Here is a 288,358-nt window from a genome sequence, read left to right as displayed (position 1 = left end):
TTGGGAACTACTGCTGTAAAAAATTCATGTGGGAAAAATAGATTCAGAATATTTGTGAAACACTATATAAATCAGTATATATAAATTCAAATTTGGTTTTAATAAAGAATAAGCAGCATCTAATTTTAAATTGATATTATTATTTTAATCATCTCTCCCGTCAATAAATTTCTCTTATTTGCTTTATTTTTAAATCTATTATAATTATCAAAAATACAAATATAGAATAATTTATTCTATGACACGACGACATTTATGACTTTTTCACTAAATTTCTTTACTTTTTGTATAATATTCGTTAATGGATATTAATATTATATTGATTTTTTTTTATTAACTAGATAGAATTGCACCTCTAGTTTGTAGCCCTAGTACTTAGTTAGACCTCTTTTAACTCAATTTGGTTTTGGAAATTGCACCTTGTTTAGAAAGCAAAATTTCTTAATTTGTTATGGTTTTCTAGTTTGACAGTGTACACCAGTGTTTCCCAACGTGGGGCCCACGCCCCACAAGGGGGCAATTCGATTGTTAAGGGGGGCAATTCGAAACTCATCCAGAGTTTAAGTTAACCGTATAGCCGCTGTATGCCATATTTATTGTAAATATTGATTTAAGTTAGTTTTAATTTTCTTTGTTTCCCTTTCCTTCTAGAACTTTCCTTTATAACCCTTTTCCCTTGGGGTGGAATTAACAATTCTGGGAACCACTGAGAACAAAGAGATGAACAAGGCCCTGAGGCCGGTGAAAGAGGAGAAAGAACATTCTTTGCCCAGACCTCGAGTTGGGCAGACGTGAGTTGTGGTGTTCCAGGTCGCATTTGGCAATGACTGGAAAGTGCAAGAGACTTTGATGAAAGGATTGGGTTTTATTGTGGTTACAATAAAACAGTGTGACAATTAAGTGCAAGAAAAAACTTCAACAAACACGGCAACGAGAGACCATCCAAAAGAGTTCAACATATATGTTGGGGGGCATAAGAATTTTAGAAAGGCTTAGGTGGGACATAGCACAAAAAAGGTTGGGAAACACTGGTGTACACTAATTCTTCCATTGTTCTAGGTGTTCTTGGAATCTGACAATTCATCAACACATTTAGCATAATTGATGCGTAATGACTATTGTCATCTCATAATTGAACATAAATTCATATCCCTTTTCCTACGTAGCTATTGTTATTGTAAACGCTAATTATAGAGGGATTATAATTAAAAGGGTAAAATCTGAAATTATCAACATTGTGTGAGCTAAATTTAGTTTTAGTTTTCGCAAATAAACTATATACTAATATATCTTATATATTAGATAGGCCCATTTTAAGGCATATAAAATAGTCAAATTGATTTAAAATCAAAGTTACATTGCTTATTTTTCAGAATTTCAATGGATAGAGATTTTTTTAGTTATTATTCCCTAGGTGATAACAATTATTAATCTTGATATCAGTTATTGTTTGCTTCATTTGAAATTAATTCTTTCCAAATTTTTAACTAATTCAATTGAAATTTAAGAAATTATCAATATTTAAGTTTAAATAAAATAAATTGAGATTAATTATTAATTAATGCATATCTGTCTCAATGCATCTAACATATTATTATTATTAATCTTTGCAAAATTTTTAAAACAAGTAATAAAAATGAAAAACTAATAAAATTGTTGTATTAAACTTTTCAGAATTTTTGAAGTTACAAAATTAAAAATAATAATAATAATAATAATAAGTCGAACTTAAATTCTTAGTGTTCTTAGAGCAGAAAGTTCAGAATTTTTACTACAAAGCCCCTTTTAATGATAAACAATTCTAAATTAATTTCAGAATATAAAAAAATATTAAATATTTTAAATGAAAATATATCTTTAAAATATCGTTAATTTTTATTTTTTATATATATAATTGATTTTATTTATAAAAACAAAATATGTAACACTGATTTCTTATTGAGTCAAGGTATCCTTACATACAATTACTTGCACTTATATACATAAAGTGCATATATCAAATTTCGATATACTTAAATGCTTTCGAGAAAACAGTGGAACTTTAATACCGCTTAATCGAAATTACTTTTAAATAATCATTAAATATTGTAATAAGTCTAAATATGGAAATAAGTTTTAAGTACAGTATCCATAGTACAGAATAAAAATCATTAATGGTAAGTTTGAATGAAAAAAAGTAACAATTAATTTTGTTTGAATTTATATAATTTAACATTGCTTTTACTCATTAATTTTATTCAAATAAATATACTAAATTTCATTAATGAAATATTTATAATTAATCAAAATATAATTGTATCCAAGCAGAAATAAAGAAGTAGTGTTAATTGACAAGGTCACTTGCTCTGTGCACTAGAGCGGAGGGTTCCCAAAATTTCATCTTTTATGTAAAAACATTATATGTAATAATATAAATGAAATTTTTTTACCATAAAATGGATGAATTTTTTATTTTATTGATTTTATTCGTATGTTTTTACGAATTTCGAAGAGTAGTGGGGCTTCATTTTTGACTGGTCTAAGTCCTATCTCAGATTCTCAGATCTTCCTCACACCTTGATCATATATAATGGTTTCAATAAAACTGGAGGTATTACTCTTGAATTTCATTACAATTATATCAAAACTAGCATTATTTTGGATTAAAATTGTCATTAATATATTTTTCAAGTAACACATTATTAAATATTTAGAGGAAGATGGGGCAAAATAGAGAGAGAGCAGATCAGTGATCTGTGTACTGTACATCAGCTCTAACGTATTTAACAAGTTAAAATCAGCACTTCTAATACTATTATTATAATATTAATCAATAGTTTACCCAGAATAATATTATAATCGTAATAACATAACATATAACTCTTGATAGTAGAACACTGTTATAGGCTACGCTTTTGTCCTTATTCCGTTATTTGTATCGATGGTGTATGATGGCGCATCAGCTGGAAACAGCATGTAGTGTAGAATTTATTTATATTAAAATTTTATTATATTAATTCTTATGTTAATTAAACGAGTTGAATAATTTAACCTAACAAATATTAGTTAGAATATTTGTGACAACTTGCTGAAGTTATTGTATAGAGAGTATTAACAGCGCTGTTCTGTTTATTTAATAAAGTTTCGCATTTTATACCCATTAACCCCTAGTTTTGAAAAGATTTTTCCAGACTCAAAAGTCGACTTATAGACAGGTATATATGGTAAAATGCTTTATAAATGTATGAATAAACTTTCGTTCAAATTTAAGATTTTTCCTTTTTTTTTTTTTTTTTTTTTATTCATAAAGTTTGTTTCATTTCTTTACCATTCTCTTACTCAAACGTAATAGAAAATTGTACCTTACATACAAGATGGTTCAAAAGACACTATAGTAAAGACTAACTTTCTGTCTTATTAAAACACTTTATTACTTAGAAACTTTGCAAAAATTGTTTAAAAATGATATCCTTCCAATACACAAATTACAACGTTTCACATTTTTTCACAACTTACTTATTTTCTTGTAAAGCATACTATTGTGTGACTTTTGGCTGTTCCTATAATAATATTAAATAAATAATAATAATTTAATTAACTTTAAAGTATTTTTTAGAATTTAACTGAATTTAAATTCCTAATAAATTATCAAGAATACTTATGAAATTGATCTCTTATATTTTCTAAACTGATTGACTGCTTGAATATATTTCTATAAATTAGAGTTTAAATAGAAATTAAGTGTTGCTCCGCTACGGACGACAATGTTTCAGAGATACATAACATATTCGAACGTTTTACTTATTAGTATATTGAAAGAAAGTTTACAGTTAACGTTCAAATAATCCTTTTTCTTCTTCTACATATAGGAGTTTCTGTTCAACATTGACTCGGTTGAAAAGTAATGTGTTATCTTAATTGTAGCCGCGGTTGCAATAATGTTAGAACTAGTTTTTTCCTCTATTTCGATGAGATTGTTATAAATCTTAGAGTATATATTCCAAAGGAGAACATCTAATGATTATAAGTCTGGCGATCGGGAGGCCAAGCGATAGGACTAAGTCTCCCAATCCAACACTGATGAAATATACTGTAGATATCCATATAAATTATTTTTTTAAATATATTTAAATTGACTTAATTTTAAATAAAAATTTAAAATATAAAATTATTTTTCTGTTGTAAAATATTTTAAACTTTATTAAAATGATCTGATATATTATTATAACATAAAGGGTAATTTAAAGACCCTTGTGCAATTTTAAATTGATAATTTTCGTTGTACACAATAAAAATAGACTATAAGAGCCATATACGTACTCTGTAAAAGCTTAATTCCTTAATTTTTATGTACAGGTATCCCTTGATTAATGCGGTTAATAAATTAAAACTTCTGCAGCGTATATAAACGGATTGCTGCAATTAATTTTGCGCGTTAATCAAATCCCGCATTAAACAAGGGATGCCTGTATTAGTGTTTTCAATTTTTGTTAAATTTAATTTATTTTTAAAACCTTCAACTAATTGAATGTGGCAACAAAAGTATACAATGTAAGGTTAGCTGCGCTATGGTTCGTAGAAGTTTTTAACAGCTGTGAGATGCAATAAAACAAAGAATTATAAAATTGGACGTGTATATGATAGAAATATCCTGTAAACGGAATACAAAAGCTTAATTTTTAAGATTTTATATGCTGTTTATGGCATGTTTCTATCATAAATACATTTAAAGTTATTAGTTTAAAGCTTCACATTAATTTAAATCATTTACATATATACTATATAAAATTTATATTTGTTAATCTAATGATAAAATGTTTGTTTAAAATTATATAAGATTTTAAATTAACTAATAGAAATTTTCTTTCAAAAAACCTTGAATTTTAATTTTCTGATTAATTTTCAGCATTCTCTTAATGAATAACAAATATTATTTAATTTATGCAAAACTAATTTTTTTATGAGAATCGTACCTCACGATTAATATTCTAATGCAAATATTCTTTGATTATTATATAACAAATAAGGCTATTTTTTTTATAGAATTTTTAAAATCAAATTCAAATGTTTAAATGTTGTAAATAACATTATAAATACATTAAAATAAATATTAATTAAATTTTAAAAAATATATGTTCATTTATATAATAAAAGTTTTAAAATTATAAAGTTTCTTCTTCCTCCCAAGTAAGATTCAGAAGTTCTGGATCCGTATTTATATGGTAAGTGGAAGAAATTTCGATATTTTGGAACAATGGCTCCACCTTTAAGCATTCTTCATTTGTCGGTGATCCAACTTCTAGTTTATTGAACATTGAGTTATAATAACTGATGCTATGTAACATTCTAAACTTTTCAATTTTAGACTTCAAAATTAAACTATCCGCTGAAAACATTGGATCGTTCGACGTCTTCAAATATTGACGATAATTTGCTGTTTCTTGTAGATGATACTTAATTTTATCTTCATAATAATCTTGAAAAAGTATTCTACGAGGCATATAAGGACTATTTTTTATGTAAGTTCTATTTATTCCTTTATATAAAAAAGGAAAAGCGAAGTGTGAATATCTCCCGAATGGCGTTTCGTATTGCCTGATTCCGCAATTATGTTCCATTATAGAATATTGGATAGGATTTAATATTACCTTTTCACTGGAAGATAACATTGTATCGGTTTTAGATTTTCTAACCCAGTTTGATTCTGCTTCATTCAAATTATAGAAAACAGTAGAATTATGAACAGAATTGTGTAGAGGATTCATTTTTTAAAGTTTGTAAACTAACAGAAAAGAATTCTAATTCATATTCTTTTGAAACTGTGGAACACGTGGATTTTTAAATTTTATTTTAAAAAATAAATGATTAATATTTTAAAAAATTAGTTTTATAAAATATTACTGAATTTTTTAATGTTTAACCGTTTAGACTATTCTAAGCAAATTCTTATATTGCATATATTTCCTTTTTTGATTACGAGGAACATCTTTCGATAATTTTCTCATTAAGTGCTGCTAATTTCACATAAATTTTATTTCTAAGTAACGGAAAACTGACTACTTTAAATTTAAAATTCATAAATAATATTATAGATATTTAAAAAAAAAAGAATTTTACAAACATTATTCTTCACAATTTTTAATATTAAAGAAAAATAAATGTATTTTATTTTCCTCTCAGTTAATATTGTTTTTTAATTTCTAATTTTTTAAGAAATTGCATTTTTACATGTATCCTCTCAACAAAAGTTTTCTTTAAGCTGTTTTTTAATTTACGGTTCTTAATACGATTTAATCAGAGTCGATAGATATACTGGTCACTCAGCTCTCAATCTCTATAATGATACGAAAGTGGAGTAATAAATATTTCTGCCACTTCGAGCGCTGCAATCGCATCACGGCGTAAGTTTGGCTCGAGCACAGCCAGAGTCAGCTGTAAACATTCGAAATTCTTTCTGGGCTACAATTTGAAAAAGTCCTATAAATTCCCACTGTCGTTCGTCTGTGTAATCTCGAGAACGGAGTTAGATAGATGAAAGACGAGAACAGATATAGAAAGGTCCCAAATAATTATATATGAACTTCCGATTTAAACCGGAAGTCATGTTATTTCAATTCAAAAATTTTCCCTGAAAGGTATTAGATAGATGATCGGCACGACTTTATTGTTAAAGGAAAAATATGATGTACAGGGGCAATTCACTAGTAATTTGAGGTGGAGAGCATATATTTTAAATGAAATAAATTAAAAATTGCCCGGCATTGCGTCGATGTCACAATAAATAATTGTTCGTTTATTAGAGATGAAGTTTTTCTCGTTTTTAACTCAGATATTACTTTTGTCTTTTTAAAAGACTATTTGTAAATACTATTTTAATTCGGTTTTGAACATTATTTATTCATAATTGTCACTAATATTTATAATTCTATTAACTGTTACTTTCATGATTTTAGATTTTAAATTGATTAGACGGTTTGTTTTTGTTTACAATTTGGTTTCATTTTAAAATATTTTTGGGCGTTTTCATTATGGGTAAAAAAAATACCAAAAAAACAAATTATAATAAGCCCTATATATACATTATTAATATGGGATGACCTCTGAGTTCTTTCTGGGTCAGAAAGAAAAGAGGTTTTTTATGACAGTTAATAAATTAAATTATGGATATGTATAGAAATGTTAAGACAAGCGTTGGGATGGGTTATAGTGTTGCAAAAAGGGGATTTAGAGTGGATTTTGGAGTGTATCAAAGTTTAACTTTAAGCCCATATCCTTTTTATATTAATATTAGGTGAAGTATTGCAGGATGCAATGACAAAGGAGCTATGGTATATGCTATTTACAATTGATATTGTGTTTATTAATCAGATAGAAAGTAATTAAAGTTAAGCCAAAAAAAAGGATTAAAAGTCAATTTTCATATTTACAGCCAGATAATAAATTAGAGGTTGACAAATAGAATAAATGTAAGATGGATGGAAAGATTCAAACATAAATAAAATATAATATATAAATAAATTAATTAAATAATATAAATAAAATATATTTGTTTATATGTAAGTTTATATATATATAGACTTACATTTTATATATATATATATATATACATATATATAAAAGAACAAGTAGATAAAAAATCAACTGTATATAGTAGACTCTTTGGTATGATTATCAAAAAAGAAGTATAATATCTTAAATATCATATTTGTGAAGTTAATTAACAATTAAAAAGCAGAGAAAATAACATCATACAGCGAACCAAATTCGAGCTGAGTTCGAATCCTAATCGGTAGGTTCGAAATTATTTTGAGTGGGTGGACCAGGATATGTCCGCCCTGTCATTCATCATCCGATTGTCCTTATTGTGGATTAGTCGAAATTATAGTGGGTAGAAAAAAAACCATCGGCGTGCCCTCTAGGCAGAAGAATTAAAACTAAAAAATATTATTGGAATTTATACAGAATTCCTAAAAGAATGCAAATCTTATTCATGCACAAATTATCATAATGTACCAGTAACTAACTTTTAACATTTATTATGCACATCACGTTGGCTTATCCAATTTACAATGAATCACGTTAAATCCTGAATATTCTTTGCAATTATTTTTTTTCAAACTTTTATATTTTTTAAGAAAAAACTTATTGTTAAACCAAAAAATTGAAATCTTCTAATATACTTTTAAACTATGTGTTTTATCTAGATACAGAATTACCAGCAAAACTATTTGGCCTGAACCTTGAAAGGTCTTCAGAAATATAATATTAAAATAATATAAATTTTCTTTTGTCAAATGGTGAAAAAATTTGTTTAATTTATTTTGTCCATAAACTTTTTTTTACAGAGGACCCCACATTTGTGAGGTCTCATCTTACCTGTCACAGTTCAGGTCTCATCTCACCTGTCTTAATTTCCATAGTTTGAATTTGAAAAATAAATTCAAATCAAAATATTTTTAAATTAACACTTAATGCTACTGTTATTATTTTCCTCTTAGTCATTTGGTAATTAATCTTCAAACTTTCATAAAAATTCAAAAATAAATAAATAAATCCATTCATTACAGAAGTTTTTAATTAACGTTATTCTTGGCAAAGAATTTATAAATACAGTTATTTTCCTTTTTAAAATATATTATTTCCTACAATTTTTAATTTTATTAAATATCTATCAACGTCAAAATATTTTTCCTTGTAATTAATTTATTAATTCAATAATTACTAAACGATGAATATTATTTTTTATTTTTATATTTTAAAATAAAATTTTAATATTATTCGAAATATTTTTAATTACGCAAATTATTCATAATCTATTTAATAAAATTATTAATATATATTATTAAATTGTTGTTTTAAAACTTATTATAAATTTAAGCATTTATAATTTTATTTATAACATTTCTATGTAATATTATAGTTTATTATGGGGTGTCCTGTTGTTCTATAGCTCATATCGCTATTAAATCATGCATTATGATCAATTGCTCTAAGTCTTATGTCTATGTTTACATCAGTCACTTATATTATTAATATGTTTATTTTATATATACTGCATTCAATATGCAGCAAATATTAATTTGATATAATATATGAAATGAAAAACTTATAAATGTCATACAAGATTAACCTTATCATTAACTTTAAGGAAAAAGTAGGAAAAAAAATTATATATATATCATGGGAAGTGCAAATATCAGAATTCTTTTTTACACTCCTTTTCTCATAATTATACGTTTATTTTTCAAGAATAATTTCTAGTTAATTTTTTTATGCAATTATTTTGCCATACATTAATTGCATAGATAAAAAATCTTTTCCTAGAAGATATGTCGAAAGATGAGTTTTTATGTTATCGCATTTCTTCCAGGAAGATGAAGTAAAAAATATTATCTTTTACTTCACTTTTAAAAAATATTTTTATGTATATAGTTATTGTAAAATATAGATTAAAGTTAGAAAGTATTTTGTGTGATAAAATATGCTTTTAGCTGCTTTATCATCTTATGCAAAACACGATTATGCAATAAATAAATTCCTATTTTTATAATTTTAATATAAATTTTGATACATAATTTTTAAAATTATTAATTTATTAATTTATATTTTCATTTATAATAATACTAACTAGATCAATATTTCATTAAATGAATCTCAGCTTCATGTTATAATTAGTTATAGATTTCCTTAAGAACTTCTTAAGCTCAATTTTATGAAAGTTTGAAGATAAAATAAAAATTAAATATAAGCTTAATACAAATTTATTATCTTTATTATCAAGATCTTTCGAATAAAAAAAAATATATATATTATATATATATATATATATATATAATATATATATATATATATATATATATATATGATTTAAAATGAACAAAATTTAGATATTTAATGCAAAGCAAGTTAATATTTTTCATCATCATCTGGCAATTTCCGGGAAGTTCTACTTCAATTATAATAATTGATTCTGGTATTTATCGTATAGATTTTTAAAATTACCATCTGTCCAATCGTTTAATTTAGATTCGAACAAAAAATAAAGGAATTTTTAAATGTAAACCTAAATGCCCATACGTAATATTTTATGATAATTGCATGGTATTATCGAAAATTTAACCAGTGGCCTTAGCGGAATTATCTTGTCTGCAAAACAGGATCCATACTAGTCACGTGCCTGAAGCGCCAACGACCCTCTCTCGTTGAGATCGTGCAACGAACCAGTTGACAACGTTTGAGACAAGAAAGCATGTTTTTTCCTAGAAGAGCGTTTCGAGGGACAGACAAACTTTCGTGGCATGGAATCATGTCACGGTCACGGCCGTCTAAGCAAAAATGACCCTTGCACGGATCACACAATACTGTGCTTCGTGTCCGAGAGGAAGGTTAAAAGCAATACTAGGAACATTCGACCAGGTGGTAAAATTTCCTAGTATTTTCGGTTGATAAAAATCAAGAAAAAAATATAATATATTTTTTGTTCATATATCCTATTTTCTTAACATCTACTTTAAAAAGCTTCATTCAATAGAAATGTTTAAAGTTCAACAACCTAATAAGCTTCGATAATTTAAGGTCATATGGCACATTTATTATAATATTTCTAAGTTATCAGTCATAATAAATTGATATATATTTATCAAAATTGTAATTTATCTGTTCGTGCGACCATACATGCTACACCTTTGCAAGTAACAATAATCCTCTATAATCTCATCTAAAATTGTATAAACTCAATGTACTGTACGTTATAAGGGTGTGGTCGAATTAATACCTAGTTCATTATGAATTCAGAAAGTAACTCTGACATTTCTTCATGACTGGCAACACAAAAGTGCGATTAAATTTATATATACTATGAAGAATGATTCTCTTTTATATCCTTTAATTAATTATTAATTTCTCTATGTTCTTTGCATATTAAGTCACAAAAATTCACATAGATTTGGCTTATTTTATGACCTTTTTTTAAAAGTTGCACTTAATGTAATGGAGTTTAAAATAAGAGATAAAAAGAACATGAATTATCGATTAAAGCATCAACTATTTTTGAAGAATTGTTACGTTACAATTTCAAGAGGACGTTAGAGTTTCAATCGCATTATTTTCATATCTGTTAGTAGAAAGATAAAAATAAAATTCGCAGAAAAATGCATTTTTTTATTATATATAGGCCTATATATAAGAAGTTTCTTTGAAAAATCAATAATGTTTTTATTTTTAACAGCGTTAATTTTAATGTAATATATATGTGTTTTTTAATATATTTATGAATATTTTAAAAATATTTACAAGAATTTTTAACAATTAAATGAGTAAGTGTATTATTTTTTTCTATTTTTCATGATAAGAATTTTTTCTTAGAAAATAAACATAAATATTTTTCCTATATAAATATTAATTATACTAATTAAATATATAAATATTAATCTTATACCTTATAATTTATTAATTAATAAACATATATTTTTACATTGGACATCTTTATGCATTTTAAAAAAATAAAGGCATTTTCAGTCTCTTAATTTGGAAACAATAATTAAAATATATTTTAATTTTAATAAGTTGAAAATTAATTATTTCTCATTTTAAGTTGCAAATAATTATTTTCTATTTTAAAGGAAAAAAATTTAAAAACAAATAAATAAATTTTAAAAAGGAATTTATTTTTTAAAACTAGATTTATCTAAAATTAAAGATTATCAAGGAAAACAATGAATAAGTCAAAAGATAATTATAATTAAATACAAGTATATACATGTTTCTTACTTTTAAAACTTGAAAAAAATACTTTAAATTAAAAATAATTATTAGAATATAAAAATTTTGAACTTTCAAATAAACTCATTTTAAGTTATAATTTTTATTTTTATTTTTATTTAAATATTTTGATATTTTAAAATTCGTTTATTTATAGTTTTAATTTACATAATAGTTTAAAAATTTTATATTTGTTTATTTTATCAAACCAAAATTTTTCTTTATTTATTTTTTAAATTAAAAAATAAATAAAGAAAAATTTTAAATATTTAAATAAACTCATCTTAACTGTTATTTAAACTTATCATCAGTTGTAATTCCTATTATGATTAATTATCATTTGCAATTTTTGAATTACGAATATAATTAATCATATTTATGTAATTCATATGATAAGTAGTCATTGTTCGCATATTGTTCGAAGACTAAACAATTAAAACTTAATTTATATAATTAGTATATTTTTATTAAAAATAATTAAATTTACGAGCAGAAAAAAATTAAAACGTTTTCCAAAAAATTCAAAAACTTATAATTAATCGATATTTTATTTATTTTTAAATATTATAATAGTGTATTGTAATAGTACTATAATAATAATAATAATAATAATGGCATACAGTAATGGTACTGGTTGTGAGTTGTTTTTTTAAATGTGACAATTTTGAAAAATGTTTGCCACAATTAATACGACAGTTTTTATGATGGGAATTCGACGAAAATCTCCTCTGTCCAGTTAACAATTCTCCCAACTTCTCAACCAGATGGTCAGACGACCATGAACAACATTTTTCCTGGAATCTGACTTGCTGCGGGCGAATTTCTGCTTTGTTGTTGTCAATGTAGATGGTTCACGTAACCCTAATTAAGTCCACCTATCTGTGGAAAATATATAATGTTAAGTCTTTTATAGAAGATTAACTTGAATTCAATTTCAGAGGCCAGAAGCTAATTAAGATTCTAAAAACTTCCCCCTTTACAGGTAATTAAAACGTAATTCTTTGTACTATATACAAAGAATTTATTTCGCCATTTAAACCTATTATACAAAAATTTAATCCTTTTTAAAGAATTTGAAAGATACTTGACGTATACTTGAAGCGTTATTTGATTGAGATCATTGATAAATGTTATCTTATTAAAGAGAAAAATATTTATAAAAAAGTATTTTCGTAATTTGCATTAGTTAGCCTTGACGATCGGAGATGAAAGTAAAATATTAAAAAATAATGTAAAAAAGCAAGATGGATATATAAAGTATATATATATATATATAGCGTTACATCTAGATGAAATGATTAATAAAGTACGCTTGCCCAAGTTCTCAGGTTGCAAACTCGTTCAAGTTAACGCCTACGATTTAGTATTTGATTCTGGAACACATCTTCAACTTGTTTATATTTTTACTTTCGATTTTAAACAAATTACTTACTGATAATGACTCTTGAATAAATTGGATAAAATAACATTCTTCCTAATCTTATTTTCTTCCACAAAAATACACCAGTAGATATTTTATTTTTCACCTTTTTTTATTGCCAAATGAGTCTCGTATTTTCAATATATTCATGAAGCAAAAATTTACAAAAATACCTTACAAATTCCCCTTTATTCTAATGTTAATGCATTCATTCATAATTGTATACTACTTATATACTTTCTATATACTACTATATACTTTCTTATTATTATATACTACTATTTCTATATACTATTATTTCTATTATTATATACTACTATTTCTATATACTACTATATACTTTATATACTACTATATACTTTCTTATTATTTATTATTATTATTATTTTTTTTTAATCTCTTTGCCTTTCTAGAATGTTTAATCAAGACTGTTTACTATCATTCGATAGTCGATAGTAAGTTTATGTAGGCAGATTTAAAGAGTCTTATTTCTTCGTAGAATTGAATAAAAGATGTAATAAAATATCTTTTTATTCATTTGCGCTATTTTACTATATCTGTTAATTATAATGTAGCCTTATATAAAACCATTTAGAAAACTTTTTAGAATTATAAACACAGTAAATACTTTGAAGATATAAATGGAAATTAGAAAAAACAAATTTTATTTAAAATCCTTATGGATTTTCTGTTTTAAATTCAATTTTAAATTCTAATTTTATAATTTTATACTTCCAATTTCTAATCTCCTAATAAAATTCTAATTTTATTTAATTTTAAATTAATTTTATGTTTTAAATTACATTTTATCTAAAAAGCAAAAGCTTTATCAGTCAATATAGATAAAAACATCAACTTTAGCATTTAATTGTATAAAAAAAAAAGTTGTAATAATAATAGAATGAAATGAAAACATTACAAAATCAATTTTAAATTTGCCTAAAAATCGAATTTTATTTTATTGTTATAATTTTTTCCATGAATATTTTTTAAAAAAAACAATCTGAAATATATTAGATTCGACTTTTGCAATTTACTTCTAATTTTTTTCTTTTTTTACAAAAAAGAAAAAAAAATTAGTAATAGTTTCACATGAAAATTTAATTTATTTCAGAGAAATTTTTAGAACTTCCTCAATTTCGTAGTCTCAATACGTAGAAGTGATATAGAGAATGCTGCATGATTGCTCCAGTTTTTATCTAAAATAAATATAAAATAATAAAAATAAAATATTAACATTTCACATGAAAGTTTTTTTTGTAGATATATTATAATAGCTTTGCAATATGTTTTATATTTTTAATGATTTAAATATTATTTACCCAGGAAAATTTCTTTGAGGAAAAATTATAACGGAGATCACTTTCAATGGACAGGAAGATATGACGTCGTTAGTATCCTGTTGTTGATTGCTTCTCTACCGAGAATAGTTTAAATCCAACTAGAAATGTTATTCCGATATAATTACAAGGAAATCGTTGATGGGATACATACATAAAAACATGCATCGATCATAATTATTTATTTACACAGATATTAAATTGTAGAAGTTAAAAAATGAAATAAAATAAAATAAAAATGCAACGGTTGGTCGTTGTTTTTAATTTTAAATGCATTAATAATCGATGAATTAACTTAATTATGATTTTCTTAGAATAAATTGTAATTTATCATATTTTAATTTTGTTATTGTTATTATCTTATGTCCCTGGTTAAGAGGGGACTCTAATTGTTTAAGTGCAAATTATTTCAAAATTAATATAGTTATATGGATTTTAATTTCTTATAATAATTCATAATTTATTGTACTATAATTAATTTTGTTATAATTATTTTATAACACCTCCGGATAAAAGAGAGACCTTGATTGTTCTATTAAATGGATTTATTTAGAAATTAACATGGCCATTTCGATTTTTATTTATTTACTTTTTAAATAAATAAAAATCTTTATAGCAAAAATCTAAATAATTTTCTTTACTAATTTCATTGTTTACTTTTTACAACACTTCGTTTTAAGAGTATCCTTTTACGTCATTTATTTTCCCGGATTAGAAGCGTGCCAATTATGCAAAAATAAAAATTTCTTCTAAATTGTTTCATCAATAACCTAAAACTGCGTATAATTAAATAAACATTTATTCTTTAATTATAAATTATAGCGAAGTATTTTTTCATTAATGTCTACTCAATTAACAAATTGTGTAATTTTATTATTATTATTATTTTCGTGAATGAATTAAGAAGTATTAACGTTATGTAATGGGTCTATAGTATCAAAAACTGAAATTTCGATAGACGAAAGAGCAGGTGTTATCATCCAGGTGCTGGCAAATTCTGCATCTCCCTATTTTCTCCCCTGTATGTCTGGCTCCCTTATTGGCCCCTCGCGCATTGAAGGTGACCTTGTTCTACCAGCGGCTTTTCTCTACCCAAAAAATAAGATACCAAAACTGATTGTATTTTGCTATAAGCGATTAGATTATCAAATATATATAAAATCGATATTAAACGCGCAAACAGCGTTCTATAAATAACACTTCCAATATTCAACTTCCTAAAAATTCTTTTAAAAAAAATACTAGTGATATATTTTGTTTAAATATTTTATTTTAAAAAAAATTCTGCAATTATTAACTTGCCCGATTTTAATTTATATAATTTGTTGCATAAATTGTACTTTTTATTACAAATTATATAAGTAAATAAATAGAAAAACAATATTAAAAGCGCAAATAACGTTCTGTAAATTCTTTTAACGTTATCTCAATGTTTAACTTTTTAAAATTCTTTTAAAATATCAATAAATGTAAAAATTCATAAATATTTTTAAAAGAAAATATGAGAATAATAATCTTCTCCTTATTACTCAATAATGTTTTTCTTAAAAAGTTCAAAACAAATAGTAAATCTTTAAAAAAACATTAGGCGATAAAAATCTCTATTTTGATTGAATATTTTTATATTAATAATATATATAAAATTTAAAATTTTTTTTATTCATTTGTATCGATTTTCAATTATAATTTCTTGAATAATTCATAGGCTTTTTATTATAAACTGCACAAACAATAGCTACAAAATTAATGTTCAACGTTCAAACAACGCTCTTAACGTTTAATGTTCAAAATATTGATAGTATATTGTTTTGAATATTTTATATTAAAAAACATTGTGAGACTTTTAATTTTGTTATTTGTTTTATTTATTTTAAATTATATAATTTGTTGTAACTTATATCCCGTATCTGTTTTTTAATTATAGATTACATAAACAAATATTAAATCAATATTAAACGTTAAATATTCTATAAATAGAACTTTTAATATTATCTCAACGTTGGAAGTTTATAAAATTCTTAATATTTTTATATTTAAAAAATTCTAAAATTTTAAATTTTTTTTTTAAATTAATTTTTGTCGATTTTCAATTATACAGTTTAGGTTGTACTGTACAGTACATATATATACATTTTTTCTATTGTAAACTACATAAACAAATTCATTATGTCAATCCTGTAACTGTCACGAATGTTGCAATTTCACTGATTGAAAAAACGCGTGACCTTTCAAGCATTTACCGTAACTTATTAACGAAAATGGGATAGTTATAAAGAGGTCTTTATATATATATATATATATATATATATATTTCTCTTATTTAGTTTTTCTGGTTATTCGTGGTATCCATTCTCCCAATATTGTTCATTCATTTATCGAACAGGATTATTGACGTCACAAAATACACTTCTGGGAATTTTCCCGCGTATTTCTAATTCCAGTTTCCAATAGAGTATTTCTGGGAAAATATCCTTACATGCTTTTTTTTTCTTGTTTTTAAATTTTACATTCATATTTTTAACTCTACAATGATTTTTATAGGCCTATGCGTAATAATTAAAATTGTTATATAATAATTAAACTTAAAATGTTTATAAAAGAAATGTGTATTCTGATATTAATTAAAGTTTTAATTAGCATAGTTTCTGCAGATAATTACCGAGATGATTACAATCTCGTAGATTCTTCGAATTATGTGGAGGAAGAAAGTATAGACGAGAGTGGAAGCGCGCTTACAAAAATGGCTAGTAAATTGAATGATGTTCCGGGTCAGAATTCCGCGGAAGAAAAAACGGAAAATCGATTGCCATTAACGATTGAAGATAGTGGAATCATGAATATAAGAAGAAAGACCTCTGCTATGATATTTTATATCACTGTTAAGAATAAAGTCCGACATCCTGTTAAAGTAACAGTGGAGAGTGAAGGATGCTGCCTAAAATTAGAAGATGAAGTCGATTGTGAATCTATGGAATTAATTGGTGGAGAGATTAAAGAATTATACCCCATGGATATCGAAAATTTAACTCTTATATACCCCAATTTATATTTTCATGATCGGAATGGTAAATGTAGAATTTTAGTTTCTGCTGAAGGTGATAAAATTCATACAATTATAGAATTTAACACAATGCTAAGGAAAAATATACCTATACCTCGTTTTTTAGAAGGTTATCTTACGGATAAAGAAATAAAACAATGTTCGAGTATTGATGAAGATGCACTTGATGATTGCAAACCAGTTTCGTGTTTTATAAAATATAATGGAAAACGAAACTTCTTTAATCATACATCTCGTCGTTGCGAAAAAGTATTCGAATGTAATTTAGAAAATAACGATAAAGATTTGCCAAAAGTTGTATACGTTCCAGTGAGTAATAGATGTAAAAAATTAGGCACGCGATTATCGAAGGAAGATTTGAATCAGTTTAAAACCGGACATAGAAGTAAACCTTTATATGGAGTTCACGGTTATCCATTAAATGTTCAATGCCATAATGGTGATCCGACTTATACAGATGGATGGTGTAAATGTCATCCTGGATGGTCCAGTGCTCCTTTTGACTATGCAACTTTCAATCCGGATATTATGGTTTATCATATGTGCACAATATGGACAGGTACGGGACATATGTTCTCGGAAATCTATAGATATAATGCCAATACTATTATCATAATTTTGTTATCTACAGTTTTGATAATCATTTTTATAATACACGTGATAATATTTTCCAAGAAAATTAAAAGGAAAATTAAAACAATAAAAAATCGAATGAGTAATACAAATACAGAGATAAATTATAAACGTTTACAGGAAAATTATAATTAAAAAAGTCAACGTATATATTTACAAACATATACATATATATATTTTTTTTCTTTTATAATAAATGTATCTAATGTTTTAAAGAATTAAATTGAAGATAAAATGGAAGAAACAACAATTTTTTTCATTAATTTTAAAAGAACAAAGCTGTAATTTTCACGAATAGCGTGATTCTAACGATTGAAATTGCACGCGTGAGTCTATACAATAATAGAAACGTGAATGCATTTTTTTATTTTCCTTTGGCATTATAATTTTCCGGATATTCATTCACGGTTGCGTTTCGGAAATTCACTTGAAAAACCGTACAACGTCACCAATTGCAATTCTTGAGTTTTCCGCATTAGAATTTACATAATAATAATAATAATAATAATAATAGAAGTTGTATTTCTATTATCTAGTAAAGTTAATTTAATTGTAAAAAACATAATTTAATTTAAAATTAATTTCCTTCATAAACAATGCAATGGATATGGATGCCATCGATATCTCGTGTGTAAAGGCAATAATTTTCAAATTCTATTGTCTCTCTCGTTTCCTAGAAAAATGATTTTGATGATGCTTTTGAATTCTTTACGTAAATGATATATTATTTTAGAATCGAAATTTGATTATCTTCTTATTGACGGAACCGGAGACATAAATGGATATTTGATATCTCTGTCTATATAATCTCTTATGTTTAAAAAAAAAAAAAAAAAAAAAACTTAGTCACTACGAAAGAATTAATCTGTAGAAATTTGGTACTGATTATAAATAAATATTTTATCTGCGTTTATATAGAATTAAGTTCTTATATAAACTGTATTTACCCAATTCCTATATAGCATTGTTTATTTATAAACATCTTTTGAGTGTGAACGGGCAACTTTTAACTAGAAAAAGAAAAAATCACTAGCCAGTGAGGAAAAATAATGACCTACCAATAGACAGAAGGAACTGAAGACAGTTAACGGTTCATCGACTGTCACTAATGCCATTTGTCAAACACTATTCCCGTCACACGTCTCGGTATTTATTTTTTAGACTGCTGATCTTCCATTCAAAATAAATGATATGCTATTTTAGAGTCGAAATTTGATTTTCTTGTTATCAAAGGAACTGGAGACATAAAAAGATATTTGATATTCGTTCAACAAATAACCCTTTAACTATGTTTTTTAAACAGAAAGATTAAAATTAGTTGCATTTTAACTCCTTCTCCGAATTATAATTAAACATTATACATACAGTATTTATGTGAAATAAACTTTAGAAATTAATTAGTCAAATTCTCTAAATTGTTTTGCTTATTTTCTGTTTTCATAGAAAAGTTCTAATCTCAAAGGTCTTCCAAATAATCAACAATAATTTTTAATATAGTAAGTTATTCTTGTATGATATGACCACATAAACATTTGATACAGATTTTTTTAATTAAAAAAAAGAACGAGGTCAGTTAAGTCAACATTCTCATACCATTTAATGTAGAGCTACGTGATGTTGACAAGTGGTGTCTGGTCGGGACTTTGTGTGACTCATCACTCACTGCACAATCATGTATTGTTTATATTGTGACGTTTCGATCTATTTTCTCCGTAATTCATTGTAATATCGTAGTAAAGTGTATGAAATGTATTATCTCATATATAAATTTCTTTATCTATAAATAGAATTTATATAAAATTAAATTATATAATGCGCAAATAAAAATGTAAACATGACATCCGAACTAAAAGAATAGAACATAAATTACAAATATATGCATAAATAATTTTTATTTTTCTTCTCCAGTTTACTTTGTTTCTACTCATCTCCAAAGAAACATAACTGTTTGCAATTTCATAATTGCATTATACATAAAAAATATTCAACAGAAAAACTTGTAGTCGAAATAAATACTTGACAGACATTTAAAACATATAATTACAATGTAAAATATCGCTCTTCCTCGTTATTTATTCGTTTATAACTTTTCAAGTTATGACGTTACTTTATAGTATAAATACTGCAAATAATCTCTTCCGGGGATTATATCTTATAAAAATTTTTTATGATGTCACATAAAGGAATAATACGTCTATGTAGAATTTTTCATACCGGTTAATTTATGGGAAAAACCAATTTTGTAATACTGGGGCGGAGTTGATAAGAAAACCAATCTTGTTTTGATAATCAAGGTCACAGACCTAGTTGGCGATGAGCCAGGTGTGCTTTTTGAGGCCTATAGTAGAAAGCCTAGGCCTATCTATATTGAACCATTAAAGTTGCAAATACATTCATTCGGTAAAGAGGGGACGAAGACGATATTGATCGATGTTTCGAAGAGGCAGGAAGGCACTTTTCCAAGCGTACCATCTTCCGTGCCATGGCAGTCATGAGCTGGAATCCGAATTTACAGAGACTACCAATTTGACTTGGTAATAGGTCTGTATATGTGCAGCGAACGGCCAGCCTGCTTGCACCAGCTGAAATCCGAATAGGGCATTCTCGTTGTACATGACACTTTTAAATCGACTCCGATCACCTGACGTTAGGAATTAATATCGACCGCTAACTCAACCCGTATACAATAACTTAAAAGTGTCTCGAACATCCAGATTTTCAAATCTGTAACGAACACAAGGAATGGTAATAAAATGCTCGTAATCCCCATCGTCATGTCAATGTAGATAGGGATATTCCCTGAGATATGCTACTAAAGTTTGAGGGAGACCTAACCTCCTCAGTACTACTTCACTGATCCAATCCGTGTGCGAGTGTAGCCTTCCATTTACTACTAAGCGGCAGAGATGTTTCAGAGACAACACGGAGTGATAGAGTGGCCTACTTAGGCATATAGGTAAGTCCCGGCGCCCTGTATTATCCAACCAAACACACGTAGCACCTTTAGACGATTTGCTAAGTCGAACGTAATATTCAACTAGTTGCACCACACAATCGAAAACTGGCATAAATCCTGCAATGCTCTCTTCGGAATCTAAACGAAATTGACCATCGGTATAATGTATCCTAACACTAGTAGGTCCTCTTTCCGTGTTCACACTGAGAGAAAACAGAAAATCCGAGTCAGAACTTTCTCTTACAAGAAACGTCCCGATGGCAGTATCTTGCAACAGTTCCGTAGCTTGCCTCCACGATAATCCCCCGTAGTAATAACCGGTCGTTTGCAATACCTGTAGAGTCTTCTGAATTCGATGATAATCTGCGATTGACGAATTATTCATCTCAAATATCCCAGGCTTCAGGGGATATTCGTGCCCCCTCTGCCGACACTTGGCCTTTAAGGCCTTTATATTTGGCTGCAAAAATGTTATATCGAACTTCGGATTGAGCAGCAGATTGTGGAAGACGGCGTCTACGCCTCTAAACAAAGTCAACATACCGTCACACAACTATTAACTCGATGCCGGTGCACACATACACATAGAAGAGTCGGGTCAACAACCTACGTCGACCGATCGTCCGGAGTGGCAGATCAGAAACTAATTTATGAAATCGACGAATCTATGAAATATACGTTACGTCAGAAACATTAATCGGAACGTAAACTAGAAATCGATTATTAAACGACCAATCGTTACTATTTATCTACTCGTAAAATCGGGTAACACTCACCTATTGCTTTTAATGGATGACGGAAGCGCGGGCCAACTTTTAACAAATGAATATATATATTTAAAAAATATTAAACACAAGAGCACTTTAATTTATTAGGCTTAGGTCGGATATAGGAGAGTACGATAGCACTTGTAGCCTTTAGAGCTAGCTGTCTTACATCTACGTATGTTGAAACGATCCATACAGGGCCCCTCGCTGTATACTACTACTAAGAATCGACTGCTCTAGTGTATTCCAAGAATTTCCTACGAGTTCATTTTCGTTTAGAGAGAAAACGCTGGCTGGTTCGTCTTTTCTGGTGAATTGTGCCTCTTCACGAGCATGCGCTATTACGCCACGCGCACGCTCGTTATCCCTCCGACCCGTAAGATTTAAAACCGCCCATATGCTCGTGACGTCACTCAACTCTATTCTTATTGGCTATTGTCGATAAAAATGTCGCTGACCGGATTTAAACGAGATCCATGCTTTTTTTATTTCTATTTTTATTTTTTTGCAAATTTTGATGAGGTTTTTGATTAAATCTGATATAATTCGTATTTGCATTTTCAATCACTTTTTTTGTTTTAATTTTTATTTAAAGATTATATGTAATTTAGTTTTTTTTCATTTTTTTGAATCATTAATTGAGATAACTTAAAATTAAATAAATTAGTACAAATAATATAAATATATATTTTTTATTTTATTTTTTCTCATGCATCGCATAATTTAACGATCATATTAATCTATTTATTCATGCATTTATTGTTTTTCACATGGCCTAATTTTTACCTGTATATATTTGAACGAGTTGTTTTGAAAGATTTTTTTACTAAGAAAAAGTACAAACGATATTTTTTCCTGTTATTACTTAATTTGTAAGCGTTTATGAGACTAGATAATGAAATATACTGTATTATCGAGAAGTAAACTTGTAATGTTTGAAGCACTAAAACAATTTTTTCGCTTCGTATTTGATCATTCGATCAACCTTGAATATATTTTCGGTAGGTGTATGTTATCTTCTTTGAAAATCGAACCGAAAATGTCAAGGTAAAGAGAGATAATAGCCCACGCCTAACTTCGAAATTCATATTATTTTCTTAAAAACCTTTTATCTTCTTTTCTTTATTTTTATAATCACACTCACACAAAAAAATGCTATTAATATACAGAAAAAAATGATCAAAAAATAATTCAGCAAACTATAAAAATTTCCTGATTACATTTTTGTGAAATTACATAGAAACATTTAATGTAACGAAATAGGACACTTCCGGCTAACGACATCTAGGAATGATAATTTATATTATTTATGTAAATTATTTTTTTATTATATAAAAATACAAGTTTTAATTACGTACTTTTTTAGTATTATAATTCTTATATACTCTAAATGCTATTTTTATTATTATTCATTATAATTTTTATTATATTTAATTTAATTTTAATAGTTGCATGCTCTTGTGAATATTTAATTAGTGCATGAGAAAACTTAATTGGAGGAGATCAAAGCAAATAAAATACAAATCTTCACATCAGAGCCAGATTTAGGCTTGTTAAGGTTCTGAGTTATAAAAATATAAGTAGTCTTTCTAATAATAAATTTAATAGAATAAGGCCCTAAGTTATAGCTTTGTAGCGTGTGGCAATAGCCTGTTCAGCCTACATGTAAACCCTGCCTTGATTCACGTGAAGAGATGTATATGCAATTATAATGTATTGGAAATTAGTAAAATGTCGACACAAATTTCTGCAAATTTAATATAATTTTCGCTTCACTTGAACGTCAGATCAATTTTAAAAGTTCACTTCGTTCTAATTTAATTTTCAGGATATCCGGTCGACTGCATGTTTCGAGATCATTACTAGAAATTTCGAATATAAATTTCTCTCTTATCTCTAAGTTGATAGATATTTCTTAAGGCTCAATCATTAGAAAAAGAATAAAGGGTTATTTTATATAAAGTAATAAATAAATAAGAAACATCAGATAAGAATGATTCCGAGAAACTGAATAAGTAAACAAATTTAGAGTGAGTGTACATGACCTTTAAATTATCGAATAATAAACGTATGTTTTTCATCCCATAATGTTTAATTTTTCAAAATTAATAAAATATTTATGTATATATTTATATGAAAATTAAAATGGAATGCTCTTTATTCGTTTTTGTTTACAAATCTAAGTATAACATTTAAAAAACTGAAAAAAACGGGCATGCATTGTCTATTGGAACAGCCGATTTTGACATTTCCAAATAGTCATATTTATCGATAAATTATTGCAAAATTTTATTTCATATTGAGTCAGATGTCTTCTAATTATTATGTTGATAGATAACTTTTAAAAAGTTTATATATAGATTATAAAAGCCACATTAAACAATACTATAATTAAAAAGGTAATAAAATTTTAAAAGGTTTCAGATAACCACAAAAAAGAATAAAATATATCGAGCTTAAATTCGTTGCATAACTTATATATTGAATATATTTTCCTTCTCAGTAGAAACTTTCAAAGAAAGCAGTTTTTCGTATTAACTCATTCTGTTGTATTGGTTAATTAAGATATAACTTACTCTAGAGTGCATCAATGCAATAGCGCCGGCAGGATATTTCAGCGGTGCGATGATGTACAATGAAATGATTAATTCAACGAAGTGAGTAAAATTAATTACAGTGAAGTATTAAGTAATTACGCGTAATTAACGAAACTTTTCAAGTCGGTAAAGATTCTCATGTTTTATGTCAAAAATTACAGTCCATGACAATAATAATTTTCACTATTTTGAGCTAGAGATACAAATACACCTCTTTGCACTCTCTTCCCATCGCTCTTGCATCCAGTTGCAAACAATTAAGTAAGCAAGCCAGTGACGAAATCCGTTTTATAGAAAAGGACTACCAATACGTCAGCTTAAATGGATGCACCCAGAAACGAATCTTATAATAAAGATTTCTAGTAGTTTATGTAGTCCTCAACAAATTTTCTTATAAATAAAGTATAAAATATTGTTAATATTATTATACTTTGACGACTGTGCTTATGTAATAATAATAACCTTCAAAGCCTATTTATACTTGAGAATTACTTTTCCTTCTTTGATTCGTGTATAGACCGTAGGTCTATGCTATTTTTAAAGATATTTATCTGGTTTTGGTCTAAAGTCATAAAATCATATTGCATTAAATTTTTAAAGAAACGTTTTCGAAAAAGATTTCGAAAATTCGACAAAGATTTCGTGAATTTTAATTACAGGAGTGTAAAGTTGAACGGTTTAAATAATCTCAAGTAAGCCAATAATTTTCGAATATAAATTATGTTATTTACGTTTGAAATTATATAATTTTTAAAATTAAAATGATAATTCCTTAGAAGTTTTTTTAAAGGCTCTAAATTTGAGAATGACTCGTAAGTTTTCAGAAATTCTTTTTGATGCGTTGTGGTTATTTGGCAATATTTATATTATTGAAATGTTTTTCCTATATTGAAATTAATGAAATTCAAACCGAGAAATCAGCTTAAAACTTTTCTTTTCAGGTCGACGTGTTATTTGTTTTATCGGTGATTTTCAGATGTTTTTCATCGGCAATATAGTGTTTTCTAATGTATGATTTTTTTGATAGGCCTACATTATCGCGATTTTTTACAACATTGCTAATTATATATATATATATATATTATATATATATATATATATAATTAGCAATGTTGTAAAAAATCGCGATAATATATATATATATATATATATTGTATATATAAAGTGTAACTTTGATAATATATATATAGGTCTACATATAATCGTTATACACAACAGGAGCGCGATAATTCAGTATGGGAAAGTACAAAAAGCATAGAAATGTTTAACTATTTTTTAGTTTAATTTTTCAGATTCAAAAAGATAAACGTTAGCAAAAACTTTAGTTATCTTTTATTCGTAACGGAAATTCAAACAATAAAGGTGGTTTTTTTAATATTTACTTTTTACTAAATCCTTTTGCTTAAATTTATATCATAATTTTGAATTATCTCTAAATTATCTCTACGTAAATAATGAAATCGCTTATGTAACGATTTTTTTCGATGATATAAAAGTATTATCATTATTATCGGGAATGTCATTATAGTCTAATTTCAGAATTCCTAGTGGCGGAAACGAGTTGTGTTCTTACGAATTATTTAATAAAGCTTTATTTAATTAAATGAAAATTATAATAAATACACTTCAATTATACAAAATTTAAAATATAATAAATTATATTACAAATTGTGTAAAAATTTCTTAATAAATGATTCTCAAGGAGATTTTCAAAGCTCAAATAAAGTGTGAAAGTAATCTCGAGTTTTCAGAAATTCTCTTTTGAAATACTATTACAGTACTTGATGATGCAACAAAAAATCTTTCAACTTAGCTTTCCTGCAATATTTGATGAATAAACCTGAATATCATCATTGTATTGTGTATTTTTATCATTGTAACTATTGATTAATATTTGTTCGGGATTAATTCGGGCTGAACAACGAGGAAAATTCGGGAAAAGCAAGAAGAAAAAAGATATTTTTTGTTTTTGCTAACCTTTTTATTTTCTCTGTCTTATCTGGATCAGAGAAAGTAAAAAGGTTAACAAATTACCAGTAACAGCAAATTAAAAAAAAAAAATTGTGTAAAATTTCGAGCAAATTAATTCCTTTTGCTTCCTTAATTAAAGTGTCCTTATAGGCCCATGTTATTTCGCTTTTGTTTAGCTCGTATTGTTTTAAATTATACTGTGAGACCTATTCGAAAATTATTTATAACATTAGAACAGGAAAGACAGAAGTTTTTCAAGGTTAATTTTTTATATACTTTCACCATTGTCCCTGGTTGATCTTTGGTAGATGAGTCAAAGAATATCTGATATCTGATATCAGCATCTGTTTTGATATGTCAATGATAGTCTGTCTTCACTGCTACTGGTTTTGTTTGCGTAAGTTATATTATTTAAAATGTTGTAAGCAGAAGATTCATCTCAGAAAAAATTATTGAAATCTACTTTTCGTCAATATTTTTAATATTAAATTTAATTCTTCTTAATATCAGCAGAACAATAAGACTAATTGAAATGAAGTAGATACGGTATTAATATTGATGGCGGAATATTGCTAAAAATGTTTTCTTTTTGTTTTTTTTTTCTTTTACAAATAAGTAAAAGAAAAAAAAACTTTGTTATTTGATTGAAGAAACTCAAATGACCTTCTTTAATGAAGAATGTTTATAGTGAGTGTAATTATTCTTATTCGAGGTAATTGCTATTTACAATTTCTAAATAGCAGTTATCAGTAACAAGAAAACTGAGAATTATATTTTCTATGAACAATCCAACGATTCTATATGATAACAATTATCGGAATCTAATATATTACTCATACGAAAAATTAAATCCGCATGATTTTTCAATGACTAATAATTGATATGTCGGTTTATTTGATGTTTTATCAATATTTTATTCAGAATTGGATTGGATTTTTCTTTATGGGATCAGAGTAACTTTTGCTCATTACAGGAAGACTTAATTCTCTTTCCTGTAGTTTGTGATTTACAAAACAAATTATAAATAGAATTACAGTAAAATCAAGATTTAACGGACAAAATTTCCAGATCCGTATGTCGTATCTGAAAAATTAACACCCTGTTAGTTTTAAAATTATGGTGAGTACATAAGCAATAATACATATAGAAAACTTATCTGTGAAATTAGGCCTAAACTACATAACTTACGCATTTTGTTTTAATTGCACAAACGTATATACATAAGTAAAAACAGATAAACTAAGCAGTTTGTCAATTTTTTAAAACACATTCGGAAAACCTACTTTGTTAAATAATGGACTTTCGGCTTTAGCGGACACTCCTTCGCCCGAATTCGTCCTTTAAATGAAGGTTTTACTGTATAAGAATTTTATCCTAGGTTAATTAAATTTTCCTTATCTTGTTAGTGTTACAGTAAATCTTTTCATTGTTTACTCTTTCTCTTCTAAAGAAAGAGCCTTTTTCATATCTAACATAAAATCGGCCATGTCCACAGAAGGACGGCCGTTGATGAGAAAGAATATTCATGTCAAACCATTCATGAAAACTGCTGAGCTGATCTGATTTCAAACCTGGTCTTTCAGGGAGGCACGCTGATTTTTGACCGAGGATCTTTGATGGAGGATCAGAGGCTGGATGACCGAAGTAAAATTTTTAACTCTCTATCATCCGGTTAAAAAATCTGGCAGGGTGGGATGACAATATTTCAATAACATTAATGTAGCAATATCAAGATATTTTTAAAGAGAGAGACTTTAGTCACTTACCTTTTTGTGGTTTTCAGTATATTAAAAATAGATTTTAAAATATATTTTTAAATAATAAAATTTGAAAAAAAATAGTTTTTTTTTTTTAAAAAAAATTTAGGCTAACAGAATAATTTGTAACAAATGTTTTTGAGGTCCCGTAAATTTAAATCAAACCTTGACCTCGTTGCTTTCCTAAAATAGGGCCAAGTGATAAATATTAATAGTCTATTATTGTACTGTATTTAACTATCAACGTTTTCATTTTATTTAAAAAATTTAATAAAACTTATTGACGTAGTTATTTTAAATTTTTTGGTTTTTTCTTTTTGACTTCCTTCATTATTTGAATTTAAAGTTTTTCATATTAAATATTATATAATGAAAGTACAATATTCTTATTTAATTGCGTTACTAAGTTTAATACTTATAACTTCATAATACTTAGGATATTGTCAATTTTAAATTGAGCCACCACTGTCCGAATAGATAAAATCACTGAATACCTCGCATGCAACGGCCGCGTAAAATTTCCCACGTTTTTTTTTTTTTTTTTGACGTGTCTAACACCTAAATAGGGTAGGCTAGTTTCCCATAGAAAGTCCTTCCGCGAGGCATTCCCTGACGGCGGATCGCTCATATGTTGCGTTACCTTATCCCATTAATACAATACAATCCAATTCCATCCAATTTAAAATTACTACGGGTACTACTACTAATAATAATAACATAGAATTACACATAACTATAGTAATTTGATAAGTTAAAATGTTATATTTTTAAAAAGTAAAAGTTAAAACATTTAAAAACTTCTTAAAATAACAACGAAATATCCTTCTCTGTCTTTAAAATATTTGTAAAATTTAAATAAATTAAAAAAATTTGTTTAAATTTTACAAATATTTTTTATATAGTAATTTGGTTGACCAAATAAATTTTTAAGTAACCAATTTAAATACTTAAATGTCGAAATGCTTAAACAAATATGAATTGTCTAATAATATTGAAATATTTATAAATAAGTGTAAGCTTACAGATATAGCCTATGTGTGAATCATTTAAATATTGTTGGTATTATTTAAGGAATTTTCTGTTTTATTAACATGCAAGTTTTATGTTAGAAATATTTCTTTTGCATATATCAACTTCTATCAAAATATATATTATATAAATAATTATGTATTGCCTGAAATTGCTGTATAAAGAAATTCATTAAATGAATTTCTTACTAGCAAAACCATTTGGTTTATGCCTCGTATTTACGAGACCCCAAAAAACTAGTTATAAATTATTTATTCAATTACTTTTCTTCTATATTAATTAAAGAAAAAAATCTTTATTTTTTGTGTAACTTATTTTCAGAAAATGCTACGCTATAATTTTTTACCTCTGTTTTATTTTCTTTAATTTATTGTAAATCATAAAAAAGCAATGGGTCGATGGCCTGACCTTCACTCGACTTACCGGAGCTCGAGAGAAGATCAGGATTGTATTAAATATATATAAAACTGTTCAATAAATATGTAGTTAAAAAAAATCCACAAGGTTACAAGCAATTGTAAAATTAAACCTAATGATAGAGTTACATATCGATAGAAGAAAAGGAAAAGAAATCATGGAGAAATTTAAGAAATTTGTAGAAAAAAATACACTTGTCATAGGTTCAAAAATATGGAGATTCTTTTGTAATTGGAAGACCACATTTCATTCCAGAAGAATGTCATAAGGCTGAATGTTGTACACCATATAGCAAGTTGTGTACATTTAATATATAGGCACCAAAAATACGCATAAATTGCATTTGAATAGATGTCTTTACTGAAAAAAAAAGAACAGAAAACATTTTTGTAATACGAAATGTAAATTAAACTTATGCTATTTTACTGATATATTATCAAGTCTACTAGAAGTCATAAATGGCCATGTTCGGTCTGAAGGATTCGGCTTTCCGGTCTATAATCTTGATGTATTTGTTACCAATATCAGGTAAAAGCAGAAATTAAAGCAATCTCTAATCAATACATTTAGTGTAATTTATTGTCGCGGATATGAGTACATTGTAAAGATGGCAGTTATAAGCTGGAATGCACCGTTATTATTTCAGTTCAATGAAGACGGTATTGCATCATATTGCATCATTAATAATTGCAAAATTAAAAACAAAAAAAAAAATTGAAAATGTGAAAAATGTACAAAATTTGTTTTTATAAAATGAGAGTTTATAAAGATGAACATAACGTAGTGCTTACAGAAATTATATACATAAGTTGATATCAATTTTATGAATAAAGCGTTCTTTTTAAGATTTATGATAATGAATTATATAGTAAAAGTAATGTAAAATACCATATAAATATGCGATGAAGAAATAGTTAAATAGGCTACGTAACATTATAAATATCACGACTCACTAAATTACCTTTAGAAACAAGAACTGTAGGTATTACTCATTGCCTGTAGTTATGAAGGTAATCCTCAAATTTGAAGCCTCTTAAAACTGCAAAAGCACGATTTCTTCAAATATTTCTTGGAATTCGATTTATGCCTAGATTTATGCCTAGATTTATGCTATAATTAATCAAATCTGCTGCGTCACAGTTTTGCATCACAATGCTCATTTCATATAAGCAACAATGTGAAAAATCTACTTAAAAGATAAAAAGTTGATTTATCAATTATGGAGATATGTGACTATGGAATATTCCATTTAATACTTGAATCGCTTATTAATTATTCTTTTAATGATCTTTTTATGTTTTGGAAACAATTTCGATTTCTTAAAAGCATTAATAAAGGGCGTATAAACTAAAAATCTGGAATATGAAAATGAATTCATTCTGGAAGTTGTGGTGTAACGAAATGGCAATGCACATAAAATACATTCAAGAAAACATAATAGACCAGTCTTGTCATAGCGTCAACAAATTTCTGCTCGAGAATATACACGAAACACAAGCTTTATATAGGATGCTCATTTCATATAATGAGCATCCTAACATGTTTTAACATTTTTGCAGCTGACCAGATAGACAACGCGGCAAGGCGTCAGTCTACCGTTCTGGAAGACTCAGATCGAAAAACCTCAAGAGTTTTTCGATCCGACTGGTCTGTCCCGGATATGTCGGGCCCTGTCTCACTACTCGGCTGCCCCATTGTTGTTCTGTTCAAATCTCATAATGGATCTAAAAAGTTCTCTTAATGCTGCTCACAGGGCGGAGAGAGTCCTCACCACCCGGCCGCCCCATTGTGGGCCTGGCCGAACCCATAATGGGCTTGCTATAAGAGGCCCTCTTAGTGCCCACCGGGCGGAAAGAGTTACAAAAAAAAAAAGGGCGGAGAGATTAAAAAAAAATTATTCATGCGTAAAAGACATCTTTCTGGTATCACACGAGTATGTGTATTCACATGCAATCGTAAAATTATAATCATTTCATAGCAGTATTCGTGAATATAAGGCTTTTTAGTAGTGTTCCCCCAATTAGCAGACTTTACGATATTGGCCTTTTTAAAACGCCATTCATCGCATCGTATATATCAGAGGTGGGGAACCTTTTTACCATTAGAGGCCACATTTAAATTAGGCAGCAATAAGAGAGGCCGCATAAGCTGATTGACCTAAGAAAGTGACTTTTGTGAAATTATTATAGTTTTTCTATAGATTTAACAATTTATTGCATTATATAGAAAAAATGAAATATAATACTACAAAATTTTAAATATAATATACATATAAAATAATATAAAAATATTATAAAAAAATACAATAAAAAATATTTTTTTATTCACTAAGTTAGTGACTTATTTGCTCCGCGAGTTCTTCCAGTTAGTGTACCCAACGCAAGTAGTTCTTCGTAACATTGAAAATCTTTAGTTATAGCACGAATAAAATATAAAACTTGTGCCGAATCTGTTTTATCAGTGCTTTCATCTAAAGCAATTGAAAAATAAACATCTTCATTTTGTATAATTGTATGAAGTTGCTCTGTTACATTTTGCGCTAATTCGTGCTGTCGATCTGTTACAGTTCTTCTTGAAAGAGGTAATTGTTTGTATTTGTCGACATTTCTTGGATCTAACATACTCACTGCTTCAACAATACATTCTTTAATTATTTCAATGTCACTAAATGGTTTGCCCCTTTTTCCAAGTATATGTGCTATTTTATACGTAACAGCAACTGCAGCGGAATTTTGATTTACAAAGGCACTAAAAGATGCCTGCTGATGATGCTTCTCATTTTTCAACTTTTGAAGTGCAGCTTTTCGTGATTCACCTTCTAAAGCGAAATATTTATGTTCTTTATGAGTCAAATAGTGTTTATTTGCATTCGCTTTTTTTAAAGTATTTAAAACTGTATTGCACAACAAACACATCATTTTATCTTTCTCAGCAGTAAAGAAAAAATCTAACTCCCATTCTACATTAAATGTTCTGTTTTCATCACCTAATTTTCTTCTCTTACTATTTGACATGATGGATAAAAAAACGAATATCAAATAATATCTTTAACAAAGTGTATACTTTCTAGAAATACAATAAAACCGTGTAACTGTTATAAGCACGCACTATTAACTACAGTTTGCTGAAGATCGCAACAGGGAAGCGTTGAGAGATGCGAGTCAGAGAAGCCAAAGCAAGGTGTGACACTCAAATGGGAGATCTGAAACCGAGTTTTGTTTACTTCTTAGACAAGGTAGATGGCGCTGCTAGCGCTAATTTAAATTTTTTTTGCAAAGACAATCAGCTGACTAATGAATTGTATGACAAATTTTGTAAATAGTATTTTGTAATTTTAATTTATTTTCAAATAAATATTACATAGAACATTATTCGTTTCTTTTAGATATGTAAATTACATAAACATACAGACTAGTATTCTGACGTCATGTTACAATATGACTGTCTTTGGCGGGATTTTTCGCGCAACTGTCATGGCGTTGATGTACAATAGTTGTTTGAAACGAACTCTACCATTTTGTACTAGGTGGCAAAGGGCCGCACAAGAACCTCGCGGAGGCCGCATGCGGCCTCGAGGCCGCAGGTTCCCCACCTATGGTATATATGTACTGTACATTTGTCAAGTTCACATTTTAACTCTCTTGTTCGCTAATTGGAAAATTTATATACTGCCACGGAATTACCATGCAATTTACAAGTACTTTTCTTAAATATATTTATTTATTTATTATAAACATCACAGTGAAACTTTTTAAAAACTCTTTGTGACCTGTGGACATTAAGAAGGCCTCTTTTTTAGCAAGTCCATTTTAGGTTCGGCCAGAGTAACAAAGGGAAGGATGATGAGAAATGAGACCCAACATATCTCGATCATCATCTAAAAAATTTTTGAGATTTTTCGAATCATCCGGATTCGACCTTGGGTCCTCCAGAGCGGTAAAGTGACATCTTAAACGGTCGGTTATCCAGCTGCCTAATCACATGAAACTGACGCATCTTCTCCTATACTCGTGTAATGCTGAAAAGATCTCTTTTATGCATGGATAAATGTTAAAATGAATACCTTGTATATAGGAGTATATATATATATATATATTGATGGCTGGACGGCCTAGGTCAGGGATCCTTTCTTAAGTCCGCGTGCAATGTAGCTAAGGTAATTATCTTTAAAAATATTTATGCGCGCCGAAGTTTTAGACTTCGAATAATGATATCTAAAGAAATGAAGTAAAAATGCTTTAATTAGAAAAAATGTAAAGAAGGCGATTAAAAAAAGGATGATTAGATAAACCGAAAGGATAATTGAAAAAGTTGGGCGATAAACCGAAATAATCTAAATTGTAGTCAGTTATTTTCAAATTAGAAGTTACAAAATACACAGAGTGGCGGCCCGAATGTCAGTTCCACGGCTGCCTACATCTGCCCCGAATTAAGACATGTCATTTTACAATTTCAAGTAATACACCGGGAAATCGGGAATTTCCCGGTAGGTCAGTCGCCACTGGTTTGACAGTTTAACAAAATCGAATCTATTTTATCGTGTGTTGCCTTTCGAACTTTTATTCTCACACTTTTAAAAGAACAAAGCTCTGTGTTTTATAATACTCTGGTACTCTGTATTATACTCTGTGTACTATACCGTGTCCTATGTTGGCGTAGTGGTATGATACTGTCCGCGAGTGCTTATGGTTACCCACGTCAAACCCTTCGATGGAAACTTTTGCGTGACGTTTGAACGTCATTTCTGTCATAACGCCCTTTCCATTTTTCACGATAAAACTCATTTCCTGCACAGTAGGAAGTTGTGCAATGTAAAGTAAGACTCGTCGTATATAATAACATCTAGGTTGGTTTTGGACAGCAGATCTTTGTTCAGCAGTCGGAATAACCTCATTTGATTTTCTGTTTCAAAGTGTACTTAGGTGCATAAATCCTTTTCCTAATTGATAATATCCCCCTTCCTTTAATATCCTACGCACATCTGTACGGGATATTTTGAACTTTTGACCCAGCTTACAGAGCCGCATTAACTCATATCCGATTCCCTTGGCTTTCAGGCATTTCGAGACTCCTCCGGCGCTTCAATCTTTCATCCCACTACAGCCACAGCCTGACTCTGGTACGGTAGGTACTAGACCGCAGTATACAGCCCTATTTTTGTACACTTTTGTAAAATAGTATTAATCCTTTTTTTTACATCTTTCCGGGACGTGAGTCCCCCGTTTTCCGTGCCTTAGATACGTGCCTAGCGTTTCTAATGGTTAAAACGGCCCAGTCAGATAACTGGCCCATCTTATCAACAGCTGTATCGGTTAGCTGTTTACTCTTCGCTCGAGTCATTTTAATCCTTTTTCTTCTACTTCCTTCAGGCTCTCGATAGCATTTTCTCGTCTTCCACTCTTTTAATTACATCATATGTCATGCTTTTTGGAATGCCAATACGGTACATTTAAAACATTCTACAGTGAAAAGTTATCTTTCATCAAATATTTAGTATATAAATTTTTAACGATTTTTCTACGTTGGCCTTCTTATACGCCTTTCATTTCTCAAAGTCAAACGATATTCAAAGAAAGAATATTTGGAATCGAGTAAGCAACTCACGTGCAATAGAAACACCTACGCGTTCAATTTCTTTTCAAGTACGCACGTACAGAAAAAAAATGGAGGAAGTTATTTTGGATTTTTAGTTTTTACATGCCTAAAATAGGCAATTCTTAAATATTTTAAAATATGATTCAATACATGATAATTAAAATATAATTTCAAATCTTAAGTTCTAGGAATATTTAACTTTATGCTTTATTGTTCATATGTGTAAGAAATATAATTTTATAGCCAAAATAATAATAATAATTAAAATAAGTTGCCTGCGTTTATTTTTTTCTAAAATAAAAATATATTTTGGAAACAGTTAAATTTATAATAATAAATGAAAATTTTTCTTTTTTTCGGATATTTTTGTCATTTGAACAAAATCAGAAAACGAGATATGTGTAGTGTACTTGTACTGTACTGTACATTTCTGATGTTTATGAATTTCTATATTATCGAGTGCGACATCTATCGTCGTACGTCGGTGTTGCGTTCGCCATTTTGAATTTATTCGTTTGTTATCAGAAGAATCATTTTCACTACGAATTTTAAATAGGAATGGGACGAAAAAAGAAGAAACCTTCAAAACCATGGTGCTGGTATCCTTTTTCGGTTTTTTATTTAATTTGATTATGTATTTAACGTGAAAAGGTGAAATACGTATCTCGATCGTTTGATCTAAATACAACATGGCGAGTTTATTGTCGAGGTAAAAAAAAATCCAAAGTTTCTCAACAAAATCATGTTTGTTGGTTACGAATTATAAGGCCGATGGGTCGAATTATTTAATACAATTTTTGCTTCGATACATTTATAAATGGAGAAAAATGCACAAGTGTTTAGAGAATTTCGATTTTTATCGATTAAACATAAATTGCTCAATAAACGTGGAAGATATTCGTTTAAGTTATCAATTTTTGATGAAATTTTACTGCTTAGAATGATGTATAGAATGAAATTGAGCGATATATGTTCTGTTTTTTACTTATTTAACGTGAAAAATTTGATAAATGTGGAAAATTAAAGGATCCTGTTTTAAAAAATCAGTACAGAAAGTATTTACGTAGATAAACAGCTGTGTATTTTTGAATAAAAAGTGTATACAACATTAACATTGTAAAAAATAAATTATTTTTTTTTTTTCTTTAGGAATTATAAATTATTCCTATCCTTTATAAAATCCTGAAATATTAGCACTTAATCTCCAATAATATCTCCAAAGATAAGTGTTTAGAAGCATTAAGGTTTACAGATTTTGTAAAGGATACTTTGATAAAGCATAACTGTATAAATCTGCTTTGTTGGAGCTCGTTCTAAATATCTGTTTTCTCTAGCACTTGGGCAACCAAAAATCCATCAAGATAAACAAGTGTCTCCTGAGAATGTGCTTGCGTGTCTCCTCATGCTGTTTGAAAGTTCTTGGAAAAATAATAATTAGAGTGAGCGTCATCAAAGATGATTTTTGTTATATTTTAAAGAAATTTTGAGTTTTCCTTCATTACATATAAATAGCAACAAAACTGTTTATTTTTATATTGTAAAATGATTTAAACTCTAAGCCAATAACATACACAAAGCTTAAGTTTAACTGTGTGATTAATTTAAAATCTTATAGGAGATAAAAGACGACTATTACTGTACAAAAATTATTGCAGATTAAAATAAACAAAAATTGAGTATTTTAAGTTTTTTAAATATCAATTTCAGTTAGATAATGTTAGAAAAGCAAAATTATTGCAATATTTTAAATTGTCATTGTGAGAAATAACTCATCATAGGTGGTATGAAATATTTTATGAAATTTAGATATCTTTGTTAAATAGCAAATAAAAGTCTTATATTAAAACTTTTGTAAAAAGATTTTAAGTTGCTGAATTGATAATTTTTAAATGTAAAAATGTAAGCATTTTTTAAGGTAAAACATTGTGTAGGATCCAACATACACTGTGTGCATTTTGTGCCAGCTAGGTCTACTGATCCAAACAAAATGCATAATTATAATGCAAATGAATAAAAGAAATCTGTCTTTGGAGTTATGTTTGTTCCATTGAAATCAGTATTGATGAGGATACTGCACAGTGTTTTACCTAAAAAATGTTTATATTTTTACAGCAAATAAAAGTTTTTAAATTAATAATTATAATGAACAGAAATGTACAGAATTTGTTGAAAATTATAGAAATATGTTGATTAAATTTTGAAACAAAGTTATATTTATTGACAGAAGTAAATTTAATATTTTTTCATTCATATATTAGCAATATGAAAGGAAAAAACTACGAACTTGGAAAAAAAAAAGATTTGTTCTGTAGTGAAATAGGTGAAGGATCTGTCATCATATGACATATAAAAAATGTATATTTTAATTCAAAGCGTTAAAGATAGTTTCATATTTATTCAGGGTAATGATCTGAAACTTTTGACATGAAATACTTCAATTTCTTGCATATTGCATCAATTTTCAGATATTAATCTTATAGAAAATTAATGGATTATTTTTAATCAAACAAAATTATTAACAATAACCAATAGAACCAACTAAAAATTATTTGATAGGAATAATATAAAAGTGTTCAAAAGCTTAATCTTTTATTATGTGTAACAACATAAGATTTGATGATAATTTTATATAGCATGAATGCTTTTACTGAAATATTAATCAGAAAATTTAGAAAGAGCAAATTTTTTTTAGATATAACCAGTTTTCCAGTTGATCAGTAAATTTTCAACTTGACATGTCAAAATAATCTCATTAAAGATATTTAGTTACTGATTAATTAGTTCCTTTTACATTTAATTAAATTATAAACATTATAGTTTCTGTTTTTGTTATCTATTGAAATTGAGGTTTCACTGTTTTATAATCTTTACAGTCTGTCATTTCCAAATGTATTGCTTTACTGGAAATATTGTTCTATTTCTAGGGTCCCTGAACAAATTCTATCTTAAATTATGAAAATTAAACTTACATCAGTTGTTCTTGATATATCATTTTTCCTTATTTATTTGTCATTACTTTAGCCCTGATGAACATTAATCCCAGGCTGATTATTTTTAATAGTGACACCACATACAAATGTTACTGTGCATTGGTAGTAATAAAAGCAGTTGATGCTGTTTTTAGAGCGTAGTGTAGAATGTATTATTTTGAACTCTATACAGTTAACTCTGCAATCTTACATGTCTTATATGCTAGACCAGTGATTCCTAAACTTTTTTGAGCCACAGCCTCCTTGGTTCCACAAACTTACACCCAACACCCCTAACCCATTTTTCCTTTTGTGAGAAAGGCTTCGAATATTTTTAGAAAAACTTTTCTACAAACTTTACACTTTGTGTCCTTATTATACATTGTTCTCTATATCTGGAAACCATTAAATGCAATGTTTCTTCTTTCCTGTTTTAATAGATGAAAGGAACCATTTTGTCAAGACCCTGATTTCCAGCACCTGACACGGGGTGTTGGAGTCAGGGTTGGAATCCCCTTGCTCCCCAAGGAGGAAAGGAAATGGTAGCACCCACTTTGGGAACCAGTATGCTAGACAATGAGCTAGAAAGGAAGGGTTGGGTGGTGGTGGTGAAGCTGAGCCAAAATCAGCATTGCCATATTTGACTATCCTTTTTTTAGTTTGGCATAAACTTGTGTTTCATTGTTTTTTATTAAGTATAGACCCAAATAAAACAAATACAGGTATTTTGTTTTTTATTTTTAAATAAATTACTGTACTTATTATAAAGGAGACAAAAATTTATCTACTTCTAAGTAAACACTGAAAGTGTCTGTAGAAGCAGGGACGGATCTACATAGGGAGTAATAGGGCTTAAGCCCTGGGTCCCCAAGTGTCAAGGGTCCACAAAAATTGAATTATCATCATAAATTTTTTATACTTTTTCATTAACAATGTGCACTTACTATATAGTGAAAAATAGTTAATATTAATAATGTAATAATAATGATAATTTATAGTATCATTTGTTTTATTATAATTAGTATAATGTAATTGGTCAGTAATTAATCAATGCAAATATTCTTTATTTCTTATGTTTTTTTTATATAAGATATAAAATCTGTCATTCAACACCATTTCATAAATATATTTCAACTCTGATTTTGATGTTATTAAAAATGAATTTTCAATCCCAATTTAAAGATTCTCATCAAACAAATAATGGCACCCCCATTAGACCTAGGCCCCAAAAAACCTAGATCTACTCCCATATAGAAGTAATTTTTTAAAATATCTTTTTTCATAATAAAGTTTTAATACTTATTCTATAATCTAGACATGCTAATCCTTAAACAATAATAGAAAAATTAATATTGTTTTTTCTACTATTCCAAAGGACTTATCAAATCACAGTTATTTAATCTGAAAGTTGACTAAGAGATTTCTTTATTAAACTAATATGTGCATTGTGGGTTCATCAATACCCTTTATCAGTTGGATTGTCATTTTTCTGTTTTAACAGAGGGGGGGGAAGTGATTTAACTTTCCTTATAAAATTTTCATTGAAAATACCATATATCTGTTTTTAATTTTTAATTTGTTTCTCTAGTCTATGTTCTGTACTGCGGGATGTAGTTACAAATGTCATGTTCAGCGGAAGTGCTATGCCAGACTAAAGTCAAAGCATGGCTATGCAAACAAGTGTAACATTAAGCTGTGTTATTGGTGTGTGTGTGTCAATGTCTGGAAACTTTCTAACAATTATTATTATTGTGTTGGGTTTAGTGGGTTATACTCGGTTGACATCAGTGGCTGTGTACTATGCCGGACCAGAGTCAAAGCATAGCAACTAAAACAAAACTAAAATAAGTGTGTCAGTGTATGTGTCTGTTTTCAGGAATTTCCTAACAATGTGACATGTATTCAATATAGTGGCCTTCTGTAGTGTGATGTATGTATTTCTATTCAATTGTAATGTTCCTAGGCTTTTGTGTAGTGTATATGGTATCACACCTGTAGAGGAGAGAACAACAGGTACAATTAGCACCCTATCCATCCTCCACAGATGCCTTATTTCCTGGGTAAGTTCTGTGTACTTGCTGACTTTTTCAGTGCATGTATTTTGTATATTGTGTGTTTGGAATGGATATATCTATAATGCATGTGATTTTATTGTGTTTGTCAATGAATATGATGTCTGGTCTGTTGTGATAAATTGTTTTATCTGTGATTATGGCTCTGTCATAGTATATTTTGTGTGTGTTGTTTTCCAATACTGTCTGTGGAATGTATTTGTGGTATGGTTCGTGGATGTCTACTAATTTGTGTTTCTTTGCAAGCGCTTGGTGTATTATTATTATTATTATTATTATTACAGTAGAGCGTTATTTATCCGAAAGCCAGTTAACTGAAATGTCAGTTAACCGAAAGTTTTCCGGTCAGACTGTGTCGTGCCGAATTGAACGTTTTTGATACTAGATTAACTTCTAAAGTATAATGTTTTTGTTTTTATATTTTTCAATATATTTATTTTATTTGTACAAAATAAAGAAATAATTTTTAACGAATACAATAGCCTCGATTATTATTATAAAAATTTTCGTTGGGCTTAAAATTGACAAAAATTGAACACGAAGCAACATGCAATGGAGAAAAATTTCAACATCGGATAGGTTAATATATTTTTTCGTACATAATTGGTTATCCGAACAACCCCAGTCCCCAATTGATTTAGATAAACGACCCTCTATTGTATTATTATTATTTTGCTTCAATGTACAGTATGTATTGGTGTAATAAAGAAATCTATTAGTCATCTTTCAAATTAAATAATTGCAGCTTGATAAAACCTTTGAAATAGTAGTAAATTTATAACTATTAAGAATATTTCATAGAAAAATTAATTTATTATAGTTCATCTTAGAAAGATCCTTTGTTGCATAATTTATTGCAATTTACATATAAAATAAGTGTTATCGACTTATCAGTAAATTACAGTTTATGCATGTATTTTGAGTCTTGCTATCTTTATTTTTATATCAGTTTATGTACTCTACCTGCTTCAGGCCTGTAAATTGGCCCAAAACATTTGTTCTGTTATTAAAAGGTATTGCTGGAAAAATACAGATTGTGTTTTTTTGATTTTATCATCAAATCTCAGGCTATTTATCAAAAAAGAATTTTTTGGGTTGGCTGCTTTTGGGCTACTTTTCAGAAAATTTTAGCTACAAAAACTAAAAATATCTGGCAACATTGGCTAAAACCAGTGCAGAGTTTTACAAAGCAGTTTATGTATTTGAGTCCATGAGAGCCTTTTTGTGTGCTCATTATATTACTGAAAGACTATGCAAACATCATGACTATTGAAAGTTTATTGTTTCTACTAAACAAATGATTTTTTTAAAAAAGAAGTAATGTAGATTGGAGTTCATAGTAAAAAAATGTCATTGGTGTATATTTTTTTGATTTAATAAGTATATATCAGCAAATTTTTCTTTTATATAGGCTCCTGCATCTATCATTTTTCCATATCTATAACTTTTTCACATCTAATGACAAAAATGATAAATTGAGGTTTTACTGTACACATACACAATTAGTTATACTGTACAAAGGTGATTGTGATAACAGCTCACTAATTCAATAATCCGTAATGAATACGAGATGATTTCATCTTTAAGTCTAAACCTCAGAAGGTTTGAACTAAGATTGATTAATTATAAACTGTAAAAACACTTTCGAGTAATTGAATAAAATAATTAAAATATGTCAGGTTTCATATGGATCTTGAACTTTAAGATAAAATTTTCAGAAATGTTATCTTAGGAAGAATGAATATGAATAAATTTATTTGAAATCTTTTCCAGATTAGTTTGTTTCTTGTTTTAGGGTTATGATATAACTGTTAATTCTAAGATTTTTCTTATCTTAAAATTTAATTTGTTGGGTTTTTTCTTCTATGAGAGATGATCAGAAAATAAGAATACAAGGCTTAATCTTATTTTTTCATTCTTATTTATGGATCCTCTACTGCAGCACAGCCATAATTCAGTGAGTGACAGTTGTGTTTGCAACCCTGTAACAGATGTGTGCTTAGTCATTGTACCGGATGAGGCAAGTGAAGATGGTGTCTTGCTTGGAGAGCTGTATATGTGAGGTAGTATTATCTGTTATTGGGGAAACATGTGCTGCTGGCAGAAATTTATCATGACTTGATGTGAAATGGTGCCAACTGTTCAACGGCATGGTGGGTTTTGGGTGGAATGTCCTCCTCCAGCACATAGTCTGGAGATTACTCTGACCAATTACCATCTTTCTGCTCCTCTGAAGAAACATCTTAGACAACATCAGTTTCACTTGGATGAGGATGTGCAAGATCAAGTAAGGATTTGGCTTACATTAGACAACAGGACTCCAGTTTCTACAAAACAGGCATCACGAACCTTGTGAGGTGCTGGAATAAATGCCTGAACTGGATGGAAAACTATGTTGAGAAGTAGTGTATATAGAAGCCTTTCACATGGTCACTTTGTATTAATTTAATAAACACCTACTGTTGTTTTGTATTATTAATTTTCAATCATTCCTCATAAAATTTGTGTATATAATTTAGTGATGAATTAATGTTCTAACGTATGATTTTCAACAATGTTTTAAAATAATAATAGATGAAATTTCACTGAGTTTATTTAGAAATTTTGGTGAAAATAAAAATTGTAATTATCATAATTTTATAAAATGATATTAACTATCTAAAATGAAACTGTTACGGACTATAAGATGATAAAACCTAATTTTTAAGCAATTTTTAAAAAAAAAAATACCTATAAGACGCTAAGGACTATAAGATGCACCTGAATTTTGGAGGCAATTTTTTGAAGAAAAAAGTGCGTCTTATAGTCCGTAAAATACGGTATCTAAAATGAAACTATCTATCTATCTAAAATGATAAAACTATCTATTTTTAAATTATCCTTATTATTCATTTTATTCTATTTTGAATAAATTAATAAATAATTTAAATATAATTTATAAATATCCAAAGTAACCACATGTGTAAGTTGACCACTTGAGCTAGTCCCTGCAAAATAATACACTGCAACAGGAATATATCTGTATGCACTACTATCATGACCATTGACCTCTTCAGTCATGTTCCAAGATAAGAAATCATCTTGAGTAAAGTTTACACATGAAATCTTAGAATATATAACACACTTTATAACACAATTTGTTTTCAGAATTAAATTTTGTTAAATTTAAATTTTAAATATATGACATATGATAAAATTTTAACATAGTTACAGTGGAACCTCTCTTAACAATCACCTCACATAATGAGCAAAAACAAATTGTAAAAAATGACTTGCTTAATGAGCAGTGTCTCGCATAATGAGTGACGAGGAGAAGGGAAGTCCCAGATTGTGCACATGCTCCGTTAGTCTGTGTTTAGCACTGGTTCCATTAGCATCTTAGTGTCGCTTGTGATCATACATTTTTCGAAACTTTTGTTCACACATATTATGTACAAACATCAACAATCATAGTCTATTATATCAGTGATTCTTAACAGGGGGGCTGCAGCCCCCTGAGGGTCTGTAAGAAGTTTGCTGGGGGCCGCTAAATTATGCGAAATTTCCTTCATAATATAGTAAAAAGAAAATTGGTGTATAACCGAATATCGTATTGAAAAGTGAAATAAGAAAGATAAAGTTTTCCTATTTATTTCTTATTTCTTCCTACATACAACTTTGTTAGTACAGAAGAAATAAATGCAAATAGGCTACTTACACCTCAGTATTTACTTCTTTTATTCCAAAGCAGTTTAAGAAACTATTAATGCTTGGAATTTTAAAAATAATTAGGAAAAATAGTAGGCTTAGTAGTAGGCTTTAAAAATTTAAATATTTTTGCAAAAGATATGCAAAATCTTTACCACAAGTTGTGGGTGTTTTAGTTTAGTTTTAGCATCGACTTTGGATTGATTTATCGACGTTTCTTATTTTTTGTTAAAATTAATGAGTTTTTATGTTTAATTGTGAAGTTTGAATGTTATTTAAATAGATAATGAAATAATAAAGTTATGATTTACATTTATTATATAAAAAAATAAAGCAATAATAAAAAATCAATTTATTATAGATAATTTAACAAATATAAATTATTAAAAAAATGGGGGTCACAAAAAAATTATGAAATATTTGGTGGGCCGCGAGTATAAAAAGGTTAAGAACCACTGTGTTATATAATAAACATGCCAAATGATATGCCAAATTCTTGGACTATGTAAAGGCTATAATTAAATAATAGAAATTAATTAATTGACTAGAGGTAAGCTGTATGCTGCCATCTCGTATTAAATTTAATGAGCAATTCCAAATTAAATTCCAGAAATGTCTAAATTAAAAATTATTAAATTTAATAATTATAATATAATTAATTTTTAATTTAGACATTTCTGGAATTTTAATTTGGAATTGCTCATTAAATTTAATACAAGATGGAAGCATAACTGCTTACCTCTAGTCAAATTAATTAATTTCTATTATTTAATTATAGCCTTTACATAGTCCAAGACTTTGGCATATCAATTTTTTTTTTCTTTTTTGTATTTTGCAAATTGAATTTGCATTCCAAGTTGGTTCATTCCGCTCTAGAAGAAAAGATGATGATTCACGCTCCTTAACAATGTATATTGTATAATTTTCTTTGAATAAACATTATATATAAAATATTTGAATATTTTTTCGGCATGGAACACGTTATCATAATTTACGTTAATTTATATGGGAAAAATTATTTCACTTAACGAGTAAGATTCTGGAACGAATTATGCTCATTAAGTGAGGTTCCACTGTATTTCTATTATTTATTGATTAATATGTATACTTTTTAAATTCAATTTTTATAATTTAATTTGATTTTTTGATTATTTTTATTGTTATTTGTTGATATGTTCTTTCATACCATGATATTTTAAAAAACCATTCATTCATTTTTTGATTTTATTAAACATTTTCATTAAGTTTTCAATATTATGTTAACTAGATAAGATATTTGTAAACTATGATTGAAATTTTCCTAATGATGATAGATTACTGAATACAAAGCAATAATAAATAAAAAATACATGGAAATTAAATAATAAATCTTAAAGTATTAAAAAAATTATATTTATTTGTGGCAGAAATAGTTAATGTGGTATTCAGCAGATGTCATTCTGAGAATAATAAATTCTAAATGAAAAATTTAATATTTAAAACAAACATAAGAAGGTTGGAATATGCAAAAAAAAATTTTTTATTTATCATACAGTTTCCAAGGAAAAAATAAATATATTACAATGCATTTTTAGCAATATCTTTTCAAGGTTAATTAAATGTTTAACCAAGTGATGTCTAAAAATATCATATAATGATATGTTAATCAAGAATAACATATCATATAATGATATGTTTGTTATTCTTGCTTACCATTACATTACATCTTCTGTTTCAAAAATTTTTTATCTTTTAAAAATATTTTATGTATTTTCTTTTTACTTACTGAATAAGTTTGAATTAAAATTTTAAAACAAATATAAAAACAGTCAAGATAGCTTTTGATTACTTTTGCAGTTATATTTTAAAATTTCATTTATACAATTTTTTTTGTACTTTTAAAATTTTTATTTTATTTAATTAGACCTCATTTTTTATTTATAAGAAATTTGTTTTTATTTATTTATTATAACTTGTAAATCTAGCAGAACATTAATATTCAAATTCCTTTTAAACAGAATTTATTTCACCAAAAATAGTTCTGTTTAAAAGGAATTTGAATATTAATGTTTTATATATAAAATTACATTTTATAGGTCAAGGATGCCATTGAAATATCTGTTATGAAACAAAGTGTAGTTGAAACTGATTTTAAAGTGAAAATATTTTAGTTAAATAATAATAAACTGATTACTGTTGTTTTCTTTTTATTAGTTTTAGCAGGCCTCGGAGTCGCTCACTTTTCTCACTTGTACTCACTTTTCTGAAGTATCCTCACTTTTCTCACTTTTCAGGTCATTTTCTCACTTTTCTCACTTTTTTGGTCATTTTCACGTGCTTAATTAAGATGTGGGACAAACCAAAAATAATTTTAAAGCCAAACGAATTGCCGAATTATCGGACTATCGGAATAGAATTTTTTAGAAGAAAATACGCGGCCCTGAGCAGACTCAAAATTGCAACTGCCCGCTCAGTGTCGTTAGGTTATAGGAAACAAAAATTTATTTAACGTATTTAAAAAAATCTTTTATGCACTTAAAAAATCCCTCTCATTACAAATTCAGAAGCCAGTGTTGAGTAAAGTTATGTACTCATGCCATATTTTCATTATTCGCCAAAATCTACCTTATCCGAATTGCATTTCCTTCTACAGAGTTTAAAAATAAGTATTCTAAGCATCCCTGCGGTTTTGGCTGTTTTCTAAGAAAATCACTAAAGTCCTTTTGCAGGGGAAAACACATTACGCAGAGGGATTAATCTCTCAAGCTGACAACACTGCTGCCGCTTTTAAATTCAAAATATATAATTATTAAAATTAACACGAGATAGTAGCGTAACCTCCTACCACTAAACAAGATTTCGTTTCTGACCATTTAGTTATTCTGGTTATAGCCCAATAATTTGGTAGATTATTTGGTTTTAATTAACAATCGGGTTATGGAGTTGTCGTTTACAAAAATATTTTTTTACTTGATTTATCTTTAAATAATTTCATAAACTTGAGTTTAATAAAATTACTTTAATGATTTCATAGCATATTGTTAACGTTAAATCACATCTACATCTTCCCATAAATGTATGTTTAAATTGACTACAAGTATAATTATTCCATATAGTAAGTGTTATTTTCATAAAATGTGTGATTACTTTCCTTGTGAAATATCCATTTTTTAATCTTCTCTTATGCCGATTATAATTGTGCATTAATTGAGAAACTAAAAAAGTAAACGAAAATGTAAATTCATATTTACATATAAAATTTACCAAATAAATTAGCCTAAAATATTCGAAGTGTTGTAAAAAGTACAACACGTAATTGCTTGTGAGAAAGATTTTCATACGCTTCCCAAAGGTTAACAACTTTGCAACGATGTTAGTTTTTATTCATCTGCAGGAAAAAGTTCCTTTTTATTTATGAAACCATTAATAAAATATTATTTTACTTATATTATTTGGAGTACTGTATATTTATTTCAGATTTATTATTTTATTTTGAAATCAATATTTACACATCTCGAAGCATTAAAAAATAAACAGTTTCTGATAATGATAAATATCCGAGAATAGCCAAATTAGTGAAATCAGCATCGAAAATCCCGTTCCCATGAAAGAGAGGATCAATTTTATGCCGGGCACTTTCTCTTGATAGAGCATCGGTGTTGGAAAGAATGCTTAATTCACTTTTGATTGTTAAGGAGGGACTGAACATGTATGACCAAAGCCCACACCTTGTACCTATTACAAAGGACGACTGAAATTAGCTTCCTCGGTGCATAGAAATTATCAAGAACGATTGGAAAATGAAAAGAAGTTAAAAGAATAAGAGAAACGGAAAAAAGAGCACAGAAATGTTTTGAAGAACAACAAAAGAAAGCTATTTGTAACATGAAGATTACGGAACTGCAGCTGAGTTTAAACCAGAAAAATGTAGAAGAAAATGAAATACATGCAACAGGCCAAGTTTTGTTAGAAGCAGCAAACAAAAACACTGGAGAAGGCTATTAACAGCAAGAACATAAATGAAGTACAAGCAGCACGTGTGATGCTTATTAGTGTTAAGTGTTCAAAAGCAAGAGGAAGCGAAAAAGAAGGAAGCTGATAACATGCAGAATAATCTTAATAAAAGAACATCATCTTTCATGACTGATTATTTACAGAAGCCAAAGACTTTTCAAGTATTCATGTTTTACTTGAAATACAGAAGCCACTGGTTATCGGGAGACAGAAAAAAAAAACGCGATATAACCGAGTAATAAAAATTCTGGGCTTTTACTGAACAGATTATACATGCTATGGAATCGCTATTCTTTCGTCAGCAAGTGTTTCTGATATAAAATAAGCTTAGTTTTTCAATCCTGAATTTTATTCGTAGGTTATATCGAATTAATTGACGTTTACGTAAACATCGAAACCATGAACGCCCATTTAGCATTATTGTTTCTTTAACAATGACATTGAAAGACAAATACTGTCGATATAAAAACAAACATCAATTGCGATTTTATTATACAGTACTATATAAATCGCTTATTAGAAATTCGTGTGGTTTATATTTTTCAATAAAAATTATAAATGCTGTAATTGAAAATTTAAAAAAATAAATATTGAATATATAATAGAACATCAAAACTTATAAAATTAGAGTAAAAATTCTCTAAAAAGCAAAATAAAGTTACTACTGTATAAAAATTTTAAAGTTTTCGTTCAGAATTAGAGAGATCGTTTCCTTACACATTATGCAGTGAATTCGAAATTTTACACCTTTATGTGAATTGACGCAATACCGTTAATTCACATAAATGTATGAAATTTCGAATTCACAGAAACTTGTAAATGAGGAGACTGTACTTAAAACTAATAAATAAACAACTTTTATATCAAAAGGAAACAAATGACAATCGATCTATCCACCTGTTCTGCATATTTAGCTCTTTCTCGTATTTCGTTGCAAATAGAAATTCAGTGGCAATTGGTAATTTAAAATTAATTGACTCAAATGCTTTTAAAATTTGGGGGACCAAAAAAACGCGATATAACGAGTGGCTACTATATTACAGTATATACAGAAATTTTTAAAATGTGTTTAACCATAACAGAATAAAAAGAAAATAACAATTTTTACCGCTATTTTGATGAGTTTTCCTTCTGTGTTTTCACTTTGTTTTGTCACTATTGCACTCACTTTTTATTCACTTTTTTCTGTATTTCAACTCACTTTTCTCACTTTTTCAAAGGGGAAATAGCACTCCTAGGCCTGTTTTAGTCTTTCACAATAATTTATTTTTGTATGTACATATATAATTGTTCATAAACAAATTATATTTTTATCCTATTATAGTTTTCCTGTAATGTTGATGATTAAAAAAAACAAAGTTGATGATTTGTTAAGTTTATAAAAACTATAGTCTGTCAGTTTGTTAATTGTTAACAATTCAATTGAAATTTGATATTAATTACAATTAAATGATTAAAGAAAAAACAACAATTATATCATAGATCAAATCAAAATATCTATAATGAAAATGCTTTTAAATTTTTAGCAAAATTTAAATATTTAATTTTTCTTCTGATATTTGTTTAGTATGATAAATTAAAACAATCTGATTCATAATTATGTAAAAGTTGTATACAAAAATTAACAATTTAGTATATTAGTTATTGAAGTAGCATATTTTTTTCTAAATCCAATACTTTCATGTTTTGTTTATAATATATTGAATTGTTTTAATACTGTAACATTAAAAGCATCATCTAATCCTATAAGGCAATGTTTCTCAAGTGCGCATTTAAAGAATTTTTAATTGTGAAAATTGCAATATGATGAAATTGTTTTATGAAATCATAAGTCATTTTTGATGTAAATAGTTTTTTTTTATATGTAACATTAATTTATAAGTTTGACTCAAGGAAATGTCATTATTCCTGATATAATTTACCTAAATCATGTTTAAACACAATAATATTTAAGAGTACTTTTATTTGTATTTATTATCATCTATATTAAATCAGTTATTTGGAGAATTTTATTTTGATTTTGTTATGAGGTTTTAGTTTTATCATCAAAATATCAAATAAAATGAAGGGTTGCACATAAACAATTGTACAATATTTATGTTTTTTTTCCATTGATCTCTGATCCACAATCCAGAATATATTATAAATTATTTTTTCCATCAAGTTTTCTGGTGTAAAATTTAGAGAATCCCCCAGATCATGGTATATTTTGGATTGGAAATCATTCACCTAAGATCCTGTATGTCTTCATAATTTATCTACCTAAACCTTTGGTAATATGCTGTAATTTTTAAGTCATTCAGTTTATTATTAAAGTTATTTGAAGTTGCTTCTTGTCAGAATTGTTCATGGCATCATTTTCCCTATCAACTTCTAGTTTTTCAACATTCTTTTTTCTTTTCCTGGATCTTGATTTTTATTTGGAAATTATTTGATTTATCTATTTTGTAATGGGTTAATTGTTTAAATTTAATAAAATTACATATAAAGAATTAGGTTTATTATGTTTTTGTAAATTAATGAAACAAGACTAAATTTATTGCAATAAAGAGTATTAATACTTTTTCAAATTTATTTTTATTTATTTTACCTTAAACCATGTTATGGCAACTTAATTCACATATTCTTTATTTGGGAGTGAAAAGAAACAAAATGTAAACAACTTTAATTTGTTACTTATTCCAGCCAGATCCATTATGGATCAGACTACTAATTGAAACTGATGAAATAGCCTGCAATATTTGAACCCTTATGAAAAATTCTAGTTTAATTTTATGATGATTTAGTTTGTATTCAAATTTATTGTATAAGCAAACTCAAAACTCTACTTAATGCTCTGCTATGCACTTGTTCCTAGAGCCTTATCTCTTCTTCTCCTTTGTGCTTGGCATCTGTCATTCAGCTTTCTGCAATGTTTTGCATCACTCTTTTTAACTTTCTTTCATTTCTTTTTTAATTTTTAATTCTCATTTCCTTTTCTGTTTTTAATTTAGTCAATTCCTTATTACTTAAGTTTTTAATTCAGCATATATTTAAATTTAGGGTTTTCTTGTACTCACTCTTATTGTAAGTGTAAAGGATGACACCATTTAACAATAGAACAACGATTTATTTGAAATAACTCATTTAACGATTACAAATTCTAAATTAATGTTCCTTTCCTTTTGGTTCTCTAAGTTCTAACACAAAAGGGGGCTCTGAGAGAGAGTTTACATTAACTGTTTCATACCTCGTTGATAATTCCTCAGTGAACAACAAGGAAATTTGGCAGACAGAGGTCCAAATAGTCCTTCCCAATTTGAGCACAAAGTTATATTCGTAATCTGCCGAGACTCAAATTCGTCAGCTGTCAATGAGTGACTCCCTGGAGGGGGGATACGGGCTTTTATAGCTTCGTGGTGGGAAAATACATAATGTGATGGATTGTTTTGGAAGTAAAGGTGAATAGAGTGGGTATGGAGGTTAAAGTTGTTCCTAGGACTAAAACAATATGAAGAAGTTGAACGTTAATTGTAAACTTTAAGTCTTGCAGTATGGGAATGAGTGCTTGGATAGGTGAATGTTTACATTCAGAAAGGAGAGTTATAAAAATTCCCACGATGTTGTTTCCCTTTGTTTCGAATTCGTTAGTTTTTAGGAACGGAAATAATTAAGAAAAATTGACAAAAATTTCGTATCTCTCATTGGAATCTTCTCCTTTTTTTAAATTTCTTGTCAAAATTATGCTTGTTTTTTCTTTCTAACATAGCCAAGCAGAAAGTTGTATAAATGATATATTCAGACAAAATATATTCTGATGAAACAATAAATACCCAAGAAATGCAAAAAAAAATAACATAAGGTGAGTATTCTTTCTCTCCTCTCCCCTATATGTTGCCTGAATGTTTGGTGGCGTGCTCATTGTATTTTCCAGCTAACAGTTTTTGGTTTCAACATTTTAAAATTATATTACTCATTCAAACTATCACATATTTACATTCAAATAAATATGACAATACTAATAATAATTGGATAATAGGGAAGATTTATCTGCTGACCATAATGAATTATAATGAAAATATTGTGGGATTAGGTAATAAAAAGCAATGAATTTAACTTTGTATCTAAATTATGCTTACATTAATTATTTAATACAGTAGAATCCCGGAAACTTCATTCTCAATAACTTGACATTCCATAAAACTTGTGTTATTCAAAAAAATAAAAATACGTAATAAATTTTTACTGACTAGGATCAAATAAATTATTGTTCTTCACTGACATTTGATAATATCATCAGTTCCAAATGTTAATAAAGAATATAACCCTTTTTCAAGGTGCCTTGGCAAAATGCCACAATGCAAATGTCACTAACTTGAAAGTAGCCAATATTTTTTTAATTAAATTTTAACTACAAATAGAAATATTTACTATTGATATATAGTTAACATGTATATGAATTTGCACATGTAATATCTTTATGAAAATTTTGTTATTTAGACTAGCATCGTTGTTATATCTTAAAACATTATTTTTGGTAACTCATCACTTTGTCAGTTCATGTTAAGTTGAGTTTGTGGGACTCTAATGTATTTAGAGAATTCATACTATCGTCAGATTAGTTAATTTTCTTTATTACTATTATTAATAAAGAAAATTAACTAATTTTTCTTAAATGATTTGAAGTTTTAAAAATTTTAACTTAAAACATTTTGCCATATCACATTTCTGTATCTATCAGTTTGTATAAAAAACTATTATTGAGAAATAGTTTAAGGAAAATTATTTAAAAACCAAATAACATTAAAAAAGTTGTACATTACTTAAATAGTCTTACAGAAAATTATAGATATTTGTTACAGGATGTTACTTCTGATTATGAAATACATAAATATTTTAAAATTAAAATCTGGTTAGAATTTTATTTATAAATTATTTACTATCTTTCTCCTAAATGATGATAAATCTGAAAAATTTCAGTTTCAAAAGAAAAATGATAAAGGTCATTTAGAAAGAATTTCTGTGCATGTTATTTCCCAGAAATTATACATTTATACATTAATGATTGGAAACTATGTGAAAGTAGTTAATGTTACACAATCTGTAATAGGTTTTATGCTATTTTCTGTCTTGAAGAATATTGCAGTTGATGAGTATCATTATTAGTTATTGGTCAGAATTGGTGTCAAGTGGCATTCACCTTACTGGTATTTATATGTTTATGTTGTTAGATAGAAATTACTGTATATAAATTATATTCTAGTGTTATAATCAATCAGTGACAGTTGTCTTCCAATCTTAGCATGACAATTTGACTATTGACAATTTGTTGAAAAAAATTGATGTTTGATAATAAAAATTCAAAAGCAATCATTAGACATAAAATACTAATAGAAATCTGCAAAAGAAATTAAAATTAAAAAGACATTTTGTCATCAGACTTTGAAAAATCTGATTTTAGAAATCTGAACTGTCATAGGCAAGCTAATTAGTTCTGCAAAAATAAACAATTACATGCCATTTGAAATTCCACACAAGTGATGCAGAGGGATGTTTTGTCTCTTTCTGTATATTGGGTGGGCTTGCATTAATATTTTTTCTGGCTTGCATCACCTATTAATATTAATAAACATGTAAATTTAATTACAAATTATTAATAAAAGTATCAATTTCCCACCTTAGGGAAGTATTCAGCAAAAATTCAAACGTTATTTTCTACAACCTTTGTAGGAGAACAGTTTTTCCCGCAATAAGTTCAGTAAAAATTAAAACAAGAAATTGGCTAACAGACTCACACCAAAACTAATTTCAAACTAGCAGTGACTAATATGCAATGAAATATTTCTGATATATTTCTGATATATTATGTTAACATCAGTTTCAGAATTTAAATTAAGAATACCTATGTTAATTTATAATTATATATGAATGACATTTTCATAATGCTGAGCTGCAATTTTTAATCATATTTTTTAAATTTAATTAATTTAAAATATATGTTCTCCACCTCAAATTAATAGTGTCTTGCCCCTGTATATCATACTTTTCCTGCTACCAATACAGTTGTGCCTGCTATCTAACTCCTTTCAGGGGAAAATATTTGAATTGATATAACATGACTTCCAGTCTGTATCAGAAGTTCGTATATAGTTAATCTGTACCTCCTGCCCCTAACTTTCCATATCTGGTCTCGGCTTTTATCTATCTAACTAAATTCTCCAGATTACCAAAGGACAGGCAACGGCTGGATGACAATGGGAATCTACAGATCTACTACTTTTTCAAATTACAACCCAATAAATAATTATGATTTACTAGCATTTCTTTTTATTTTTTGCTCTTGTATGCACCCTGTGTCAGTTCAAAAGTTTTGAAATTTGGCCCTTACATAGAAAAAGGTTGCTCATCCCTGCTGTATATCATGGTCTTGAATTTTATTTTCAAAAAACTGGAAGATTTATCTGTACAAAGTTATTGTCTGCACAATGTTTGCTATGTAGGAAGTACAGTAGAGCGTCGGTAAGTGGAATGGCCGGAAAGTGGAATGATTTTCAGTCGGACTGTGTCGTGCTGAATCGAATGTTTTTGATACTAAATTTACTTCTAAAGTATAATTTTCATGTTTTTTATATTCTTTAATATATTTATTTTGTTTGTACAAAATGCAGAAATAATTTTTAACGATACGATAACGATATTATAAAAATTTTCGTTAGGCTTAAAATCGACGAAAATTCAACATGAAGCGACATGCAACGGAGAAAAATTCAACAGGAAGCGATACGCAATGGAGAAAAATTTGAACATCGGATAGGTTAATGTATTTTTTCGTACAAAGTCGGAAACTGGAACAAATCATTAACTGGAAGGACCCCAGTCCCCAATTGGTTCCACTTTTCGACGCTCTACTGTACCATTTTTGCAGAAAATATCATCCAATTAGTCTATTCAGTTATTTATTTTATAAAGAAAATTTTTTCATTCAGAAAGAAACATTTTCTTGATTTGTAAAATACAGTAATTATAATGGACAATTAGAATATTATTGAACCTGAAGCAGATCTCGATAGAGATATGAAAACATTCATTCGTGCAAGTAAATATTATTATATTTTACTGGAAATGAAAAGGTTTTGAAAGGGCTAATGGACAAAAAATAAACTTTTTAAATAATAATGAAACCAATTAAATGAATTCAAAATGCTGTTTAATGAATGAAATTAACAACATTTTAATCATTATTTGTTTCTTGTAAATTGAAAAATTCAGTATTTAATAGGAATTATTAGTTCAAATGATTAGAATGTAATTATTATTTGTCATTGCTTGTGAAATACAAAATGTGCATTACATAATTTATATATATTGAAAAGAGAATTAATGAAAGGCATATAATTATGTATTATTAGTAAATCTATTAGAAATAATTTTTATTAAATACATTTGTCAAAAATTACAGATAATATATATTAGGTATTAAAAATAATTTATGGTAGTAATAAATGTCATAGATTATACACTGAAAAGTAATTAATGTTGTTTAGAATGGTTGTTCATTTTGGACTATTTTCTTTAATAATTTAATTTTATAAATTTTATTAGATATGTTTAAATTATTGGTTTATTATTATAAATTCAGTCTAGAAGCTTAGTCCTTTTTTCTTTTTATTCATTTAAACTTATTTAAAATAAAAATTTATAAATATTGGCAATTGAATAAAACTAAATTTTGGTGAATCCTAATTTTTAAGTTAATGATTAAATTATTACATTTAAAATATTTAACTTGTTCAGAATTTATCCTATACTACATCAGGTATTGTAACCGTGAATTTGATGATGAAAAAATTCTTATTCAGCATCAAAAAGCCAAGCATTTTAAATGTCATATTTGTCACAAAAAATTATATACTGGTCCAGGTTTGGCAATTCATTGTATGCAAGTAAGTATTCTAAGTAATTATATTAAATTTAGTTCTTTTACACTATATGTGAAATCATAACATTAAATTAATGTAACAATGCATGTGCTACATTGCATGTATAAAAATTTTAAAAATAGAGTATAAAAAATGGCTAGTATTGTATAATCATTTTCATAATTAAGATTTTAGTATAATGGTATTCTGCTCTTTAATTTGATGGCTTCTCTGATCTTATTATTTTTATGGGTTGAAAAAGTAAGCATGATTAATATTTTTTCTTTAAATTGCAGTTGATAAGTCAGTTTATTAAATATGAAAAATCTGATACTGTATACAGTATTTCTATCATCTCATATCAAATATAACCTGTCAGTTCTTCTCCCAGCATGTTGACTGGACAATTTTTCCCTGGATATGATAACTGATGACTGATAATTCATCCCCAGACATGGTGACCAGCCAATTATTCACCAAGAAGTTGATTCTCGGACAGTGCTTTCCCAGATAGTTTTTCTTTAGAAAATTTATTCAAGATTTTTTCCAATGATTCTTCTCTCCAAAAGTTTTATTTCAGAATATTATTTTCCTAAATAATATTTTGTAATGTTATTTGTTTAAAGATAGATAATGTATGATTCTTCAACAATAAATTGTTCAGTATTTTCTCTATATATAACTATTATTCTATTTTTGATGTACAGTGATACCTCAGTTTTTGCCGATAATCCATCCGAAAACAATCAGTGAAATCCGAAACCGACAAAAACCAAGGCAATTATCTCCATGCGAATCAATGTAAATCCAATTAATTCATTCTAGACAGTCCAAAATACATACCAAAAACACATTTTATAGAGAATTAATATAGCGTTAAATACTAAAAGCAATAAGAAATTAATATAAAAAAACAAATCTAAAGGAAAGCAATGGAATTATTTGGCTAGACGCACAGGGTAATGTCTTGTCTTGTAGAAGTTAGTTGGACATGAGCTTCTAGCCTATATTGCCTCGTGGTAAAGTGTGATGTAATTGTCATGTAATAGTAGTTGTATGCATTTATGATGGTCGTATTGTGGGGAATAATGCCTTCCAGGAGGTCCGTTTAAGGGTAACTGGCCCCTATTCAGGTGTTACAGACGTGGAGAAAACCTGGAAAACTTCACGTGACCAGCCTGTCTTGGCAAAGTGCAAAACCATGACTGAACTCCCAGTGTTCAGAGAACGGAAACGTTGGCCAGTGGTGGGTTGTCATGGGGTAATGCTCACACAATGAGAAATAACGCCACACTGAGCTGGAAAACATGTGGGTTGCCCTTTGTTTTTGCAAAATTAGCAGTGAGGTCACTTGGGCATGTCGATGAAATCCGAGGCAATTGACGAAAACTGAGACAAATTTTTCACGAAAAAAATCGATGAAAACCAAAACCGACAATAACCGAAGTCAATGAAAACCGAGGTATTACTGTATGTAGATTATACCAAAAATAGTGATCAACCAAAAAACTTTTATGAGATTTGTCAATCATAATTGATCTGCTGGGATTATTTAGAGGAAAATATTTTGTTTAATCTAATTGTATTTTATTCAAGGTAAAAATGTCACACAGTCAAAATATTTAAAATTCTTTCCCAAAATGTAAAGTAAGAGAAGATGCATGACATTATTTTTCAACTTTGTAATACCTGTGTTTAATTCCTAGATAAAGTACAAAAGCAAATTTTTGTAATCTAGTACTAACATGATAGAAACAAATAATATAGAACTTAAATGAAATTTGTAATAATGCAGGCAAATTTATAGAGATGATTATATCTATGAACTGATGAATATTTTTTCAATGTCTGTAAAACATGATCAATGGGATAGAACTCATAAATCTTTCACCACTTAATTATCATGCATAAGTTGTAATTAAAGACAGTATAAATACTTTCATAAGTGTATAAATGTAAGTACCTCATATTAATTACTTGATTAAAAACAAATCATGACTAACAATCTTTTCTGGTGTTTATAAATAATTTTATCTAAATACAATGTAGAAGAAACTTAAACATTATTTCTGTAGAAAACAGTTTATATTGTAACTTGAATATACAAAACAATTTGCAATTTTTACATAGCATTGTACACATCTAGGTGTTATGCAATTAAAGAGATCTAATAATTTTATATTTAAAAGCTTAACATTTTTAAATGCATATCATTTGTTTAAGTTAAGAAATTCCTTTCTCCATAAAAATTTATTTGCATTAATTCAAAGTTGTTTTCTAGGGAGAATTATGCAAACGTAACTACTCAGTAGAATAATAGAAATAATTAACCAAAGCAACACTGCAGAAATTACTCTCTAAAAATATGAGGCAAAATTGTGTGGGAAAGAACTGTTTGGACTTTGTTACTTGAGAGGAATTGTCAGGGAAAGAATTTACAGGGAACTGTGTATCATATTCACATTTCAATTGTAACCTGCTGTAAGTTTAAGATCAACTTAAAAGATGAGTATGTCTAAACTATAATTTTGAGCTAAAAATCTTGAGATTGATTTGATTTATATACTGAAGTTTACAATAAATGATTAAAATGATTTTCTACTTATAATAATAGATTTTTCATTACGTAAAAAAAGAAACAGATATAACAGATTAGCCTAACTGTTTTTGGACTTTTTACATGCTTTTATGTATAATAGCAGTTATACTGCCATTTTTCTTAGAATCAAGTTCATATATAAATTCAGATTTTTAAGATGTATTTTATTACAAGAGCTTATTTGTAATAAAATGTATTTTTAATTAAAAGTCCTGTGTAAGTTTTATTTATCTATATATATAATTGAGATGAGTTGATAATAATTAATAATAATAATCAGCGCAGAGCCCAAATGGTTAGGAGTTAAAAGTTGAAATTTGGTACACAGTTAGGGTACATCACGAGAACGCACACTAAGAAGGGATTTTTCAAAATTCCTCTCCAAGGGGGGGAGGGACAGGATTAAGTCTTAACACTTCCATCAACAATGGAAGTGTCAATAATGGAATTTCCAACAATGGAATAGTTAAGAAAAAGCAACATGCAAGATGCAGATGCAGTTTTTTTCGTTTTTGCAGGAAATCAAACATATTTTTAGATCCATCTAAAAATTCTCTAATTAGTCTGGAAACAGGGGGACCCAATTCTTGCATTCTGTGAAAATGGGTAAGGTTGACTATAACGTAATAATCTTAATCTTCGCTAGTCATTACATTTGCCTGAGCAATGCCAGGCCTACTTGCTAGTTAAAATATAAAATTTTATATTTTAATTACAATAGAATAGAAATGTCAGATGTAAAATATCAGAATAATCACTAGATTATTTCAGACATTGAATTTTTTTAAAACAATTATGAATATTTTATTGAAATTACAAAATAGTTCACAAAGAATTTTGACTTTATTTCTAGATATCTACTTAGTATAACATAAAAATAAATTAATGTATTTTTATCTCTTTAAAGGTGCATAAAGAAACTTTAGATAAAGTTCCTAATGCATTACCAAATAGGAATAATATAGATATTGAAATCTATGGTATGGAAGGCATTCCAGAAGAAGACATTAAAGAACATGAAAGACTAAAAGCAGGAGGAGGTAAAAAAATCTTATAAAATTAATAGTAATTTGTTACATTTAATTTTTGAATTGCAAACTATATTCTATGGATAATGAAATAACAATAATTCTATAAGCTCATATGAACAGATTGCTAAGATAGACAAAAGATTTTAAAATATTAAAAAATATCTATATATTTAGAAGTGAACAAAGTCATTTAATTCACACACTTATTGATCAAATTTGGAAAAATGGGATCTTAAATTAAATGTCTTCACCTCTAGATATTCAGATAATTATAAAAATTTGAATTTATTTCAAATTAATTGAATAATTAACAATTACAGCTATTTTGTCAGTCATATGGTCTATTATTAGAATCTTTTGTGTTGTACAATAATTTTTATCTAAAATTTATCAGCCTAATGTGTATATTTCATTAAAAACTTTTTGAAAATCTTCAAATACATTTTAATTGTTTACATTTTGTCACATGACTATTTGTGTTATCACTTGCTTCATTTTGATGACGATATTCATAAGCAAGTTATTAAAACTGCTAAACTTATTACTTGATTTATTTGATTAATTGAAAATGTTTTATATTCAATTCTGTTGGTGCACATGGTATACATTGTGGCAACATGGCAAGCTACATGGTTTAGTGCTTTGTTAAATATTTGTTTTAAATTCAAGGTTAGTAAGTTATTACTTTCTTTTCTTTCAACAAATGATTATCATGTCTGGTAGATGTCCAAAAAGATTTTGTCGTCATCTTTCTTCTACAGTACAGTACTTTGAATAAGCCATAACAAAACTAATCAGGATAATTTCTTTAAAATTGTATTGAGTTCAGCCAATAATAAATAATATGATACAACATTTGTAGTAAATGTATCATTTTTTTAAATAGTTTTATGACATACATTAAATTTTTCTTCAATAAAATATTATACTTAGTAGTTATTTCATTTAGTTTCACATTACCAAACATCATGTAATCTGTCATTCTTGATGTGCAGATTTACTGGTATATGTATTTGTTTTTGTTCTCTATTAGTTAACTCATTTGTAAACTAAAGATAGTCAGAATAATAGTTGAACTGTTTCTAATTAAAGAAATATCTTTTTGACTTTCTTAACTAACAGTGTGTTCTATTTTGATCTTCAGTAAAGAAAGCTTTGTCCATATTCATAATAATAACAAATTGTATAGTCTGCTAAAATTTTTCACAAATGCATTTATAATTTGTATAATTATGATATATGAAATTATCACAAAATTTCATTATTAATGATGATTCTATAATAAAACATACAATTAAAATATAAGGAAAATGTTTATAATCATAATTTAAAAAGTTTTTTTACATGAATGCTCTGTATGCTATAAAAAAACTTTTATTTTTCAGTTTTATAAAAGGATCTTACTAAAAGATTATTTTATTATTGCAAAAAATAGCTAACCAGAGAAGAAGAAAAATAAATGTGTCTAAAAGTGACAATGATATTAAAGAAGTAATGACAAAAACGCAGATTAACTAGTTTAAAAAATATCAATCAATCAATCTTTATTATTTGATATAACTGGTGTTATTACAAAGGGGTTAAAGAACATTGTTATTTTAAGTTAGATACATGAACAAAGAAATTATATAATTTATAGAGTTAGCATGGCAAAACTATCACCAAATAAAATTTGGTAACAAAAATCAGATGGCAGTGTAGCAACACGAACATCCAAAAGAATGTTGCAAGAATCAAGAAGGTGTTTTCTCATATCCATCGCTGTTGTTCCACAAAAAGAACATTCAGAGTCATCTAAGATGTTAATTATTTTACCATTTAGGTTTATCGAAAACCTATTTAGTCTAAATTGTGCAGCAAATGACTACTTTATAACTCAAATTAAACAATAAATAAGGCACTGGACTCCACATTCCATTAAGAAAAATTTCACTATTCTAACTTCTTTCACTGAAATATTGAACATCTTTTAACCAATGTAAGTCTCTTAGTCATTGATCACAGTCCAGAAAGAACAGACTTTCACTTAAATACATATAACTAGATGACAATCCAATATTATTTAGTAATCTTTTAGCAATAGCAGGCCATGGCTTCAAAAAAGAATTACCATTTATCTTTGAAAGTCTTGTATATGTCAATTTTCAGTAGTCATCTTCTGGTAGGTCAATAAGTTTCCTCCAAAATTTAAACAATTTTATCGACAATCCAATAGCGAGAGTAGGTCTTCCTGATTCCATTCTCAATGCAGGTCCTGAGACAGATCTGTTGATATGGAACATCTGCTTAAAGTAGAATAACTGTATTGGATCAAATTTGTCTGCTAAAAGACCGTCCCAAACCGGAAAAGCATAAAATATACTTGGTCCAATGAAAGAATCAAATAATTTAAAATAATTATTTAATGAAGATGCTTTAATTTTAATAAGTAACTTGATGAGATTGGAGATTTTAGATTTTGCAGCAAGTAATCCTTTATTTAAATGATAGAATGTGCCATGTGAAGAAAAATAAATACATAGATATTTAAAATTTGACACAATTTCCAGTTTATGATTTTCTAAACTGAAATTATCTGTTTTTTTAAGTTTTCCACCTCTACGAAAAAATCATAAGCTTTGTCTTTTCCAAATTAATTGTTAATCGATTATTTTCACAATATCTCCAAGTAAGATTAAGTCTTTCCCTAAGTGAAGAAGCTGAATTAGCCAAGAGAAGGATATCATCAGCATAAAGAAGACAGTTAATTTTGACATGAGAAGACAATTCTATCATAGAACTTTGACTTCTCAGAAGTTTAGGGAGATCATTCAAAGACAAAACAAAAAGGATAGGACTCAGTGGTTCTCCTTGAGGTAGCCCTCTATTGGACTCAACATGATCAGTACAAAATGAAAAAGTTTCTATAAAATATCTAGTATTAGAAAAGAGACTCTTAAGTAAGTTGACAAAAATGCAGAAAGACCAATGCTCCTAAGCTTATACCATAATGAATCATGATCAACTGTATCAAAAGCTTTCTTGAGATCAATAAAAGCAGTATATAGTTTCCTTCGTTTCCTCGAAAGTGATATTTGAATAAGACCAGTCAAAATAAACAAATTGTATTCGACTCCTCTATTTTTAACAAATGCTCCTTGGAGAGGTGTAACAATATTAAACTCATTCATCCAATTCTGGAGACAATTTGCAATAATGGTTGAAAAAACCTTTCTAAATACATTATGTAAAGCAATTGGTCTATAATTAGTTGGCATCTACCTACATGCTCTCTTATATATCATTCTTAAAGCAATTTGTTTCCAAGATAAAGGAAAAGAACAACTAGACCAAAAGGAATTAAACATCCAATATATCCAGTAGTATTTCTGTAGAAAGGTGTTTTATCATTTCATTCCTTATATTATCAGAACCTGGGGCCTTAGATGATTTTAATTTTCTGATTACAGTTTCTAATTCACTCAAAGTGATAAAGTCATCCAAAACAGGAATATTATTACCAAAACATAAATCAATATTAATTACTGTATTTGGTCCAGCAAAATACTCTTGCAAATAATTTAACCAATTCAAGGGAGATATAGCATTTTTACACAGTTTCTTAATTTGAAATTTATTAACTAGTGACCAAAAATCTCTAGTATTTTTGTCTTCAATAATAATGAGTTTATTTTAGCCAAAAATAACTTTTTCTTTGTCTTACATAGTGACTTGTAACTTTTATTTAATTTACAGTATTCGTCCAATAGATTTCTAGTTTTGTTTCTTTGAAACATTTGTAGTATTCGGTTCTTTGATTTCTTTAAACGTAGACACTGAGGAACAAACCATTGCTTCTCAAATGATAATAAAGAAATGCTTTTCTTAACCATCCCACATTGTAAAGCTGAAGTCAACAAAATCTTTAATAATTCATCATAGTAACTCTGCACATCCAGCAAAAAGGTCGTTTTAATCGAGGCATATAGCGAGCTTACCAAAGACAAATAGTCATCCGATCTATCTTGTTTCCATATGTAGCAAACTTTTGGAAGTTTCAGAGTCCATATGCTATCCATCATAAATTCAAATGATATCGAAGTTGGAAAGTGATTTAATAACAGTAAATCTACATTTACAGTTATTAGATCTATAACAGATAGACCGACTGTCGAAAAAAAGTAAATTTAGTTGGGTAGTCTGAGGCACATCAACCGTTTAAAATATACAATCTGTGCAACTTAATCAGTTGTAAAAAGCTTTCTTCTCTTTGGTTCAATATTGAGTCATTAGATCTTCGGGAATTTAAAATGTTAATGTTACTCTCAGCATAAAAATTATCTAGTTCCTCACCTATTCTAGCATTCATGTCTCCCAAAATAACTATTTCATCCTCAGAGAAATTCATCAACAAGTCTTCCATTTTTTAAAATAATACATCATAAAGATCTATTCTCAAATAAACAAGAACAATTATCAAACTTTGACTAAATGGACAAAAATTTCTCCTATAATTAAATCTAATCACTATTAGATTGTCGGAGTTAAACAACATTTCTGAAGAACCTAATTTTTGGGAAACTGCAAGAATGAGACTGCCATATGGACAATCAGGACCAGCTAGTTTTCTAGCAAGTTGTTCATATAAAAACAAATCTGGGTTCAACAAAGAAAGAACCGGTTTATAAGAGTTAGTTAACCAAGTCTCAGTTAAAGAAACTAAATCATAATTTTGCAATACACTCAAACCTGTTTTTGTGCAATTTTTTTTTGTGCGGTATACCAATTTGATTGAAATTCATATACCGCACAAAACAAATCACACAAATAAAAAATTGCACAATAAAGACCGCACAAAAACAGGTTTGAGTGTAAATATATGAACTCTTGGTCATTCACTGTCAAATCTAGTATTCCTTGACAATTTCAAGACAGTATTCTCATTTCTAAAGTTTTATTTTTCTCTTTAGTAATTGTTCCACTTAATTCTTTTGGCTAAAAAAGTATCAATCTTCTGTAATTCATTCATTTCTAAATTGAAGGTGAGTTTGTCACCATTGACCATCAGGCAATCGGCTTTCAGAAATACTTTTTTATTCAAAGATTTAGCTTCTGCAAAAAAAAAAAGCAACAATTTTCTATGCCTTAAGTTTGATTTATATGACAAATCTTCAAAGACTCTAATGTGCGAGTATGACAGCAATGCCTGAACTTTAAATTTTTAAAAATAACTCTTTTTGTCATCTTGAGTATAGAGTTTAAACAATATGAGCTGAGTTCCCTGATATTCGATAACTATTAATAAAAGGAATAGACTCCCCGCTTTGTCTTTTAAATAATTCAATAAAGCGATTAGCATTATTAACTATTTCTTCACCATCACCACTCAAACTGGAAACTATAATATTATCCTTCTTCGAATTGTTATATACAGAGTCTATATAATAATTCTGAAGAGAAAATTTATCCATACATACAGTTTTAAAAGACAAAAGTTCAGTAATTTCTCCTTCCAGGCGAGATAGACGTTCATCATACTCTTTATGTAAATTAGACAGCCAGTCAAATTTTGATGACAATTCTTCCAGTTTTGATAGAATAGTATTAAAACATTCCTTGAGAAGACACAGAATCTTCTGAGATAGTTGAGAAGAAATATCCTGTGATGCAAAATAGTCCTCCAGTTGAGATGATTTCAATGTTGGTTCGCTTGGAGATCGACGACGTTTACTGGCGGAAGTCGAAGCTTTATTGCAAGGTGAAGAATGTGGTGTACGAGACATTGGATCTGGGTTAAGTTCAACTCCTCCAATAACAAGCAAAAAGAACAGAATTAAAAATGAAAGTATCACAATGGAAAAAGACATCTTCAATAATGTCAATTAATAGCAAACAATTAAATTGTAGTTCGTAACAGTAAGTCGTAGAAAACAAAACACACCAACACCAGCACTGTCAAAAGTGCCCCCACTCAATATAAATATAAATCAGTTCAAAAAATATAATTAAATAGATGTAACTTAATTTTAACAAACAGTTGAAATTTTTTAGATTACTATTTGTGAGAAAGGCATATTGTTTATTTACTTAAGTAAAGTGTATAAATTAGAAAAAACTGCCTCTGGTGAGCAACCAATTAACATATTAAAATTTAAAATTAAGAAGTTAATCAGAAGTAATAAATTGTATCAATAATATTTTCAGAATAAAATGTACTGTACTGTATAGATTAAAGTGTCAAATGCTACAGTGATAATCTGATAAAGTTTAATGGTTGCTGAAAAAATTATTGCTAAATAATTGATTATTAATCAGATTTGATCTAGTTATATTAGTTTAGCAAAGAATTAAAAGTTGAATGGTTAAAACCCATCTGTTAAAATATTTAAAATTTAGTAGATCAAAATATGACATTTAATTTCATTAATAGGGATAAAGAACAATTAAGTAAAACTCATTAGTGAATATTTCTAATTATATTATCAGTTACTAGTGATGTTTTTTTTTTCCTTTTGTATAAGTATCAGTGGTTTAAAATATTTTGTAAAATTTTTTTTAATTTTATCAAACTGTTAATTCTTGAGAAATACAGATTTTCTTCTACAAATTTAAAAGTATTAATAAATTTTCTATCTTTTCTAGCTATAATCTTTCATTTAACATTTAACAGAATGTGCTCAGCAAATAATTATTAGATTATCAAAACACACTTTGCTATAATTTATTGAAAACTAATGTTTTTGGCCTATTCCATAGGCCATCCTCAGGTTAAACCAGAAGATTGGAACATAATCTTATCTTTTATTTTGCATTTTAAACCTAATCATTTCCAGTTTCAAATTACTAAAGACAAATATAACTTTATTCAGTTGTATTTTATTATTATATGACAATTTTTAATATAGGATTCAATTTTACATTTCAGCTCAAGATAGTGATAGAGATGATCCTAAATCTGATGATAATAGTAATCCAGGTCCTATAACTTCAGTTTCATCTGCCATGCCACCAGTAACTGTTGCTCCAGGAATGATGGGTCCAATGCCTGGAATGATGGGACCTGTGCATGGAATACCATTTGGTCCTGGAATGCATGGACCACCAATGGGACCTATGCCACCAATGGGAATGGGACCTATGGGGCCAATGCCCCCAATGGGTAAGTTCATTTATTAAAATATATTTAAGTATTGTTTGATATTAATAAACGGTCATATTTTTAAGATTATAAATCAAATTGTTATGTTCAACTTTTCCTAAAAGATTTACATCAAATGCTATTTGCTATCGAAGTGTTTTTAATAATTAATTTGTAGATGATAATTTTAAAAAAACATCAAATCCTTATGACGGAAATAATTTTTAAGAATATACATTATAAGTTATGAAGTAACTGTTTTGTATAAAATATTCAAAAATTTTTTTAATACGGTAAGACCCCGCTTAATGCTGCCCCACTTAACGCTGTTTCAGTATTACGCGGTAGTATTGGAATTACCCGAGATCGCACGCAGTGTTGGGATCAAGGCATAATATCAAATTTTAAAGCTTATTATCTGTGGCGGATATTCCGACAACTGATTGATAAAACAGATAGAGCAGATAAGCAATCCATTAGAGATTTTTGGAAAAAACTATAGTATCATGGATGCTGTAGACAACATCAATCTTTCTTGGAATGAGGTGACCGAGAAATGTTTTGAAAGGAGTATGGAAGAATGTATGGCCGGAGCTAAGCAGGGATGTTGACATGAGAATCCATTGTTGATGTCGACGAAATTGTCAAGCTAGCTAATGAAACAGGGTTGGATAATATAAATGTGCAGGATATTGAAGAATTATTGCAGGTTACAACTGGAGAAAGATTTTCCAACGACGATCTTAAAGAATTAATAGAATAACAGGGGCATGAAGATGACGAAATTAGAGTTTCTGAAGATGAGGAACAAAAGGAACTTTCAACAGATTTTCTAAAAAAAAAAAACGTTTAGCCAGTATAACGGAAATAATGGATCAGTTTATACAAAATGATTTCAATTTTGATAGAAGTTCAAAGGCAAGACGTGTCATGGATGCGATGTCTTGCTATCGACAACTGCTTGCTGAATGAAACAGGAAAAGGCAAATGACGTTAGATGACTTCTTCACAAAGAAACAAAAGATGTCAAATGAGGAAGAACCTTCCTCATCACAAACATAACTTCTTTACTCGAACGTTTTTTTTATTTTTATGAATGTTTTATGAATAAATTTCGATATTAGCAATAAATAAGTCTTTAATTAATTGTAACAAAGAGGATTTAACAATAAATGTTACAAAATAAAACAAAAAAAAAAACTGATAAATTTTCCTATTCTCTGTTCTGTTTCATGTATCCCCCTTATTTACATGTTAAGATGACCCCGTTTAACGCTGTTTCGTTTAGCGCTCTGACATCTAGGAACGCATCCCCCGTGTTAAACAGGGTCTTACTGTAATTAGAATAGGATACATAGTAAAATTTATGTCTTTGATTATGTAGCTTTATTATAGATTAATTTTCAGGAGTAGAAATCTTATATTATGAAAGGTTACAAATTGCCTATACTATCTACTGTACCTATTTATTGGTCAGTCCCTTTAGTTTATCAGATTTTTTCAGTGAAAAAAATTTCATAAAGTTTAAGAGGTTTTCATGTCAGATCAATGAAATTAAGCTAGGCAAATTTTTTAGTCAAATATATTTAATAATTGAACTTGTACCTGAAAAACTACATATTATCTTGCATAATTTCTTGTTAACTTTGATAAAGAAAATATTTCGCAATACAGTTGAATCTGCTTAATATAATTAGTTTGGGATATGCATAGACTGATATCAATAACTGACTGATAACATTAAGTGAGATAAATCATAAGTAAATAAGACTGTAGTAGTGACAATTCTGGTTGTTTTTTTAAAACTGATATTAAGATCAAGTGTTTGAAACAATTAAAAATTGTATAACTTGAAGATTTATTAATTATAATTATTTTTATTTTTTAATATGTAATTCATCCAGTATAGTCTGCATGGTAACAGCTAGTATACAATTGAAATAAAAAATATTAGTAATTTAAACTGTACTGCAAGCAAAAATGATCAATATTTAATGTTTAAAACACTAGTTAGGACTAATAATGATTGCTTATCATCAGCTACACAATAAAGTAAATAACACAAAAAGAGAGCTTAAGAATGAATAGACTAGCAATAACCAAATTGATTACAACAAGCAAAGTTTTATTAAATGATAAGGTTGGATTTAACTAGCTTAGGCTAGAACCTGAATAATTAATTTCATAGTTATTATATAATTTGGACTAAAGATAAGCAGTTATATTGTGATCTCGTGTTAAATTTAATATTATTAATTTTTTAATTGAATTAATTAATAGTTAATCTGACATTATCATTTGATCATTAAAATAATTTAAGTTTGATTGTTTATATGTGAAATTTTATAAGTGTATTTTAATCTTTTGGGATCTGCTAATGTTGATAACATTAGACAAAATGATAATACCATGATTATAATAAGTAATTTGTCATAATTGTAGCCTGCAGTTACTGACAGCTATTATATTGTTTTCTGGTTCATAATTTCTCTAATTTGAAAAACAAAGAGTTAAATAAATACAATCAACCAGATAATTACTTTAAATATCAAATGAACAGTTAGATTTCTTTATTGAGCTAATATTTCTATAGTCTGATAAAGGAATTTGGCTCTTCATTTGATATTTAAATAATTGTTTCCTGTCATATGCTAAATAGGTTTACCAGTTAGTTAAACAATAAATTTGAGCATGAAGAAAATATAAATATAATATCTCTTTAAAGTTTTTAATGATTTCTTTGTCAGATAGTTATTGTTATGATAAATTCTGCTTAGTAACATTTTTAAAACATTAAATAAATATTTTTCTTTCTTCATTTCTATACACTCTTCATTTTTACACCATTCTTTGCCAAATTATTTTAGTAACCAATAATAAATAAAATGAAAGAAGTATAAAAAAAAAGTGTATAAAGTTTGTTATAATTTATAACTCTGAATTTAAGAATCTTATTTGATGAAATAATTAAATAATTATTTCATCAAATAAGATTCTTAAATTCATAAAATAAATGTGATAGTAATTAATAATTGCATAATTAACAAGTGACAAACTGAATAATAATGAAAAAGAAGTTTGTTAGATTTCTGATGCAAGGTATTTAACAATTAATGTATTCAGTTCAGCTTAAATTTTGGATATAATTGGAAAATTTTACCATCTCACTAATTTGAATGTCTTGCAATAAATTGCACTTTTTGGGAAACAAAAATTTTAATATGTAAGTTACTTCATCAATATAGCTTAAATTTAAAACTTTTCAAGAAAAATTAAGAATCATGCAATATAAAAAAAAATTTTGTTTTGAATTAAAATGGAAAAAAATACAATCTAATCTAAGAAGAATATTGTATATACAAGAAAAGTTTTTAAAGAAATATATTTTCTTTAGATTTTTAAGAGTAGTTAAAATACACGAGCTCTCCCCTACTTACAAACATTCAACTTACAAACTTTTAGACATATGAACAATATGACCATATATGTAAAATTTAAATTTTTCATGAATTCTGAACTCTCCTCCTGGTTATGGGGTGGTGTCAAAGTCAGTCTTTGGCCAGTAATAAATAATAAATTTTTAATAAATAAATAATGTGGATTTATTTGTATTGTGTATGATCATTTTTCATTTCTGTGCAAATTCTGATGTTTTATCACCACTTGTAACTTTGGAGTGACAATGTTTTTTGCTATTGCTTGCAATTTTTAAACTTTTATGATTAGTGTTTCAAGAATACATCTAGAACATAACAGTAAATCTAGCAGTGCAGATAAATGCAATAAATATCTCTAATGTAATGGAAATTAAACTTCATTATTAAACTAAATGTATTATGTGAAAAAATCCACATTTGAAATTGCTCACTACTGCTACTAAGCAGTAGTGAGCAAGTAAACGAGTGTAATGTATTCTATCAAGCACATTGAAGGATCAAACACTGACAATATATGGTTATTCTGTGTACAAATGTACTTTTTAGATTAGTTTTTGACTTACAGCAAAACTTCAGGAACCTAACCTATTTGTAAGTAGGGGAGCACAGGTAAACTGAAATTTAAAAAAGTTCAAGTATTTAACATGTACTGTCAAAAATTTGTTGTGATAATACTGTAATATTAATATCTGCATTGCAGTGAAAGCTGACAATTAAATGGTACAAATAAGATGATAAAAACTTATTCATATGAATACATTTTTAAAATCAAGATATGGTTTTGATTTCTGTAGTGAAGTATTTTAGAGCATTGCAGCTCAACTACATTGTAACATCTGAATTTTAAATGGAATTCCCAGTAATTTGTTTATGTTGTTTGAGATTTTTGTTTGGTAATAGTCATTTAACATGATTTGAAAATGGCTGCATTCTAAATATACTGCTGAAACTTAAAGATTGTGTTGTAAATTATATTCTAGGTTTAGTTGTAGTTTACTTGAAATGATTTACCAAAGTTTACTAGTTTTTGAGCATTATCTGTTTCTCAGTAGTTAAATTCAAACTGCATTTTTATTATTTTGAATTAAAGTTTTTCTAAAAATATCCATAATTGCAGCAAATTTAATTTTTCTACAATTATATAATACATTATAATTTTGTACATTAAAATATCAAATATTAGCAAAATATGTATTGACATGACTGAGAAATAAAATAATTCTGTAAATCCTTCAAATTACAGATTTTTAGCACTGAAAATTAGGATTGAAATTACAGTAGAGCATCGATAAGTGGAACCAATTGGGGAGTGGGGTCCTTCCAGTTAATGATTTGTTCCAGTTTCCGACTTTGTACGAAAAAATACATTAACCTGTCCGAATGTTCAAATTTTTCTCCGTTGCGTATCGCTTCCTGTTGAATTTTTCTCCGTTGCGTGTCGCTTCCTGTTGAATTTTTGTCGATTTTAAGCCTAACGAAAATTTTTATAATAATCATCGAGGCTATCGTATCGTTAAAAATTATTTCTGCATTTTGTACAAACAAAATAAATATATTAAATAATATAAAAAACATGAAAATTATACTTTAGAAGTAAATCTAGTATCAAAAACATTCGATTCAGCACGACACAGTCCGACTGAAAATCGTTCCACTTTCCGGCCATTCCACTTACCAACGTTCCACTTATCGACGCTCTACTGTATTAATAAATTTTAATATATTCTTTGAAAATGATAATTCAGCCACAAACTATGTTTTGTAATATGCAAATTAGTTTAAATAAATGTCCATTTGAATTGATATTAGAACTAAAATGATTAAGGGCTAGATTATTACAGGAAAAAATAAAATTACTAATTTTTCTATCATAAGTTTTTTGAGTCACCTCAAATAATGCATGTTAGCTTAAAATGCATACATGAGTAGACACCTAATTGATGTATTTGATTCAGTCAAAAAGAAACTGGAGTTAAAGATAAAGCATTTGCATTAGAAAACTAATTTGGCAAGTATGTAGGAATGTTGGCTATTAATATTTTGCATATATTTGCAACACTACTACTGCACAGCAGCATGGGAAAACTATCCAGAAAATGGCATTCACTAATGCAAGTTCATCCAAGAAGGGAGAGCATTTAGTCATTGAATTTCTTATGTTAGAGCAAGTTAAGCCGAGTGAAATTCATCAGCTGTTTATAACAGGAATATGTTATCAAAATTCAAGTCTTTAATCCAAGAAGTTTTGTGAAGGACAACAATCAGTATTGGACAACTTCATGTAGTGGCAAACCAAAGTTGATCACTACCAATACTAACATTTCTGATAAGAATGTCTTGATCCAGAGTAACAGGTTTACCACTGTTGATGAAGGCTGTCAACTGTTTGCGGATTAGCCATGGCTTGACCTATTCAATAATGTGCAATGTGCTTAACTATAGAAATCAGACAATGACATGTGAGAGAGGGGGTCATGAAATATGTTGCAAGCAATCATACCATTTTTATGAGAAGAGAAAATCTTGTGAAGTAGTGGGGTACTTGGGGTAACCACAAGGAACATCATTTAATATTTTGCAAAAAATTATTTGATGTGCTTAAAATATATAAGTCCAGTTTTTTTGATAACTAAGTATATTACTTGAAATTTATTGGCATTAGAGTTTGAGTTAAAATATTTTGTACTGTTTTATATATGTATGAATATAAAATAAGTATTTTTAGTGTTTATTAATAATTTAATAATAATTTCTATAAGTTAATTATAAAATCAAATGTCTGTTATTTAATACAGATTAACACTAGAAAGTCTTGCATTATATATAGCAAAATATGATGCTTATAAATATGAGTTAAAAGTGTATATTAAGAGAATAATTACATATTCAGTTTTAGAAAACCGAACAATTTTGAAACTGCTGTATTTTGTTACTAAATTATCAGTTGTATTTTAGAAGTAATTACACATTAATGACATTTAACTCAACAGATGATAATTTTAATGACTATTATCATTAAAAGGGTTAATTAATATTCATCTTTAGACTGCCAAATCTGGAGTTTCAACTTGAGATTTTTTTAATGCTTCACTATTTATATAGTATATTTATCTGCTGTATTTGTTGTTTTTAGGCATTGTCATGAGTGTTTATTCCTATTAGCTCTTAATTAGAATTAATAATAATTTCAATTGTAAGTAAATATGAAAAAATTGTTAATACATAAATAATTACATAATTGTATAAATAATGTTAAAAATGTATAGGAGTAAATTGCTATTACAGTGAAATCTGCACTTAATTGACATTAGGTCTTGTATTCTTAGTATGTACTGAACATACAAAGTATACAATTCTAGCTTAGTGACAGGACTTTTTATACAGTAGAACCTCTATTATCTGGACTAATTGGGGATGAAGGTAGTCCGGATAAGGAAAAATCCGGATAATCGAAAAAAATAATATTAATTGACAGTGCATATAGTATGAATAATTTTTATTTGTCTAGATTTACATATAGCTTCAATATTAAATTATTTTTTATTAAGAAATTCAATTAATGATTTTTGTTTAAAGCTAGCTGTTCTTTTTGAAGCTGCTAAATCGTGAATACTTTTAAGACGTAAGTTTTCCTGAGTTACACTCTTCTTTGCACTCTTCCACTTCATGGTGACATCTAAACACTGGGCAAGGTACATTTTGCCAGGCCCTCTGGTGGTGCAAGAAGATGGATTTTATAAAATAAACAGCAGTTGAAACTGTTAAATTTTTATTCATAAAAATGCAAACTCTTTATCGTTTTATGATGAGTAAAATTTTTTCGTTGTGTTCACGGCTTTTAAGTACCATAATGCATAAACCTTTGATGCGCGAGGCCGTAGGCGCGTGTGCGTGAGCGCCCACGTCTCCCATGCCTTACGCTGCCCTTAGCCATAGAAATGATGTGATTTGAATGTAAATTATTTATAGATATGTATGTCAAGTTATATTTTTATTACGACGCAAAATGTATTAAAAAGTTTACAACCACTGTGCCGGGTGAGATGTTGTTGGAACAAAAAAAGTTATGCATTTCATCACGTACATAAACAGTGTTGCAATTTGCCAAATGCAAATCAGCAAATTTGTATAATTTTTGCTTATGTTGAACAATCCGGATAATTGAAAATCCAGATAATCGAGGTTCTACTGTATTTTTACCTTGATTCAACGGATGATTATGGATTACAGATAAAACTTTCCAGTGTTTTTTATTCTCCAAAATATCTTTCGAACAGACTGTATAATAAATTACGCATTTTCCATAAATATTATTTTAAAATATTACTTACCTTCACTGCCATCATTTTATAGGATTTGTGTGTATCCTTAAGTAAGTTTTTAATCTTGATTTTTTAGATAGTATCCTCGACTCTCTGCATAAAAATTTAGTAAATTGACTGCCATTTCTTCTTTGCATAATGGAAGAGAGGCATTAAGACACTGAGAGAATTTGAAGAAGGAAAGAATAACAGAAAAAGAATGAATAAATCGTATGAGTCATATGCTGGGAAAATTGGCAAATATTCTACTTGGAAAGTCTATATGGTGCTAGATATGTAATATTGCTTGTCTAGCTTCAAATAGTTCCAAGCGTCACACCAAATAAGATCTACAGTTTTTCATTAAATTTAACAGATGATGATGTGTTAAATTCAATGAATGTTTGAAACTTCAGTGTCAAATTGTATTGATCAGTTTTATATTAAAAAAATAGTCCTTTAATTTCAGTAATACTTTGGCTTTTTCTGATTTATATTCTTAACAAACATTCTTTACAGTTCTGTAATTATTTATAAAAACACAAAGTATTGTGAAATAAATACAGTAGTGTCATTTATCTGAATCAATTGGGGACTGGGGTTGTTTGGATAACTGATTATGTACGAAAAAATATATTAACCTATCTGATGTTGAAATTTTTCTCCGTTGCATGCCGCTTCATGTTGAATTTTCGTCGATTTTAAGCCAAGCAAAAAATTTTATAATAATCATCGAGGCTATTGTATCATTAAAAATTATTTCTTTATTATATATAAACAAAATAAATATATTGAAAAATATAAAAAAAAATTATACTTTAGAAGTTAATCTAATATCAAAAACGTTCGACACAGTCTGACTGGAAAGCTTTCAGTTAACCGACGTTACGGTTGACCGACTTTCAGATAAACGACGCTCTACTGTAGTAAGTTTTTTTTAACTGATACTTAAGTGGACAGTCTCTACTTCAAAAAGAGATTGCTAAATCTAAAAATGGCTTCTTTAAGTTCATCTTTATTAGTTGCCACTTTTTCATAAACCAGTATTTTTGACCTTACCCATAATCTTTCAATTGGGTTTAAATATGGGTTATTTTCAGAATATTAGACTTTAAAATTTCTTTATTTTGTTTGGCTTGATAGCATGTGGCATTATCATCCTGAAAAACATCAGCATTACCAAAGTGGTCTTTGATTGTTGGAATCAGAAACGATTCTAAAATTTCTTCATACACTTCTGCTATTATAGCCTCATTAAGAATACATATATTTTCAGGTCCAATAACTGACATGTAGCCCATTAAACTTATTGGAAATTTAGTGTTTGTACTCTGGCAGTCTTACTTAAATTTCTCATCTGGACATCTCCAAACAAATTTTCCTGCATCCTCACCACACCTAATTCATATATGACTCTCATCTGAAAAATTACCTTTTTCTTATCTTATACAGTCTAATTTTTGTACTATTTTGACCACTTCAAAGGATTTTTTTTTTTTTTGTTGGTCAGAAAGGTGTTTCTTTTGGCTTTGCAAATAAAAATCCTGTCATTCAATCTATTTCTTATTGTTCTTCACAGACATTTATATTATTTTTCTACCTTGTTGGAATTGTTTGGAAGACATTTTTTTCAATAGGTGATCTTTAGCTATGCTGGTTTTTAGGACACTTACTTCTCACAACAATTTTTTATATCTGCTGTGTCTTTAAACTTTTTCCAAGTATAATTTACAGTTCCTAATGACATACCACACACATTGCAACTTTTATTTTGTTTTTCCCATCTTACAGTAGATTAATAATTTGTTTTCTCACAGCATTAATAAATTCTTTGATTGGGGCCATCATTTAAGTAAAGACAATAAAATATCACTGTTTTCTTAGAAAATAATGCAAACACATTTCTTAAAGCTAATGATTTCTTTCATTCAAATTAGAATGCTCAGAATCTGTAAATTTGGAACAGTGTTCAAATACTTTTTTCCAATACTGCTTTATGTAAATATTCTTTTTTGAGAAAATGGTTGGTTTATTCATTTGAAATTAGAAATTAAAATTTAATTAACACTTAATAATGCAATGAACAAAATGTATATTTTTGTTTTGAACATTACATTTTTAATTTCTTGTAAAAATGAGCTCAAATCCTTTAATTTTCTTACATCAAGTTCAAATACTTTTTGCTAGGTGCTGTAGGTTACTCAGCAGTGATACTTGTTGGTCTGTTGTCATAACTTAAAAAGTCTGATGAATTGTTTGTTTTTAACATAACAAATGTAAAAGCTTTAAAATTGAGAGAATTTTTCTTTTTTATTTAATAGTATTTCTTTATATATCATGCAGAACATCTACTCAAATAAGAATGACAAATATGAAATTTTTAAAATTTACAATTTAATAATTCATTAAAATTGTCATTTTTGAAATTGAATACAATTAATAAATTATAAATTAATTAAATATAAAATATTTTCTTTGTTTTGTCAAGATTATTTTGTAATCATTTTATTGATAATGTATTTGATTTTTAAGTGTTAATCTGTTTTAATCACATTGATAATAATAATAGATTTTCAATTTTACATTATGTGTTGTTTTATAATGATAATTAATATTTAAAATAAAATGTAAAAATGGAGAATAGAATAAATTTTTTATTTTCACTATTAAAGACAACCAGAGCTCAGCCATGAACAAAGGTGGGATATTTTATATTAGCCATCCTTTATTTATTTGCTTTTTTTATTTTTTTCATTTTTATATTTTAAATCCAAATTATCTTTTCGGAATGCTATTTTGAAATCAAATTTTCAGACTTTATCTGCATGAAATGAATACAAAAATACCAAAAAAAAAAAAAATTCACTGCTCTGGTATTAAACAAATTAATATTTTTATAAGTTGCATGTTATTTTTGTTGTTATATTTAAATAAGTAATGCATTTTAAAAACTTCCTTTTTCTTGGTTTATAGGAATGGCACCACATTTTATGGGTCCTGGGTGAGTTTAATTACTTTATTTATAAACATATCATTTGAAATGTTAAATAATAAGTTTACCTATTTTTTAAACTAAGTTATATTAATCTATAAGCCACATTACCCATTGTGATGGACATACAGTAAGAGTTGTCACATTGCATCATTTCACATTGCAATTTATTGCATCAAGGCATGAAACATTGCACAATGCCAATCTGCATGGTTTTAATATAAAGAACTTTAAGCAAACTGTTAATAATATTCATGGTAATGGTGAAATAACTTTCTAAATGAAATAAAAACCAGTAAAAATTCAAAAAATAAATAAATTGAAAACCCAAAACATAATTATATACATATATGTGTTTTTAAATTTAAACAAATGAAAATTTTAAACAAGTTGTTTCCAATACTTTTTAAAAATGTTAAATTTTGTCGAAATTTCCCACTATGGCAAATTTTCCATTTATGACAGAATTCTAAAGCATCTTTCTTGCTTGTGATTTCATTACAGAAATTTTTAACATGCTTGAAACTAAACTTTATTGATAGATAAAAAACTTAAATCATTTTTTAATAAAGTAAATACTCTTTTTAAACAAATTATTTGACGTGACATCTTACCAAAAGTTTAAGCAGTGACAGAAATTTACTGATTGGAGAGTCAACGTGGCTATAATGCTTGTTGGCGAGACAGAGGTGGGTCCCTCGGACGCAACATATTACTAAAACCTTAAGACAGGGACTGAAATAAACATGAGATAAAATTAAAAGAACTTATAAAAATTCAATATTGTATTAAAGTATAACAAATTGGAATACATTAATATATTTTTTGTAATTTCATTTTTCATAATTCCTTAAACTTTACCTAAAACACATACAGGCAGGTTCTTGTATAAAACTAATTTCCATAAACAAATGCACAACTTCAGATTTTTGCATTTCAACTAAATTTTTAATAAGAAAATAGACTAAATAAAGGATGGAAAAACATTTTTATTGCACGTGGTCTATAGAAACACAAATTTTGTGTTACTTTTATACAAGTTGTAAACTTGTAGCTTAGGTAATTTCTGAGAACGTTAAGAAAGGATTCTTGTTGAATTAAAATTCTACTACCTGTACATAACCTGTAATTAAACCCATCATTATAAACATTACTAACGAATTTCTGCACACTCTTAATCCCATTTGAACAAGTACTTTATTCTAAATTAAAAAGAATATGATTAATAATAGCAATTGACATTTCTAACTTAGATTATAAAACCTATGTTACAAAACCAGAAAGAGTAAACCTTAGCTTTAGCAAACAACAGTCAAATGTAACAATCACTTTTTGATATTGTTACATTACTCAGTGTTTACTCTACTAAACAAGCCAAATGGAAATGTGGGTCATCTAACAGACCAGTATCAGACTAAATATATTACGCATATTTTACTATGGCTGAACATGTTTACAGGAAGTTGTTTTGTATATCACCCTTGTTTACCTCAAATTACAGCTTTCTGACCTCTCACTATATGTCTCACTAAATGAACTAACAAAATTTTTGGATCATTTTAACAATCCAACTGAAGACTCATTACATTATCTGCTGTAAACAAATTAACAAATCATTCTTTTGAGTCACATAAGCGTACTATTTCAATTGAATCAGATTAATCATTGTCATCTATACTTATAGGCTCACATGCTTATTGGACCTGATATAGTGTCATATTCTGTTTTAGAAACCATTCATGTCACTCTATAGGATCTTGATAAACTGATTACATGACCTGCTGTTATCTTTCAGAATGCAAGCAAGGCAAAATTACTGGCCAATGAATAACACATTGCACAATGTCACATAATGTTACTGGTATGATCACATTATATGACCCAGAATCAGATCAGTGCAAACCACAATTTAAAAAAAAAATATTCATCACTTTATGTGCAAAATCAATACCCCATAAAAACCATAGCCTCTTTTTTTTAGAATTGTCAGGTTCACAATGGTAATGTTATGATCTTATTATGTGACCCAAGACCAATTTTTTATTAAATCACTCCCAAACCCTGTTAAGTAACCTTCTATCATACAAAAATCAAATAACATCAATATACCTCAAGATCACAAAGAAATAACTTCTGACTCATATTTTTACACAAATGAATTATCAAGCACAAAAACACAAAATGTGTATTGGCCTGTATTGCAAGTGACCTCATGCCAAACATTGGATATGATGGGTATTGTAATGTGAGATTACCAAAAAATTATATATAATAACTAAAATTTTATGAATTTAATAAAGTAGTTAGTATTTATAACATTTTTATTTTTAATTATTTATTATGAGCTGATAAAACTTCTTTTTCTAAATTAAAATTTTTTCTTGAATTTTGATATCTTTTGGAAACTGATTTAATTCTATACTGACATGTATAGAAATAAATCAGTGTTGTTAAAGAAAAGAATATTTATATGAATGGTAAATCTCCAAATCAAAAGAAAAAATATACATTTTCATTATATATGATGAAAATGTATTCTTTGATTATTTTTTTATTTGATATTTGTAAATATAAAGGATCAGAAAGAAAATTAAATACTAGATCCAAACAAAAAATATTATAAACTTTGTCAAAAGTTTAGTTAATTTTTGACTACATCATATGTATAATTGACAATGTTTAAATTTTATTCATTATTATACAATTATACATATGATGTAGTCAAAAATGAACTAAACTTTTGACAAAGTTTATAATACAACATACAGACTTGCACTGGACATCTTCAATATAAGCTCCTTCTACAAGTATACAAGGTTTGTTCAAAAAATAACTGAACTTTTTGAATTGGGCAGAAATGGGGTGTCATAGCGTTGTGAGGTTGGCAACCCTACATAGGTGACAACCTAACAAATAAGTTGCTTTTTTCAGATTGTTGCTATCTCGTTCCATTCTCGCATTATTGTTTTTTTTTTTTTTTTTTTTTTTGAGTGAAAGGTGCTTCAGTATTTATGGCAATTTTTGCTATTTATGGGAGCAATGATGCAATGTGAAGTTTGTGTGAAACAGGAGAAAACTTTTACGGAAACATTTCAACTTTTGAATCAAGCTTATAGAAGCAAAGCTTTAGATCAGGAGTTCAGCAGACTATGACTTGTGGGCCAGATCCAGCTTACGAGGTCAGTTCATCCAGCCCATTGCCGCACTGTGCCACAAATGAGCTAAAATATAATTATTCATATGGAAATATCATAGATTGTAGATAAACTAACTGTGTAAAAAAAAATTGAAATAAGTGTAAGTAAAAATGCTAAAATTGGTCCAATCTGATTTTAGCATCTGACAGTAATATAATTTTTAGTAAATCAGTGAAATACAAAATTTGGCAACTTTTTGCAACTTTGGATATCAGAGCACTTTTATGTAAGCACCTGAAGTTTCTAAAGAAAGCAATTACAAGCTTCTGCACCAATTGTGTATTGGTAATTAAATATGTTGATTGTCTTAATTTTTGTGTATTTGGTGTGCTGAATTGAACAAAATGGCTATACAGCTTGCACTCATCATTCTCTCAGTTATCTGGCCACTGTGAAAAAATTTGGTGACCTCCTGCTCTAAGTCATATGCAGTGTAACAAATGGTTTATCCAATTCAAAAGTGGTTATCAATCAGTTGAAGAAGACCCTTGACCAGGAAGGCCTTTGACCGTAACTAATGATACTCACGTTCAGAAAATCAAGGGTCTGGTGCATGCAAATTGTTGTCTGACTGTCAGAGAACTTGCAGAAGAAATTAGGATTTCAATAGGATCGTGCCACGACATTTTAACGGAAAAATTGAACAATTGAACATCGGGTTGCAACAAAATTTGTTCCTTGTTTGATGACCGAACTGCAGAAGGAAAATCTAGTGGCCATTTGCCTGGAACTCCTTCAAAAAGCCAACAATGATGAAACATTTATGCAAAGGATCATAACAAGTGACGAGAGTTGGGTTTATGGCTACAATATTGAGACAAAAGTTCAATTGTCACAGTGGGTTGACAAGGGATGTCCATACCCAAAAAAAGCATGACAATCTTGATCCAATGTCAAGGTGATGATTGCTGTTTTTTTAATTTCAATGGAGTTGTGCACTTTGAATTTTTGCTTCAAGGTCAAATAGTCAACCATCAGTACTACATAGGTGTTTTGAAATGGTTGAATGAAAAAATTCACAAAAAGAGACCAGAGTTGTGGCAAGACAACTCATGGTTCCTTCACCATGACAATGTGCCTGCTCACTCAGCTTTGTCAATTTGCCAGTATTATGCCAAAAATCAAATGACTGTCCTCTCCAGCCTCCCTACATATCAGTGGAAACACTGCTGGGATAATTGTGTGAATAGGGTAGAGGAATACTTTGAAGGGGACAAGGAACAATGATCTGTAACTTGAAGAATAAAAATTTAAAAAAATAACGTTCAGTTATTTTTTGAACAGACCTTGTACACCTATACCCTTTTTCCAACATTCATTTTATCTGTTAAAACAATTCTGAATTTTTTGTGATTTCCTTAAATGCTTTTGTCACTGCAGTTTCCATTATGCTACTGATTTAAAATGTGTTATCATTTAATTCCCCCCCCCCCATTTAGAGAAAAGATAAGTCTGTGGAGGTGTGATCAAGGGGGTTGAGGAAGCATTATGCTTTTGATCAGAAATTATGACAATGTGCCTGTGTTTGATGCATAGAAGCTTTGTCACAATAAATTAATATCTTATTAAGAAAAACATGACAATTCTTCCATTACTACCTTACTTTCCTAATCTTGGCCTGCAGGCTTTTATCTGTTCTGTGAAATGAAAGAGAAATTGAAAGGTTGGAAGTTCTAAATCTGCATAGGTTGAAACTTCAGTGACTAAACTCCTTAGAGACATCACAAAAAATAGCTTCCTGAACTGGTTTGATTGATATGTGGTTGCTAGAACATGTAGCTGTAGGAGTTTATTTTGAGCTCGTATGGTATAATAAAACTTATGTCAAAAGGTCAGGTCATTTTTTATAACTATTTCATATAATGAAATATTAGTAGATTTATACAATTATTCATATTTAATATGTTTAAATATTACTTAAGTAATTAGTTTTAACAGATTTGTCACAATTTTAAAATTTTATAAAATTTTCCAAAATATAATGAAATTCTGTTAATGCAGAGGGATGCCACCTGGATCTATGCCAGTAATGGGACCTATGGTTCACCCCCATGTACCTCCAGTTAGTGTTGTACCACCTGTTTCACAAGCTATTCCAGCCAGTGTTGCTGCTGCTGCTGCAACAGTATCTCAACCTGCAAAACCTTTGTTTCCAGCAGCAGCTGGTCAGGTAATATTTTTCAACATGAAAAAATTTTAGAAGTTTACTTATTTTAGAATGTTTTAGAAATTGCTTTTTATTTCATTATTTCAGTCATTAATTTTGTTTTAAATAGGCTGTGACAACCACCTCTTCAACTCCCGTGGGGGCAGATTTTAAACCTTTAAGTTCATCTCCAAATGTAAAACCTACTTTTCCTGCCTACAGTGGAACTAATACTACTGCCAGTTCATCAGGTACTAAAAATGGATTTTTCATAAATTTTAATAAAATTCTTAAAGAAATAATGTAAGAAATAAATTTTTTAAAATATATTTAGACCTTCTGTTTGTTGTTTTAAAATTGTTTTGAATTTAAATTTAAAATGAATAAATCACATAATCCAAGTTATTTAAAACTACTTGAATTTGATCTTGATTTACTAATTTAGAAAATCTAAAACGTAGAAAATGGCTGCATTAACTGAAGGTAAAATATTTATACAAATGTGCAAATTTATAAGCAAATTACCCCAGATGTGATTTTTTTTTCATATTTTTGGACAAAATCACAAAAAACACAAAAATAAGATATAAAAAAAATAATAATCAATTAATTTTTAAAGTTCTTTGCAATTTTTTCAAGAAAATTTACTGCTAATATGCAACATCCATCCATTAGCATTGTTTCACTCACTGCATTAGGGCATACATGACTTGGTTTCATTCATTAAAGCCATCTATTTATGGGAGCAATGATGCAATGTGAAGTTTGCATGAAACTGGGGAAACCTGTACTATTTTCACCAAAAGTTATAGTTAATGGATTTTTTACGTAAACTGCATATGTGAAAGAGTTCAATTGATTAACTCATAGTTTTCCACAAATTTTCTCTAATTTTAAACATAAATTTCCTTTCCCATAATCTGTTCCTTCTCACACTTGGAAATTGGTGGTTTAGTTGGCAATGACATCTCAAAGGCATTAAATTAACCCTTTCCCGGCCAGGGTACCAATCTATCGTTACCCTAATTGTTTCGCAAAACGGCCAGGGTACCGATTCATTGTTACCCTGTTAAAAATCGATTTTTATAAAATTTATCGACAACAGATGTCAGCACTTGATGGTATCATCTTGTTTATCGTCTGTTTCACATATTTTTGTCCAGGTGGTGTTTTGTCGATGTAAAAAATTTTAATTATCGATGTTTTTTCCTTAATTTTTCATTTGCTGATAATTTTTTATTTCATTTTTATTTAGCATATTCATGCAATAATATTACTATAATAAGTTCATTAATGCTATAATAAGTTTATTAAGCTATAATATGTTAATGCATCATAAATATTCAAGTTATGACCTTCAGTTCCGATATTTTATATATTTTTTTAATTTTTTATTTTTAATTATTTTTTAAATCTAAAATATCAGCAAATGTTACATCTATTGCCACTGGTAATCATATGTTTATTACGAAAATAAATAATCTTGTTTGATATAAAATGAATAAAGTATATTAGTTCATTATATTAGTTGAAAACAGAATAAAGTTCAGATTTCAAACAAATGTTTGATATAATGTGCGATTATTTCACAACGAATAAACGTACATGCATAAATGTTATATCAAATTGTACAGAACAATATTGTACCTGGTATTGGCTCAGTGACAATAAGAATGAAGTAACCAGACAATGTTAATTTTGACAAATAGTAACAAATTTTCAAGTCTGAATGTCAGTTATCATATATATATATTTTTTTCTCATAAATTTTTCAAACAAACTTTATCCAAATATGTCATATTTAAAACTAACTATATTGATAAATATATGTGATTTTTTTCATATGAATAAAATAATAATTTAATTTTTAGTGAATTTTTAAAATAATATTGCCTGATTCACCTATTTTGACCTTGGCCGTTTTACAAAATAAGGGGGCGTGGCAAATGGCAGGCTAAGGGTTAAGACAATGATTTTAAAAAATCAGATTTTGAACTTTTAAGCACTTTTATTTTGTAAACAGTTCGATTAGGAACTTATCAAAACACTGTATCTCCAAGTTGTATTGAAATTTTAATCAAATTATATTTCATCATGATTAAATTAGGAAAATTTGAATAGATTTGTTTAATTATATCTTGATGTTTCATTTTTAATTTTTATCAGTGTAAAAAATAAAAAAAAAAATGAATGAGTATTATTACAATCATGTGAACCAATGGATTGTATTGTAATAATTTGTAATGAGTTTTTAGTTATGATATAAAATTTAATAATTTCATCACTATCTTTCAGAATCAACTGTTACAACAAGTAGTACTAAGACAGGTCCTTCAACTTCATCTGATACTAAAAAACCAGCCACAATAAATACATCTGGTGCCACAAGTAAAATTATACATCCTGAGGAAGACATATCTTTGGTATATATTTTTTGTATTTGCTTTGCATATATATGTGTGTGTGTGTGTGTGTGTGTGTGTGTGTTGCTCTTTATAATATTATTATTAATTTTAATTTTTGACTAGAATAATTTGGGATTTGAAAAATTAGAATATGGATCAGATATCTGTATAGTCAAAGAAATTTATCAGATGAGTAGGAATATATGTCATATTATCAGAAAATTATAGAATCTGTTGTAATGAAGCTGCTAATTATGTTTATTGTTCATTCATGTTATTAATCATTACTCCTTGGCCATGGGTTCATTCATAAATATACATGATTAAGTCAATGACTTTATAAATTAATTAAGACATTAAGCACCACAATAGAAAGGCATAAATTATCACCCTGAGCCATCCTCTTTTTTTATGGACAAAATAGCACAAATTTGAAGGCCATTTAATATAATTTCGTCTACATTGTTAAAAATCATTTTATAAATTCAAAAAATTGAACTTGATAAAAAAAAACTGATATTAATAAAGTAAGATTGTAAATTTAAACTGCCATTATTAATATATTCAGAAGTATACAAAAGGGACTAACTCAGAAATTAAAAATATTTGAACAATTAATAAGAACCTTTTATTAACATGTGCATGATGATTGTATTGTGAATGGTTTGATAAACCATATTTGCCATCATAAATGTTTCTGAAAGCATTTTGAAGTTCAAACAAATAAACTTTTCTGTGTCAGTGGGGCTCAGGTCACTGTGGCCCTTTCCTAATTGCTGTGTAACTAGGCTGCATTTTCTAATTTGAAAAGTTGTTGTTCTCACACTGACTCTTTTCTAAATATAGTAATTTTAATTATTATAGGAAGAGAGACGAGCTCGTATGCCCAAATACCAAATGATGAATGCAGCAGCTGGAAATGTATCACAACCTCCAACTAGTGCAGTAATGACAGGCCCGGGTAAAAACTGTTCCTATGGCACCAGGTCCGGTTCCACCAGGTCCTCCAATGATGAATGGTATGAATATGATGAGACCACATATGGGTATGCCACCAGGTATGTTTTTTGATAAAATGACTTTATAAATATATAATGTAAGTACATGATTTATTTCTCTTAAATTTTAATTTGCAAACAGATATTAAATATTCTGGAAAAAGCTAAAAGTCTGATTTTGACAAATTTTTTTCAAATACCTTAAATAGGTTAAATAAGTAATGTGTATTTTTTAATTATCTGAAAATTCAACTCTTATGCATTTCACTCCTTGTATGATGAAATAAATGATTATATTTTTAAAAGTTACCCTGTATTTACTTTGATAAATTTTTTTAATGCTCTGAGTTTTCTGGTTTATTTTGTTATATTAGAAAATTAAATTCATTAAAGTAAAAGCTGTTACAACATATCAAAACATTATTTGTTATCATTTTTGAATTCTTTTTAATGTACTAAAGATTATTTCATATTAATTTTAAGTTTAGATTAAACCTTTTAATATCACCTGAATCCTGAATTATCTAGGTGACTTGAATTAAATCTTCTGTTTATTATCTTGTCAGAATGAATCTAAGTTATTAGATTAGCCTTCATATTGTACCGACAATTGAAATAATATTTTTAAATGAAGAATTCAAATGTTAGAAATGAAAAATTACACAAGTTCTGTTTAAAAGTACGTGAAATTTATTTTATTTTTTGTGTTTTTTTTTCTTAAATCATGAAACTAAATAACTATTTTTTGAAATAGAGCTTTTACTCATTTAAATACTTTTTGTAAACTTCTTATTGCTATTCTAGTATAAATTTAAAAGAACAAATACCAAATGATCTGCTGGATTATCTATTAGAATATATTAAGGCTAATAACTAATTAGATACAAATTAATTTGACCAGAGCTAGGTAGTTAAGCTGCCATCGCTTGATTAATTTAATTTTTTTCTAATTATTAAATTTTTCTTAAATTTAGAATATTTTGGAAGAAAAGAATCAACCCTCAGCAGGATAAAACCCACAACTCCTGCTTATTGCGCAGATGCATTACATTTATACTATCTAGCCTCCATTCAATCTTTATATTCAGAACTATTCTTGCTCTGGGCTGATTCTTTTCTTCCAGAATATTTTAAATTTAAAATTAATTTAATTCAAATTATTAAATTTATCAAGAGATGGCAACTTAACGACTCACCTGTAGCCAAATTGATTTGGATTTAATTAGTTAATATAGCTTGATAGATAATCCAACTGATGATTTGGCAATATGAATATATTGGGTAATTGTTACTGTGTGTGTATCAAATATTGTTTGGTTATATTTTACATTATCACTTTCAGTTTATATTGTTTCTTAAAGATTTCTTAAAGAATGTTTTCTTATCCAGTAACAATTGGCATTATAAACAATCTGTTAGTTTCTTTTACAAAGATGCTAAATGACTCAATGAGGTATTTCTGTTAAGATAACAAAACCAGAATGTGTGTGAGAATAAAAAACAAAAATGTTTTAACAGAAATAATTTTTGACATCATTTAACAGTTAATTTAACCAAAATGTTAAATAAAAATTGGTTGACCTGAAAAAAACATGTTACTAAGTTAGCTGAATTATTTTTGTGGCTGATTTGGTGTGAGCAGAACTTAATATAAACATCAGAATAAGTGATTTAATTTATATTTTTGGATAAAATATTTTAAAAAATATAAGCAACTTAAAGAAAATATTTTATTTTTGTTGTAAGAATTTCTTGATTTATAATACAATTTAGGACAAAAACATGTCTGATTTATTATCTGTCCTGGCACCAGCTTCTAGAACCAACATTTACATTATAAAATATAGATTGCAGTAGTGTGATCAACTGTTTTTATAGTATGCTTGAAGTAGAAATTAGGAATGCTTAGTAATATAATTAAGAAGAGAAAACTAGCATACTGTGGACACACATTGAGGGAGGAAATATGAAATCCCAAAACTCATATTAAAAGGCAAAATTGATGGGAAAAGATCAAGGGGAAGAAGATGACGAGGCTGAATGGATGACCTCAAGGAATGAACAAGACTGGATACGGAAGAAATTATTCATAAAAGTCACAAAAAAGAACAGTGGTATTTGCTGGCTACCAACCTCCCTCAGGAGAAGGCACAGACAGAAGTGTAATACTACTAACAATTACTGTTTCTATAAATATATTTTGGTCATTCTGTCCATAAGGGAGGGAAAAAAATGCATGTTAGGATGGAAAATGGAGACAGAGTACATCATTATACATCTAAGTTGATATATATTTCAAACAAATTCAATTAATTGTATTGTAAAAATTCATTTTATTGTTTGTGCCATAATAATAGATTTTAAGAGAATCAAAACAAAGGAAGAATGGAGTTCTAAATATAAATGGAATGAAATCCAGAATGAACATACAGTATAATCTTTTCAGTAACTAAATTCTGTAATTACCTGATTAAATTTACCTACATAAATCATTTACACAGATTGAATGTATTGTTTAGTCTACCATTTATAAACATTGAATTTAATGACTATAAGAATTTTGCTTGGAATACTTATTTACTATTAACTCAACATTATTAGAAAATAAGAATGCTCTAAAAAATTTTTAAATTTTGGCTGAAATTTATTAATCAGATTTAGTAAAGATATCTGTTAAACTTTAACAACAAATTCTAAAATATTACTTATTATTAGTTAATTTTTTTTATGAAAGATAAAAAAATACAAGATAAAGTAAACAAAGAAATAAAATAAGTTTAAGTTACCATAAAGTTTTGTTAGAAGTGAATAGTAAGTTATAAAAAAATATGTATTTTATTTTGCTATATTAGATAATTTGTTCTGGTAATGGTAGAGTAATGCAAAATTAAATACTATTTCATAATGCTATATTTTTAGAATATTTTTGTCAATTTTTTAAATTATGTATTAATTGAGTGTAAAGAAATATGAAATATTTGTAATTCTGTTATTGGGACAAATCAAAGAGTAGGATAAATGTTAATATCAGTAGAAATGATTACAGCAGCACTAACCCAATTTGGCTGTTATATATATGACAGAGGGAAAGTATGGCAATTGGTCAAAAAATGACTTGGGACCTTGAAACATTGAGAAATACAAAAAAAATTAAGGATTTTTGTGTATGTGGAACAAGATTTTGTTTACCATCTTTGAAGCTTAATAACTCCTGTGCTTTTTGTCAAAAATTTCTGAAATTTTGCATGGAGGTTTGTGTATTAGGAGATTGATGCTATTAAATTTTGGTGGTTAAAGGGAGATTACAGGGGGTTATGTGTCATAATTTTAATAGGGTTGGACTTAATTAAAAAATATATAAAAAGCTTAATTATATGGATAGGAATGGGCTTTATAAAAAATTGTAAATGACAATTTTACTTGTTATTAGCATTATTATAAAATGGCAAAAAGTTTTTAATAATAAAATATCATAACAGATGGTGCCATACATGCAGTTTTAAATGTTGCAGGAAAAGTTAAGCAACTTGTTACTGGATTTTTGTGAACAAATAAGAAAAGATATGTTTTTGAATATACTGTATTTGTTTAATTATTGTTTATTTTATTTTTATAGGAATAACTAATTTTTCAAATGATACATATTCACTGATAAATATGAAATCTATTCATAATCAAATACAGTATTATTATTACTGTATTATTCTGATTCTAAGAAATGCTGTGATTTTGAAATCAATTTTATTAAGATTTTTTTAAGTAACAACAACTTAGAAAGAATATAAATGCCAGAAGATAAGTAAAGTTTAGCAGCTATATTTCCATGCACTTCTGCATATGCAGTAACTTTATTTTTAATATTGTATCATAATGTCATTTTAAAGGCATTTTAAACGTTAAAAAGGCACTTAGATTAAACACTTACCATCAGTTTAAACGAATTATAATGATGATGACTGTTAAGCAGTATTGCTGAAAACTGTTATTGATACAAAATACATCAATTTGTCTGTTTGCAATAATTACTGATTGCTGGTTTGGACTGCAAATGTAAGACACATCTCTTTTTTGGACAGATAAAAATGGATTTAAAAAAAAATTAAGGAAATATAGTATCAATAAGAAATAGACCTAAAATGAATACAACAGCAAGAAGTAATGGGAATAAACATTTAAATAAGTCATCAAACAAAATCAAGAATTATTAGTGTAATAGATATAAGGAAGATGGTTACTGAAGAACAAAAATTCCTTTAATAGAGATTTAGATACTATTAATACTGGAAAAAAGTTTCTATTAATATAAGAGATACTATTTATCAAGGCAAATATGAGAAAAATTTAATTTTAATTCACAAAACTATTTTTAGAATATTTTCTTGTACACATTTTACAGTTGTAATGCTTGGTTAAAAGCACATAACTTTAACAGCTAACAGCACCAGAAAATAACATTAGAACAGTATAATTAACAAGTTTTTAAAAGTTCTAATATTTTCACAAAACTTTTTTAATTTAAAAGTTATATTTGATTCAGTTACATTAAATTGGATCATCAAAGCACTGTGGTTAAATTTGTTTTAATTATTATTAATTATTAAATTCATATGACCAATTAGGAAAAAACAATTTTATTTAAAAAAATATGTTTTTAAAGTTGAATTATTTTTATATAACATATGTTTTAAATATTATAATGTTTAGCTTAAATTGATAAGGAAAACAATATATACACAAAATATAATAATCTGTAATAAAAATAATGTGTAATTGTTATATCTGTTGTTGTGATAATATGATGTGTAGAGAGAACTATTAAGGAATTAATTATGTACTTAATAATAATGCATTTTTGAACCATTAGAAAGTAAAATTTATTAAAAAGTTGATTGCTAAGAATACATGCTTATGAGAGATTATGAATGTACAATGTGATAACTTCTAAATGATTTACAGCCTGGTTTCTAACTTCTGTGAATAATTCGTAAGTCAAGAAGATTTTATTACTAATAAAGCTATGTGATATATACTGAGGGTGAACAATGACATAAAAACACAATTTAAAAACAATTTGTCATACATATATAAGACTAGATTTTGATTATTGTCATTGTTTTTAAATGGATAGAAAGAAATGTAACAACTTCATCTATTGAAATTTTCAGTCACATAATGAAGAAACTTTGAAAGTTAGAAGACAGTTAAAACACTTGGAGTAATTATTCAAGCAACAAACAATAGATGATGATGATATGATTGAAAGATTCATCTTTTACCAGTTATAATAATTGGAAATTTTGTGTGGCTTGTAGTTGCATATATATATTATTGGAATATAAATGTTTGATTTTCTCTTAACTTCAAATTGTTATTTAAAACTATATATTTTCAAAATTAAGGCTAATAATTTTTACTGTGGTCAGTTCATACACATTAAGACTTCTGTATGAAAAATGAAAATATATTTTCAAGTCATAGATGAGATTGTTTAGCTGTAATTTTTCATAAAATTCTGGAAAAAAGAAAATTTAGTTTATTTCATGCAAATCTTAATCACAACTGCATTTTATTGTTATAATATTTAGAAAATTGTAATTGATGTTATTAGTTTTAATATGAAATTTTGTGTAATATCATGTACAAAGAAAATTAATAATGAATAAAATAATGCTTATTTTTAATATATTAAACTTTTCATCTTACTTGAGAAATAGTCATTAAATAATAATTGTTAAATAGTAATCTTGAAATAAAATTATAGTTTAATTAAAATGACCTATTCTTTGTATTCCTTTCAGGAATGCCACCTGCAACATCAGTGCCAGGAATACCAGGTCCATTTCCAGGTCCAGGTCCTGGTCCAATGCCTTTTCATCATCAGGGTCCTTTACTTCCTCCTCCAATGATGGGACAAGGTGGTCCTAGACCATTTTGAAAATAGTGCATCTTATGAATTACTCAGATAAGTTTTTAGACTTGTCATCTCTAAGCATCATGTGAATTCAGGTTTGTGATGATACCGGGTATAAGAACATAATGTAATAATAGAGAGAGAGGATGGTTTCCAGAAAGTTAGTTTGATCTTTACAGACTCTTTCATGTTTTAAACAAAACAACAACTTTAAAAATATTTAAAGTAAAACATTTTTGATTTTTATAATAGAATGTAGTATTTAAATATGTATAAATATAAATTCCCAAAATGAGATAGTGAAGCATCTGTGAAACTGTCATTTCAAATTGGATAATGTTCACTATAGGAAACGTGGTAAGTGAAATTTTGCTTGTTTTAAAAATTTCACAGCCTTCATGTGGCATTTAATTTATCTGTGTAACTTGGCAACATTGAGTTTGGTATTTCTTCAACTCTAATATGGCTTAATAAATTAATGTAGAACTTTGCTATAATAAGAGTGTTAAAAGATTAACCTCTCAAGTCATGTTGCAGATGTTTTATAAGGTAAGCAAATTCTCTTGATGTATAGTCATTGTCACCACATTTGAGGGTAATGTCATTCATATCATTGGGTACATGTACCATGATAAAAAAAATCTTGAATATAAAAAATCTTGTATTTCTTTGACAAAACTCATTTTTACATAAGTTAATATTTTAACACTTATTCTTAATAAAATTATTTCTCAACATTGGCTTTATTCATTTTGTTTAAAAAGAAATGTAAAATAAGAAATACTTATTTCAATTGTATTAAAAAGAAATGTAATTGATTTTATTGGTTCGTATTTTAACTGATTTAACTAAACTTATATAATGAAACACTGAATAAAAGATTGAAAAAATATAAACATATATTTGTGATTAATTTGATAGTTTTTTTTCATTTTGTTAAAATAAAAGATCTATTATTAAAAATAAATAATATATGAAAGATGGAAAAACCATTAAGATGGTAAGTAAAGTTTTCAAAAAATATGTTAAAATTATTAAAATGGCCATTTGATTTTCATCCGGATAATCTTCAGGTTTGTGAAATAAAAATTAAATGGAAGAATTCATTTTAAATCTTTACGATGTGAAAATTTTTAAACAAAGTGCTAAACTATTTTGTTTGGGTGCGGGAACTTAATTTACCCAAATATTTTGTTAATAGATGCCACAAGGAAAGATCAGTGTGAAATCGAGGGCATGGAGAAATGAACGAAAACACGGCGAACCGACAGCAATAGGCAAGTGTCCTATTGAAATTTTGATATTATTCAACATTTCGCAGCATCCATGCTGTTGGACACTCTGTCCCCAACCTCTTAATAGAGGTTTGGCGAAATGTGTTATATAACTATTGATAGTAATTAATGCAAAGTGAAAAAGAATTGATTAGAATTTAAGATTAAATACATGAATTTTATTTATTCAAAGTTAAATTACAGATAAAGATTTTAGTAAATTAAAATTAATTGCATTGTAAAAATAGCAAATATAAGTTATTTGAAAATATAAAGTATTATATTTTCTATTTTTACTGTTTAGTATTTATATAGATGTATATATAACACACAATAAAATAATTAGTATTTTATGAAAAATGATCAATATATGATAACTAACAATTCTTGTTATTTATTTAATACCATAATTACAGTTATCTTCAGAAGTAATGTATTAAACAATCACACAATGATAAATTTTTAAATTGTTAGGAAATATTTGATTTATGAAATGTTATATTAATTTATATTTTTAGTATTATTATTGTAATTTTTATATCAATAAACTAAAAATATTACATTTCACTATTTTATTTCTTATAAACAAATTTTGAACACAATCAAAAATTATAATTTAGTGCAACATACCCTTTTCTACAGGGAGAGGAGGGAGTTAATTGCTCCATGTCAGGAGGACTCCTCATCCCTTAAATTGCAAGTGGGTGGCATTTTTTTGTTTTTTAAAACTCATATTAAATTTAATTTAATTTCACAGCATCCACACGATGTTGTTGGACTGTTCCAGTCCCCAACTTCCTTACGGAAGTTTGGCGAAATATTAGTCTTTTAATTGTATCCTGGTTTAATTTTTATTTTATTTAATAGTTTAACTATAAATTTTGAAAGTGTAATGTTTGATTTTTAAGCTTATAGTAAAGAGTAATGAGTGAATGAATGCATGTTTCTATCCTGCATGATATCAGATGACAATTTCTTTTTATTGTGATCATGATTTCTTTTTATTGTTCACTAAATAATTATAGTTCTACAAATCTGTTATGGGATGTACCAACTTCCAGAATCATATTGAAAGAAAATGTTAATGGATCTAATTTTGAGTACAGAAAGACAGGTTGGTCACCAAATAAGTGATTCACTATATATCATTTCAGATTTTTAAATTACATTTGAAATTTACATTATCTAATACTAAAATGGCTCAACATAATTTGTTACAATCGTTTAATATATGTGGCAAAAAGCAACTTAAAATCTGAATCTTTTTTTTACTTTTTTTTGTTTTAAAAACGTATAAAAATTGATTTTATTTGAAAATATTAAAGCCACAAAATAATAATGTCATTTAAAAGAAATTAATAAAAATGTAATTTTTTAATAGTTATATGATACTGATTAATGTGTAAATAAGTTTTGGAAAATTATTGGAATTTATTTTAAATAAAGTTAAGAAAAATATTTATTTTCATATGTTGTTTTAATTATAATAATACAAAAGAACAGACTGAAATATATTAAAAGCTTAGTTTCTTTTCAATTATGTTATTTGACATTGTTTTTCATAAAAAAAGGATTAGAGGATGTTGGAGTATTTTTTTAATTTTTACTATAAAATTAAAAATTTTAATAGATAAACAAATAAAAATATATGTTGGTTCTAAAAGCTAATTTAATTTTCTTCACATTTTTTATGCAATTGAATGCTTGAAATTATTTGTTCAAAGTAAATATTTTAAAATGTAAATAATACTGTAAGATTTTTAAATGTAAATCATATTTTCTATAAATATTTAAAAAGTTACTACTACATAATTTTTTATTATTTGATAATGAAATATAATTATTTCTATAAAATTATTTTGATTACAAAGTAATAAAATTTGCAATATTAGTCTATAAACACTGAAAAGTAAAAAAGGAAAAGTATATTAAAAAAAAAAAGAATGATTATTTCAGACATTTTAAATTTTTCAAATTCTTTCTTAATAAAATAACATTGATCATATTATTTTGAATTTATCATTTGTAAAGAACTTTTAATATGAAAATAAATGAAATTATGATTTATATATCTTGCTAACTGCTTTGTCATCAAGTACATGTTGAGGTGATATAATTCATTATGTAGCTAATAACTCCTCTTCTGTTAAAAACATAAAATAAATTTTTAAATTATAAAATGTTTCTGTGATTTTAAAGTAGATGCAGCTTGATTGATTAACCTAATAAATTCTAAAACCTATTAACATAGCAGTTAATCAGAAGAAATATAATATATTTATGATATAAAATGTAAAAGATACTACAGTTATTAGTTTATGATTTAGTTTAGAATTGCACATTATAAATTTATTACAGGAAAATAGTGAAATACATATATGGAAAAACAGTCAGCATTGCTGGTATTGAATGCAGTTTTTCAATTAAAGAAAAATTATTTTTATTGCATTCTGAAATATTAAGGTTTTTAATGATATTTCAAGAATAAGAGGGCATTAAGATTAAATAATTGCCATACTTTCTAAGATATACTGTATATAGTTTTTAAATGAATATTTTCAACAATTTTCATTGCTTCTACATCAACATAAAATTTTCTAATAATTTCAGCTTTACTTTAAAATGAATTTGTACACTAATTTTATAGAAAACTAATAATATAAATTTATTCATGCTCTTATTATATAAATTCATCTGTTAATTAAAAGTTTTAAAATTTATTTAAATAAATATTTATAACAAAAGAAAATATAAAATTAAAATGTTTTATTACTAAGATTTTTAAACTAAGAAGAATTTTAGAAGGCTGCTAGGAGAGTTAATAAAATTAAGATAAAACACAAACATAAAATATTTTCAAATTTTAATAAGGTAAGTCTTACATCTTCACATTGCCACTGCTTTTCATTTTGAGATCAATGTTTAGATTTATGATAACATAGTTTAAGCGTTAGATAAATTTTAAACAAATATCATTGTATTAAGATTCTAATCAGTTCTGATAAGTTTTCTCCCATTCTTATTATTCATAAACATTTACATATCTGAAATTTCTTGTATTTTAATCAGGAAGATATAGTCACTGGTTAGAAGAGCTTTACACAGCTTAGATCAGTGCTTTCAACTGGCAGCTTAAGAAAAATGTTTCATGGCTCTTGATATCATTATTGTTATGGTTAATGTCTGTAATTTAAAACCTACAGAAAGCACTTTATAAATAAACTATTTGATTTGAATACAAACTTCACTATAGCACTCATTTTCATTTCTCAGAAAAAAAAAGGATTTTTCAATAATTAATTTCAGGATAAAAAGTAGAGAAAGATCAGATAAGAATAGGTTGTAGCTGAAATAGTTTTTACCCTATTTGAGCTCAGCAATTAAGTGTAAGGTGTTTCCAATTATAGTTGACCAATAACATTTCCAGATAATTAAACTTGAACATATATGATATTAAACTGTACCAATATATACAAATAATCACATCATATATTCTGAAAGGTTTTCAGAATGATCAACTTTTGAATGATTTTAGTAATATTTATGTGGCCATCATTAATCATGTGTACCAGGAAAGAACATGTTAGACATTGCCTACGTGGATTTGTTTAATGGTATTAGGGGCATATAAATTTGTTCTTACAAGCCTGCTTGTTTGTTGTTTTTCGATTTGTATTGAAAATTTAGGTTTAGATTAAGAGAAGTTTTGTTAAAAATTTTTTCAACTAAATAGATTAATTCTTTTAATCTTCTGCATAACAACTATACTTTTAAAATTATTGTGATTCTAAAAGTTTGAATAAGGCTTTCGTGAAATCTTAAAAATAATAAAAAAAACAATATATTGATGCCAAATATATACACAGTATATTATATTTATTAAAAGTTGTATCTACATAAAAAAATCCAACCCTGTATTTTCAATGCAAATTATAATGAAAGAATAGTAATTAGATTTAAATATTCTTAAACTTGCAATTAATTTCCATATAGACTCATAAATTGTGCTTACAAATGTAAAGATCTTAAAAATATTGAGAAATTTGATTGTAACATATTACTAATAAGGATTAGTAACTGTTTAACCTACATTAATGAAAAATTTGCAGTTAATTGTAATTAATATTTCATCAATGATGATTTTAAGTTTTAATTATAACGGGATGTTTTGTGTTTACTGATACTGTGTGTTAATTTATTGCCCATTTACTCTAATTTTTTAAAGATTGAGATTCAAAAATATTACATACATTATTTTATGATACGAAAGTTTCGGAACATGTTAGACACGATCACTAATCACTTTGTTAGTTATTCTTTAGACACGGATTCAAATGTCTCAGTTTGAATCTCTTAACATAAACAGAAAGGTAAGTAAATTTTTAATTAAATTCAAAGAAATTATTTTATGCGCCGTTCAACATTCCCGTTTGCTGTTAACTTGCCAAAATAAAAATTTACTGTTTTTGTAAATAAAATACGGATATTTTAATGCACTACGCGTATCAAATTTCGTCATTTAATTAGCATATAAATTGAAGGATGTTTCATATAAGCCACTGGAACAGCTGCTCCTGGGAGTCTCTCCAGCTTGATAACCAACATTGGAAAGGAACTGAAAGATGAAAGTATTCTTTATAGAAATAAATATGATATTTGTTAATTTGTTGAAATATTTATGCACCTGTGGACTCATTCATTCATCACTTATTAAATTAATATACTAAAATAATAATGGTTAAAAATCATGTGATGTGTAACAATGAATTCGAAAGAGAAAAGAACAGTAATTGAATATTTACTTACATAGGTTGAAACGAACCCCATTCATATTTGTAATAAAGAATTAGCGCATGATTATTGTTATGAAAAAATTTACTTAAAATATAAACTTATTTTCACATAATGTAAAAATGTAATGAAGTGTGCATAATTCTATGTCGTCTGTGTCGAACAACTATTTCACATAGAAAGATTTCGTCTGTTAAAGTGACATGATTTAATGGACAATAAAAAAGAATTTTTAAAATGAAATTTCGTATTTGTGTTTGTTGTATTCTCATAAAATAAATAATATAACAATCACACTTCGTTAAGTATTAATAAACCAATAATCACAAGCACAGCACAATCTTTTTATCCTTTTAATCCAGCTTCTACGAGAGAAAATACTCATTTCAGTTACAAGAAGTTTTCCATAAGTTAAGGTAAGTTTTTGTCTGAAAAAGTATGCAACAAATTGTTTATTCAATAAAATGTTCACTTATTGATATCCGCCGTTTTGCAAATTATGGTGTTTTTAAACATTTTTGGGTAGCCTATGACAACGGAACTATCATTTTCTCATTTTTCTGAATGTTTGATTATAAGACGTTCTAATAAGAGCGATATAATCATAATTAGATCAGTCTAACTTTTCTGGACTAAGATCGCAAAATAGAATTCTGTGTTGCTTAGTTTTACTGTCTGTAGGATGCAATGAAGTTGTAAGCACCACCAAAATGTTGTGAGCAGTTGCAATATCGTGAAGCGAGACCTTTACTTCCTTACTTCGGATGTTAATAAACGTGTTAAAGAACACACGTATGACAGAGAAAAAAGGGCAGTATTGGCTTTGTAAGGTCAGTAAAGGCCAGTATTTGTACGGCTTTGTCTAGAATGGCGCAAAGCGAAGGATTAGTGATAGAATGGGAGGAATCTAGCGTTATACGAGGCGTTTTTTAAGTAAGTACCGTTTTAAAATAGGACCGCTGCAGTGCTACGGTGGATGTTCCGTGAGTGTGCGCTGAGTACCTACAACTGTTGGCTAGCCACAGACGCAATTCGTTCATTTTACGTTTGTGTGTATTTAAAATGCCTCTGACAACTGAAAATCCCGCCGATTGTGAAGTACGCGCGGTGATTTGTTTTTTCAATGTTTTTTCAAAAGACGTGAAAGCGGCTGACTTTCATCAGCAGATTAGTGAAGTGTATGGAAAAACATGAGCGATGGAATGGTAGGAAAATGGGTTAGAGCATTTAAAGATAGCCGTACCAACATCCATGGCAAGGAGCGTAGTGAGCGACCGTCTCTCATTACTGAAGACTTTGTGCAGAAAGTTGTTGCGAAAGTTTGAGAAAAAAGACGCTTCACGATTTCGTCATCCAAAACAAAAAGCGTGGCAAGCTCAGTAAGGGGATTGTTTTGCTTCGTGACAATACCCGTCCACACGTGGCTCGACGAACCCGGCGGAAGGTTTCTATGAAGATGGAATTCAGAAGCTGGTTGTACGATATGAAAAGTACCTTTATATTGGAGGAAATTGTGTTGAAAAGTAGATTAAAGTACATGCTTTCGTGTAAGAATAAAATTATTTTAAAAATTGTAGTTGTGTTTTTTAATATCAAAACGGTACTTAAAAAAACGCCTCGTAAAACCGGTACACTCACCAACGTTAGCGATGAATTTGGAAATAGTTTATATATTGCCCAAAAGTTGCCCCATTGTTACTTATATAAATTTTAACCATCTGGATGCCACAATATTACCCACAGAGTGGAAATACATGCACTATTCTCTAAGAAGTTATTTTCGATTATATCCATACAAAAACGTTTTCAGCCTTTTCCACAGATTTTTTTTAGTTTGTTTTCAATAAATTATCTCGGCAACATAAGGTGTTTTGATAATCCAATAAAAATCTGATATTGTGAATGTAAATTTTTCTTTTACCTTTTTTTATTATTATTATTTAAAATTGTTTCTATATTACTGTAATTTATCGTTGTATTCAAATACAAAATTCTTTGGAATATTAAGCTATTTTAAATGTGTTCTTAACTGTTCTTTTTGTATAGAACAGTTATCAATGTACAGTACCATGATTTTTAAAAGCCTGAAGGCTAATACCCAGCTAAAATGTTCTTCACAACACCTTATCTCACTGAGAATTATTTATTAAGTATTAAAATGGCGACACCGGCCAATTCTTTATAGGAAGTATAGAAAACTCTCCGAAGATTGTAAGGGCAAGTTGCAAACTGGATTTCTTGAATGAGTGCAAGAAGTATGGGAGTTTTCCAATGTCAACCCATCGAATCAATGTACCGGATGAAAGTAGAACGTCGAGATAAATAAGCAAAACTTTTTTTATCGTCCAAGTTCATTCGATATACCAAAAATACGAAGCATTAAATGAGCTCATAAAGCTAGAAAATGAAATGCGTTTTGAAGACCCGAATAGCCTGATAAGAATTAACTTGGGTTTGATTAAATTAACGGATCAAGTGCAAAGTAATTTGAAGAAGAAATACAAGAAGTTGGACTGGATTTGTACTAAGCAAGCAAGAAAAAAAGGAAGCAATCAGCATCATTTATATTGGACCGCATCAATATCCCAGATGACGTTAGGAAACTCTGAAAAATGCCCCAGTTTTTCACGTGATAACAAGTATTGGCTATACACGATATCTGAAATAGAAAGGAGTCACAGGACTTGATGAGGTAAAAAAGGACTATTTTAGATGGAAGGCAGTCCTTAGAGACCAGAGGCACAAAAAGAAGGAATTAAACGCACGAAACAATGGTTAAAGAATAATTTATCCGCTCTTGTTAAGGCTAAGAGTAAACGTCTATAGTTACAATTAGACGATATTAGTTTATAATTATAAATTATACAATTGCAATGGTAAAATTGCTTTAGCATAATTGTTTTTCAAATTTCGTGGTCCCCGACGTAGATGTGCCTCGTGCAATCCGGTACTGGTTTCCATTACACACTTTGTTCGAAAATAGATGCGTAAATCTCTAGAAATACAGTAAAACCTGGGTTATATGCTTTTGAAAACAGGAGCCAAATTTAGAAAACAACCAGAATATTACAAATACTATAACAAAAATACACGGCGAGGGGAAAAGTATAGAAATATCCAAAACACCAGCACGTACCGGTACATAAAATCAAACCATTTCTATTTAATTGAATCTCCGTTTCTAGTCCTTAGGCTTATCAATCTGCCACTGCGTATAGGATTTGCATTTTTATTGGTTTATTATTTATCTTTCAAAACTTTAAATTCCCAAATTTATGAACATACTTTTTCAAATTCTTTCAATACGTAAGTCAGCCGAATGTCACGTCCGGTGATGAAATGTGTCAAGTCCGTGGTCACATCCGTTAGAGGACAGTTGGAGAAAATCGAAGAGGATCCCCCTCCTAGACCAAAGGAAATCGCAGATACCACTCGGGTGGCGCTATCCGATTTTTCTCCGTTCCGAATTTCGGAAGACGACGACGTCCCCGTCGCCAACGAAGGGACTGGAAAAACGAGGGCGTGACAACGGTCACGCCCTCGTTTCTCCAGTCCAGAAAGAGGAGGACTCGGACGAGCATATCCTCCACAACAACCTCGGCCAAATGGAATGAACTCAGAACTTCCCACCTCCAAAAAGGTCCGGCGCACATGCACTTGGGGAAGATCGTCACCCGCTACCTCTCGTTCGACGGTCTCTTCCGATACGGAACTAATCGATTGGACAGACATACAGTCGAGTCCCGGTCCTCGAACATTTCTTCGGGCGTCGTCCGAGGAACTCCCTCCGGCGTCACTGGAACATCATCATTCTGTCAAAAAGAAAATTTACAATTAGTCGAACGAAAGTAAAAACTTAAATTACGTGAACGAGAAAAAGAAAATGCTCGCCGCAGTTCCACAATTAAATCTTAAAGATTCAAATCGAAAGCGAAACGGTAAAAAAAACCAACACGATCCGAGAGCGCAAGAAACAGAAACAAACTGCGAATTGTCACGCTTGACGAATTTCGAACAAACGTTAAAAACCGCAGCTACAATGTTTACTTTCGTAAAAATAAACATTCGTTTCAATTTTTTTAAAGTCTTGTTTCTCATTTCGTCGAGTACGAATTCAATAAATAAATTTTCTTCTGCACTTAATCATGCAGAATGTCTGCCGTAGAGATAAAAACGTAGAATTTAAGAAGAAAATCTTTTTTTATGGCTTCGTCCATCCCCGAAACTCATTCCAACGAGTAGGAAATATCTGCCTTCATTTTGCATCGATCGAAACGAAATAAATCGAGATCTTAAGATTTCGAATGCTTTGCTTTTTGGAAAGATTTCCCCGCCCAAGTCGGGAGTTGCACCAAATATTTATAAATAGTAATCTGAACCCTAAGCATACCGATATAGATTCTGAAAATGGAATTCGATGCAATAAATTTATTGATTTTTTGGTCACTAATATTTACTACACAAGTTTAGTTTTAAAAAAAGTCAGCGGCTCAACCAATCAACGACAGAATTACTGATTCAGTATTTTGGATTAACATCCCAATACTTCCTGTGTGTCTATAATCTGTGATTTTGACCGCGAACTACGAGTTTTCGTGTTCGATTCTAGGGTTTCGTTTGGATTTCTCGCGCCAAATCTACTCTTAAACACTCCTTGGCGTCTACAAAGGACTTTGTTCTTAATTGAATTTCGTAAACGTTTCTTCTTACACGAAACCGATTCTCCATCGTTTGATTCGAACCTTCTCTACCAAACGTTCGAATCAACATTCCAACCACAAAATCCTCCATTCTATCCAGAACCGCTTAATACATAAGTATATCCAGCGGTGGCTGGGGGCTTGCCTTCGACGGGTCTCAAATTACTGCTCGCTACTAATACAGTGGTGCCTCGTATAACGTACGCTGCGAACAACGGACTTTCCAGCATAATTGGCGACTGTTCCATGGGTGCGTTCTTTAATAGCGGTCGCTCTGCGTCTCCGCTACTACGGGAGTGCGCTGATGTTTGTAGGCATTTAGGGACGACGGCGAAAGAAAGAAAGATGGCGGCTCCCGCACATCGATAGTATTGTGATGGAGGAATCTATAATTCTAAAATATGAGCTTTTAAAGGCAATAGAAGGGTCCCAATTGTAAAATTTAACCATAAAATGGATTATTTGTTGAAAGAGCATTCAAAATAGCTACGAAAAAAAAATTAGAATGCCGGCTACCGTTCGAAAAAAATTCGTAAAGACACTTAGCGCACGCGGTGATGTAACTCGCGCTTTCACGATTTCTAAATTTTCATTCATAAAACCACATAATGGACTCGGAAACGAAACTATCTGAGCCATGGACGCCATGTTGCTTTCCATCGTAAACTACTGCTACAAGCGGCCGTTTTTGCGGTTCGACCGCGCGCACTCCCACCGGAATTTAGGAACGCGTTCCGCAGGAATTTTTAAACGGATGTCGCTCGCGCAGAGTTACGCGGAGAAATAAAAAATGAACATGGGGTGCGTTCTTTTAATGATACAGTACGGTTATTTTATGCTGCGGAACGAATTAGATGTTTTAACATGTATTTCTATGGGAAAATGCGTTTCGTATTAACGGACGTCTCACTTAATCCGTTCCAGGTGCACGTCCGTTAAGTACGTTATATGAGGCACCACTGTATATTTGTATCTGTATAATACCTCAATTGAAATTGGACCGGGGACTTCGTACGTGCTTATATACAGGCCATATATCGTATCTAAGACCGTTTTTATTATATACGCTCGAGCCGAAATTTGTTTCCAGTTGCTTACGATCAATTTTCGAAAATCGAAAATACAAGTAAAAATAGATCACGAGTAATTAATTCCTTCGTTAAATATTAATGGGTTGTCCACTCTCGTAAAACGAAATAATGCTATAAACACATAATTATTGATGAATGACAAACGTTCAAAAAATACTTCTAGTTATAATGATATCTGTACCTTCTTTCAATTAACCTATTGATTAAAATATGCCATAAAAACTATATTTTATACGTTTATTTAACTAGTAACACTCCAAGCGACCAAAATTGAGCGGAAATCTGCCGGCCTGAGATAAACTAATAATGCTACTAATTAAAAGCTGATTAATAGAATTTCGAAATATTCTGCTGCTTATATTAGAACGAGAAAAACATTTAGATAAAATGAAATTTACTTTCCACAGGAGTTGGCAATTATGTTTGCATTCATTAACAGTGCCATCGAAGATACGTTTTCTAGTACCTGTGGACTGAATCAATCATAACACGTAAAATTACCGTAAGGTAGCTAAAAAAAGAACATTTCCAAAATCAGAAAATGTTACATATAAAGATGTGTTTCATTTTGACTTTAAAAATATCTCCCATTCAATCATATCCGTAATGTTCTTTATAGAGAAAAATTCTTCTGAAATGTTTCCTCTGGTATTTGCTATTGTACTGATACAATGATGGTAAAAACTAAATATTGAATTATTTAAATTCTGTATAAAATTTCACTAATTTTGAAACAAGAAAATAATACTGTAATTAACAATAGCTGAAATTACGTGTTTGATAGTTATTTTTATTAAAGAAACGATACTTACGTGCAGTGGCGTGCCGTTATTGGAAGCGGTGGAAGCGACGCATCCACCTTCCAATGACCTTCCCTTGTATTTTCTAAAATATAAATTTTCATATTTTAACGTACTTTGAATTAATTAAAATTAATATTTTATTATAACTGCATTATGTATCTTATTAAAATATTCTATACTATATGTGAAAAAAATGATAAGATTGCTATTGTATATTCGAATGTCAGTGGCGGAATGGAAGCGCTTCCGAGACAGCTTTCACGGCGAGAATAACTGAATGGTGTAAAGCAGCCAGAGGGCATTGGCGCATGCGCTTTACAGAGCACCAATTTCAGCCGGTGGAAGCTACACACAACGCTTCCAACGATTCTATCCCTTAGCCACTGGTAGGAAGCTATCTGACTAAGTGAATTGTTTAAGATTTAAAAAGTAAAGAGCAATGTTATTTTTATGTACTTTTTTGCAAAGTAATATTTAATTACAGTATAATTAAAAGGCAATTATAATTATATTGACAGATTTTCAGACAAAATCTTTAGAATTTTTATCACTTTTAGATGTTTTTCATAATATTAAAATTATTAACAATTTTTCCAAGTGTGTTTTAATTCTATAAATTAAGTAAATTTTACGGGAAATTTTTTGATTTATCTAAATTACGTAGTGAATCGCATTATTTATATTCGTGTTCAGACCATATTGACAAGTAACTCTTAAACATAAAACATATTATAATTAACGTCGATCCGAACAAAGACGTACTAAAAGAATTATATGATTTAATATCATTAATTTTTACGGTACCATCTACCAGTGGGTCTGCCGAGCGCAGTTTTTCGACCACGAAGCAAATTCATACATTGGCCAGGAACACCCAGTCAGTCGGAGGAAAAATTGTCGTCGCTAGCGTTGCTTTCGATAGAAAGGAAGCTTTCAAATACGTTGTTGGAGTCGACGACCAGCGACTTTTATGATAAAGTAATTAACGACTTTGCAGAAAAAATCGCCGAATAGAGTTAGTTTATAAAAAATTAAAAGTTTTCTATCATTGTTTGTATCATATCAATTTGTATTATGTATGTATTATTTGTATTTTAGAATTAAAATACATAAATTGTTTATTTTTGTCATTTCCAATTTGTTTAAAACTTTTATGGAAATGTACCGGACAGGTCTGATCCGTCACGAAAGACGCGAAAAAACGGTTAATTTAGAGAAAAATTTATTAGTTTAAAAAAACATAGGTAAAAGTCGTTTGTAGTCGGACATCCATTGTTTATATCAAACTGCCAGACAGAAACCATAAATAGCGGAAGGCTGCCGTCCTATGATCGGTGGAAGATCGAATTCGTCTTCGATTTTGACTTTTTTCACTCTCCAGGTAAGAGTCTCGTTACGTTTAGTAACCAGGGACCAACCACTCGGGAAGCGTGATTGAGGGAAAACGACCAAAATGGATGAAAGAAAGGACGGAGATTGATATAATCTCCGACAATCGAGGACACCTGGCACTCGGTTAACGTTCCGAATAACCAAAACGCCGAGTGTCAACGCGCAAAAAAAAAAAAAAAAAAAAAAAAAAAAAAACAGTTTCTCGTCTATTGTGCCAACCTGTAACCCGTGCTACTTCGGACTTAGTCGGACTTAGACCGTGTCCCCGACTCCAACGGACGAAGTCTCCCCGTGCCTTACAGACTTGTCAACGCCACTGTCCCGGGGCCATCTTCGATCGACCATCGAAGAACCACATCGACGCCCAGGACGTCCGAACGGCTGATTGTCCTAAAGCAAACTATTTTGTACATGGTGTATGTTTATTTTATGTTAAAACTAGCAGGTAGGCCCGGCCTTGCTCGGGCAAAAGTAACGATAGCGAAGATTATTACATTATAGTCACAAAAATGAGAGTAATTTCATCAACGAACTAAGTTTTTCTAAAGATAGGTCGAATTTGAAAATCGAATGTTCTAATATTGTTCGATTTTCACGACGTGTTCTGATTATATCCTTCGATTTTCATCGAATGTTTTAAAGAAGAAAGGTCGAGAAAAACCGAACTAATCTGTTTAAATTTGAAAATCGAATATGTTCCAACATATTGCTCCTTTTCTTTTTTCTGCCAGCGCCCGTAAATCTTGCACGTCACTTTCTTTTGTTCTCCGTTGTTACTTAACACTATCATTGTTACTTAACACTTAGGGTACCAGATTTAAGTACCAAACTGCGCACCAAATTTCAACTTTTAACACCTAACCGTTTTAGCGAATATTAAGATTAATACGTTAGTCAACCTTACCCGTTTTCACAGAATGCAAGAATTGGGTCCTCCCTGTTTCCAGACTAATTACAGAATTTTTAGATAGGTCTAAAAATATGTTCGATTTCCCGCAAAAACGAAAAAAAACTGCATCTGCATCTTGCACGTCGCTTTCTCTTAACACTTCCATTGTTACGTAACACTTCCATCATTGATGGAAGTGTTAAGACTTAATCCTGTCCCTCTCCCCCGTGGGGAGGAATTTCGAAAAATCCCTTCTCAGCGTGCGTTCTCGTGACGTACCCTAACTGTGTACCAAATTTCAACTTTCAACCCCTGACCGTTTGGACTGTGCGCTGATTATTATTATTATGTTGGGTTAAGTTAGATATACTCGGTTAACACCGGTGGCTAAGTACTATGCCGGACCAAAGTCAAGGCATAGTAACCAAAACAGAAATTAAAGAAGTGTATCAGTGTGTGTGTCTGTATTCAGGAATTTTCTCACAATATGACATGTATTCAATATAGTGGCCTTCTGTAGAGTGATGTATGTGTTTCTATTCAATTCTAATGTGCCCAGGCTTTTGTGTAGTGTGTGTGGTATGACACCTGTAGAGGAGAGAACAACAGGTACAATAAGCACCCTATCCATCCTCCACAGATGCCTTATTTCCTGGGCGAGTTCTGTGTACTTGCTAATTTTTTCAGTGCATGCGTTTTGTATATTGTGAGTGTTTGGAATGGATATGTCTATAATGTATGTGATTTTATTGTGTTTGTCAATGAGTGTGATGTCTGGTCTGTTGTGGTAAATTGTTTTATCTGTGATTATGGCTCTGTCGTAGTACATTTTGTGCGTGTCGTTTTCCAATACTGTCTGTGGAATGTATTTGTAGTATGGTTCGTGGATGTCTGCTAATTTGTGTTTCTTTGCAAGCTCTTGGTGTATTATATTTGCTACTTGATTATGTCTGTGTAAATAATCTGTCTGTGCCAAGAGCTTGCAACCAGAGGTGATGTGTTGTATAGTTTCTGGCATGATGTGACATTTTCTGCATGTGTCATTTGTGAGTGTTGCATCTTTGAGTATGTGTTTTCTGTAGTTTTTAGTATTTATGACCTGATCCTGTATGGCAATCATGAATCCTTCCGTCTCCCCAAAAAGGCATCCCCGAGCTAACCAGCTGTTTGACGCAGTTTTGTCAACAAAATCCTGGGCCAGATCGTTAGGATGCCTGCCATGGAGTGCCTTTCGAGCCCACGATTGCTTAATGGTGTCTATGCTTTTTATATGTTGTGTTGTGTCCATATGATGTGAGTGTAAGTTTAATGGTGTGTTATTCGAGTCTGCTAGAGTTACTGCTTTATGTAATTGTGATGTTTCTTGTTTTTTGTAGAAAAACTCTCGCAGTGACTGTATTTGTTTGTAGTGAAGGTTAACTATGTCAATCAGGCCACGTCCGCCATCTTTACGTGGAAGGGTTAATCTTTCTGTGGCGGATTTAGGATGATGTTGTTTATGCTTAGTAAGTGTTGTTCTTGTTTTCCTTTGGAGTTGCTCAAGATCAGTGTGAGTCCAATGTATAACTCCAAAAGAATATGTGAGTACTGGAATGACATATGTGTTTATTGCTTTAACTGTGTGTTTTGCATTTAATTGTGTTCTGAGAATAGCATTTAACCTACTTTGGTATTCTTTAATTAATCTTTGCTTTATTTGTGTATGTTCTGTTAGTTTGGCCTGTTGGAATCCTAAATACTTGTAGAACTCGCCCTCTTCCATGGATTCAATAACGTCTCCATTTCCAAGTGCAAAATCTTCTTTCTTCAGGATTCCTTTTTCTATGTGAACTGTTTTGCATTTATCTAGGCCAAATTCCATTTGTATGTCCTTGGTGTATGAATGTGTGATTTGTAGGAGTTGATGAAGTTGTTTTTGTGTGGATGCATAAAGTTTTATGTCATCCATGTACATGAGATGTGACAGTGTAAACTGTGTTGTTTTTTCGTGTCTGATATTGTAACCATATTGCGTGTTGTTTAACATGTTGGATAATGGGTTCAGGGCTAAGCAGAACCAGAGAGGACTCAAGGAATCTCCTTGAAATATTCCTCGCCTAATAAAAATTTGGTTTGTTTGTATGGAAGTGTTACTAACCCTGAGATGTAGTGTTGTTCTCCAGTGCTGCATAGTGTTTTGAAAGAATGCAATGAGTGATGGATGTATTTTGTACATGTGTAGAATATGTAGCAGCCAACTGTGTGGAACACTGTCGAATGCTTTTCTGTAGTCTATATATGCCATGTGTATGTTTCTGTGTTGTTTGTGTGCTTGCCGTAGAATGACTGAATCTATGAGTAACTGTTCTTTGCATCCCCTGTGGTTTCTACGACAACCTTTTTGCTGTTCTGTTAGAATATTGTGTTCTTCAACGTGTTTGTATATTTTGTTTGCAATACAGGATGTCAATAATTTGTAGAGTGTTGGAAGACATGTAATTGGTCTGTATTGTGTGGGGTCTGTGGTATTGTTGTTTTTAGGTTTCATGTAGGTGATGCCCTGGGTAAGAAAATTTGGCATGTCTTGTGGATTGATGATGATGTGTGTTAGATGTTTAGCTAGTTCCTGGTGCAGTGATGTAAACTTTTTGTACCAGAAATTGTGAATGTTGTCTACACCAGGTGTCTTCCAGTTGTGTGTTCTGTTAACAGTGTATTGGAAATCATGTATGCTTATTTCAACACAGGGCATAGTTGGTATGTTGTGCAAGTTTCTGTTCTCCTCCTCGATCCAGCCTGCATCAGCATTATGCGTGACAGCACTGGACCAAAGAGAAGACCAATATGTTGTGAGTTCTTCTTCTGTTGGTGTGCCACTGTGCTGTGTAACAGTGTTTGCTTTGTTATTGATTTGTCTATAAAAGAGTTTTTCATTGTTTGTAAATAATTTATTTTGTTGTTTTCGTAGTGTACATGTTTTGTATCGTTTGAGTCTACGTGCTTTGGCAGCAAGTTTTTGTTTTAGTGTATCAATGTATTCTGTAATGTGTGTGTTGTGATGTTCATGTTTTGTGTGTGTTTTTATTTTCTTGAAAATGTTTTTGAGCTGTTTCCTTAATTTGGGTGTTATGTTGTTTTTAGCGTATTGTGTCAGCTTGCCTAATTGCTGTCTAATGTCATTTATTTGTATTTCTATTCTTCTCTGCCAGGCAGGCTTGTGATAGAATTTTGTTTTCTGTGTGTTTGTCTGTGATTGTACTTTCAGCCCATGGTGTGTCACTACTGTGACTGCTCCAGCATAAACTAATGTATGAATGTCTGCGAGTGTAGAAATTGAATGAATGTAGTGTGGTAGTAAGTGAGTGTTTACGTAATTTAGTGTTTTTCCTACTTCCTTTGACGTGTTGATTTCTGGTATTCGTGGTCGTTGTGTGGGATCTGTGCCTGTATATTTAGTGAGTGTTTCCTGAAATATATGTGAGAGTGTATTAACTAAATCCATGTCTATGTTATCAGTGATGGATGAGGAAATGTCTGTAGTATCATTAGTGGTAATTGTTGTGTGTGTGTTATTATCAATGCTTGTTGCTGGATTATCCTGACAGGTTACATGATCTTCATTAATGTTAGATGTTTCTGTCTGTTGATGTATTTGATCAGCAACCTGTTGTTTGATAAGTTCAAGTGTTGTTTGTGGAATAAGGTTGTTGTGTATAATTGTTCTTTTTTGATCAACAACCCTTTGTTCGGTGACAGTGAGGTGAGGATACTGTTGTGTGAATCTATGGTGTAGTTGTTGTCTGTATGCTGTCATGTTTGTTTCGAGTTTTGTGATGGTGTAATAAGTACGGATGATAAACTCGTTCATTTCTACTGTCCATTTCATCCGTTGGCGTGGTTTTCCAGCCTTTGTGGTCTGTGGATGCATTGCCACAGAAACACCAAGGCTGGGTTGGTTCCTCACATCTGTTGAGGGCATTGCAGTAGCCATGCTTGGGCCGGTGCTGCTTTCGCCACCGGTAACCAAGGGAGACTGTGACCTATTTTTCGAACGTGAGCCTCTGCCTAACCCACGAACGCGGACCTTGTTAACCCGGGCGACGTCCGAGCCGGTATCACACTTTGATCTAGTTATTACCATGATGAATATCTCCACAGAATGTGGGCGTGGTCACTCTTAGCTTCATTTCTCCCCATAGACCTTACTGGCATGGGTGTCCCTACCAGGAGCTTATGCTCCAGCCTGCATTGCCCTATGGATCAGTAAAATTACTGGGCTCTCCCACCACGACCAGGTGGTGACCACGGGAGAGTTATTATTATTATTATTATTATTATTATTATCATCAACTTGTCTCGATTATATATATAGATAAACGGTTTTTGTCAGATACTTGTCGTCTTTGTCTCCACCACCCATGTACGAATGGACCCTAGACTATTACTGACGCGCAATTAACTGATTGCCCCTGGAAGTCGGCTTCTTACAGAAACACAGCTTCCCTATTATCAAATGTCACGGCACGCCACTGCTTACGTGTATTGTAAGCTTCGATTCCAAAATATTCGCTAAATAATAATTTGGAATTCGTAGGGTCGAGTTTCGGTTGGTATAATTTCGTATAGTAATTGAATTCCGGGAGCACGCTTTCATCCGACGTGGGACACGGCGATTCGTATAGCACGATTGCTAGATATTTAGCAGAATGTGTGTCACAAATTACACGCTCCGTCTTGGCCCAGTCCGAGTACAATGACAAAACCTTGCTCGAGATGCACCCTCTCGATCACGGCAACCTCGGTGTCGAGTATGTTTCATTTAATGCATGTCAGCAGGAATTTCGTCAATTAAAGATCCTACGATTTCTTCAGTTTCATTACAACACATTCTTACAAACCCTCGACGATAACATTCACAATTGAACCATTATCTAATTTGTTGGTCGCGTCACCGTTGTAAGGGGCCGTCCATAAATTACGTAAAGTATTTTAGGGTGGGTGGGAGGGAGTCAAGGATTTCTTACTCGGGTAGGGGGAATAGACCTCGTCTTACGTAATATTCTTATTTTTTCATTTCGTTGAGTGGTGGAGTTTTGAATTTGGCGGTTTCTATTAAGAACTCTCGTTGTACAAACGCCATCTCGTGTGACGTGGTAGAATAATAACGCTAGCAGAATCACGCTCTACACATTTTTTATCATGGAAGAAAGGTCGTGTAGTGGTTTCTCTCTCTTTTTTATATTAGAATAAGTGCACCACTCCTATGGGTGTATAACACTAAGAATACATAAACCGAAATACATGATACAAAGTAAACATAAAATTAGTATTAGGCTTTTAGTGAAAACTAAAATGTAAAATTAGAAATTATAGTCTTTTCTCCATACTTTTTGAACATAATTGTAAAAAGCATCAAACAGTGGCATCTGAACAAGCTTATCGAGCGGATATGGCCACCTGAAACCAACCGTAAAGATTTCTAATTTCAGAATAAGTATCTTGATCGTAAATTGAACAATGATAGATCATATGGTCGACGGTGTCTAGGTTTTATGAAGAGCAAAAGCAAAAGGCAGTTTCTGCCCGGTTATACATCGGCTTCTAAAATTATTATGCTCAGTAGTTGAGCAGTAGCAAAGGCTAAATCTCTAAGTGATGATGAGAACCTGCATTCAACACTAGGAAAATAAAGTCTTGTTATTCTACCAGTTTTACTGCTCAACCATTGTTGATTCCACTTTTGCATAGCGTTGTCATGAATATAATTTTTAAGGCTGCTACGTGATAGAGGGATGTGAATGTAGTCCAAGTCAGTTTCCTTTGTAGCTGACTTAGCCTTAAAGTTGGCTTTTTCATTTCCTAGTATACCAGTATGGCCAGGATCGAATATAAAAGTTATCTTATTAACAAGATTTTGTTCATTTCGTAATGAAAAATACAAAAATGTATTTGTAGTTTTGCTTTTTTATTTCTTCTTATTTTATATATTCAAAGAAGACCTGGATTAAATATTTACGTTCAAATCATTTCCAAGATGCAAAGATTATTATTATTATTTAGAGTTGTTTGCCACTTTCCACGATTACAATTAATATCTAAGTTTATTTTCATAAAATAATAAAATGATATTTGCTGAAAAGAAGTCGAAAGCGAAAACAACTCTAAATAATAATAATCTTTGTATCTTGAAAATGATTAGTTGAAACGTGTCTGCGGATTTAAAACTAGAAAAATAAAATTGACATTAAGTTCGTACAATCTGTAATGAAAAAAAAAAAACAAAAACAAAATCTTACTTTGTTTTGAAGGGATGTCCTTTCTTTGGCCTTTTTTTAATATTTGCATTGGAGTCTTTTTGTTTAGTCGACTGTTAACTTGTAAGAATCAAAAAAAGTTTATTAGAACTGCGCAAAGTTCACGTTTACAATCCACACCGATATCAAATACACGAGTGCTGCGCTATAAACGTAACTGGAGAAACTATGAAACAATATACGAACGTGGTCGGGCGTATGCAGAGGGGAGTCTTACAGTGCACCCTCTTGAACCAAATCAATCGGTTTTGTTACTTAAATATAACAACTCATATCGCATGACTTCGATTTTGTTAAGATTTAAGTAATTCTAAGGTAATTAACATTTCCGAAAAACGATAGGGGAACCAAGGCACATACCTCTAAATCTGACTTGAATCGTACCCATATTCTCGAATCTGACATTTAGACCACTCTGACTTATCCAATCATTCCGCGAATATGAAGTTTTTCCACCGTATATAAAAGTTAGTATTAATATTTATAGGTAAATCTATTACGAATTTTTTCGTAATATTAAAGTGCTATATATTTTACTTTTGCTGTAACGATTAATTAAATAAGAAAGTCGATAAAATTTTATTTTCATCGTAAGTACTCGGTTCATTACAATTTAAATACTGTGAATAACTAGGGGAAAGAAATTTGGATAAAGACAATTGGGTTAATGTTACCTATGGTTCCAAGATGGAGGCTCGTCTGATTCCAGCAAGGAAACAGTGGGGACGCACGTTCTAACCTAACCTATTCTAATAATTTTGTTGGTAATAATTATGGTAATTTATTAGAATAGGTTAGGTTAGGTTAGAACGTGCGTCCCCACTGTTTCCCTTCTATTTGCTGGAATCAGACAAGCCGCCATCTTGGAACCATAGGTTCCAAGATCCCATACATTAACCGACAATGGTATATGATGTTGCTCTCTGTTCAAGTAGTTTCAGTGGCGTAGTGTAGTGGGAGCGGCAAAATTTCACAATAAATAATAATAGTATCTTGTAAAAATTTGAACCTGTACAATACACAATAATGATGATTGTTCTTGCTGAAAAGTTCTTTAGAATTACTGTATATTTTAGTCTTTTAAATTGAGATACCTAAATAAGGGGGCGGCGAAATTTTCTTCCGCCCCGGGCAGCTGACACCCATGCTACGCCACTGAGTAGTTTATCCCCATATTGATCGTGCAACGTAAGTTTATTGATTTCGAGTATCATAAAAGTCAATAAAGTATATTTAATTTTTTTTTAAAGTGGTACGATCTTCCATTTACTGGCTCCCACCAAATAGCTAGACCGATCCGATCACGTCATTGCATTATTTTGATGGTATTTTGCTTTCTAAATATTTCAAGTGTTCACTGTGACTTAATACTTTTTGCTTTTTCTTTACTCTAATTTCCTTCTATTCTTATTGATGAAAGGTTATGAATAGCTCGAAATACTTTTTGTGATTGCCCTTCCTAATTTCGTGTAAAAGGTTTGCATTTAATATCCCTTCTTTCACGTATTTCTTTTTGAAATATGCTTAAAATATTATGCTATTCTGTTTTAATTTTTATGTTATGTTACATTTTTGTTAAGAAAAGAAAGATTAATACCTCTAAGATGTCATTTTATGCAAAAGAAGTAAAAGTTTCAAAAAGTAAGGAATAAAAGAATTTTAAAACAACACAAATTTGGAGTTCAATTACTGGAGAGAGAAAAACAGTATAAAATAGAAATTGATTTAATTAGTTGGTTGGAAAACTAAACATTTTATAATGATAATGTTGTTACAATAAGAAACCCTAGTCGATATGTTTAAAGAATGTTTTAATATTAAACGATTTGAGTCCTTTACATGATACTTTGAACAATTTTCCGTTATCAATGATGGGCAAGTAAACGTACCCCGAAGAGACTCAAACTCACTCTGTAGATAATTTATTAAAGATACAAATGACATTTACACAATATCAAGAAATGTTACTGTCTACGGAACAGAATATGATTTTTCTGTTCACTGATACAGAAAAGCATCATGACATAAATGTTTGTACAACTGCAAGGACAGTTTGAACAATATGAAGATTGTTTTTATGAAGATTTGCTAATGATAGTATCATCAATGTCTTACTAAATAAATACAGCCATGAAAACAGAATGAAGCACTCTGATGGATCTATAAATGTGAGATGTAAAACTCATGAAACAGACAATTACAATGTGCTTATTGAAGATGGGACTGGTGCTTTTAGTTTCCTCTCCATTGTCTGCATTGTAAAAAAATAATCCATCCCATGAGAACGACAGAAAGTCATGTCTTTTTGTATATAGTACAGCACAGAATTGCTTACAAAACTACCATGTTATTTTTGTTTCGTTATTACTTTAGGGGATTACATTACAAGGATAATGGTTTCTGATGGTGCCAATTTGCAGACAAATATATCAAAACACACTGGTCTTGTTTGCAGAGTTAATTAGCATGGACATGAAATACAACTTCTTCATCTGATTTTTAATCTTTTTTTGATATTCACAATATATGTCTCTACAGTAATTCACATAAAAGTGCAATGTAACCGAAATAAATTTTTCGTTCGGTAATCTACCATTTTTTGAGAATCGCTCTTAATTGAAGCGACTTATTGTGCCTTGAAATTTTGCATCCTTTCTCCCATATTTTTGAGTTTGATGTGATTTGGAGTTAACCAATATTTACACAACAAAGTTCAAATGAAGTTAAAAAGTTGTCAACACTATTGCAAATCCCATGTACAGTACATAACTGCCTCTTTTCACAATCACAGCATTTTTTCTCTCTCTCTCTCTCTCTGATGTGGAATGAATCAGTCAACATTACCTTTGACACCTTGCACATTTCATTATGTTTACTGCATAGAATCAAAACACAGGCTAAATCAGATGTCTGACGGTTAAAAGCTGGTACCGTGACGCCTATAAATTTGCACTATGCACGATATATAAATGTATATCTGGAAGAATTTGACCAGATAATTCATTAAATGCAGGAAAATTTTTTTTACCAATCATCATGTGATACTTTGTCTGAAACATTTGATTTTTTGTACAAAGAAAGATTCTAAAACTTCAGCACACTGATAAAATGAAGAATTCCGTGGATTATAATAGCGGCAATTATCAAATATTTTCGTCATATCACCAATAAAATCTGCTAATTTATGATACAAACGATTATTTAATTTCTGTTCCACTGTCTTCAAATCTGAAATGACAAAACATTAATTATAATTAATTTGATAGATCCTATTAATATTTTATTTTATTCTCTAAAAATTATAAACAAAGAAAAATGTAATATAACTGAGAAACTCATACAATTATTAAGCAAACAGTTAAAATAATTATGAAATTTGCACTATAATTTCCAATTTCCAGCTTACTTTAGAAAATTATTTTTAGTAAGTGCAGGTGACTATTGCAAAAAGTTGAAAAATTTTCACAGTTTATGTTACCTCAGAAGAAAAGATAATGTTTTCTTCAAGTATTAGATCAAGCACAATACTGAAACGTGTATAAATTACAACAGTTTTTATATAAAGTTGTAGGAAACATATTCAGAAAGTATATACAGTTTAGCTTTAAAAAACAACTGAAAAATTTTATTTTTTAACACATACTACTACCATTCCATATAGTCACCTCCATTATTGAGGCACTGTTTGCAGTGAGGGATAAATTTTTTATACATACTCTCTTCATAGAATATGGCTGCCTGCTATATTAGCACTTCTTCACAGCTTCTTTCAGGTTATCATTGTTGTCAAAATGCTGGGCAACTAGGAACTACTTCAGAAGTAAGAGGAGATTGAAGTCATTTGGTGTCAAGTCAGGAGTGTATGGGAGTAGTCTGTTTGTTCCTATCCAAATAAAGTGATGAGGATTTGAGTGTGGGCAGCAGTTTGTGGCCTGACATTTTCATAAAGAAAAAAAAATTGCTGGTTCTTAACATTTCAAGCCTTTTACTTTTATATTTTCTTAGTCCTGAAGAAGTTCCTGATTGGCCATCATTTTTATGATGATAATGACCTGAAATATAGTGAAACGCAGAAATGCTAACATTGCAGGTGGCTATCTTACAATGAGTATACAAAAATTTTGCCTTGTAATAGTAAGTGTAAAGCACAAGTTGATTCAAGTTCACATTCTACACATCTCAAAACATTTTTTGAAGAAAGTAATATAAGATATATAAAATATGATAAAAAGTATTTAAATTCTTTAAACTTTTTCAAAGCTAAACTTTCTGAATATGCCTCAAAATAAAAATGCAGTTCATAAGTTATAAAAAATTTCTGATTTAAGTATATACCCTCATTGCCATAAAATTAGCATACTAAGGAGTTGTCAGAATTGAATGAAATTGTACATGTATGAGTGTAATGGTGATATAAATAAGTGAGCAACATGTGTGGCTGCAGGATGTCACTAACATACTACACTACATACCAGTGGGCTATCATGGTCCATCCCTTGGATCACTACTAGAGATGACCAGCTGTTGTAGGTGATGGCACCCCAGACCATCACACTGGCTGTGGGGTTAGCTCAATTGCCTCAATCCTGCTTGGAACAGCAGGATTGAGGCATTCACCATTGGTCTTCCAGACACAAACATCGCCATTATCAGTGCCAAACTGAATCTTGAATGTAGACAACCCAGTTCCATTCCATTGCAGTTCAATTTCATCGGGAGTGACACCACTCCAAACAGAGGCGACAGTGGTGGCTGTCAATAGCAGCACAAGTAATAGCTGCCGCGATACTAAATGTTCCTCACCCAGTCACCTCAAAATGGTACGGACAGACAATGATACAGTCAATTGTGTGTGTGCGCTTGTCGGAAGACCAACCAATCCTTTTGGCTAGTGGTCTGCCAAGGGCATCCTGAGCCAGGGTGCTGTATGTGCAGGCTTTCTCTTGTCCTCTGGTCCAACACCTCCTCATATTGTAATATATTGTAGTCAGAATGGCCTAGATCAGGGATGAGCAACACGCGGCCCGCGGGCCGCTTGCGGCCTGTTAAACATGTTTATGCGGCCCGCCAAGCATTTCTAAAATTGAATTTATTTATCGACTTTCTCCCATCAATATATTGTTATAAAATTAATTATAATAAAATGGTAGTACATACTAAACCGAAACAATTTTTTGTGACGAGTTACTCACTTGTCGGCGACTTGTTCAAACATGCAATACAAACGCGCCGCATCTGTACTTGTTTGTGTTTGCTTCTGTCACACAATCAGTCAGACTGGTAAGCTGTTAACTAGCAATTTTAGCAATTCTTGTGTTTCTTGAAAGGCGTGAGTGCAATATTATTGTCAAAAAGGTAATATTAGAGTTTTTTTTATTCAAAATTAAGTTTTCCTACAAATTTTTTTAACTTTTAAATTTTTAATCCATAATAGCATGTCGGAAAAGCAAACAAAAAAATGGAAGGTTGCGAATGAGCACACTCATTTCCAAGAAAAGTGGAAATTTGAATATTTTTTCACTTTCGTCAAAGATAAAGCTGTATGCTTAATATGCTCAGAGACTGTGTCGACATTAAAAGAATATAACATAAAAAGGCATTACGATACAAAACATGAACAACAATATAAAAACAGGACAACTCCGGATAGATAAGTTTAATCAAATGGAGAAAAACTTGGAAAAGCAACAGGCTATTTTTAAAAATCAAGCTATTTTATCAAATACGGCAGTAAAGGCTAGTTTTGTTGTCAGTCAAATACGGGCAAAAAAAATGAAACTCTTTGCAGATGGAGAGATGATAAAAGAATGTCTGACTGCTGTTGCAGAAATAGCATTTCCTGATAAAATAAATATTATTTCAAACATTAGTTTATCAAGATTCACCATTGCAAGGAGAATTGTAGACTTGTCCGAGAACATAGCAACAACGCTTCGTGAACGCATTGCAAAATTCGAAGACTGTTCTTTGGCACTTGATGAGAGTTGCGATATTAGCGATACAGCACAACTGGCTATATTTTTACGTGGTATTGACACCAAATTTAATATTACCGAAGAATTGTGTTCACTGATTCCAATGCAAGGGACTACAACCGACAAAGACCTGTACGATGAACTAAAGTCTGTGTTGGAAAATTTTTCAATTTCATTAGAAAAAATGGAGCACGAGCAATCTCAAGCATAGAGGTAAAAGTATCGGGAAGGCTATTTCAAGACATTAAGAAGGTCACAGGAAGGGAAATATTCGTTAACCACTGCATAATTCACCAAGAAAATTTGTGTTCAAAAAGATTGAGTTTGCCAAATGTCACAGTACCAATAATTAAACTAATCAATTTTATAAAGTCGTGCACATTAGATCACCGTGAAATTAAAGAATTCCTGAAAGATTTATAAACTGAATATGGCAACGTGGTTTTTAATACCGAAGTATGTTGGCTTAGTAGAGGTGCAATGCTAAAAAGAGTATACAACTTAAAAAGCAAAATACAATTGTTCTTGGATATGAAGGGATGTGCCTTTCCTCATTTTGGTAATAAAGAATGGATGTGCGATTTTGGGTTTCTTATCGACATGACTCAGCATCTCAATGATCTTAATGTGGAACTTCAAGGCAAAGGACAGTTTATTCACAATTTGTATGATAAAATTCAGGGCTTTGAGCGCAAATTAAAATTGTGGAAACAACATCTTTTGCAGAATAATGTGTCTCACTTTCCACATTTAGAAAAAGAAAACTGTTACTACTACTCAAAAATACGCACAATATATAGACATTTTTATCAATGAATTTCAATTACGATTCCAAATGTTCAAAGCTGAGAAGACAGCGGTTTCCATGAAAATGTTTTCCTCGCCATTTAGTATCGATGTGGATACAGTTCCCGAAGACTTTCAAATGGAAGTGATTGACACGCAGAATAATACCGATTTAAAAAATGTATTTTTCTCAGTAAACATCGAAAATTTTTATAAATCTTATGTGAGCCCTGAGAAATTTCCACTTTTGATGAAAAATGCAAAGCAAATGATGTCTCTGTTCGAAATTACGTAGGTTTGCGAACAATTATTTTCAACCATGAAATTAATCAATGACCACCGATCAAGACTGAGTGATGCACGATTAGAAAGCTGCGTAGTGTAGCTACCTCATCAATTCCGGCTGATATTGATCAGCTTGCATCGAAACAACAGTGCCAACTTTCTCATTAAAAATTTCAAGTAAATCCGTTTTTCTGTTCTTGTTTGTTTTTATTTTGCATTAAAATTTGTATACGAAATCTTTACTTTTTTTAAATTTTATATTTTTTTATTCTAATGTTTATTATAAATAAAGTTTTGTAAATTATTAATAAGTGCTACTTTATGTGCGGCCCGCAAAAAAATTTTAAAATTTAAATTGGCCCGTTGATTAAAAAGGTTGCTCACCCCTGGCCTAGATGGCACAGGCTATTCAACAAGATGACCATCTGGTTTCTCTCAACCCAATGATTCTTTCCCTCTCAAACTTGGTTAATTGTTCAAATGGTCTTCAATTGTGATGTAAAGGCAAGGTTCCTTCTCAAAGGCAATGGGTTGTGCGACTACACTTTGGACATTGAGACCCTCCTCCATGTCATCTTCCTATGCCCAAAGTACAAAAACCAACGGAAGTTCCTGGCTAATGCAATGTACACTGAGGGCTACCACTGGCCCTGCAACTGCTCAGGCTTCTTCAACACCAAGATCACCCTTGAGGCCTTCTCTGCCTTGATTAAAGAGTAAGCAGTCACCCTCCCAGACTTCACCTGTAGTGGGCCCACACACCACACCCTCTGTCGCAAGTCAGTTTAAAAAAAAAATTGTTATGCATTGCACCTGTTCTGTTTTTGTCACACACAGTGTTGTGTTTCCATCATGCCTTTATGTCCTGTTTTGTCACAGGTAGCACCTGTCTTGTCATGCTGTTGTCATTTTTTGCAGTGTCTAACCACTGCCTTATCCTATGAGCAACCTAATATCTGTATTCAGATGGGCTGTGACCCACACTGTATATGTAAATTTTTCTTTGGCCAGTAACAAACCCTGGCTGCCTGCTCAGATGACTCACTTCCCACTTTCCTATTTACCTTCTCCCCTTCCCACTTCCTCTCTCCCCATCCTCATAATCCTTCACTTCAAAGGCTAAGTACAAGGTATGGCCTCCTAATTCTTTACTTGTATTGTATTAGACTATGAGCCATCAGGCTATAACTCTAATCATTTCCATATCTACTTGAGACTTATCTGCATTCCAAGTTTTGCAACGATATGACAACTCCTCCTTGTTGTGCAAATTCTTATGACAATGAGTGTATTTGGAATTTTAAGTGCTAAAAATATTGAGAGAAAAAGCTGTCATTTAAAAACCATTAAAAAGGCATTTATATATATAGTGATTATATATGACTGTACATAAATGTTATATAGCAGGGGTGGCCAATGAGTCAATTGCGAAGCCAATTTTGGTCAATCACTCGTGATGTCTTGACTTAATGTGTTACACTTGTAACTGAATGTAATGTATGAATGTAATGTGCAAATGCAACTGTAGTGATATCGGACCTCTGTGTCTTCCCTTAGTTGCGGTTTTGTTGGTCCATGCGCAATCCATTTGCATACAGTTGTAAAAGGGAAATAAGAAATGTAGACAAAGGGTTGTAAAACCGAAAAAAGAAAGGCGGGAAGAGGGACAGAGAGTGTAGGTTGGGACATGGTAGAGAGAGGGTGAAGTGGTGGTCCCCAAAAGTGACAATGTTGAGTTTCAATTTTTCTTCTGTTTAAAATGTAAGTACCTTTTCTTTATGTTTTAAATTAAATTGTGACTTTTCTTATCTATCTATTTACTTAATAAGTAAGCGTTCTCGACAACAGACCTCTAAACTGCAGTCATTAACAGAGTTAATTACTGCAGTTCATGAGTTTTTAATTTTATAGGAAATATTTAATTCAATATTTATTGTCATATTTCTTTTGCATTTTAGTTACCCATGAACATGAGTAATAAACCAAAAAAAATTGAAAACTTATCATTTCAATGAAGAATGAGAACTCAATTACTTTTTTACAATGGTGAATGATAAATGTCGTTGCTTAATATACCTTACCTCGATAGCCATTGCTAAAAAGGGTAATCTGGAGAGACATTTTTTAGCTTTACATAACAAGTATCAAACAGATTATCCACTAAATTCCGAACTGAGAAAACGTAAAGTTAAGGATCTTAAAACTCAATTAACAAATCAAAAAAATGTTTTTAAAAAGCCAATGTTGAAGTCACAAGCAGTAACTACTGCATCATTCAAAGAAAGCTACTTCTTAGCAAAAAAATGTAAACAATTTCCCAAAGGTGAATTTGTAAAAGAAATTTTTTGGAGATGTCAGATTCACTTTTTAACGATTTTAAGAACAAGACTGAAATTATTGCTGCAATTCAATATCTACAACTGTCTCGAAACACTGTGATGCAATGAATTGAGAAGACGAGTGGAAATGTAAAAGAACAGTTATACAGTAGAGCGTTGTTTATCCAAAAGCTGATCAATCAAAACGTTGGTTAACCAAAAGCTTTCCAGTCGGACTGTGTCGTGCTGAATCAAACGTTTTTGATACTAGATTAACTTCTAAAGTATAATTTTTTTTTTTCGTTTTTACATTTTTCAATATATTTATTTTGTTTGTACAAAATAAAGAAATAATTTTTAACGACACAATAGCCACAATTATTATTATAAAAATTTTTGTTAGGCTTAAAATCTATGAAAATTCAACGCAAAGTGGCACACAACAGAAAAAAATTTCAACATGGGATAGGTTAATATATTTTTTTCGTGCATAATCAGTTATCTGAAAAATAAGTTATCTGAACAACTCCAGTCCCCAATTGATTTGGATAAACGAAGCTCTACTGTATAAGGATATTAACAGATGTTCTTGTTTTTCCTTTCAATGTGATGAATCGACAAATATAAGTGATACAGCACAATTACTTGTTTTCATTCGTATGATTTTTAAGGATTTTACATGTAAAGAAGAATTGTTGGGTATGATTTCTTTGAAAGAAAGGACTAGAGGTGTAGATATATTCAAAGCCTTTAAAAATGTGCTCAATGATTTGAAAGTACTGCTTTTTAAATTAGTTTCAATAACAACAGATGGCACAGCTGCAATAATAGGTTGCATAAATGGATTTATAGCCATGTGTCAAAATGAAGATGAATTCCCTTTTGAGCTACCACTGCATAATTCACCAGCAAGTGTTAGCCAGCAAGAGACTAAACACAAAAGAGGTAATAGACATAGTGTTTAAAATTGTTAATTCAATTCAAGGAAGTTCCCTCAAAAGGCGTCTCTTCCAACTGCAGCACGATGAAGGCCAACCTGAATTATTTTCTCTATGATGGGTCCTCTAAAGCTTGTGGCTCCAGTGTACTCTCTTCTCGTAGAAGGGAGTACAGCTGGAGGGCCTGATGATCAGTATATGAAGATCAGAAAAACCCATTAATCTGATACAGAATGATAATCGATCTGACAACACTATACATAATGTACTAAGAGATGATTCATCTATAAAGAATTTTCTCTCACATTCTTGTACATCACATTTATCACTAGTGAATAAGAGAGCATGAATATCAAATATACTTATAAATTTTTGTAAAAGGTACTCTGTCAGCAAATATACTTTGCCAGATCATTTGAAATCTGCAACATGCAATGGCACCATCCAAAGAACAGACAAACTTACAACAAACATGTCACAAAGGACAAGCTTGCTTGTTTAGTGAATTTTAGTCACAGTTCTTTACTCATACCATTATGACCATCTTCACTAAAGATCTACAGGCAATAGATTTCTCATCATCTGAACACCAATCAGAAGGCAAACCATTTGGAACATCTCTCATTTTTATTACAGGTTGGAAGGAGATCTGTCATGAATTGTGGCTGGTGAGCTTGCATCAGGATCAAAATGATGGCACCAAGTGCTAGAATCATTAATGGAAACACCCAAAATCTCCCTTTCCCAAGAATCCAAGGCTATTCAAAACAATATGGGGAAGATCAAGCTAACTTGATTTTGTGAAATAGGCTGCTTCTTATCAAATTTCTGGATTTAAGAGATGCAGTCAATTCTTTACAGTACCAGGACACTATGCTCTGTACAACAAGCAATCAAATTCAAATCATCCAGGATGCTCTCCAAAGGAGATCCCTGGTCATTTGAATTCCTTCTTCATGACAATGCCTGTCCTCACACTGCCAACCTGATAAAAAAAAACACAGTGATCAAATTCCAATGAGAAACACTCAACCACTGCTTACAGTTCTGACCTTCCATCTTGTGATTTTGTCATTTTCAGCAAACTGAAGCAAACTTTATGAGGTTGTACATTCACATCAGACAACCAATTGAAAAAAGATTTGAAAACGGTTCCAGGAGTAGCCGAAGAAATTTTACAAGAAACCAATTCTCTACCTTTTATCACAGAAGGATACATGCCTAAACAATAGACTAACCATTTTTGAGATAATCAAAATAATTTTCATTTTATAATGAATTAACAAGTTTTATTATTTGGCTGATTCTCATATATGAAGGTAACGATCATCAACCTGAAGAAAACCGTTTGATGCATTCATCTTGTTCATTTCCCAATTATTAAATAATTAATGTAGCTACATTGCTGTATGATTAATGAATAACATTTATTTTTCTATTTTTTTTTACAATGAACTCAGTTAATAATTTAAACAAAATGTAAAGATACACATTGAATTAAGTGTTAGAAGTTAACATTTTTGAAAAAATATATAAAGGAACAACACTGGAGTGAAAATAAATTAAAACCAACAACTGTAGTGCCTTTGACCTTTAACATTTTTGTTTAACTGTGATGTGATTGTAGGTATATCTTTTATTCCAGTGCATTAGATGTAGCATATTTTCTACATTATATATTAATTTCTATAAATTTTGCAATAAAATGGTATTTTTTAAAAGAACTGATATTATAAATGTTAAAAAATTAGTTTAACTTTTCATTTGTGAGAACTAACATTCAGAGCTATAGTTAGTATCAGATAATTTGCAATGATCAACCATCTAATAAAATAATTATTGGCAGATGATTAGCAAGTTATGGAACTTTTTCTCTCAAGGCCCATAGAGTGAAGAATTAAATAATAAATAAATGTATACACAGTCAACTCGCCATTAAGTGAATTCTCATGTTAAAGCAAATTTTGCCACTGCCCTGGCAAAATGCCATTGTCACATAAAAATTAATATTGTGACAAAGGCATTAAAGCAAACAAAAATTTTACCAGAATTTGTTAAACAGAGCTGTAAATTATCTTCACAACACCCCAAGAAATAACCCTACTACAATAATGATTCATGTCAAAAAGTGTAAAAAGCAAAGTGGTACTGTAATAATTGTTCTATTTTGAGTAGACTAGATTTTCTCTGAGTAAACAAAAACAAGTTCAACCTCCAATCATAAAGCAATTCAAGCATTTGGTTTTAGCAGACCATTCTCAAGATACATACTCAAAAAACAGGTTAAAGTTTAAGGACATCCATCCACCCTTTGCATGGGCTGCACCCATTTAAAACACATGTTAGTTTGCATATCAGGGAGTGCATACAGTACTGCCAGGTTTGATTACTTTGTGCCAAATTTTACTTTTTTTTTATTCTTTTGGTGCCAAAAAATATTTTCTACTTTTGCAACCTTCAACAGAAAAAAAATTGTGGATTTCTTTTAGTTTTCTTTTGTTTAACCACTGATATACTGCTCCACACTACAGAAAATGCAGTCTCCTTATTTTGTTTGATTTCAAAATCATTTATTTAACTTTTTTGTCAGTTAATTCAAAATATTATAATTTAGATTTTGATTGCCTATTATACAATGACCATGACCCTGAAAATTGTTAATGCAAATTTTCAATAAAGCAAACTAATTACTGTTCCTCTAGTGATTCGTAAACACAAGCTGACTATATATTCAACATAATCAGTTTTCTCTAATTATGATCTTAATCTATAAATTTTATTTAACTATTAAAATAATTTATGCCAATTCTATCATTGTTATATTAGAAGTAAGAAATAATTGAATACAAATTGAAAAATAATAAATAGAATTAAATTTGTTTTATTTTCTTAATAAAATTTAGTTCTATTTATTATAAGACTCATTCTGTAAATTCTGTTAATTACCCATTGGTTCTTTTATAACAATATAGTAATCTGGTACTTCTTTCCTATCAACTGGTCGTTGGAATGGCCAGGCCATCTTGTGAGACTACCGTGAAAAACAGTAAAAAAAAAAATGTATAATTTATATAATTCTTTGCACATTCATGATTTTTTTTTTTTTGATATAAACTGATTTACCTGAAGACTTTTGAGCAGCTTCTTAAGATTTTCATAATCTTTTGGTTCTAATGGTTTGAGATTGGCATGATTAATATCTGTATTCTTTTGACAATTGGGACAAATATATTCATCAATAGAATCAGCTTCACTTTGCAGAACACCCACACACCTTCCATGAAACCAATCTTGGCACTGATCACAACATATGTAAAATCTATAGAAAAAAAATTTTAAATTTACATTTTTAAAATTTAAGTTTAAAATCAAAAATAACATATTAACAAAGAGTTATAACATCTAAACTAGTACATATAATTTTCACAAGAACTAATGAATTAATGAAGAACTAAGAATTAACAGTATTATAAAAAAAAAAAAAAAAAAATTCAAGATGATGTTTCTTACTTATTGAGAACTATTTTGCTTATTAATTAACCTCATTTTGTGACTACTAGAATACTTATAATTATGGAAGTATTTTAAACACAATTATTAATATAAACATGAAAATACTATAAGACATTTACTAACTTTTATTTTGGTCTATGATAATGTGTAATATAGGAAATTCTCGTTAGTTTAAAATTCAAAGGACGAAATAATCATGACTTTGAATTATCCGAGGTTTACATATTTCTGTAAAATTGCCATGTAACTGATGTAATTTATTAAGCAAATGGAATATGACTAGGTATACAGAACACTATTTTTGATAATTACCGCATTTAGGGGGCGTGTCTAAACGTCAACGCTGCAAGTGACTTTTTGGTGGACCTTTCATTTGTGCTGCGAAATGATGAATCACTGTTCATTTGATTAATTTATTACTAAACAAGTTTAAACTAACAATATCTAAGTGAAGGTAAAGGAAAAAGCAATAATATAAAAAATAATAATATGCAAAGATCTCCAGTCAAGCGTGGAAGACCTCCACGGACCAGAACGAGAACAGAGAACAAACAAGCTCAACCAAGCACTTCAAACTTCAAACTCATTATGGATTATGGAACACAACCGAAAAGTGATTTACAAGAAGGAACAAAAGAATTCTCGAATCAAAATATGGAACCTGGTCAGCAGAATTCATTAGGCTCAACAGGTGAGTCACCTAATATTAATTCAAGTCTTCTTACTAATTCGGCAAGTCAACTTGACACCTCATCCGCACTTCTATGGACTAAAATATTGGATTTAATAAATGTCTCAAATGATAAATTGTTGGAACAAATGGCCTATATAAAAGAAGACGTAGAACGAATACGTCAAGATATACGTGAGACTAAGGAAAGACAGATAAAAATGGAGGAAGAAATTAAAAATTTAAAACAACAACTAGAAAATCAAAAAAGTGAAAATGAATTAACGCAATTTAAAATAGACTCCTTAAGTAATGATTATAATTATAAAAAAATAATTGTATACAAATATCCGAGTTCAAAATCCATATCTAAGTTAGAGGTATATAACTTTATGACGAATGTACTTAATATTCATGATATAGCCCAAACTGAGATTACAGAAACAAATTTAATCACAAAGCAACCTAATACAACAGTAAGAATAACATTCAGCAATAAGCAACTTCGTGATAAATTTTTTTATACCTTTATTCACAAGAAACAACAAAAAAACGTATCAAAAGAATGGGAAGATATGCAAATTTCCCCAGATTTGACTAAAAACTCAAGGATAAGAAGGAAAAATTTACTCCCAATACTTCATGAATTGCGAAAACAAAAAGACCAAGTGAAACTCCGTAATGATATATTAACGATAAACCAAGAAAAAATAACATATAGCCTAAGATTGAGCAAATTGGTTTATGTAAATAATTTTCGTCCTTATAGTAATCAAATAAATATTGACAGTTGATATCACGTTAAGCAAAAATTTACGCAATACAACAAAGTCATAAAGAATAATGAAAGGCTTCCATTGCTAACTGGAATGGCCAAGGAACAAAAAAATACAACGTCATTAATAAATAACCTTTGTGCTAAATACGAACCGGATTTCTTAGCAATTACTGAAACTTGGATTACTTCGAATTTGTATTATAAAACAAAATCTTTCAATAACTTCATAGTGGAATCGATCCAAGCTCAAAACCTACAGGTCCAGGCCGTCCAAGTGGAGAAGCCTACCTTGGTGAATAAAATGAATAATTTAATAATATTATTAATTGCTTATATTCCGTTGTTTAAAACACCATCTGTTCAATTTATAGGTTATATTCGGTAAATTTGAATGTAAAACACCTTGTGGTACAACTTCGTTTAAATAAATATTCGTTGTAAACAAGCACTTATGTAAGCTTATCGGCAAAACGTTTCTTATGTAGCGCCGAAGATTTAACACCTTGTCATTTAATATTAAAATGTCCAAATTAAATGACATTCGTGAACATTATGATATAGCTCAAACTTATAAATGCAACTCGCTAATAGAACTGTTAAAAAACTTCAACAAAACAAGTAAAAAAGACTTATAAAAGTTATAACTATTTTGGTAAAATAATTGACATTTACAAAAATAAACTAATTAATACTAAGGAAGTATTAAAATATGTTATTATTAATGAAAAAGAGTAATAAGATTGTAAGATGCAAAATAAAAATGTTTGGAATGTATCCGCAGAAAAACAGGTGTAAATTAATAAAATCAAAGAGTATTGTAAAGTAAAAAAGCAAATAAATATTGTAAATGTAACCCCCTTGTAATAGGGAAGAAATTCCCATTAGACAATAAAGGATGATGATGATGATAATTACCGCATTTACACATGTATAGGCTGCATTTTTTTTTATCCTAAATTTTTTGTCCAACATTAGGGTGTGGCCTATACTCAAGATAATGAATAATTTTAAAACAATTTAAAATTTTAAAGCACTTTATTACCATTAGTTGTCTTTACATACCTTAGAACTTGTAATGAGATTATTCAGAGGTTTTAAGTCACCAGGGATTAGTAGTAAAAAGTAGAAAAAGGCACTAAGAAAAAAAGGGAGCTGTCTGAAGCCCCAATTAAGCAATAACACTACAGGAATATAAAAATTATAATCAATGTCTTCATTTGAAACTGACAGCCATTGTTTATGTTCTTCACTTGAAACTTCACTGTCACTACCAGTGTCACTTGAGTGATTCCCAGATGATGCAAGATACACTGCATCATCTTCTGACCCATCCATCACATTGGAGATAGATGTGACTTTGAAACTTTTGGACATCATTTCCTCTGGTATTAGTTTCCACAAATCTACAATCCATTTGCACTGAGCAAGCACTCAACAATAAACATTAACTATCATTTCATCTCTGTTTGAAATTTGCAATGTTGCCACATTTCTGTATACCTGTGTCTTTACTCTTGTCCCTCGGTGGAATTCTAAAATTTTTATTTTTTCCAATTATATTGTTCATAATGGAGTGTGGCTTATACATGCATAAATATAGTAATAATAATATAAATAAACTCAGGTAAACATGTGTCAGGTGAGTGAGCACCTCATAGGTTGCCAGATAGATTTTATAAAAAGTAAAGCAGAATTCCTCAAAATGTAACCCAAATTATTTTTAAAGTGACCCAAAAAGCAGTAAGTCACACAAATATAGTAGCCTAGACCCCTACAAATATTTCAATCTACTACTTGTAGTCCATGGGCAACTCTTTTTTCTCATCTCATGTTGAAAATGTGTTACTGTAAAAGCAAAACCATATTGACCAGACTAGAGTTGTTCTTTGTCTACTATTCTCTTACAGTATGGAATAACTTTGATATAAATGAATGAGTTAACATACACATATCATAAGTTCAAACAGAATTTTCACTTTGAATTTTGAAGTAGCCATATTTTAATTAAACTAACCAAATTCCAAAACATGTAAATCTCTATATCCCTGGACAGGACAAATAGTAGTTACAAACTAACGGGATTTTGAACTATCCGAGTTTGAATTAACAAGGATTTTCTGTATTACTATTATACAGGATGGCTCATTTTAATCAATCCATTGAAATAACTCAAAAATATGCATCCTACAGGAAATTTCATTAAACCAAAAATGTTAGATTTTCAGTGGACCACAAGATAACACTATAATTAGCATTTTCATTAATTTAAAGCCAACTTTATTTTCTTAAATGATTTTTATAAATAGCAAATACTTTTACATAAAAAAACAAACTTATATCTAAAACATTTTTTCCAAAAAAATACACTTATCAGAAGTATTTGAAGATATGGTTAGGAGAATTCAAATATTTTGTACAAGCATACTATGGAATATGTTACTAAGAAATGTGAGATGTTTTCAACAGTGAATTGACTTATATATTCATGAAAATGGAGTTGTCTTTAAACATCGTTTGCAATAAGAGAAAACTGAGGCAAGGGAATTCATACTAATTAAGCACTCTGCTGAAAGTTAAATTTTTTCAATACATTTTTCAAATTAAAGATAACCTCAAGGTAAACTTTAGGACAATTTTAAAAATCAACCACACACTTTATCACAAGCCTGATGCCTTTAATACACTGTGGCATGAATTTTTGCATCATTCATTATTTGAAGAAAAATAATATTTTCATAAAATAATAATAGATTCCTAATGACTTTTTAGCATTTTTCTTCTTTTTTTTTCAAAGAACTTCAGAGGTATCTGCAGTGTGAATGCAATGTGCCAATGTCACATATCAAATGGTCCAGGGACACTTTCAAATGCATATCAATATGTCAAGGTCAGGTGAAACTGTCTAGAGAAAGCCTTTCATATTATTTATTTAGGTTAATGAATTAAATACATTGTACAAAATTAGTGTTCAAATGTTAGAAAATATTAAATAAATTTAAAAAGTGATTTTAGTAAAATTCTAAACAAAACTTGGATGAAATTGGATACCACTTGAGCAGAAACTGATTTGTTGAAAACAACAATTTTGTGCTACAGTTAAGGAATCCTCAATTCAGAAAACTTAAACAATTGCTTTTAAATTGCAATAAAATCTTCTAGAGGAAGCTAATTTCATTGTTAATTGAAGCTATCATTTCAAGCCAATGTATAGATTCTAACGGAACTAGCCTTTTGTTTAAACCCAGTGCATTTTTTGTCATAGAATGCAATGGAACGGCATTCCACCACTTTTTTAGATATATTTTAAAAGTTTTAAGAGAATTTTTGAAAATTTGATGTTTGGTCCGCGTTGAATCACTCTGTTGAGCATAGAAGATCAGCAACAAAATTATTAAGACGATCCTGCTCCTGCTTGTGTGCCAAATCTTGTGTACGATGCATGCATACTGCAAACTTAGTTTGTGGTGACTGTGACATACTGCCCAGCTCATGTTTGGTCGTGTCGTGATTTGGCGGCAATGCAGGAATCGCAGTGCTAATTGTGACCGGTGACTGTCATTTTGACTGTTTTATATTTCATTTTACAACTGATTTTGACTATTTTATATTTCATTGCACAACTGAATTGTGTGGGTGTGTGTACAGTGAATAAATTTGAAAATTTGCAAAAGATAAATAATTTCTTTATGGTCAAAAATTGTTGGAGAAAGGAAAATATTTTTTAATTTTTAGTGTAAACCTGTGACCCCGTATTTAAAAATGAAAAAAATAACTAATTACTTTCAACCACCAGTCCTGCTAATAAAAAGACCAGAATATCAACAGAAACAGACAAAAAAATCATAGAACATATGGAAATAACAACGCCTGTTAATATTTCTGAATATGATGTTGAGAAGCAATGCCAAACTACAAATGACTGGCTGGACTGCTGGACATATGAACAAAAAAAAAAATGATTTTTGCTTGAAAAATGAATGGCTCTGTGTTTAAAAATGAAACTTGGCTGTACACCTTATAGAAAAGTTGGAACTCTTGGAGTTGAAGTGAAAATGGAATGAATGTTAGCAAAGAATGGGCCAACAATGAGATAACATATTCCGGCAAAGACAGAAACCAACAGTTGGCGTCACTTCGAAAAAAATTTTTTATCACAAAAAATCTGCTTCACATAAAGCAGCATTAAAAATAGTTGCTAAAAGCAAAAAAATGATGCTTGAAAATGTTTTTGTAAAGTCATTATCTCATGAAAAAATAATAACTGAAAAAATTTTTCAAACTGCTTATAAAAAAGCAAAGGAAAATCAATAATTCCATCATTTTGAAACTGAAATTGATTTGCAAGAACTCAACGGAGTTGAAATGACTCGTATTTTTCATTCTATAAATATATGATTAACAATGTTAATACACACAAGTGAAGAAAACTGTGGTTTAAAAAATTGTTGAATCCAAGAATAAAATTTCATTGATAATTGATGAATCAACCACAATAAGCAAAAAAAGTACCCTAATAGTATATGTCCGAAGTTATATCAAAGGTGTTAGAATGAACACAGGTTTCCGCAAGTCCAAAAACAAATTTATTGGTGAATTCATTCTAGAATTCACCAATAAATTTGTTTTTGGACTTGGTATAACTTGAAAAAGTAATGGCAGAAGGAGTATTTGATTCCTTACTTCAATGTCTTCACTCTTGTGGGATGACAGAATATTATTTTAAAAAATATTTAGTTTCTCTGGCGTGCGACAGCGCAGCTGTGACGTTAAGTTGTAAAAGTGGAGTGAAAAAATTGCTATCAGAATGTTTTCCTTCTATTATAGTTTGGCATTGCACTAATCACAGACTAGAATTATCAGTAAATGATGCTGTCAAGGAAACTCCAAGAATAAATAGATTCAAATCATTTATTGATAAACTTTACGTCATATACCATGCTTCAGCAAAGAATAGTAGAAAGTTGCATTCATGTGCAGAATTACTGGGGAATGAGCTGCTGAAAATTGGAAGAGCTTTGAGTACCCGATGGGTTTCATCTAGTTTGCGGACAGTTTTGGCTGTATGGAATAATTTTTAATCCCTTGTGTTTCATTTTGAAGAAGCAATAAATAATTCTATTAGAGAGAAAAATGATAAGTACACATATGATAGCTTGAAAAGAAAAATCACGTCCACAGAATTTTTACTGGATCTAGGATTGATGTGTGATGCTCTCCAAGAATTGTCAGAACTAAGCTTGGAACTACAGGACTGCAACATGGACCTATATAGGGCAAAGAACAAAATAAAAATGCTAGTACAAGTTTTTGAAGAAAGAAAACAGAACTTTGGGCCCTATTATAGATGTGCTGTTGATGCTGCACGTGATCTTCGCTTTCAAGGAGTTTTACTCCATGAAAAAGAATCAAGAAAGGATCCTGCCATTGACCAAGTAAATTTTATACAAAATTAAAAGAAGATTGCTTGATAGCAAAGATGAGTTGGCAAATTGGTCTCGTGTACTTGATCAAAAACATTAGCCTAAAGATATTAATACTCAACTGACATTCGGAGAAGAAATTAGAAACTTGTCAATCAGATTGCAACTAAATGAAAGGGAAATGATTCATGGATTCCGTGAATACATTCTCAAAAAGACATATCCAGAAAGACTACTGCATTTGATAAATACTTTCAATACCATTCCAATATCTTCAAGTGAATGTGAACACAGGTTTCTGCAGATGAACCTAATTGCCACTCCAACAAGAGCTTTGTTAAAGACTAAGACAATTTCAGCACTTTTATTCATCAAACTTGTTGGACCGCCTCTGAGACTTTTCAATCCTTCAAAATACGTTGATCTCTGGTTACTCAGAGGATGTCATTCGGCCACAGATACCAACAGTAAAAAAAGAAGTCGAGAAGATTTGTTAGACGAAAACTGGACAAAACTTTGGAATATATTATAAACATTTGTTTTAAATATGATTAATAAAAGTAATGTAATATATTTTTTAGTAATGAGATGAGTGTTCCACCACTTTCCTCCCCAAAAAAAGCACTGTTTAAACCTATGTTTAATTCAAATGAATTGAATGAAATATGTACTTTGTTTACATATACTAGTTTACTACATTGCCACATTTTTATCTATTGCACAATATTTATTTTATTATAAGCTTTTGTGTTAAATAAATTGGAGTTCCTAAAATCAGAATAAGATACTTATTTAATAAGAAAAATTAATTAGATACTGAAAAGTGCCTAATTAAAAGTTTAAATTATTGCTGTATTAAGATTCCTAAAGCATTACTACAGCAACAAGTTAAGCAGGGCCACAATTAAAAATTGACAGTACATTCCATGCAGAAACGCCTAGACAATCTGATTTGTGACACCAGTCATGTAAAAGCTTCTGATAAGTGCATTATTTGAAAAATTGTTTCAGATATAAGTTTGTTTTTTTTATCTATAACCATTATAAGCAATAAAAATGGGAATACCATGTAAGAAAATGAAGTTGACCTATTTTCACTAATTGTAGTACCATCTTGTAGCCTTTTTAAACTAATATTTTTGATTTAATGTATTTTGCAATAGGACAACTGTGAAGGAAAATCAGTACAATTTTTATTGTGAAGGAAGTTAACAATTTCTTAAAAAGAATCATCACATCTACCAATGAAAGTGTCTCTAGATGTGACAGAACAACAGTAATGTGACAGTTTGTTCCAGGAGGAAGGTTTTATGATCAATGCAGATGGCCCTACCCAAATGAAGATGTCATAATATTTGATCTCTCATAGCTGCCTCTTATGGGAGAGAAAGAAAGGGAGGCAGGATCACAAAAAAAAGCAGTTAAGCTCAAGCATTAAGTCTGAGTGTAACTCAAGTAAGCACTGCATCCAAAGTTATTGAAGTCCAAGTGAAAATAGAGTTCTGATCTTTATCAGGAGAATCACAACTGATCCCATTAAGAAAACCTTTAGTACACAGTAATAAAATTGATCTAGGATGATAAATTTTAGTTATGATTTATCGTAGATTATGTTTATGGAAGAAACATAATAGCAGCTCTAGATCAATTTCAAAATCAAATTTCTGATACTTACTGAGACTCATCATATGGTTGCCTGCATAGACAATAAAGTTCCTCCGTAGTACTTTGATGTGCAGTATCACATTCAGCACAGATGTATTTATCCATTTTTTTAGCTCTTATTTCTGTTAACCCAACACAATCAACATGAAACCAATTTGAACAAAGATCACAGCCAATCATAAATCTGGAATTAAAAAATAAATAAATGTTTAAAAATAAGAAGACAAAGAACTGTAGTGTAATTCTGATCAATACTCTTTAATTTCTATTATTAATGTAGTAAAAATGTTTCTGCCATTATTATATTATGTTAAATTTATAAGAATATTTTTCTAATTTTAATAAAAGTAAAATATGATAAAGGTTTGACAAAGATTATTGGGTGTCATTCTTACAAAATCAAAAACTGAACATGTGTGACTGACTCATCAATATATAATAAATATTAGGTTTCATGTTTAGAATTCAGTCATATTTTAACTGAGTTAACTAAACAATTTTAATAAAACATGAGATCAAACATTTTTAATATATAGACATAGACAAAATTAACTGTTAACAGAAAATTAATAAATTTTTCTATACTTGAAATTAGGTAAATTAATACCAGAAAACAATGTTTAAAGTACCAGAAATAATTCATATTTAATTTAATCAAAAACCTATTGAAATATTTTGATTTTTCTGCAAAATAAATCTTATGTTCATACAATATTTGTTGTTTACTAGGATCATTATCATTATATTTAAAATATCGCTGTTACTATATTAACATTTTTGTTTATAGAGTGGTAATATAACAACACTAAATTTTTTACTTTGTGCTTTAGCAAAATATAATATTTACTGCTTCTGTGCCCAAAAACACCAATAAACCTATTCCTTTCTTGTATTAAAGTTTTTAAAGTATATTTTTTCTCTTTTAGGAAAGTGTTTTATGTTTATGGAATTGTCACTAATTATTAAATAATCTTTTCAATGCATTTTGTACAATCTGGAACAGCACATTCAACCATATTCTTTAATAAAAATACTGTTTTAAAAAAATTGTTTTTAATTAATAATAGAATAAATAATCCAGAGAGATGATATAATGTATCATCTCTCTGAAATTAATTGAGAGATGTATGATGTATTCTCTTAACTTAAATTTACTAATCTTGGTTTAAAACAACAATATTTTAAAATTTGTTGTATAAAGAAAATGAATCTTAAAACATTTTTAAGATTTACAATAATTTCCATAATCAAGAATGAAAAAGTAATCCATTATACAATTGATTATCATCAAAGAATGCTAAATTCATTATTTTAAATATTCAAAAATTTAGTTTATTTAAATTTATAGTTAAATTAAAAATTTACCTTGTACTATCATAGGGCTTTTTACAAATACAATAAAGCTTCTGCGTTCGAATTTTTGGAGGAGGTACATGACTTGTTTTTAATTTTTTCACAGACATTGGAATTGATGAATCGCTTGCATCTCCTGAATCACTATCACTAGAATGAGATTTTCGTTTTTTAGCCACTTTATCTTTGTCTAATTTTAATGATTGCATAATCGCTGGTCTTGAAGGCAGTATCTTTGCAGGAGCTGTTGGACTACTGATAGTTTGAGTGGAAGGTGTCCTATTTTTAAGTTCTTCCTGTAATTCTCCCTATTATAAAATTAAAATATATTACATTTTAAAGCAGAAAGAGGGGGGAAAATTATTTTATAACTTAATACATTTACATTTAAAATTTTTTCTAGAAATTTTTTAATATTGATATTTGATATATTTTATGAAATTTTCTAGATTCAAAATATACTAGATTAGTTTTATTTAACCACTTTACTGATGTATTTGGAAATTTTCCTTTAATATGTTATGTTTTAATTTTATCAAAATTAAAACATAGCATATTAAAACAAATCAGAATCATTTAAATTAAATTTCAGTTTGAAGATGTCAACATTTTATTTTCAAAACTCAACACATCCAACAGAATAATTTCAAGTTTATATATAAAATATGAAATTAAGAAATTACACTAACATCAACAATAAATTATTGTTATGTGTTTCAAAATTAAAAAATTTCAGATGCTAATAATTATAATTATATGCTCATTATATAATCAAATTGCTGAGCTTTTTTAAATGCTTATTACTGATAAATTCAATTAAGAAGTCACCACTTATATATATATATGTATAATGAATAATAATGTAATATATAGTATGTCACTTGTCTAAAAATTTAATGATAATACTTCTAAATAATGGATTAAAACAAAAAATTCAACCTGATAACTAGTGTCCGTCATCTTCAAATACTGATACTAATAAAACAATTTTAACAATAATCTAAAAACATACAATTTAAATTGCACACTGTTTAATCCTTTAATGAACATGTAGTGCAAATCTGCCACATTTGATGAAGATATAACTGTATTCATAAATTTTAAATCAGTGATATTTTCAATTTGAATCTTTAAAACAATGTAAATAAACAGAATTATTCGTTCTGTGTATTTAATAGTACATACATAAGATATAATAATTGAATATGTAACTGAAGATGGTTAAGAGAACTGTAACATCATTTATTATGATGCATTCATTTAACTTAAATCTTGGAAGAGTAATGCTAAAAATACCAAAATGAATTTAGAAGAGAGTAAAACTTTTATATGTCCATAAAAAGCTACTCATTATGTGACAATAACAAATATATTTGAACAGGGTATTGTTCAAACATAACATAATAAATGTGAGATATCAAAAATAAAAAAAATTGAATTCCAATGAAAACACTAAAACCATCTTTACGATTAAGTCTAATAGAACATTTCAATGAATTTAATTTAACTCTTAATATTTACTTACATATGTTACCGACCAAACCTGATTTCAGGCCAAACTAGTTTGTCCTAGGCCGAACTGATTTAGAATTATTATTCAAGTATATTAATGGTTATAATAAAATTAAAAGGCAATCAATTAGATGAACAATATTTATTCAAACATAGTCTACTTAATTATAAAAAACAGGGTTAATGATACCCTAGGTATCAAAGGTGGCGGCTCGTCTCCGATTCCAGCAATCAGAAGACAGGGAACAGTGGGACGCACGTTCTAACCTAACCTAACCTATTCTAATAATTATGGTAATTTATTAGAATAGGTTAGGTTAGTTAGAACTTGCATCCCCACTGTTCCCTGTCTTCTGATTGCTGGAATCGGAGACGAGCCGCCATCTTCGATACCTAGGGTAACATTAACCAAAAACAGTATTGATTAGAAGTGACACAACACTTGTACAAAACTATAAAATAAAAATAAGCTAATCGGTACTTATCAGTTAGTATTTTTTTTTTATTAAGCCATGCACTTTTAAAGGTAATTAACTTTCGAAAATATTTTCAAAAATTCAAATGAAATAATAAAAATAACTTTTAGAGTCAAACTAAAATTAAAAATGAACTTATTTGTGCTTCTTAGCGTAACATATAAAATATTTTATCTTTTATTTATTTTTACAGGGTGTACTGTGGTGGCATTTCGAATTACACAAAATCATTTTTTTTTTACACTGGCACCTATTTATAGTACATAAATCAGTTCGGCCCAGGACAAACTAGTTTGGCTGGTAACACATACAATATATTCTAGAAATAAGTCCAACATCATGTCAATAAATAGTGTGAGTGTGTGTGTATGCATACATATACAGTATATGTGCATGTAAATAATCAAAAACTTAGAAGAGTCCCTATTAATTTGTTATTGATAATATAAATTACAATATTTACAATGTAGAAAAGTAAATATAAAAATAATTTATAATTTAATTTTAGTTAACAAATAAAACTACTCTTTAGTTAGAAACTTCAAGGATAATTTATAAATTAATTAAATTAAATGTCAATCATTCTGCATAATTTGATATTAAAATATAAAGTAAATACTACCAAAGATTACTGAGAATTTTTTCTTCTTTAGAAATTTTACGTAATTCAGTAGAATTCACTTTACAGTGACCATGACAGAAATTTTTGAAAAACAGATGTTATACTGAATGGTTGTTAATTCACTTTTCCCAATATTTTTTTATTTTGCCAAGAGGAAAATGCCCATGTCATATAAATTTTGTGCTATATAAGAAACTACTCTAAAACTTAAAAAACTATACTTTAAATAAATATTTTTTTTATGTACAATAATAGTACTTTTGATTGAAAATTTAAGGTTAGGCATTTTTTCCCTAAGAGGATGTTTTGTTTTTACTTCTAGATTTGTTGTTTCAATGCTCTAAAACAGGGATGAGCAACAGGCGGCCCGCGAGACGCTTGTGGCCTGTTAAACGTGTTTATGCGGCCCGCCAAGCATTTCTAAAATTGAATTTATTTATCGACTTTCTCCCATCAATATATTGTTATAAAATTAATTATAATAAAATGGTAGTACATACTAAACCGAAACAATTTTTTGTGACGAGTTACTCACTTGTCGGCAACTTGTTCAAACATGCAATACGAACGTGCTGCGTCTGTGTTGTTTGTGTTTGCTTCTGTCACACAATCAGTCAGACTGGTAAGCTGTTAACTAGCAATTTTAGCAATTCTTGTGTTTCTTGAAAGGCGTGAGTGCAATATTATTGTCAAAAAGGTAATATTAGAGTTTTTTTAACTTTCAAATTTTTAATCCATAATAGCATGTCGGAAAAGCAAACAAAAAAAACAGAAGGTTGTGGATGAGCACACTCATTTCCAAGAAAAGTGGAAATTTGATTATTTTTTCACTTTCGTCAAAGATATTTCTGTATGCTTATTATGAAGATATTCTGTATGCTTAATATGCTCAGAGACTGTGTCGACATTAAAAGAATATAACATAAAAAGGCATTACGATACAAAACATGAACAACAATATAAAAAACAGGACAACTCCGGATAGATAAGTTTAATCAAATGGAGAAAAACTTGGAAAAGCAACAGGCTATTTTTAAAAATCAAGCTATTTTATCAAATACGGCAGTAAAGGCTAGTTTTGTTGTCAGTCAAATACGGGCAAAAAAAATGAAACTCTTTGCAGATGGAGAGATGATAAAAGAATGTCTGACTGCTGTTGCAGAAATAGCATTTCCTGATAAAATAAATATTATTTCAAACATTAGTTTATCAAGATTCACCATTGCAAGGAGAATTGTAGACTTGTCCGAGAACATAGCAACAACGCTTCGTGAACGCATTGCAAAATTCGAAGACTGTTCTTTGGCACTTGATGAGAGTTGCGATATTAGCGATACAGCACAACTGGCTATATTTTTACGTGGTATTGACACCAAATTTAATATTACCGAAGAATTGTGTTCACTGATTCCAATGCAAGGGACTACAACCGACAAAGACCTGTACGATGAACTAAAGTCTGTGTTGGAAAATTTTTCAATTTCATTAGAAAAAATGGAGCACGAGCAATCTCAAGCATAGAGGTAAAAGTATCGGGAAGGCTATTTCAAGACATTAAGAAGGTCACAGGAAGGGAAATATTCGTTAACCACTGCATAATTCACCAAGAAAATTTGTGTTCAAAAAGATTGAGTTTGCCAAATGTCACAGTACCAATAATTAAACTAATCAATTTTATAAAGTCGTGCACATTAGATCACCGTGAAATTAAAGAATTCCTGAAAGATTTATAAACTGAATATGGCAACGTGGTTTTTAATACCGAAGTATGTTGGCTTAGTAGAGGTGCAATGCTAAAAAGAGTATACAACTTAAAAAGCAAAATACAATTGTTCTTGGATATGAAGGGATGTGCCTTTCCTCATTTTGGTAATAAAGAATGGATGTGCGATTTTGGGTTTCTTATATCGACATGACTCAGCAATCTCAATGATCTTAATGTGGAACTTCAAGGCAAAGGACAGTTTATTCACAATTTGTATGATAAAATTCAGGGCTTTGAGCGCAAATTAAAATTGTGGAAACAACATCTTTTGCAGAATAATGTGTCTCACTTTCCACATTTAGAAAAAGAAAACGTTACTACTACTCAAAAATACGCACAATATATAGACATTTTTATCAATGAATTTCAATTACGATTCCAAATGTTCAAAGCTGAGAAGACAGCGGTTTCCATGAAAATGTTTTCCTCGCCATTTAGTATCGATGTGGATACAGTTCCCGAAGACTTTCAAATGGAAGTGATTGACACGCAGAATAATACCGATTTAAAAAATGTATTTTTCTCAGTAAACATCGAAAATTTTTATAAATCTTATGTGAGCCCTGAGAAATTTCCACTTTTGATGAAAAATGCAAAGCAAATGATGTCTCTGTTCGAAATTACGTAGGTTTGCGAACAATTATTTTCAACCATGAAATTAATCAATGACCACCGATCAAGACTGAGTGATGCACGATTAGAAAGCTGCGTAGTGTAGCTACCTCATCAATTCCGGCTGATATTGATCAGCTTGCATCGAAACAACAGTGCCAACTTTCTCATTAAAAATTTCAAGTAAATCCGTTTTTCTGTTCTTGTTTGTTTTTATTTTGCATTAAAATTTGTATACGAAATCTTTACTTTTTTTAAATTTTATATTTTTTTATTCTAATGTTTATTATAAATAAAGTTTTGTAAATTATTAATAAGTGCTACTTTATGTGCGGCCCGCAAAAAAATTTTAAAATTTAAATTGGCCCGTTGATTAAAAAGGTTGCTCACCCCTGCTCTAAAAGATTGCTCTAATGAGTTTCTGCCCATATACAGAGTTATTTTATTGATAATAAAATAGTATTACACTTATAAGAGAACTGCATAGAACTTGTTGATTATATCATGGCAAGTCACTAAATCAAGAGTTACTATAAAGTAAGTCTACTTTATCTGCAATACAATTAACCAAATGGCATTCACATTTAAAGCAAAATATAAAGAAAATAACCAATAATTAATTTCCAATTTTTACATTTAGAAGTTGGAAAAATATCAATTTTTAAAAACTTTATAAATTAAAAACTAAGTAAAAAATTTAATTAAAAAGAAAACTAAGAAAGGCAAGCAGATATTTTCTTAAACCAAAACAAACTCTGAATAAAAACAATTTATTTTATGATTGAAATGTAACTAATAAACTAATTTATATAATTGGTTAAATTATACTAATGATATTAAATATTCATTACATAATTATATAAATTGTTATATCCAGACTGAAATTTGAATTTTATATTAAACTAACTAATAAATAGATAGATTCAAATCTTAAGTATTGCTACTGAAAAACCCTAATAAGAAAATAGTGTATAAAGAACATCAGCATTTTTTAAAAATAAATTTCCACAATAAATCTCTGGTTAAAAATAATTGTTTCAAAAGTGAGTTTATATTCATTTTTATATTGTTTCATTTTTTATTCTGTCTATTTATTAAAATTATTTTAATAAATAGTATCTAGAACAAGAAAAGTGAAAATTGTATTACAGATGAATTTAGTGCCAATATTATTCAAAGTATATTTTATAAATTTAAAAGTCAATAGAACAAAAGATTGGATTCATTCTTTAAATGTTATCATGAATATGAAATTGAAAATACCATGTTCCGACCCATAAGAATCAAGATCAAACTGTCTGCAGTAAAGGGGTTAATAATATTTTAAACTGGCCAAATTAAATGTTTTACACAATAAACAAAGAAAACCTGAATTTCCAGTTGAAGTTCTTTTTCAATAAGTGCTCTTTTTTTCATAATGTCCCTTTTCAAAAGTTCAGTGTGTTTAAAGAGGAGTGCTTGTAATTTCTGAGCATTTGCACGTACTCTCCTTTCTTCGGCACTTTCCTTCTGTTTTAATCGACGCTGATTATTTCGCTCTTCTCGTTCGATTTTATCCATTATTCCTTTAAGAACTTGTTGACAAACAGCAAGTCTATAAATTCAGAAATTTCTTATTATAAATTAATACAAGTAAGATTAACAAATATATTGTTTAATTGTCAAAGAATGTACTTCATGCTCATAAATTAAATCATGTTAACATTTTTCATTATTGAATATAATATAAAATATTATATTATATACAATTCATTACACTGTTTACATTGATTTTAATATAATGTAATTCATTATCAATGAATTCTGTTACAATTCAGACATAAAATCATTTCTGTTGTGTACCACTAATACTGACAGTTGCAATCATAATAATTTCCTGTTAATTAATTATTTTAATAAATAGATAAAATTGTTAATATGCATAACTGTAGTGTTAAATTGTAAATGTACCATAGCTCCCTGAATCAATATGTAATATAATTTGGTTTCATATTTTTAAACTATTAAGAATTATGGATATATAATCTAAATTAATATAAAAATGAAAAAACACTTAATTTCATATATTAAGTTATATTTAATATAATGCAAACTTGTAAACAATAAAAACATATACAGGGTGGGCCAGCGAAAACGAAACGGCAGAGTGTTCGTGTTCGTCCAAGCAAAGCGCTCGGACAGGTCGATTTTACTCACGAGAGGACATCTTTTTGCAATAAAGTTTTTGCGATTCTGAATATTAACTAAACAAACATTTTTTTCGAAATAAATGTTTGTTTAGTTAATACAAAATAAATAAGTTTTTAAAATTTTTTGTTGTCTTTTGTATTCAGAATCGCAAAAACTTTATTGCAAAAGATGTCCCCTCGAGCAAAAGATCGACCTGTCCGAGCGCTTTGCTTGGACGAACACGAACACTCTGCCGTTTCGTTTTCGCTGGCCCACCCTGTATATTAATTCAAAAGAGCTGCTGTACATTTATATTTTAACATGATAACTGTTCATTAGCAACAATTTATCTGCATATTAAGACAATTGGCATTTGAATTATCAAAGTTGCAACTGTTAGTGGTAATACCAAACAGAACAGAAATGATTCCATTTCAACTCCATTAAGTATCAAAGTTGCACTAACTCATTATAACATTACACTTTGTGTGGAGACATTTTAACAATTATACTCATAATTTATTCAAATTAATTTCTATTAAAATGCTAGTATATGTTTAAAACAAAAGTTTTTACAGTATTACATTCTTGTAAATATATATAACTAGAAAAACTTCTATCACATTATTAGGTAACAGTAATATGATGATCCTTGTTAGGATAAGAAAATTAAAAACCAATTCTTATTTCAATTTATATACTGATTTAATGATCTAATAGATTTGCTACTAAAAACAAGTACACTGTTGATTTGAAGGTTAAGACTATTTACAAAAATTAAAACATTTTCGAGTCTGTTCTTATTCTTTTACCCCATAGAAGTGACAATTAAACAGCTTGAAGAAAAAAACTTCATTAAATTGACAAATAATAGATAATTAAAATTCATACAAAGTTTAAAATTGATATCAAACATCGGCCTTCTATTAGAGGATCCAATGTTTTTTTACACTTAAAAACAGAGGTTACATTTTCTCACCATACTATCATGTCCTTAGCTTTTTTAAATAACTGGTTCTGGCCTTCTAGTGATAGTTTTGGGTATTCACAACTTTATTTGCAAAATACATACATTTTCTCACCACACTATTTAAAAAGACTAAGGACATGACATACGGTGAGAAAATGTAACCTCTGTTTTTAAGTGTAAAAATACATCAGATCCTCTAATAAAAGGCCAACGTTTGATATCAATTTTAAACTTTGCATTAATTTTAATTATTTATTATTTGTCAATTTAATGAAGTTTTTTCTTCAGGCTGTTTAACTGTTACTTCTATGGTTGGGTAAAAGGGTAAGAAAAGACTCCAAAATGTTTTAATTTTTGTAAATAGTCTTAACTTTCAAATTGAAGATATCCTGGGTCAACATAAAGTGTATCTGTACACTGTTGATGTTTATTGAATATTTAATAATTAAGTTAAATATTACACTTTTGACATTAAAATTATTAAATCCTTAAAAATTGATAGATTAAAAAGTCTAGTTAAAATATCAAATATGTTAAAAATTTATTAATAAAAAAGATATAATTGAAGTATCTAAAATAATATCAGTTCTTTTATTTTGATCCATAAAAATGAAATATTGAAGACACAAAATAATGTATCAAATTACATAATAAATGAAACAATGATATAAATAAAAAACAGTAATTGAAATGATTATTTTACATATAAAATAAAAACGTAGATAAGATGAAAGAGACTATGGAGATTACCAACTAAAAACATGATTACAAATAATAACAAAAAATTATTTAAATATGGACAATTGGAATTGCTATTTTTGAATTAGCTAGTTTTTCTGGTCACTTCTTGAAATGTTAAACTGATTTTTGCAGATGCTGATATATCAATATCTTCTAATAAAACTAGACATTTCATATAATGTCTAACAGCTTATTAGCACTTGATGTAAAATAAAACAGCTGAATATTTTTGCACTTCTGTATGTTTAACATGCTGATTCCTGACTATATGTCCTCAATGACAATTTTTACATATTTTCATTTTTGGCTCTTTCCTCTCTGTGAGAATATGGTATTTTTTCCATACCCACTGTGGATTTGAAAGGCCACAATGGAGGTGGCGAACAGTAATAGACCCAGGATAGATCCATAGATATCTGCCCATGAAAAATTTCTAGGGAGTTATTTGCCGGTTTTGATTCAGAGACTCTGAGAATGATATGATGATATTTAACCATCTATTATCTAGCCATCACATTTCTGACATTCAATCTGTGTATTTTATTTATAACAAGTCACTGTGCTTCCAATATTACCTTTTTACAGCTGGCTTGAAGATTTAGTTCATTTTGTGTTTGCAACTAGAATTATTATAAATAAAAGCAGAATAAAAACAATTACCATGTGCAGTTTGATTTTTGAGTAGCATAAACAAACAACTCTATGCGGTTATAGCGTAATGTTATACATACTGGAAGACGAGATCAGACCAGAGTGTTTGGGTAGCATAACTGGCAACACATCCACACAGTAAGTGACAGTTGTGAGTTCAAGTCCCGCTCTGGGCCAATTCTTTTCTTCCAGTTTAAGCTAAATTATTTAATTAAAATTATAATTATTAAACTTATTACAAGATGGCACCTAATGTCTCTCTCTAGAGCCAAATTGTTCGGTAATCTATTATTAATATAGCCATTATATAGCCCAATGGCATATGGCAGTGATTGGCTTTATGAGTAGCATATTTATCATAAGGCATTTTTTCTGTTTTTTGCCACAAAACATACAGTAAAGTAGCCAGAAAAAAATTAGAGGTGAACCCATAATTTGAGACTTTTTTTTGAATGAAAAATAGAGATAATTTTAAATTGCCCTGTGTTCTTTATTTCATTCATATTTTACAGCCATCAATTATTATTTTTTCAAAATGAAAAATATACAGCATGTTCTGCAAGGAAGTGGCAAAATCTTTACAGCTTGTTCTATAGTCCTAGAAAATCCAAAAGTGTCCTGTAAACATAGCTCTTCAAATACATTGTTTCAGAAAGGTTTCAAAAACATAAGGTTCATTTGCATTATTATATATATAACCCATTGAACGCATGTCTGTCTGTCCGTCTGCGTAACGGTATGCAAAAAATGGGCACTAGAGGCGTCCCTATCGTGTGTCATATTTCAAACATTTTAATTAACAATATAAATTATTATTTGGTCAATATAACAATCTATCTATATAACCCATTGAATGCGTGTCCATCCATCTGTCAACGTGCCTCATAGGAATTTGTAATGCTGCTAGAATGTCCACTAGGGGGCATCCCAGGCTACTAGTATTTACTTAAGTAGCACTTTAGTACAGCACATAAGCTGAAGGACAGAGACTGACACTTTTCCACAGCATTTAATGGATCTTAAATTAAGATATTACTCTGCAGCATCTTACAGGGTAGTTTGCCTAAACATTAAACTCTTCTGGCACTGAAACAATGTGTTTGAAAGACTATGTTTATAGGACATTTCTGGATCCCATAGGCCTCTAGAACATGCTGTAAAAATATTGCCATTTCCTCACAGAACACTTTCTCAGAGTGTTCTGTGAGGAGTCTATAGTTCAAGCTCTATATAGCCAGGTGTTGCCATCCATATGAACAAATTCAAACTAAATTGCACCTGCATAAGGTTGAATATATGGGTAAAGGATTTTGTCACAATATTTATGGCATGTCACAGTACTCTTGTCTAAGGAAATTCCAAACCAAATCATTCAGTGGCATTCTTTATCCCAAGGATGCCACTACCAGGAAAAAAAAAAATGCCACTGAACAATGTTAATCAGTTAAAACCATATACCAATCTCTCCACACAAAAATCTGTCAATCATCTGACTGCAAAGCAAATTATTACTCACTGATGAACAGGACATTGCTCCAATTGTCTTTAGTCCAGGTGAAATGTGTCCAACACTTTGTAAATGGATTACCTTGTGTCTGGCAAACAATGAAACAGATGCTTGGTCTTCACATGCAAATCCATGTGCATGCAAACTCCTCCTTACATTAATCATGGATGCATACCTCCCTGTAGCTGTAACAAGGCTTGAACATAAAGTAGGTGCTGTTGCCTGCCTATTGCATCTGACCAATAATGCTAAGTAGAAGTCAGAGCAAGATGTAACTTGAGGGCAATATGAGCCTGGTCTTCTGCTTACTATCCTGATGATTTGGAACTGGGTCCACAGACATGAAATCAGAGGAGTGGACTCTGAAGAATTGAGCAACAACTCCAATAGATTGATAACATTATATTTAATAGAATGTGCTCAGCAAATAATTATTAGATTATCAAAACACACCTTAGGCTGCCAAGATAATTTATTGAAAACTAACATTTTTGACCTATTCCATAGGCCATCCTCAGGTTAAACCAGAAGATTGGAACATCGGCATTCCAAAAATAGAATACATAAATTTAAATGATCTAATGGTAACATTATAATCTACCCGTGGCTTACCATCTTTGACCATCACCTAAATACTTTCTTTGGGACATAGTGAATCCAAAATAGCCAGTTTGTTATGCTATCGTGTTCAAAGTTGAAGTATTGAAGCACAGAATAAAATGCCTGTTTTTACCAATAAGCTGATTTGTATATTTCAAACAGAGCCAATGTGTAATTTATTTGTGTTTCAATATTTGCATTTTGTACTTGAATTATATAACCAGTTCCAGCCACTAAAATTCACGCATTCATTTCTTATCTGAGAATTTACATGTCGTGATTATTTTTTAACAAGAAAAGTATAATAGTAAAGGTAAACATGCAAAATGTAATTTTGTATTTTTATTTCTGAATCTAATGATAGAGAACTTTTCCTATAATACATTTTATAAATAATATATATCTAAACTTATCATAAAAAATGTGTACATTACCTTTGACTATCTTCACGTTGTTCTGGAGTTAATGGTTTTCCTTTAGACTTATCAACTGCTAAAGAAATATGTGTTGGTCCACTTTTATTTACATGGCTTTCCCTTCTGCTTCTAATTGTTTTTGCATTTGTTGTTGATGATGGCGTTGAAGAGCAAGAAGTTTGTGCTGAATTTCAGGCGAAGTCTGTTGATTCATTAGTGCTTGACGTACAACTGTAATTATTAAAATCAATTATTGTTTAAAAATAAATTTTAAAAACTTAATAGTTTAGTTAAGAAGAGGGTAAACAAAGCACCTCTATAAATTTTTATATAGGTACTTTGTTTACCCTCATTCTCTTCTATAGTCTTAACAGTATAGTATCTTTCTACTTGCTGGAGCTATGAGGGTGGAAAATAAGGGCAGTTGTTAATTGTGATGCATTATACTGGTAGTACTTTAGTAGGTTCCTTAGTGTCATACCAAGTAGAGTTAACTGCAATTTTGTGAGATGGAAAGAAAATTTAAGTTTTACCACACAGTATAAAATTAAAGTAATCCACTTTCGGAACAGAATAGATATCAAAAGGCTGAATGAAATTTCAGCTGCATACTGTTTGATATATGAATCCAAAATATTCAAAATATGGGTGCAAAGTTTTTAAAATATTAAAACTATCTTATAAAATCATTTTTCTGTTATATTATACTTTTGTCCACTTTGGACATTATTATGTATTATGACTTGTTATACTGAGGGAAGAGAAAAACGTTTTTGGAGCCTGTAAAACTGAATTATGCATACGTAAAATACGAGCCAACGGGGTTAAAGAGAATTTCTTGACTCTTTGCTGCAGCGATTCCATATATTTGTTGGGAGCATGTTGACATTCGGTGGTTCTGATGTATTCATGTAATTTATGGTTATACGAGTCACGTTTTGTAAGGACAACACCTTTAGACTTATCTGCTTTAATAAGTACTATATCATTCATTTGTAGCCATTGTCTTGACATTTCAATGCAGCTGTGGAAACGTCTTGCTTCTAAGTTAGACTTTCTTTCATTTGCGGAGCTAAACCTTGCTTTCCATCTGATGTAATCTTGCCCAGTAGCATTCATATCCTTGATAATTAATTCAATATTTGGAACAATATTCTCTGGCCTTGGTACAGTAGTAGGAGCATAGAGAGGGCCATATTTTAGAGCTTCAAAAAGACACTTTGGAGGAGTGATGTTATCCCAAGCTGTTACAAATGTATTATTTATCAAACGAGGTTTGACGTTCTGCCCACGTAGTAACCATTTAAGTTTTTTGACATAGTTACGTTTTAAGTTTCTTTCGAAGGAGTACGTTAAGCTGATCATTCTGCTGTTGACATCCTTCAGAAGCAACGGGTCTTGCTCGTAAAGGTGATCTTCCAAGCGAATAAGCTCATGTAATAAGGCATAATAACGCCTTCTAGAAGACCTGATGGCTTTGTTAAGGCAAAGATGTTTCAGTTTTGGTAATAAAGACTCACACCCTACAGGGGAGACGTATCCGATAAATGGAATTCGGGAAAACATTATTTAAGCGGCATTGCGAAAGGAATTCAAACTTTCCCTTTGCTTTGTATAGCTTGATAACAATTCTTCTATATATCTTGGCCGGCGTAGCCATGAAGTGCAATAATTAAACCAGTACTGGAAAAATAAACTATTAAAAAACAAAAACCGTAATGTTTCCAGCAATAAAAACTATTTAATAATAACGTTTTCGACTGTTTTAAACAGCCATCATCAGTTACAACGAACTTAAACAAAAAAGAATGCAGAAAAAATAGAACACAAGCAATACAAATATTTAAAATTCAAAAATAATTCCAAAGTAAAAAATGCCGTCGTATATTAGAAACTAACAAAACTGCGCATGCGCTAAATATCGTAGTAAGAATAAAAATAAAAACAAATAACAAAAATACTTCCGCAAAAATATTTCTATTACAAGAAAAGAAACGTTATGCATTTCGGTAAAACGACTTCCATGCCGTGGATAAAGCATCTGCATCCCTATGGTTAATGCAACCCGTGTTAACGTGGGCTTTGTATATTTCCAGCTTTTCTAGATGTTTCAGCATTTGTTTGTTGGTCGTGGCCCTAATAATAGATGCTTTGTCCCAATGAACGTCGACATCTTGATGCTTAGCGAAAGCTGCTAGCACAGTAGAATCTAAGCTCTTATTGATGGAGTATCTATGCTCCTTAAGCCTCTGCTTTAAATGTCTCATAGTTGCACCAACGTATACCAGATCTGTGTTAAATCGGCGATCTTTTAAAGGTATAGAATATACCCCCGTCTTAAAACTCTGGTTTTCTTTCTTCTTGTCGTTTCTTAATAATCGATATACTGTAGGATTACGCCGATACAACACCTTCATGTTGTTATTTCTGGCTACTTTCTTAATCATCGTGTGCAAGAATGGAAAATAATTGAGAATCACTTTTCTTCCTTGATTCATAGGAGGAAGCTGCCGATTTTTTGCCTTCCGAAATTTGTCGATAAGCCCATCAATCTCCTTACTCCGATATCCGTGTTGTAATGCTGTAGTGCGGATGTAACCTAACTCCTTGTAGGTGTCAATAACACTGGTGCAATGTGTGTGAGCACGTTTGATCCAGGCATGAAAAGCTGCATACTTAAAATTCATAGGATCGAAAGAATTTTTTGGTATAATAATGGGCTGATAGCTGGGTTTTCTATAAACGTCCGTCCATATTTGACCCTCCTTGCATGTGATTGAAAGATCAAGGAAATTTACATTAGAAGCACTTTCTTGGTCCAGCGCTAAAGTCAAACCATACGGGTTTTTGTTGATTTCTTGAAGGAACTGCAGAGCGCTACTATTATTTTTCCAAAGGATGAAAACATCATCAACATATCTTGCATATAAAATGAGGTTATGGGGTATGACTCTATTTTATGTGAGCTTGTTTTACGTCGCTTGGAAAACAAAGTCATACCCTTCTTTCAACATCAAATCGTTTTATATGCAAGATATGTTGATGATGTTTTCATCCTTTGGAAAAATAATAGTAGCGCTCTGCAGTTCCTTCAAGAAATCAACAAAAACCCGTATGGTTTGACTTTAGCGCTGGACCAAGAAAGTGCTTCTAATGTAAATTTCCTTGATCTTTCAATCACATGCAAGGAGGGTCAAATATGGACGGACGTTTATAGAAAACCCAGCTATCAGCCCATTATTATACCAAAAAATTCTTTCGATCCTATGAATTTTAAGTATGCAGCTTTTCATGCCTGGATCAAACGTGCTCACACACATTGCACCAGTGTTATTGACACCTACAAGGAGTTAGGTTACATCCGCACTACAGCATTACAACACGGATATCGGGGTAAGGAGATTGATGGGCTTATCGACAAATTTCGGAAGGCAAAAAATCGGCAGCTTCCTCCTATGAATCAAGGAAGAAAAGTGATTCTCAATTATTTTCCATTCTTGCACACGATGATTAAGAAAGTAGCCAGAAATAACAACATAAAGGTGTTGTATCGACGTAATCCTACAGTATATCGATTATTAAGAAACGACAAGAAGAAAGAAAACCAGAGTTTTAAGACGGGGGTATATTCTATACCTTTAAAAGATCGCCGATTTAACACAGATCTGGTATACGTTGGTGCAACTATGAGACATTTAAAGCAGAGGCTTAAGGAGCATAGATACTCCATCAATAAGAGCTTAGATTCTACTGTGCTAGCAGCTTTCGCTAAGCATCAAGATGTCGACGTTCATTGGGACAAAGCATCTATTATTAGGGCCACGACCAACAAACAAATGCTGAAACATCTAGAAAAGTTGGAAATATACAAAGCCCACGTTAACACGGGTTGCATTAACCATAGGGATGCAGATGCTTTATCCACGGCATGGAAGTCGTTTTACCGAAATGCATAACGTTTCTTTTCTTGTAATAGAAATATTTTTGCGGAAGTATTTTTGTTATTTGTTTTTATTTTTATTCTTACTACGATATTTAGCGCATGCGCAGTTTTGTTAGTTTCTAATATACGACGGCATTTTTTACTTTGGAATTATTTTTGAATTTTAAATATTTGTATTGCTTGTGTTCTATTTTTTCTGCATTCTTTTTTGTTTAAGTTCGTTGTAACTGATGATGGCTGTTTAAAACAGTCGAAAACGTTATTATTAAATAGTTTTTATTGCTGGAAACATTACGGTTTTTTGTTTTTTAATAGTTTATCTTTCCAGTACTGGTTTAATTAATGCACAGAAATACTGTGTACACATACACAGAGTATTAATGTTTAACATGCTGTAAATTTAGGTGTTAGAAGTTGAGATCAGCACTTTATGAAACAACCTAAGTTTAGAAAAAAATTGACAAAATTGTGACTTGCCTTTGTGGTAGGCAACTCATCATGCCTCTACAATTATCTTTTCTGATTTATTAATGAGTACTAGATACATACAATACAGTAAATGAAATTTGATATTTTTCTGTACATTTACAACAAGCATATGAAGTGGCAACTGCCAACTTCATTGTACAAAGTACAACAATAAACCATGTTTTGTTGTACTCCCATGAAGAATGCTTGTTCTTTTCTAATAGTATCATATCAAAAATTGAAATGATAAAGGAGGACAGTTCTTCCTTTGTTTCCACTGGTGTTTTATACACCATTCTCTTTACATTTCTCCAGAAAAAAATTTGAGAGCTGGCAAGTACAAATTTTCTGTGGGCTGTAGCTCTGCCAATTTTTGTTTTGACCCTAGATTTCTTCATAACAAATGCTCATATCACTAAATGTACTTGTAAAAATGTTCAATTTTTATGTTACTTTATCAGTTTAGAGTTGCATAGCAAATTATGTGATATGCCTGTTTAATTATTTATATGATATAATTTAAAATTTTCCAAACTATGTAGTAATAATTATTAATTCAATCATAAATTGTTGTTTTATTTTGTGTGCTAAGTGTACAATAATTTTTGGGGAAATTTTGTGTATATTTAGGGGAAATTTTTGCCCCTGAAAATATTCTGCACCTCTGATATCATGTATATATTAGTGGCATGATTTCTCCATATGCTTGCTAGTATTATAAATGAAATCAAAAATTAGTATTTTGGAGGAAAAATGAAAAATAAACAAAATTGATTAAGGCATATTACATGCACAAGCAAAATTCTCATATGTGATTCTGAATTGGTAAACATGAGACATACGTGCACACAAACTATTAGAAACACTAAGTTGTTCATAATTTAAATGAAATCACATCAGAGATTTATATTAAGCAAATTGCTATCTTATTTATAAGGATGGAATATAGAACAAGCATTAAATTATGTTAAAAATTAGATAAATAATTGATGACAGGGTTTTCAATATAAACTACAAATAAAGAGAAACATTATAAAATATGATCAACATGCTCTTCAAGATATGAAAGATTTAAATTTTAATGTTAGCAATGTTAATGATATTCTTTAAAAGGAAGGAAATTAATTATTCACAAGAAATTTGTTCTTATACCACCATATAAGGAATAAAGGATATTAAGTACATATTTGCAATGATTTGGTTAAATTTTCTATATTATTTCATAATTCTTTAGAATCTTAAAATAATATACAATATATAATGTAATAACAATATGAATCACAGAATAATGTTTAAAAAAAGCAGCTTACTCTTTGTTGTACAACATTAGTTGCACAGTAACAATTAAAAAACTTTGAAAAAGCATGGAATTCAAGAATTTCTTTCCCCATGAAATTCTGCAATCCCACATAATACAATTTGTGTTGATTTGATTTAGAGAGTACTTATTTTAACAACACAGAAAAAGAATTACTCTTCATAGATTAATTTTAATTTAATTTAATTTAATTTATTAATTTAATTAATTAATATTAATTTAATTTTTTGAAAGCAATTTTGCTTTCAAAATGTTTCCTCCAGTTATCTCAAAAATGTAAAAGCAAGATTGGGTAAGACTGTTACATAAAATTTAGACAATACTAAAACATTTTTATTCTGACATACAATTTCCTTTAAATTCATATACTCCTTCACTGTCAAGCCATATTCAAATATATTAAATAAATTTTTACAATTTTGCCAACATGGACTAAACTGAAGTTTCCTGATTTATATAATTATATCACATAATTTAATCAAAATTTGTATTAAAAATTTTAATGGTTTTTTTTTAATCTCCTGAAGATATTGCCTTCATGATTCATGCTAAAATACACATAACAAATCATGCCTTCTTATCCTAAGAGCTTTCCTAAGTTTAACCCAACACTCATTTTGTTGCTCACAATATCCTCACAATGAGTGGTTTGAAAATCAACTTTAATTTAGATTTTAGTTTTAAACAAGTAAAATGGCAAAACCATGTTTGGGACACAACTATGTCTCAGAGACTCACTACTAAGTGGGATCACTTTGACACTCAAGGTGGGTCTCGTTCGCATTCTCCAATCTTTGGTATTGCTGGTTTTGAGCGCAATCGTTCAAACTTCACCGGCCTTGGCCACAACCACGAGGTCATCCATGATGCATTTTGGTGAAATTAACCTATCAAATTTCGAAATTTCTCTCCGTTTCATGCCACCCTGGGTTGAATTTTTGTCAATGCCTAATGAAAATTTCTTGTTTTTGAAAAAAAATAATCCTGGCCATCGTATCATCTGAAATTATTTTTTAAAATATATATATATAAATGTAAAAAGGAAACAAATTATATTTCAGAAGTTAGTTTTAATATAAAATTATAACGACTAGTGCCATCTACTTTCAAAAATGTTCTGATGCTTAAATGAGATATCTCGGGAATAATATGGACAGATAAATGGGTTTTTTTCAAAAATTCACTTGTCAAAATTCGATTTTGCAACATTTGCATTTCCAACTTCCCAATGAGCAACGCATGTGCAAATCTCACACTACTACCTGTTTGTAGAGTGTGTCGCCATTTTGTATTTTATTTTGACTCGGTTCTCAGTCCCAAGTACCTACAAGTCTGATTTTTTTTATGCACGCATGATTTGGACACAATACTCTGTGCTAAATTTCAACTCCTGACATGTACTCCTTCATGTCTCTAATCTGGTTACCCAGAAAGCAGTACCATTTTATAAGCAAGACAAAGTCTTGTCAAAAAGGCATATATAACTAACATATGTTTTTACTGAATGCTTCTTAATATAATTTTATTCAATGTTTTTAAATGTAATTAAATGATTTTTAATGCACTCTATTTGAATGCTTTATATTTGTTTTTTGCCTGTTCAAGCATATTGTGTTCATTGTTTTTGATTTTTTCTCATTCGCTTTTATTTCAGAATTTGTGTTACTGAAGATGTTTTTTTCTTGTCCTGATTGATATTACCTGTATCAGTTATTATGAATGAAATAAAACTAAAAATTTTGAAAGACTTTTTATGAATACTATTTAGTGTGTACAGGCACAATGAAGTGACGTTTATTTTTTCAACACTAGGCTAGTTGAATCTTTATTTAGTTAGTAGTTAGTTAGAATACTATTTAATTTTAAAAATATGTTTACTTACTTTGTTGCGTAATTGCAGGAGTAAGGACAAACTGAGGAGAATTTGGTGGCGACAACATGCCCGATGTTGGAGATTTTGTTGGAGTTGTAGCATCTGCTTGAGGAGAATTATTTGCAGGTTTTAAAGAAGGAACTTTGGATGGAGTTTGTTTAGACTGTATAACATTAACACATGTGGTAGTAGAATTGCTCAATTTCTTTGGTGTCTGCTGAACTGTAGTTTGTGTTGTCACTATCGATGATGCTTGTGTTGTGCCAGATTGTTGATTTGAATTAGCAATCTGTTGGGCTTGTCCAGTTACACTGACTGGTGCAGATGCAGAAACAACAGGAGCTGTAACAACAGTTCCCAAACCAGGAATAGTTACAGTAGCTGTTTGAAGACGAACTTGCGGTACCGATGACTGAACTACTGGTCTCACTAAATAATAGAGAATAAATAATTTTAACATAAAAGAACAACAAGGTAAATGGGAAATAATTTATTACTATTAATATTAGTTTCTTCAAAACATAAAAATTATGTATTTTACATATGTTTTATATATACAGTAATACCTAGAGTTACATAACATGTGACTTATGTAAATTTGCAGTTACATAAAATGTAAATCTCAAAAATTGGAAAAAAATCTGAATAGAGTAACATGTAATTTTACAAAGAATTATTCTACTTCAAACATTCATTCATTCACTCTCTCTATCCCTCTTCCTTTCTTTTGCACTGTACCAATTTATTACTTTACTACTCTGCTAATCCTTTACTTTTCAGTCTAATTGTAAGCACGTCTGCAAGCGTACTCTTCCTCATAAACAATATTCTTCTACAGTATTCAGTGAAGGTCGAGCAGTGAAATCAAGCACAACTTCATTACTTATTTTTCTATATGTATTGTTTCATGTCATTAGTGTAGTTTGCCTTGAGTGATTTGTTTAATACCTAACCTGTTTACCACTGCTACATTTACACTGTATTCATTGTTTATTTACAGTTAAAATGCAATTAAAACAACAAACCAAATTTATTGGTTATAAACCAAAAAACCAAAGGTCTGCAATTACTTTAGAAGAAAAATTAAAAATAATTTGTATGTATGAGAACAGGAAGACAATAACAACAATAGTTGATGAAATGAATTGACCTATTTTGACAGCAGTGGATACAATAGTGAAGGCAAAAGTTCACATTGTTGAAAGCACGAAAGATGTGGCAATGTTGAAAAGCACAATCATTACCAAGAAGAGACTGAGTCCAATTTCAAAAGATTGAGAAATTGTTGTTTCATTGGATTGAGGATATGGCACAGAAGCGAATATCATTAAGTTTTCTGATTAACCAGGAAAAAGCTAGATCTGTATGCAAGGATTTACAAGAGGCCAGCATCATGAATATGGAGAGCACATTTAAAGCTAATGCTGGATGGTTTGATTAATTCAAGTAATGTTCAAATCTGCATAATATCAAAATCATGTATAAAGCAGCAAGTGAATTTCCCGAACTTCTGGCTGAAATTATTGAGAATGAGGAATATTTACCTGAGCAAATATTTAATGTTGATGAAACAGCTCTATTTTGGAAGAGGATGCCAGCTCAAACATTTATTGCAAAAGAGGAAAAATCTATGCCTGGATTCAAGATCACAAAAGATCAGATCACAGTTATGTTTGGCAGCAATGCATCAGGGGACTTGAAAATTAAACCGCTTACAGTGTATCATTCTCAAAAACTGCATGCTTTTAAGAACATTGACTTGAGTATGATACCTGTAATCTGGAAAGTTAATACCAAGGCTTGGGTTACACATGTGCTTTTCAGAGACTGATTTAATGATCCCTTTGTTCCCCAGGTAAAGGAATGTTGTGCTGGAAAAGGAATCCCATTTAAAGTGCTGCAGCTACTGGACAATGCTCCCAGCCATCTGGAAGAATTAGATGGCTTTCATCCTGATGTGGAAGTTGTTTATCTGCCTTCTAGAACCACCTCACTGTTGCAACCAATCAAGGCATTATTGCTACTTTAAAAGCCTATTATCTGTGGTGTACATTTTCCCAAACAATGAAGGCCATTCATAGTGGTAATTTGTGATTTCTGGAAGAACTACAACATCCTCAATGCCAGTAAAAACATTGAGGTGGCATGAAATGAAGTCAAGCAAACAACAATAAATGCTGCATGGAAGAAACTCTGCCCAGAAATTATTTTAGACATTTAACCAAAGGAGAACAACAAATGCAGCAAACTATGGAGATGTGCATGAATCTGGCACAGCATTTCGAACTGGAAGTGGATAACAATGACGTTGACAGACTTCTTTTAAGCCACAATGAAGAACTAACCAACAATGACCTTATTCAGTTGGAAGCATTCCAAAATTCCAAAGAAAATACTGTCATTTGAAGTGCCAACTCCAAACAAAAAGAAATAGTCTACTAAAGGATTAGCTAAGATTTTTAACCAAATAGATATGGCATTATCCAAATTAGAATAGATGGATTTGAATACCGAGCATTCTGAAAATATAAACCACTGCATCAATTCTGATATACCATCTACAAGATCTACAATGAAAAGAAGCAGGTGACTAAACAATCAATTTTGGACATGTTTATGAGACCTTCCCAGTGCTGGATATCCAGAGTAAACTTAGAAGTCAAAAAAAAGTCTTCTTTTCAAAATTTAATATTTCAGATTATTTTTGTTTCTTTGTTTCATTTATATATGTACTTTGTATTTCTATTGTTCTTTTATACAAAAAAACTAGCTGTTACCTGCAACTTTGCCTGCACAGATTTTGCAAGCAAACACCCTTTATATTCAGTATTTCAACAACCATAGTAATTGTTTTATAACATCTACTGCTGAGAATGATGAGAATTGCTGAGAATCAAACAAACTGTTTTCAATTTGATCAATTTTCTGGAATGTTTACAATCATTCTATAATAGAACCAATATGCAATAACAAATTTGAATTTAAAACAGTTCAAACATTTGGTTAAAAAATCGAAATATATGAAAATATAACAATGTCTGAAATGTTATCAATTTAATACACCTAAATACTCAATGAAGACTAAACGTAGTTGAAAACAAAAAATCACATCTAAAATAGTACAGTAGAAGTTGTTCTTCAGGTTAAGCCTTAATCCTCTCCCTCTCCCCCATGAGGAAATTTCCAAAAATACCTTCTTAGTGTGCATTTTCATGACGTACCTTAACTGTGTACTAAATTTCACCTCTTTAGGTTCAGCGGTTTGCTCTGGGTGATGATGAATCAATCACTCAGTCAGTCAGGACAAATAATTTTATATACAGTCAAACCTGTTTTTATGCGCTCTTTTTATGTGCGATTTTTATTTGTGCGATTTTTTTAATGCGAATTTTTAATTTGTGCGGTATAGTTGGCGACTAGTCTCGTGCGATTCGTCATGTCTCACGTTGACTTATTATAGCTAAATAAACTTATTATAGCATAAATGCACTTATTATAGTAATAATATTGCATGAATATGCGAAAAATGAAATAATTTACTTTTTAAGTCAACAAAACACCACCTGGACAAAAATATGTAAAACAGACGATAGACCAGACGATGCAGTCAAGTGCTGACATCTGTTGTCAATAAATTCTATTTCGTACGGTTTTGAGTTATTTTCTATGTGAGACTTTTTTTTATGCGGTCCCTGTTGACCGCATAAAAAAATTATTTTTAAAATTGTGTTGCGAAAACTATTATTTACAGCCATTCGTGAAGTTTCGTGAGATTTTTTTTAATGCGTTTTTTTTAATGCGGTCCCTATCCCCCGCATAAAAACAGGTTTGACTGTATTTAGATAATTAATAATGTATGTACAGTAAACATATAATAATAAATACAGTATTAAGTTATTAATTACATAGTTACATTCAAGCAATTTATAAAGCATTACTTATGTAACTTGGGGTATTACTGTATATTGTATTTTCACAGATTATCCGGCATGTTAGTCTAACTAGGGAGACCATAAAATCAGATATTCTGGCATGCCAGTTTACCCTGGGGAATGCCAGCATGACAGTTTATGAGAGATTATCCGGTGTGTGTAAAAAAAAAAAAAAAAACAAAGTGAGTTACATCATGTGGCATTTTGTAGACACCAGTTTTTATTCTAAACTGTGAAACTGCTGGCATTACATCAAAAACTGCAATTATATGTTTAATTTCTGCATTTTGTCTTCATTGTAATGATGTAAAATACTTGTGGGATGCCAAAAGTGCTTTTTCATGTTTATTTTATTGTAATTTATTCCTAAAACACAAAACTAAATGTATCAAATTTCAGAAACTTGCTGTAAATTATCTCAATTTACACAATTAACATCTTCTTTGTAACTATTATTTTTGTGGCAGATTGTTAATTGCAGCAAATTACAATGTTGTTATTTTATTATACTCAGAAGAATGTTTTATTTAATATTTATTTAACAACTAGTTTTGTTAGATCCCTGTTATATGCAGCATGCTGAGAAAATACAGTACACATACATACATACATAGTGCAATCAAAAAAGAAACTGGACTGTTTTTACTGATTGTACTTCACACTATCATCAATCTTTTTTACACCAAGAATTGATGTTAGACATTTGAACACCAATCTACCAAGTGGAGATAAGTTTTTCAAATGAGAACACTTGCTACACATAATTTTGTAATATTGTGTTAGTGTTGTATTGTGATTTGACAATGACCTTAAAAATTAAGAATATATTTTAAAAGTTTAATGAAAAATCTAATATGCCATAAAGACCCTTGAAATGCTTCAGGAGTCATAAGGAACCTAAGCCATTAACAGGACTCAAGATGGCAAATCAAGAGCATGACAAAGAGAAAGGTGATCAGCTTTTTTTTTATCATAAAAAGATTGTGTATTGGAAATTTGTTCCTCTTGGTCAGACTTTTATTGTGATATTTTGAGTTGATTGCAGAACATATTTAACATATTTATCACAAAAGACTAGAACTGTAGTGCAACCAAACCTAGCTCCTTCATCATGATAACAGTTCTGCACTCATAGCCTTCAAAACATGAACATTTTTGGGAAAAAAAGAAATTAATTACCTTCCCTTCCCCATCTTTCTTATTTGCTGGAAAATTGCATGTCCCTTATCTTATCTTTGTTCTCCATTGTTTTAATATGGTCAAGAGCAAGTTTTTGGAATTTCTGAAATAATGATTTCCAAGGAACGTTTGAGGCTTGGTAGAAGTGCTGGGACCACTATATAAATGCAGAAAGAGGACTACATTAAAGGAGATAGTGGCCAGATATAAATTAGTTAAGTATCAAAATTTTTATACACCAAATCTAGTTTCTTTTTGACTGCACTTTATATATAAAATACAGGAATAATTTTTGTTATATATTATACATTATGAATATAATTTCTAAAACTTAAATTATGCTCTTTCTTATGAATCCAGTGAGAAAGTTGATAGTTTAGCATCAGTCTTCTACCAGAGTCATTGAAGAAAACAATTTATGGTATTTCTCATTAAATTAAAAAAAGATAACATATTAACCTCTTATTTGTGCATGTACAGGTAAAATTTGTTGTTGCTGTGTTAACTGCTGTACAGAAGTTGCAACCTGGGGACGTATCTGTATAATTTTTGGGCCAACAGACACAGCAGGAGAAGAAACAACAGTGGATGATGTTGCAACTGCAGGTGATCCAGTAGCAGTAAGATTAGTAGAAATTGCAGCAGGTGTTTGAAGCTGTAATTAAAAATAATGCATTCAAAATATAGCATAATATTTATAAATGTTAACATACTAAATATAAAATGTTTAACTCACAACAAAAGCTTTTTTTATAATAATAAATACATCAGTGAAATTTAATTTATAATATTAAAAAGTATCTTACATACAATTAACTGTTTAAAATTAAATCAATTCAGCAGCAAAGAATAAGGAAATTGATATAAAGAAAGATAAAGTTTATCATTTATATTTATTTATAATCTATTAATCTAATCTAGATGATTAACTTATATATTCCAAGACTTTGTTATGATTTTATTTTGTGAAAAGTGAATTCTTATTATATTAATCTGAAATTTTTGTTGGTACTATTCATTAAACTGAAATATTCTACATTAAGATGCATAATAGATTAGAAAAAAATTGAAAATAATTTTGTTATGAAAAGATTTCACTGTACTACTAAATTCATATATTCTCAACATTTAACTTATATAAATGATTTGTTTATAAAATTTCATGAAAAAATGAGAAAGCTACAAAAGTATTAAAAATTAATATATAATTTCCAATACTCTTGAGAATATAATAGTTTCATAATTAGCAAAGAATTTCATCTCTTAAAACTTACTTTAATTTGGGCTGTTTGTCCTTGAGAAGAAACCAACTGAATTGTTCCAGTAGGTGCTACACTTGCTACAGTGGGAAGTGATATTGCAACAGGAGTAGTTGCTCCAGATATACTAGTTGTACCTACAGCAGAAGTTATGGTACCTACAATAAAATAAATACAATTATTTTCTTTTTATTTTAAATATAAATTAAACTAGTAAAATGATTTATAGCAAATAATGAATAAACAAATATGATAAAAATAAAATCAACAGCTGATGCTTTTATAACTTTTAAATAAATAACAATATTTAAATCTCAATATAAAAATGATAATGATTATACAATTCATGAATATTGTTTTCATACCATTTTTCTGTAACATTTTGTATTTTAAAAGTACTCATGTGCAACTTTTAGTAATATAAAATCTCTCATTCTGATACCATGAAACCCAGAGACTCAAGTTTCAAATAAATATACACATATGACAATAAAGATGGCATCAACAAAGCATTGGAATTGAAGTATTAGATGAAAGCATAATAACAATACTAGTAAGTGATTACAATATCATAACAAAGGGCAGTTTCCTATGGAATAACACAATTCAAAGCAACCATTAGTACTTTGTATGGCCTCATCTTTCCTGGATACATGCAGCATCCGCTCAAGGACAGATCTGTTCCCTACAGACTTACGGGCACTGTAAGTCTCCATATTCATAGATGATCAAAAATTGTTATCCCATCTGATCCTACAAATGCTCAATGAGTGATAAATTTCTGGAGATTAAACAAGCAAGTCAAGAATTATCTTACTGGAAAATGGCTGTTTGTAGTCCTGCAGTCCTGCTATGGAAGAAACACACAAGAACATGTACCACTGTGCTATCAATAGTGGTATTAGAGATGATCAACTGTCATACAAGAGTATTCCTTAAATCAACATGTCAGCAGTGAGACTGCCACTCAATAGTAAAGGTGAGATTGAATCATGTACCAGTGGTTCTCCATGCTAAAATAGTGGTCATTTGTTATCAAACAGAAGCAGGATTTGCCAATAAAGACATTACACTGCAAGTCTATAGCAGTCCACTTCACAACACACTGAAAAAAATAGCCAATAGTGTTGGAGTGTTAATGGCAAGATGCATAGTGGTCACCATCTAGTTACCACTGTAAATTACCTGCTATTAGTACAGGAAGAGACAGGAATCCATATTGGAACCTCCACCTATCTCTGGATGGTTAACAAAGATGCCACTGCAACTGTTTGTGCTTGTCTCATAATCAAATTATCATATCTCGTGGTGATCTATTTGGGCATCAGAGCCTGCCTATAATGTATATATGTATCCACTGTCTTCAACATTTCTTCACAGTCAGATCACAATGTCCCAGATGGTGGAAAATTAAGCAAAACAGCCATGATTATACAGCAGTTCTCAAACTTCATCAGTTGTGCATGTCTTTGGTTGCATTGTACAGGCATACCTGGCATTCAAAAATCTGTAAACAACAGCTACATTGAAAACTCTAAACACTGAGTCTCTGCAAGTATTTTTATTGAATATTAGGGTAATAATTTTGAAGCCTCTGATGCCATTACCTTATGTGCAATCACAGTTGTAATCATTTAAATACCTGACTAAGACAGCTGTATGCCAAGTTTTGCAGTATCAGACAATTCTGTGTACCAGTACATAACATTTTTGTCAATGAATATACAAGTAATTTATTTTGCACTGATTACAATCTGAAAACTATACATTTTAGAGAATGTTAGAATTTCTATATAAACTCTTAAAAATAGTCCTGAGACAAACAAAATAGTGTAAATGCAATTTATAAGTGTACTTTGTTCCTGAACTCTCATTAATTGAAATCTTACAAATGAGAATAAGCTCTTCCATTATTTCTTAGTCAAAATATGTATCTCATTCCAGCATAACCCTGTAATTCTACCCATATTTCCCAAATAAAACTGAAGTGCTACCAAACAGCTACAGTATTTACCTATCAACCAATGATCCTAAATAAAATAAAATAAATGAGCACTTATTAGATCATTCATCAATATAAAAGAAACCTACACAAAATGAGAAAAGCAAGTAGGTAAATTATTCAGCATTTCTTTATTAATGATAAAAAAAACTAAAGTTAGTTAAAATATTAAGCAAGCAGGAAACAAAATAGAGTAAAACAAAATTGTTTTCAATAAAATTTTAAATCACTGGTAATAAGTTTTTTAATGTAGATATTCACTAAACTGCACAATCATGTTAAAATGAATTGCATTACTCTTAGTAAACAAACAGTGCAAATGAAACAAAGAAAATAGAAACCAGAACTTATGAGCTATCTATCTGTAATGCATGGAAATTTCAACTTGTCACACTTCAGATTAACAATATTAACAAGAAAAAATATTCTAGTGCTTGTTGTATCAAATAGTTGATTTAAAGCATTTGTAAATCAAAGTCACATTGTATATAATAAAAATAATAATATACCTATGGTAGGACTACTGGAAGAAACTGCTGCTGCTAATGAAATTGCAGGACGGATTGTTGTCAATTGTATTGTTGGTTGTTGGGTTGATTGTGCACCTTGTTCTTGTTGTACTGTTGACTGTTGAACAGTATTTGATACTGTTGGTAACGTCAGTAATTGAAGACGTCCATCAGATAATCTAATTAATTGCTGACCTATTCAACACAAAAAAAAATTATGATTACATATCAAAAATAAATAGTAAATAGAAAAATTAAAAACTATATACAATTAATCCTAAAGTAACAATTTAATGCTATAGAAATTGATATTACTACTTATAAAAATTAAAATATAATAATTATAACAAACTCATAATTTTAAGTTAAAATCCTTACCAGGCATTAATCCTCTAACTTGTAACTGTCCATTTGGACCTTGAATAATCTGTATCTGAGTACGCATTGGTGAGCCTTGTGCTTGTTGTGTCTGGACAACAGCTGGACGAACAGCTTGACCAGTTAGCTAATATGAATGTATTTATGATTTATTTTATTAAAAAGCTTCATAAATTTTCAAATTAATTTCAGTAGTTAAAAATAATTTAAGAAAAAAGTTCTTTAAATCATGATTGGTTGATTTATTTGATCAAAAGATGCTATAAATAAAATAAGTATACAGATCAATCTATGTTTTCCATACAACAGTGAACATAGATTACATATTTATATTTTCATACCAGCCAAAAATACCTATTAAATGTTCAATTTGATAAAATGAATCAAGATCATTTTTAATTTTTTACTTATTATTAAAAAAAATCTGTGATTTTGCTGTAAAGATTTTTAAGAAGCGTGTAATCAAAAAATTCATGAGATTAGGTTAAATTGTTTTGTTGTTTTTGTAACCCTCAGATATTGGAAATTATAATTTTAGGCTAATCAACCAATCAATCAATATATAATATTTGGGTCAATATATCATATTGACCCAAATATAACTCAACTCCAAATTTTGGAAATATTACTTTTTGAAAAAATTAGAACTTGAGTTAACTTTTCTATTATTAATTTTTTTTCATACAAAATAGCAATTTGCATTAAAAAATTTGTAAAGTCATTGAAATGATAACTTTTTCCCTTTCTTCTTCACCAAAACTTTTTTGCTATAATTCCAGTATCCATTTTATTGCCATCATGGTCTTCAGCCTCCTTGAACAATATATCATTCTCTGTTCTGACCAAGGTAACACAACATTTCTTAAAACACCATAATTGTGTGTTTACCAACATCCCTCCTTAACAGGCTTGTCACAGAACGCCAATTGCCTCACGAAATCTTTAACATTCATCCAGCAAAATACTCATCTATTACTATTAAATCTCTGGAAGATAAAGTCTCAGCTACTTACACAATTTTCACAGATGGCTCAAAACAAAATGATAAGGTAGGAACAGCATATGTTATAATGAAAAATAGGTCAACAACTCCAATCTATACTGATGAATACAGGCTAGAAAGCTTCTGCACAGTCCCTCAAACAGAACTGTATGCCATTTTTAAAGATGTTAATCATCTTAGCAACATGGGGATTGAGAACCAAATAGTAAGGATTTGCAGTGATAGCCAAACTGCCATCCAAAAACTCAAAAATCCAACAGGTTACTTTTCTCATATAATGTTTCATGAAATCCAAAACAACAGTAATTCAATCGTGTTAACCTGGGTTACAGGGCATGCAGGCTTAGCTGGCAATGAGGCAGCCGATAAACAAGCAAAGTTAAGTGCAAATTCCTCCTCCCCTCCTGAGTTCAGTGACATTCCCTACACCAGTATCAAGAACACTGTTCATGCTACTACTATCAGTCTTTGGCAGAGGGAATGGGAGAATGGTAACACTGGAAGGATAACATTTTCTTTCATCCCCAACATAGAGACAAGACTTAATCTGAAGCATCTTTCCATCACATATATAAATACACAAACTTTTACCAGTCATGGCAACCTTGAGGCCTATCTTCCCTAGTTTGGTCACAGAGACAATCCCTTATGTGGCTGTAACAACACCTCAATACAAGATGTTCATCATTAAATATTTGATTGTGATAACTTCACACATGAACGAGAAACACTTCTAAGGACTGCACTCTCCCAACGACCCAACTGGCCATGCAAAATGGACAACTTCGTCACGGTTCAAAAAATTTTTAAAAGTCTCACGAACTTCCTTGCTTCAACTAGAGTGTTGGAATCTGACTATCGATTGTCATGACAGTGAGTGCATTTGTGTAGTGCAAACTTCACTTCAACAATTGATCACAAGTGTATATAATGTAAATACTACCTATGACATTCCCACAAAGAGTAGTGGGTGTGTGTTTGGTACATTTTCGATGTTACTATTGTATTGTTTGTTATTTTATTTCTGTATTCTTTGTATTTTTACTTTGATTTAATAAATCTGGTAAAGATGCCCTGAGCCTCCCTTTTCCCGCCCCTATCCTATTTTCTGTATTGTCACCTTCGCTTTCTGCCTTCTTTTCTTTATTTTTAAGTCAGGTAATACCACTGAGTGCACCTAGTCTTCCACCCCTGTCAGCTACAAGTGTGTTTACCAACAATCTTTCATAATTCTATTGTTATTCTAACTTTTGCAAGAATGAAAATTTTATTACTTTTTATCCAAGTAATCAATTATGAAAATTAGTTGTGTTCAATTCCATTTCCTTCTTTTCAAAATTACTTTAATTAGAAATAAAATTCTTTTTAAATTTCTTATTTACAAATATCTAGGAATAAATCATCATAAATGAATTTTTGATTGCTTTCTTAGTAATGTTTACAAATTGCATTCAAATAATAGATCAGAAAATTGTACTCAATGGTTTTGTTTTACAGAAAGAAATAAATACATTGGATGTCTATACTATACATAACAAATTGTAACTTAATGTTTCTTTTTGTCAATATCAATACAAACAAAATTTAAGAAGTTAGAAAGACATAATGTCCTATGTACTGGGTAACAGGCTGTCTGACATATATACCACACCAGGGGAAATACACTTCCTTGCATATTTCACTAGTATTCCAGAAAGTCTACTTGAGTTTTATGACAAACAAAACTAAAATGGTTTTGTCTTTGTGTTCCATTTTTGCTTTTCTTATATTTTTTTATAACTGTTTAAAATGTTTTTTTATAAAGTCTAAAATATCTAAAACATATAATCATATTGAATACATAAATTTATAATTACAACAGAAATTCACTCTTTACAACAGAATAAATTCTGCAGTAAATTTTCAGCAACCTTCCTCCAAGTTTTGACAATTGCTTGATTAGTAGACTCTTAGAAGTAAAAAGTTATCTGATCGATTTTTCTCGAATATAATAAAAACAAATCAGTTTAATTTAGTTGATTATTTACAATCATGCCAAAGCATTTAATGCACACTCATACTTTATGAGCTACAATGTCATATGATAAGTCATAATTCAACTGCTGGTGTTGAGCAACACTAAAATAACTGACACACTGAATTTTAGCATCAGTTTAACTTTGTGCAATGTATACCACAGACAGTTATTGAAATCAAAGAAAACTTTAAATTGGGCTCCAATATAGGTCAAGAGCAATTTTTCACTCCTTTAAAACTGGAACAACACACTGACTAATATTCAAAGCAATGTAGTACTTTCACAATTGATCAATATAATTTCATACAGCCAAAAGATTGAATTAATTACTTTTGTCAATAAGTGTACAATTAAAAAAGCTGTCATTGTTTTCAAAAATTTATTTGATAACTAGCTTAAACTCCCAGCATTGCCCAACAAACCTGTAATAAGATGATATTACTGGACTTTTTTATGGCTAGATAATGGTATATAATGTACAATGCATGAAAATATTCAGTGTCAACACTGAATATGTTCATGTATTGTAATGAGATTTTCTGTGTTAACAGGGAATCAATAGTTATAAAATATCAAGTAAATAGTCTCCCATAAAAGTTTAAGAATGTGCATATAAAGTTATATAACATATCACTCAATAAGTCTCCAGTCTAACTAAGAAAAACAATTTTTTTTTTTTAGAAATTCGACTTTATTCATCAACATACTCTCCTTCAAGAGTGATACATTCATTCCAATGCTCCTTTAACTTTTTGATGCCTTTTTTGTACAACAATTTGTCTTTGCTCTCAAAATAGTTCTCAGTTTCAGCAATCACTTCTTCATTTGAGCCAAATTTCTTTCCCTGGAGCATCTTTTTGATGTCTGCAAAAAGCCAGTAGTTGCTGGTGGCCAGATCTGGAGAGTATGGTGTGTGAGGAAGCAATTTGAAATGTAATTCATTCAATTCAACCATCGTTTTCATCGACTTGTGACACAGGGCAATGTCTTGGTGGAACAGCACTTTTTTCTTTTGTATGTGAGGGCGTTTTTTCTTGATTTCTACAATCAATCGATCCAATAGTGCCATGTAATATTCGCTATTGATAGTTTTATCCTTTCTCAAGATAGTCGATGAACAAAATATCATGCGTGTCCCAAAATATGGATGCCATAACCTTGCCAGCTGACTTTTCAGTTTTTGGTTGCTTTGAACGACTTTCACCGGCTGCTATCCACTCAGGTGACGATCTTTTTGATTCAGGGGTGTAGTAATGGATCCATGTTTCATCCATTGTCACATACTAATGCAAAAAATCCTTTTTACCTCGCTTGAACAGCTCCAAACAGGGCTCTGAATCATCGATGAATGGTTGTTTTTTGTCCAGTGTGAGCAAACACGGCACCCACTTCAAAAGCAACTTATGCAAGCTCAAATTTTCGTGTAAAATTGTAAACACACTACCTTCTGATATCTTTAAGGTGTCAGCTATCTCATGCAACTTCACTTTATGGTCTTTCAAAACTATTTTGTGGACTTTTTTTTTATGTTTTCTGGAACAACTGCTGATTTTGGGCGACCACAGCGGTCAGCATCATCAGTGTTTGTATGACAGCATTTAAATTCAGCATACCAGTCAATAATAGTTGATTTCCCTGGTGCAGAGCTCCATAATGCTTATCAAGCCACCGTTTGGCTTCAACAGTATTTTTCCCCATCAAAAAACAATGTTTAATCAACACACAAAATTCTTTTTTATCCATTGTTTTAAAAATTACAAAATTGGGGTCACTAAAACCACTGCAACCTGTAAACTAATTATCAGAATGTCATGAAATTTTGACACACATCGTTTGAAGGTTGGTACTATCCAGAAATCATATGGGTCTGTCAACAGTGTTGCCATATATATGTCAGATCGGAGCTTTATTGAGAGATGTGTTATATAATAAAAATTCAAATTGTTAGCTGAACGTAAGCCTAAACCACTAAATTTGTTGAGCCATACAGAAAATCCAGATTAAGGATTCAAAGTCTATTCTAAACATACAAATAAATAAAAAGCAATTCACTGCTTTTCTGAAAGTAAGAAAACTGCAAGCCTTGTAACTACTGTACAAATTTATTCATATCTTTATTTTCAAGTTTGATGTGCATAATATTTAATACTGTACTGTGAGGATCCAAAATACTGGCCTCCAACATTCCATGACATCACAGCATCACATTAACCCTTTTGTTAACTAACTGTCAACTTTTCCACCTGAGAGTGAAACATCTGTTTGGTTCTCAGGCACTAAAATGACACTTTCTCACCACCTTTTGACCTAACATCTCGATTTCATCAATGTGATTTAATTATCGTTATTAAATGAGGCAGTTCCTCCGAGAGTTCAAATCATCACCCAGACCGGCTACCCTGAATCCTTCCACCTGCTCTTTGTTCTTCCCATTTGGAATAACTTTGTTGTCTATTTCATTGGACTTATTAAGTGCCCTGTTGTTGGATTTCCATCGCCATCAAACCGGAACATATGATTATCTAATCAGACTAACTTTGTCGGCAAAAAACTCGAGACAACCGCCAAGCGAATCAACCTACCATCAGGTATTTATCGCCACGCGAATCTTATGTAAACTCTCTCTCTCTCAAGAATCACGACGTTAGACTTATCTACCCTTTTTTAAATGTATGGCTCGATCATGAGTCCCGCATCCTGTATAAATAAATGTTGTCTGGTTAACGAAGTCTCTGCGAGAGTTACTTCCAGTGTGCTGTCTCTCCCTCTATCCCGAATCCAATTGCTCTGTAATGCAACCGCTCGCGTGACCTATCTCTGAACCGCCACGGCTTCCATGTCAGCTAAGACACGGTGGCGTCAATCCTGACGAGGCATCAAAGACGTGTCAAAGACGTGTTGTGGCTTGGGTCACAGTACTGTGTTTAATTTTCAATAATGTTCTTTATGGAAAAAACAATGAATGTAAGCTAAGTAATTTCTCAATCCATAATGATCCTTGGTAATCCAGATTATTTAATAATCTGATATCACTTCAGTCCCACATTTATCAGATGATCAAGATTATAATGTATTTAAGTTTCATTGTAAAGTATTTTTTTGATTTATGATATAGTAGTAATATAGTTTTCAATTTTTACGATGCATTAGTTGTTAAAAACTAACATATTTAACAATTTTGAAGAATCACAGATGATTTTAAACCAATAAAGTACAAATTTCAAAATAAAATTTATATATAATTTTTTACCTGTGTTGTGGCTTGGGGAACAACACCTCTAACTGTCAATACAGTAGGACGAGCATTTGAAAGTGTAGGGGTTGTATTTGCAGTACCTCCAGTACTTGGCCGAACAATTAATTGTGGAGATTTAGGTAAAATTGTTGCAGTGATAGGAAGCTTAATAGTAGAATTACCAGAAGCTGTAGTTGAAGTTTGACCTAGGAAAAAGTTCATGAAATTTAAATATATATATATTTCACTTATAAATATCAAAATATAAAGAATAAGTACAATTTTAAATAAAAAAAACTTATTTTAAATGTAATAGCTCCTAGAAATAAAAATCGCTTATAGCTAAAATAATTTTGATTAATTATTAGAAAAACATTAAATGATGCTATCTCTCTCTCAAATATATCTACAATGATCAGCGCCAATGAAATACAATAGCCTCCATTATATCATGGATTCAGATATGCCATGCTTTTTTTTTGGTTCCCAAATTTTAAAAGCACTTGAGTCAATAAATTTGAAATTATCAACTGCCATTGAATTTCTTTTTGCAACAAAATACAATATTTTATTCCTGCCACTATCCTAAAAACTACCACTGCAGGTGAAACAATAAATTAGTCAATATCTAAATAAACAAAACAGGTGGACAGATCAACTATCATTTATGTTTCCTTTTGATATTAAAAGTTGTTTATTTAATGGTTTTAAGTACTATCTCCTCATTTACATGTTTCTGTGAATTTTAAATTTCACACCTTTACGTGAAATTTCAAATTTACCATGTAATGTGTAAGGAAAATATTTATTTATGAACAAAAAGTTCTAAAATTTTTTTTTACAGTAATAAGTTTATTTTGGTTTTTAGAGAATTTCTACTCTAATTTTATAAGTTTTCATGTTCTATTATATGTTTAATATTTCTTTTTTAAATTTTCAATTTTTGTATTTACAATTTTTTTTGAAAAATATAAATTACAAAAACTTTTAATAAGCAATTTATTATAAAATATAGTACCATACAATAAAAGCACAACTGATATTTTGTTTTTATATTGACAGTATTTGTCTTTAAATGTCATTGTTAAAGAAACAATAATGCTAAATGGGTGTTTGTGTTTACGTAAACATCAATTCATACAACATAACAAATAAAATTCAGTATTGGCAAAGTAAGCTTATTTTATATCAGAAACACTTGCTGATGAAAGAATAGAGAATAGAGATTGCATAGTATGTATAATCTGTTTAGTAGAAGCCAGAATTTTTAGTACTCTGTTATAACATGCCACCGGAAATAATGTGCTTTTACTTTGTCTCCCAACAAGCAAAATATAATGAGCGGCTGCACAATCTTTTATTTTCAATAAATAAAAAATATTCATTGTACTTTTAGAGATATGAAAAATTACTGAAACAAAAATTTAAAAATAGAATCATTTTAAGACAATTACAAATTAATAATAATCTAATAATTAAACATAATAAACATTCATTATATAATTTTTTAAATCCAGTATTTTATTATTTCATAATGAACTATAAATATTGTACTAGTAAATACTGTTGTAAAAACATATTATGTTTATTTTCTAAATAATACCATAAGAACAATTTAGGTTTTTTGTTAAAATTACAGAGATCTCTGAAAATATATATTAAACAAACAAAAATCATCTGCATTAATTTATCACTCATATTCACATGGAATAAAAACAATCTTTTACCAGAGACAGAAAATATATATCAAACAAACAAAAATCATCTGCATTAATTTATCACTCATATTCACATGGAATAAAACCAATCTTTTACCAAATTTTATCCTATAAAATTTATAGGATTTTTTGAAATGTAATAAATTAATATATGTGCTAAAACAGTATATTTGCAACTTGACATAATTCTATAGTAAATAGTTTTTAGCTCAGAATTCTAAAATATCCTACACAAGATAACATAAAATATATATTTCCTTATCTTACTTTGTGATCTACAGATAAATTTCAAATATGATCAAAAATAATGACCTAAATCATTTCTTCATTAAAATTTCAATAATTTAGTACAGGGGTGTCAAACTGGTGGCCCTAGATGTGATTTTTTATGGCTTGTGGCCACAATTCTCTGAAATTAAATAAAACGGCTTACAGATCAAGATTAACTGATAAACATTATCTGCCATAGTGAAGATTGTTTGTTCTCAGTCTTTGAATTCAGATATTGGAAAACTATTAGGAGGAAGATAGGGCTGGCAAGTTTCCAGTGAAAACAATTAATTTTAGTTTTATAAATATGTACATTAAATAAATGTTTAAATAAAAGAAATACTATGGCAATTATATATCGTTGAATTAAATTCACTGAACTACATAATGTGTTTTAATTGCCCTCTTCCTGCATACTCACTTCAAATTATAATTTTAAGAAAATTTGTAAATGTGATGTGGCCAACGTGAATCTTACCAGTCGCATTAATGGCCTGTGGTTTAAATGAGTTTGACACACCTGATTTAGTAGATTAAAAAGTTATTTTAATCCAAATTTATCTCTGAATTATAGAAAAATAAAAGTTATACTTTATATCCATACATTTAATCCTTAATTTATAAGATTTCTTCCTCTGTTTACTAAAGTCAAATAAAAACCAAGTAAAAATTTTAAAGTGAAACTTTCCATTAATATTTCTCAAATACTCTAATCTGGAATAATTTTGTTAATAATTTTAATTTGTAAATAATCTAAATAAATTATTTTATATAGATCATTCAGAAAAACATTAGTTTTTCTTACCAGTTGGTGTATCAGTTTTAGGTGTTCTGCTAGTAAATATACGCCGCACACCTTTGTAAGTTGACGTAGACGGACTGCCTACTAAAGTTGACAAGCCAGATTTTACACCAGAAGAAACAACAGCCACCTAGAAATTATAAATAAATTATCTGCATTTAATTTGTAGAATGTTATAAGTATATTGTTTACATATAATGATATAAAAACATCTACTTTAACAAGTTAAAATTAAGAATTTTTTCTTTCATTGTAAGGAACACATGAACAATTATTTTCATATATAGTTTTTGATAAATTTGAAAATATTTAATCTAAAAATAGTTTTACTCAATTTTAAAATATATACATTTTAACTTCAAAATTAAGTATTATTATAATTATTTTTAAAAAATGAATAACAATTTAATAATAGTAATTTTCTATCAGATTTGAATGTTTACAAATTACTAATCATGCAAAATATATATAGCACTTTTTATAAAGTTATAGATGCCTTTATATTGTAAAAATTGTGAAATCAGTATTATCACTTCAACAAATTAGTATTTCATTACATCTCAGAACATCAATTTAAATTTTCATATTGTTTAATGACCTTATAAAATAGTTTCTTTGAAGGAAGCCATTTACCATCTAAATTATACCCTTTTTATTCTGAGAAATGCATTTTGGGCACCTTTTTTCCCCTCTTCAATCTCTCTTTACAAATTATTTTTCTTATCGTTTCCCATTTTTATGTTACATTCAGTATAATCTTTGTTTTAAACTTTACTTAAATGTTTTTTCCATTTTCTTTTACTTTTTGTTTCTTGTTATAAAAGTTAACAAAATTAACAACTTCAACAATCTTTTTCTTAAGGTTAATTTTCACAATCAGTTTGTTTTTTATTTCATAAACAGCCAGTTTTCTATTACATCCTGTTGTAAAATATCTTAATCATTTTACACTATTTTAAAAAAATTTCAAATACAAAATTCAAATTTTACATGAAGATTTAAATTTCGATTTTATAATTTTTAACTGAAAAATTTTTCTAACTAAAACTTATTTCTTCAATCAAAAAATTGTAGTGCATCTCTCTTTATTGGAAAACAAAAAAAAATATTACTTCATGGTTTGATTAAATCTGATTTTCTAAAATAAGAACATTTCTTTTTCATACAATGCATAACAATATTTATTAAAGGAGAAAGAGCATAAAACTTTTTTGAGAATATACACTGTACTGTCTTAGTAGTTTAACCAATAAATTTTATTCTGCTTATATAAATACGATCAGGAATCCCACCAGATTATATTGGTTTCAATTTTTTTCTATTGAGGATCAATATATTTTATGACATCTCCAAAGGTCTTCATTTTTATGCAAGTAAACAGAAGACTATATCCTAAGGGGAAAAAAATTCAAATTTTAAGAGAAATCTATTTATAATTAACAAATTATTTGTTATAGTTTACTTGATAGTTTCTCACATGGCAACTTGGATTCAAGCATAAAAAAATATAATTTTTTAGAGGAAAAGAGAAAATAATCCAAGTTCTGACAAAGAAAAATATTTTATTGACTTCCTACCTCTGTTTTTTATCAGAGTCATTGCATCTTTTTGTTTTAAGAATCTGTAATCCAATCCAATCCAAGTTTATATAATGAGTTTACTTAAATTATTAATTGAAAAATCATTTTACATTTATTTCGATATAGCATTACTTATTTTTTGATTAAATAACAAATATTTTATGTATATAAATTATATTAATCATTGAACATTTACAATGTATTTGACTGCCATTCATTGACTTCCAAAATCTACATTTCAAAGAGTGACAACATTCTGATGCTAAATTTTTCAAAGCTGTAGATCCTGATGTATTTGACTGTTAAGAAAAGTTAATAACTTTGTCACTAACTCTTAACAATTGCCTTATCACCATTTGATGTATTGTATGAAGAATTTCTAGAAATAATTTTACTTTTTCAACCAAAACAAAATTTAAATAGCCTACAAAATAGATATTTTAGTTCAAACTAACATCAAAATCTAAACCTTTACATAAAATTTAATTTATGTTCTGAAATATGGATAAAAAATTAATTTGTGTATACAGTGATAATGAATAACAAAAATTAATTTTTTTATTTATATAAATCTTAAATTTAGTTTAAATATTAGATATAAAGTTATTTTATAAAATTTAATCATTACATAAATTTATTATAAATTATATTACAAATTAAATTTATAATTTAATTTGTACTATTAAAAATTTTCAAATATAAAAAAATATTTAATTAATAACATACTGTAGTTCCATTATTTGTTGCTCCTGTAGTTGATGCAGTTGTAGCAGCAACTGTAACAGTTACTGTCTTAGTTCCCTTGGATGATGCTAACTGTTGCGAAGATTCTAATCTTTTTTGCTGCATTGCTGCCCTTTGTTGTTTTAATTGAGCTTCCATTTGGGCACGAATCTTTTCTGCACTTTGTTGAGCCTGTTGTTGTGCAACTTTTTCACGAACAGCTTGCTGTTGTTTTTCCAATCTATTTATTTATTTATTTTTATTAGAAAATTTTTATTATAATTTATTTTGAAACATGCAAATAACTCTATATAGCAACTTAAACAATATATATATATATATATATATATATATATAACTACTTTTTGTAAAAATTTAATTCACAATTAGTTGAATTGATGATTAATTATACATTCATCAATAATTAATAAATCACCTCAACAGCAATTGAAAATGTCAACAGAGTTAATCCAAAATATTAATGAGTGTAATCTAAAAGATAAACAATTTTAATTAAATGGCTGACAGTATTTTTTAAAATAATTAAAAATTTGAAGAACTTAAGTCGTCATCTGATGATTGGACAAGTTTCTTCAAATTTTTAATTTTCTAAAATATAAACTTTTGCATATTCTTCCATGGGGCAACTGTCTCTAAATCTCAGAGATGGCTACCTCACAACAGAATCTTTATGAATGCAGGAAAGTTTAAAATCCAATTTTATCAATTGTACAGACTTTGGTAGCTTAACAACATGTTGAAAATGGTTAACATGTACTCTGCTTGCCTGTCAAAAGAAATATCCTTGAGATAATATTTTCTAATTTTTTACAGCTTTATTCTTATAATTTATAGTATTAGTCTTTTGATTTTTCTAATGGTTTATATTAATATTAAATGTTTTTAATTTTTATTTACTCATATTTTTATAAATATTACTTCTATGACAACACAATTCTTTATTCAATGTTTTCCTGATGATGAGCAAAGTAATTGAAAAATAATGCTTAAATTCTTTTTATAATTACTATTAAAAATTTAATAAATTTATTAATTTTAAAAATAAATATTGAAAAAATTGAACTACAGTAAAAAAAACTACCTATACTACTAAAGGGTCCAAAAGATATGTATATTAATAATCAATATACATTCTTCTGCTAAAGTTATAATCTTTTTATTATCAAATACAAGTAAAACACCAAAGCCATTTTTGGGACAAGACTATGTCTCAAAGACTCAGGGCTCGACTGCACACCATTTTCTAAGGAAAAGAGAAAAATGAGCTCTCTTCAATGAAGAAAAGTTGAGACCAGTACTCAGGGTCCTGGCATAGATTATGGCAGACTTCGTTGCCACCATGGTTATGACGGGTTGCATTGTCATGGGCCTGTTCTTGGTTATGGAAGTGGGATCACTTTGATGCACACAGCAGGTCTCATTCTCATTCTTCAATCTTCGTTGCTGTCACTGGTTTTGAGAGCAATCGTTCAAACTTTGCCGGGCTCAGCCATGGCCACAAGGCATTTTCGGTGAAATTAACCTATCCAATGTCAAAATTTCTTTCCATTGCGTGTTGCCCCGAGTTGAATTTTTGTCAATGCCTAACAAAAATTTCCCATTTTTGAAAAAATAATTGTGGCTATTGTATCATCTGAAATTATTTTTTTATTTTGCACAAACAAAATAAATTTATTAATAAATGTAAAAACAAAAAAAAAATTATATTTTGGAAGTTAATTTAAATATAAAATTATAACAACTAGCGCCATCTAGTTTCAAAAACATTCTGATGCTGAAACGAGATATCTTGGGTTAACTGGTCAAGGTCAGCACATAACAACTAGAGATATGTCGGGAATAACACAGGACAGGTAAATAGGTTTTTTCAAAGATTTGTTTGTCAAAAGTCAATTTCACAACATTCACATTTCCAACTTCTCAATGAGCAACACATGTGCAAATCTCACACTAGCGCCTATTTGTAGAAAGATGTTGCTATTTTGTATTTTATTTTGACTTGATTCTCAGTCCCCTGACTACCTACAAGTCTGAGTTTTTTTGTATGTGCATGATTTGGGCACCTAATACTCTGTGCCAATTGCAACTCTTGACATGTACTCCTTCATACCTCTAAGGTATGAAGCCATTGACAGCACTGCAATTTTATAAATAAGACATAGTCTTGTCAATAATTAATTTTTTCTTTATAGTTATGATTCTATTAGCTTTTTTAAAGTTATATTTGTGAAATATTTCTGTGCAGTTAATAATAATGTGCATTTTTCTAAACTACAAAGTCATTTTTTCCTGATCATCTACAGATGTGTGTAAATTTTTCATAAATCATTTTACTTTAAAATTCATATTTATATTGAAGCAACTGTCAGTCTAACAATAATGAATTAAATTATAAAAATAAATATCAGTTTATATAAAGTATATAAATATCATTTTTAACATTTTTTTGCCATTTACAAAATATATTTTCTTTTAACATTTTGCCCTTTAAGTCAAAATATATATAGCATTTTTATTGTTTTCTATAAATATAATATTTTAAACAGAGAAAATTTATCATATTCTTTTAGAAGTTATTTATATATGAAAACTTCCTAAATAATGTTAATTATTTCTGGTGAAATGTTCACATTTACTATTTTATATAATTAAATCATCCTATATTAATACAATTATTATTTCTAAGTAAATATTTTTTAAAATTTTTGTCAACAAAAATATTATGAGTATACCTCTCTAGCTATTCTTTGATTTCAGCACATTATTATTTAAAACTACTTAAAATATTTAACATTATTGGGTTGAAATTTGGAAAACTGTAGACCTATAAATTCCCACTGTTGTCCTTCTGTTTGGCCTTCCTTAATCTTGAGAACAAAACTAGATAGATGAAAGTCAGGACTGGATATGGAAAGCTTGGGGGGCAGGAGGCCTCAATTAACTGTATGCAAACTTCTGGTTTGCACTTCAAGTCATGTTATTTCAATTCAAACATTTTCCCCTGAAAGGAGTGAGTTAGATGACTGGCATGACTCTAATGAAACAGGAAAAGTATGATGTACAGGGACAAGACTACTGATTTCAGGTGGAAGGCATATATTTTAAATTAAATAAATTAAAAATATGATTAAAAATTGCAGCCTGGCATTGTGACAATGTTTATTAATGTATATCTCTAAAAACAAATTACTATAAGTATCAAAACACATTTTACCTTTCTCCAAATTGTTTTATTTCCCAAAGTTCCAAATCTTCTTCTGGAACCCAAACTTCTGCTACTGTTGGACCTTTGCTCTGTGGAGATTCAGGTCTACGTCTCTCTCTCAAGCCACTTCTTTGAGGTGCAAGTTTTTCTAAGTAAAAAATAAAAATCAATGTGTTATGTATACAAATGTATTAATTATGTATTTATGCACACACACACACAAATATGCCATATATACATAAATATACATATTATATACAAGCATATGTAGTAGTATTATATATATAATGCTACATGAATACATTCTCAATAATTCAAACAAATTCCAAGAAATGTTATTGAATTTTTGAATTGTCAAGATTTGAGATTAATTTTTCAATTTATGTATGTTATTTCTTTTTGTTTTGTTTTTTAATCATATCCTTTTATCCAAGATATATTAACCTTTTGAATACTTTTAACACTCAAATTTCTAATTAGAATCTACTTCACAATATAAAATTAATTATTATAAAAGTAAACTGTTTCTTGTTCTAAAACTATCTGATAACTTTAAATTAATGATACAGGGAACTGTAATGATAAAATCTTTTGAATTTCTAACTTTTTAATTTTTTATTTATAGTCTGTTTATTGTCATAGCAACAATTTCAAATAATTAGAATAAGAATTCTGTTATCAGTTTTATTAAAGTAACTTAACTGTGCTATTGCTTTAAACACTGAATAAAATAGATCATTAAAAAAACAATTGTTGACAAATGGCTGTAAAAAAAAAAAAAAAAAAAAGTCATTTCATAGCAAAAGAGCTACAAATTTCCTGAAGTATGGTGGATGAAGTGCAAAATCAGTATCGTAAGAAATCAACCATTTCTCAAAAGCCAGGTTCTGGTGGAGAATATGGTGCTCGCAGTTTACAACTAGACCAGAAAATAATCAAAGTCATTTCCAAAAAGTATGTCAGTAATGAGTAGTTGCAAAGAAATGTGACACTAATCAAACAATGGTTAAAAGGATTAAGAGGCTTGCAAGTATGAGATCATATAAAATACAAAAAACAACTAAAGTGACTGAAAAACAAAAGAACGTAATTAAAACTAGAGCTTGAAAACTGTCTTCTTTAATTGGCAAGAAGAATGCTTGTTAGGTTTTAGTTAATGAAACATATATGAAGGCTGACTTCTCAACACTTCCAGGCTCATGAAGCACTTGAAGGAGAAGTTCTTCCAGAAACTCAAACATCAGTTAGTATTGAAAAGTTTGGCCCTAATATCTGGTATGGAAAGCAATTTGCCAGTGTAGATTAAAAAGTTCATTGTCTTTGACAAAAGGAAATAATAGTGCTGAAATTTATATTAATGAATGCTTAAAAAACATCTTTTTTTTAAGAAATCATGTTGACCATACTTTGTTTTGGCCAGATTTGGCAACAATACATTATGCAAAATCCATAGTAAATTGGCTAAAACAGCATGGAGTTGATCTTGTACCTAGAAACAAGAATCCACCAAACATATCACAATGCTAACCAATAGAAAGATCTTGGTCTCTTAAAATAAACTTAAAAAATCCCCCAGAAAAAACAGCAAAAGATATTATGGATTCTTCTCTAAAGTGGAAAAGAGTGGTTACAATGATTGAAGGAAATACTGTCAAAAATCTTATGAATGGCATTTGAAAGAAACTTGAAAAAAAATGAAGCAAAACTTAAATGTTATAATTATTTAAGTCTTAAATGTATTTTTAAAAACAAACTTTTATTTAAAAGTAGAATCTTCCTGATAACATTACAAATAATAATAATAATAATAATAATAATTTATTTGTAGTAATAATTTATTATTATTATTATTATAAATATCAAAATTATAATTTAAAGAGTTAATTTGCTGTAATGATAAATATTTTACCTCTTGGTTTGGTAGGAAGATCAATTGGTACTGTTATTCTTCTTATTAAATATTCAGATCTCAGACCAAATTGCCCAGTATCTCGACGTTTGAGTAATTCAGTTGTCTGTACTTCAGTTTCTGTAGTAACTGTGTTAGTTCCACTTGGTGGTGGTTTTGCTTGCATATCATCCCAACGCAAACACGCCCATAAAACTCTCAACTGCAGAGCAGCAGAATGGATAGATGTTAATGTTTGGTTTCTGTGCTTCCAACAGGTTTTAAACAATGGACGGGGACATGTACCATAAGGCCAAATGTACTGATTCAATTTTGCATTATAATTAAAACCAATTACTTCTTTTATGCCAGACCGTCTTGCTAGTTTTCTTAGTTCATGTCTAGGCAAAATTAAAATGCTTTTTCCTTTACTGCCACTTGAAAAGGTATTACATGGTGGTAATGTACCTTTAATCATCTTTTTTGGTTTTTTGACTACTTTGGTGATTTTTGCTAAATAAACTTTTCCACTTGTATCAGATTTGACAGTTTTAATTTTGGCAATTTTTGATTCTGTGGAAAATGCATTATCTAATGCCAAATTAGATTCTGCATTTTGTCTTTTATCTGTAATACTGACAGGATCAATATTTATCTCATCATTTGTTTCTGAGATATCTAAAGGATTTGACAAAAAACTTTCTATTAATTTATCTTGTATATTTGTATGATTGGTCACAGTTAGATTGTCACTATTATCAGCATTGATACATTCTTTATCTAAAATATCTGTTGAATCACTTGCTCCTAATAATGCATTTTTATCATGTAATGATGTAATTGGTCCCAACGATGGGGGAGTAGTTACTATTTTAGGATCTTTACCATTCAAAACAGCATTTATCTTATTTTGTAAAGCTGTTTTTAATAAAATGTTTTTACAATGAATACTATTTAATATGCTTTGTTTGATTACAGGAGCTGGTTTCTCATGTTCGATAATTTTATCATTTTTAATTGCAGATGTTGATAATTTACTTTTAGTCCTACAAGCTGCTGAATAACATGCCTGAAATTGAAAATCTTCTGAGTCTACTTGAGGTTTTGATCTACATAAAGGTGAATAACAACAACTTAAATATTTTACAGATTTATTAGATGTTTTTTCACTACTATCTTCATCATCAGGACTTAAAATACCATTTTCTAATTTTTTTGCTTCATCTACATTTGCAGATACTAATTTTATATTAGCATTATTTGGTATTTCTTTTTTCAAAATTAGTTTAACATTTCCTAAAGGATTGGCTGAAAGATCTGGTTTTACTTGAATTTTTATTACATTACTTTGAATTTTAGTATTTTGTTCTAACTTACTATTTTCATTTGCTTCTAATTCTTTTAATTTTATTCTTCTTTCAAGAAAATTATCAATCTTTCCTGTTTTGGCAATTTTTGGATAAAGCAAACGAGTAGATGAAGAAAGAGCTTCTGAAACATCAATTAATTCCAAATTGACTTTTTGAGATATAGTAAGTGTATTAATTTTATCAGGAGTAAATATTTTTTCATCTTTATCAGATTCTACTGGAATATCAACAGTATCTTGTTTTATTAATTCTTTATCATCAATACTCATTGGTTCACTTTTAATTTCAACTTTTTCCTCATTCATTTCATCGTTTTCATTTTCCAAATCAATTTTCTTATCATCTACATTCTCATTCACCTCCATTGTACTTTCAATTTCTTTTTTCGGTTCGATTTCATTCTCTAAAGTCTTTGGCACTGAACTTTTTACATCACATTCAGTTGTTTGCTGATTATTTGACATAGGAATATCTTTTGGAATATCTTTTAAAATATCTTCTACAGGTATTATTTTTGTAAGACCTTTCAAAGAGATAACAACTTTTTGTGGTCCACCTCGTAATCCTAATTATGACAAGGATCTTTACGAATAACTTTTGTTTTACTAATTCCAAAACCAACCTCCTTGTCCACTGATACGATACTCTTCTCCTTTTTGTTTCCAAACCTAATAATAAAATAAGTTTATTAATATAAATAAGATTATATTAAAATTATTTCAATTTATAACTTTAATAATTAAAAGTAATTATAATAAAATAATACATAAAACAAAAAAATGAAACTAAAAATTTTTTTAATGTATGTGTCAAAATAGAAAAATATTAACAATAGACTGTAGTTAAAACATTTAGAATAATAACAAAAACAGTAGACTCCATCTATCATAATCACTTTGAGTCTTGTCACTGCTATGATAATAATAAACTAAATAACAACTGACTACAAACATTAAGTGAAATAAGAGAGACTAGAATTTACAGAAATTCTAATTTTTTTTTCTTTTACTCTGGTTATTAATTAGAAGGAAATGTTGACATAATTTAAAAAATGTATAATTTGAAGATTTATTAATGATGTAGATAGCATGGAAAAAAACCAGCTTAAAAATGCCTATTTATCTGAAGTTTATAATCCATTATTGTAAACAGAATCAAAACATACTTACAAAACTTAACTATAATTGGTTATAGTTAAGTTTTGTAAGTATATTTTAACTTAGATAGCTTTTGGGAATGCTAATTCTGATAACATTAGATAACTAATAACAATGTTTGCAATTCAATAAACAGATTCCACAATACATAAAATCTATTTACATCATTATCAAGTGCAGTGAAATTTCATTAATCTGAACTAATTCATGACAAACTTCAGATAATCATGTGAGAAACGTTCTTCTACAAGTTCTTGTCATTCTTAACTAAAGAAAAACTATGAGGCTCCTTCTGTATGCCATTTTGATGTTAACAGCTCTGGTAATTTCAACATAGATGCAAGCAAGTGTGCTGTCGTATGTAACAGCCACAAACCTGCAATCACACTGTGCACCGTCACTGTGTGCCCTCACTATGTCCACATTGTCATACCAGTTCATTAATGGGGACTGCAGGGTAACTGATATGGGGCCACCAATGTAATGGGTTTCAACTCCTTCCTATCTTGTATAGATGAGCAGTGCAAGAAAGTCCTCCCAATCAGAGATTGAAAGTGGCTATCTTGTATTGGTAGGGATCTTGTGACTGGTTAGATATGAAAAGTGGGCAATACAAATTTTATGGTAAACTTCATGAAGAGTCACCCATTTCTTAAGATGCTCAGTATATCAAGGAAGTGCACTTGTTCATAGCCTTCCTGCTCGATTTGTAGGAAGAAATCCTAGGTGTTATGATTGAAACTTCGGTAAAAGCCTTGTAGATTTGGTTTGTTTTACCACATAATAAGAATATCAACAACATATCTAGTGTATAGAGCAATAAAGTCAGCAAAGCAAGGCAAAATCTCATTCTCAAATTTCCTCACTACTATTTCACATACACTATCTCTTCAGGACCCTTAATACTTTTTAATTAAAAATCCAGATTTATCTCTTGCTTACAGATAACTTGATATTGTGAAATGCACTCATATTAATTATTTATCCAAGCAAGAATTTAATCTAAAATAATCAATAATCATTTATAAAGATCAAAAATAAATGTAAAAGCTATCTGGAATTATTTCAAGTTAATTTTCTTACATAAAAAAAAAGCCAATTTACTGTAAATTCTGTTGTTATGAAGTGGATTTCTGAATATATAAAATTAATATAAAAATAATAATAATAATAATCTATTATTATTATTTTTTTTATTTACTTGTTTTATGTAGAAAATTAACTTGAAACAATTCCAGATAGCTTTTACATTTATTTTTATCTTTGTAATAAATTCACTCTGGCAAGATAAGATAATTTATTTTTGATCTTTATAAATAATTATTTTTTAAATATAAAAATAATTTATGCAGATTATATGTACCTGATGTTTCAATCCTAATGTATATCTCACCCACATTGTACGATCCATATCCTCTTCCATCATTTCTCGTTTCTCACGTTTTTCTTGTTTTTTACGTTCTTCTCTTTCAGCTAAAGTAGTACGCTGAAAACGAGTATGTCCTACAAAAAACAATAAATGGTATCACTAAATAAAATTCTGAATATCATCATACTTACAATTTATTAAAATACTTATCAATTATGACAAATCTAATATATAAATAATTTACATAATACTTTTAAATTTTTATTTTTGAAAAGTAAAAACAAGCTATATTAATTCTAGATTAAATTATAATATAATTTAAAAAATTGTAAATAATAATTTTTAAAAATTTTTTCTTTTTATTGTATAAATATTGCTGATGTTTTTATTATTATTAATGCAAAATTTTCTAATGTTTAAATCATCATTAATTTAGAAGCATATTATAAATGATACTTAACTATATTATAGATACTTCACTACAGATAATCAAGAGTTTATTTATATAACATAAAAATATTATATATTTAAATATACATTTTTCAAATATATAATCCAAATTTATTAAATTGGGTTAATGCAAGTTATATTTTCAACAAATCAATTTCTGCAAAAATTTTTGTATAATTTTTGATGGCAATTAAATTACACAATAATGTCACTCAAATATACACTTATTTATTTAAAAAATATATATTCGATGCATAAAAAATTTAATTTATTTTTTTAATTTTTTAGAAATAAAATAACTAATTCTCAATTATAAATTTAAAGATATTTTTTGACTTAGCTTTATAATAAATCATTAAATTAACAAAAATGTAATTACTTTTCAGCTGTTTTTTCAGATAAATTAAAACGATTTTACAAAAAATTTTACTTATCCTTATAATAATAATAAATTTAATTTTTTTAAATGCATTTTATAGTTAAATAAATAAATACCATATGAAATGATTCATTTTTAGATATTTCAGCAATTATACAATATATATTTGAAGAATATCAATCAAAGATCAGCTTATAAATTAAAACTAAGATCACAGATATCAAAATTCTTTATAGAGACTGTTAAATTTATTATATATGTTAAAAACAATTTAATTTCTTTATTATAGATCTAAATCATTAAAATTATTCATTTATTAATAAATTTCTGCTAATAATAAATTATGTTGTTTACATAAAATAATTTTCTACTAAATATAAAAGTTTTAATTTTTACCTAAGGATTCACTCCATATACTATTAAATAATACTGGTTTTAAAGCAGCTTCCAAAATACTTAAAGCAAGTGCAAAATCTTTTGCTGAACTACACATGTTAACTGCCTTTGTCCAATTGGTGCGATGTATAGCCCAGTTTGGATGCAAAAATGGTGATGGAACACTATTCTCTAATTGTAATGTAGTTTGTCGAAGTGTTGTCACAGTAAGGGATCGATTTCCATGAGTAGTACCATGCCATTTGAATTCACTTGCTGTTGTCAAACTAAATTTATGAGATAAATGACGCCTCTTATCTCGATCTTCAGCATGTTGGTGCTTATTAAGTGCAAGTGAATTCGTTGTATATTGATTTGAATAATTTCGATAATTACTTTCCATTCCTAATTTAAAATAGACTGAAGTTATTGGTAATGCTCCTAGTTTGGGTTTGGTTACTTTAGTTATTTCACCATCCTTATTAATAACTAATACAGAATCACTTTCTTCATTTTTTCGTCCACTTAATCCTCTAAGGGCATAAGAATCTATATTAAATGATCTTGGTTGAAGAGAACCAGTCTTGGATCTAGTAACAATTCCAGTTTTTGAATTATTGCCTATAAAAAAGAGAAATAATCACTTAATATTACATTACATATATCTTTTAATGTGAAATTAAAATACTCCAATCAAAATATAATTAATATAAATGCTTTCAATCTTTTAAAACTGAATTCAATTTTAAATATAACAAATAAATTTCCTTAATAAATTCAATTAACTGCTTTCAGAATTAAGAAAAGTAAAATGAAAATAAATTTCAAATGATAATTATATTTAAATCTATACAATTGAAATTAAAAGTTTAAACATATTTTTAATTTCTACTATTAATTAACAATGCAACTCAAACTTTATTTTTCTTTATTTTAATATTAATTATTTTATTTAACATATATCAAAAGAAATTGATAGTTTTCTTCTCATCTCTTTCTGAATCTATTAATTCAATTTTCAATCTAACATCACTATTTTTTGAATAATATAACAAATAAAAGAATTAAAACAGCTTTTTATAAATCTATAATTTATTCATTTCACTAGAAATAGGGTTTTCATATTAAAGGGGATATTTTTGGCTGTCCAGATATATTTATATTGCTCTTCATAACATAAAAAGCCATATATATATATATAATATATGCAATCAAAAGATTTTTAAACAAAATATGTAGGAAATAAAACAAAATTTTATAAAAAAAATTTATTTTTAATTCATCATAAATAGTTAATCTACATACTATCTAATTATACTATAAGAACTGAATAATAATGTTTAAACTGATAATGAATAAACAAACAGGAAAAATTGAAAGCTTTAATAAATTTGGTATAGTACTGAGATGTCATTAAAATAAAATAATTTCTAAATAAATTATTACATCATTCCTTATGGTGTACGGAATATGAAAACTTTATAAATTTGTAGAATAAAATATATAGAAGAAATTAAAATGTCTTCACATTTTGTCATGTCCAACAATATCGTCAGCCATTTTTAAACTGAAACTGTATTTTTAATTATTGACTTGTTGCTGGTGAACTTTTTAAACTGTTTTGCACACTTTTGCAGAGGCACACCCTCTAATAAAAGGTTGTCTCTGCAATGGAAGACTGTTGTTTCTGGTGATTAGACATGATAAAAAGTGAAGACATTTTAGTTTCTTTTATGTATTTTATTGTGCAAATATCATCAACCATTTTTAATTGTAATTTATAAATTTCATTTAAAAATTCATTACCTAAGGATATTTGATTTTACGTTGTAGAAAACACAAAATCAAACCCTCACTATGTGCCTCACAATATAGTGAGGCACATAGGTACTATATTGTGAGGCACACTATATTGTATAATTACACAAAATAACTATGTGTAATTATAACCAAATGGATTGTAATTAATGCATCATGACTCTGCACTGGATTAACATATTTTTCTTTTATTTTCATCATATTTCTTGCAAAATCTAAATTGATATGTATTTCAAACTGCAAGTGATGTAAATTATACTGAACTGCAATCTAGAAATGATTAATGCTATATATTAATTTAACAATAGATAATAAATAGTTAATAAAAACAGCAAGAACAATAAATATATTTTAAAATTCACAATTGCCAGAGGAAAAATTTTACATATTGAAGCAGATGAGAGCCTCCAATAAAAGGCCGACTCTTCCAAACAACTTATGTTCCAGAGGTATAATAAAAACAAAATGTGAAATCACTTTTGGATTCTTCAATTATTTTGTAAATTTTATAATAAACAGTATTTAATAGATATGTTCTAAATTTATCTTAAGGAAAACAAGCTGTTGTATGAGTAATTTTTATAATATTTTAAAAAAAGCTTTTTAATTATAATCCCAATATTTATTGATTTTATAAGAGATTATTCTTTATTCATATAATGTAGATATTACAGTTTTAACCTAATATTAAATATCTATTATAATATAAAATTGTATAATAGTTTTTGATGTCTGATAGTTAAATTTAAATATATATCTAATTCAGCTGTAACATCTGGCTCTATGTAATGTTACATATAGCCAAGATGTCATATCTGTATATTATAAAATGCATATTTTATGTAATTTATTTTTTTCAATGAATTAAAATAATTCAAAATAATTTTATATTTCCATGATTTATAGTTGTCATGTATAATATAATGAGCTATACTTGTGGAAGATTAATTTTTCCCCCCCTCTCTTATAATTTTGGCTTAATTTTAATAATACTAATAAATCTTAATTTTTTATTTATTCTTAATAATAGTAATACAAATCTAAAAAAATTATTATTATTATTATTATTATTATTATTGTACATAATGACTTTTCTCCTTCAGACTTTAGAAACACCACTTTTAAACTATAATATACTTACATTAAAAAAAATTACTTACAATCATATTTTACCATTCTATGATTAAAATTTGATTTTGTTAGACCCCAAAAAAAATTTTTTTCTTACCTTCCTCAATTTTAGGTCTGCTATAAGTACGAATGACACACACTCCACTATCTTTCTTTGATGCATCATCATCTTTTTCAGACTCACATTCTTTTTCTGCATCTTTTTCTTCTTTAGATTCTTCTTCTTGCTCTACAAACTCTTCTTCCTTCTCTTTCTCTTGATTGGAAATTTTTACTAAAATGAAAAAATATTCATTTAACTTTCTTTGAAAAAAATATTTTCAAAACCAGTTATTTAATTTGTTACTAATTAATACCATTAACTAAATGCTTCAATTTTAAAGGCTTCCAAAAATGTATTTGTGATTAAACCTTTCTTGACACATTATCTCATCAGGTCATCACAAAATAATGTATCAATATATTTATAACATTTAGTAATATAGGATATTTAATCATTTCCTTTAATTACAATTACACTTTTTAAATGCAAAGTTTTTAGTGAATCTGAATAAACATATAAGTGATACATTACATTCTCTTTTAATTATCTTTCATCCATATTCTTATTTCTTAAAATCAATTTTCCCTTTATTTAATCCATTGAATTAATATAGAAAAGAGCAATTAACTTATCTTTGTTGTCATTAATAGTATTATTAATGACAACAAAGATAAGATACTTAAGACTTATGCTTAAAAAGTAATAAATTAAAATGAAATTGAAATAACAAAAAAGCAAAATAACTATATGTAATTAAAAAGTAGTAAAATAATTTTACTACTTTTAATGGTCATATTTTCTTTTCCCTTTTACTGATCACATTATTATTCCCCTTTTTAGACTAATTTTTTTAAATGATTGGAGACTTCATCAACCAAACCTTAATATTTATTTAATAATTTGAGTAACTTTTCATTAAGTCAAAATCAAGTTGTATTTTTTTTAATTCTTATAAATGAATTGATAAGATTTTTAAAAAAATAATTATAACCAAATTTATCATTTATTAATACAAAATTAAAGGTAACTTACCAATAGTAACAGTTTTCACATTAGCTACTGTAGTAGTAGTAGTAGTAGTAACAGTAGTAGTAGTAGCTGTTGAAACAATTGTACTGTCTTCATTAACAGTAACTGGGCAGTTATCACATTCAGATGGATTTGCTACTTTATTTTGTTCTGTTACTGTGTTTCCTTGTTCTGTTTCTGGATTAACTGATTCTGTTACAGTTGTTTCAGTTATTGTGCTTACAGCTGATTCCTAAAATTTTGGTTTTTAGAAAAAAATTAAGACATGATTTTTCAAGTTAATACACAAATTAAATTTGATATTAGAAAAAAACAAAAATTATTTAAAAAGAAAAAATACTCCTGTATATTATGTATACTTAATCTGCAATTGATATATCGTATTTTACGGACTATAAGACGCTACAGACTATAAGACGCACTTTAATTTTTAAGCATTTTTTTTTTTTTTTTAAATACATATAAAATACATATAAGATGCTACGGACTATAAGACGCACCTGAATTTTGGAGGCAATTTTTCGAAGAAAAAAATGCGTCTTATAGTCCGTAAAATACGGTAGTTAGGTCAGGACAATCCACAGTTTCAGAACCATGAATCTCAATATTATATTGTATGAATCTTTGATAATTATATGTGGTTCAGAATGCTTACTTTTCCTTCATATAGATCTTTTTTAATGAAATAGGAATATACTGGTTACTGACCCATTCTTAGCATTAAGAACACATGTTCTTCATAATAAGCAATATGTTATGTATAAAAACAATGTAACTTAGCCAGATATTATTGAAAAAATATTGTATTTGGTATCAATTTTCCAGAGTTTATGTTAAAAATGCTTTAGCCAGAAAGAAGGTCCTTTTCACAATTATTATCAGTGTAAAAGCTGTATAGTTAGTGTAAAAGCTTATGGCCAATAGATGTGAAGACTTTGAATAAAGAGAAGTGGTTGTAGAGTAGGAAAGTGAAGGTAACTGAAATACAAGAGAGACAACAACCATAGTATGACCAAATTTAATGAACTGCATTTGAATGAGGCAATAATAGAAAAACTCTGAACCATAATGATTAAATATATAAAATAAATTTTAAAAAGTAAAAATTAATGAAATAATGATAAAATCTTATTGAAAAAATAATAAAGTTGAGGTAATGAAAAATGAAATTAGTACCATACATTCTGTAAAGACTAATTCATGCTGAGCAAATAGCAAAAGCAAATGAGAAAAGTGAAAAGGAATTGTAAATTTTAAGCAGCCAATTATTTGCAAGCAAGAAAAAAAATCTCATCTCAAAAAACAAAATGGCTGCTTTGGATATTCTGTTGTTAACCACGTTCATTTATTTGAGAGAAAAAGATAGATTAAAAAGAAAGCAATGCTGAGTAAAAGGAATATTAAAAAAAACTATGAATTACAACATCTACTCTATTGTGCGAGAAAATTTCTGTAGCCATCTTGAAAACAACAAGAACCACATGACAACATGCAGGAATATAATTGGTGGCAAAATTTTTTTGCTAGCAAAAAAGCTTGACAGTTCCAAACTTCAAAGCAATTCATAAAATGACAAAATTTGCCAAAAACAATGTCATGTCTGACACAGTATTCACACTGTTTTTTGCTTTTGACAGCAAATTGTGCTCAGTGTGAACTAAGCTAAAAGGTAAAATAGATACATGCTTAGCAAATAATTAATTTAATTCACCACACTACATCTTTTGTGTTGCTGAGATAATTTTATTGAAAAAAACTAATGTTTTCAGCCTACTCAATAGGCCATCCTCAGGCTTAACTTGCAAAACAGAACATTGGTGTTCCATTAAAAAGAATACATTTGTTTAAAAATTCAAAACATCAACAATGGAAAAAATAACAAGAAAATAACTGAAAAATAATATATACAAATATAAATATACAATAAAATCAGAATAGTAATAGAAATAAAAAGTAAAAACTAAAAATAAAATAAATCTACTAGTGATACGTTATATAAACATAGTAGCAAATTGTTAAGGAATAATTGATGAAAAATGTAAATATAAACTAAGGCAAGACTACGAGATTGTGTTAAATTTTTTGACTATAAATTTCCATGCTGTCGGTAGGCTGTCTGCGTCCCTTGCATTTATGCATGCCCCTTCCAGCTTGCTTTTGTAACTTTCAATTTTTACTTTTTATTTCTATTACTATTATATTATATTACTATTATTGCTATTATTGCTATTACTATTTTTATTCTATTACTATTACTTTTTTACTTTTTATTTCTATTACTATTCTGAGTTGATTGTATATTTATATTTGTATATTTTTCAATTCAATTCAATTATTTATTTTAAGGTGCAAATGCACATACCCTGGCCCCGCTTTATAGCATTACCAGGTATATTTGTATATATTATTTTTCAGTTATTTTCTTGTTCTTTTTTTCTGTTGTTGATGTTTTGAATTTTTAAACAAATGTATTCTTTTTAATGGAACGCCAATGTTCTGTTTCGTAAGTTAAGCCTGAGGATGGCCTATTGAGTAGGCTGAAAATGTTAGTTTTTTCAATAAAACTATCTCAGCAACACAAAAAGTGTAGTGTGGTGAATTAAACTAAGCTTAAAGGTTCGTTGCCACTGCTGTTATGCTGTAATCTTGTATTTGTTTCATTTAAAAAGTTCATTATACTTTTACTGAATGGTACTGTACCTTATTTATTTATTGTTTTAATTTCTCAATTTCTTTTTCTTAAAAATAATCACCAAAATCACATATTATATTTACAACTTAGAAATACATGCCATTAGTTGTAATGTATTTAAAACATTTTTCATTTACAAATCCTGTGGCTCTTGGTACTTTGATTTCTGTTTTAAAAAATTGATTCTTTTTTGCAAAAAAAGATTGCTAATTGAGTTAGGAAAATCATATAGTTTTTAATGAATAGTGTTGGGACCAAAGCACTTCTCTTTGTCAACGTTAATTAACATTGCTGAGTAGTTCACAGTTCATTTTAGGGACAATGTTGATGATTGCCCTAGGTCAGGGATGGCGAACCTGTGGCACACGTGCCCAAAGTGGCACGTATAGAGAAATCATCTGGCACGTAACGTATCATATAATTTCAATTGATCATCTGTCTTTTTCAATCATCCTTTTTTCAATAGGCTTTTTGTACATTTATTCTAATTAAACCATATTCGTTTAATTTCTTTAATTATCGTTATTCGAAGTCTAAAACTTTGGCGCACACAAACATTTTTAAAGCTAAGTGTACTTACTATATGGCACGCGGGCTCAGAAAGATTCGCCACCCCTGCCTTAGGTGAGTAGTACTTAATCTTTAGTGCACAACCTTTATAAGTGTGAAACATCTAAAAGCTGTCTTTTCTGAAAAATAGATTTTTGTTTAGTCTTTTAATTTCTTTAATTTTAAATCTTTTTTCTCCAATCTCTTCATCGAGAAGAGAGTCCATTTAAATTAGATTGTCATAAAAATGTATTAATATCAAATTTAAGTGTATAATTATTTATTTTTTTTTTGTTGCATATCATTAACATAAACCTAAACCTATTTTTATATTAATGAATGAGACAGAGGGATTTTTTCTTAATTGCTTAAGCTAAAGTTAGCCTAAGATACACATGAGAAAATAACACAACCCAGCCCTGAAATAATAAAAAAAAACTTCATTAAGTTTTCATATAGGTGTCAGAACTTATGGTTTGTTTGGTCAGATGACTAAAAAGGAAGTGGATGACAATGAAAGTGGTTATCAAAGCTGAAACAATGCTTACAGCTTAAGAAACTACCAAGGAATAATAGATCTTTTGGATCAAAAATGATCAGAAACTTAATGTTTCACTTTCTATAAAGTGTTTGGACATACTCCAACAAAACCTTTCTTGGTTAGTATGGACAATATGTAAGTATACTTAACAGTGTCTCATTTGTATCTTTTAACAATAAAAGACAGAAATGAGACAAAATTTGATTATTTAAATTGTCCATTTATACTAATATAACAGCTAAATTACAAGAATTTATACAGGGTGATCCCTATAGGACTGAATACTATATGTTAATTATAATTCATGAATAAATGTATGCAAAATATTCAAATCTGCCAAACAGTTATGTTGATTCATGTCAAACATATGCTGATTACATGTGCTGGAAGTGATCATTACCCTCTGACTGAGAGGCACATCATATTTTCCTTAACACATGTCAATGTGCACCATCGATGTTTCTGATTTCTGCAATGATATTCTCTTCCAGCTGCTAAAGTATGTTATTGAAAACTTTTCCTTAAGATAGCCACATCTCAAATTACATCTCATATGTAGTCTGAGATAGTGGATGGTCACAGATCCACAGTTGGTTATTTGGTAACTGTCATTTTAAGGATATGTGGTTATTCCAATCATCCAATCACTATTCCAAACTACATTTTGTGATGCTATCTTCAAGAAAAAGTTTTCCATAATAAGTCTCATATCCTTCAACAGTTGGGGAACATCACTGCAGAAATCAAAAACATTTGTAGTGTAACATTAATACACTAAGGAAAACATGACATGCAATGTCAAAATATGCATCTCAAAGAACAGTAATCACTTCCAGCACATGAAGAAATGGTCATGTGTTTGGCATTAAGTAAATACTCTGCAAATGTGAAAATTTTGCAATCATTTGTTCATCAAGTTTAGTTCTGTATGAATAATCCTGTATTTTGTCAAAAATACTAAACAAATCAGAAATTAGAAATATTAGAGGAAAAAAGCAACACCATGGGTAAAGATGCTTAGACTAATGAAATTACATGTAGACTACAAATTACAATGAAATTATAAGGTCAGTCCATAAGTCCATGCTCATTTTTATGACCTTGAGAAAAATCTTGTTTTGCTGTTAAAAATGTCAGTCTAATGTGATAATTTTTACACTGAAGTGTTAAATTGGATCTCATTCATATAATACTGTTCATAATTGTGAACATTTCAGTTGTTTATTTTCGTTAAAATGGAAGTAACCAATGAATATAAAAGAATGTTTTATACTTTTTATTTTTAACTGGTGAGAATGCTACAAATGCAGCCAAAAAAATAAATACTGTACATAATCAAATTGTAATTAGTGCAAGGACTGCGCAGAAGTGGTTTGAAAGATTTAGAAACAATGATTTTAGTGTGGAGGATAAGGCTCGTACTGGAAGACCCGTTGACTTTGATGATGATGCTCTCTCTGCACTAATTGAAGCAGAACCATCTTTAACAGTTGACGAGATTGTGAAACATTTAAATTCATCCCATGGAACTGTTCATAGACACCTACAACAAATCGGAAAAGTTTCAAAGCTAGGAAAATGGATACCACATGAACTGTCAATAGCTAACCGACAACAACGTGTAAACATTTGCACGTCTCTTTTATCCCGCATTGCTTTAGAACCTTTACTTGGTAGGCTGGTTACTGAAAACAAAAAATGGATCCTCTATAATAATGTGACGAGAAAAAGACAATGGATGGATTGCGACAAGCAGCCAAAACCGACTGCAAAAAGTGGGTTGCATCCAAAAAAAATTCTTTTGTCTGTTTGGTGGGATATGTCAGGTGTAATTCACTTTGAGCTGTTAGAACCTAATCAAACAATTACAGCTCAAATGTATTGTGAGCAATTAGAGCGTTTAAATGAAAAATTGAAAAAAAAAATTGACCGTCGTCAGTGAACAGAAAGCAGGTTCTCTTGCAGCATAACAATGTCAGACCACATGCTGCAAAAATAACTGTACAGAAACTTGATAGCTACAACTGGGAAATTTTACCTCATCCACCATATTCGCCAGATATTGCTCCCAGTGATTATCATCTTTTTCGCAGTTTGCAGAATTTTTTAAAAGGGAAAACTTTTGAGGATGAGAACAATGTTTTTCTGAAAAAAGGCTATTTCTGAATATTTTGATTCAAAACTGAAATCATTTTACGAAGACGGGATTAAAAAGCTACCATCAAGATGGTAAGAAATTGTACAAAATAATGGTAAATACATTATAGATTGAAATAAAATTTAATTAAAATTTTTTGCTGCTTTTTTTGTAGATAAAAATACACATGAACTTATAGACTGACCTGATATAAATATGTGAAATAATATGATTATTACAATTTTTGATAATTCAAAACCAAAAATATAATTAAAAATCATTACCAGCTTACAAATATTAAATAAAAAATTGAATTATGAAAAATGAGTTAAAAAAACTATAATATATAGATAAATTTCAATTAAAGATTAACTTAAAAACATGATAGTTCAAACAAAAATTAGCTTTGGTAAAATCAATTTAATGTAAAAAATAATAACAACAATAAATTTATAATTAAAAATTTAATATAATATTTAAAACATTGCACTTTCATAATTATCTTGTTTTTAACTGAATAATGAAAAATGTCATCATAGTCAAAATACTTATGTCAAATTAAATTACAAAATTTTATTACATTTATAGATTTTTGAAATTTCTATATATTTTAATATTTAGTTTGATTTATTTATTTCTTCATTTTAATATAATGTATTTGTTAAAACAAATTTCATATTTATTCTAATAATTTTCAAATTTCATATGTATTTTCAGTCTATTCTGGAAACAGGTCAAAGTACAATTTATTTTTTTATGGCTGAAATCTCTTCAGAATTGAAAGAAAATAAATATTAATAGAGAATGAATTTGATATTACTTTTTGAAGGAAAACTAATTGTGTTTTAAAATCAATAACTGCTTATTTTTTTTACACCAATTTCCATGAAAAATCACTTCAAAAAAGACAAGAAAAAAATTTGGTACATAGTTTGATGTAATATAGGCTACATTTCTGTATGCATCGATCACAACCAATGCATCAATGAATGGTTTAACAAGCTTTTCCTGGAACATCTGACAACCTAACAAAATAAGATGGCAGAAGCAAACAGTGCTATATTGGCATTTGCAGACTTATTTTGTCAAAATAACTTTGGATTAATACAGATGAATAATAAAAATAGTGATGATAATGAAATATTTTCATTACTTGCTACTATTGCTACAATGAAACCTAAAAGAACTTCTCTCTATATAAAAACAATAATGTTTTATACTCCATTTTCAAGCATAGATTTCCACTTACTACTAGTGACATAGCCTGTACTACATGCTTCAATTAGATACATTAAAAATTTTTTAAATCATTGTAAAATAATCTTATATTTGATTACAAAGCATAGCATTAAATAATAATACATGCTAACTGTCTTGTTCAATTTTTATGATTATTTTATAAAGCTGCTAAATATAATCAAGGAGGCAGCCATATTGCTTCATTGGAGTTCACCTATCCATAACCCGATGAGTGTGATGCACACCTGTTGCTGCACTGATGAATTCATCAGTAAATATCAGAACACATTTTTATACATCGTAGTTCACCATTTGATGCATACTGGAATGTACCCATAAAATTAATGATGATTGTTCTTATAAAGCAATTATTTGAGTAAAATTTCAATCCTCATGTTGCTTTTCTTCACTATTATCAATAAATGCTTTGTGTGGAGATTCCATAGCATAAACTAAATTCAGATCCTTTTCAAAATGCACTTCCATACTCAAGTTAATTATCAAAACAGTTTTTTTTTTCTTTTTATTTGTGATTTAAATAAAAATAGACTTCTTTTTAGATTTTCTCAATCCCCATCAAACAGAAGCACTAAAGATCTGTCTAAAAATTTGAACAGCTAACCAGTTTCACTCAAGACACTTAGGCTTTGTAAAATTTTTAGACAATTTTAATCATAAACATTTCTTTTAATATGACATCACACTTCAGTTTTAAGACATTCATAAATTATCTTATTTTGATTCTAAAATAAGTTCTAATGTTTTCAAATTATCATCTGAAGCAAATTATATAAGAATAATGTTATTAATTTTTTAAGTTTAATTAATTAAGTACCGTATATCTTGGCAGATAAGACGACCTTCAGATAAGATGAGGTATAAATTTTCGTCAAAGTTTTATAGTTTTAGCATATATCTGTCCTATAAGATGACCCCCAAACTATCAATGGCCTATGAATTTAATTTAGATCAGTGATCATCATCTGAATAATAATACTGTATAGCGTATACAGAATTATGTCCTATTTGTAATTTTTCGAATGAACAAATTTTATTTTCTTGCACTGCCTTGCAATTGTTGCAAACATTTGCACTGATTCGGCATTTGGATAATGACCTTGACTATTCACAAAAACGTCGTATGGGCTATTCTATTTTGTGCACATACCCTACTCTCTACTAGTAAATAATTACAGTTTGTCCGTTTTTTTTAATGATGGTTTTAATTTACATAAATTTCAATCTAATTTTTTTTGTATCTGTCCTATAAGACGACCCTGGATTTTGGAGGTCTTTTTTTTATGATTCAACTATCATCTTATCTGCCGAGATATACGGTAATTAAATATAAAGCTTTTTAAAATCCATTTTATCATACGACTCTTCTTAAAATTTTGAATATTCATAATAAATTGTTTTATAATAGATATTTAAAATAATTTTAAATTAATAACTCATTCAATAGAATAAAATTTGTATAACTGACAAAATCCATCATTATATGGTCTTCTCAAATAAGTTTTACCAGCATGCTTAACTGTAATATTAGAAGAGCATGCAGAAATTTAGACACAAGTGAGAATCACTTTTAGACATGTTTCAGTATAACCATGTGACTTGTTTGTGCACGTAAAATAATTTTTAGACAGATCCTAAAATTCCAGAACAAAACCAACATTCTTTTTTTTTTCAAATTAAACATCATATTTTCAAATGTAAAAAAAAATCCCTATGGTTGGAGACTGTCACACCTGTTATATCCTAAATATAATAGTATACCACAGGTATACAAGTCCAAATGTATGAAAAACAATGCTTTCTGTAAGAAATATATGATTATATATTTAATAAAGTACGCAAATATAAAAGTAGACACTTACAAAAAAATTATAATGATTTCATAATTAAACTACATATTTTAGTAATAAAAGTTGTATATATAACATTAATATCTCCAACACTACTTTGTAGTTTTAAAACTTTGTTCAAAACATGTAAAAATTAAGAGAATATGAATTTTCAAAAATAAAGTAATAAATTTGGATGTGTACAAAATATATTCATAAGAGAAATCATCTTACAATTAACCAATTCATGACAAGTATGAACTCTGTAAACAGTTGTTAAATAATTAATAATGATGCCATTTTCCATATTAAACAGAACTTTTTTAAGAAAATTTAACTCTTGGTAATATCAAAAAACTTTTTTAAAAAATTTAGTTTTCATTAATTTACTAAATTATTTATAAGTTACTTAACATTCCTACAAAAATATTTTATATTTGTTTTTATACACTTACAACTGCTGTCTCAGAAGGTTCTTTATTTGTAGCAGATTCTTCAGTCTTTAATCGATCAGCAGCTTCTTTTGCTTTCTGAAGAGCTCTTTCAGACTGTATTTTACTTAGAGCAGCTAAAATAAATTGAAAATTTATTAATTAGCAAATTTATATAATGATAATGGTAAACATATAACCAATTATTAATACAATATAATTTATACACATATGTCACAACTTTGTGACATCAGCTGAATTATGAAAGTAAAACATTCTTTATATAATAATGATACAGTAGAGTCTCAGAAACTCAACTTTTGATAACTTGACATTCCATAAAACTTGTCATGTCATCAAAAAAAAAAGTAATCTAATTTTTATCTCTATAGAAGTTATAGAGATAAAAATTAGATTACTTTTTTTAAAAGTAATCTAATTTTCGATGAAATCATATTTTCAAATATGATTTCATCGTAGGGTTAAGTACACTACAATGAAATAAATTATTGTTCTTCACTGTCAACATTTAATTATAGCATCAATTCTACATGTTAACAGAGAATATAACCCTTTTTCCAAAGTGTTACTACAAAACATAACTGCAAATGTTACTGACTCAAAAATAGCCACTGAATAGCCTATTTTTATTTCAATTAAAATTTAACTACAAATAGAAATAGTCAATAATGATATTTAGTTAATATGTTTATGAATTTGCACACATATCATCTTTATGAAAATTCCATTATTTAGACCAGCATCATCACTATATTGTAAAACTCATCATTTTGGTAACTCATCACCTTCTCAGTCCATATCCACATTACATTGAGTTTGCAGGAGTCTACTGTGTATACTGTATATTATATATATATATATATACACATATATATATATTTCAGAATATTAATTAAAATAGATGAAAATAATGAAATTATTAATGGCTTTAAAAAATGTATTTCAATAATTAAAAAACAAATTAAAAATTAATCTTCATTTCTATCAGGAATAAATCCATCAACATTTTCAAAGAATAACCTAAATAAATCACTCAATATATTAAAAACACATTTCTCATTTATTTCCTTTTTAATTGCTTATAATTGAAAAGACCAGATTAAAATTTCAGACATTACTAGAATATTAAATACAGCAAGACCCCGCTTAACACGGGGGATGCATTCCTAGATGACAAAGCGCTAAGTGAAAGTGGTTATTTTAACATTGAGTAAATAGGGATAGGTGAACACGCGACCAAATTAAACATATTTTACTTTAATTTTAAGTTATTTTTATATTAATTTGCATAATAATATATGTTAAGTAACACATTAACATATGCACACAGAACTGTAAAGTTCATTTTTTGTGATGAAGGTCCTGACTCTTCTGAAATTCTTAAGATCGCATCCAAAACACCTCTTTTTTTTTTTGCACTCCTTTCAAAATCTGGATCATTCACTACAATTTGATCAACGATTTTGGTTATCGTTACCAAACTTTTACTAAGGAAATCTGTACAGAAATTCTTTGGGTTCTTCATTTCCAGAATCTCTATTTTCCAGTTCTACATGAATTCCTTGTTCTGCCAATTCTTGAAGGTCGTCATTCGTAAGGGTCTATCCAGAAACCTGCTGTAACTCCTCAATATCCTGCTCGTACACATCTCCTAGTCATGCTGTATCGGTTAAGTTGACAATTTGGTCAACCTAACGATACAGCGATAGGCTCTTCTCGTTGAGAATTCTTGGATACCTTCAGCCATAGCTTTTTCCACACACTGTTCATGCACTTATCAGTTAATTCTTGCCAAGCCAAGTCGATATTTCCTATGGCATCCGTGATGTTATATTTTTTCCAAAATTGCACCAAACAAACAGATTTAAAGAAAGTACACCTTTTTGCCACCTTTTGCTGATTGGTTCATGTTTGTAAATAATCGTATTATGTACGAATCAATGAAATGCTGCGAAAATTAAAATCAGTATAAATTTTGAGCTATTTTTAGGCTTTGAGCAGACCGCGTTATATCGAATCAGTGTTAAGCGAGGCAGTATTAAGCAGGGTCTTACTGTATATGAAAATTTAGGAAAATATTAATGTCGACTATGATAGCTGCTATCATGCATTTTTTTCTTTTCATTGGTTTTTTGCTACATTAACTGATTTAAAAAAACATTTTAATTTTGTCATTTGTTTTCCTGAATATAAGTTTTATTCATATATATTATAATTCATTATAATATATATTGTTGTTGTTGTTGTTGTTATTATTATTATTATTATTATTATACTAATATATATATATATATATATTAGTATTATAATAACAACTTTAATAATACACACACACAGTATATGAAGATAACAACAGATTAACAGTATTTGAAAAGTTTTTAAATCACATGTTTCATTGCTTAAAAGATTTATATTTACAATTTAGATATGAAACTTATAATTTCTTCAAAATAAATTTTTTTACTGTCAATTTATATATAAAATCAAATGTAAAATATTTTTATACATGAATAGAAATTTTAAATTGATTAGAAGAATTAATCTAAGACATCTCTCAAATTGATTTTTTAGTCTGCTGTTATCCTGTAAAATAGTCTTTTTTTTGTTTTGCTGTATTTTAGCTAAATATATTATATTTTAAAAATATCCATACTGGAATTATTAACATAATGCTACTATTTTTAAACAATTTCAATATAACTACAATAGCATCAACAACTTCACATCTCTAAAGTTTGAAAGTTGTTCTGGTACTAATATATTTTTTTTAACCAAATTTTTCTTTCTTTCTTTTAAAAATACAGCAACTCCTTACTTATTGTATTTCATTTAATGCTATTGAGGGCATTTGTACATTCAAGTACTGTACATTTGTAATCATTTACAATTGTTGTTGTTGAATTGTCTTCATAAACAGTAAAATTGATTCTACAAGGTGGGACTTAAATGCTGAAGGTGGAAAACACAATTCAATTAGAATATTAACCAAATTATATTTTCTCTGTATCAATTAGCCTATGATAATATTAGTTTTATTACACATCAATTCACTTAATATTAGTTTTCAAGAACCTATTGACAATGTTAAGTAAGGACTTGCTGTATATAATTATCAATTATTATTTACAATGACATTGACAATCATTATAATTGTCAATGTCATTGTATATATTATTCACTACACTTTAATTTTATACAAAATACTCTATATAACTGAATCTGGTTTAGCTAATACAAATTTTTAATTGCTAATTTGTATTTTATTCTAATATGAATCTTATTTTGTTTATTAGGTATGGTAATAATAAATATATTATACTTTACCTATGTATTTTTAAAATTTATTAAACAAATACTTTAAATTTAAAAAAAAAAAAAATACAACAATTACATATTTATTTATTAGAAAACTTGGTCAAACTTAAAATAAAAACTATATTAAATACATTGTGATTTACGATAACTATTTTTAATATAATTACTTGGAAGGTTCTCTATTTATAATAATAATTATGTCTCAAGTTAAATATTGTTTATTCATTTGTAGATTCAGATGATAAAATAACTTATTACAAAATTAAAATACAGTAACCTTAATTTTAAACATTCAGTTAAATAAAAATACTGATTCTTTGATAGTAGAATCATAGCTACTAACATGTTAGAAGTGATTTTTAAACAAATTTTAAGTGAGAATCAGAAAATATACAAAGATAAATGTTGAAAGTAATTTTATCACTTTCAATATTTTACTAATTTTTCATAGTTATTCATACTGAAATTTTTTCAATTTTCTTTCATTAACCATATTTCATTCTATTATTTAAAATATGTTTTCTTAAATTTTGTTCCTTAATAAAATATTTAAAAACTTATAATATTTTGATAAATGCATTTTATAATTGAAACAGTCATGATCATATATGCATATAATGTAAATCAATTTCCATACAGGATACTAACTTGCATTAATTTAGTCTCACCATATGAAAAATATCACTGACCACTTAGACTAAGTAGGTATTTCAACTGGAAAAATCAACATCTTAAAAATTTGCTGCATTATAGTGGGTGGCCTTGCAGATTTCCACCTGTTCTAGATGTTTCAGCATATGTGGTTTAGATTCATAGTGTAGGAAGTGTATCTATTGGAAGTCCACTTGGATGCTGGGGATAACAGGAGGAATGGGAGCAAACTCTGGAATCTCATATCACTCGACAATTCTTCCCAGACGTCGAAAGACAGCTCAAGTGGAAGTGGCTTCACCCTGAACACCGCAGTTTGCAACTGCTTACAGAGCACGGAAAATTTAACGCCTACCTGTATAGGTTTCGGCATAGTGACACTGACTGTTGCCCTATCTGTGGGGTGCTTAAACATTATCTGTTATCATGCCCAATATTGGAAGATATAAGATGCGAACTCAAGCTCTACATAGAAGAAGACAACTTGAGTTGGCCATATAAGCCAGAACACTTTGTGTCAAGCAAAAAGTACTTTTTTCTTTTTCAAAGAATGGTTAAACTTTATTTCATCAGAACATTAATACACTAATTATTGTTTTACTGATTTAGCTTTATTGTATCGCCAAAGACCTTTCATGACCTTCTGCTAGCCTACTATGTTCTTTTGTGTTGGTTGCTGCACAAATCTGCACTGTGCCCTCATCCTGGCCTATGTTCTACGGGCAATTTCATCTGTTTTATCTGAGCTCTCTTGAGGAGCTCCTATGTACTTACTGTGTGTACGTTGATGCATAAGATCTGTTCAGTGTTTGTAACCTGGTCCTCTGTTTATTCGCTGATTCTGTTTATCTCGTCTCATGCAATTTATGCTGTTATATTGTCATTATAATTGTCAAAGGCATTGACTCATTTCACTGACATGTTTTCTAGTTAAGGTATATTTTTGCATTTTGTTTATTTATTTATTTTTATTTCATTATCATACACATTGTCGATTCTATTGCTCAGAATGTAACACCACTGTACTCCATGTCTTTCTACCCCAACTGTGCCCAGCAGTGTCGGGAGAAATAAAGCTTATTTTGTCTGACTGTCTGTCTGGATGCCAGGAACAGAATGTATGTGGCCAAAGCCATATTGTTTAATCCTTTTTTGACAGATGTTTGATGTTCCTTGAGATGGACATGTAATGGGCGAGATGTAGCACCTATGTATTGCAGGTGGCGGTTGTATTGATAGTCGATGATGAGGATGCGGTAGATGCCTGGGAGATAGTCCTTGTTGGGACAGTCTTTGGCATTATGGAGTAGAGAAGAGATAACTAAACTTCTGCAAAATGCCAAACGATAATTGTTTCCTCGTGTTATTTCTTTGTACAGTGTGGCTAGTGACTTATTGTAGGTGACGGTCTTGAATTTGGTTTCTTTTTGCGAGTGTTTATTCAGCTGGATGGAAGCGGTGTTGAAAAGATTGCGGATTACAAACTGGAAAAATTCAGAGGCATCAGAACAAATGATTAAAATAAGTAAGAATAGTAACTGCTGGTAAGGAAAAAGTAACTAGTGTCTGAAATAAAATTAGTTGGCCATGATAACATTCGTATATTGCTGTAATATTCTACTGAAGGCAATGTCCTAAATGTTAAGTTTTGGCTTAATAAAAATTCTACTACTACTACTACTCCTCAGCATTACAGCCCATGTACGGCCTTGGTCTCTCTGACAATTGCAGCCCAATCTTGATGATCTGCACATTTCCTCCAATCACCAACTCCCATCTTCCTCAAATCATCCTCCACATCATCTAGCCATTGCTTCCGTGGTCTTCCTCTACATCTCCTACCACCCAGATTTCATATATAGATCTTCTTGACAGCTGTATCATCTGACATTCACTCAACATGCCCCAACTATCTCAGTCTGTTACTCTTTATTTCCACAACTATATCAGTATAACCATACAGTTTTGTTATTATTTTTCTGCATTGTTTTTCCACATCCTCCATTGCTCCACCCCACACACTGCCCCAAATATCTTTCTTAGAATTTCCTCTCCCATCTTCTCAAGAGTCACACATTCACAGCCGCAGCCATTGTCCATGTTTCTGAACCATACATCATCACCGGTCTAATAACTGTACAATAAACAGCCACCTTCAATCTTCTACACAGGCTATGGGATTTAAGAATTCTAATCAAGGCCTAGTAAGCTCTATTTCCTACTACAATCCTTATCTTTATCTCTTCTTTTAAGTTGTTATCACTAGTTACCAGTACTCCCAGATACTTAACAATTACACATCCACAAGAGCCGAATTATCGGGCTAGAGTTGGCTATAATAAATAAATAATTAATAAGACAATTTGGCACTAGAGCTTGGCGTTAGGCGCCATCTCTTACTAAACTTAATAATTATAATTAAATTAAATAAATAATTTTAATAATTTGGAACTGGAGGAAAAGAAATCGGCCCGAAGCGGGACTCGAATCCGCAACTTCTGCTATCTGTGCAGACACGTTACCAGTTACGCTACCCGGACCTTCGGTCCGATCGCCTCCTCCAGTATATATAAGCTAACACGACGACCATCGACGGTCATTACAATGCCGGCTGGGGCACTTGCCGGACGTGGGCACTTGATGTGTCCCCAGCCGGCATTGTAATGACCGTCGATGATCGTTGTGTTAGCTTATATATACTGGAGGAGGCAATCGGACCGAAGGTCCGGGTAGCGTAACTGGTAACGTGTCTGCACGGATAGCAGAAGTTGCGGGTTCGAGTCCCGCTTCGGGCCGATTTCTTTTCCTCCAGTTCCAAATTATTAAAATTATTTATTTAATTTAATTATAATTATTAAGTTTAGTAAAAGATGGCGCCTAACGCCCAGCTCTAGTGCCAAATTTTCTTATTAATTATTTATTTATTATAGCCAACTCTAGCCCGATAATTCGGCTCTTGTGGATGTGTAGCTTTGTAACGGGTTAGTCGTTATTTATTTATACTTATCAATTTTTATTTTTTATTTTTGTTTTTTTTTTTAAATTCTGCAGTACAAAAATATTTCCTTTCCAACTGTTACTGCAGTGTATCATCGATTATAAAAGATTACTTACCACACAGATTTCATGATTACCTTTTATTTAAAATAGTTTTTTAATGAAATTCCTACATAAATCAAAAATTAAGTATTTGGTATTTTTTTTAGCCATATATGAAGCAATCAAAGGTGATTTCCACTTTTTTACAGCTTTCTCAAGGTCTTCAGCTTTCTTTCCTTGAGATTCTTCTATGGAATCCTGTCAACATTTTGACAAAATAGACAATCAGTCTTTCCAATGCTTTCTTGAGCCTATCACAGTTGCCAATTCTAACATTCAATTTTAAGAAGTTATGTGCTTTTTCTCCTCGTTTCTCCCCTGCTGTTTTGTCATCCTTTTTAAGGTTTTTTTTTTTTTTTTTTTTTTGGTGAATTTGGATTCATAATTTCAACTGTTCAATTTGCTGTTCCTTTACCTCATCATCTCTATTTCTCTATTCATCTTCATATTATTTCTTCTTATTAAAATAGATTTGATAGTTTGAGTATGCTGCTCAAGCTAGAGAGAGTAATACTTTAAAAATTCTTGAAAACAGAATTGTTTCTGTACAATTTCAAGGTATCTTTGATAATAACCAAGCCATTTGTAGTTTTTTCTGACACACAAGATCAATCGATTGTTAAATACTTACTGAAAACAAAGAAATTCTTCTTGATACCTGTATTTCCATGCACTAATATTAAAGATACCTTTACTACTTTGGAGAGTGTCAGAAACTAATTCACCAATAAGAAAAAGTTTGAAATATACTAACTCCAATAAATATCAATAGCTACTCCCTCTTTTCTCTGAGACTTTCAATCTTCTTCAAGATGTAGAAGCTTCATTCATCAGCTGAAGTATCTGTTTTTATGTTAAAGGGCAGAACAGTGGCAATTTTAATTATATCACTACAACTTCTTTTGGGCTTTCTTTCAGCATTTTGAAAGAAAAATAAATTCTGAAGTAAATGTCCAAATAATGAAACATTCTCAAATATATACTGGCAAGCTGCAAGATAAAACTTCTTCGAGAATTCCAACTATTTCATTCACTCAGATTTGTTAGTTCTTGAGCATCACTTCCATAAATAACATTCTTTTTAGAAGAAAATTTTCCAATAAAGAATATTTATAAAGATAAGTAAAGTACAACTCTGCTTTTTAAGTGTATGCAACTCTTTGGTAGAAAAAATCATGAGGCCTAGCTTTTTTATTTTGAATTACAGTAAAACAGTAATATATGAGGTATAAAGTAATAATATATTTCCACTGTTGAACAAGTCATCCAGCTCATCTTCAATAGTCAACCACCATATTGGCTAATACTTGAAGTGTGACTTGTACAACTTACAGCTTGAATTTCAGAAAAATATTATTTTGCTAATAAAAAAAAAATTGTTTATCAACACTATTAGATCAAACCCATATTCACAAAGCTTTAAAAGATCATTTGCACTATGAGGAATATGTACATTAAAAAATTCAACGTTCACAAATTTCTTCTGACAAAGGCAGTCACCTCTTCATTCATAACCTGATGAAGCTTCTGATGTTTAACTTTTATGACTATCTCATCTACTGTAGACATGATCCGTTATGACATGTTTATATCTCAAAATATTTCAATACAATGACAACTTGTTTTTCAGATCTATCATATAATGTTTACACAATGACAAAATAAGTGAGAAATAATGAGAATAGTGGAGATGTACCAATGAATCATTTGCTAATTATTAATCATGCTAAGCAGCTCCTCCACCAAATTAATTGTCAAGTGACAATTTGTTCTTCAATAATTGGAGTAAACAGTAAATAATCATTTCATTAGAAAAACATTACTACTTAAATTTTAAATTATTAAATTAACATTAAAAATAAATAATATATAATGTTATTCCTGATGCTATTCCAAATTAAACCAATAGCAAACTATTAGTTTTTAATCTGGACCTGCATTACTTGCTATACTACTCCTGTGAGGTGTTGTAGTATTTCCTTCTAAATTACTATTTCAATTTTGCTGGATATTATTATCAATCAATTGCTCATTGCTGCCTTCTTTTCCTCGGTAGCCCTGAGTAATCCAGAAAGGCCTCGGTAGCCTTTTCATTAAGTTTGTTTGGTAAGACCTTGTAAGCTGCAAACTTTCCTATCAATCTATATTTCTTCTTATGTGATACATGACAATAGTAAATTAACATAACACAAGCATATAAACATAACATGCAGAATAAAGTTTGGAACCTAACATATACGCGTAATAATATGAGCCTTTAAAAGGGACCAGGTTATTTCTTATGAACCCTTCTAGAAACATTTATGAGCCCACTCTGGAATACCTACTAACCAATTACTCAATACACTCTTCTAATACATAACACTATCTGGCCTTTTAGTGCCCTCTGAGCAGAAAAAGGACTAAAACTTCAAATAAAAAAAATAATAAAAAAAATCTAGACTTGCATCCTAAAACTTTGGCTCTGGCCAAGGCCTATATATGAGAATATCTTATCCATGAAAAAGTCAATATTTCTTTACAGCTTTTGCATTTGTGGCTTATACATGAGGACAGCCTATATCCAATGTTTTAGAATAGTTCTAATTTGTTAAGTTTTTTTAAATAGGACATCTTTTTATTTTCATATTTATTGCAGCCAGTCAAATTTCTATCTTAAAACTTTATATAGTAGCCCCTTGTTATATTGTGCTTGTTGGGAGACAAAGAAAAAGCATAATATAAAAGAGTACTAAAAGTTCTGGGCTTTTACTAAACACATTATACATGTTATGAAATATCTATCATCTATTCTTTCATCAAGTGTTTCTAATATAAAATAAGATTACTTTGCCAATACCAAATTTTATTCATGGTTGTAGTGTATTAAATGATGTTTACATAAACATCAAAACCACAAACACCTATTTGGCATTATTGTTTCTTTAACAATGATATTTAAAGACAAATGCTGTTGATATAAAAACAAACTATCATTTGCAATTTTATTACATAGTACTATATTTCATAATAAATTGCTTATTAAAAATTCATGTAATTTATATTTTTCAATAAAAATTATAAATTCAGTAATTGAAAATTTTAAAAATAAATATTGAACATATAGTAGAACATGAAAACTATAAAATTACAAGGTAAAAATTCTGTAAAAACAAAATAAACTTATTACCAGAGCCGTAACTAGACATTCCTGTGTCCTGTGCAAAAATTTAAATTTAGGCCCCTTAATTTATTTGGTTTGGGAAAATAAAACAAATACATTACAATAGATTTTTAATAAGATTTATTTTAATTGAACTTTTCTGGCTTTCATTTCAGCAAATTCATTAATTACATCAATTTAGCAATTTAGCAATTAAAAAAATCCCCGGGCAGATTTACTTTTGTTACAAAATTTTACCTTTACAGATTTCTAGCTCTGCACACTGTAGAAAAACCTAAAAATACGGTTTTGTATATCGTAATAATAATATTCATTTCCAGAGAGGGCGATAGAGAAAAATTTGTAAATTTGAAAACTATAAACATAAATTTAAATTTCTCAAAAAATAAATTTAAAAATTTCAAAAGTCGCTACGTTTGGCTGATTTGTCTGCGGTTGCCACAACGTCACTACGTCTCTCTAAAAGTCACACAGTTGGGAACACTGGTGAGCAGACATCTAAGGTCTAAGTAAGGCAAAATGTAATCGCCAAACCGCGCTGTAGAAAGGCGAAAAAATTTAAAATTTAAAAATATCATTTCTTGTGAACAGCAGTTTGGGCCCCCCTTCCAAGTGGGCCCTATGTGGGTGCACCTGTTGCACCTGCCTAGTTATGGCTCTGCTTATTACTGTATAAAAATTTTAGAACTTTCTGTTCAGAAATAAAGAAATCTTTTCCTTACACATTACAAGGTAAATTTGAAATTTCACATCCCTATGTGGATTGAATTGATGGTATAGTGTCAATTCACATAGAAATGTGAAATTTCAAATTCACAGAAACTAGTAATTGAGGAGATAGTACCAATAAATGAACAACTTTTAATATGAAAAGGAAACATTAATGATAATTGATCTATCCACCTGTTTTGCATATTTAGATCTTGACTAATTTATTGTTTCACCTGCAGTGGTACTTTTAAGGACAATGGTAGAAATAAAATACCATATTTTGTTGCAAAAAGAAATTCAATGGCAATTGGTAATTTAAAATTTATTGACTCAAGTACTTCTAAAATTTAGGGACCAAAAACAAGCATGATACATATCTGAATCTGCAATATAAAAAGGCATGATATAACAAGGGACTATGTATTTAAAATTGCATAGAAACACATTTTAAGCAAACTATGTCCAAATTTTTGATTATTTTTGAATGTGATGTTACACTTTTTAATAAAAAGTGTTACAATGATGATCAAATATTAATTACTTCATATTATATAAAATCTCAATATTAATAATTAACATAATATACATAAACTGTATATATTTGTTATATTTAGTTTGTCTTTAAATTACAGTAGGACACAACTACATATGACTAGTATGTTCAAAGACCCTTTATATAAATAGAAATTTGCATAAAATAGCAAATCCTGTTATTATTTCCTGCATTAACATACTTATCACACATTTTTTAAATAAATAAGACAAGTAAACACTATATTAAAAATTAATTGCATGATATCAAAAATCATATAAACAACTTTTAAAGAATTTTCAAAAACACCTTTCTTTTCTCACTAAATCTAATTATTATTATTTTCTCTAAATTAGATAAACTCTTTATGGCTTTTCTTTGGCTTATTAACACTATCCTTGCTTTCTGGAGTCATATTTGCAAAGTAATTAGCATAAATGAAACAAAGAGAATATAAAATTGATTTTGAAACTACTAATAAAAATTCATTCATAATGCTAACTTTGTTAGTAATTGTAAGGGTTTTTATATTTTAAATTATAGAGTATTTTTAATTGTTTTTTTACACTAGTTTAAATTTTTTCTAATGTAAAGAAAAAAAAGCATACTACATGCATCATGATAAAATATCTTTTAAAACTGATAAAAATTTTAAGTAAAATTAAGAGAACTTGAATCCTATTTTTTAATTAGTTTTTTGTCAATTTTAATTGGCAAAATTGGCTTCTATAATTTTACTAATATTCTACTATTATTAACTATCAGGTAATATTTATATTGCCACTTAACTCAAAATAGTCCAAAATATTTACAGAATATCATAGAATTAAGTTTAATTCAAAATTTTTGGATTTTTGCGTAGTTTCTTCTACAAACTTTATGTTATAATTTATTTTCATCAAATAATACTATAAAATCATGCAATAATGATATGAGAGAATGTCACTGTTGGAATATCCACCTATATTTTAAAAGTAAATCCTATGATTACCAAGAAATGCTTAATTATAGGAGTCTTGATTCTTATAATTATTTTTCAAGTGGTAGAGCAGGTGAAATTTTAATTAATTAATAAATTGTCACAAAACACTTGTGTCCTTAAGACAAATGTAGAGCCGTCACAAAACACTTGTGTCCTTAAGACAAATGTAGAGCCATCACAAACCCTATCTACAAGTAATCATCTGTATGGACTTATGTGTCATATGATGGCACAAAAGTTATTTATCGAGCTGGATGTACAATAGCTGGTTACCCATTCTCTTCTTAAATTTTCACCATGTGGAAATGAATGTTACTGGAATGGTTGAATACACAAACAATCTCGATGCATCTGTTTTTGTGTACATCACATACGGCTTCAAACCACTTACAAAGAACATTCTGGCCATTATGGTAGCCAACCATTGCACAATATCTATTTGAACTGGTTTTATAAGGCATGTCACCAATGAAAAACTAAAAACTAACAACTAGCAGACCTACACTAACAACTAGCAGTATCTTAATGGCTGCCAAGACATACAACATCATGTGGCAGATTTCAAAAAAACATTTTGGAAACTTGTGGATATGTAGAAAATAAAAATTATAAATCAATTAGTATATATTGTATAAATGTTTAATATTAATGAATAAAGATAAAATATAAATTAGTTACCATATTTACTCGCATATAGGGTGAGGTGCGACTTTAAAGATCCAAAATAAAGAAAATTAAATTTATTAATACAATTCTAATTTTATTTTGTTTAATCACAAGTAAAATATCAACTGCACATAAATGCACACATTGTCCTGCAAAAATTACTGGCATTTTAAACTTTAAGGAAAAACCTTGTAAAATTGACAATTTGTGTAAAGCTGGACAATCAGGAACTTTTTTTTGCCAATTCTTAACAGTCTAATCCATTCTCCGTCGATTACACTTATGAGTTTTTCCGAATTCTGATTTCCGAATAATCATCTGTTTTCACCTGGGAATGGATTAAAACTTATATCATGCTCTCATGTGATTTTGAAATTTCAATCTGGAATTTAATTCAAAAGCTTTGCTTTCCCTATTGCTATTCATCTTTACTTCTGACAATATACAAGAACGATTCAAATGACCCAGATAAAATACTTATGTTTTTAAATATGAGGGTAAGATCTGGTAAAAAATGCAAATACACAGTCCACAAAAATTATTTGCAAAAATGCAAAGAATCCTTTGCTCACACGTATAGGATGACCTAGGAATTTGAAGCTGTGATAAATGAATAAAAACATCGTCTTATATGCAAGTAATTATGGTATATACAAAACATGGCACATTAAGTGCCATGTTATGTAAATATGCAACATATCCAGCAATTCACTCAGGCCGTGTGTTGCATTTCTACAACACATACTATACATAAATACATTGAGTTGTGTTACTTTGGAGCAACATGCTAGTTAAAGGAAATAGTAAGAGCATGGCCTGTGGAAATAGAATTTGCACTTGGCCCAGTAAATTTTTTTTATAATAGAATACTAATAAGAATTTAATTTTTTCTCCCATAAAATATGAAAATTAAGCAAAATTTGCCTTTTCTAATATTTTCTTTGCACAATGAATGGAAATAAGTACAATATTGTAAAAATATAAAACATAACAAATATTGAAGAAACAAACTTCATTTTCTCTCAGTAAACATAAACAGTAAAAAAAAGGAAGAAGCTGTAGGTATATTATTTCAGTGACTATTCTAATTCTCTTGGATTGTTGTGTTCGTCCATTTATGCAACCTTAAATGTAATTTTGTTGAATTCAAAAGCTGATAAGCATACAAAATGGCATAACATGATCAGAAAAAAATCATTCAGACCATATGTTGCAGAATTGCAACATACCTAAAAATTGAGAAAAAATGTTTTAAATAATGCAGATAAAATTGTATTAAATAACCATCATATTTGTGCTATTTTGTTCAAAAAAAAAAATTATAGCCCAGGGTAATATTGGTGATATTTTATGGCCCACTATTGTGGTGCTTAATGTGTTAAAAACAAATTAAATACATAACGAACTTATTAAGCAAACCCTTACATGTGTTTGTTCTACATTAATATAAAATTAGGTCATGTAAATCAAATATTTACTAGACTATCAACAAACTATATGACTTCAAATAGAAAAGAACACTAAAACCAACATCAACAATACATATCTGAAATATATTGATAAAAAATAGTAAATAAAAACATAACCAGAAATATTAAATATTTTTATGAATGTTTTTGTAAAATGTTTTCCCATTATTAAATCTGCCTTGAGTTTATGTTTAAGATATTATAATAGTAACATCACATGTTTATATTTTTAGTAAGAAAGTTTATCTGAAAATTTGTAAATAAAAACCAAAATTTAGCAAAATCTATACAAAACAGATTTAGACTCAGCCAGTTCAGATTATATATTTTATGAAAAAAATGGGAAACTTAACTCATACAAAATACTACAAATTAAAGTAATCAATGCACAAAATTTTAACTAAATATATAATTAATGACTAAAAATTCATAATCATAGAATATTTATTAGAATTGTAAATAAACCACTATTACTATTATTCCATGGTGCTTGGGCAATGGAGGTCCTTGATTGCCTCAGAACTGTAAATAAATATATTTTTTAAAAAATCTGTAAAATTTTTACTTTTCAATTTAAAACACAATAACAAACTCTTCTTATTATAAATCATGATTAAAAATCATTGAAGATTAGACTCAGAAAAACTGCACAGAAAATTTTTGCTTGGCTAACACAAATCACAACTGTCAATCAAGACAATTTCAAAGCATAATGTAGTTCTAACATTAATACAGATAAAACATTTATTCTTAAATCAATTTTAACATAAAATTAACTAGTTTTTTTTAAAGTAACTTTCTATAAAATAATACAGCTTGAAGTAACATAAAACAAAACTTATTTTAACAAGAGAAAACTTATAGCCTTCTTTAGATTATCATCAATATGTATTAATAATAAACGTTTAATATGTTGTTATAAATGTTAAAAGAATAAATCTAATGTAGTTATTTATATGTATTATAATTAAAATATATGTTAAGAAACTTCAGTTAAAGCAAGTGAACTGACAAAAACATTATTAGAAAACTAACATTCATGAAAATCTTAGAAATATTTCACATTTTTTAATATTGTTAAATAATAAACATTTTTTAAATTTAACATTAATCAGTTTTATGATGCTTTATTAATTGAAAGATGTGACTTATGATTGAACATTTTCAATGAATTAACTTTTGATTCAATGATTATTATTTCACTTAAACAAACAAGTTACATATAACTATCAATGAGATGTGAACCATATAATTACAAATTAGCTGACACTTATAACCAAAATGATTTTAACAACAAAAAATCAATTTCTTATAGAAAAAGAAAACTGCTATAATTCTCTGATGAAAGAAAGTTTAAAAATAATTACTAATCATTTAAATAAGAACTATAAAATTCATTTGGTATTTAATAATGATTCATTGAGACTGAAGCCAATGAATGTCAAAATGTTACCTATGAAAATACAACTCTTCCTTACCATTCTACACAGGATGTTCATTTTAAAATGCAATGTTAACTTTGTTTCACTTTCTGTTAACTTTGTTTAACTTACTTCACTTGGTCTTGCACAACTTTGAACTTTTGGATCACAATCTCCAAACATCTTGACCAGTGTTCTCCCCAGAAATTTTTACCATCTGGGTAGAATAAAGTAGCAGCCAAGTGGAACAAAAACACATATTGCACAATATTATAAAACTCTATTATTTGTAAATACTTCTTCTCTTTTTCTAAAAACAAAAATACATTTTATGTACTCTTTCCATCAATTGTATATGTAATATACAATGAAGTAATGCAGGTAATCAACCAGATCCAAAAAATCATACTGAATCAATCTTCATAAGGAATTAATTTTATTTTTATTTTTATTTTATTTATTATTAATTCTCTTTAACCTTATTATAAAATAAAAGTGAGAATGATTACTTGAACAAGCAGCTCTTTGGAGTTATTTCTGTTTAGTGTTTTGAAGCAATGTGAATCTGAGTAATAGTGAAACATGAATATATTAATTATTGCTGTATACAATGTTTTTTGTTCATTACAGTTTTACATTTAACATTTAATAATTGAACCATGTCATTAGTGAGTGCAGTAAATTGTTTAAACTTTAAAATATTTTTTAATGACTAGTTTTGGCCATTGTAAGTACAGGTGGTCATAAATCAGGAATAATATTATATACCTTTATGCACAATGATTTTATGATTCTTACTCTTTTGTGCAATCATTCTTAAAGAAAAATATTGATAAATCTTCAAACCTTTTTAATATAGCAACAGGTTCAATTTTCTTATAAATGATTAACATTTCATTTTGTTATGTCTGCCATATTTATCTATAGATATCACAACCATCTCACTTTCTACTGGCTAAAATACTTTAATCTGATTTTCTGGATCTCTTCTATGTTACAGAGATGAAAAGTATTTTTGTTTCTGCATCATTTCACACAGATGGAAATAAAATTTAAAATTCATAAAAATCATTTATTTTGACAAATTCAAATTATTTTGACATTTCAATTCACCAGATTAATTAGCTGGGCAGTCAGTAAAATCAGATGAACCAGTCAAAACCTGGGAAGAACACTGTCATAACTATGATTTCATTGATGCAGTAACTCAGTAAAATAGTATTTAAATTAAATAAAATCAAAAATTAATCCATTTTTAACAATTTTAAGTATTTTTATCATCATCATAACTATATAAAACAATCTTTAAAGATTAATTATTAGTTCTCAGAATAAAACTATGATGCTATTGAAAGTGTTAAAATTAAATTACTTTCTACTTTACATTTATAAACTACTTTTTCAGGCTTATTAATTCTAATCTTTATTGGTCAAATTTATTTCTACAGAATACCTCAGAACATGTATATTTTTTCCTATAAATTTTACTACTACTATATTAAATATTAAAAAAGTAAAATTCTATATGCACTTTGAAATAAACATTCTGTATAAAATATCAGTTGTGGAATGTTTTTCTTCCTGAAATAATTTGAAACATTGATATAAATTAGAAAAGCAAAACTTTTTAATTACCATTTTCCACTTCAAAATATGATTTTTTGTTTCCCTTTGCATTAGATGTTAACTTTTCTGTGATTTCCATTTGTCTTAAAACATCCTCTTTTATTTCTTCAATATTTTTATACAATTCAGCCTCAAAGTCAAATGGATCTAAGACTTCCATTAATTCTTGAAACTGCAACTTTGTAGAGTAGTAACAAACATCATCATCATTTTCACTGAAAATAAAAAATGCAAATTTAATTTTAAAATTTTAGATTTTTTTCAAGGAAAATTTGTATATTATTCATGAATGTTTTAGTGCTATTCATGTATTTAAAGATTTGAACATGACTCTATAAGTGACAAGATTTGGTGATAAAGATACCTTTTAGTTTTTTAATTAAATATTGATATACAAAAAAATATAATAATTTACTTAAAAGATTTAATATAATCACAATTCATTGTTTGTAGCTTAGTTAAAAAGTTTTAAACCAAGATTTAATTTATCACAAAACTTCATGACTTGATGGTGATTAAGACTCGATTTCAATATCTATTAAGGATGTTTAATATTCATTTCCAAGCTATAGTTAAGGCAAGAAAGATGAAAATAAAAGCTCATCTATTTAATAATGATTGTAAAAACATCAAATTATTATTATACCTTCATAAGGTTCAGTATGATTTGATGAATGCTTCTAAAAAAGAAACAATTTTCTCACATTTTAAAACAATTGCTTTATAATCAATTTTAGTGAAATTACATCTTTTCATTTTTAATAGAATTTCATTAATCTACTGCTTATTAGAAATAATCATATTATGACTATATCATCTTCCTTGAAAACATTTTAGGCACAATAATGCTCAAAACATATTTCTCCGTGGTCAAATTGTTACATTAGCATAGTACAATATCAGATAATGACTTATTGAAAAACTACCACACAGTATAATTAAATCTTTATCTTCATTCACTCTTCTGGCAAGCACCTTTGTATATTTCTAATGACATAGGTTTATCCTTCTGCACTTCAACTGTTTTAATATGATATAAATTTGCTTTCAAGACAATACATAGTTTAGCCTAAATGAAATTGCTTTATTTTTTAAAGTAACTTAATTATGGAACAAACTGGTCCAAACACTTTAAAGCTAAAACATATTTTATTATGAAACTAGTTTAGAGTACAATTTTGATATTTAACCTAATTTGATTTTACAATCATCTGTTTCCTCCTCTTTTTTCCTAATATAATTTTAATTCACTTAACGATATTTTTAAGGCTTACTTTAATGAATAAGATAATGGGTTTTTAACCCATTATCTTCATTGGTTTTCTTATTGCACTTTTTTTTTTATCGTTTCATTCTAATAGTAAAATCTTTATACTATTTTTTTCCTCAACACTTATCTCTAGCAATTATTTCTACTTTAAATAAATTTTTTTTTGTATCTTAGTGGAAATGCTTTCATATCAGGCAAAAAAATCATATCTGTGATACGATAAATGCTCAAAAACCAAAACCTAAAATATGATCCAACACTTGCTGAGATGCATGTGATGTTATAACATATGAGTTCTAGTTTGGAATAGAGTGAAAATAATTGATATTGATCTCTCCATAAAAGACCATTATAAGATAAACTGCTACATAGTAAATTTGAACCCAGAAAAAGTTTGAAAAACTTCTTTCTCCTTAACTATTCAATTTTCCTGTAAGAAACAATATAAAATGATAATTAGAAAATTCTTGAAAATTCCATAATCTTGCATCTGCAGATGTATAGTAACACTACCAGTAATTCAATGATTCAAAAATTACAGTTTGATTGTTTATTTTGGTGATTACATACATAAATAGAAGCATTGAGCCAACTTACATTTTATGTCCCTCATCAGTAACTAAAATTATTAAGAACTAGATCTGTGTTCTAGATTCTAGATCTTTTTATCTTCCAGATAAATGGGAATAAATTAAATTTCTTGGATATCATAATCCTAAATGAGCCAACTAGATCCATATATACCACTTTTGAAAAACTTATAATATTAAAAAACAATAGATTTCCACTCAAACTGCCAAATGAAAACTAAAAAGAATGTGTACATTATTGATTTAAAGAAAATTTTTAACAGAACTACATACGAGCAAGATATAATACAAGAAGTAATAAAAGTTAATAAAAAATATTTATTAAATAAAACCAAAGCCTAATATTGAAGAAATGGTATAATCATTTCCTCCTTTACAGGTACAACATAAAAAATATTAAACAGGAAGCAGCCTACATAAAATTACCTCACACAAAAATATTTTTTAAAAATGCTTAAATAAAATGAGAAATTTAATATATGTATAGACCTAGGTTATGCAATAAAGTAAAAAATATATTCCACAATAAGAGTGATACAAAAATTAAAAAAGAAAAAAAATAGATAATGCATGTATCATTTATAGTTTATAATGTATGGTACAGTACATGCCAACCCCACATTATAACATAGGAGAGATAGGCAGAAACTTAGGTAAAACATGAAGTATAATTAATAGAATATGATGTGGCTATATGTCTTAAACATAAACAATCACCATGGTACCATCACACAGAACAGACAGGTTACACAGTAGATAAAAACCAGATTAAAATTTTACACCTTGAAAATGACATTTACAAAAGGAAATTTAAAGAACAGACAGCAATAAAGAAAAGTTTATGTAAAGGAAATCTGTAGGAAATAGTAAAAGTTTATGTAATTTTTTTCCTTAGTAATTTTCCTTTACGTAAAAGTTTACATAAAAACTTTTACATACAAGAATACAAAAGGTATTCCTTTGTGTAGATGTGTAGGAACACAAATCACCAAGAGATGGTATGATAGACATCATATCTTGATTGTGGGTAGGTCAGGAAGCAGTAAATCTGTTAGCCACAAGATGGTTAGACTTTAATATAACAAAGTTCACTTTTAAAGACTCGCAGCCTATTATGATAGCATAAAACATCTATAATCTAATGTACTGTACCAGTCCTTATCATTTGCTTAATATATCAGAGTGAAATATGAATCATATCTTGTTCATGTACTTTCATATTTAAAGAGATAGTTGATTCAATACAAACTAAGATAATAATAAAACTGAACATAATAGTAATATGTATAATTAACTTTGTACTTATACCTAGCTCTTAATAATTTTAGTTTCTGATAAGGGACCACAAAATGTAAGTCAACCCAAATTCATCTACTTATGTATGTAATCACCAAAATAAACAATTAAACCATAAGTTTTGGATCACTGAATTACAGGCTACAATATTCCTTTAGATCTGCAGATGCAGGATTATGAAATTCTCAAGAAAGAATTTTCTAATTAAAATATAGCCAATGATCCCAACAAGAAATGAAAAATAAAATGGATTAATCCATTCCTGATCCTCAAAATAAAGCCTTGTTTTTACTTTTTTAACTGTATTTCATGCTAAAAATGCCTATAAATGCAATGTAATATTGTACATATAATACTGTATTATATATTAATAATAAATTTTTATTACTTAATTTGACTTAAACACTTCTTGCATGCCATTTATATTACGTGAATGTCAATTGATGTGGTTTTTATTAATTTGACTTAAATTCAACTGCAGCATATACCAAAAAATGGAAGTAATATCTTTCCTGCACGCACATCGAAATCTAATTTAAATAGCAATGTCATCGATGATTCATGTTGAGATGTCTAATGATACAGCAATCTCAATGCCACTAACTTCTGAATCAGTAGTCCTGTCACTGATTGATCAGGCTGTTGAATTTCTTTAATGTAGGAAGTATAGGGAGTTGACCATCTGTCTCTCTCTAATCTGTGGTCAGCTCTTGCTGAGCAGCTTATTCTGCAACCGGGACAAATATGAGTTCAAACTTCTGTTTGTGAACCAATTTGTTCAAAAAGTTAGTCGTTCAAAAACCAAGGTTTGACTGTACTTACATTTTTGAAGGCATTTTGTAAAAATGATAATGATAATTCACAAACTTGTATGGTACCCATTTTTGCATTATGTATACAATTTTTACTAGTAACAAAAATACATAATATATATATATATATATATATATATTTTTTTTCCTTTGACATTTCAGCATAAATTGTTATATATATATATATTTATTATATAAGAAGTATACAGTCAAACCTGTTTTTATGCGGGGGATAGGGACCGCATTAAAAAAAACGCATTAAAAAAAATCTCACGAAACTTCACGAATGGCTGTAAATAATAGTTTTCGCAACACAATTAAAAAAATAATTTTTTTATGCGGTCAACAGGGACCGCATAAAAAAAGTCTCACATAGAAAATAACTCAAAACCGTACGAAATAGAATTTATTGACAACAGATGTCAGCACTTGACTGCATCGTCTGGTCTATCGTCTGTTTTACATATTTTTGTCCAGGTGGTGTTTTGTTGACTTAAAAAGTAAATTATTTCATTTTTCGCATATTCATGCAATAATATTACTATAATAAGTGCATTTATGCTATAATAAGTTTATTTAGCTATAATAAGTCAACGTAAGACATGACGAATCGCACGAGACTAGTCGCCAACTATACCGCACAAATTAAAAATTCGCATTAAAAAAATCGCACAAATAAAAATCGCACATAAAAAGAGCGCATAAAAACAGGTTTGACTGTATATATATATATATATATTATACAAGTAATATATATATAGTAACAAAAATACATAATATATATATATATTATGTATTTTTGTTACTAGTAAAAATTGTATACATAATGCAAAAATGGGTACCATACAAGTTTGTGAATGTCACAAACTTACAAAAAAATATATATATATATATATATATATTTTTTTTTTTTTTTCATTTGACATTTCAGCATAAATTGTTTTGTCAAAAATTTTATATTTTTCCTAATAATAAAATTATCACACATCTTGTAAACTTTCAATTCCAATACAGCCTCTTCAACCTTAAAATTCCCGGTACATAAGACGACAGTTAACACATAAACTAACGTTTTCGATCCTCCACCGAGGTCTTCGTCAGGTTCGTTGATCATGGAATGCGAAAAGAATCGAACGCTTTCGAAATTCAAAAAGATCGAATATCCCCGCGTGCCGTAATGATGAATGATACGACGTAAATTTAATAGACATGAGTAAAACATGATTACCACTGTGGATGCATCTCAGAGACATATCGCCACGCGCACGATAATACGTTACTTTCCTTGAAATTAATACATTTCCCTGATTTGGTAGCCTTGTAAATCTCAAGAGTCTCCAAAGCCCTGATGTGGTCAGTTTTAAACGACTTCTTAATGAGTCTGGTGTTATCGAAGTCTGCTCTTATATCGGGGTCCGTGGCGTACGTCGACAGGGCGGTGGTGTGTCTTTTTTTGGCCACATCATATCTATGCTCAGAAACCCTTTTTTGAACAGATCTCTTGGTAGACCCGATGTATACCAGGTCCCTTTGGAACCTGTGATCTCTTATCGGGATACTATACACCCCTGGTGCCCTTAACATATCTGGTTTGTCTTTAGCGTTTCTGAGAAGCGAGTAGATAGATCACGTCCTCGAGTATGCCAACTTGGTGCCCTTCCTTAGTGCTATTTCCTTGTACAAGGAATGTAGACGTTTGTTGTATTGTACAACAGTGCGTTGGTGTTGGTCGAGATTCAAATTAGACTCACTCCGCACCGCAGAGGCGTGTCGCGCTGTACTTGTATCAAGGAAATTACAGGCTAAACTACGGATAAGGTTACCTCCGTATCCATGACTAGCGGCAATGTCTTCAATGTGTTTAAGCTCCGTGATCATATCTTCTCTTTTAGAATTATGTGTGAATGCCCTACTTACTAACGCCCTGAACGCCGCCATCTTGTATGGATATGGATCTTCAGACCCAGCGGGTATGTACATAGGTAGGTAGCCGGGTTTGTAGTACACCCGCGTCTCAATATTGTTCATATTGAGTTGAATGGTGACATCTAAAAAGTGCACTCTGGTGTCTGATAGTTGATCAAGTTTGAGCGTTAGGCCATACGGGTTGTCATTTACGCTGTGCAAAAAATCCTCAACCTTCGGCTCGCTCTTCCATATAATAATCACGTCATCCACGTACCTACGGTACAAAATAATATCTGGTGTGAACCTGGAAATGACTTCTCTCTCTAACCGCCGTAACACTAATTCGCATAGGTCGCCCGAAATTGGGCTCCCCATGGGTACCCCCCTCTTTTGTAGATATGTGGTATTGCCGAACCTAAACAGCGAATTGTAGCACATTAGATGCGTGAGCTCAAGTACATGCTTGCGGTGTGCCGGAACATTGTACTTGGATAGTAAGACGTCCCTAAGGGCGCAGAAGCAAGGTTGGAGTTTGATGGATGGATACAGAGCCTGAAAATCAAGCACCGTGACGTGCGCGTTCCCAGTTATCTGTGTACTTTTCAACTCGTCGACCAGCTCTCTGGAGTTCTTCACCGTTAAAGAATAATCTTCTAGATGTCTAGCTAATATGCGGTGTAACATGTTCTCTAGAATTCTAGTGGGGGCTCTAGCTTTAACCAGTATTGGTCTGAGTGCCGGTGTAGGCTTGTGCGTTTTCGCAAAAGCAAAAAGCCTGGGTGTATCCGGTGACGCGACCACCGCCCTGTTTAAGCCTTGCGCTTTTGCAAGGGGTGTGCTCGTGAACCGTACAACACGCGCCTGTAATTTGTTCACATAATTATCTGCCACTTGCTCACAGTCTGTCTCCACGATGTATTGCGTCAACATTGCTTTGTATGTCTCTTCCTTGAGTAGGACCAGTGCACTGTTCTTATCCGCCCGTAGTAGAATAACATGTTCTTCTGCAAGCCATTTCTTGGTTCTTCTTACCTGCCTCCATATGCTCTCTTTTCCATTACGTCTGTTATAGCTTATCTTCATGGCCGCCCTCCATCTGTAATGCTCCTTGCAGACCTCATCCAATCCGCAAACCATTCTTTCAATGTCCGGCATAACCGTTTCCAGCATAGGTTGTGACGAGCCTGGAGTATACAACGGTCCGTGTGCCACAGTCTCGATTAGGTAATCTGGGGGCACAATGCCGTCCCAGCATACCAGCGGGGTGGGGGGTGCCTTTTTTTTGTTGGGTTTTTGCTTACTCATTATCCATTCCAACTTCTTCTTGTAATTATGTGCCAAATTTCTTGCCAATATTTCTTGAAAGACGGCCACCCTTTGATTTTCAAGTTGTAGGTTGAAGAGGCTGTATTGGAATTTATATGTACCGGTAATCACGGGTGAAGATTGTCTTTCTAAACTTTCAATGTTGACAAAATTATTAAAATTGTAGAAGAAAAAGTCAATAAATGAAAGAAGCTTAATTGCATTATAGCAATACAATTGTAGTATTCAATTTCTTTGGTAATGTATGTTGTAATTATTTATATATTGTAATTGATTCAATTAATTTGTATATAATACTATAATTACTTATTTAGTTAAAGGAAAAAATAATACTTTTTTTTGTTTTGTTTTTAGAAGGCCAGTTTTTAATATAATGCTAGGCCAAATTTTGTTTTTTCTGATGTATGTGGTACGACAACTATGCAAGAACGGACTATAGCTACTTTATCCAGTTTCCTCAGATTCTTTATTTTGTGAGCAAGTTCTGAAAATTTACTAATTTTTTCAATGTATGTAGTATGTTGTGAGCGTTTGGTACAGCTATGTCTATGACATGTAATTTCATTTTGGCATCAATGATATGATGTCAAATCTGTTGTAATGGACAGTTTTGCCCATGATTTTGGCTCATTCATATTCTATGTTATAAACACACTTCAGACAGTCATATTTTTTTCTATGGCTATATGAGGTGAATGTTTATGGTATGGTTCCTGGGTTTGTTTGTTAGTACACAAGCTTTTGATGTATTATATTTGCTATTTAGTTGTCACTGTAAAAGTAGTCAATTTGTGTTAAAAATTTGCAATCTGATCTGACGTGTTGTGTAGTTTTGTGCATGGTACGGCATTTCCTAAAAGTCTCATTTGTGAATATTGTGTCTTTTAAAATGTACTTCCTGCAATTTTGCATTTATGATTTGTTATTGTTTGGCAATCATGAACCTTTCTATCTCTCCAATGAGTCCATTCACAAGTTAGACTGCAGTCCTGTCAGCATGATCCTGACTAAGATTGTTAGAGTGCCTACTGTGGAAACTCCTGAGAACAAGACCATTTGATGGTATCTGAGTTTTGTGTAGTGTATTAGATTCACATCAATGTTATGTAAGTTTAACAGTATACTATTATTTGTCTACTAAGTTACTGCTTTGTGTAATTGGGATATTTTCTATAGAAAAATTCTTGCAGTCAGTATTTGTTGTAGCACAGGTTTAAAATATCTGTGAAGTCTAATCTGCATTTTTATGAGAAAACGTCAGCCTTTTATGGATGACTTAGGGTGGCATTTTGTTAATGTTCAAGTTTTTCTTTCTATGTTTAATATAAAACTCCAAATAATATGTTACTTGGAGTTTATAATAGTTATTATTATTAAATCACAATATCAAACATATTAAAGATTACAAGTAATGAAAGATTGAAAGTTATCAATTTATCATAAATATAGGTGTAACAGAAAGGTGTGTAATAAAATTTGAGTGGTTGTAGAGGAGTTAATTTCAAGTCAAAAACTCTAGGACATTTTTTTGATTTGAAGCATTCATTTTGAGTTATAAGCGATTAAAAACATGTGACATTACTTCCTGTTTAGCAAAACTCCATCTGATGTATGAAAATATTTGTTGATAATTGCACATTAGTTTGATATCTATTACTTATTATCTGCAATTTTATTCATTTTTTACTTGATTTTAAGCACCAACCTTCCTATTACTTGTGCCAGGATCATTTTCTACCAATTAAAGAGACAAGTCTTGAATATTCTTGTTGCCTTTTGATGATCGTCCCTCACTTTTATTAGGGTATAACTGCCCTTCCCTTTTTTCCTGAGAAGTCTACAGCAGTGAAAGTTTGGTGATTGGACACTCTTCTGCCAGGTTAAGTTTCTTAGTACAGTCATCTAGCTTTAAGTGCATTCCCACAAAAGCTTGCGGGAATGCACATAAAGCCCATACATCAAATGCATATCAGCATATTCCAAAAACATAAATTCAGACTTCAGACATTATTTAAAAAAAAAAAAAAAATACTTTCAACAAAAACAAAAACATAAATGCTTTCAAATTCAACTTAATAAGTAAAAAAGTTCCATATTATTCAAAGATATTCAAATATGGAAATTAGCATTAAAATTAGCATTACATTTAAATGTTTATAACATTCCATAATTGAAGATGTTGTAAGAACATTTTCAAATATACAAATTTTGGCTAATTATGGAATTTACCACCAGCCAGAAGCAGACAGAAAAAGTTAAGCCATGTATTGTTACAAAAAAGACTAAAAATTCAAGTAACAAATTAATAAAATTGAAGATAATAAGTAATGGATATCAAACTCACATGCAATTATCAACAAATATTTATCATATATCAGATTGTGTTTTGCTAAACAGAAAGTGACATCACATTTTTAAATCACTTAAAACTCAAAATAAACACTTCAAATAAAAAAAAAATGGCCCTAGAGTTTTCAATTCCAAATTAACCACTCTACAACTCCTCAAATTTTTTACACACTTTTCTATTACACCATGTATATAAACAAAAAACAAAAATTTTCTAGATTAACAGTTCAGAATTTGTAAACTTTACAATTGCCTTTTCCTATCTTTGATGACATAACTTTTCTGAGAAATCAATAATTTTCACTCATATGCTACAGAATAGCTATATATATAAATTAAAGCAGAAATTTTTAATATTCTTTAAATGTAAAATTATATAATTATTAAATCTTTTACTCACACAAATATCCTTCTACATAAAAACCAATATTTACGTCCTTGACGATCAAGTCCTAAGCATTCTTGACGACTCAAAAGACCACTTTTCTCAATTTCTGTTATACAGTCCGTCACACCAGTAACCTAAAATTATTTTTCATAAATTTATTTAATTTAAACATTAAGTCAAAAAAAAAAATTGTTTCAGTTAAAATACAACAAATTTAAAAATTAAATATTCTACAATACCACTAAATCAGCAAAAGAATCACTTACTTTGGAATGTGAACATTTTCATCCATTTTTAAAAGGACATCTTATGTATGCTAAACTGAAATCACATCTTTCTGAACAAAGGATAACTGACCATTGCTGATTGACAAATCACTGACAGTCAACTATCCTCCAATCAGCAACGGCAATGAAGAAATTAAGAACATTTCAAAAAGTGTGCAATTCCAATTAAGAACACTGCCTGAATAGGTCCTTTGAACATTTGCTTTCCAAAGTGAGTGATTCTTTTGCTGGTTTAGTGGTGTAGTAGAATATTTATTATTAATATTAACCAGTACAGTGGAACCTCACTTAACGAGCATAATTTGTTCCAAAATCTTACTCATTATGCAAAAAGTTTTTCCCCATACAAATTAATGTAAAATACGATAATGCATTCCATGCTAAAAAAAAAATACTCAAATATTTATGTGTAACATTTATTCAAGGAAAATTATACAATATACATTGTTAAGGACTGTGAATCATCATCTTTTCTTCTAAAGTGGAATGAACCAACCTGGAATGCAAATTCGATTTGCAGGAAAAAAAAAAAAATTGCAGATAATATGTCTGATAAACACACTAAACGATATGCCAAATTCTTGGGCTATGTAAAGGCTATAAATAAATATTAGAAATTAATTAATTTGACTAGAGATAGGCAGTTATGTTGGCATCTCGTATTAAATTTAATAATTATAAATAAATAATTTTTAATTTAGACATTTTAAAAATTTAATTTGGAATTGTACATTAAATTTAATATGAGATGGCAGAATAACTGCCTACCTCTAGTCAAATTAATTAATTTCTAATATTTAATTACAGTCTTTACATAGCCCAAGAATTTGGCATATTGTTTGGCATGTTTATTATATAACGAGTGATGGTTGTTGGTGTTTATACGTAATATGTGTGAACACAAATTTAGAAAAATGTTTGATCACAAGTGACACTAAGATGCTAGTGGAACGAGTGCTAAACACAAACTTACGGAGCATGCGCACAATCCAGGACTTCCTCTCTCCTCGTCACTCATCACGTGAAATACTCATTATGCGAGGTGCTCATTAAGCGAGATTCTACTGTAATTGGCTGTTTCTTTTGAATTTTAAAATTCAGAGAAATGTTATCTTGAATTTTATGGTTCATAAAGAAGTTTACATAATATTTAATCTAAAAATCTCAGTAAAATTTCAGATAAAAAAAAACATTTTTAATTATTATACTATGTAATTTATATATGATTATTTTGCATGTATAAAAAAACAAAATTTTATTATTAAATTGTTAATAAAAAGATTAAAAAGGTAGCTATTTTGAAATATTATTTTTTTTAAATACTAATTCAATTGCTATTTTTGTTACATCTCAACACAAAAATCAGTTGAACCAATTCAGTCTAATAATTTCTAATAATTTTGATATATTTAAACTTTGACAATAATACAGCATGTATAATCCTTGTATCATTTGAAAAATAACAGTAGATTTATTGGAAAAATATTAAAGCAAATATCTAAAGTTCTGTACTTTAAATTCTTAAATCAACACATTTTATCATCATTTATAACATGAAAATTTAGTTTTAATTTGATAATAGATTTTCTTATGTGATCATTTCTTGGCTATAAACATATAAAGTGCCAGGAAAGTTGCTATTTAATTATCAAATATTTTTGGTTGTCCTAGCAGCTATCTTCAGATTACATCAAACAGAAGAGAACATAAAAAAGAATAGTGATCCTTAATCCTTTCCGTAACTGCACTATCAAATAAACACATAACCATTACATATGCAATTACTAACATTTACTAATCATCTAATGTTTTTGCTCCTTTTGACTGATCATCTTCAGGAAAATACATAAAATTTAAAATTTCACAAAATTTATGATCCATATCAAAAAAAATATAGTGTTCATTCTGCACTCCAATAGAAAGACTAACCTTAAGTTGATGATAAATTTTGTATACTTGTTTGCAAGTATAACAACATCTGAACAAATACAAATAATTTTTAACATTAAAACCTATATTATTGACAAGACTATGTCTTGTTTATAAAATTGTAGTGCCTGCTGTCTTATCAGATTAGAGGTATGAAGAAGTACAAGTCAGGAGTTGAAATTTGGCACAGAGTATTAGGTGCCCAAATCGTGCGTGCATAAAAAAAACAGACTTGTAGGTAGTCAGGGGACTGAGAACCGAAACACAATAAAATACAGAATGGTGACACTCTACAAACAGGCAGTAGTGCAAGATTTGCACATGCGTTGCTCGTTGGTAAGTTAGGAATATGAATATTGTGAAACCGAATTTTGACAAACACCTGCGTTGGGAAGTTCGAAAAACAAACGTTGCTAAATCAAATTTTGACAAACGAATTTTTGAAAAAACCCATTTACCTGTCCTGTGTTATTCCCCACATATTTCTTGTTGCCACGTGCTAACCTCGACCAATTGACCAGAGATATCTCATTTCATCATCAAAACTTTTTGAAACTAGATGGTGCGTCGTTATAATTTTATATTAAAACTAACTTCCAAAATAGAATTATTTTTCTTTTTACATTTATTAATATATATATATAATTTTTATATAATATAATATTATTATATATAATAATATAATATAATATAATATAACATATATATATATATATATATTTTGTTTGTGCAAAATAAAAAAATAATTGCGAACGATTTTGTAATAGCCACCATTATTTTTTCAAAAACGGGAAATTTTCGCATTAACAAAAATTCAACCTGGGGCATCATGTAACGGAGAGAAATTTCAACATTCGATAGGTTAATTTCAATGAAAATGCATCATGGAAGACCTCGTGGTCATGGCTGTAGCCAGCGAAGTTTGAATAATTGCACTCAAAACCAGCAATACCAAAAGATGATTGGAGAATGAGAACGAGGCCCACCGTGAGTGTTAGTAGTGAGTCTCCGAGACATAGTCTTGTCCCAAAGATGGCCTTGCCGTTTTACATGTTTTCATATTAAAACAGATCTGTACAATGTAACTGTATATTTTCTATTGCTAACAAGTTTTTAAAAATTATTATTAGGAATATTATCCGTTGATATCATTGTCACTCTTACAGCTGAATCATAATTGATGCTTTAATTCTTATTTATTTCAGTCATCTATAATATTCATATAATAAATGACACTGAAGTAGTCATAAGAATCATGCTTGATAACTAGTATAAAAAGTTTCATATTAAAACATTAAAACTAAATGCTGTCATAATTATGAAAATAATCAAAAAAAAAAAAAAAAAAAAATACTAAGTTCAAGAAATCAGGAGTTTATTGAAGTTTGAAATTTCTTGATGTCAAATCATCTCACAATTAGATTAAATACTACAACATTAATGTGGTATAGAAGTGGTGTACGACAAGAGTCAGTTTATAAATGTTAAAATTAACAGTTTAATAGTAACAAACATTTTCACCAAATACAAACTGTCTTCACCAGGCAACAGAACAAGAACAAAAAATATAAAATAAACAATTCAAACTTCAGCACAAATTCTTTAATATTAAGAACGTTTTCAAACACATTAAGCATCCATCATCAGTTACTTTCTTTCAATCGAACGTGAAATTCGAACAAATATTACATAAATTAAATTTTAAATAATCGTTAATAAATGCAAAAAATACAAAAATTAACGATAGGCGAAAACAAAATAAAATAATCTAGGATTATTGTAATTTTACAATTACGCCAATACGTCACAAAATAAAATAAATAAAAATGGAAACAAAAAACCAACAATAGGCTTAAAATGAACAAAGATAATCCAGGATTATCTTAATTTTACAACTACGCCAACCCGTCACAAAAGGACTTCCAAGCGGTGGAAAGCCCATCAGCGTCCCTATGGTTGATGCAATGTGTGCTCTTCTGCGTCCTGTGGATTTCCAATTTTTCCAAAAATTTTATCGCATTCTTCGATCTAGTAGACTTGATGATAGAGGCTTGGTCCCAAAAGACCGTGATGCCCTGTTGCTTGGCATAATTGGCAAGGACTGTACTATCAACTGCTTTGCTCACCGACTGCTTATGTTCACTAATCCTCTTTTTTAAATTCCTCAACGTTGCCCCTATATATACTAATTTAGAGTCGAACCTATGGTCCCTTAGCGGTATTGAGTATATTTCTGTTAAGGAGTTACGATCATAATTCATCTTGTCATTTCTTTATAGCTTGTATATAGTAGGACTGTGTCGATAAATGATTTGCAAGTTCTTACTTTTGGAAATCCTCTTAACAAACAACTTAAGGAAAGGTATGTAATCGAGTACCACTTTCTTTTTTTGTTCGTTTCTATTCCTCCCACGCACCAGGTTATGATCTTTCTTGATGAGAGCATCTATTTTTTCTCCTCCATAGCCATGCTGCAAAGCTGTTCTTTGGACATTCTGATACAGTTAAAGAACTACAATATGTCCAAAGAACAGCTTTGCAGCATGGCTATGGAGGAGAAAAAATAGATGCTCTCATCAAGAAAGATCATAACCTGGTGCGTGGGAGGAATAGAAACGAACAAAAAGAGAAAGTGGTGCTCGATTACATACCTTTCCTTAAGTTGTTTGTTAAGAGGATTTCCAAAAGTAAGAACTTGCAAATCATTTATCGACGCAGTCCTACTATATACAAGCTATTAAGAAATGACAAGATGAATTATGATCGTAACTCCTTAACAGGAATATACTCAATACCGCTAAGGGACCATAGGTTCGACTCTAAATTAGTATATATAGGGGCAACGTTGAGGAATTTAAAAAAGAGGATTAGTGAACATAAGCAGTCGGTGAGCAAAGCAGTTGATAGTACAGTCCTTGCCAATTATGCCAAGCAACAGGGCATCACGGTCTTTTGGGACCAAGCCTCTATCATCAAGTCTACTAGATCGAAGAATGCGATAAAATTTTTGGAAAAATTGGAAATCCACAGGACGCAGAAGAGCACACATTGCATCAACCATAGGGACGCTGATGGGCTTTCCACCGCTTGGAAGTCCTTTTGTGACGGGTTGGCGTAGTTGTAAAATTAAGATAATCCTGGATTATCTTTGTTCATTTTAAGCCTATTGTTGGTTTTTTGTTTCCATTTTTATTTATTTTATTTTGTGACGTATTGGCGTAATTGTAAAATTACAATAATCCTAGATTATTTTATTTTGTTTTCGCCTATCGTTAATTTTTGTATTTTTCGCATTTATTAATGATTATTTAAAATTTAATTTACGTAATATTTGTTCGAATTTCATGTTTGATTGAACAAAAGTAACTGATGATGGATGCTTAATGCGTTTGAAAACGTTCTTAATATTAAAGAATTTGTGCTGAAGTTTGAATGGTTATTTATTTTATGTTATTGATTCTGCAGTAAGCAAGTATATATTTATTTAAAACATAATATAGAACAGTTTTTTAAAAATAGTCCTGTACAAAGCAAAAGATAGACTTCTTTACATAAAATTATGAAAGAATTGTAAAACAAAGACAAAATAAAAAAATATATGTGTGTGTATGTATATATGTATGTATATATTTAAGATTATTAACATTGTATATATATATATATACACACACACACACACACACACACATTTTATTTTAATAAATCTTAAATATATATATATATTTATTTATTTATTTTATTAATTAATTTAAAATTTTCAATTTTGGTAAATTTTAAATGCATAACTTGATTATTTAAAAAGTTAATAATAAAACTTAGTGTGATAAGAGTTATCCTATTATATTTATATTAGTTTTATTAGCTCCTAGCTCAAGATAAACTAAATTAAGCTAATGAAAACCACAATTCTGAAACTTAATACAGGTATACCTCGACTTACGTCAGTAATTGGTTCCAGGAGAGGCAACGTAAGTCGAAAAACGACGTAAGTTGAATTTACTTGTGTAGTTACGACGTAAGTCGTAGTTTCGAATTACATCGTAACTAAACGCCAATAATGAGCACTTAAAGACCGCTAAATAAGACGACAACACAGATGTTTTCGTGTTTCCTTCTCTAGGATTTATGATGATTATATTAACATTTACTGTAAATGTACATATTTTAATATGATTTTATGTGCTTTCAACGCTTTTCTAGTGATATTACGCCTTCAATGTTTATGGCAGACGGATTTAAAGTCGAATAAACCGACTTAAACTTGATTTTTATTTTTCCATATACTTTTTTGACAAACGACGTAAAATCGGGAACGACGTAACTCGAGAGGAACGTAAGTCGAGGTATACCTGTACTGTGATACTTTACATTTGTAATCAATAAAAAAGTTCTTGTTTTAAGAATATTTTTAAGCATTCATTTTTTTCTTTATAACCTAATTTTAAAAGTTAAAAAAATAAAATTCTGCAAATTAATCCATTTAAGATTAGTTCATATCTCATTTTTGTGAAAATTAAAAAAAAAAAATTTAAATGAGTCTTTACAAATTTATTTAATAATATGTAAGAAATGTAAACAGAAAAGTCATTATAAAACTTGTTAAAAAAAAATTGGAGCAGGCTTGGTTACGTGTATTCTTAAAGAATTTTTGCAATAGAGTTCTATTGTAGACAAAAATAAAGCATTTACAAATCTGTAAATAATAAATAATACAGAAATGTGATTGATATAATATTAAAATAGGCTTATGTAAAATATTTGAATTTAACTCTGCAGCTTTATTACAATATTAAATTTTATTATTGTTTATTTTTCCATTTAAAAATGTTAATAAGAAGCAACTTAGAATGAGATTGAAACTCAATGCTTTCTTGGAATGCAAGAATATTGCCAGTTATACTACAGGAATATCTTAAGTCTAGGCATGCATTAATTTAGACTAATATATAACAATGATTACTTATTGTCTTAGCAATCATAGATTCTTACCACTTACAGAATCTCAAATGGTAGTTGTCCAATAACTTTTATATTCCAATAAAAATTTATAGATAACTTCATAATTTAAGGGAGTTGGCATTACTATTCAATTTTTGCAAGTGACAACTCAATTCACTCTTATCCAACAAATACATAGAAAATGTTTCCTTCTGGAATCTTTAGTTAGGATACATATGCATTTTAGGCATAGCTTTTTAATCTTTGTCTCTCTCTGGTGTGTAAGAGGAAAGGATAAAAAGACCTACACCTGAAATACATATATAGTTTATATAAAGATTCCAGAAGAAAGCAGTATTTGTAGGTTGTTATTGAATAAATAAGAATCATTTCTTCATCTGCAAAACTTATATCGATTACAACTGATTACACAGGGTGATTCACTTAGGGATGAACACTTATTTTATTCAATACCTCAGGATTGCACAATCGCATTTGAGTAATATGTAATAAGAAACACCTTGGTCAACTACTTTATCATGAAATAAAGAATCATTCCATTCATGTTTCATGCTTATCTTTTCATTTTATATTGGAGATATTCCACATAAGTGTTTAGTCCTGAGTGAATCACACTATACAAAGATGCATTAGATAAACAGTACAGGCTATTTCATGATTCTTAGCTACATACTTGACAAGAGATATTTATTATTGTCAAAATATACATTTCATAATTATAATAATGTAAAATTTGTTGGATTAACTTACTATAGGTCACTTTTATCAAAGCAAATAGTATTTAGCAACTAAAATGATTGGTCTTTACTATGATGCATAAATGATATTCTACAGCTTTAGCCAAAATTTATGAAGCAAAATGTTTAAAATAACATTCAAATACAGATAACAACACAATTAGCTTATGTTAAAATATTTATAAATTACTCTATAATTTAATTAAATGGTAAAAAAATGAGTGCAAATTTGTAACTATTCTTAAATTCTTAAGTTATTACTCAAAATTATAGAAGATTTGTAACAGTTTTCCTTCTTGCTTAGAATAAATTTGACTTTAATAACAAATCTGCCATTCTACTTCCTTATCTTTTCTTGCTAATCTGCCAATTCTTATAAAATTGACTATATGTCTATCAATTGCTATTCTTGTTGTCTATACTTTTTCAAATTTCCATTTTCCTATTTAGTTCAACCAAAGGACCTAAACTACAAATTATTACTACTGTCTGAATGAAATCAGGACATGGTTTATGTTAGTAAATATCCCCATCTTGTTCATACATTAAATTCTTTTTCTAGCCATTCTTCTTCCAAATACAGTAGAATTCTAATTAACTAAGGTTCTGCATTACTTGATATAAATCTGTAAATGAATGAACTACTTTTGTTATAATTCATAAAAGCTTTGCCACAAATGCACAAAGCACATATACTCTAGTACCTCAACCTTCAATTATAGCAAATGAATGGCCAATGCTGAGGTGACTACTTTTTTTTATTCTTTTCATCCTATGGACAATAAGATGGCCTTTTTTTCATGCCATTTCAGTCAGGTTGACAATAAGGGCAACTGGATGGTGAGTAGAGAACCCAACATCTGGGACAGACCATCCATGAAAATTATGTTAAGGTGACTGTGAAACATTGCAGAAAAGAAGGGAGAACTGCTATAAAACAAAAATCTCTGAAGAACTGATTAAAAAAGATTTTTTAAATAACTTCTACATATACAGGGGGGTGCAAAAGTAGGTATACAGTTGAGAATCTGAAAAATACAAATGTTTGGTGTTTATTATTATTATTATTATTATTATTATCATCATCATCATCATCTTTTATTAGTTTGTATTCCTTATTTGTGATTTAATTTGTACATAAAAATAAAAATGTCCTTATATATGATTAAATTCACAGATATAAAAAGCAACTTAAAAGTGATACCATATAAATGTTTTATTATATTTTCAATTTTAATTCAAAATGGCTATGGTCATATGTTATCGGAGTTATCAATTATCCAAGGTAGCATCAGTTCACATTTCCTCAGATAATTGGAATTCTACTATATTTACTCTTTACTCATATTTCTCAAAATTATCTTAGAATATAACCTTGCAATTTTTCTGTTGTATTACATTCATTAAATTTCTATTTTCATTCACACTTCTTACTATCCCTTTCAACCTACTTGTTCTATTTTTTTCTATATTAATATATTTAATGTTTCTGTACTTATTTTTCCATTCAAGTCTTCAGTCTCTGAATCAAAGTCTAACTATAATAATATGCATTTTTATCCATATTACTTATTTTCATACATATAACCTGTAGCTCGAAATTTGAACCATCAAAGTCAAAAGGTTTTTTTTAATACACAATCCACATATAAAGCAAGAAATTATGGCACTTTTTTAGAATCAATATATACTAAATCAGATAATTTACTCAATAAAAAATAGAATACTTTCTTTAATTTATTTACTTTTTAATGATTATTTACTTTTATAAGATAGAGCTAGTAATGGAATATACCAGAAGACAACAATAATCTAATGATTGGAAATTAATGAGGAATGTATTGTAAAACAGATATAGAAACAGAAGATAAATTATAAAGTCTTCCCATCAGATGGCTAAATCTTGATTATTTTTATTTGATGCTTGAAATATAATCTAAATATCATTTATTAAATAAATATAAGAACTGCAATTATTGCTAATGAAAGAACAAAACATAGGAAAATTGAAGGCAGAAAAAACATCAGCTACTGTTTTACAGATACTGATATTTAAATTTTATGAAGGAGAATGGATAAGTAATGCAGATCTGCCCTGTAGTGCCTTATTAGGATAATTATTGATTAATTTAATGTCTACTGCATAAGCAACTACACCCAATTTAAAGTAATTTAAATTTTATAATATATTAATTTTAGCTTAATAATGAAAATTAGTTACATATAAAAATTATAGATAATATGAAATGCATAAAAACTATTTACAATAAAATTGTTAAAAAGAATTTCAGGAAAGATTTAATCAGTTTTTAGCATGATAATTATTTATATGAGTTATCTATTTCACTACATAAGAAAATTAAAATATTTAATTGTTATTGATAACTAATAATAGTTGACATTTTAAAAGAAATATCCAGTTTGTTAAAATCACATCAATTAGTAACAAGTTGGCAGGTATAATTTCATTTCCTTTGCATTCTATTGTTTTATTTTGCTTCTCCATCTGTCAAAACCAAATTGTACTTGCAATATTATAAAACATAATATAGAATTGACTGACTTATTTCAGAGCACTGTCCTGAGAGACTGTCTAATGCCAAATCAAAATCTGATAACATTTGAAAGCTATTCAGTACCATGTACAGGTAGAGTCCAGAACACAGAAATACAGTTGTTTGTTTTTATTAAAAATCTATTAATCAAATACATTGCCATTTGCAACAACAGTTTAATGTTTTCAATTGTGACTAAAATGCATTACAATGCATGACAATTTTGGACTGAATATACAAATTTAAAGATGTTAACAGTAAAGCAGACAGTTGTTCCAAGATCTATACTAAAGAAAACATTTGGAGAGTAAGAATTTTTAAATATAGTCTTTATTATTCAGTTAAGCAACAATTTTGTATCTTAAGCATATCCAAAGACAAAACAAAAAGTTTAGAATAGACCTTACAAGCTATCTAAAGATGTACCTTCTATCATATATCTAGATCCTAATTTCTTGTATCAAAGTTTTGACAATTTTTATGGATCATTTAAGATAATGCATTGCAATTCAAAGAAGTCATTTTACAGATATTATCTTTGGTAAGTAATAAAGTTGCATGGTTTGCACAAACTCAATTCATTCCGCTTCACAATAAAAAAAATTAGCATTTATCAAAAGACAAGTCAACTCTAAAAGTCAAATCACAAGCTAAAAATTTATTTATGACAAATCTGTAATGAAGTAATAAAATTTAAAACAAGCATTTATTTATCATGATATCATCAAAATGCTGGGCTGCAATTTTTAATTATACTTTTAATTTATTTAATTTAATATATATGCTCTCCACCTAAAATTAGTACAGGTATACCTCGAGTTACGTTGTTCTCGATTATACGTCGTTTGTCAAAGAAGTATATGGAAAAATAACAAGTTCAGAACATATTTATCTATCCCAACTATCAAATGCAATAAAAAGTTATATAATACAAATTAAATTAAAACCAATGTAGTATAAATCACGAGCATATTAAACTTTAATACTGGGACCCCTTGGCTCCCCTCTCTGGGTGCACCATAGGTTCCAATGGTTCTACTGCATTAAAACTGCAATCAAACTTAATATCTACTCAGACCTGATGACAGACTAACTCATGTAGTAGTCTTAAAATAGTGAATTCTCAATAGACTAAGCTGAATTATTCACTATATCAGACTTCACTATTTTAGATTAAAAAAAAAAAATAGCAAGGATCAATAAAACTATTCTCTACAATGAAAGTTCACTATACTGAATAGTCATTAATATAAAGAATTGTATTTGAAAATATTTAAACTGAATTTCTTGATAAAGGACATTTTATAGGTAGAGAGAGAATTACAGTCCAGTTTAAAATCCATCTGTTGCTTAAATTAGCAGTCTGCTTTCATTTTGTAACAAAATTTGATTAATACTACTTAATACTTAACAAATAATAGTTTATAAACTATGATTAAAAATGAAAATCATTTTAAAGTCAAATTTCACTACTAATTTACATCCTATCCATGTATTTTTAAAAATGTTTAAATATAACAACATTTAATATTTTTAAAAATTGTAATTCTATTTTGCCAATTTTATTTAAATATTTCATTTATAACAAAATTACTAAGAAACCGAAGAAAAAACAAAGATAAAAACTCACACCTGAAATTATTCCAACAAAACATGAAAATAATTAGTATGCTGCAGCAGCATTTTGGAAATTTTGCTGTCCTAAGAACTTATACTGAGGACCATTGATTCCACAAGTGCTCAGGAAAATGTTACCATAATTTTATTTGGAAAACCATAGGCATTTGAAAGATAAGATTTGAAAGGGCTGTGGGATGGGTTACATGTCAATTTTAAATTCACAAGTTAAAACAAAAGAACATTAACAAACAAATATTAAAATTTCACTGACTTGCAACAAAAGCCTAAAAATAAAAATAATTGATAATGCATTACAAAATTAAAATATTAAAACAAGCAAACTCCTGATAAGATCATGTTTAAAAAGTTACATTTTGAACAAAACTAATCAAAAAATAATTTTAATATTAAATTATAAAATATAATAGAATTATTTTCTGTTTAATTTTTCCAAGTTTATTATTACTACTGAACAAAGGAAATCAGTTATGAAATAAAAACAATAAATCATATTTCTGTAAGATATATACCATTGCAGGTTATCTGTGCAAAAATACGGTACTCAGTTTAAAAAAACCGAACATCTGAAAGTTCAACCTGGTTTGGTTGAGGACACAAACCTATAAAGATGCTATATCAAAGCTGTTGTTGAATAGTCAATGAATAATGCTATAGGCTCCAGTAGTGCACATGAAGTTTCATGACAGTTCAGCATATGCTAAAGCACAGTGTGGAAAGTACTGAGAAAGTTGGTGCATTGTTATCAATACAACAGCTATTGCTAAAAAACTAGAAGGGGGAATCCTCAAGAGGTAGCTGCTTCACTTTGCCAAAATCTTCTTACAGTTACCACTGCACCTCTACATAATGGATTCAATTCTGTTCCCACTGACAGACAATACTTATGCCCTCACAAACATCATGACATTCTATGAGTTAAACCACAAAAGGTTCTCAGACATTACCAGCCATTTCAAATGTGGATGAAATATTGCTGCATAACCATAGACAATGAAACAATATCCCAAATGAAGATCAATTCAAACTATCATCATCCAATCTTTAGTGTTAGAACATTGTAGATACACCTTGATTTTTAGCAAACAAACAGATTATAGAGATCAACTTGTCTATTTTAAAGCTGTCAAATTGCCATCTCTGGCAATTGTGTATGTACAACCAGCAGTTGCTGCTGACTGATCTTTGCATTGGCCTTCCTTGCCAGAATGAAAGTGGCTGTGTTGTGTCAAGCAACACACACAACTCACATTTCGGCCACAGATTCCACTGCACTTGGCTAAAGTTACAGTCTAGTGCAGATCCACAACCACATTTATCCTTAGACTTCTTCGAAAAAGTTAGTCCCAATAAGCTTGTGACATGCTATGTGATGGTCCAGAGATAAGATATACTCAACACTTTAGTCATATCCCAACTTCAACAGCAACAATGCCTTGAATCAAATACTTTCATACAAGATGGAGTGTTTCCATGTATTGAATGCTGCATACAGCAGTTTCTGCAACATTTCACCAATAACAGTGTGACTATATGTTTTGTCAGAGAAAAATTACAATCCTTGTACAAAATTATTGTTACAATCCTTGTAACATAATTTTGAACAAAATCCTTGTAACAACAATTTTGAGAAAAATTACAATCCTATTACAAAATTATTGTTACAATCCTTGTAACAATCACCAAAAATTACACAAATTAAATTAAGATCCAGAAATCTTATTTCTGGATCTTATTTCTGGATCTTAATTTAATTTGTGTAATTTTTGGTGATTGTTACAAGGATGTGTTACAGATTTGGTACAGTATCATACTGCATATGAGAAATATCACAATCACACATGATCAATTATAGTCAACCATTGAACAAATCGTCAGATTTCATACTTTCAGAAGGGAAATCATGCTGAGTATTATCTTCTGCATCGTTAAGGTCTTTGTATAGTATGAGTATCTTATATATGTTTGTTGCCAGGATAACAAAAGTGCCATGGTGTTGAGTTTTGATATTAATTTTTTTATTAAATGCCTTCTGCATGTCTTGAAAGTTACCATATTGGATTTAGTTGCATTTGGACTGCTAAATATATCTCTAGACAGCATTTAAAAGGGTTATTTTCATTACAATCATGCAGTATTTCAGTGTCTTTCAATAAAATTATTGAATTGCATTTTTTTAAATACTAAATTCTGACAAAACAAACAAGAATTATTAATTTTAAAATTATAAATAAATATATCATAGTTTTATTCCTTATTGTTATTAAATTCAGCAAGAAACATAATTCAGTGATTTTATTTAAAAAGCTACTGAATTTAATTTTATTTAGTTCTTCAATTATTCCATTTTAACACTACCATTTTGCCAATATTTTAAAGATGGTCCTGCAAGTTGAATTCTTCATATTCTCATTACACAAAGATATAGACTTTAATAAAATCCTTTTTATTTATTGTTGCCAAATGTTCTTTTATTTTACATTTTAGTGATATCCCTGTTTTACCAATTTAAGAATAACTATCCATTTTGTTGCGATCAAAATATTATATTTGTCTATTCATAATACAAATCTTTTATTTTAATTATATCTTTTTTTTTAAATATCAAATCACTTAATTTAGACTTAATTTCAAGAATTAACATAACAATAATTTTCAACAGTTTGTTGAACACTTTCAAATTCCTAACATATGGGAATGTGATGTATTTATTATTATTAATTTTTTTTTTAAATTTTAACATCACAAACTCTATCATATCACTTAAATAATTAACTACCTGAATTGATTATAAATACTTTATGCACTATAGCTAAATTTCTTTTTCTAACTGCAATGAGGGTGTTGTTCTATGGATTATTTTAATATATCCACTCAAAATGTATTATACATATTATACTTAATGTAATTAGGCATATTCAAATAAAGATCGTGAATAAAACTATTGATTTTTATTCAAATGAATCTAATTACATTAAATGTGTTACCTTTTGAGTAGCTTAGTATATTCAGCTTATATTTATTGTGAAGTGAGTTTCAATTATTGTGAAGTGCATTGGCTAAAATATTTCATGTTTCCTTATTCAGTAAGTTGATTTTTTAATTGATAAAATTATTTTAAAGCAGAGGCTGTCCATAAATGACATCCACACTAAAAAGGAGAGAGGGGAGGTTATGACAAGTCAGACAAAATTGAACAATGGGAGGAGGAATTGAATTTCAATGGACATCTGTTTTATTTCACTAAATTTTACACAGTTTATACATTTTATTATTCTTAAAGTGATACAGATTTTGAAGGGGATTGAGTTTTGTTGGACATCCAAAGAGGGAAACGAGTTACAAAAACTTGGACAAACTGGGACAATTGGGGGAGTAAAAATTTCAAGAAAAATGAAAATGTAATTTATGGACAGCCACTTATTGAAAAATTCTGATTATTCTTTATTAAATTTTAGAAACGTATTATTGAAATTTCTGAAGACTGAAATATTTTTTCTTCATTTATTTTCAAATGTTTTTATTCTAAATTTTTTCATCTTTAATATTTACATAATTATTTTAAACATAAAGATGTGCTTTCTTATATACAGAGTGTTTCAAAATTACTATTACAAACTTATAAGACAGACTCCTTAAGAAAAACTAAGATAAGAATATTCAGTAATATGTTTTGAATAAAGCCTTTATTAGGAGTTATAGACATGAGTTCAGTGACATCACTTTCAGGTTTTCATATAAATGAGGAGGAATTCATGTTTTTATTCTTTTATTTAAATTGAAAGGTTTTTAAGAAAAAAATAAGTAAATTCATCTTAAAATTTTGCACTTTACTCTTATGTATTTGAAAGCAATAAAAATGTATAATACTTCTTAAGCATTTGTTTCACTTTGCATTCTGATCCATTACAAGAGCTGCTTGATATGGCAACCTCCAATGTCTATGCAAATATTGTATCTTCAAAGCATGTTCTGGTACTGTACATCTGCTCAAAAATACCTGGTAGTATTGAATTTCTTGTGCTATGACTATAATTTGTGAAAATAGATCTTTCTCCTATTCTGCAGAAGTCTCATAAATAAGTCTTCATATGGCTCCAAAGGAAAGTCAAGTGGAGTTGAACAAAAACAAAAAATTACAATAAAAAAATTATGTGCATACTTTTTAATTCTTTTAAAATGCATCAATTCCAGAAATAATGTCACTGAACTTTAATCATCTGTAACTCTTTAATAAAGGCTTTATTTGCAAAATGTTACTGAGCATTTGTATCATAATTTTTCTTAAGAAACCTATCCTATAAGTTTGTAACAAAAAATTTCAAAATATCCTGTACATAAGAAAATTTTCATTAGAAAGTGCAAAATATATTCAAATTTTCAAAATTCATTAACATTAATAAAATTCAATTAAATAAGAATTATCACTTCTCACTAAAAGAAAGTATAAAAACAACTTTTATAACTACTATCCAAGTACATGATTTTAAACACATAAGCTATCAACTCAATCTACAATTTTCTATTAAAAAATGGAATTTTTAATATTAGATTACAGTAGAGCATCGATTATCCGACTTAATTGGGGACTGGGGTTGGTCGGATAACTGAAAAGTTGGATAACCGAAAAAGTATGAAAAAATACATTATTAGTACAGTGTATTAGGCCTGGTTTAAATACTAGCCTCCCTTTCATGGTAGAGCCAGTGCTGCCAGCTAAAACATGCAAAAATTTAACAAAAATAATATTAAAGTAGCCAAGACAACCAAATATTGTAGTGCCACATCACTAGCGAACATTTGAATTTGCCGACTAGAACACGATCGGTTAACTGATAAGTCGGTTAATCAGGGGTCGGATAATCGATATTCTACTATAGTAATTATTTATGATGGTCCTGATTGTATACTTTATACAATTAATAAATAAAGCAAATTAATTGTATAATTCTAATAAATGTATTAATTTCGTAAATGTAATAATTTTACAAAATCAGGTGAAATGGACACCAAGAGGAGAGGAACATATTTTTCGGCAGATTCACTTCCTTCCAGAGATGACACAGCTTCCTTGTGTGTGTCACCCAGAACCTACAGCAGAAATTCATCTATTGGATAATTATTGTAAAACATCTAAAAAGGCTATGGAAAAAACCCAGGAGAGACCCCCTAATAAAAAGGAGGGGTTGATGAGTCAAGAGAGGTCTTCCAGCTATCCTTGGTCATGTGTGTGTGTCACCGCTCGTCACTGATCATCAAACTGCCGACCTACCAAACTATTCCACCGAAAGCCTAAGGGAACCATGTGGAATGCTGAACTAACGAACTCTAAAGAACTTAACGTCGCCTGGACTTCTACGTCAGAAAGGTACTTATTCTCGCATGAAGTTAAGGTGAACTAACTCTCTCTCGTGGTTAAGGCCCGCGTGACTACGTATTCTAACCTATGCCCAATTTTTCTTAGTTAAGTCTCTATGTATCACCTGTAAATCATTGATATATAATAAACAGGTATGTTATCTTTGTGATAAATAGTGGAATGTACTCCTTTCTGTGTTCTCTACTTCCGCCTCCATTCCAACTCCAAACATCCACGCACGCAACCGCTGGCAAACTGGGTCATAACAGCCATTGCTATTCCATGTAAGATGGATGTGGTGGTGTCATCCTGACAGAGGCATCAAAGAGGTACTGACCAAGTGGTCACATATTAAATTTGAACTTTTAACACTTTTAACAGTTTAAACTTGAACACTTTAAGTCAAAAAATAGAAACTTTCACTACCAAATCAAAACAAATGCTGGAAAAAGTGTGCTGTAGCATAATTGCATGCAAGCTGTGATTATACTTTGTATGTACTAATGCACTATACAACACACTTTTGTGTAGCTTGTGTGTGTGTGTGTGTGTGTGTGTGTGTGTGTGTGTGTTTCCGTAATATATCCTAACTGGCTAATAAGAAAAATTTTATTTTATTATTAGAAACAATGAATTAATGTAAAAGTTAAAAAAAAAACTTGACAGTTAGTAGATTAGGAAGTTCTAAGAAAAATCTATATTGATTAATACTTTTCAAAACATTTAAATACATCAAAACTTTTGTATCAAATAGAAAACAATTATTATTAAATTTTAAATAATGGTTATATGATAAAGTTAAGTGAAATTAAAGTATTTAATAAAAAAAACAATTTTATTTTAAAATTTTTAATTCAAGATCTTCATAGCCTAAAAATAATGTTTAAAATATATTTCATAAATTTATTTAGCATTTCTCTATTTTGTTTTCTTTCACAATAATTATGAATTTACAGTAACCTTAACAACTGAAACTACCAAAAGAATAGGCTTGCAAAATTTAAACTTATAACTAGTTACTGGTAATTTTTTGTATGCATACAGAACTGGCAGAAAAAATATTAATCAAAAACAAAGTTCTCTATATAACTTTATATTCTGTTTTTAATCTAATGCTGAGTTTAAGTGATATTTATATATATATTTAAGCAGAATTTTACAAAATTTTTATTGTTTTAATGTAATTTTCCTAAGTTATTTTGCAAATTAAGAGTTATTATCTACAATAATAGTTTAATTGTAACTAATTGTAACAGAATTTTTAAATATAATTTAACTTTATTAAAATTTAATCACAGTATTAATTTTACTGTTTTATTAACAAATTTATTATTATATTTAAATAAACAATTTCTTTCTAATGATAAAAACTGATTTTGCTGATTTGTTATATAGTAATTCACTTTTTTCCCAGCTTTGCTTAAAAATAACACTCCTTGATTACTTGTAATATTCATCCATGTTTTCATTTTTTTAATTAAAAATCTGTAGAATTACAAAAATTTATTAATTTATTCATTGTCAAGTAATAAGCATTTTGAGTTATTTGAAATTTATAATTCTATGGAACAGAAGTTCCAAACCCAAAATACAATTACTGAAACTGCAATCTGAGTAGAGAGTTATTAGTATGCAGAATAGGAGTTTTCCTTAATATAACTAATAAACTCCCAAAAACCTATGTACATAGCATTGTTAGATTATTAACAGTTTATCTGAGATTATTGCTAAACTACAAACTCAAAATTTTGTTTAAAAAGTATCAATATAAAAGGTATACAAAGATCACTATCTTCATATTATGTCTAAGTACACTGCTATGAAACTAATTCTATAAAAAATGTACTGTACATTCATTTTTGAGACATATATTGTGATCCTGGATATCAAAACATAAATACAATGAATTGCCAATAAAATTATCTATATTGTATAATAAACCCCATTACATTTTGAAAATATTTATCAACTAAATAAAATGCAATAATATTCTGCTCTAATTTCCTGGTATTTCAATTTATAACAATTGGAATTGCTACTATATGCTATTAGAATTGCATTGTTTAATGCCATTCACATATATAGAATGAGCCAAGAGAAAATATATTGATCTTATATTCTACTGTAATTTTAAAATTACAAAATACTATTGGATAAATACTAATAAAAATTAGAAAAAAAATTCATTTATGAAAGATGAGTCAATTAGTTTTTTTTAAACAAGTTTCAAAAAGTTCATAAAATATTTATTTTTGCAATTTTTGACTCCGAAACAAAAAAAATCAAAAATTATTTAACTTGAATAACTTTTGAAAAATTTCATCTAAGATTGAAACTCTAGACAGTGTTTTTACTAAAGTTTTAATTGTTTTATCATTCAAGACAAATAGTAATATGCTAATTATTATGTAACATCAGACTTAAAAAGTAGAGAACAGAGAAATATTTATGAAAAAATAAATGCTTTATATTTCATTTTGTTCTTAAATGTCTTTTAAAATTTTAATTTTCACTGTTAAAAAAATTACTACAACATTAATCATATCAATATTGTACTTTAAAATGATATAGGAAATATTATTACTTACAATATATATAAAGCAATTATATTTGTGTAATAATATTAAAATTAAATAATATCTAAAGTTTATTTTAAAAGTAAAAAGCAAGTAAAAACACTAAAAAATAAATATTTAAGAAGGATAAGGTCTTCATAAATTTCAAAATCATAAAGCAATCTTAATAATCAGAAAATTTCCATTTTATTTCAATTTTAATTTCTATGAAACTTTGATTTTGAATGACTTAACTATGAATACAAAACAAAAAAGTAACTTTAAATTTGTTATCTAATATAAATGAATTTATTAAGTTTCTTTTTTTATCAAAAAACTTTTTGTTGTGCTTTAGACACTTTCTAAATCAGAAAACAGTTGATTTTCACACTGCTATTATAATAGGCATACAATTCATCATCACACTTAAAAATAAATTTTTATCTGATTGAGGAGTAAAAACTCAATATTTTTTAATTCATAAAATCACATAAATTTTTGAATATTAATAAACAGAATTTCTTTTACAGATAGTATTGAGATGCATAATGTAGACCAGCGTTTCTCAACCTGGGGGTCGCAGTGATATTAAAGAGGGGTCGTGAGACAATAATGAAATCATTTTATGAGAAAAAATCAATTATTATAAACTTATAAATGTTTTACTTACAATCCGATAAATGACAACCTTTTTTTACGTTCCAGCAATATTCTATTTCATAAAAACGTTTTCAACTGCCTTCAGCAGCCATCTTCAGTTAACCAGTACAAAAGAACTTAGAATTCTAAAAATACGCACGTGGAGTTCTAAACGTATGAAAATTAAATGAAATTCGAATGCGCTCATGCAGATCGTCGGTAATGCACATGCACGGTAAAAAAACCGGCGTTTCTTAAGATGTTCCGTCGGTAACGCGCTTACACGCTAAAAACGGCATTTTTTGATGTTCCGGCTATTTAACACATTGCTAGTCATTTTTGGTTATTTTAGTTTTACTTACAATAAGTACACATGTAAAGAAAAAAATTAATGTGATGGTTGCATTTGTTTTTCATTTAAAAGTTTCTCCATACATGGATCAAATTACAAAAAGCACGTACACATCAAGTTGGAACTTGTAAATTGCTCACGTATGTACACGTCATACATGCATGTTCATACCCGTCACTATAAACACAGCGAAATAAAATAATAGGAATAGTTGTATTACATTTTTTATACTGTCAATATTTTCTTAATGTATAAAATTAGTGCAATGTGATTATATATTTTAAAAAATTTACATTTATAATTACAGTCAAAATTCAATTAGTAATAGTAAGGCTTACTGTTGTTATTCCTTTGGATGGGTGGGGCATTGCAAAATATTAATTTTATTAATATTTACTATTTGGGGGGTTGCGGAGCTAAGAAGGTTGAGAATTGCTGATGTAGTTTTATCAATTTAGTTGCAATTTGTGTGTCTGGATTTAATGACTACAGATGTATTTGATCCAATATGTTTGATTTATTGATAAGCTGTATATAAGATATGTACTATACATCATACATAAACACACAACTCATCTTTAATTTTTTTTTATATTTTATAATAGAATTCTGATACACTTTCATATTACACACAATTTAATTCATTATTTTATTAATAGATTTTAATCTTTAAAGTTAGTTCTTTCTTTTGTATGCTAGGATGTTTGTCAAATTTGTAATATAACTATTGTTAAACAAATTTTCAAAACATAATTTAGAATAATTTCTTGTAAAACTATAGACAACTAAAAGTTTGTAGATTTGATATTGCAGATTTATTATGTTCTCATTTAACACAGCATATACAGTAAGACATGCACTTATCACATGTGTGGTTTCAGTTTATATTATTGGCAATTATAAAAAAAATGAAAAAACAAGTAAAATAAAAACTCTTAATTGCATGCCATTTTCCAAAATGTGTGAAGTCTAGCAGCATCTCATGCATTCTCATTATGGGAAATCATTACTGTGATTCATTTCTTTGTATTAAGCGCTGGGATCTGTGTGGATCAGTCTTTGGCTGGTATGTTGCCACATGGAGAGAATCTTTCTCGAATGCAGATAATTTTACTCTTGTGGGGAAAAGTTCAGATATTGAGAAACGATACATATTTATTTCATAGCATAATTAAAAAAGGAAGAACACAAACTTTTTAAATTTTTATTGCAAATATATTGCATAGGTATATTCATTACTTGAAACTGGGAGTATTGAGAAGAAGGCTATTGGCAGTACTGTTGTCTGGAGTTCTTGCTTGTAACTGTCTGCATGAATCAGTGCTTTTCTTTGTCTCATTTACACAAATTACATTGCAAACAGGAGAGAGAAAGAAAATATTAAAATTTCTTAAAAAGTTATTTTTATGATTTATGGTGTCATGCTATTTATTGTTAAAGTAGTGTTTATTTTCCTTATTTATACACAAAAATGTGTTATTGTTATAGGTATATTAGTATAGGAAATATTTAATAATTAATGGGGTTCACTATTTTATATGAATTTCTGCTTACATGAGGATGTTGGAACCTACTAGTTGCATATGGCAGGGCACTACTATAATTCTAATCAACCTGATTACTATATCAAAATTACACTAATAATAATATAATAAAATTACACTATAAAAAACTGTAGTCATCACTTTCACTGAGATAATGAAATAAAAATAAATAAAATTTTGTTAAAAGTTTTAATTTTCTAATACTGATGAATGAAAGTAATAAGGTCATGATAAAAATCAAAAACTATATACAAAATAAAAAAACTGAATACAAAATCAATATATACAATGTTTTAAATAAATATTTTGCAGATTATCTGATAAATGTATTATAATGACACATTTTTATATCAAATTTTACAATTTGGAAATTTTTTACATGTTAAATCTTTGTTGTTTTATAACTGAATAAATAATTTTTGTTTTAACTGAACAGTCCAGAATTAATAAAGTTTTTTCAAAATTTTCTCACAAGATATCTTAAAACTAAATGCTCAATGCTCTTTTTAATGTATGAATACCAAGACTTATATTACAAGATAGATAACCAAAATCCATTAACTGTATGCATGGAAAGTTATAGATTTTTTGAAAAATAATACAGACAACACATCAATATCACGTAATAAATTTTTGGCCTAAACATAATACTTATTCATTTCAATTCAAGCTCCATAGTATTTTTTTTTCATGTTTTTTGTTCAAATCTTACTGGTATAAAAAAAAATAATTGCTTAAACAACATTTTATACTATCTTAACTTATAAATAATAGAAATTAATATGTATTATTCACATTATTTTTAAATTTCTTAAATAGTGAATACTGTTGATAAAACAATCATAAAAAATAAAAATAAACATAAATTACTAACGATATTATGATTAAGAAATTAATGCATAAAATTTCATACTTAATAGAGTCTAGTTAAATTAAATAGCCTCTACATGTCACTGTTTCAATTATGTGCATCAACAGTTTAATCCTTTATTACCAAAATAGTTTAATCTAAAATTTACCCAAAAATTGATCCTTTTTTATCAGTAAATGTTTGAATTCTTTAGCTTTTTTTTTTTGCAGTTAATAAAATATTGCTAAATTTAGATAAAAATTAAAAACAAATAAATAAAAGTAAAACTAATCTTGAAAATCAAAATAGTTTCTACAAATACAGTATAATGAAATACACACTATAACTAATTTTAATTCTATAATCAATTACAAATGTAAATCACAATGCTATTTTTCTTGTTGGTTAACTTAATATATTCAAAAATAATCTAGTATAGATTTCTAACTAAATACATCAAATAGAAAACAATTTGCTTTGACTACAGTTTGAATGTATTATTTATATATTTTTTTTTAATTATTCATAATATTTAATTCATAAGCACATATGTTAAAATTAAAAAAAATAGGCAAATTTAATAAAATGCAGCTTTTTATAATATATAGTAATGTTTACATATATGTATGTTTTTTTGAAATTATAATAATTTCTATCAATGTTAAAAATTATTTAAAACAACAAAATAAATTATTAAATTTTTAAAATCAATTTTAAAAATTTGCAGAAGTGATTCCTTATGCTGTCATTATCACAATCAACAAGTGAATAATGCAGACATTGTTTTTTCTCATTGCAACATAATCTGATAGCTGATCAGCTATCTATAAGATTCCAAATTGATATAAAAACATTTTATGATAACCTATAACTTGGAAGTAGGTTTTATTATAATTTATAAGAGTTTTAAACTTACCTGATTCGTCTTACAGACACTACACACCCAGTCTTCAGTTGGAACTTCTTCAAGAGGGGGATCAAGGCACGCAAGGTGGTAAACTGCAGGACACGTTTCACAGCACAGTAAGTCTCCAAGTTTATGGCATACTCTACAATGATCATCATGACGAATAATACCTTCACTTGTTATATCATCTCTTGCATGTGTAGTAGTCAAAAAATGGTCACAGAGAAGTTGCAACACTCTTAATTTATTTTCTACCGTCGTGAAAGGATACTCACAACCTTCAAAAGCATCTAATACATGACGATATTCTTTATCACTTTGTAAATACATATTCAAAACGGCTGGCCAAGTCATACTGTCTAAGAAATACAAATGAATATTTATACTGTCCCTCAAATCTTGAGGCCCAAACATGGTACTACTGAGGTCTTCTTCCCTTAAAATGGCTTTTAATAACATAACATGTATATCACTAATTAGCGAACATTGTTCTTCGCAGATAAGTGCAGCACAGAAGTCCTCGAATCTAAATGGTGTCAAACGAAGAATGTTTCGAAAATGTCTCAAAACCTCGTAAACTCCCAAGGCCGGCATTAAATGCTGTTTATCCAATAGTAGATCTTCTGAAGATTTTGGAAGTTTTAAAGGTGGAATCTCTCTTTCTTGCAAAAACACAGGAGTATGTGTTCTCCTAGTCCATCTCTTTCTCAACGGCGTAGTAGTGCTACATATCGTGCTGTAACTACTTTGTGAAATTACACTAGCATCATCCGATTCAAAACTCACATCTGACTCGTTCAGATCATCAATTTCTTCATCATGATAGTCACTTTCTTCACTAGAAAGCATTCCAATGTCATTGTCTTCGTATTCACCAAGCACATCTTGAAACAGATTGTGAGATTTTTGAGCCTTTTCTCGTAATCTGCTTTTGTAATGGGTATTATGAATGGAATATGCGTTAGATGGACTACTGTCACCGGATTTGACAGGTGTTGAAGAACGTGAACTATAATTACCACTTCCAGCGTATAAATACCGAGGTTTCTTTAACAAATTAAATCTATTTGACGACGGACTCCGTTTGGGAGGCCGTCCACGGCCTCTCCTTCCCCTACTCGACATTCCCCGTGTATCTTTACCCAAATAACTGTAAAATGGACTCGGTCAATGATGAAAATGTTTACTTCCTTGACATCCCTTCACAACTCTTTAAACTCGCCCGTTTTGTGTAAAGTTACGGGAAGCCGCCATTATCGATATCGGCTGATCACGTGACTGTTTCTCACATTTCTGCCTTTAGTGTTAAGGCATTAGCAATTATTGCCGTTTCCAGAGTTAATTATTAGTAAAACACAACAAGTTACCTTTTATTTAAATGCACTTTATGCTCTTAAATTTAACACTTTCTCCACGACGTCATTTTCGACGGACGCTGCTCTTCCTTAGTCAAACGACGTAAGTCCGCTTTCCCAAATCTGATTGGTCAATGCTTTCGGCCGCCATAACGGTTGCCATGGAAAGTCGCACGTGAGGAACGATGTTTTATTAGACGTGACAATATACCGAATGTCCAAGAGCATGCTATTCATTGTAGTGTTTACTAATGCCAACGGAAAATGTCATTTCTTCCGGTTTAAGCCGAAACTCCACTCCACTCCGATAACACAGTCTCTAATCACAGTTCACCAATGATAGTGTGTGTTTCATAGTGGGTGATTGTCATCCGGTTCGAGATTACACCTGCACATCGGACTTTTCATTCATTTCGAGGTATTGTCTTAACAAGTGATACTTTAATTCTTTACCTTAAGCATTTTAATGAAATTCTAATCCATAATAGCAAAAGAGTTTGATTCCGATTAAAACTCGAAACGTCGGTTTTCGTCCTCGTCTTTCCGCCCAATTTTTTACCAACAATTATCATTTAAACTAGTCAAATTTAAAGCCGAATAATATAATTTTTAAAATTTAATTAAAATTTACTCGAAAATATTAGTCTTTTTAAGTAATCATGTATTGTTTATATTAACGTCTTATTTAAAATGCTTACTTTCGTTTCGAATAAACTGCTCATGTGCGATGGTCACGTGCACATACCCGCCAAAGATTCAAAGAACTTTCTGGATTTGCCTGTAAATTTTAATTAAGTTATAGTTGTTATATTATATAAGTTTTAAATTATTAAAATATTTATTTTCGAATTTTTAATTTTTCAAAATGTTTCAAATTTTTATCTTATTTATTTATGAATTTTGTTGCAGGTGGCAGTGTTATCGCATTAAACAATTGCGTAATTGTTCGTTTGGATTGAATAAAGCGCATTTTCACACCAATTTGACGCCATTTCATCAGTTTTTCAATGGTCAAATCTAAAATATAACATTAAATTAACGTAACTATGCTTATTACCTCGACCAAACAAACATCCTGTATGAAAAAAATGCCTTTTGAATTCTCGACCATTCACCCCACACTGTCATTTTAGTTCCAGTCAATGAAAGGTTTCTGTTTTGCACATATACCAAAACCTGAAGACAGTGACAAAAATTTACTATTTGGAGGGCCGACGCGGCTATAATGCTCGTTGGCGGATCAGTGGTGGGTTCCTCGGACGCGGCATCTTAACAAAACCTTAATAATAACTTCACATCTTTGTAAATTATCGGAGGATAAAATAGAACTATAACATTTCTGCTTACAAGATAGCGAGGGGAATAAAAGAAAAACTATATCGACCTTATTAAATTTAAATTGAGAAACGTATTTTGTTGTATTACTATGTAAAATATTTTTCGTTTATATTAAATTGCTCACAATTAACATTGCCAAGTTAAAAATCTGTATTGCATACCTCACTGTTCTACCACTGCAAGGATTCCGAATTCAAATCCAGTCTTGATTTTCGCGATTTCTTTTATGCATGCATACTCATTGACAAAAATGTTATACACCAGATAGAATTGTCTGATTAAAGCTTGGCATACGGCTATGTCTACAGTTATGTTAAATGATTACAATTGTGACCTGATTGCATGCCCCAGTATTCTATAAAAATTCTTGCAGAGGTTCACAGTTCATATTTTTTATTGTGTAGTACCTATGTTTAGAGATCTACGAACGACAATCCTCATTCAAAGACGATATGCACAGCTTTGGAATTTGAAAAAGGCTATATCATTGAATTAAGATGTCCGTTTGTTCAAACTGCCCAGCATCTGGGCCATTATGGCCTGACTGAGGAAGCATTGGAGGTAGTGTATATCTGAGGATACATACACGACGGCCATACTCTAGATGCGCCATGAGAGATGATCCTCTGATTGAGAGACAAACAGGAACAGCTGCAATGATGTCTTCGTTCACCATCTAGACTGGTGAAATATTTACTATTGTACTATTGCGTATCGTCTTTAGTGATGAATCCCGGTTCTGTTTGGGAACGGACAACCAATGCTAGTTTGGAGGGGCTGATGAGTACTTGAACCCCACCTTTAATATTGAGCGCTATGCTCTCCCCACTGTTAGCAAGCTGGTCTGGGAAGCCATCTCGTGTGACAGTCGGTCACCTCTAGTAGTGGTACGAGGTTATTCAAGGCACAGTGATATATTCAGGAAATTCGTCCTCATTACCTTTCATAGCTGGGTTTCATAGCAGTCATTCTCCATAATGCTTGGCCCCACAGCCAGAGTTTCCTGCGAATGTCTCTCATATTGCCGAATTTCTTTGACCTGCTCAGTTTCCAGATTTGTCGCTCATTGAGCATTTGTAGGCCCAAATGGGACTGTAGCTTCGGCCATCTACGAGTGTGAGGGATATGGTGTGGTAATTGCAAGGTCTGTGGCAGATTATTGCAGTATAGAATAAAATGTTTGAATGTTTCCATATCAGAGCGTATTGCCGGATGTGTCCAGACAAGTCCTACGAAGTACTGGTACAATGTCTACCATTGATCAGTGGATAAAACCACTGAACACTCGTAGTTGTCGTCTTGCCAACGGCTGGCCACGTGGAGTTTTTCAGGTTTCTTCACGTTGTTCTTGGATCCAAATTTATTGAGAAAGAAAAACCTGACAAAGTTGAACGCTGGGACACGAAAGAAAAAAGTATGTTAGCATTGATCGGCCAGAAGTCGTGAAACTATAACCACTCTATGGATGGTGTTGATCTTTTTGACCAATTGATGAGTTATTGCAAGATTTTTATAAAACCTGTGGACACTGCGAACAATTTTCCATCCTGTATATTTTGCAGTTGTACAGAGTTGGTTGGAATACAGATGAAGTGCCAAAGCCATTGATGTACAACAGAATAAAATAATGGATCTCTTGCATTTTCGTATGAGACTGGCTGATATCCTGGTTATAAGTGGAAAGGAAATTTCCAGCAGAAAAAGAGGTCGACCATCTGCCACATCTCCAGAGACTTTTAATCAGAGGCGACAAAGAGAGACCAGACCTCCCGAACAGATTCAGTATGATAAAATTGAACACACGCCTCTTCACGAAAACGCTGCACTGCCTAGTAAATGCAAATTTCTCAAGTGCAAAGGACGTTCTCGAGTGAAATGTGAAAAATATGGGATTCATCTTTGTTTATCAACGGAAAAGAATTGTTTTCGTGCATTCCACGTACAGTAAAAATGTGTGTTCATTATTTCTAACAGGTTACAATGTTGAGTCAAAAGCATGGGTAATATTGTGTATATTATGTATGTACGTATAGGATATATAAAAGAGTTCAGATTTAACAACATTGTGTCAAATAGACTGTATGTATATAATTTCAAGGTGATTTCAACATAGGTTGTGACCTAATGTACGCAGTTGTATACAGCCTGTATATTGAAAACAAAAAGAAATTTTAATGCTTTTTGCTTCTATTAATCATAAAAATATTACTAATTAAAGTTATAACAAAAAATTGTTTTTCACTCCAGAAAAAATCCAGGTCTAAATAGGTTAAATTGCTTTTTTGCATAGATTAATAATAGAAAATTTTCGATTTAAATAATTCAGAAAATCCTGGAATAAAAGATTACGGAATTGGTTTGGGTGGATAATTTGAATAACAAGTCGTATAATAAATGATCCAAATTAGGCTTAACTTCGAATAGTGATTTGGGTTTTGGTTAAATTCAGACATTTACTTAATTCAAAGTTAATATAGCATTTAAAAAATCCAGTAATTTTGGCTTAAATCTGTTTCGAGATAATAAATTAATAAAGGAACTCATTAGAATGGAAGCGACCAGAGGTAGAACTCAGACGTGTTCATTCAAGATACCGCCATGCCCAGAAATACCATCCGAAGTCGATTTAACATATAGACTATAGATAGAAAACCCCTATTTACACTACGATATGCGCTTGGTAGATCGATTAAAGTTATAACAAATTTTTAAAAAATAAAAAACAATTACTTCTATTTTATTTGTGCAATACTAAAGTACATAACTTGTTTATTGGGCTGCAGTTTGAAAAAATTTTCGACCTATAAATTCCGTCATCTGTCCGTCCGTTTGTCTTTCCTTAATCTCGAGAACGGAGTAAGATAGATGAAATCCGAGACCAGATATGGGATCCGGGAAGGCTCAATTAATTATATACGAACTTTCGATGCAAACCTAAAGTAATGTTATTACAATTCAAAAATTTTCCTCTGAAAGGTGTTAGATTGTTTTGTTGACACGATTCTATTGTTCAAGGAAAAGTATGATGTGCAGGGACAGATCACTACTAATTTGAGGTGGAGAGAATATATTTTAAATTTAAAATACGATTAAAAATTGCAGCCCGGCATTGTGACTGTCACAATAAATATTATTTTGTAATTTCGATACTTTGTTATAGATTTATCTCCGTCTGCTTAAATATATTTTTCTTTGTAAACAAATATTAAAAAATTTAAAAAACGTTTTTGTTTTTGAAAATGGAAATATTGCAATTTTTTCTACATATTTTAAATGTTTTTTACATTTATTTTTTGAAATTCGTTTTATGGCGATCAGTCCCGCGACGACAGACCAATCCTTTGCTTTTTAATACCTTGAATATCAACAGTGATATTAAAAAAATAAGTATATGAGTAAGTTTAGATTACATCTTAATGGATTCAACGAACCATACATAAAATACGTCATCAAACAAAACGGTTGTCCCACGCCCTTCGCATTTCCTGTTACAAAGCACTAAGGACCACGCTAACCATTATTTATTAATTAAAACCAAAAAATCAATGCTTATTTATTAAAACAATTACATATTAACAGCTTTATTTGAATTTTTTTCGAGTATAATTTTAGAACATCGCCATTCTTTTTTAAATTTTATTATATTCACAAATTTTAGAAATATAATACATTTTTATTGGATAAGAGAGTACAAGAGAATCGCAGATTTGTAGTATATTCGGATTCCAATTATCAGAACGATGACATCGGTTTATCTATATTTTCCTTATTTCGTCATTTTTTAGGGAAAACGAGTTATGTGGTTTAATTCAAGATTGCTCCTAGATTTTGGACATCGTACTATTGTTGCTACAGCAACAGCACCCTTCATATTTGGTATTTAAATTGATTTAAAACAATAAAAACGATGTCTTCTCTTTTGATTCTATATGAAAAAGTTGAAAAAATATTAAGTACAGATATTTAGGCCTATTTCAATCTTTGAATAATTTAAAATAGAAATAATTAATTTAAAATAATAAATAGCAATCTTATCACTTGTATAAGAATACGACAAAACATGCTCGATGGTATCGCTGACATCAAAACTGAACGATTGCCGAAATTTCCCTTACTTAAAACTAGCCGAATGTGCACACCTTGTTTCTATGGGCAAGCGCCAAATCCGACAGAGGACGCTCAAGATGGCTGCCGAAACAGGTAAGGAACCGACCATGTGTTTGTTCAATGCCTGAGCCGATTCAGTTTCCATCGGTGACGACTGTTGCGATGACCAAATGGAGAACAAATCATTGAATTTATGTCAAATTCTAGACTGTATCGGCGACAGGAAACGTTGTCTTGTAGAAAGTGAAGCCGTTTTGGATGCTGGACACATCGTATTTTGTGGATTAAACTCTAACAACAACACTGAAAGTTCATGTTGTTGCTTTAGTGTTTCAATCTCAGATATTGTCATTTTAATACATCTCAATTACGGGGAGAATGCACGTGCAAAGCGGGGCTGTCTGGTTTTCGTAAACATGTGATAGCTGAGCATAATACTAAAATGAAAACAAAAAACGTAAATTAACTTATATTTTCAATTAAGAATACTTTTAAAAATTTGACTGGAAAGTTATCTTGACATATGTATATGAAGATAGAAAATTTACCTATTTTCTTTCCGATCTGCGTACAAAAACAATTTTTCGACAGGCATGTCCATTTACAAAAAAAAAAAAAAAAAATTAGACATTTTTTTCTTTTTATGTGGACGGCTTCAGATTTTCAAGAGAATAATTATCAAACTTAAATTTGAATATTACCGTACGTCATGACTACATAAGAATTATTTAAAAATAAAATAAGACTATCGTCTGTAGAATTAAAACACTTCTCACCTGTTACACGTCAACAGGTGAGAAGTGTTAAATATTTTAAGCAGTATACACCATGTTCCAATACAAAAACATAATTTTATTTATCATAATAGTTATGTTCAGTGTTGTTGTTAGAGTTTAATCCACAAAATACGGTGTGTCCAGCATCCAAAACGGTTTCACCTTCTACAGAACAACGTTTCCTGTCGGTTCCTTACCTGTTTCGGCAGCCATTTTGAGCGCCCTCTGTCGGATTTGACGCTTGCCAATAGTCTTTGGGTAGAACTAGAAGGTGGAATAGATTAATTCACGGACATTTTTATAGTAATACTAAAATATAATATCTTTACTTAATTTTTATAAAAGTAAATCGACTTATTAAAGAATAAGATTTGTGCTCTAGTGCCAAATTGTCTTATTTATTTAATTTATTTTAGCCAACTCTAGCCCGATAATTCGGCTCTTGTGGATGTATAGAATAAGATTTGTTTTTCTATGAGTATTGGGGAAAATAAAAATAAAATAAATTTAGGTACCGAACATACACCCGTACCTCTTATATTACTCTATATTACTCAAAATTTAACCAGAAAATATATGAATGAATTTCTATATAATATGGCTAATTTATGATTACCGTTGTGTGAATCTCCAAAATGAGAACCCCTCAGCCAATTCGATGCCCAGAGTAGAGCATGAAATTCTGGAAAAATGTTTTCTAATTAAAGGAGTTACAATAATACTAAAAAAAAAGGATTCTTGTAGGATTGTAAGTCACAGTTCAAAAAAACTTCAATTGGACTTTTTGCATCCGAAACGCGAAAAGTTCAATTGAAAAGCTTCTCTTCAACAGTAGGCTTATAGAATTAAATAACAGCGATAAACTTTAAAAATTAATTGCTGCCAATAGAAATTTTAATTATAAAATTTTTTATTTCTGTGTTATTTAAAAAATATGAAATAGTGTATCATTTATATATATTAAAAACAATAATAATAAATACTAAACAGCAGCTTAAGCACATGGAGTTGTCTGAGAAAATGTAATGAAAATGTTCTACTATGATCAAATTTTGTTATTGCGTGTTCATTTATGTAAATAATTCATTCATATAAATAAATTAGTTTATTGATGATTTTATAATATTTCTGAAATGATTACGTCGATTGGTAATCAATAAGAATAGCTTTTTATTCTTCAATTTTTCGGAAAAAAGAAATAATTTTGATTTCATAAACCCTTTTGGAGTCACGCAGGATATGATTCGTAAATATATTGTAAGCCTGTCATCGTTTAGCATTTAGTTCCGATGTTGAATCACTGCTAAATAATAATATAATGGCGCTATTATATACAGAATATCTTTACATAATACCTCAGAACTTACATTTTTAAACGGATGTCACAGGTGTATTTAATGGAAAAATGTGCCCATTTACTTCGTATTATTGCAAGATGTTCTCAAATATTATTTTGGATAATTTAGCGCCAAATAAATTGGCATTAAATCAACTTCATAGCACATCGTTGTCAAGATCATGGACTCCAAAATTAGGACTTTTACTTTTTTATTTTTTATTTTTATTCCATTGATCCGACGGAAATTGGATTTTGCAGCCGAATCCAAACCCGAAACCGAATTTGGGTTTTAAAGTCAGTTTCTGCCGAAACCGAAAAATCCAGACCAAATCTTAACTATTCTTGGTTAATTTAAACTTATATAGTAAAAATTAATTACCAAAAATCAATAAATTCATTGTACAATATGCTTAGCGTTCATATAACTACAGTAAGACCCCGCTTAACGTGGGGGTTGCGTATTGCTAAGCGAAACAGCATTAAACGAAATCATTGTAACGTAGAGTAAATAGGGAAAGAGAAACAGGCGACCAAAAATAAACAAATTTTACTTTAAGTTATCTTTATATTAATTTGCGTAATAATACAGTATATGTTAAATAATACATAAACATATACACAGACGGCCGGATGGCCGAGCGGTCAAGGTGGCAGCCTACCGCTCTGGGGGACCCGGGATCGAATCCGAACGGGTCGAATAATCCCCAGGAATTTTTCGGGGGGTAGTCCGTTCGGATATGTCGGGCCCCGTCCCTCACCACCCGGTCGCCCCATTGTGGGCCTGGCCGAACCCATAATGGGCCTTCTAAAAAGAGGCCCTCTTAGTGCCCACAGGGCGGAAAGAGTTAAAAAAAAAAAAAACATATACACACAGAAATCTAAGCTTCATTTTTATGATGAACGTTTTGGCTTTCCTGAAATTTTAGTTTTTTGCGATAAAGTCGTGTAGTTTCATTTGTCTTTTTTTTTCCTTTTCTTAAGCAAATGTCAGTAGCAGAAGATCGCATCCAAAACGCCTCGTTTTGCTTTTGCACTCCTTTCAAAATCTGGATAATTCGCTACAATTTGATCAGCGATTTCGGTTATCGCTGATCAAATTGTATCGCTGATCGTTACCAAACTTTTACTAAAGAAATCTGTAGAGAAATTCTTCGGGTTCTTCGTTTTCAGAATCTCTATTTTCCAGTTCTTCATGAATTCCTTGTTCTGCCATTTCTTGAAGGTCGTCGTTCGTAAGGCTCTCACCAGAATCCTGCTGTAACTCCTCAATATCCTGCTTGTCTAGATCTCCTAGTCCTGCTGTATCGATTACGTTGACAATTTGGTCAACTCTTCTCGTTGAGAATTCTTGGATACCTTCAGCCATAACTTCTTCCACACTTCGTTCGTGCATTTATCAGTTAATTCTTGCCAAGCGAAGTCGATATTGTCTATGGCATCCATGGTGTTATATTTTTTTCCAAAATTGCAGCTAACAAACATAGATTTAAGGAAAGTACAGCGCTACAACGAATTGCCACCTTTTTCTGATTGGTTCGTGTTCGGGAATAATCATATTATATACGAATCAATGAAATGCCTTGGTAATTTGAATCAGAATAAATTTTGAGCGTTTTTTAGGCTTTGAGCAGACCGCGTTATATTGAATCTGCGTTAATCGAGGCAGCGTTGAGCGGGATCTTACTGTATTTATAAATAACTCGCCACTTATTTGAAAACTTAAAAGCATATTAAAATCTCAAATCAACTAATATAAGTATCGGTAACATTTAGTTTATGTTAGAAATCAGTTTGAATGATTTTTTAATAGTAACTAACTAGAATAAAACATGTTATTTATGTTAAAATTAAAAGTGTCAATTACACAAAACGTTTCAAAATCAAGCCACAGAATGAACAGCGACGGACAGCAACATTTTCAGTTTCAGTACCTGATGCTGTACTGCTGGTATCGATACTGACACCATTGCCGATATCGATACATTAAAATTATTCATGATAACTTTATGATACTTTTGTGGTATCGGGACACCATCTCGAGATATGGCGTAGTCATATCTAGAGAGAGGTCGGACTTAATGAACATTTTATTTGTTGTTGGCATTTACAATTTTTTTTTTTTTTTATAAAACTCATCTCTATCCTCAAAATTAAGCTTTTTGCCGTTTTATAATACAGTGAAACCTCGGTTTCGTCGATAATTCGTCCGAAAACAATCGGCGAAATCCGAAACCAACAAAAACGGGGCAATTATTTCCATGTGAATCTATGTAAATTCAATTAATACGTTCTAGACATTCCAAATACGTACCAAAACACATTTTATAGAGAAAAAATATAGTGTTTAATAATAAAAGTAATAAAAAATTAATATAAAATGAATATAAAAGACTAATGTAAAGAATAAATGAACATTTAACATGGCATTTCCTATGATGGAAAGCAATGAAATTGGGCATATTCAAATCTCAGCATCAATCCAGTAAGATACTGGCGTTTTCTAGAGAACACAAACGCTGATTGCCGGAATTTCGGAAGAGAAAAAGAATAAAACTGGAAAATGATGTGGACTTCCACGTTACGTTAAATTTATTTTTGAACTTATTTAATGAGAACAGCTTAATGAAAAATGAATATCTCAAAAATAGAAATAGGGATGAAGATTTTTTAAATTTCCGTAGAAGTTTTAAATAATTAAATCAATCCTAAGATTACACTTTAATAACAAGAAAAAATTATGTGATGTCTTACGTAAATATACTAGTATATTAAAATATTCTATTAATGTACTAACCTAATCTTAATTTATTCAGAGTTTATTCATCAACAAATAAATTAAATTAAAAATTTCCAACGCAAAATAGAGCTTTTACGAGCCTCGTGGTGGCGGCCATCTTGTTTTCTGGTGTATCCAGCATCGAAAAAGACGCTTGCAGTTCGCTGGAAGCACGCTGAGATTTTGAATACGCCTATTGTTTGGCTAGACGCGCAGGGTAATGCTCACACAACGAGAAACAACGCCACACTGAGCAGGAAAACGCATAGTTCCGCAAAATTAGCAGCGAGGTCATGTGAGTTTGCCGACGATAACCGAAGTTAACGAAAACCGAGGTATTACTGTAATTATTAATATAAAAATTATTTTTAAAATAAACTCTTATAACTTCTGGGAAAGCTAGTTGCCGGATTTTTTTGTAAATCTTAGTCTTTGTTCTGAGGACATTAAAGCGTTCTCCGTACTTATTGCTGATTCTGCCAATTTAAAATAAGGCTGTCAAATGTGAGAGGAGGAAATGTAGGGTATCCAACTCTATGAAGATTTCTTTGGATTTGACTAATACTCGAACCCAAATCCCTCAGAGAGGTCAGATGACGCCTTTGCCTCCCGGTTATCTGGGCATTTACTGAAATGGATTAGCACCAAACAGAATTAACTCCGAGATGAGACGAACTGATATGTCGGATCTATCCAAACTATGGCGTGACAATTCATCTTCGTGAATCAAAGACTTCAAGGGAAGATCAGGATTGTTGTTTACTAAGATAATAATAATAACGTCTTTAAAGTGAAATTCAAACAAAAAGATATTTATTATCTTCTTTAATTTTGTTTCAGCAACAAATGCAATATATTTGAAGCGGAGCGTTAGCGAAGTTACGTGGTTTACAGAATTGTGTTCGTTCTCGTTATCTGTTGGATCGATTTTGATTGAAGTTTGCCATTTTCCATTAATTGCGACGAGAAATCCAAAAATGTAATGAGGGTTCATTTAAATTTTAAAAACATAAGTGTCCAAACTTCGTTTTCGATATACAGAGATATTAAAGTGACGATAACCCCGCTTTCTGATGCGAATGAGCGCGCTTGAAGGAAATAGACAGGAAAAACGAACAAAACGCAAGAACACTTTTGTGTTTCAATTGTGTCTTGTTGCCGTGTCTTAAGAAACATTTCTGGAGCCATCTTTACCGCGAGAGAGTTGAATTTGAATCCAATCCATTAATAACTTAATTGAGTAACTATATGTTTGATCACGGATAATTGCGCATAATTGTGATTAGGATGAACAGTTTATTTCTATTAGCAATTAATATTTATTTTAATCTATTGATATTACCAGTACGCTACATTGATATTTTCTATTTTCAACATCAGTAATGAGTTGAATATTGTATACAGAGTTCCACACATTCTTATAAACTATGAGAATATTAAAATTATTTAATGTTCAAATTCATTATATACTGTAAAATATATCAAATAAATTACTATTTACTATTTTAATTATTATTAAATATAAATTATAATTTATGTAAATTACTACTTTATAATGGTTTGGGACTTGCCTGTAGAGGACTGCAAGAAGTGCTGTATAAAGGTGACGAGATAGGAGACGATATTTACATTTTGTCTCTTAGAGTAAGTATTTTCTTTAAAAAATATAATAGTATAATTTTATTAATTATAAAACTATTAATTTATTTGGGTGAACTGTATTAGAATGGGGCAACGATGTTTAAGCTTCGTACTGTTAATTACTTTTTGGACGATTTTGACTTTTGTTGAGCTTCAGAAAGCTCAAATAGAAAATTCCTTGGAACAAATAGAAACTTATTTATTAAAGAAAAATAAAGAATATGAGAGATTATTCGAAGAAGCTCTTAATAAATCGAGAGGTCGAAGAAATGTAACTAAAGAGAACATTTTAGGTATTCAAAATAAGTTCTGTGGTTTTTTTTCCCTCTTAGCATTTACAGTTAATTGTTTTTTCGTTTCTAATTTTCTAGATATGCAACAACTTAAATATACTATAATACAAACAAAGAAATCAAACTTCTCTACAGATTTTAAAATTTTGTGTTTGTTAAAAGTTGACAATAGCTCTTTAGCTTTCGGAACTGACAAAGGAAATCTTATTTTTTATAATAATAATGTAGTAACTTCATACAAAAAGTTACCTGGAATACCCTATCATATGGAAGTAAGTCATGAATTTTTTTTACTCGAGAATCCCCTCCTGATGAGGATCATTAATAAAATTTTTCCGTAGCATTTCCTGTACAATGGTATTGATCACTTCGTAGTAGGATATAAAACTAACTATAAGAATCGTTATTTTATTCAAGTTTTCGTAAGAGATGATGATAAAAACTACTCTCGAATAACATTTGATTATAAAACGGATTTTCAAGTAGTAAAATTAAAGAGCGATTACTACATGTTCACCTGTAGCATCGGTTCTGAAAGATTAGCAGAGTAAGTACTTTGGTGTAATCTTTTTTTTTTAATTGTAAACTAGGAAATGACTTAATTTTTTTCACTTGTGTTTTTAATTGACCATTCTTTTATTTAGACTATACAAATTAACTCCTCATTTTAATTTTCTTACGGATTATCCGACTAAAAATTCTGTTGCGTGTACACTATGGTTAATGGAAGGATCTCTTTATGCTGTAATTGCTCAAGAAACAGGGAAATCGCCGTTGTTAATTTATAATGGTAATCTTTATTTATTCGTCAAATTTTCCTTTATTATAGTATAGCTGTATTCTTATGAGTTTTAACTGCTATACTCCTTTATCATCATCAGATGTATCTCAAAACAGCCAAAACAAATATCCATTTGTTTGACAACACACAATTTATTAAAATCCAATTTTCTCTTCTACATATGCATTTTGGATTGACGTAAAATCTCAACCCCTCTTCAATGAATTTGTACGTGTTTTTTTTTTTTTCTTCTTTTTTTTGTCTTGTAAAGAACAGCTATAGGTGGAAATTCGGGTAAGCGTACATATCTAGTGTTTATAAGTGTACTATCTAACAATCTTCACAGAATTAAAATGTATACAAAATTATAAACACTGAATATGTACTTTTACCCGAATTGCCACCTATAGTTTTTCTTTACAAGAAAAAAGCGTACAAATTCATTGAAGAGGGGTTGAGATTTTACGTCAATCCGAAATGCATACGTAAAAGCAGGAGCTGATCTAGGGTTTTTTTCGGGGCCTAGTGCTTATTGAAGTCCAATGGGGATGTTTTGTTAATGATAATTTATAGTATTTTGTATTAATAATATAATAATAACAACTATTTTCTCTAAACGATAAGTGCTCATTGTTAATGAAAAAGTATTAGAATTTTATAATGATGATGATTTCAATTTTTGTGGGCCCTTGACACTTGGGGGGGCCCATGGCTTAAGTCCTATTAGTTGCTATGTAGATCCGTCCCTGTGTAGAAGAGAGAATTGATTTTAAAAATTTGTGCGTTGTTAAACAAATGGATATTTTGTTTTGGTTGTTTTTGAAATACTACTCATCATCAAGGATTATAGTTAAAACCCGCAATGTAAAACCATTTTACGAATGAATTTTTTTGTAAATTTTATCTATTTTTAATTAGAGAATACTAAAGAACTGGCTCTTCTTCAAATGATTTCTGTGGAAAGACCATCTAAAGTAGCTCGTTTTGCAATCAACAAATATCACTATTTAATTTTTCTTGCAAATGGAACCCCAACAATACATTATTGGTGGGAAGGTAACAGAATATACTGTGTGCGCGCATTGGTGTATTTGTAGGTAATAACTAATATTCAATTTTTCAGGTGATCAGTTTTTAGAGCAGCAGCAACTCAAAGTAAATGCGTTTGATTTGGATGTTGGTCAACTAAAAACGGGAAAAATATTAATTGGGATTGCTACAAAGGTAATAAAAAATATTTTCTTTTTGGATTCAAATTTTTTAAACTAATTTTTGCGTTTTATAGAAAACAGTGATGTTCTTCGTGGAATATGTCAAGGGCAAATTTAGGCCAGCTGGAAATTTTTCTGTAGATTCGACTATCGAAAATATAAAAATTATCAATATCGCTAAAGATTACATTCTCGTTAATTTTGAAGAGAAATCCTCTGAAATATACGAGCTAATTATCGAACAATCTTTGGAACCCTACGGTAAGTTATGAATAACAGTTTGTACGAATTTCGTTTTTCGATTTTTTTTCTCCCTTCTCTAGACAAAAAGAACGAAACTTCGTTAAAGCCTTTATTCCAATGTCTTGTTTCTTTAAATGAAACACTAACCGAACGATCTAAAAGTATACATAATATGCTAATAAATGCTTCAAAGGTATGGACTACAAACAGACATCATAAACGAATCGAGGCACACGTGATCATTAAAAGTAAGAGAGTGAATTATTAATATAATGTAATTAAAAAAAGGTACAATTTTTTATATTCAAAAATACAAAATTTTCAGACGATTTGATTGTCGATAAAGCTGTCTTTATTACTGAAGTAAATATGGAAATCGATTATGATATTTTGAGGAATGGATATCACAAGTCTTTGCAGGATTACTTAGCATTATTTGGCGATTTGCAAGCAAAAGCAAGACGGGCTGTCACAAAATCGACATATCAAGAAATAACTGGTAGTAACAATTTTAGTATTTATTTAGACTAAACAGATTTTTATAAAGTATCATTTTTTTAAAAAAAAAGGTAACATCAAATTTCAATATCCAATTGAATCAGAAGATACAAGAATAAATTACTTATCAAATGATATCATTATTAATAATATGTCACTGAAAGCATTAGAAAAATATGCGTTGAAAACGAAGCAAATAACAAAGGAAAGCTTTAAAATAAACTTCATCAAGGCACAAGAAATTATAGTTGAAGGAAAATTAAATGGAATATTTATTAAAGGTAAAAAGCAAAAATTGTTTAAAATTCTGGAAGCAGGCATTGAACATTTGTTTTAATTAAATATTTTCAGATCTATTTTTGATTAACGGAATGCAAACGATTACTGGTAACCTAAGTTTTACGGATCTTCATATCAATGAAGATCTTAATGTGAAAAGAACAATCAACGATATTAGTTTTGATGAAATTGTTTCCAGAGAGAATTTCGTTATATATGGGAAAAAGGTTTTTAATCGAATTTTAGTTAAGAAAAATATAGAAGTTCGCACAAATACAAATAAAGTATGGAGTGTACTTTTTTTTTCTAATTTAGACCATGATAAGAATTTCATTAATATTCTATTTTTAGTTGAAACTTTCGTCAGTAGCAAGAAAAGTAGTAACTACAACATCGGATCATAGATTATCTGGTAATATTTCGTTTAAAGATCACGTTATCATCCATAATTTAATCTTAACTGGTTCAGTTAACGAGAAGAAATTTGAAAAACTCTACTCTGAAGCTGTGTTGATTGATCGTTATCATCATAAGGCAATTAAAGGTGTGTGTTTTAATTATATTTTGATGACAAACGAGTATTCTTTTTTTTCACTGTCCATGTAATTTTTAGGTTTGAAAACATTTAATAATAATGTAACTGTCGATAATATGAAGGTTTACGGACAGTTTAACAATCGAAATTTGGAATCTCTACTGACAACACACACAAAGCAACTTATAACTAATATTGTTACATTTAAAAACTTGATTATTTTCGAAAATGATCTCACTGTAGATACAATTAATTCGATAAGATTTAGTGATGCGGTTTTGTCGTTTCGAAACGAGATCATAACCAGTAGAAAGATTTTCGAAAGCAATATCATTGTAAATGATATCGAATTGGGAGAACATGGCACCATTAATGGCATAAAACCTTCTGATCTTTTGCAACTATACCAATTGATAACTGAAACCAGATATACAGAAATTGCAGTAAATAGTACAAATTACATAAAATCATCAGAAGATATTAGAAATATTAATATTTCTAATATGTGGAGAAAGTCAAAAAATAAGGTAAGTAGAACTTAATGAATCTCTAAAGCTATTTTGTAACAACTAAAAAAAGCATTCAATTTCCCTTCTAGACAATTTGTGTTCCTGTTAATTTTGGTAATACAGTTGTTTTCGAAAATAGCTTGAGAGCAGACATGTTCTTAAAGAACAAATTAATTTCTTATTCAACCAATATCATCAACGCAAACATAACGTTCGTAGACGACGTTACGACTCCTCTAATCAATCATATTTGTGGTAAAGTTAATGGAATAAATCTTTATCAACTAAAAAAAGTAACTAGTATAAAATTTTCTTAAACATGGAATGCGAAAAACGTTTTCCTAATTCTAATTTAATTTTCAGGAAATTTTCTTGATTTCAAATCCCTGGAAATGTAAAGGAACAAAAACCTTCCATTCTTTAAGTGTTAAGAATGGAATTACAACAAAGTTACTTAATGGATATGATACATCAGATATAGTGTTGTTGCATACTGATCAATATATAATCGGTAAGATTAGATTTTTTTTAAGAATAGTTCTCCTCCAGTCTTTCTCCACTTGCAGTTCTCTCCATTTGAATTCTTCTATGGCTTTTTCAATTGCGTTTAATCAAAAACTGTTTGATCTCGCTCTTCTGTATTCTGATATTTGTGTTTTAAAACTATATTGTAATTTTCCGGCTGCCAGCGCCTTAACATGTTCAAACCATTCTAAATCTTCTCTCCTCTGCTAATAATTCTTTCTAATACTTTTTTTTCAACATAAAAATAATTTTAAATATATATTTTTTAAACAGGAAATATTGTTTTTAAGAACGTGCTTGTCCATAATTTAAGGGTAAGGAATTTATTCGTAGCGAATATTAATGAATATTCGGTAGAAACATTCCTAAGTGAAATTGTCACTCAAAATTCTCAAAATGTAACTTTAACGGATAAAGTATTCAACAATATAATTGGTAAGTCCTGATTTTATATTGAATTTTGATTTCAGTTTATTTTATTTTCTAAAATTTATTTTGTTTTTAAAAACTTCAGTGAAAGGTTCAATAACAGTTAAAGGTATGATCGATGGAGTAGCGATTGAGGAATTTATACGTAGAGCAGTTACTCAGAATTCTAAACAAAATATTGTTCAGAAGATATTTACAAATGACTTAATTTTCGAAGATGATCTGTCTGTCCATAGTTTAAATAATTTAGATATTGTTGATCATATTAACCGTGTGGTTTTCGTTGATCAAAAAGAAATATATGGGCAAAAGATAGTTGAAGGGTAATCTATTTCTTTTCCTCCTCTACAACTTTAGACATTTTTTTTTTTTTAACTTTATTTTGCTGTTCTTGCAGAAACGTGGAAGTAAAAGGAGAACTAATTATAGAAGGTTTAATCAATGGTGTGAACATAGAATTGTTGAGCCAAAAAGCATTGTCAAAAAATAAATCTAATACGTTTAATTCTTTTACGTTCTATAAAGATGTTATAATAGGTAATTAACAGTTACTAAAATTTTATATATATCCTAATCATTTTAAGTTATATTAGTGTTTTTTATAATTTTAAAGATAAATTGTACACGAAAACTTTAAATGGAAAAGATGTGAACAACTTAATCACCATCTATGGAAACGAAACGTTAAATTACGTTCTAATTACAAACGATATAACGGCTTACAATATAAAAATAAAAGGTTTACTAAATAACAATAACATCACAAAGGTAAGGTTTATAAATATTTTATTTTGTACAAAATAATTTTGTAATTTTTGTTTAAATTCTTCTTTTTAGTTTAAAGAGAGCGCATTGTATAAATATAAACACAATCAGACTATAATTAAAATGAAGAAAATTAAAAATTTGATAGTCGAAGGAAACACCAATTTTCAAGGCAAAGTGAACGATGAAGATCCTTCGGCTGTTTTCAAATCGCCTGTTAAATTAACTGTGTTGAATTACACTCGAATCCATGTAAAGAATATGTATGTAAGAACCATCAACAATGTGGATCTTTCTTTCTTAAAAGATATCGTACTTAAATCTGAAGAACAGGTAAGTGGGCCTACAACAAACTTTTTCCTCTTTCTATAGAATGTTTTTTTTTTTTTTGTTTTTATAGAAATTAGTTTTTATTTTTCAAATATTTCAGCTCATTAAAGGGGTGACGATCTTCGCAAATGTATCAGAAATGATAATAGAGAAAGACCTAGAAATCAGGAAAAACCTTTCTGTTAATTCTATCAACGATCTTATTATGTCTAATGTCGTTACTAAACATTCTGTTCAAACTATTTATGGAAATATTAAATTAGAAAACTTAATTGTCGACAACCTCTACGTTACTGAGAGCATAAATGGATTATCCATTCCCAAAGACCTCGTACTGAAAAATACCGATGAAGTTGTCTATGGAACAACGTACTTTAATGAATTTATACAAATGAATAAAAATTTAAATGTTTATGGTATGATTGAAGATGTTAACGCTTCTCTTATTTGGAACGCATTGCATACTAAAGAATATAGGTGGAATTTTCTCGATGAAGTCTTTGTTGACAGTGAGTATCTTCTGCATCAGAGATCATAAGAATGAAAACTAATCTTTTTTTCTTTTTATCAATTTAGAATTGATCATACGTGAGAGTATAAATGGAATAAACGTAGAAGAATTTGTATCCTCTTCTACCGAAGTAATTACAGGTGTTAAAATCATCAAAAGTTTAACTACAGACGTTTTGAATACAACCTTCATTAATGGTTACAATTTGACAAATATCATCACGTCTATCTACGAAAATAACAATCCGAAAACAATTATGGTATTTCTTTTTGTCTTACTGGTTTTTGTTGTTTGTCGTTTTTTGTTAATTTTTAAAAAATTCTTTTAGGAAATTAAAAACAAAGTAACTGTGGAGAAAATTACAGTTAGGAATACTTTTAATGATAATCCTATCCATAAGATAGGAAACTATACCATAGTCACTCTGGATAACTTGACAACCAATTTGGTCAATTACAACTCTTACGTTGAGAAATATTCAACTTTATATAGTAAGCAGATTTTTTAAATTTAATTATTCTTATATATAGATTTTATTCTAATTTTTAATTATTTTTATAAAATATTTGTAGGTAGGATATCCGAATTTGCTTATTTCAGCACTGTTGATGAATTGTCCTTAGGTCCCGTTGCGAAGATCATATCTCAATTCAATATATTTGAACAGTATACATTATTTTCTTTTTTTTTTTCTTTGAAAAATATGTACTAAAAATTTATTATTTAACTACAGATTAAGCTCAAAAACTTTGCTAACGATTTGGGTTAATGCAACATGCAACAGATTCTGCTGTAAAGGCTATACTTACTACTTGCAACCTAGCGATAGATTATCGGATATAAAGGGACCTTACGAAGGGCGTCACTTGTCATTTGTGGGAACTCTCCTGTCTAATATGACAAATGGAAAAAATGCAATACGTATTGTAAGAAAAGGGTGAGTACTTTTCTAAGTATTCTCTTCTCCTCCCTCCTCTTCAATTTGTAATTTACTTGTTCAGATGCTCCGAGGTAATCTGTGAAACATTAGTAATGAAAAACATTCCTTTTGTGGAGAGTAGTACATTTGTAGATGAGATGACGTTGCCTATGATGGAGATTGAAGATGCTAAAGTTTTTCGAGCAAATAATGAGTTATTTTTAGTCGTTTTTACGTCTAACGATTCAACGAGTAAGTGTTTTTTTTCTAATAATAGTCTTATACATATAGTAACCCAAACAATTTTTATTAGCTTTAAAAAGTGCAATAAGAGTTTATCAATATAAGGACGGATGGGAAGAACGTCAAATGTTATCAACATTTTCAGCAAAATCGATAGATTTACTTAACGGCTTAAAGGAAACGGATATTTATTTGGCAGTGGCTTATCAGGTGTTAGTGCAAAATTGTAAAAATCAGAGCCTCATTTATAAATGGGATACCTACAAGAGAGAGGTAAGGGAACTGTTTAAATTTTTCTGGATTTTTACCATAATGACGACCGACTGTTTCAGTTTCTGCCATTCCATCCCATGCTGTCGTGTTGTGCTAATGTTGTGTTATGGATAAGTCGAAGAGGAGAACATTACTTAATAGTAGGATATAAAAACTCTCAACAAAATTTAAAGGGTTATTCTTTTCCAATGTCACTTTACGTTCTAGACAAAGGAAAATTTTACATTCTTCAAACAGTTCATAGTTATCACGTTGTTTCAGTTGATTTCATCTCATTAAGAGGTAATCGTACTCAATATTTCTTATTCTAGAATAAAACTAAGAAGAAACTTATGGTTGTTCTTTTTCAGGTGAGGATTATGTACTCGTGGCAGACTCATTATATGATCTGCTTCGCGTTCTTCAATGGAGAGGATATAATCTTTTCGAAGAAATTCAAACAATAAAAGTAAACGGAGTGAGTCATGTTGCACACTATTTCTGGAATGATCGTCTCTTTATCGTTGTGGCATCTTCAAACAAAATCTTGCTTATGGAAGCAATGATCAGGGGTTCAGATATGAAATTTTCATGATTTTCTGTAAGATTTCTTTATGGGGGAAAATATTTAAAAGGGAAAAAATAAATCTTTTGAATCAATTTTCATGTAGTTGGAGACCAATTTTATAATCATATAAACTTAAAAATGAAATACGTGAAGTTGTTATTCATTCAAGAATAGTGTATAATTTCTTTTACTAATTGAAATATTTAGAGCGAGGTTGAGGCCGAAGTTTTAAACGTGAAAACGTGTACGTCGGACGTTCAGCGCCGCTTTCCTGTAAGCATAGAAGTTTGACAATGGTATTTGGATAGTCAGTGGAATCATGTTCGACATTCCAAACGCCATTGTCAAATTTCTAGGCTTATAGGAAAGCGGCGCCGAACGTCCGACGTACGTTTTCGCGTTTAAAACTTTGGCCTCTTTTTTTTTTTTTTAACTCTTTCCGCCCTGTGGGCACTAAGAGGGCCTCTTTTAGTAGGCCCATTATGGGTTCGGCCAGGCCCACAATGGGGCGACCGGGTGGTGAGGGACGGGGCCCGACATATCCGAACGGACCACCCCCCGAAAAATTCCTGGGGATTATTCGACCCGTTCGGATTCGATCCCGGGTCCCCCAGAGCGGTAGGCTGCCACCTTTACCGCTCGGCCATCCGGCCGTCAAAACTTTGGCCTCAACCTCTATTAGTTCAAGAATTAAACTTTATGATCAACTTTAATTACGTACATTGCAATGAGAGAGTTTTATTTTTGCCAATATCATATTCTATGAGAGATCGTTATTTCTCTTACGCATTAGTTAATCGACATCAACAGTAGATAATACTCAAAACTTAGAAAAACAAACTATATATATTTTTTTTTTACTTAGCTTAGTGTCAAGATTTTTATACACGAGTTGACTACCTGTAAATAAGCTGTGTGCATACAAATTCATGTATAAATTGATCAATAACAAAATATATTCTAATCCAGTGAGAAGCATTCCATGAAGTATTGAAACGGGGGAGGGAAAATTGTTACTAGGACGTAACTGCGTTTCTTTTCTTAATTTTATTTTTGGTAGAAATTTGTTTTTCCACACACCCACACATATATATATATCTCACTGCAAAACTTAATTGCAGCGGCACTCTAAACATATTTTTCTAAATTCAGCATAAACATAATGAACTAAAAATTGTCCAGCAAAGTTTTATTGCTTAATTTAAATATTTGTAGTATAAAACGAATACATCAGAAATGCTGCTGACATTGGTAAAACCACTTAGTATATTGTTCTATAGCATAACCCCGTAGATTCGTGCTTTATAACTCGGTCGAAGATAATTCCAGAAACCAAGAGTTAAATGGTTAATCTTTTCAGAAAAAATTTTAAATAAAAATTTGAATCTAACCTGTCTAATCAAATTCTGTATTAAATGTTTTTAAGCTCGTAATTTTTAGAATTTTATTTTGTATATTGTTACTGATTCACGTAACTTAAATGTGTGACACACCTTACAATATTAAGTTACGTGACTACAATTTTAATTTTGTATGTTTTTACTGAGATGAGCAGTTAAAACGATTAACATAAACATTTTAGGAATCGTGTTACATTTATCCCAATTTAGATTCATGTGTTAAAAGGGTGATTTTAAGTATTGTTCTTATCTATGAAAATTTAGTGCTAGCTTTATGGATCTGAAGAATTTGCCGGAATTTAATATTTTTTTAGATTTGCGTTTGAACAAATTGAGTTTCGAAAAGGAACGTTATCCGAAACATCTGTCACCATACTTCGTCCAAGACGACTCTGACGTCATAAGGTATTAAGAGCCCAGATGTAAGTGATCGCTGGAGGAGCAAACCTCTTTCCAAATTCTGAGAAGTCGCAGGAAATGATCACTGGACGAAGGATGTCCGTAAAAAACGAGGCAAAAAGTCTGTTCCAGAACCTGGAGACAAGGGCAAGGCTACTGATTCATATTATTTTATGAACCAATTGCAAGATATAGTAATACGTGATTTTAATACGAAGCTTCACTTAACAGAAATAATACCTAACAGAAAACTAATCCAAGCAAAAACATCTGATTTTATATATATAATTATATATAGCCTAAATTGCGCAAGTACTTACAGTTCTTACAATTTCTAAAATTTTTACTTTCTTCAGAGTTTTTTTCTTTTGATAAAGATAAGCTTGGCGCTTGAAAGCGATTTATAGACAATAATAATATCACAAATAAAAATCTTGTGGATACCGCTTCATACATGCAGAGCCGGATCCAATAGGTGCGAGGCCCCAGTGGCGTCTTCAGAACGTAAGGGGCCCTGGGCCAGGACCAAGATGGGGGCCCCCTTAAGGAAACAGAAAGAATAGTATATTACAGACCTAGGGCATTGACGTAGCCAGGGTTTTGTTATGGGGGGCCTAGTAGAGGCCAGCCTGACTCGAAATTGAATTATTTCAAATTATTGGTCATTGAAATGAAATTTACATTGAAATCTACAATAACTGGACACACACGTAATATGAAACTTCCTTTAACCATACGTTCTCGTAATCCCGTAAAGAACATGCAGTACGTAGTGTTTTCGGATACATTTTTCACCTTGCACACAATTAGCCGTTGACCTTTTTTTTAGTCTCCAGTTTTTTAACTTTGTCGAATTCCTTCAGCCATCTATTAGTACTCAAGTAACTGATATTCAGAAGTTAGTCGCGGACTGGGGACCCTGGGCCAGAGCCCCGTACGCCCTGCTATAAAGACGACACTGCGGGGTCCTCAAACTTTACATAACAAAATTAAGTTCATTTACATATAAAACATATTTTTGAATATTTTAAATAATAATTATTTTTGTAAAATGTACTAGGTATATCTATTTTTAAATATATAAATTTTGATGTGGCGCGGGGCCCGATTGACTCCAATCGCCTCAAATCGCGGCCGTCACACCATGTATGATACATGGTGTGGCGGCCGCGTAAATCTGCTGATTTCAATGACGTTCATTGGAAAAGAAAAATGCTTAAAAAACATATTAGGATGGTTCCACTAAATAATAGTTTCGTTTTTTCAATGAACTTGATTACGCTATGGCACTACTTTTGTACAAGTCCATAAAACTAGTTATAAAGAGGAGAGGTTGGTCTTTATTCCACTAAATGCGTGCATGGTGTGGCGACTGTATAAAACTTCAAACGTTCAAAACTGGATTCAAGTGAACGCTTTTGATAAGTGCATGTTTCGAGAAAATGCTTCATCCAAAAGTTTGGATATTATGATTCTATTTCAAAAACAATGAAAAATGTGGGTTCCCATTTTTAAGAAAATGACGCTAAAATCCGTGAAAACGGGGTCAACTTCATCTATGATGTAACAATAGTCCTTTTGAAGTCTTAACACTTTGATTTTACTAAATCTTTCTATAGAACACGTATTTTTCGAACTATTCCAGTGAAATAAATGGACACTATAATTTTGAATGCCACTTTTAAACTTTAAAAGAATATGTCGACCAATACAAATACAGTACAATGAAAAATCATTGTTAGCATCAAGTAACCCAAGTGAACAAGTCAAATAAGGGTTAACTTCCCTTGTAAGAAAAACGATCTAAATATCAGTGATCATTTCAATGTAGCCCATTCAAGTGAATGCGCGCTGCACTCTATTCTATCTGAAGTCGTTCAATAAAAAGGTGTGGGTTAAGTGCCTTCTCATAATTATGTCCTGGTTAAAAGAAACATCTTCTAACATCGTTATTTTTCGTTCTTTTAGCAAATTCAATTTTGGCAATTTAAAAGCATAATGTCAAATCCAAAATCATGTTTGAAAACTTTTTCCAAAAATTAGAACAAAATTTTAAAACTCGTAGGCTACATTCTGCTAGTATGCAGCAAATAACAGCATTGCATTGTAAACCTGAAATGCGTTTTATAGTCATCCACCCTCTTTCATGCATTTCGAATAAAGTATTGGCAAAATATTAAGTTATTTTGAAAAATATTTTTAACTTGGTTGAAATAATTATACAGGCATTCCTCCTCCTTGTTTTTCATCTAAACATGAAAAAAATAATTTAACGATGATGACACAAAAATATAATGATTTAAGTCTAATTTTGAAAAAGATTGTTCAGAAAGATATGTACTACTACTACTACTACTACTAACTCTCCGATGGTCATCAGGTCGTGGTGGGAGAGCCCAGTAGTTTTACTGATCCATAGGGCAATGCAGGCTGGAGCACAAGCTCCTGGTAGGGACATCCATGCCAGTAAGGTCTATGGAAAGAAATGAAGCTAAGAGTGACCACACCCATATTTTGTGGAGATAAATCTGGTTACTACCATGATAAGTTTGATACCGGTACGGACGTCTCCCGGGTTAACAAGGCCCGTGTGCGTGCGTGGGTTAGGCAGAGGCTCATGTTCAAAAAATATGCCATGGTCTCTCCTTTGGTTACCGGTGGCAAAAGCAGTGCTCACCCAAGCATGGCTACCGCAATCCCCTCAACAGATGTGAGGAACCAATCTAGCCTTTGTGTTTCTGTGGCAATGCATCCACAGACCACAAAGGCTGGAAAACCACACCAACGGATGAAATGGACAATAGAAATGAACGAGTTTATCATCTGTACTTACTATACCATCACAAAACTCAAAACAGACATGACAGCATACAGACAACAACTACACCATAGATTCACACAACAATATCCTCATCTCACTGTCACTGAACAAAGGGTTGTTGATCAAAAAAGAACAATTATACACAACAAATTTATCCTACAAACAATGCTTGAACTTATCAAACAACAGGTTGCTGATCAAATACATCAACAGACAGAAACATTTAACATTAATGAAAATCACGTAACCTGTCAGAATAATCTAGCAACAAGCACTGATTACAGCACACACAACTACCACTATTGATACTACAGACACTTCCTCATCCACCACTGATAATATGCTCTCACTTAGATTTAGTTAACATTGACATATATTTCAGGAAACACTCACTAAATATACAGGCACAGACCACAAATACCAAAAATCAACACGTGAAAGGAAGTAGGAAAAACACTAAATTATGTAAACACTCACTACCACACTACATTCATTCAATTTCTACACCCTCAGACATTCATACATTAGTTTATGCTGGGGCAGTCAGTTGTGACACACCACGGACTGAAAATACAATCACAAACAGATACACAGAAAACACAACTCTGCCAGGCAGGATTGTGGTAGAAAAGAATAGAAAAACAAATAAATGACATTAGACAGCAATTAGGCAGGCTGACACAATACACTAAAAACAACAAAACACCCAAATTAAAGAAACAACTCAAACATTTTCAAGAAAATCAATACACACAAAACATGAACATCACAACATACACACATTACAGAATACATCGATACACTAAAACAAAAACTTGCAGCCAAAGCGCACAGACTCAAATGATACAAAACATGTACACTACAAAAACAACAAAATAAATTATTTCCAAACAATAAAAAACTCTTTTACAAACAAATTAGTTACAAAACAAATACTGATACACAGCACAGTGGCACACCAACAGAAGAACTCACAACATATTGGTCTTCTCTTTGGTCCAGTGCTGTAATGCATAATGCTGATGCAGGCTGGATCAAGGAGGAGAACAAACTTGCACAACCAACATACCAATTATGTCCTATGCTGAAATAAACATACATGACATCCACTACACTGTGAACAGAACACATAACTGGAAGACACCTGGTATAGACAACATTCACAATTTCTGGTACAAAAAGTTTAACTAGTTCCTGGTGCAGTGATGTAAACATCTAACACACATCATCATCAATCCACAAGACATGCCAAAATTTCTTACTCAGGGCATCCATCACCTACATGAAATCTAAAAACAATACCACAGACCTAAAACGATACAGACCAATTACATGTCTTCCAACACACTACAAATTATTGACATCCTAATAAAATACTAAAAACAAAGATTATTCTTGGTTCTAAAACAAGTAAAAACTACTTTGTTCCTTGAAGTTGGATTAAGTCAAAGTAGTTTTTACTTGTTTTAGAACTAAGAATAATCTTTGGGATCAGTATACTTAATAAAATACTAAAAACATTGTTTTTAATTATTAAATTTATATATTGACAGAAGTATACATTTGGGCCACTCTAATCACAAAATTCCCATTAGATATAATGTATGGGCCACTCTAATCACAAAATATAAGTTAGAATTTATTTTGATTCCCAAATAAATTATAACACAACTTATATCAACCAACTTATAAATTACAATTTTGTAAAATAATTTAAAAAGTTGGTTGATATAGGTTGTGTTATAATTTATTTGGGAATCAAAATAAATTCTATTTATAAATAATTTTTTAAATTATAATTGTCAAGTAAATAATTTTGATTGCCAAGTAAGTTATATTTATAATAAATTTTGATATAAATTTATATCAACCAACTTGACAAATCAAAATTAATTTACTAGACAATTATAATTTACTTGGCAATTAAAATTAACAATTTTGTGATTCGTGCCACTCATACATTATATCGAATGGGAGTAATTTTGTGATTAGAGTGGCCCAAACACCTACTACTATTGACATCCTGTATTGCAAACAAAATATACAAATATGTTGAAGAACACAACATTCTTACAGAACAACAAAAAGGTTGCCGTAGAAATCACGGGATGCAAAGAACAGTTACTCATAGATTCAGTCATTCTACGGCAAGCACACAAACAACACAGAAACATACACATGGCATATATAGATTACAGAAAAGCATTAGACAGTGTTCCACACAATTGGCTACTACATATTCTACACGTGTACAAAATACATCTATCACTCATTGCATTCTTTCAAAACACTATGCAGCACTGGAGAACAACACTACATCTCAGGGTTAGTAACACTTCCATACAAACAAACCAAATATTCATTAGGTGAGGAATTTTTCAAGGAGATTCCTTGAATCCTCTCTGGTTCTGCCTAACCTTGAACCCATTATCTAACATGTTGTTAAACAACACACAATATGGCTACAATATCAGACATGAAAAAACAACACAGTTTACACCGTCACATCTTCATGTACATGGACGACATAAAACTTTATGCATTCACAACTTAAAACAACTTCACCAACTCTTACAAATCACATATTCATATACCAAGGACATACAAATGGAGTTTGGCCTAGACAAATGCAAAACACTTCACAAAGAAAAAGGAATCCTGAAGAAAGAAGATTCTGCACTTGGAAATGGGGATGTTATTGAATCCATGGAAGTGTGAGTTCTACAAGTATTTAGGATTCCAACAGGCCAAACTAACAGAACATGCACAAATAAAGCAAAGATTAATTAAAGAATACCAAAATAGGTTAAATACTATTCTTAGAACAGAGTTAAATGCAAAACACGCAATTAAAGCAATAAACACGTATGTCATCCCAGTACTCGCATATTCTTTTGGAGTTATACATTGGACTCACACAGATCTTGAGCAACTCCAAAGGAAAACAAGAACACTTACTATGCATAAACATCATCATCCTAAATCTGCCAGAGAAAGATTAATCCTTACACATAAAGATAGGGGACATGGTCTGATAGACATAGTTAACCTTCACTACAAACAAATACGGTCACTGCGAGAGTTTTTCTACAAAAAAACAAGAAACATCACAGTTACATAAAGCAGTAACTCTAGCAGACTCGAATAACACAGCATTAAACTTACACTCACATCATATGGACACGACACAACATATAAAAAGCATAGACACCGTTAAGCAATCGTGGGCTCGAAAGGCACTCCATGGCAGGCATCCTTATGATCTGGCCCAGGATTTTGTTGACAAAACTGCGTCAAACAGCTGGTTAGCTCGGGGATGCCTCTTTGGGGAGACGGAAGGATTCATGATTGCCATACAGGATCAGGTCATAAATACTAAAAACTACAGAAAACACATACTCAAAGATGCAACACTCACAAATGACACATGCAGAAAATGTCACATCATGCCAGAAACTATACAACACATCACCTCTGGTTGCAAGCTCTTGGCACAGACAGATTATTTACACAGACATAATCAAGTAGCAAATATAATACACCAAGAGCTTGCAAAGAAACACAAATTAGTAGACATCCACGAACCATACTACAAATACATTCCACAGACAGTATTGGAAAACAACATGCACAAAATGTACTACGACAGAGCCATAATCACAGATAAAACAATTTACCACAACAGACCAGACATCACACTCATTGACAAACACAATAAAATCACATACATTATAGACATATCCATTCCAAACACTCACAATATACAAAACGCATGCACTAAAAAAATTAGCAAGTACACAGAACTTGCCCAGGAAATAAGGCATCTGTGGAGGATGGATAGGGTGCTTATTGTACCTGTTGTTCTCTCCTCTACAGGTGTCATACCACACACACACTACACAAAAGTCTGGGCACATTAGAATTGAATAGAAACACATACATCACACTACAGAAGGCAACTATATTGAATACATGTCATATTGTGAGAAAATTCCTGAATACAGACACACACACTGATACACTTCATTAATTTCTGTTTTGGTTACTATGCCTTGACTTTGGTCCGGCATAGTACACAGCCACCAGTGTTAACCAAGTATCTCTCACTTAACCCAACAAAATAATAATAATAATAACCTATTTAGTACTATTATTTGCAAAAATGTTTGTGAAAGCATGACCTTCAATATAGCAAACAATAAATAAAAAGATTTTGTCAAATGTAAACATTTTGCCTACTGAAAGCAGTGCCAGGCGGTGAAAAATAATAATGAAGCAAGCTTTGAGAATTCTGCCCACACTGTACCAGGAAACAAATAGGATACAAACTTATACTGATGCACCTTTGCAGACTCACACCTTTTTTTGTTTTTACAATAAACGCTTCTTAAAAATACTAACTTGTAAGTAAAATGTTGCCTTTGGCAATCGTCTAGCCACCTCATGCCACCATCCAGCTAACTTAAAAGTTAGGACTGGATGATGGTATTTACAATGGATACAAATGAAGATAGTTTCGGTATTTCCAATGGATAAAATGTAAAAATGTAAATGGAGATGACTACCTAAATAACTAAATCATTTATATTTAGTAAACTGTTTTTTTCTGATTGAAGATTGTATTTTAGTAGCAGTAATAATAATTTATTAACTATCTTCTAATAATAATATTTTCCAGACTAATGACAGTATGAAAAAGGAAGTGATTGTAACTTTTATTTAAACACACAACCCTTTCAAAATAATTTCGCACAGTTATGATGCACTTTTTCCATCTTTCATACCATTGCTGGAAGCATTTCCAGAAAGCATATTTTGGAATCCATTGGAGTGCCGTTGTCAAAGCCTTGATAACTTTATCTTAGCTGCCAAACCATTTAGGGACTGTACCTAAATGACATCCACACTGGAAGGGAGGGAGAGGTTGAACTTCAGTGGATGTCTGTTTATTTCATTGAGGCATAGAAGAGGCTTTGCTAATGCTCCATAGCTTACAGAATTGTTTGTTCTCAAAAATCTGATTGGCAAAGTTTAATCAAAATTGATCATTTTCCATTAGTTGCAATGAGGAATCCAAAAATGTAATGAGGGTCCATTTTGAATGTAGAAAATAGGAGTCCATGACTTTGTTTTCGATGTACAGAGCTGTTAAAGTGACAATGTCTGTGCTTTCTGATGCAACTGAGCCTAAAGGAATTTAAGTCTAAGGATCAAAAATAAAAAAAATAAAAAAAACAGCATTTGCATGTATCTAATGGAAAATAAATACAAAAAATGAACAAAATACAAGAACAAAGCAATCTCCATCAATTGCTTCTCTGTGTCAGCAGGCATGAAGATTGTATTTGCCACCACAAAAGAGGCCAAGTTTGTTTGTCCAAGGATCACTTCTTTTGTACCTAACAAGTACCAGGATTTCTTTTATTTCTGTATCTGTCTCAATTCTATCACGATACAACAAAGTCACACGATTCCCTAAAGTTTATACATTTTATGAATTTTATAGTACTAATTTCAAAATTTCTTGTGTTTCGTTTCTACTTATAGTATATGTTATTCATAGTGATAGATTTTAAGAGGGGTTGAGATTTGTTGGACATTCGAAAAGGGGAGGCAGTTACGGAAACTTGGTCAAACTGGGACAAGAGGGAAGGGGGAGTAAAAATTTCATGAAAAATGGCAATGTAAGTTATGGACAGCAGCTTATTGCAAAAAAAAAAAAAAAAAAAAATGGCAGGGTGACCACATCTGGAGAATAAATATGGCAGATGAGATCCAAAAAATGTCATCAGGACAGATCAAAAAGTCATGGACAAGACCTTTATAGTCAAAGAACACTTCTATGCGGAATACATACCAGATGGACCAGGTCAACAAATAGTGGTATTGTGCAAATCTTGCATCATCTGCATGAGGGCACACATTAAAAACATGGAACACATCTGAGCTATGGACAGCAAAAAATAAATATTGCTGCACGATAATGCCCTAGAATAGTGATTTTCAACCAGTGTGCTGCAAAAATTTTTGAAGATTATTTATTAAATAAATTATTTTCAATAGAAACCCAAAGAACAATAAGTGTATTGTACATGACAAAATTAAAACCTCTTTATAATGATAAATAAAGTCTTATAATCAATTTAAACGTAGTAAAAAATGTATATTCATAACCCATTGTTATGTGCACACAATTTTGCTTACAGTAGAGAACCGAAAATTGGAATCAATTGGGGACTGGGGTTGTTCAGATTAGTGATTTGTTCCGATTACCGATTTATGTACGAATAAATATATTAACCTGTCCGATGTTCAAATTTTTCTTCGTTGCTTGTCGCTTCATGTTGAATTTTCAATTTTAAGCCAAACAAAAATTTTTATAATAATAATCGAGGCTATCGTATCGTTAAAAATTATTTCTGCATTTTGTACAAACAAAATAAATATATTGAAGAATATAAAAACATGAAAATTATACTTTAGAAGTAAATTTAGTATCAAAAACGTTCGATTCAGCACGACACAGTCCGACTGAAAATAGTTCCGATTACCAGCAATTCCGATTACCGGGGTTCCAATTAACGAGTCTCTACTGTATTTCATTTAAAATGAAATTTTCTTTAAATCAAAAATGTATCTATAATTGTCCATATTTAGTTCAAATTATTTTAACTTAGAAACCTACCCAATGTTTTGCTTCTCGTAAAGGCAATTATCATGCCAATTTTGAAGTAAAACTTAATGTTAATTGCTTTTCTTAGTTATTTAATTTAATAATTTTTATTTACATATTGTTGTAACCTACTGCTATTTTAAGGAACAATGATACCGTTTTATTTAATTTTCAAAACCTAATTCTTTTTGTTTATATTTTAAGTGGCAAGTAATATGGAGATAAAGTTGTGTTTGTAAACATTCTATGTGATTTTTTTTTTCTGCAAAAATTTAATTTAATTATAGGTTCAAGTGTGCTGCAAGATAAAAAAAAAACAAGGTTAAAAAACACTGCCCTATATATTGCTCCACCTTTGTCCAGCAGGAGCTAGCCAAACACAGCAGTTACACTTCCTCATCCACGGTATTCTCCAAACGTTTCAACATTTCATCCTGCACTTTTTTCTTTGTTCTTATCTCAAAATGTGTTTAGCATTTGACAACTTGGATGAAGTTATCTATGTTTTGATGGCAGCACTCCAATAGATTGTGAAAAGTACCTCCCAGAAATCCTTCCTAGTAGTTGTACAAAAGATAGGAAAATTTTTGAATGGGTTGTGTTTAAATAAAAGTTACAATCACTTCCATTTGCATGCTGTTGTCAATTGGAAATTATTGACCATATCTTGTTATTATTATGAAAGAAAAAAAATGATTTTGTACTCAGAGATAGTGAAGCCATTGAATCCATGGTTGAAGGTAAAATCTACAGATATTTGGGATTCTAACAGACCAAACTCACAGAGCATGCATAAATCAAAGAGTAACAAAAGAATACAACACTAATAACACAGCTGAATGCAAACACACATTTAAAACTATTCACAGGTCGTCCCCATACTCACTTATAAATTTAGAGTTATACATTGGACCCACACAGAACTAGAACAACTTCAAAGGAAAACAAAAACATTAACAAAACAACAAATACCACTTAAGTCATCCATAAATCTGTCCTCCCTTTTAACAAGCAAGAGACCTCACAGAAGCCTCACAGATATAGTAAACCTTCACTATAAACGAATAGAAAACTGAGTCTCACAGTATTTATATAGGGAAAAAAATCACAATTTAAATAAAGCAGTATACCATTAAACCTATACAACACTGGCCTGGATCTAACACAGTACACACAATTCACAGACACCATCAGGCAATATTGGACTCAGAAGTCCACAATAGGCATCCTGGCAATCTCAGTCAGGATTATGTTGATAGAACTGCATCAAACTGCTGGCTGATTCTTGGATGCCCCTCTTGGAGATGGAAAGATTTATGATTGCTATACAAGATTTTGAGTCATAAATACAAAAAACTTCAGTAGGAACATTTTAAAAGACAGAAGACTTACAGATGACATTTGAAGAAAAGCCACACAAGGCAAAATCTACATTATATTGAATTGCAAGCTTTTAACACAAACTGACTACTTACATGGACATAACCAAATAGAAAATATAATACATCAGAAGCTTGCATATAAACACAAACTTCTATACTTTCAGGAACCATACAGAAAACAACACAGAAAATATCTCTATGATTATGGCAGAGTCATAGTTTAACATATCTCATTTATTGACAAACAAAACAAATCGCATACATCATAGACACAACTGTTCCAAACATCTACAACATACAAAATACATATGCTGAAAAAAATTAGTAAATACTCAGAACTTGCCCACAAAATAAAGCATCTGTGATAAGATACTACACTAGATAGAACTATTGGCTCAGTAAGTATCTTTTCTTGTATCATACCATATATACTAAACAAAAACCTAGAAGCATTAGTACTTGACAACAGCACATATTATTACAGAAGGCTGCCATAGATATACTGTATATACACAATAACATGATATAATTACCTACAATAGTTTGTATTACTGAAGATATAAGGTAAACTCCAAATGTTTAAAGTTTTTGGATTTCTCAATGATTTTTTTTCTTTAAACTTTAAACTTTTTCTGTCCTGTGAGCACTAAAAGGGCCTTCTTAA

General features: G+C 29.5%; 4 protein-coding genes and 1 pseudogene across 7 annotated transcripts; 3 read left to right on the top strand and 2 right to left on the bottom strand.

The window, feature by feature from the left end:
* The first annotated feature begins 6,784 nt into the window (after window positions 1–6,784).
* LOC136971472 (uncharacterized) lies at window positions 6,785–18,661 on the top strand. Its single transcript, XM_067265933.1, has 2 exons — window positions 6,785–6,839; window positions 17,181–18,661. The coding sequence occupies exon 2, from the start codon at window positions 17,240–17,242 to the stop codon at window positions 18,326–18,328; it is 1,089 nt and encodes a 362-aa protein (XP_067122034.1). The 5' UTR covers window positions 6,785–6,839; window positions 17,181–17,239; the 3' UTR covers window positions 18,329–18,661.
* LOC136971471 (BUB3-interacting and GLEBS motif-containing protein ZNF207-like) lies at window positions 11,276–92,931 on the top strand. Of its 4 annotated transcripts, none has more exons than XM_067265929.1 (11): window positions 11,276–11,294; window positions 55,777–55,925; window positions 59,408–59,540; window positions 66,436–66,669; window positions 77,059–77,085; window positions 77,360–77,387; window positions 82,577–82,745; window positions 82,852–82,972; window positions 85,017–85,144; window positions 85,991–86,184; window positions 91,923–92,931. In XM_067265929.1, exons 1-11 carry the CDS (start codon window positions 11,291–11,293, stop codon window positions 92,047–92,049), a joined length of 1,314 nt encoding a protein of 437 aa, XP_067122030.1. In that variant the 5' UTR covers window positions 11,276–11,290; the 3' UTR covers window positions 92,050–92,931. The 4 variants fall into 4 exon arrangements, with proteins under 4 accessions (XP_067122030.1, XP_067122033.1, XP_067122029.1 ...); XM_067265932.1 differs by lacking the exon at window positions 11,276–11,294 and adding an exon at window positions 35,729–35,881 and having other exon boundaries at window positions 55,799–55,925; window positions 66,502–66,669; XM_067265928.1 differs by lacking the exon at window positions 11,276–11,294 and adding an exon at window positions 35,729–35,881 and having other exon boundaries at window positions 55,799–55,925.
* Window positions 92,932–115,062: 22,131 nt separating this feature from the next.
* On the bottom strand, window positions 115,063–253,922 carry E(bx) (nucleosome-remodeling factor subunit NURF301 E(bx)). Its single transcript, XM_067265927.1, is given in 27 exon segments — window positions 115,063–116,496; window positions 126,517–126,601; window positions 126,694–126,889; window positions 135,627–135,800; window positions 136,982–137,277; window positions 143,325–143,550; window positions 149,029–149,122; window positions 149,125–149,241; window positions 156,622–157,041; window positions 162,183–162,378; window positions 162,998–163,140; window positions 165,494–165,688; window positions 165,872–165,998; window positions 172,142–172,332; window positions 174,920–175,046; window positions 177,223–177,460; window positions 180,455–180,593; window positions 182,355–184,371; window positions 186,224–186,363; window positions 187,455–188,054; window positions 190,480–190,656; window positions 191,458–191,686; window positions 200,915–201,027; window positions 215,974–216,021; window positions 218,556–218,761; window positions 228,498–228,619; window positions 252,806–253,922. Coding segments are annotated over 27 exon segments (7,926 nt in total). The 5' UTR covers window position 253,922; the 3' UTR covers window positions 115,063–116,302.
* On the bottom strand, window positions 169,583–170,634 carry LOC136971473 (uncharacterized; annotated as a pseudogene).
* A 12,145-nt stretch (window positions 253,923–266,067) lies between the features above and the next one.
* On the top strand, window positions 266,068–275,046 carry LOC136971468 (uncharacterized). Its single transcript, XM_067265925.1, has 30 exons — window positions 266,068–266,131; window positions 266,213–266,421; window positions 266,500–266,693; window positions 266,763–266,968; window positions 267,066–267,211; window positions 268,121–268,258; window positions 268,326–268,426; window positions 268,488–268,674; window positions 268,737–268,904; window positions 268,982–269,155; window positions 269,226–269,435; window positions 269,506–269,717; window positions 269,785–269,977; window positions 270,047–270,495; window positions 270,567–270,770; window positions 270,841–270,988; window positions 271,276–271,437; window positions 271,517–271,754; window positions 271,829–271,968; window positions 272,045–272,199; window positions 272,269–272,529; window positions 272,627–273,035; window positions 273,103–273,296; window positions 273,366–273,528; window positions 273,610–273,703; window positions 273,771–273,974; window positions 274,039–274,208; window positions 274,270–274,472; window positions 274,532–274,754; window positions 274,823–275,046. Exons 2-30 carry the CDS (start codon window positions 266,214–266,216, stop codon window positions 275,044–275,046), a joined length of 5,778 nt encoding a protein of 1,925 aa, XP_067122026.1. The 5' UTR covers window positions 266,068–266,131; window position 266,213.
* Window positions 275,047–288,358: the final 13,312 nt, after the last annotated feature.

This window comes from Centruroides vittatus, unplaced genomic scaffold, assembly GCF_030686945.1.
Source record: "Centruroides vittatus isolate TY-2023 unplaced genomic scaffold, ASM3068694v2 contig_2565, whole genome shotgun sequence".
Taxonomy (NCBI): Eukaryota; Metazoa; Arthropoda; class Arachnida; order Scorpiones; family Buthidae; genus Centruroides; species Centruroides vittatus.
Note: the sequence above shows the minus strand (reverse complement) of the source record. Positions and strands in the feature narration are given on the sequence as shown.

Coding starts and splice junctions, on each gene's coding strand:
- LOC136971472 (XM_067265933.1), top strand. CDS start 17,240: ATGGCTAGTAAATTGAATGATGTTCCGGGTCAGAATTCCGCGGAAGAA.
- LOC136971471 (XM_067265928.1), top strand. CDS start 35,841: ATGGGACGAAAAAAGAAGAAACCTTCAAAACCATGGTGCTG. Junction 77,086..77,359: donor GAGCTCAGCCATGAACAAAG/GTGGGATATTTT, acceptor CTTGGTTTATAG/GAATGGCACCACATTTTATG. Junction 82,973..85,016: donor TACTACTGCCAGTTCATCAG/GTACTAAAAATG, acceptor ACTATCTTTCAG/AATCAACTGTTACAACAAGT.
- LOC136971468 (XM_067265925.1), top strand. CDS start 266,214: ATGGGGCAACGATGTTTAAGCTTCGTACTGTTAATTACTTTTTGGACG. Junction 266,422..266,499: donor AACTAAAGAGAACATTTTAG/GTATTCAAAATA, acceptor CTAATTTTCTAG/ATATGCAACAACTTAAATAT. Junction 270,989..271,275: donor TACTGATCAATATATAATCG/GTAAGATTAGAT, acceptor TTTTTTAAACAG/GAAATATTGTTTTTAAGAAC.